Source organism: Gallinula chloropus, assembly GCF_964237585.1.
Source record: "Gallinula chloropus genome assembly, chromosome: 3".
Taxonomy (NCBI): domain Eukaryota; kingdom Metazoa; phylum Chordata; class Aves; order Gruiformes; family Rallidae; genus Gallinula; species Gallinula chloropus.
The window spans coordinates 66,790,685-67,077,702 of NC_140087.1; the positions used below are offsets into that span (position 1 = coordinate 66,790,685).

Sequence of the window (287,018 nt, forward strand, 5' to 3'; positions counted from 1 at the left end):
CTGAGCAGGGCAGCGGGTAAGGCCTGTGCCTCGCACCCACTGATGTGCCCGCTGCATGTGCCATCAACCTATTGTGTCTGTGCAGGACCATCCGTGTGCATTTGACTGGGAAGTTCCCGGTAGCAGTGCAGTGCCACCGACCAAGGGTGTCCCAGAGGAAAATCCAGTTCCCTCCCAGTAGTGTTTGTCCTGGTTGTTCAGTGAAAATAATGAGCTAATAGCAGAGGGTGGGAAACAGGATTTGGGTTTTGTGGCTAGGCTGGGTTACGTGGCTTTCTTAAAACACATTTACTGGTTGAGGTTTGACGCTGCACAGGTTGTCAGTGTCAAAGCACTGCTAGATAAACCTGTTGGGAAAATACCTGCGCCTTTGCAAGAGGGAGAGGAGGGTGTCAGCTGTAGTTCACTTCTCTGCTTTATGGGTTTTGAATAAACAGCCCATCTGGCAGCTTCTTATAAAGAAAATCTTGTCTTTATTATTATAGCTTACTAACCCCTTTCCAGGAAGTCCCTATTAGTGTCAAAAGATTCCAGGACTTTACTAAATGTGCTGTTTCATATTCCTAGAAAAAAACTTTTCTCTGTGCCAGACCCAACAAACAGTTGTATATGTGATGACTGACTGTTGACATCAGTAGGTGTATGTGCTTTGAAAGGTCACACTGTCTATCAGCCTGATCAGCTGATGCAAAGCATGTAGCCAACCTGTTTGTTTCATTCCGGTAAACTGGTATTGACGAACCATGAAGGAAGCAGGGGATCCTGAAGTGGTGACAGACTGCTCCTAGGCTCTGTCCAAGGAGTCTACTTCTGCATCAGTGATGTTCACAGGTCTGGCACAAAGGTATGTTTCTTACATGTTCCTGAAGATCCAGGACCACTCTGAGTTCTTGCAAGCCCTGACAAGTTTCTCCATAGGTTTTGGGAGTAGAACTACTGTAGGCTTTACTTACACTGCCTTACATGGTCAAATGGAGCTCTGAAATTGTAGAGGGAGCTGATCCAAGGGAAAACTTTTTAGGTTTTGTTTTTTTTTTTCTAAGAGGTGATTTGTTTTATCTGAACCTGATCATCCAATGATGGCTGCACATGTTTTTAGCTCTGTCATGGTAATATGAGGAAGGAGGTCAGGGAGGCAGCTGACAAAGGTGGCCAGGGTCACAGCAACCCATATCAATGACAGCCTTAAGCTGCTGTTATTGAGCTAAACCACAAAAGCAGCTCCTCCTGCTATATCTCCTACTTGCACTTAGAGGGATAGGATTGCTTGAGCTTTTGGTGTGGTTTTCTTTTTTTTCCAGACCAAGGACTGAAATAGGGAGCTTTGTCCTCTAAAATATTAGTCTATTTAAGAAGTAGCACAAATCATAAAAATAGTATTTTCTCCTTATAAGTATCTCCTTATGCACAGATCATCTGTGTTTTGGGACATGAAGAGCAATGGAGGAGAAGCTTCCTTCTGATGTGACTGTTGGGGGGCAGAGAGTTGTCCACTTTGCTTTGCTTTTAATCTTCCACTCTGTTTTCCCTGATAACTTTATACGAATGCACTGACCTTGCTTGTCCCTCCATGGCAAGGCAGCTGGTCTCCTCCAGTATTGCAGCCAACACCTCCGCTCTGTTCATTAGCAAGTTACTCAGCATTCTGCAAAGGTCAGAGGTGCATCATACTAGACTCAACACCTAAGGAATGTTGTTATTTTTTAAAGAAATCTGTATGGGGGTAGGGTATTCACTTAATTTTTCAGTACTAATTCCTTATAGACATTTCTGTGGCCCCTGTGGCTGTGATATTCCTCACTGACAACACTCCTGAGGTGAGAATGTGTTGCATTCTTCATTTTACAGAGGAGGAACTAAATGTGAGCCTGCAGGGTCCCAAAGCTGTTGACTGACCACTGGAGCTGGTTCCTCTGTCCTATCAGTCTTCTACCAAAATAGCAGAAGGATACAGCCAGGTGGAGAGGCAGTGCAGAGAGCCACAATCTGCTTGCTTTTTTTTTTTTTTTAATTCACAAAACATGTGAATGAAAGAAACTTGCACAAAGTCTTCTGGAGTCTCTGTGAGAGCTGGGAATTAAATTCACATTTCACAAGAAACATTCTTCTCACCAGGTCTTTTCCATGAAAAGCATCATCTGTTACTTGAAGGGAAAATCACTATGTCTACTCACCTTTACCCTGTAGCAATGCATTTTGAGAGGAGTGGGTTTTGTGGCCCACAGATTTATTCCTGACCCCCATATAATCAGGTCTGGGGAAGGCAGCAGAGATATGTTGGTATGCAGTAGCAGGAGGGCAGATTTCTGTGAGAACACAACCTTGCAAGAAAATCCATGAGATAACAAACTGCAAGAATGTTAACAACTGCCTTAAAAAGGAACAATGTGACTGTGTAGCTGTAACCAATCATTAGCAATAGTGAGACGCATGTGAGGCAGGTGAATGGAGCATCTAACCAATAGCCATGTGATGCAACTCATGTACTGCTATGGAAACCTGTATGAGCTGTGTGTGTGTGTTTCAGTAAACGAGCTCAGCTTTGATCACACTGGTCTGAGTGGAGTCCGCAAAACTTCGGCTCCGGCATTACCCCACTCAGTCTTGTCATCAGCGCTCGGTAGGTGTTTAACTGAAAGTCCTGCCTGAAGGTCCTTCTGGCATAAAGCCTTGCAGTAAGGACTGGGTCAATTCCTCCTCCACTTGGTGTTGCTAGAGGTGTGAGCTGGAGTATGACAGTGCTCTGCTCTGAACTTTACTGTAGGTGGAGAGTCTCAGCTGCCCCACAAAGGGTTGTGCAGAGTGTCCCAAGGCTAGTGACTTAGGTATTATGTGGAAACTGAGGGTGTTCGGGGCTCTTCTGCATCTTTCCTTGCAAGTATCTTCCCTTGAGGTATAAAGAGGGCCCCTCTTGCTGTGTCAGTGGTAACCATGCTTCAGCCAAGGATTCCTACTTGCTCCTCTCTGTTATTCTGCAAGCTCCTGCCCCACCAGATTTTTGCATTTCACTCCTCTCCTGCTTCAAATGCTTGTGTGTGTGTGCTTGGAGCTGCTGGAGTGGTATGTTTGAGTTTGATCCTCTCAAAAAGAATTGCCTGTCCACTGTGGCCCGTCATGTGAAGCTGGATGGCATCTGCTCTGCCCTGCTGTCCATCTGTTGGTGTGTTCCCACCCTCTGTGGTGATGAACTGGTTCAGGGAGCTCAAGAGAAGTAAGTTGGGATGTGGTGATGCTTCAACCACAGTTTTCCAAAGTGGCGTGCACAGCGTATACAGCACAACTGCCCTCCCCTAGGGAATCCTTGCTGTCACTGTGGGATTGATGTTCCAAGTTTTAAGATGTTCTTTCCTTCTACTAGTGAGTGTGGTGAATTCAGTGAACAGAGTCTGGAAGGATGGGTTTAACTTTTGACATCTAGAAGCATCAGTGCTAAAGGGCAGGGACTCTGAAGAACAAGTTTCCCTTTATATTGCACATGTAATCACTTCAACACCTTGAAGTGATTATATTCCATAGCTTTCCAGAGTTGAGTCCTGAAGCTGTACCTCAGGGAAGCCTCTAGAAAAGCCAATTTTGTTGTGGACTCCTAGTTATCCTGCTGAGGGCTGTCGTCCGTGGGTTTTGCTGTTCTTCATTTGCATCATTAAATTTGCTCTTATTTTCTTAAATACCAGTATGCCAGAACAGCTGCTCTGAGCAGTGTAAAAATGTCAGATTGTATTAACCTCTGCTTGGATCTTTATGCTTTAAAACTCCATTTGTCACATTTGTATCTCTGCAGTGGGACCATGGAAAGAAAAGAGACATCACCAAGTCATGACTTGGAGGAGAGCAGCACATGGGACCTACCTTCTGTTTGTGACCTAGCAGAGCGCTTTCTGCCTTCACACAGCTCTGAAACCAGCGAGGAGCTCTTTCCTTCTGTGGATACTTTTCCCTCTCCACCTACAGGTAAGACCTGCCTCCTCATGTGCCCTTTCTTCAGGCAATGCGTTAACTATTTAGGCAGCGTGTCATTTGAGTGGCAGCAGTCTGCTAGAGGTGCATCTGCCTTGTCTTGAAACATGGTTTACCAGAACTACAGTCTGTTCCAGCTTTACAGATACAGTGTGAGCTGTGGGTTCATGTCATGAAACACAGGAGAGGAGTTCAGGGATCCTATCAGCTGATAATGTTTTGACAATGCTGTTTCTTCGGAGACCTTAGTTTGTTCTCAGAGAAAGTAAGTTACTTGAACTAACCCACAGAGCAGTCCTTCAGGCAGCAGTGGGAAATACTGTCTCAAGTTCCCATAGTCAGTAAGAAACATTTTTAAACTTTTCCTCCTGTTCTTTATGTGCTCACCGTGTATCTTCCATTCATGAGCTCAGGATGTGGCCTCTATAGCCCTTTACTTTGAAAGTGTTATGAGGAAAGTGTGATGAGGACTGCTTCAGTTCAGCTCTTGGAAGACAGCAGTTTCCTTGCTTGACGGAGGACTGATGCCTGCAGAAGTAACATTTTATGCCAGCTGCTACGCCAGATTCTCAGGAGTAATGGTGTATCTGGGACAATCAAGGGCTGGCTGGCACATTCTCGGCCTGGTCAGTGTGAATACATGGCAAGAAGTATGAAACTGAAATGCACCGGCCCAGTGATACTTCTTGCCATGTTTTTGTACTGGCCGGGCTGGAAGTTGTAATAATTATATTTAATATTTGGGAGGGAAATAAAATCTGATCAGCAAATAATGTGTGGAGGTGGTTTGCCATTTCACCTGAGCAGGTGAAATGTCACTGATGACATTTCTGCTTGCTTTGGAGTCTTAAGTAGTGTAAACATAGAGTTTGGCTCCTCTTCTTCTGACACTGTGTAGTTTACTTTGGCCCAGTTCGAAGAAGTTGCCTTGGAATTAGACATGTGAGGTTTTTAATTCCATTATTTTGCATGCTAAACAGGTAAGCAGCGGGATCTACCAAACTAAGCTAGCTCTGTTGATGTTGACTTCTTGCCTGCAGAGTTGTCTTCCTCTAATTGTGGGACACCCAGAACCGTAATGAAATCTGCAAAGAGTAGATACCAATCCTTGCTTTGTTTTTCCTGTGCAGACCAGGAAGTCACATGTCTTATGTTAGTAATGATGCAGATCTTCTACTGTAAACTCTGCTTCAAACTATGGTCCATATTAAATTACATGTTCCACATTGCATTAGAGGAATGGTGTATCTGGTTTGCAGTTTTGCTTTATTTTTGATGCATAAGTGGTGACTACCACTAGGAGAAATGCCCTGAGCAAGCTTTTCCCATTTTTTGTGGGAGAGGAGGATACAGAAGTTTCTCTGACAGTAATAAAAGCTGGGAGGCACTTGTCTACTCAGATTTCACAAACCGGGTGTTGCAGGCATGGAGAAATTCGGGGAGCTGTGAGGCAGTTCCTGCAACGTGTGTAGGGTGGATTAGTTGCACAAACACCATTTGGTGTGGCTCAGGGCAACTGGACTTGACAGCTCCAGTGAATGGGATGTGCAGAACTGCATGCCCATTCAGCAGTCCTAGGACTGGTCTGAGGCATAGCTGCAGTGACGTAGGTGGAAACAAAGACAGGTGGCTCTAAACCCAAATGATAGCTTTGGGCAAGTAGTTTACAGGGCATGTGTGGAATGTGTGGCTAAAGCTCAATACTGAGGTAGGTGGAGAGGCCAGGTCCTGCCTCTTTGCTGTCTCAAACACCTCTTGGTGTCAGTGAGGATTCCATGTGTGCTGAGAAGGGCAAATCAGGCCTGTGAACCCTCTCCATCCATTGCTTGTTTTAGAGATGTCTCACAACTACACCCACTTCGCAATAACTGTGGGATGCACGCTGTAAAGTTATTCTTTACCCTGTGCTGCTGGTAGTGAAATAGCCAAGTGTCCCATTGGACTCAGTTCATGCTTTGAATATCTCAGCTCTTTGCTCCTTACCACACCGTCAAAGCAGTAGACGTACTCAAACTCTTTTCTTGATTGAGGCAACTTCAGCTTTCTAAGCTATTGACTTCAGTCAGTGTGACAGAAGAGGCAGGAGGACAGGTTTGAAAACTGCCTGTGTCAGTTGTTCTTGGACAAACAAGGTCTGACCAATGTATCTTGGGAAAGGAAGCTCCTCTGCTTGTTTGTTTCCTCATGAGACATTGTAAACTGCTGCTGTGACACAAGATAAATTAGGAGAGCAGGGGTGGCTATAGCTTGCACCCCAAGGTATGACCAGAAGATTGTGGCCTGGGGCTTGGCAGGATGCATGATGAGTCTTGTCATCAATCTTGAAAGATTTTTATTAGGGGTGAGGATCTTCCTTAGTGATTCAAAAGCATTTCCATGTCTCTGGTAATGTGACAGCTTCCTTAGGAAAGAAGCACACGGACAGGACAGGACAGGACATCTGTCATGTGAACTGGATGAGATTGACTAAAATATCATGTCATCCTAGCCCCAGGAATCAGAAATGGGTATGGAAGTATTCCTAGTGCCTGAGTCACTTGTAATAGGTCTTGCTAGTCTAGAAAGGCTCCATCACTTCTAATGGCAGAAAATACCTATTAGCCATGAAAACAGTGTGTGAAAGCAGACATCCATAGGCAAGAAAACAGTAGTCCTGTGGGAATACTGCTAAAGGCCTAAGTTATGTATAAATGAGTGGGGTTTATGGTTTGTGCCGGACCAGGGGTTCTGCTCTTCCACAAACATACATGCTTTTAGCTTATTGTCGTAGACAGTTCAAGTGTTTAAGCAGTGACTGAGGAGGTTAAATTGGATCAGTGAACTTTTCAATATGCTTCCTTTGGTTTAATTATCCCATACTGAAAAAGAATAATATAAAAATGTAAATGGTTTTAGTGTTCCTAACCTGTATCACTTGATAATATGATGCTGCATCAGTACAGTACTACTTCCTTTGGATTAAGAAAAGTTGCCTGCAAAAGTTCCTACTTGGCAGTGGTCAGGGGTGTGTGCAGGAAAGCCGTAATTAGTATTTGAAAGACAGCTAATAATGGTTGTCTACAATGAAATAAGTCACTGGCAGTGTTCTTTTTTCTTGTATGGCAGTGAACCAGAGCATACCAGGGACAATGGAAACACAGTGGAAAAATAGCAGCCTAAAAAAAGGTTACAGAATAGACTACAGATGTGGTGCAGGCTCTGCCCATGCTGCAGAGCTGGGTTTGCAGCATTTGGGAGTTGAGCCATAACACCATGCTTGGGAGACTGCCTGTCTGAAGCATGGGCAGAGAGAGTTGTGCCCCATCTGCCTGTGGTGCTGTTTCCTTGTTTGTCCTGTAGCTTCTTCTTTAATCACTTTTTCTTTGTAATGAAAAGTAGTAAAAAGCCGAGTCCTTAGCAGAATGGATAGGTAGACAGGGTCATCCAGTGGACAGGCAAAGTATATGGAAAATGTAGCGTTACAGGAACAGAGAGAACAGTCATAGGATGACAGTGGGAGAAGAAGGATGTTGCTGGAGAGGTGGGATGGTGAAGGAAGACAGAGTTCACTGTGTGATTGTAGAGGCTTGTATGTATCTCAAAGCTGGCTGGATTTTTAGAAAAACAAACAATAAAAGCTAGTTTGGGAGGACAGAGGTGTTGAACCTTTAGTTGCCTCGCCGGAAGTATTACTTCTGCTCCTGCAGTTTGGTTCAGGTTTGAGCCCAGGCTTACCTTGGGGTATTTTCTGTGGACTTCTCTAATGCAGTGAGAGTCCCAGGCTACCCTTGTCTGTGTTTCTTAGTCTGGTTCCATCCTTAGAGCTGCTACCCGGGTGGCCACGTGAGGTGTCAGCTCAGGGCACTGACCCAGCTTGCTGGGCTGCCACGTGAATGTCTGTGTGGAGGAGATGGGGACAGCTGCTCTTGCTGGCAGCAGCACATGTATATGCCAGGATACAGCAGTCTGCAACGTGTCATGTCTTTCATATAGGGCTACAGTCTTTCCATAACAGTGGCTTCTGGAAAGAATAATGTTAGAATATTAATCACTTTTCCGATGTGGGCATCTAGGCTATAGGTTCTTTTTCATAGACTGTGGGTTTTGTAGGCTTCCTTCAAAAATAGTCCTTTTGGAAGAAGTCATGAGAGCTTGGGAGAAATGGAGCAGAACCATTTCACTGGATAGTCACTGGCTTCAGGCAAATTGGTCAGTGTGGGCCACAAATCAAGATGACACCTGATAACAAGATTATCCCAGTTTAAAAATAAGTAATTTTTTTTCACTGTTCCAGTTGCTTTCTGTGTTTTCAATCAACCAAGTCTGTGTGTTAAACAAGTCAGAGATATCCAGCATGTTAACAGAGTGTTCAGTTCCATAGGCAATTGCAATTTCTTTGGAAAAAAAAAAAAAAAAGCTACACGTATGCAGTGAATCAACGTGCTTAGTTTTGCATTGGGTTATGTCTTTTATTAGCAGCTGAGGAGTCACACTGATGTTGGTGCATGTGTTCTGACTTGTCCCTAAATGCTCTCTCCTATTTACTGTGTCTACTTGCCTGTTGCTTAATCTCATTTGCAGAAGTGAGTTGTGTTTATTGATGAAACCTGGCATGGTTTGTGTTTTTTCTATGAGGGAATTGTGCACAAGTGCTGACGTAGAAGCTGAAAATGAAAGGAGCAGGCTGTACTTGTCATGTCAGCAGCAACCTTTCAGGGATGGCACCTGATGGGTGCTTGGAGATTCTATGCAGCCTAGAATTCCGTGAATTCCTTCATTACTTAGTACAGAGACTGTAACTCAGCCAAGAAGCTGAGCTACTACCAGAAGTTGCAGAATTTCCAAAATGTGCTTTTCTCTGGCCATGCCAGAGACAACCTAAAAGCCTTTATGGGTAATCTCATTTATCAGGTCTCTGTAACTTTGTAAATCCAAAACATATATTATATTTTAAATCACTTTGAGGCAAAGCTAAGCTAAGGAGGACTTCTCCTTGTGCTTCTGGCTGCCATGGTTAGGTACAGAAACTTCTCTTTACCAAAAAGACATATTGCCCTAAGAATATTTTTACTTTTTGGCTTGATGTGGGGTGAAGGAGAGAGTACTGTACAAAGGTGCTTTGAGCTGTTACAAAGCCTCCTTCGACTGCAGGAGGTTAACTCACTCTCCCACTTGCAAACCCACTTTATTTTGAACTGTCATCCCAAACACCATCTGAATTAATTGGATTTTAAGGCAGGTGACCTGTGCATAACTGCCTTGGCCTTGATGAAGATCATTGCCCCCGGTTCGGGAATTTTTGGATTTTATTTGGTTTATTAGTTTCCTGCTGCCCTCTAGTGAGCAATGTTACACGTTTCTGATGCCACCAGCCTTGCATGCTTGGGACTTGGAGCACCGCTAATTTTTTAGGTTTTCAGCAGGTGGTGGGAGCGTATGTCACTGTACCAGCTCAGACCTGTGGCAGTTTGCTGCTGTTAAGAAATTATGCTAAACGCTCCCCAAGACTGAGGTAGGAATACTTCTCAGGAACGTTGACTGCTCTTTGTTTACTGGGTGGATCCTGTAATAAGGTGGCTAACGTAACCTGTTGGTGAAGAATCTGTTTTTGTCTGGGAATAGCCTTCCACTTCTGTCTGTGAAGGTTGCAGTGGTGCTGTTTTTGCTATGGAAATTAAGAGTCTTTCAAGCTTGGTTATATTATGTTTCTTTGGGTGTGACTGTCTTTTTTTTTTTTTGGCCTTTCAAAAAGTTCTTATTTTAGCAACTTTCTTTTTTATACCTGATACTGGTATAAAAATCCAGTTATTTGTCAAGGTGGGTCATTTGCTTAGCTTATCAAAAGCAAAGAAGCACTTATTTTCAAGTGAATGTATTTTTTATTGATAAATTTTAACAAAGTTCACTGTTGTCATGGTTTCACCCGGCTGAGGGCCAAGATCCACGCAGCTGCCTGCTCCTTAAAGGAAAAGAGCAGGTTAAAGGGAAGGGGGGGGGGGGGGGTGAGAAGTAAGGGAAGGGAAAAAGGAAGAGGAAGGGGCAAATAACCCCAAAACCAGGAAATTAAGAGGCCCGTGGGTTGGGATAAGGATAGTTTACTAAGATAACAGAAAGATACAATGTAACAGTACTAACAGGACTTCAAAGCAAGAATATATGAAGCTGTTGATACACAATGCAGTTTCTCACCAAACCACACAACTCAGGCCGTGCCAACCAGAGCCGTCCCAGAACCCGACCGTCCCCCAAGCACCGCGCGTCCCGGAGCCGCCCCAGGCCTTCCTCCCGTCAGCCCCCGATATCCTGGGCAGGACGTAACTGGCGTGGAATACTCTCTTTGGTCAGTTGGGCCACCTGTCCTGGCTTCGCCCCTCCTTTCTCATGAAGAGCTGAGAAAGTCCTTGACTGTCTGACAGCAACTAGAAACATCAGGGTGTTATCAGCACTACTCCCATTTTACTCTCAAACACAGCATCCATCTGCTGTTACAAATAACTCCATCCTGACCAAAACCAGGACAACTGTCAAATCAGATCAAATTACTAGGTTTTTTTTCTTAATACTCTAGTCTTCTCAAGAAGAAAGAAAAGGTGAAATGTTTCAAATCCTAATAATTTTGTTAATCTTTAGGTTATTTTGCATTTTAAATGTAAAGTTGGTATGTTGTGAAGGTGATGCAGAGTTGCTCTGGTTCACTATGTGATCTAAAGCCTGGATACTGAGTGGTGAAATGTGCTTATACATAACAAGGCTTAATGACTGAATGTGTGCTGCTGCATCCAGTACACTGCTGAAAGATTTGTAGTCAGGATTTTGGTTTCCTGTGTGCAAAACTACGTCACATTCTTTTTTACAGACAACATTCACTTTATAAAGGTTTCTCTTAAATGCTTCAGACTCCTCATTTGCAGATACTGAGCCACCTTGCCAGGAGACATGAGGTGTCAGAGTCTGATTGATGTGTCCGCCCACAAATAAACTTTAGATTTAAATGGTTTTGTGAGTTCCAATTGAGGCACAATGTAACAGGAGACATCTCAAAAGAAGAAAACACAGGACAGGGTAGTATGAGAATGCCTGAAGTGGGTCAGAGAGAAGATCACTGGAATGGTAAATCATCTTCAGCAGCAGGTAACAGTGATATTTAAAGAGCATTATAAATAGAAGTGATCCCATCCCTGCAAGACTTCTGGTTTAGGAGACACAGATGCTGTCACTAGCTCCTGATGAATGATCCTTCTAGGAATTTCTCTAACTGCTTTTGGACCTCTCTGTCTCTCTCAGTGTGGGAGTGGGACTGTGGGAAAACCCTGGCTTTGTTTTGCTTCCTTTCATCTCCTGAATCTCCTCAGTTTCTGCAGGCTAATGAACAGTGTGTGATTACTGCTGCTTCCTTCTCTGAGTCATTTGTGATCTTGCAGACATCTTCACAGAATCACAAGGTTGGAAAAGACCTTTAAGATCATCAAGTCCAACTGTTCCCATCCTAAGCTACACTACATCCCAAAGTACCTCATCTACCCTTTTTTTAAACACATCCAGGGAAGGTGACTCAACCCCCTCTCTGGGTAGCCTGTCCCAGGCCCTGACAACTCTTTCAGTGAAAATTTTTTTCCTAACATCTAATCTGAACCTGCCCTGGTGCAGCTTCGTGCCATTTCCCCTTGTCGTATCTCCTGTCACCTGGCTGAAGAGACCATTGCCCACGTCTCTACAATCTCCCTTTATGTAGTTGTAGGTGGTGATAAGGTCTCCCCTCAGCCTTCTCTTCTCCAGGCTAAACAACCCCAGCTCCCTCAGCCACTCCTCATAGGATTTGCCCTCCAGCACTTTCACCAGCCTGGTTGCCCTTCTCTGCACTCGCTTGAGGACCTCAAGGTCCTTCTTAACAGTGAGGAGCCCAGAACTGGACACAGTACTCAAGGTGCAGCCTCAGCAATGCCGAGTACAGGGGCACAATCACCTCCCCAGCCAGACCTACTGGCCACACTGTTTTTGATACAAGCCAAGATGCCATTGGCTTGCCTGGCTGCCTGGGCACACTGCTGGCTCATATTCAGTGTGCAGTCAACCAACACCCCCAGGTCCTTCTCTGCCTGACAGCTCTCCAGCCAGTCTCCCCCACTCCTGTAGCTCTGCATGGGGTTGTTATGTCCCATGTGCAGCACTCTACACTTGGCCATGTTAAACTTCATCCCGTTGGTCTCAGCCCATCAGTCCAGTCTGTTCAGATCCCTCTGAAGAGACTCCCTGCTCTCAGGCAGATCAACACTTCCTCCTAGTTTAGTGTCATCTGCAAACTTACTGAGGGAGGATTCAATCCCTTCATGGAGGTCATTGATAAAGACGTTGAACAAAACTGGACCCAGGACTGAGCCCTGGGGGATGCCACTCTTGACTGGCCTCCAGCTGGATTTTGTTTCATTTACCACAACCCTTTGGCCTGGCCATCCAGCCATGTTTTAACCCAGCTGAGGGTCCATCTCTCCAGGCCAGTGGCAGCCAGTTTCTCAGTCAGAATGCTGTGAGAAACGGCATCAAAGGCTTTCCTGAAGTCCAGGTATATCACATCCACAGCCTTCCCCTTGTCCATTAAGTGGGTCACCTTGTCATAGAAGGTGATCAGGTTAGTTTGACAGGATCTACCTTTTGTAAACCCATGTTGACTAGGCCTGATCCCCTGGCCATCATGCATGTGCTGCATGGTAGCTCCCAAGATGACCCTCTCCATGATCTTCCCCGGGACTGAGGTCAGACTGACAGGCCTGTAGTTCCCCAGATCCTCTTTCCAGCCCTTCTTGTATATGGGTGTCACATCTGCCAGCCTCCAGTTGAGTGGAACTTCCCCAGTTTGCCAGGATTGCTGGTAGATCATGGAAAGGGATTTAGCAAGCACATCTGCCAGCTCTCTCAGTACACTTGGGTGGATCCCATCAGGCCCCATTGACTTGTAGGTGTCTAATTGGCCAAGCAGGTTGCTAATCATTTCCACCTGAACCATGGGAGCTTTGTTATTCTTCCTTTTCCCTATCAGCCCGATCCTGAGGATGAGTGCTCGGGAAATATCCATCTTTACTATTAAAGACTGAGGTAAAGTAGGAATTAAGTACCTCAGCCTTGTCCTCATCCCTTGTCACTAATGTTCCCCCTGCATCCAATAAGGGCTGGAGATTCTCCTTGCCCCTCCTTTTATTGTTAATATACCTATAGAAAGACTTTTAATTATCTTTACAGAACTGTCCAGTCTGAGTTCCAGTTCAATTTAAGCCCTTCTGACTTTCTCCCTACGTGATCTCACTACATTCCTATAGTCATTCCAAGACACCTGCCCCATGTTCCAAAGCTCATATTTTTCCTTCTTTATCCTAATTTCTTCCCAGATCTCTCTACTCAGCCAAGCTGGCTTCCTTCCTTGACGACTCCTCCTCTGACAGACTGGGACAGCCTGTTCTTGTGCCTCCAAAATTTCATTCTTAAGGAACAACCAAACCTCTTGGGCTCCTTTGCCTTCAAGGGCTGCCTCCGATGGAATCTTATCAAGCAGCTTTCTGAACAGTCCAAAGTCAGCCGTACGGAAGTCTAAGGTGCTTGTTCTGCTGTCTCCCTTCCTTACTTCTCCCAGTACTAAGAATTCTATCAGCTCATGATTACTATGCCCCAGGCGTCCTCTTCACATCCCTCACTAGGCCTTCTCTGTTTACAAAGAACAAGTCCAGCAGGGCACCTTCCTTTGTTGGTTCACTCACCAGTTGGGTCAGGAAGTTGTCATCCAGAAACTCCAGGAACCTGCTAGACTGCTTCCTCCCTGCTGTGCTGTACCTCCAGGAGACATCTGGTAAGTTGAAGTCCCCAATAAGGACGAGGGCTAGTGATCGTGAGACTTCTCACAGTTGTTTAAAAAACAATTCATCAGCTTCCTCCTCCTGGTCAGGTGGTCTATAGTGGACTCCTATCACTGTATCTCCCTGATTTCATACTCCTCTGATTTTTACCCAGGGACGCTCAACCTTGTCTTCACCATACTCCAGCTCCAGGCTGTCAAAGCACTCTCTGACATACAGGACTACCCCACCTCCTCTCCTACCCAGCCTGTCACGCCTGTATAGTTTATAACCAGCCATAGCAGCACTCCAGTCATGAATTATCCATGTTTCTGTGATGGTAATCGCATCATAGTCACCTTGACTTACAAGGACTTCTAGTTCCTTCTGTTTGTTGCCCATGCTGCGTGCCTTGGTGTAGATGCACTTCAGCTGATCTATTGATCGTTACACGTTCTCTCTGTTGTATTTTTCCACGTCTCCATTGTCTACATGCATTCACCTATCTGCTGTGAAATTTGGGTAATGTGGTCCTTTTCATCCCAAAGACCTTTCAGTTGACGGTCCTTGAAATAGGACAGAAATATTTACTCTGACAGCCCGCAATTAAAGACTACAAGTCCTAAATGCTATCCTCCCACCTTGTGCTGTGGGCTGGGTTTAAAGACTAAACTGATGATCATGATCCCTAAATCAACTGTTGTTGCTGGATATTTATTTCAGGAAACTTCATGGGTTTTATTGGCTTTACTTTAAAAATCCCGTTGGTGCAGTTTCAATCAATGTTTGCTCTGCTTCTGCCTTTGATGTTTGCTGTGCTTGTAGTCCTTGTAGTTTCCAGCGTGGTTTTCCGGTCCTTCTGGTTGTAAGGCTCATGGGTTTGGCTTAGGCTTGAAATGGCAAAACTAAAATGTGAAGACAGTGTTCTAGTGATTTAAAAAGGTCAGACGGGACTATGAGTCAGGTTCAGGAAAACAAATATGATCCTACTTCAGTAGCCAGTGCAGGGATTTACTGAATGTTGAGCAAGGAGGGGAGTCTGCCTACCTGTGTGAAATGTCATGATAGCAAACCGTGATTGGCATTCACTTAAAAAGGAGGCTGTGCAAAAGTTCTTACCTGCTTTCAAGGTGCCGTGTAACAAATGCGTTTGTCGCTTTTCTTAAAGCTCCATCTTCTGGAGATGACTGACTATGAATGCTTTATGCTGACAACAGCAGTCTGGCTGTTAGCTACAGAATATCATGAAACTCTAAAAAGAACACAGATGGCATATATACACAATATGTATCTATTTTAGATCTCATTAGTCTTTTACCGGTTGTCTGGTGTGCGAGAGGACCTGGTTCATTTGTTGGTACTGACAGCCACACTATCAGCGCACATCAGTGCCAGACAGTGGGACTGATAATAGGTACACAGAGCTGTGTCTGCCCACCAGTCTGACTGGGGTCTTTTCTTCTTGCCTTACGCTGTGGTTTAAGAGCCCCTGTGGGCTATTTCTTCCTTATCTTTATCTAAACTGTCATTCCAACCCAGGCTTTTATTTTTGTCATCATAGCTATCAGTGTTTGTCCATTACTGTGACCTAATCTAATTCAGGCTGCAGCAATATCATTATGGCAATTGTTCCTAAGGTGGCCACAAGGCAATTTTGTACATAATTATGCCAATGCTTTTTTAACTTACCAGGCCAGTTAGTGAGTTAGCTGTTTAAGTAAGAATGAATTAAATCCTGTAAATAAATGACAGAGAACAAGACTTTGTTCAATTCTTCATGAGTCATTTTCCATGCTCTTAAGTGCAGATGGACACTCCTTTTAAATGGAAAATTGTAGATTGAAAGCAGAAACCGTTTAAGTATGTATTTTACAGAGGAATTTATAAGCAAGTTTAGACTCTATAAAGCCTATGCCTTTCAGCCATCATTTGTAACCAGCACAGTGCCATTAAATATTATGGGGACAAGGAAGAATTTCTCAGGTAGTATGAGAAGACTGCAAGGATTTTTACTGACCAAGACATGGACTGATGCCAGGTCGATATAGGGGTTGTCTTTGGATAGCCAAATGCTACTGGCTCTGTAAAGCTGCAAAATGGAAGAGCAGACATGCCTGAAAAGCTGATCCTTGTTTTGAATTCCTCCTTAATGGGTGCTTCCCTGGGTGCTTCCCTGATCTGTAAATAGGTTTTTATTGGCAGTCAGCTGATGCTATTGGAAGGAGCAGAGTGTTTACTGAAGTTAATAGTCCCTTGTAAAGCAAGGGTCCTGCTTTCACTACACTGAGCTCTCATCTGAAACAAATTTGTCTATAAATTGTCATTACTTGGGCTCCAGAATCTTCAGAGAAAGGCTGTGTTAACAGGTCTGTACAGCATCTCATATGCGGATAGCCAGCATGGAAGCCATGGCCTAGGATGATATTTCAGCTTGTGACTATCATTCCTTGTTTAGTCCTTCAAGAGTATGACTCCAAAATGCACTGATGTCTGTAATACCGGTTTCATGCAGTAGTATTGGTATTCTTCCATGCTTCTGTGTATGGCTACAAGGGATTTACTGAATGCTCCAGAGCAGTGGGGTCTGGCCTGCCATGACATGAGCCTCTGGCGCGTCACAGGCAATGAGACAGGGGTTAGAGATTCTTATTTTTCTTGTGACAGTTCTTTTAGTGCAAAGGTGTAGTGTAAATTCTTCAAGTCCCATTAGATTTTTATAAAAGAGATAAATGCCTTGTTCTGACTCATTGGCTCCGTCTTGCCCAGGAACTGTTTGTACCACCTGCTTCTCACTCAGGCGCTGGCTTTGAGCAAGCAGCGGGAGCCATTTCCTTCACACGATTAGAATCGAAAGCTCAGGCAGCTCTTGCAGAGAAGCCTCATCTGCTTCACTGCCCAACTCTGTTCCCCTCAGCAATATTGTGCAAGGATGCTGAAGTGCCAGTAGAAAGGATATGGATTGAATGAAAGTGCAGGATTCAGGAAAGGGAAAGAGGAAATTAAAGTGTCTGTGAGGGAGAGGCCAGGAAGCCTGTTTGAAATGGGTTTTGTTGTTTAATCTCCAACTAATAGGTTTTGGTTCATTTTGTCATTATTTCAAAGCTGAGGAGCTCTAGGAACAATCACAGATGTAACTGTGGGGCAGGAAGGGTGTCAGAAGGTGGATGGCAATGGCAGTGATAGAATATTTTATGGGGGGGGGGGAGCTGGGCAGTGTTCCATCTTTACCCATCACTTTGAGTTACTGTTTAAACTGCAGTACATTTCCTCTTTTTCAGACAAGTTATGTTTTTATGTATTAAATTCCTACATAACCATCCATAGCTGTACCTCTTAACATTGAGAAATGACTATTGATTAGTGTGTCATGTTGTTTGGATCCAAAAAGTATTTCACCAAGCAAAGTGTAGAGGGCTGGGAGAATGTCCTCTGCTTTCCTGATGTAGCAGTGAGTTTGGGTGCCACTTGTGTGCAGCAAAAGGACACAATCATCAGGGGTTTTGTGGGGTTTTTTGACTTTTCAGAGTCTGGAGGAGGGCCATACTGCAGGGAGATAGACTTTCCTTCTCTTCTGTGTTGTTTCCCAACGTTGAGAATCTCTCTTCAGAGGCCCGCAGGAGCAGTTTTCGTCAAGTTACCCTTCTTTACAACACCAAAGCTTTGACAAGATACCCCCATGATCTGATATGTGGTGGCTGTGACACCTGAGAGGGGGTCCTGGAGATAAACACTTTCCCTGTCTACTCTTGTGCTGGATCGGGAGCTGTCTCCTCCCCACAACCAACAGCATGTTTGGTTTCCTTCATCTCTTCTTTCTGGTGTGAAATCCAGCAAGTGCTCCCACCACTCTTGCATTTGTTGTGTGCATTAAAAACTGTGTTGTTTTTTGTGCTGACATATCTCCAAACAAGGATAATACAAACCAGATTTCAGTGTATGTTTGAGCATTGAGTGCTTTGGGGTTGAATTAGAAGGCAAAGAAAGAAGTAATTTTTTTCTCTACCACTGTGGAGAAAAAGATTTGATTTCCTTTAAAAAAAACAAAGCCAAAACAAAAAAACCCCAAACTCAGAACCTCTAGGATGTATTTTTAGCTTTAAAATCATGTGAGAAGTTTGCATGGAAAGAGTAACAGACATAAGAGTCACATGAGGGGCGAAGACCACAGAGGAGAATGGGAACACAGAAGTGTGGACTATAGCTCCTGCAGACCCTACTGTAGCATGTACAGGTTAGACCTGCTCCATTTTCCGTTCTGCTTTTAAGGAAGAGAAGCATCTTTGTAGCAAACAATTTCAGTGATACTCCAGTTGGAGAGGAGTAGCAACAAAGTAGTCGTGACTCCTGTAAGCCAGAGTATGCCTTTTATAAGATAGTGGTACAGTATACAGTAATAGCAGCCGTGAAATATGCTGGTGTTCACTTTGGAGTGAAAGAACTGCTGTGCAGCTGAAATATCTCCACAAAATCCTTTATTTTTTCTTTTAAAAAAAAACCCAAAATGCATGTCATGAATCCTTAAGTAATTGAAATAACTGGGGAAAACTGTATAGGTGTGTGACTGTTCCTGTTACATGGACACTTGCTCATGGCACCCTTTCATCAGTGTTAGATTCTTTTGTGTGGTGCTCCCAAGATGTTGGAGCTGCTCTTTTCAGCTTGGCATTATGGTCTTCTGGTAGTGCAGATATTGCAAATATGAACCAGGGCATATAGATCTATGTTTAGCAGATAGCAATTGGCAAAACATGAAATGCCTGTGATAACCTTGTTATGTAAAACCAGCATTACACGTCCCTGCTGTCTGCAGAGGATGCCTTGGTGTCTCAGCTTGTCAGCTGCATCACTTACATGTGGGTGGTAAAGATTGTGAAAATGGCTTAAAATCCCAATTTAAATTGTGAAGGATGTCTGGCTAGGACAGAACAAGGAAAAAGGGAAAATTTGGCTTGCGGTGCCATGCTGAGGTCATGCTGTTTCTTTCATAGAACTGTTTTTTTCATAGCATGACCCTGTGTGGGTCACCCAGGTCTGCGTGCGCATTTGGGGAAGTGGCGTAGCTGCATTGATCTGCAATGCAGCTATACCCAAGGCAGAGAGCCCAGGTGATGATTCTATGGAGCTGCAAGTAAAGCCTGAGCTTCACACATTTAATCAGATGCTCCAAGGCAGGTCACCTCCAGTCCAGTTGTATTTGTAGCTTAGATGGAGAATTGATACTCTGGTGATATAACATGTAAATAAGAAATGTGACTTCTCAAGTCTCTTTAAAAACTCTTCTTTCCTTGTCCAGAGAAGGGCAATGAAGCTGGTGAAGGGTCCGGAGCACAAGTCTGTTGAGGAGCGGCTGAGGGAACTGGGTCTGGAGAAGAGGAGGCTCAGGGGAGACCTTATTGCTCTCTACAAATACCTGAAAGGAGGTTGTGGTGGGTTAGGGGTCAGCCTCTTCTCATAGACAACCAGCGACAGGACAAGAGGGAATGGCTGCAAGTTTCACCAGGGGAGATTCAGGTTAGAAATTAGGAGAAAATTCTTCTCAGAAAGAGTGGTTGGGCATTGGAACAGGTTGCCCAGGGAGGTGGAGTCACTCTCCCTCAGGCTGTTCAAGGAAAGGTTGGATGAGGTACTTGTGGACATGGGTTAGTTAGTAATATACGTAGTAGGGGGATGGTTGGACTAAATGATCTTGGAGGTATTTTCCAACCTTTATGAATCTATGTTTGTTCTCTTACATATGCTTTTTTCCTGTCGGTGGCTTTCCCTTCTACTAGATTTTCAGAGGCATATACACCTGTGGGTGCTTATCTCACCTGCCCTGCACCCAGCCTCACTGCTTGTGTTGGGAAGCTTTGCCTTCTGGTGCAGTCTACAGAAGGACAGTGGTTTGCATCATGCCACATGTAGCATGTTTGTCCATGAGTCTTCCTCCCACTCAGATGGTACTCTTATGTAATTCATCATAGTTACTGCTGAGATAGCAAACAGCCCCCTGGAGTTGCATAAATAAATAATCAGAGAATGTTCTTTTATTACCAGTTAACAGGGATAGCTTATGTAAGCAGCATGTGCCAGAACGCTGCGAGCTGAAATACTGGTATCTCCTGAGTGTGTCTGAATATCACTGAGATAAGGAGTATGAGCCTATATGAACTACCTGCATGGCGTAAGCAGTGAACTTGTACAGTAATGAAGGATATTTCTTCATTACTCTAATAGGAAGGTTTTTACTGTTCCCTACGCCCCCACTTTGTTTTCCTGGTCTGATTCTCAATGTGGGGGGTTTGCCTTATAATTTGTCAGAGTGACCTGTTACATGGGACACCTTGTAGGACCATGAGAGACCTAAATTCTCTGTATGGAGTTCAGATGCTTTTGAGCATCTGTCGTACATGATGATCACTTGATCACTTACATGCAGCCTGACTTGCTCCTTTCCACTGGGAGGCTTTCACTACGCATTTCTCTCTTCCATTCAAACATTTTCTCAGACATACAGCGTGACTATGTGCTAGAAAAATGATCTAGAGTTAGTTTATTGGACCCGAAAGGCTCTGAACTGACAGTTGGCATTGAAGTGCAGCAAGAGAAAACAAATTTGCTCTGATTGTCATGGTCTCCTACTGCTTCTGAATTTATTCCCTGACTTTGAAGCTTCTTTAGGTGCTGCTGTGAATTGGCAACAGAGAAACACATATGAGGGAATCATCTGTGGCTGGTGGGAGAGAGTAGGACAAAACAGGGATGCCAGTACTGTTGAAATAAGAAGCTGTATTCCTTGCTGTGCTCCCAGGACTTTGCTTAGTGTAGAGGCCAGTCTTACTGCTGTCAGAGGATGCAATTTGTTCCTGCCCAATTCTACTACAGCAAATTTGGAGTAAGAGCTGAGCAAGAGGCTGTGGGAAGGGATGCCTTCATTTCCTGTGTGTGAGTAGAGCTTACAGTGGATCCAGTGCCTAGAGCACTGCAGAAGATGCTCTGTAGCCTTGTGATGAGGTAGGATATAGTGCTACTGCCTGTTACTATCTTCTGGCTGGAGGTCCCTGCTTTCAGCAGTAATGTGGCCTGGGTTAATCCCACTCATGATTGCGGGGATTATTGTGGAGTTTTTTCCCAGTTTTCTGTGTAGTTGTTTAGTCCCTGCCTTTGTATTTACATGCTGCCCTGACCATCTCCTTGCTTCTCCTCTGTAACATCTGGCTTGTAGCATACCACATGGATTGGGTCCAGATGAAATATTCTTACAGCCTTCCACCTCAGGCACTTAGCACAAAAGTAAATTACACAAGTGGGGGATATGGCACTGGATTTAAACTAGTTCTCTGCGTGTCTTAATCCAGGCCTCCACTTTTTTGCTTGTTTCTTTATTTTACTTCACTGAGCCAGTTGGTGTGCAGCAGATGAGGCTGCAGCATATAAGCACAAAAAAGTTGACTCATAGCACTTTAGTAACAGACTGAAAGTATAAAATATAGCACACTTTCATCATCCACAATATTTTTTTAAACAAAACAACATAGGCTGGTGATTCAGCATTAGTGTGGGTTATAGTACATTAGGTTTTATCCTGGAGCCCTCTTGTGTCTGATTTCTTCTTTCATTTCATGAGTTTAACAACCTCCCACCCCCCTTCCTTCTTGATATTGTATGCTGTAGATTTTGTAGTAGCTGAGCCCCTTGGCTGGCTACACCTGCACATATATATATTCCTATAAAATCTCCTCTGCAGACAGATGGAAAGCTGTCAGGCTGAGCAAGTGCTTCTGTGTTTACAGCAAGCCTCCGCACTAAGGTTATATGTGGAGGGCAGCAGGCAGCTGGTTATTTATTGCTGTAATAAGCACTGGCAAGCAAATGACAATATTTTGTGTGAGGTGCTGTTTGCTGTTCTTTTCAGCATGTTGAGGGATTTCTAGCCATGCTCAGTTGATGTTCGTTTCCTGGGCAGAGGTTAAAACAATTGGTGGCTTGAGGTTTGCACTTTGATTGTATTCTATAAAGATAGTGCTGCCTGTGTTGTAGAGATGGTGTTATTCCAAAAGTTATTTGGATTTGTCAGGAAAATAAGCCCTTTGCATCCCTACCTTCCATAAATGCCCACAGACTGACTTACACATCTCCAAGTAACAATAAAAGGCATGTTAGTACTAAAGGAGGCCCCAACTTTGTACAGGCTGTGATGCCTACACAGGAAGAATGGATTTTTTTAAATCAAAAAGAACCAAAAAAATAGTAAGCACTGGAAAGCAGGCAGGTGCAATATCTTCTAGATGAATGGGGGCTTTGGTACTTCCATAGTGGTCTGTTTTATATGCATGCTTTTATTTCAGAGAATTAATTCAAAACTTGTGATTTGGGGTTTTTTTAGAGAAAGTTAAATCCAGAAAATAACAGTGAGGAATCTGAATGTTGGCTCTGCATGTATTGGAAGATGAGGAAAAGGAAAGGTAGCAAAATCAAAATCAAGCACTTCTTACAAAGCAGGTAATTAGATTATAAAACTGAGTGCTACAGGAAATTATTAAGGCTGAGGGCTTAGCAGTATTAAGAAAGGGGATTATTCACTGATTTGGATAATAAGAACAAACTAAGTCAATAGTTCTTGCTGGCACAAATGTTGCCGAGGTACTGGATGCACAGGATGGTACATCAAGGCTTGTACTGTCTAATTTCAAGTGTGAGATCACACCTACATATCCTCATTGCCACATTTCCCTATTGCCACCCAGAATAGACCACAAGCGGAGGGGACATACTAGACTAGGTATACTTCTGATCTGATCCTGACTGGTACCTCCTTCCCTTCCTCTTTAGAAAAGGGTAAGAGATATTCCTGTTCTGCAGATAGCAAAGCTGATACCGGTGCTTCAGTGTGTACAACTTTTGCCTTCAATAGTCTGTACCTCTTAAGTACAGTTATTTGAAAATAAATCCATGAATAACCTGACCAAAAGCAGAAGCAGGAGGAGGCTGTTCTAATAGAGAAGTGACAATGCAGGGTTGGAGAAGGGGGCATAATTATTTTTTTTTGTCCACATCTTAGGTTATATTCATGCGTGTAGAAATTTTACAGTGGTATTTTACTCTGTTAATGGACAACCCATGGATAGCATACATAAAAAATAAGGTAACTTGCACAGACCTAAGGAATACGCACCCTCAATATGCTGACCTGGTGTCTAGCCCCAAGTCCTTCTTTACTGTTCATAATACAAATTCCTTCTGAATTGAATGATTTAAGCAGTTATGGTCTATAAAGATTGCAGAGAAATATATCATCTTTACTCCTAGTCATGGTGTGGCACAAGTGGGATCTGTTTCATGGTATCTTGTAATTCAGCAGTGGTTTCTTGAAGGGGTGAACTGTCTGTCAAAGTGCTGAATTGAAGCAGAACATGATTTCCAGGTCTAGGTTAAGTTTTCTCATGATGCAGTTTTAATTAAAATATAATGAAGGCAACAGAAGATGTAAAATAAAATAACTTGAGAAAATGCATTTTGTGGTGCACCAGTATTCTGGGTTGGGTATTTGTTATTGCTGCTGATTATTATTTTATATGAGGCACTTGTCTGATAGCATGTGTGTGTGTGTGTGTGTGTGTGTGTGAATCATCTGCAGAACCTGTGACAGCATTCTAAAAGTGAAGTTAGCTCCAGTGGCTGAGTCGCGGAGTCTGTGCCAGTGGCTTTCGTTTCTGTGTTAGGTTGAATGTGAGGAAATATTAGTGTACTTCAGCCCAACAATCTTGGAATGTAAAGGGAGATAATTTTTCATTGTTAAGAAATCATGTGTTGCTGCTAGCTCTCAACAGTCTGATGATTAATTGCTAATGGAAACATTTATTATTCCTCATAGCTCTGATTTTTTTTTCTCTTGAGAGAAAGAAGAGGAATCATTCTTTTGCAGAGGATGAAAACAAAAATGAGGTTGAAAGTTGGATCTGATGTTCAGAACATAAGCATGGTGCTCTAATTAGTAATTGTGAAAGGGGCACTCACCAGGATGAGTTAAACCACGCGGAGAGAGAGGGCGAACATGCATTATTGCCATATGTGATTCTGCACACAGAAAACAAAATGCTGGTTTTGCCCATGTTCTTGCTGCACATATACACACAACATTCATTCACTTAAATTCTCAATGACTTCCCTTGCATTAACAGGCAATGATGAAGAGTTGGTCATAGAACGAAACTATGTAAAACATAATGGTATCTTTCAGTCAATAATCCACTTTTTAAAAGTGTATGTGGCTGGTTTTAATACATCAGACTAGTAACCTGTTGTGTTACATTCTTAGTTTACCCAAGTGCTGTTTCTAGATACCGATTTCTGGCCTCATTTGTGTGGAAGTGTTGTAGTCTGTGCTTTTTGGAATCTCAACAATGGTTTTCCCCTTGCTGATCTTCCTACTAAGAAGACAGTCTGGCAGGAGTCTCTGCTACCAGTTCACCTTTTCTTAGCTGTGTGCTAAAACCGACATTAATCCAGTAGTTTTATGTTTTTATATAGCACCAGAACTCTAAACATATAATCTCATCCAAGGTGTCCCTGTGGTGGGGGAAGAGAGTCTTGGCCCAACAATTGGTACTCAAAGTCAGCGATGGTGATGATACCTTACTGACTTGTCTGCAATAGTATCATCTGCCCACATCCCTGTGTTCTTAAGCCATTTTTATAAGATTTTGACCTGTCAAGTGGAGCTTAAGTGACCCTAGTCATACATACCTTTGTTAAGATTGGTGTAAATTTTCCTTGTTTCGTGTTTAAAGGTATAGATTAGCAGAAAATCAGAGCACCTACTCAGTGAGTGGTGGTCACCTTGGAGGCAATAGCTTTTGGGATGGAGGTGTGTTTTGGTATTATAATGGTATTATAGCAAGCAAAGTTCACCCTAAAGACATGACTTCAACTGAAAACGAGGAACTGCTGGCTCAGGGTAGCAGCTATGCAGCTTACCGGTTCCACAGTACCATCAAGTTCCTATATTACCACAGAGCCTGGCCGCAGAGCCTTCACTCTGCTCCACCTTCTGTGCAGTTTCTCTTAGAGTTAGCACATCAAGCTCTCCTGATACTGCCAACATCTAAGGTTACCTGGATAACTTCTATGGAATGGATTCTTTGCATATCAGCAGCTCCAGCCTGGAACTTTCTTCCATGCTGTACATTTTGCTAAAGTGTGAATAGAAGTGTAATTTCTAAGTAACCCCCAGCAATTACTCCACAGAAAGGAATGCAGTATTATGGAGCTGTACTGCTGCGAGCGGAGGCAAATTTAGCCTCCTTAGAAACATTACAATCCTATGTGCCTCAAGATCTACTGCTCATCTTGCAGTAGACACTGGTAAGACCAGAGTGATCCCAAAACATCAAATGGGTGGCCAAATTTGAGAGAAGATGGAAAGCTCAGGTTGGTTCAGCAGTCCTAATGAAGGGATTTACTCTGAATCTTCCAAGACTTTGATGCCCTGTCAGGCAATAGCTGGGCCCGCAGACCTCTATAGCTTTTCTCACACAGCAAGTTATTGGCTTGTTGCAGGAATCTAGTTTCATCCAGGAGAATGTAATCTGGCTTCACTGCTGTTTTGGAAGCTGTTACATGTAATAATGTGCCTGGGCTTTTCCTCTTGCAAAACATTGTTTACTCCTAATTTGAAAACAGTTGTCTGCTGCTCTCTGGGGACCCAATGTATTCCTATGGATTTTGCTTCTCTTCTGGACATGCTGATATCTCTAATTGTTCTTGCTTTAGTGACTATTGAATAAGCCACAGAAATGGCCTGTTGCTTGAAACTTAGAGAGTTTGGCTACATATCTGTATGTTCCTGCGCCTTGGCTCCAATATTGATTTTCACTTATGATGAAAGGAGGGAGCAAGCAATGAAGCAGAAGCAGAGCCCATCTTCTTCAGGAGTGAAGGCACCAGGCAAGGACTTGAGCTTTGAGTGAACGCTGCAGGCACCCCAGTATTCTGCTTGGACAGCTTTCTGCTGCATATAGTATCTGCCAGGCTTTCTTTTTCTGTGCATTTCCTGGCTTCACAAAGAGAAGTAATGCTGTCAGAATAAAAACTGGAAATATTAATATATCAACTGTCAGCTCATTGCTCCAGATAGCCACCTAGCTAGAACACTTTTCTTGGAGTCCAGTTGTTGAGGAATAATGCATTTGGAAGACCATATTGATCTTAACTGTGGCAGCTTTCAACAAGTCTTTGATAGTAAGGCCGCAACAAATGGGAAAGGTGATGGTGTGCCAAGTAGCCCCCTTTGGTCTCAGCTTTCTTTTCTCATGGTTGGATTATGAACATGGGTCTGGGTGCTGCTAGGTCTTGCCAGATAGGTTGTTACTGTTACTACATGTTATCACAGAACATAACTTAATAGGCAAGAGCTAAACTACTTATGGAACTTAAACGGTCTCTAGCACTGTGGCTGGTTGGTGGTAACTCACAAAAATGTTAATATCATTCTCTCTGCCTCTTCTTGCTGTAACAAGAAGAAGAAGCTAGTGTTCTCAGATCCGCATCTGTTAGAACATCATCTGTGTGACTGTGTTGATTTAACTCTTGCTTTGTCCTTTTCTATAACACGTTGCCCAAAACCATCCTTGTCTTCACTGTGGGAATATTTACGGGAACATCTCTGGTTTTATGGACGTTCATGAGAATATTCCCTAAAGCTCAGTGTGGTCTTTGAAAAATATCTCTGTCTCAAATGTGCGTTGGTGCACGTTAAGTCCTGCTTGAAGGCAAAAAAACTGAGACAAAAGAGATGCAATACACCATCTGTTGTACCTTAGCTATACCGTGCTACAAAAAGCACTCCTGGGCCTGGATGACATACAGCGTGTGACACCCTGCAGAGCGTGTGTATCCAAAGGAGAGCGTGAAGCGAGTACTGATCGCTTCGTTCTGTACAGTGTCTTGGTCTGCGGATGCCTCCCAAAATCATACTGCTCAGTACCCATTAGATGAGGCTTCACACGGATGGTATAGTGTATGGGAGATGACTGGGTTTCTCAGAAGCAGCCATTAGCTCGTTCGGTGGTCACACACAGCTAATGCTTTTGTTTGTCAAAACTGTGGAAACCTGCCTTGAGTCTTGGATTTTTAAATTAAGTTTGAAAAATACTTCTGGTTTTTATGCAGGTTGATTGACAGCAGCTGTATTGGTAATACTGATAAGCTGTTGCCCTGAGACGGTAGAAAGAGTGAAGCAGGTTTTTTCCATCTACTGATTAAATAGCCCTTTGCCTTAAATTTAGTTGAACTCCTCATGACTGTTTCAAGAATTTGTGTGGATGGTTTTGGCTAACAGTATCTTTGTGATACTGTTCGTGATACTATTAGGCAAAAAATTACCCTGCTTTTCTGGAGACTCCAGTTGTAATTCTTTCCACCAAGGGTTTTTTCTTTATAGTTAACTCTTGTGCTGACAGCAAGCTGACATGTTGGGTTGCAGCTGGCCATTTCAGTTAAATGGCTTGTGTTGTAAGTAATCTGGGGGAGGGAGCTTCAGGCAATGATTTGAAGGCTCAAGTTTGCAGCCCTGTCTGATGACCTAAGCTGTAGCCTTCCTTTATGGCAGCCTCTATGTCTCCCCGTCTCTTTGACAGCCACCTCTTCAGTGTGGTCTGCTTTGCTCTTTACCAGAAGAAGCCCCCCAGCCTATTTCTGCTGCCAAGGTGACCAGCATGGGATCACTGCACAATCTTGTGGCTGCTGGGGAAATACTCAAGACCCAGGTTAAGATGTGCCAGGGTAGCACACCGATCTGGACTTACTGCATGCTGACACTGTACTTTTTTCCTCACCTGCCAGCCTTGAGCATGCTGAAAGTAGGGTATCAGTGCTACAGTCTGTAGCGATCTGAGAAATAGGATTGAGAAAGTTGATATGCAGACACTGATTTCTCTTGCTAAAGGCTTTATCCAGCAAGTCTGCGGATTTAGAGTATAACCAAATATTATTACCAAAATACTCTTCTCTTTGGGTAATATTGCAGAGTGAAACAGCACATTAGCTGTGAGTCAGCATTTTATTAAAATAGGTTTTAGCTTATTTCCAGGCAAAAAACCTTAAAATATTCCCCCTTTCATATGTGCTCAGTGATCTGTTAATCTGTTTTCTGTCAACTTTTTAGTATTTTTTACAAAACTGGGGAGTGGGGGGTTTGGATTTGGTTTGCTTGGGTTCTTTTAAATTGTTTTTAAGGAAATGAAACTCTCTTTTCAGTTAGGGAGCTTTCATTAGACTTGGCCTTGTTAGAAATGCCATTGGTCCTAAGAAAGGACTCTCAGTAGACACGTTAGTGAAGCAGTAATTTATTATACGTTCTTGCAAGAGTGGGTGACCCAACAAAGTAGGCACGCTTTTGGTCAGAGCCTGCAGCCTTTTTATACCATATCCCTGTCATACATCTATACATATTCATCACCTGTCGCGCTTCATATTAAAACGAGTTCCAAGAGGTGATTTCCATAAAGTCCTTCCAACTGTGTCTGCGCATTTGCTCATGGTGGCGGTCGTCGGGGGTCTCAGTGATGAAGGCGTGAAGTCTTCCTCAGGTTGAACTTTTCACCTCCTTCCTCAGGTTGAACTTTTTACCTCCTTCCTGTTTCTTAATGAATTAAGTTTTTTTCCAGAATTTTACAGGCTCAACCAAGGCGCCTTCATGTCTGTCAGGGTCCTGAGTTACCCCTTTTTGTCTGTGCCCCTTTGAAGTTAAATGTGAGTTTGCAGATGCTTGCCTTTACCTTTACTTTCCTGGCAACTGAGTTAGTGGGATATGGGCCTGGAGTTGAAGGAAGTCAAAGCTCAATACAGGTTTCAGTTTGCGCATGTTAATTTTGTAGACTCTGAAAAGGTTTGTTATCTTTACTAATGGGCGATTCCACCCCTGGACAAAATGATTAGATTTCTTAGATGGTATTGAGACCCCACATCATTTTGCCTGTTTGCCTTGATGGGGTAATTTGTGCCCCAATATCAATCAGCATTGTCGAAGCCTGCTTGTTGGGCCTGATTAGGTTCCAACCCATGACCTCAGTCATGATTTAACCCCTTATCTCATTGTCTAGGATCATCTGCATCTTTTAGGAGAGCTATGTATGTATTTGAATTGAACACTTATTTGAGAGAGATTTTGCCATAATTCTTTTAACACAACCAATAGCAAAACTATATTAACAGTATTCCCCCTTATTTTATGTGCTATACTAAATTCCCTACAAAGGATTTCTGATGAGGCAGCCTGAGTCTTCCACTTCCCAAGTCATCATAAAAAAATACGACAACCCATTTCAGTTTGCAAAAGCAACATTTCCCAGCATTTTCCACAGTCTGTAGCATGTCTCTAGTATCAGGACATTGTGAGAGTGGATTGCAATTGAGTTTTGCATTCTGTCTGAGCAGAGTTCATCTCAAAACCTAAAATCTAAGGGAAAAAATAATTTGTGGTCTTAATAAAACAAAGGCAGATTAAATCTGGAACTGTCACAGAATTGCTCTTACATATATATCTGCTGCAAAATAATTACCTCTCTTGAGGCCTGTAAGTTAGTCTTTTGTTTGTGTCTGCAGTGCAAACAATTAAAAGCTCTTCTCTTTTTTTTTTTTAGGTAAACTTCCAGATTCTCTGCTTTTTAAGGGTAATTAGATTTATTTTGATGTGTATCACAGTCCAAAGTGTTCCTGTTGGACAACTAGCTGTCTGTAATATAATTTACCTGTAGCCAGGATGGAATTTCTTTTCAATCACCTTTTTTTCCTTGGGCTGTTTTTTGCTACAGAGTACAAAATCCTTTTGTCTCCTCATATGTAAAATGCATTTTAAAAAGCCTAGGGTTTGGTGGTTGGTTGGGGTTTTTTTGTGCAGGCATAAGAACTGTCATTATTTGCATTTATTTTAGAGGTTCTTTAAATTTGTGTCCTGCGACATGAGGGAAAATTCTTAAAAGGTCATTGAGAAAATAACCACTGCTAATACCTTTGTTATAATCTATGAAAAATCTGTACTGCAAGTCAGACATCTCAAACATGGTGAGGCACTTGTGCAGTGTTAAGTGCATGCAGGTAGAGGGGGGCACACTGATGCAGTGGATGTTAGAGAGCAGATACTGCTGATGGCACCTAATTCCTAGAAGCCCACCTGAAATTCCCAGCAGATTTCCTCTCTGGGCTTTCCAGTAGAGATTTTCATCCGTTTGATGTGCCACGGCCATTAGTATGTCTCAGTGTCATGCAGTGGTTTCTTAGGGGGATAAATCCCACCCATCCATGCTGAAATGGCCTGTGGAGGGGGACTTCCCTCATAGTCCACAGCAGCAGAGCCAGCTTCCTCTCTGGGATCACAGCTGCCAGGGAGGGCATGGTGGTGAACCTATTTTCTGCTCCTAAGGCTTCCATGGAGTCTGAACCAGGCGAGCATCACACCTCATGTGCAGGCATTGTTTTAACCATGGTAATGGTCACCATGCAGTTGACCACCCAGTGTCAATACTGCCACAGAGTGAGGCTTTGAAAGGAGACAGCATGGACTGGTGCCATCATTTTTGCCATGCCTCTCTACAAGGCGACAACATCTTAGGTGTTTTTCTCCTGCTTTGCACAATCCCTGCTTCTCCACAGCAAACCACTCCTTTGCTGTCCTCAGACTGACTCTGTGTTCCTTGGAGTGTCACTGTTTTGTTGATCAGGAGCAGATTTAAACAACTCTTTCTGTGCCTGCTTTTCCTCATGGCTTGGCAGGAAGATGGATGTTTATCCATTGTTGCACTGGATGTTAAAAAAAGAAGAAAAATAACCCAAGATCTTTTAAACTCTATAGCATGTGGCAGTGATGCTGCAGTTGTATTGAAAAAGAAAGGATCACACCCCGTGATTAACCTTGCATGCATTCTTCAGGTGGGCTTCACTGTGTTAGCTCTCTGTGCTCTGCTTGTGCTTATATATTGGCATTAGATCACAAGTGCTGCTGTCACTAAAATGCACCTTTTGTCTCCACCTGCTTGAAGACCTTAATCTCTGAATTCTTTCGAGTCTGCTGCAACAGACTGGCCTGTTACTTTTTTATTAGGAAGAACGAGTGGCAGTTGTGGGGGCGGGGGGCAGTGGTGGTGCACTGAGGGCACAACTGAGCCTCTGTGCAGACAGACCTGTATTTGTTTTATTTTCATTCTCAGTGACCTTTATTTTATCCTGATTCAATTGCTCGCTCAAGGGTTGCAGCCTTTTTGTGCCCTTAATGCATTAAATATTTTTCCAGCTAAAGCAAGTGTCAGATCTATCTTCTGTTGTCTTAAGAGTTGCAATTAACCTTCAGTACTGAATGTGACCAAGAGGAAGTGGAGGAATGTGAAAGTGGAAAGTGGATTTGTTTGTAGAGTGGAGGAAATGAGACTAGCACTGTGATTGTAGAGGTTTAAAAACTTCAGAGCTGAGGATCCCTGAAATGTCAATTTTGTTTTCTGACAGCTGGTCCTTACTTAATTTAATGAGTGGAAAATGCACCTACCTACCTTATTAATAAGTTCATAATATTGATGTCCCAGTCATTCTTGGATGTAAGCATCTTCTGGTATACTCCTATACCTGTAGCTATGCTTCTTTAAGAGACACAGTTGACTGTACTCTGTAGAAGTGTCCTCCCTTATGAGGGTGCTGAGGTGTTGCAAATGACAGAATTACAGAAAAATCAACCTGAAAAAATTAAAGATATGAAGGAAGCAGGTCGTCAAGGTAGTGGAATACAAATTAATTACTTAGGTCTTTGTGTTCCTCATGCTGTCTACACTTGATCTAAAAAAAACCCCTGTTAAGTAACTTTTGAAGATCAATCCCAGACTTGATCTGAAAATGTTCACTGAAGTCTTTGTTTCAGAATTCTCTGCTTTATTTATAAATAAATAAAATTATTTACTGCAATCACAGAATTCAATCTGTTTGCATTATATTTTCTGTAGGCCCTTTAAAACAAGATTCTTAAGTGATCATAAATTTTTGAGATTAAAAAAAATAAAAGAAAATTACTTAAAGGTGTGATTAGCTAAATTATCTAGGCTCCTAAATCCCACCCCACCACCAATCTCAAATATGAAGCGGGAAACTTTAGCTTGTACTCGAAGATGAAATGTGACTCCAAAATAGGTGTGAACTTCCATTGTTCAAACACCTTTTTAGGTTGTGCCAATCCCTCTTTCTTCATCACAGAGAAGTGGTCCATTGTTTCAGGTTGTGCACATAGGTCTGAAAACTTACCTGCTCCCAGACACTCCCCAAATGATTTTGGTGCCTGGATTGATGTGTTTTACCTAGGAATTACTAGCTCTATGGATTAGAAGAGATTTTATTAATTAAACCAGGTTTTCCAGCTTCTGTAACCATCGTGCCCTGTGTTTTAGTGACATTCCACTTTCTCACCTTGTCTAGTTAACTGGGTTAACTAGCACTGATTAAATGCCACCCTGATGGGGTTTGATTTGTATATATCTCTGTCTTCCATTTCAGCCTGAATTCATTCCAAAACACATTTTCTTTTCAGCTTATTTTTTCTCATGGGCCAGCAAGCCTTTCTCAACAGGGTAGAGCAGTATTTGCAAGCACCCTGTCTTTCTCCCTTCTCTTTCAAATATGTATCCAAAAGCAAGGTGCTGAGTTTTCTTCACTGGTTGAGACCAGTGTCAAAAAAGTCATGGTTTTCAGCAAGGCTACAGTGTTGAACTTACTGTTTCTTAAATAATCCCCATCCAAGGATACCTCTAAGCCCATCTCTGATTGGGGATGCAGAAAGCTGGTTGCATTCCCAGAGAGAGCTGGGTTGGGTTTAGTATCTATGATGGTTTTAGGAACATAATTTTCATGTGTTTTAGTCACTGTGCTGCCGCCCCTGGTTGTCTGGACTCAAATCCACTCTCTTTTATCTGTTCATTGCCCATTTGTTCAGCTTCACTCATGTTTATTTTCACGATTTTTATTTCTTGTCTTTTTTTCCCCTCTAATATTGTTTTGGAGAGAGGAGCAGTTGCATGTGGAGACTCAGATGCCCCCCGCCAAAAAAAAGTCAGGAAATTTTGAGGGTCTGATCAATAAGCAGAAAAATCTGAACTTACTGGTGTTTCCCAGTATCTGGGTGTCTGTGTCTATAGGCTTTCTAGTCAGTGTTTATAAAACAAATTCTAAACAAACATAATAATAATTAATCTCATTACTCTCTTGAAAGTCATACAAATGCTGTCACGTCACCTTGAAAAATAGGTGCAAGGGAAATGTTTATTCAGTCTTTTTCTTTGCTATTTGTAAATGGTGCAGATATTTACACATGCAAATATCAGATAGATTATGAAAAACACAGATTACAGCGTTCATAGATCCCTGCAGTAGCAAGCTCTCACTCTCCTATGTTTTTTGGAGGAGTTTTCTCTTTTTCTCTACCATGCTACTTGTGTGATTATTTTTGGATGAAGTGGGTGTTTTCAGTTAGGCAATCTCATGACCTGAGGCCAAGCAAAATGTTTCCTTTATCAAAGGAAAATTTGAATTTTCTTGCTCTGGCTTATTTACTATTTTATTTGCCTTGTTTTGCAGGAATGAATTAACTTTTTGGTCACAGGTATTTCATAAATGTTTTCAAGCAAGATCTTAATATGCCTGCACCCTCTTGTGTGGCTTAAAATGATTTGTATGGTAACATGGTGAAGAAACATCATATAGTTGCAGTGTCTGTCACTAACCACAGCTCGTCACTAGTTGAAGGGGTTACTGAAAAACAGTCCAAGCGAGTGGCTCACACACAGCACCAGGATCTCTCCTGATAAAGTCTTGCAGTCTTTCAGCTGAGCCATCCCACTGCAGAATTGCTGTTGGGCAATACTCAATATAGGATGAGAAACATGGTGGGGATGTGGTGTCTTTTCTATCCTTTTTAAACAGGGTTTGGGCTCTCAGTGACCTTCATAGAGTTGTGTCCGCTATTAATTCAGGTGAATTATTTGGCCTGGGGCAGAAGAGGTTTAAGTGTGCCCAGATCTTCTCATGGCTAAGAAATTTGCTTTAAAAGCAGGGCTAATAGGCCACACAGCCAGCTAAAGGAATGCAAATAAATCCTGACTGACTGAAATGTTTTATTGTTCAGCCTTAGAGGGCAAAGCCAGATTATAGCAGGAAAAAGCCTTTCTCGTGACTGGCTGAGAGGACAAAGTGAGGAGATAGGAATGGAAGCAGCTCTAGCTGCTTACTCGGTGATTTTTCTCCTCCTTAGCTTTTAAAGTAATTTTTTTAAAAAGAACATTCTCCCTTCTCCCTTCTGCTCTGCCCTTCAGGTTTTTTTAGTCCATTTAGAGGCGTACAGAGTCCCACAGCCATGACACTACCTGAGAAAAGTTTGGCAGGTGGGAGCAGCCCATTAAGGCCATTCACTCCCAGTGGAATTCTTGCATGATAACCATTTCTGATTGCAGTTTTCAGGTGCATGATTTATTAGCAACACAGTGATTCCTGCAGAAAGCTGACTGATTAAATGGGAAAACACTTCTGTTCATAACCTCATTTTCTGTCAAGCTGTCTGTGATGGAAAAGATTTTCAGTGATTCCCAAACCAGGACATAGATAATTAAGAAAAAAAACCTTACTGTTCTCAAGCCTCCAGCATTTGTGAATGGTCCATAAATATTGCCTATTGCTCCAGCCTAATAATCTGTCTCCTCATTACTTGATTTCAAGTCAAACCGTAGCAAAACTAGGTAGCTCAAATGTTTATTCAGTGTCCTTATAAAACAGCAAGCCAAAATGCCACAGTCTAGGGGTGAACAAATACTCCAAGTTATTAAACTTGTGTATCTTGCTTGCTTTTCATTGTATTTTGTTGAAATTGCATTTTATATCTCTTAAAAGTTTCCTTGATGACTCTTTGATATATCTGACTCTCTACTTTCTTCAATATGGCAATGTTTCATTTATTAGCCTTTGCAAAGCTGATAGGTGGAGATTGGTATCTTCCTTCCATTCTTGGTTTTGAGCCTTTGCTTTCATTCTTGATCAATATCCGATGCACAAGCTTCCTCTGGCAATGCAGAAATAAACAGCCCCAAGCTGTGTGTTCCCACATTTTACGAGTGGGGCAGAGGAGGGGAGAGATCCACAGGTCTGCTTTATTTGTGCCAAGGCGCTGTGGGCCAGCTATGTCTCTGCACAGCCTGTTCAATGCATGAAGACACATCAGGCCTGTAGGAAGTTTGGTACATTGCCTCACTCTACATTCAAATCTTCACCATAATGCCACTAGATTTCTTTACCTTTGTACCTGCTATTTGCCTGTGTTTTTTAAGATATTTATTTGTAGGTTTTGTTTGTTTTTTTCTTTTCTACTCTTGCTTCTAATAGAAGTGCAAACTTTTCTGTGCTTGTCTGACATGCAGCATATTTTCAGGAGCATGACACAGACAAGAAGTACAGTTTTAAAATGATCTTATTGCAAGTAAATTCAGGAGACCACGTCTGCAAGTGTTCCTCTGTTCTTAGTGAAAGATCAATCCTGATTGGAAGAGCTTTGATCTGAAGAGGGACAGACTGCACAAGTTCAGTTCTTTGTATCACACGTAGAGAGAATCAGTCCATCTGCAAACATTTCTTGTAGTACTCTCACACATAGAATCATAGAATTGTCTTGGTTGGAAGGGACCTTTTAGATCATCAGGTCTAACCATGACCCTAACCTGCCATTCACTCCTAAACCGTGTCCCTCAGGACCACATCTGACTATCTTTTAAATACCTCCAGGGATGGGAACTCCACCGCTCCCCTGGGCAGCCCATTCCAGTGCCTAACAGCCCTCTCTGGGAGGAAGTTTTGCCTAATATCCTCTTGTCCAAGACTTGTGGCCTTAGACAAAAATCAGGACCTTCAAATCTGAGAACCAAAACGTAGCTTTCTTATTTCTTTGTTGTACAGTGTGTGGTGATCTGCTGCTAAAGAACTGGTATACTAAAGCTTAGATGGCCTCGTCTTCAAAAGAGCTAAAATCTCTCTGGCTTCTTTGAAATTTGGTGAGAGCATCTGTGTGTTCAGCACTTCTGAAAATCAATCCACTGATTTGTATCTGAACCTGAATAATAAGTTGGTAGAAAGTTGAACAAATTCACACAGATGCATTTCACTAAAAGGCAAGGTAAAGAATTGGAAGGAAGTTATATTTAGGTCAGCCTTCATCTGCCTTGTTTGACTCAGTTTTCAACCTCCACAGCAGCTGTTGTACAGTAGATGCCCTGTGGTACCCAGGCAGCAATTCCACATCAGGATTCAGGCCTCCAAGTGCAGGACTTTCCATGGAGATGGCTAATGTTAGTATTAAAAGTCATAACTCTCACTCTCAAAATTATTTACAAGTAGTATAATTTTTACCTACAATCCAAGAAGGATGTTTTGAAAATATCTTGCTTTCTGATATTTTCTTGGTCTAGAAACTGCCTTTCTGCTTATGATTCTCACGTCACTTGTGTCCACAGCTGTGCATAGCTGGTTGGAAGCAGAGTGGAAATGCATGTGAATCTCTGCAATGTATACTGTATGTATGTTTGTAGGTGCTAACTTTGTAATGAATTAGACTTTCAAGGGCTGTAATGGCAAGGGAAGGCAGTGTACACTGAATAATCCCCTTCCTGTGCCTCTCCTTTTCCAAATTCACACACTCTGTAAATAACGCAAATAGTTTGCTAAATTTTATATATTTTTTTTGTCTTCTAGTCTGTTCTTTTCACTGAAGAAACACTGTCATGACAGGCTCTCCCTTTTATATTTCAGCTGTGTGAATAGCGTAATTTTTTTTTTCCAGGCATTGTCACTATGCAAGGAGATGCCAAAGGTAGAATTTCTGTAAAGTGATGTTGAAGCTTGAGCTATCGATCTCCAGTGAGAGCTGCCTGCCTGCTCTTCTAGCCAAAGGCATCAGCTGAGGGTGGTTGGCCCTCCTGAGGACTGAAAATGTGTGAGACTGAATGATGAAAGACTAAGTATTTAATATATCAGGAACGGATATTGCTTTGGGTTTTGTTGTCTTTTTAATACTTGCAAATACAGTGATAATTGTTTTACTCGGATTACTTGTAGTCTACAGTTGCTTCCTGTCTTTGCCAATGGACATTACTGAATATTTTAGAATAGGAGGCAGTTTCCCTCTCTTTATTTCATCCCCATCCTCCAAAATGGGTGTCTGCAGCGTATGATGTGCTGCCTGTTGGGCCCCATTCTTGTCTGTAGCAGAGGGTTTGTTAAAGCCCCAAGGAATGAGATTTAATAACTCTTCCAGATTTTTTGTTTTTTTAAGAATTGTCTATGATCACTAATTGTCATCCAGATAGATGTTCAAGTCTGCTTTTCATTTCAGTTCACAGCTTTATCAGTTCTGCATGGCATCTGCAGAATGTCTAAAAGTACAGCATCTTTTGTGTGTCTTACCAGAAACAAGGATTTTTTCCCTGCTCCTCTTTTACCTCAAAACTATGAAAAATGTTGTCTTTCAACAGCTATGTCCCTGTGAGAGGTCTCCTTGGATAACTCAGGTTCCCAAGGGACTTTCTCAGCTCTTAGCTGAAGAAGTGGGCATAACAAATACTTTTCCAAATTCTGGAGCTAGTAACCAAACCGGGGGAGGAGGGGTGGGTGCTGGGGGGAGGTGTGTGTGAATAAAAATTCCTTCTCTGTCAATTAATTAGGTTCTTTGGGAAAATCTTATGTCAGAAAGCTAACAGTTCATAAAGACCTGACTCTATAGACTCAGCTGGGAAAAAAGGGAATAGACAAGTTTTAGGCAGGAAAAAAAAATTAAGGGAAACAACTACAATTTCACTTTAGCTGTACAGTGTGAATAAAGCAAGGAAGCTTTAAAACACAAATGCCAGTTTTCCTTCATTAAATTCTTTGCAAATCTTAAGCAGTGCAAATGAGGCAGGCAGAATTCTCGCTGGTTTTAATCACCAGACTTTTGCTTTTATTCTGAAATAGGTTGAGCTTAAAGATGATGTGGGGCTAAATTAGAGCCTTTCATGTATAAAACAGCAATGCTGCAAGTTACTGATTGAAAGAAGGAAAAATCAATCTTTTCAATAAAAGGCTTCTGCCTGCTTATGGGAGGGAAGGGTCAAACTTGACTCAGAGGGTGTGAATTCTCCCCGTGGGCAGAGTGACGTTGTGGTCCTGGTGAGTAAGGGATGTGACATGAGAGGATGATTCTTACTTTCACCTACAGAGAAGGCAGAGGCTTGACTTGGTAATGCTCATGTCGGATCTGCACTGTCAAAGACTGAGAGCTTATTGGGATGTTCTGCTGGCTATCCTTATCATTGGGATAAGGAGAGGCTGGTCCAGCACAGCACTGCTGCAACTGTGCATATGGACACGCGTGCTGCTATTCTTGCAGTTGCTTCCCCACATTTTCTTAATGCCTAATTGCAAGATGAGCAATTAGCTTAAGAAGCCTTGTCAGAGTTTCATCTTGGAAATTGGTGTCTTTAGTGTTTCATAGAGAAGGTGAGTCTGGCTGTCAGTTCCCAAAGATTGTGTGTGTAATAAAAAAGCATCAGATAGATAATAAAGCCCCTTGATGCCCCCATATGCTGGATAACTTTATTTGACAGTTGATGTTTTCAGCTACATAAACAGGTTTTTATTATTTATGTTCCAGAGAAAGTTTACTCTTGATAGTAGAATCTTTAACCTTTAATCTTAAGAAGCTTTTTTAAAATCCCAATTTGAATCAAATAGGATGCTGGGGAGGGATGACGGGACTGGCTACGGAGTCATGCAAATTAATCCGCTTTGAATACAGCTATTCAAAGAGTTCTTAACTTTGCTATTTCTGTTCTTAGAATGATGATGAGCTCCAAGGCAGGAACTTGCCTTGTAAAAATAAAATCTCAGGCACCCAGATTATGTTGCTGCCCATGTCTTCAGAAATATCCACAGTGTTTGCAATGAAAGATGTTCCTGTATGCTGTTGCAACAGCTGTTAATGGACAGTTACATCCCATTGCTCTGGAGCCTGGCTGAGGATATATTGTCTGCAGGCTTGTGGGGCACAGCCATAAGCAGTGGTATATATGATGCTGCCTCTGCGTCTGCCCATACCTATTGCCCTGGACCATGGGGCCTGGTTGCTTAGGAACAGGTTAGTGAGATGACAGGGAGGCCTATCTCACGGCTTTCAGCAAATGAGCAGCATGAGCTTGTAGGAGTTCATATTGCATCTGATGTGCTCTGTGGTTTATTAAACCCAGCATTTTTAACGAGCACGTTCTCTGAAAGATTTCATTTAGCTGAGTTTTCCAGCTGTCTTAAAAACACGGCACAGCAGGCATCAGCTGAGAGCTCTCGGAGCAGGGCAGAGCTTAATACCAAGTGTGACGTTTGGAAGAGTGTCTGGGGGGATGCACTATGCCTACTTATTGAATTTCTGAAGCACTTTACCATTTACCAGGCTTTTTATTTTTCTTGAATTTCAAATTCCTAAGGGAGTTACACAGAAAGGGAGAGGTTTATGCTTCCCCAGAATAACTGCTTACGTCTTATCCCACACAGGTTAAGGCTGCCCCCCCCCCCCCCCCCCCAACTTTTCACACCATAAATGTGCAGCAGGTAGAAGAAAAAAGCAGGGAGCCTGACTGGACTATACGCAGTACTATCCCTCCATCACTGCCTCCCTTTTCTATTCCAACCCCCACATTCCTCCAGCCTCTTCCTTCCCTTCTTGCTGCCTTTTGCCTACCCTCCCACGCTTACCCCCTCCAGGTCTCCTGACAGAGCTGCCAGCATTTGCACAGCTACCAGCCAGTTCCTCAACAGTCAGACACAGTGACATGTGCCTCACTCGTGGGCTGGTGGATGAAGAATATAGCTGGTTATGCCATGGTAAAGCAGAGTCTCACAGATACTGCCTTGTGAGATATAGCCCGCTGCCTATTATGACAGGAGAAAGCTGGTCATCAGGGAGACAGCATAGTAGCAAGGTTTATTATACTCTTATTTTCACCTTCAGGTCACAGTTTAAATACCCACAGGGAACAAATATTCTCTGCTTACAACAATCTTTTTGAATGATAATATAATTGAAAATTCCATTTTGCCTTTGCTTTAAATGCTGGAAGATTTCTCAAACAGTGATGCAAGAAGAAAACAGCTCTTTTCCTGTAAATCCTACCCCAACTCTTCAATACTTTATAAGAAAGGCTTTAGGATCTGTCATTTGGTCAAAGCGATAGGTACTTGTACAGCACCTGGCAGAAGGGTACTTAGTTTTTTGATACTTGTTTTTTGGTGCTATTCAAATTTAAATGTTAGTAATGAAACTCATGCAATGCAAATCTATTCCAGTGCATGTAACTCCTGCTCAATTCTCCCTACATTTCTTCTTTCTTCCCAGAGCAGAGTGGAATTGCATTACCATGACGATACATGCATTCCCACTGGAAATAAAGTTGTTTTTCTGTGCACTGGCTGTCTCAAGTGCTCGGCACATGTAACTGTAAGGTGCATGGGTGTGTAGGGAGTTCTGCTGTGACATGGGACCTGTTCTTGCCAGCTCTGCAGATGGACGCATCACATGGTTTGGGGGATACTTGCTGTCAGCTCAAGCCCATGGACATATGGACAAGTCTGAGAGGCAAGAAGGGATTTTCTAGGAGTGGTGAGAAGGCTATAGCAATCCTCAGGGATGGCATGCGTGCTCACTTGGCTTCTCACTTAATAGTAACCACAAAATTAGGGACCCTTTATTACTTAGGTGTGATTGCTTTCACCCCAGGTACATTCTGGCAGATGTATGGCAAAAGAAAGTAGTACAACCTGTAAGAATTTCTGAATGGTGCTTTTTTAACAAGTACTATCAATTAAAAAAACTGGTGACTTTTGTCCTTTGGATGTTGAGAATGCCATGACTTTGACTGTAACAAGTCACAGTGGGGAGAAGACTTGTGGGTAGAAAGAGCACACTGAGGTGCAGGTGGCAATTGGGGTGTCCAGAACAAGAAGGGGCTGATTTTGTGACCAACAGAGCAGTGTCTTCTGTCTTCCTCCCAGGAAAAGTTTGGGAGCACCAATTAACTCTCACCTGCCAAGAGGCAGGTTCTGTGGTCACTTGCAGATCTTGAACTTGGTATAAAATCATGGTGGTGCCTCAAGGTATCCTAAGCTCTGACGGGAATCTGTAGCTGGAGTTTTCCTGGCTTGAGCATGTAACCTCTTCTGTTGTTCAGCTACTCTGGAAAAAAAAAAAAAAAAAAAAGGAAAAAAAAGTAATAAAAGCTGTATTTAGTTATGCTCAGTCTCATCTGCTCCCGGGGAGAGTAGGTAAAGTATTGATTATTTTTGGGGTAGTCTCACCCAAGGAAGAAGTTTCTCTCTCCCCTAGCCTTCTCTTTCTGTTGCTTTTCCTACCCAGTGTTGTGTTGCTCGGTTCTCTGGTAATCTTTGTTCAGACAAGTTGATCCTAATGTCCTCTTTGCAGCTGGCAGGATGCTGTAGCAGGAAGCAGACACGTCTTTTTCCAGCACCCATCTCAGAGTTCAGTACCTAAATAATGTCTGTTGCTCTGAGATACTCTGGATAACAGTCCTGTCATTGAATTAACAACACAGGGATGTGCTCTAGTATCGTCTAACCAACATCTGGTTGAACTTCAGTCACTGTTGTGAATGTAATAACAGTTTGTATGTCTCCAGATTAATTTAGTTCTCTTATGAAAAAAAAAAAAAGCTTTTCTCAGCCCCATAGTTTTCTTGGTCCTTGTTTATGGTGGCACAGTAGAGGCAACCAGATAAATTCAGCCCTTGCTCCAAGTTATCCACAGTATGTGATCAACCAGATGGCTGAAAAGGGTCCAGGGCTCAAACCATCTAGAGACATGCCTTGCTGAATGTGGCTGCTCCAGTAGTGTCTAACACCCAAGAGCACCAGAGCAGTTCCGGGGTGGGTATGGGATTGGCATTCGCTTTGGTGGGCTCAGACTTGAGCTCCATCTGTGCCAGGTATGAGTCATTCTTAAGCCCTAGGGCAAATGATGCGTGCCCTAAAGCAAGTGATGTCATTGCTCTTTTCACACTTTTCACAGTACTGTTGATGACAAACACGGTGGTTTAGCTCTCCCATATTTGGATCTAAAGTATAAGTCTTCCATACCCTGATAATAGGATGGGTCTTTGTGGACCCAGGGTCCATGGAATGCAGTCAACTGTGTGGAAGAGGACAGGAAGCTTGGACAAATCCAACCACAAATGTTATAACTAGAGAATTACCAGCAGTTGGCATCCAGCTAAGCCCCTGCAAGGGACAGACAGACAGATTGAAGCAACACCAGCTCTAATGAAGCACCAGCACCTACAGAAATCTCTGCCCACCTGAACTGAGGGGAAATTTTCCCCATCCAGCCAGCAGTGCCAGAGCTCTTGGGGTCTTATTTTACACCCTGTCTCTGTGTGCTTGAACACATTTATGAGGACATTCAAGCTGGTACGTGAGCTGCTTTTTTATAAGCACAAAAAATAATACCACAGAGTTGTTGTATTGCTGAAAGTGGCCCAAGTCCAAAGCAGGATTTGGTTGTGTGCTTCAGGCAGTAGGGTTGTGTGCTTGTACCAGATGGAGACTTTAAATTTTCATCAGTGGGTTTATAAACAAAGAATATCCTTTTATCAGCCACCGGGTCTTTTGCTAATAGGCTGCAAATGCTGAACTTCAATTAACATGGAGTGGAGGCGCAGATGAAATAATATACGTTCTTACTGATGATTATCCATCATGTGAGAATGAAATCAAGACATGAGTAATGACCTGTTTCAGTTTTGGGGGATTTTTAGTCTAGTTGGGGTGGGTTTTTTTGTTGTTGGGTGGGGTTTTTTTCTCCTTTAACACATGCTTGGTAGTATAAATGAGCTAATCAAATTGCTGAAAGTAATTTTGGCCAGATTCTTTGGTGATGAAACTCCATTACAGGTGAACGGAGTGCGAGGTTTCACTTACTCATCTTGTATTGACTTCCGTAGGTGTTAGATCAAACCAACACAAGGGGGTGTGACCGCTGTGTTGTTAAGTTTGCCATGGAAGGATAGAGTTTACAAAACTGCATTTTTCCTGCTGCTGAGAGCTGGCCATAGAGATCTGAGCTTTGAAGCAACACTGCTGTGTGCTGTCAGTGAATCCCAGCTTTCATGAGGGGCATGGGTACATGAAGAGGGAAATGGATTGATTAATGGTGCCTTTGCCTTTAGCAGCACGTTTGCTAGCCTACGTGGTGTGCTTGTGTGGCTGTACCTGCATCCCAGCTGAGAACCTCTCTCTGGACGCTGCAGGCATCCAGCTTCTGGGCTTGTGCCCGCTGGTTTATAAATCATTCAGGATATTGGTGCGTTACAACAGCAGTATCAGCTCTTTAGAGGAAGGACCTCTACCTCGACTGGTATCTTTTAGAGAGGGAAAGAGTTGAGCATATTTGTAGAGATCAGTCTTGGTATCTGGTTTGAGGTGGTGTGAAATGTTCAGGAAAGCTGAGGAATGGTGCAACATTGTGCACCATTGGTTCTGGGAACTCCGCATCTAACTTTTCATGTCTTGCCTTAAGAAGGCTTTGCTGGAAACTTAATCCACTAAGAGGGTTGGGCCTACTGTTGAAAAGTAAGAGATACATAAGTTTGAATCAGTAACTGAAAAAAACCTGTTAACTCAGTAATATAATTGAGTGCTTTCTGACTAATGAAACCCCAGAATGCACCCTGAAATACTTCCTTGTCACTTCTTTGGTGGATTGTGCTTCAACAGAGGTCATACCGGCCTGGAATGGAATAGAATCATTTAAATTGGAAAAGACCTTTAAGATCATCAGGTCCAACCAGAAGCCTAATACTTCCAAGTCCACCACTAAACTATGTTTCCATGTGCCAAATTTGCACATCTTTTAAATTTCACCAGGGATGGTGACCCAACCACTTCCTTGGGCAGCCTGTTCCAATGCTTGATTATCCTTTCAGTGAAGAAATTTTCCTAAGATCCAATTTAAGATTGCGGGATAAAGGCAGAACAGCATGACAAAGGTCTCCCCTGACAGCATGAAACCAACAGAGTTTCTCTCTTCCTGGATTAAGTGGGACTGAGATTTCTAGCTGGAGGCAGCTGCTGCTCTTTTACAAAGCGTGGCTGTGAGCTGTGTGTGAGAAGCAGCAAGGTGACAGCACGATGTGGGGGGCTGCGATTGCGCCTGGGCGCAAGTGCCGCTTGATTGGATTACCAGAGAGACACATGAGGCTTCAGTTCTGACTTCACATAGGCACCAAGGCCGAGAGATTACCAAGGCAAAATGGACCTGTTCTCTTTGATTAGCTCTGATTTGCTACTCTGAGGGCATATATCGATGTTAAAAGAAGGCCACTGAGCTTTTCTTTGTACTGCATTGGAAATGACACATTGCAAAAGGAGGGAAAGTTCTATTTAGAACTGCAGAATCTGAGATGAAGTGAAATTAAAAAGAAAGATCAAAGATAGAAAGTAGGGGAAGGAAGAAAGAGGCAATGTGCAGTATGGCTGCAAAGACATCTTAATTTCATTTTAATGAATCTCCGACCACTCAGAAAGGGGAAGATAGCTCTTTGTGTACTGGGAGAAAAGGCATAGCCTTCTGCTGCTGCCCTGAGATTTCCTTTGAACATAGTCTTATCAAAATGAAGGACTGCACTCTGCTTTGTATTTCACAGAATTAGAAAAGACCAAGCTATTTTCTGATTCCCTGCATCCTGCTTATGTAACTTGCAGATGACGGCTGCGCAACCTCTGGCTGAGCCCTGGAAAATTTTCTTGTTGGTGACTCAGGTGCTTGGCAAACAGGCTGGCACAGCAGGCTTGGAGATGAGATTGCAGTTAGAAGCACTCCCTGGGTACCAGGGCCCAATTCAAGGTCCCTTTATGGAGGCTTTTCATAGTAGAAGCTGTGGGAGGGTTACTGATTGTCCTGGTCACGTCATTGGCAGAAGTCCCCATGATGATGCTGTGTTAATTACGTGCAAGTAGAAAGCATCCCCCTTGGTTGCACTGGAGCAGAAGAAAACCTGTTACCCAGAGATGTGGGTCAGCAAGGAAGGGGGAGAAGTGCTAGTCAAGAGTGAGTTCTCAGCCTTTACAGATTCCAGCAGGATATGGGGAGAGCATTGAGTGCAGATGTGCTGCAAAAATGGGACTTCATGTAGAAGCACAAGGTCCCCTTTTGCAGGCCCCATTCCCAAACTATGCTGTCACCATAACAGTGTTGGTTTGCAGGCATTAGATGCAGCTGAAAGCTGGAGGACTGGACTGCATGTTGTGCTAGAGGAGTAAAATTGAGAACTATGAAAAGAGAAAGACTAGATCCAGGGCCGAAGGGAGAAAACTGCAAGAGACAGAACTGCTTCAGCTGCAAACTAGACTTCCCTGTGGGTCAGCTCTCATCTCAAGCATTGGCAGACACCTATTGCCATCTCTTTAGAAGTATGACTGAGAGGAGCCAAGAGGTCTGTTCCAGGCTCAGTCACCAAGGATGATCGAGGCTGGAACAATGGTGAGATCCCTAAATACAGCCCATCTCACATGAATCTATGCAATAAGCCCCTCTAGCAATCCAGCCAAGTTTAAAGCAGCACTTAACTCACTCCTGCACAGAGTCTGTTTGCTAGAGCTTGGCGTGGGAGGGTGGGGGGAAGATTTTGCCACAGGAACCACCTGGTAAATAATGAATTTCATTATCTTCTTCTTGCAGGAGAGAGCAACCTGTGCTCTGCAGTTCCTGCGAGCTTTTCTGCTGGAGGCTCTGAGAAAGCAAGTGTGAGATGTTATCCAAACGCAGGCCTGTGTGAGCCCACTGAACCTAACGATGCTGCGCTGTCCTGGATGTATGAACATGAGGGCTTAGAAGATACCAGCATCAGGAAATCTCTTGATGGCTTCTACAAAACGTATTGCAAACAACAGACAGACAGAATGGATCCCACCTACAAGGCTGCATCACAGTGTCTGTCACGGAAGATCTCAGAGCTAGCAAATAGGGATGGAAAAAAATACACATTGCGTTGCCTGCAGATGGCTCAGGTGGTCTTAAACAGAGATGGGTGCAAGATCTTTCCAAACCACCCCACTACTCCTTGTTTTTCAAAGCCACCTGAAGGAGAAGTCATGTTGGAAGACAGAAAGAGAACACCCGGACTCTCAGATGACATCCTGCAATTCCTCTTGAAAGAAACATATACCCCTGACATGTCATATGAGAAGTGAGCACAACACTGGTTTATTTCTGTCATTGGAGCTTTGCTTTCACTCTAAAAGAGGTGACTTTCTAGGAAAGACACTGTCCCTCTTAGCACCACCATGTATTCCATGGAGGGATTCATCTGGAGCAGACCTTGCCACCTTGGCCTCTATGGGGTAGCACTGCATAAGGAGCATAGTCCCCGTGTGGTCCCAATGTAACTGCTTGGGATGTGTTGACTAATCTGAGTGGGTGATGGGCAATACTGTGTTTGTTGCTGGGACATCAAGCATGATGGTTTGTATGCATCAGGCTTTTAAACTGACCTATATCCCTACCCCCGCTGAAGGGTGGTCCAGCCCAAGTTCAGTCTGTGTAGGCACGGATGTCCAAGAGCTGTTGACTATAATTGTTTGAACTCATTTGGCATGCTGCACCCCAGACCAGGGGAGGGAATGTAAGGTTTTGTTCTGTACCTGACCGATGCTGTAACACTTATGCCTCCACAGGGATGCTTGAAAGCTGCATGTGTTTACCTACAGACATATGATCCCACGGATCATGACTGCAATGTGGGTGAGCTTTTTACCAGAAACAGCATGTGCATGAGGCAGAAAAATACAGCTTCTGAGCAGGTTGGGGTTTTTTTACAGAAGGGATAAAAAAGAAAGAAAAGCGTTAGCGCCTTAGTGATTTTTCTAACACTTCAAATGCACCAGCTGAGCAAACTGGGGATTTTTTTCCTATCTATATGAGCTGTTTTAAGAGCAACCTGAAATAGATTTGTGAGTAAGGGCTCTGCAGAGGTGTCCATAGAGAAGCTGCAGGGTTGGTGCCAGCTGCTCTGGTAGCTGCCTGCTGTAAGATGGAGAGTATCTAAGAAAAGCAGAACTCAGCATCTCTGCATGTCCAAGATGGGGTTGCTTTGTTGATTGTGTAGGGCCAGTGGGTTTTCTCCAGCTCTCCCCACCTATTAGCTCCTGCTGATTGCTGCTGCTGTGGGGTCTGATCCCAGAGCTTTCACGGAGAGGAAGTCAATGCTTACCACTTGAGTACGGTCTATTATCTTTGTTAGCACTGCACAAGACCTTGTGATTGCTTTCCTGGTGTGTTGATGTATGGAGGAGAATGTTCTGTGAGATGTTTGCACCATGGAACTAGTTGCTCCCCAGTAGAGATCATCTGGCATTGCATTACAGCAAAGGGTTGCTGCCTCTATCAAGCTCTGCTGCTGTTTATACCAGAACTTCCTTGCTCTGGTTTTAGTAAACAATATCACCACTGGCTGCAGTGAGAACTGGCTCAGTGCACTCACTGGTTGCTCACCTGAGTTGTGGTGACTGTCCCTTGCCCTGTGACATTAAGAGGTGACCTAAAAGGACTAATTCCCAGCAGTTGGTTTTGGTCGCTGCCACCCGGGGAATCAAAAGTGCTCTGGGTCTGATGCATTGATATGAAGTTGGTGGCTATAATTCTCCTTTGCTTTGTCCTTGTGGAAGCTGGCAGTAACTCCCAAGGAAAACAGATAAGGGGTGCAATATTGGACTCCCACTGTTGAAGCTTTGGCGGGAAGGGGGCTGCTGTCACACAGGGCTGCAGTTCAGGCCCCTCTGCTCAGCATGTGGAAGCGTGTTGAAGTGGACACCCAGGAGCAGGTAGAGTTTCCTATCCCTCTCTAGACAGGTTTGTCAGCCATAAATCTATGCTCTACTGTCTGCAATCATAAATGTTCTGTTCTTGAATGACGTATCAGGCTCTAAGAGAGACACCTGGGTTGGAGAAGATAGTTATGTGATAGTCCTTACCAGGGTTGCCAGGCCCACTGCTTTGATGTCATTTTTGCTTTGTTTCACAGCTTGCTCAGAGAGCTTGTAAGTCAAAGAAACCTTCTGGAAAATTTCTGAATTTTATCTCCAAACTTTTATTATTAGATTTTCATTAAAATTTAGAATGAAACTAATTTGTTCTATAGCAGATTTTCATATTTTAGGTACTTACAGAAGCAGAGCAGTGCTTAACTGGATAAATTTGGTCCCAAAGTCCCATTGATTTTTAATGATACGGAAAGAAGCTAAATGTTTAGAGGAGCCTGTCAGTCTTTCCAGAAACCTAACATTGTTAGGAACCAAAACATGACAGAATTTAGAATACCTGATGATTCTTACTGTGAAATGAACAGCTCCATTTCTGGAGAAACACTTAATTTGTAAGGAGTTTCACAGGGATTTTATAGTTCAATCACTTTATTAAGTTAATACTGCAGCACAGAGAATAACACTCATCACTCCTTTTCTCACTCACTGCTAATTAATTTTTTTACAAACCTGTGCTGGAACCTGCTATATTTATTTTCAAGTCTTCTGAAAGTCAAACTGTCTGCATTACTCATTTCCTTGATAAACATCTCTCCTTGATTTCTTCAAGACACAGGGAGATGAATACATCCCTCCCCTTTGCCAGGTGCTCCAAGCAAGGCTCACCAATTGCTTGGAACAGCCTGTACTTGAAAGCAGCACAGTCCTATTTGGCGTTTTATGATGCTGCATAGAAGGAATTGTAATAATGAATGTTACCTCTGGTAAGCAAAAGCACAGGGGCCTAACTTAGGTCTGTTTGGATTCCTTAAGCTGATTGGCAGTTACAACTAAGTTGTGTTGCTTTGAATTAAGTTGGATTTCCTTCCTCCTGTTTTTGAGAACTTTGCTCAGCTTAAGAGAAGGGAATCTGCCTGTGTTCTGGATCCACTAAACTGCTCTTTCACAGACTACTTCACCCCCTTCTTGTGTTCAGAAAGGTGAAGAGTCTTGAAGTGGCTTTTAAGGAGCAATCAGCTTAAAATGTGTAGGGCTGCCAGGATTCTCTGTCAAACTAGCCCTCGGCATTGCAGAGCAGGACAGCTGCCTAACAACCCCAACATACCTCCCACCACTGCACACTCAACCACGGATGCCTTGTTTTCTGCTACCGGTTGTAGAGGCACAAACTTGGCCAGAGCTGCTGCCCCCACAAATAAATGTCTGGTCAGTGATGGGAGAAAGAACAGACCTCAGGAAGAGGAAAGGAGGAATTTGTCGGTGGGCAAACTGCCCCAGGAGCACACGTGGATGATGAGTAGGTTCTTCAGGTTGAGCTTTTGGGCAGTGGCTTTCCTGGATGTTGTCTGCCTCCCTGCCCCCAGCCCCTGCCAGGTTAAATGCAGCCTGACAGTGCTTCTGTCCTGTTTCCCTCCCCATCATCACCCCTCCACCAACGTCCAGTTTCTTTCTGTGTTTCATTACAACACTAATGAGATCCCTGGCAGAGTTTTATCTTTAAAATGACACAGATATCTTTGAGCCCAAAGAGTCCAATGTCAGACAGCAGCAGAGCAATGAACCCACACAAGAGCACTTAAGGTCTCTCTCTTGGAGACCTCCTATTTCCTGGCTCAGTGGCTTCTTTGCTGCTTTACTCCCTCTGCCAGGAAGATACCAGTCTTTGTGAATGTTTTCCATCCACTGGCTTGACCCTGAAGCGGTAGTTTGCTGCAGTGATGTTGCTCATTGAATGGGGAAGCCATTCATTCTCCAGTGTGGACGTGTTCAAGGAAGCATGGAGAGCAAGATGGAGGGATGTACAGAAGGTACATATGGGAGAAGAAAAAAGAGGAAAGGATGGTTGGGATCTCAAAGATAAACATCAGCGTTCCTGGCTGGTTACTTCAGTACAGTCACATCGCTTGCAGCACATTTAGCATTTGATCTTCAGCACTTCAGTTTGGATAGAGCTCTTACTGTCAGCCCGGTTGCTGAGACCTCTCATCTGTTACCTTTCCTCACTGGCCAGATCTCAGCACGAGTGTGTGTGTGTTTCTAGCAGGTCAGATTCCATGCTGCAGTTTCACGTGGGGCTGCTATTCCTGCCTTACTGTGCCCGGCAGATGGGCACAGCTGCTGTGTTCCACGGGTGTTTCCAGCAGAGGTAATGGAAATTTGCCTGCTGGCATTAACCAGAGCAGGAAGAGGCCCTATTGGCCCAGCTGGCTGCAAATTATGGCCAAGGTCTGTGGGGTTTGGTGCAATCTCTTTTTCCAAATAGATTTATACTGGGACTGTCTGGGTTTAGGTTGCCATCCTTGAGTCGTCATGAAACCAAAACCTCTGCATTCTTGCTGGCTCTACTTGATGTGTTCCTTGTTCACTTTTATGGCAGGGGTGTTGTATGCGTGCTGGAGGGGACAGGCCCTCAGCTCCTCCCCCAGCTACTCAAGTTAAGGGTGCTAGGGTAACAAAGGAGTTTAGATGAGGATCCAGTATAATTTCTACAGTAGTAAAATAAACCTACAGGTGCTGGTCTGTCAGAATCCAAAGCATCCTGCGAGCGAAAATTAAGAAGGTTAATACCAACTGCTTCAGCAATAGATACAGCTGGAAAAAACAAACATGCTCTTGAGTGCTTGTCAACAACTACAGTACCAGTACAAGCCCCAGCCCGCTTTGCTTCACCACCACAGGTCTGTCATGGCTACAGGGGCACTAATACTGATCGATGCAGGGACCTTGCTGAGGATGTACAGGGAGGAAGGAAGGTTTTCACTGTGAATCGGATGTTGTCACTTCTAACTTTTTGGCAGCATTAATGATGTTAGAAGTTTTGCACAGCAACTTATATTTAACTGCCATTTTAAGGGAAATGACCTCCCAGGAGAGAGCTGGCTGAGTCAGAGGACTGCATTGGAATCCTTTCAGTTGCTTAATTGAGTTTGGTTAATGAGTTGGTCTATGCTTTGGGCTAACTCTAAAACCACCTGCTCTCCTATTCAGCTATTAAAAAACAAAGAAAAAGAAAGAAAAAAAGGAAAGAAAGGAGAAAAAGTCCACACTTCCACAAAGAAAGCTCAGAGCAAAATATGAAGTTCCTGTCCTTTATGAGACTCCTACTGCTACTGATGTTTGAGAGATACCTGCTGGGTTTTGATGGAAGAGAGAAGAACTCCTAAGTCACTGTGGTCTGACTCTAGATCAGTCTCAAAGCCAGATGTGGCCTTTCCTCACTCATGAAAAATGTGAGGTATCTGCCTGCAGCTCCTCTTTGTGGCTGTGAGGAGAAAGGGTGCACTCAGAGTGGAAAAAAAAATAAAGAGTTCCTGTCTTTTTATTTGCTTTTTGAAAGGGGCATAAAACATTCCAGGTAATAGCTGTTCATTCGTTACTAAGGGTTTTAAATGATGGCAGAATGAGGCACTCCTAATCTGGAAGATCTGTCTCCATGCAGGAGGTTTATCTGGGGTTCAGCTGTGGGGCATTCATGCCCCCTTCTCTACACAGAGGGGGCCAGAGGGGAGGGGAAGCACCTCCAGAGAGATTATGCTTCTCCTTCAGCACCTCCAGGTTCTTGAGGCTGCATAGCCACTGCCTCTAACATCAAAGCGTATTAGAAATTTCTGATGCAGCAAGAAGAGTGGTAAGAGAACTCATTACTCCCCAGCCCTTTAGGAAATGAGATGCAATTAATGACAAAATTGAGAATAGGTGGCTGCTGAAAGAGCATGAAGATAGATACCTGCAGAGGAGGACATGAAACTGTGCATTTTAAAGAGCAATGTGGGCAGACCAGACTGGATGCAGCTGAAATACTGGGATTATGACTCACATTTACAAATCTTGGCTGGCATCTTGAGGAGGACGTGGTAAGCTCTGTGCTATTGAACCATGCAGTCTTGAAAGGTTTGTGCCTCCCATGGTCAGGAGTGCCTGCAGTTCTGCATGCTGCTCACTTCCAGGTACAATACTCACCTCATGCCAATAAACCTATCAAAAATAGATGTGTGTCTTGCACTGAGACAGAAGGAAGGGAGAAGACAGAGCCCCTCGGAATAAACACCTCTGGAGCAGGTGATAAATTTGACACAGATGTTGCCTAGAGAAGAGGTTAGAGTTATTTTCTTAACTGTGTTTGGTTTCTTTGGAAACCCATGCTGTTAGTCCAAAGGCCCAATGCTTTTGAAGTAACCTAACTCCCCACCTGCCCCATCCCTACATGTAGAAAAGGATCAACACTCCATGTCTGTCCCAGTGTTCATGTCCCACCTTTGCTGCCATGTTCCCCAGTTTACGCTAACTGGATATCTGTTACCATGGAAAATACCTGCCTTCTCCTTTCATGGTGATTTCCCTGAAATTTAAGTATTTCAAGAATTTTAAGTCCTGGTGCCTTTGAGGTGTTTTTCTGGAGTTGGGTTTTTTTGGTTGTGTTTCTTTTTCCTCCCATGAGTGGAAGAAGACACAGAAGCACACTCAGAGGTCTATTAGTTTTGATCTGACTCTGCTTAGCTGCCCTCAGAAGGATGGAAATAGTGGCCTGGAAGTATGGCTTTCTGTGAATGGATAGATGATGACTCCTTCCAGGTAAAGAAGCGGGTTTCTTTCTGGATGTTTATGTACCAAGAGTAGTATGTAGCCCTCATGGAAATATCCTGTGTTCTGAACATTTCTCGCCAGCCTATGAAATAACCTCTGAGAAATTCTGTTCCCTTTTGAGGTGGTGAAGTGCCTGCCTCTTTGCATTTGACTTAGTTTTTATGCTTCCATGGTTTTAGCACTTGGCAAAGTGCAAATCATTGTGTTATCAGAGGCCCTTTGCTTCTCTCTGCTTTGTTTCCTTCTGTGATACACCCGATTTTAATTTTTTTTCCTCCATGGCATTATTTAAGGTAGGAAATAACCTGTTTCCCTGGAGGCATGGAACCAGGCAATGCTTTGTACCAGCACTGTGAGCTCAGGAGACAGATGGGCTGCTATGGTTCGGCTTTCAAAAGGAGACTTACCAGTAATGACAGGACATTTAGTCACTGGGAAAAAAAAATGCAGTTGAATTTATAGTCTCCTTGAAACTCTACTGTCGATTGTTGCCCGTGCTGTGTACACACTCTGGCTTGCAGGTGGCACTTCAGTGCAGTCGGAAACACCCCCCTGAGTTGTTGTTTTCCCCTTCCTCTAGGCCAGGTGTGAGTTGCTGCCCAGTGGTGCGGGCTGCGTGATGCCAGGGCAGAGCTGCCCCGCAGCGAGATCCCAGGTGCTCTTGGCACCTTCCTGCTCTCTGCTTGCTGCCCACTTCAGGAGCAGTAGGAGGAAATTTTCCCAACTTTCCCTGATTCGTGCTGCCGTGGCTCTGGCGGTTTGCACAGAAGGGAGAGCAGGGACTCTTGATTCCTCTTGTGAAGGTGCAAGCCACATTTGTTTCTTCCCATGTTTCAATGACCCTTCCTGAAGCAGCAAAGGTGTCCCCTTCTGCAGCCTGTGCTCCCTTCTAGCCCTCTGTGTCCCAACATGAGCCCCTACAGCTTTGTGCCCTGTGCCATCCCAGGGCTTGAGTTGCCCACAAGCCCACTGACACCTCTGCTCATCTCCTTGTATGCTCTGGTAGTATGTGGAAGCTGCTTTTGCAAAGGCATTTGGTGCCTTCCCCTGCAGAAGAAATCCAAGGATTTTTTCCCCCATCAAGAAAACGTTCCTGCTCACAGCAGAGGAGCAGTGCTCCAAGCTGAGTTAGGACAACCCCTAAAACCCTTAACACCCTTCAGGCTTGTGTGTATGCAAGATCCCACAGGATCTTCAAGTGAAATGTGTGAGCTAAAGATGGGGACTAACAACAGCCCCAGCAGATATAAGAAGCAAGGACAAAATTGAGTTTGTCATTGCCAAGTAGGATGGACACGGAACATGGCAAGGACTTGACAGTCAGTGCCCAAGGGATTTCCCTGCTGCGCAGCCCACATCCAAACCCCACACGAGGTCCTGGGGAGTGCACTTTGCCTGGGTATTTACCAGCGGAGCTGGACCAGCATCCCTCAGTGTCTCAGAGGGTGTCTCCCCAGCCACTCGGATTGCCTTGGGGTTCGCCTTCAGAGTAAGTCTGGCAGCTAGCAAGCACCACCTCTCTCTTCCCAGAATGAACTTCTTATAAATGCCTGTTCCAAACTATTTTGTCATCCTTGACGAATCCTCCTGCTATGAAGTCATTCCCCCCTTTCCTCGGCTCAGAGCTCCTCCAGGATGTTTGGTATTGATGGCTTCACTGATGCTTTCTCTGACAGAATTTTGTTTTCCCTCCCACGCAGCTGCTAGTGGGAGGCACTGGTTCATGCCAACAACCTGCCTGATCCTGGAGCTGAAAGGCAGCCAGGGAGAGAGCTGAGGTCCAGCAGCAGGCAGGTGTAGGAACAGATCAGTGAGGGTCAGTGAAGTAGCTCCCAGCCTGTGAATGGAGCCAGGACCTTTTACCCCAGCGGAGGATCTTTCCCAAGGAGTTTTACATGTTTTGGTATGTGTCGGTATATTGGGACCTGTGGTTGCTAAAATTGGTGTGCAACAGGCAGTACACATCCTATATAAATGTGTCTATTTCATTACTGAGCGTAGGTGATTTTGTGTGGTGCATTTGTTTTCCCATAACACAAAAGTTCATTTTAAAAATACCCTGTTCTGTAGGCTTTCCCTAATGACTCTTTTTCCCCACACATCTATTAGCCAACAAAATATGCCATCATTTCTTCCTTAAAAGTAAAAACTGGCATCTAGCACGCAGAGCTATGAAAGATGTGATTAAGACAGTAGCTGGAGCTAACCAAAGCCAGGAAGCTTATGGCTGAAAGGTTAAACCTTTCTTCAAATTGCCTTTGTAATGGCCTATTTATTTGCAGGTGCTGTGAATTAAGGGGGAAAGTTTTGTAATGAAAGAACATCTGGCATGGAAAATCTCACCTCATTTCAAGCTGAACAAAGTTTCACACACGCTAGAAGGTAGGTTCTAATGGGAAATGTCAGGCGACCTCAGGGCAAATAACACTATCCAGGGTTGTCTCTAATGACATCCAGCATTTCTGGGTAAGATGCAGTACATGGGACAGGTATTCTGCTAAATGGGTGCAAAAATCAGCACCTCCCACCAGGGAAACAGCATCATTCTGTGATTAAAGATACTGAGGTGGGAATAGGGAAGATCAGGGCTATGCCCTGTAACATGTTTTCAGTGTGACCTTCCCAAATGGCTTTGTTCTAAGTTCCCAGCAGCTTTTTCTGGGTAGCTGAGAGCTTTGAAGAAGGAGTGAGATTTACACCCACTTTGCCTAAACAGCAATTCCCCTAAAAGGGCTGCATTTAGAGGTTGGAATAATAGTTTCATGTCTGAGATCCAGGCTCCCTTGTTAAAGAAGCAATTCAGGGTGAGCTATGTGAGTCTGGTGTGTTTTCATGTCCTTGTGCCTTCATGCCCCCTAGGTCTGGGGGTCCCTGAGGGACCACCACTGCTCTGGACATGGACTTGGGGCCAAGAGAGCCAGGACACAGCCAAAGGCAGCTGTAGGATAACTTTCTACATGTTCCTAAAGCAGTTCTTTCCTTCATGGGATCGCTGGATCTATAGAGGGATTGACAGGAGTAGGACTCGATGATCCTTATGGGTTCCTTCCAACTCAGGATATTCTATGATTTTATGATTCCTTGTTTTGTATTTTGGGATGTCTTTTTTTGTGATGCGAGTTCTCCCCTTGATAAGGAAAGGTTGGTCTTATTTTTGAGATGTGTTGATGCTGGAAGCAGAAAGACATGGCCACAAGGTGAGTGGAGCGATGAGAAACGTGTGTGTAAGTAAGTCCTTCATCTGGGTTTTTGTCTGGTGTTCAGGAATGAACTTTCTGCACATGAGATGAGGAAACACAGACTGTGGCTAAAGGCTGTTTTGAAAGCTGGGAGAGACCTTCCAGAGGCTGCAGTGGATCAGGCTCAAAATGCAGTGGTACGCTAGACAAGGGTCACACTGATTTCTGAGCCCATTCCTCTTGTTCCCAGTACCATGGGGTGCCTCTGTGGCAGTAGTGCTTGGTGAAAGGAGATGCCATTAGCGTGCAGCCTGTCACGAAGAGAAAGAAATTAAGCAGATTAAATGCAGATGCTTCTTACTCAGTATTTGAGTGCAGCAGGCAACCTTGACAGCCCCTCATCCCAGGTTGTCCTCGGTATATATAGGGGGACAGTCACCTATATACACTTCATGGCCAGTGCTTGGTGCTCCTAACCTTGAAGAGAAGTGTTCTCTTAGCTCTGTTCCAATTGTAAGCTTGCCACACTTGACCCATCTGAGCAGAAATATTCCCTCTGAGGTGGCCACCTGCCATAGCTCTGCATAGTGGAGAAGGCATGCAGGAGCTGTCTCTTCCCAACGCCAGGGCATGACACTTTGTAGGCTCAGTACATCTCACAAGAGTAGGCGGCGAACCCACCCACTACAGCTTGCTTGTCCCCACAACCAGGGTAGCAAAGCCTTCTTCAGGGTCACTTTTTCTGCTTTCCCTGCTTGTATCGCCTCTTCCCCTCACCCAGGGTTACAACTGGATGCTGGGCCTTTCATCATGGCTTGCACCAGAACGTGTATTTTTATTTAAAATCCTTTTTGCTCAGCCTTTCAAATGTCACATGGAGTAACTGGACTGAGTCACACCCAAGGACCTCCTGTCTGAGCGTGGGTGATACCAGCTATCAGTAGAAAAGCTGAGAAAGCCCTGGGACTTTGCTTAAGGCTGAGATAAGAGGGCAAGCCCCAGGGAGCAGGCATGCCCCACGTGTGCTTTTTCAAGAGACAGGCCTGAGGACAAGGTGGTGCACCATCAGCAGTGCTAAGGAACTGTGAGAGTTGGCACCACCTCCTTCCTATGGGAGCCTGGTTCCCAGCTGGTAAAGGCCACCTTTGCAAGGTCTAGTGGGACGCAGTGGCAGGTTCCCACCTACGTACCCCTGTTTAAGAGGTCACAGCTCTTGGCATCTGCTGGTTTCTGCCTTGCCAGGACATTTCATCTTGAAAGAGCTTTTTTTCCTGTGTTCTCTGGCAGGATGTGTGCTGGTTCTACATCCCTGGCAGTGGCCCTGCAGCATATTGTGAGGGTTCTTGGCTGGAAAGCTGCAGAGGCAGATGTGCATGATACAGTTTTGAATGTCAGCAAAGATGCCCCTTGCTCTCTGCCTGGTCTTGCCCACAGGCTGCCAGGTGCCAGGTGCAGTGAACCTCCTCTGCCTGCAGAAAGTGCTGCGCCTTGAAAAATGGTGCTTCTCCTGGGAGCACAACGGGAACCAAATATCCACTCTCTGGCAGCTACAAAGTTATAAAGCTCTCATCAAGACCAGCTGGGTGGATGGGATATCAAGCAAATCCCAGGCAGTGTGGAGGTGTCTGCCAGGCCATGCTCTTCTCCCTGACTCAGGAGAGATCTTTGGGGAAGGGATAGGGTGGTGGCCCTGGGATCCCCATGCAGCATCCACACTTGCAGTCATGGTATGTCAGTGCTGCCCAGCTTGTTTGTACAGGTGGCACAGCCAGGTTTGTGACCATCCATGTTTGAAGAGAAGGACCTTAACTAATATTACTGGCAGATAGAGCCAAATTAATTTCTCCCTGAGGGAAAGACAATTAAGCCAGCTCCTGTCCATCCTGCCGGTCAGTCACTCAGCACTTGTCCTGTCAGTTGCTCCAGACTGCACCATGCCCAACCAGAACTTCTGGGACAAGAGAAAGGGAGGTGGAAACAGGGCACTGGAGCAGGTAGGTTCCACGCCAGGCTGGGATGCAGGAACAAATTGGGATTCGTGGGCAGAAAGGGGAGACATTCAAAATCATTAAACTGACATGTCATTAATTCTGCCTCTTGCAGTTCTATTCTGAAAAGTTTTGAGTTATCCTTGGGAGGGTGGTTTTCTTGGTCATTGCAGGTTTGGAGGGAGGGTTTAGGTTGCGCGTGAAACCCTTCACTTTTGGGGAGCCAAAGTCTGGGCACTCCTCCTTCAAGGAGAAGCAGTTCCTGCAGCTTGGCATTTGGAGCCTCCTATCTGCTGGGATTTCCCCCACTGAGTAGTCTCATTCCCAGCTGCTCATTCCTACTGACTTTATGTATTATGGTGACTGCTATTCCAGAGGCTGGGGAAATTGCTCTCCTGGCTGTCATGCTTCTGTGGGGCAGAGAGGGTGTTTTGCAGAATGTCACACAATGTGGTTCCTCTGCTTCCTCTGCTGTCACAGTGACTTATCTGAGGTCCCTGGAATTGTAATGAGGGAGATGAGACTGGAGAAAGCCCAGGAGCAGAAGGATGGTGGTGGCTAGTGAACAGGAGGGTTCTGAGAGGAATTAAAATAATTTGAGTCTGGAAAATTGTTCCTGCATCACAAATACAGGTAGTTGTTGTGTAGTTATTGTCTTACCCAGGAGGGAATGCCTGAAGACTTGTGTATCTACAGCAAAAGCTATGACAGGACAAGGATGTGCTCTCTGGTCCTGGCTGTCAGCTGGCATCATTTGAATCTGGTCTCAGAAGTCAGCAGAACTAGAAAAATTTACACTGACAGAGTATCTGCCAGGTATTTTCCGTTCCCAAAGCTGCCTTTAAACTTAAGCCTCTTAAACCTCTTTTATAAGCACATGGCATTTCACACAGTCTAAAAGACTTAAAATCAGGGTGTGCAAAAGGAAAAAGGGTTTTTCTAGTGGGAAGAGATCTTAGTGAAAACTCCTCTTGCCTTTTGTAGGTTTTGCTCTTCCAAAGGGCCTTTTGCAGCTGGGCTAGTGATTTTAGTGTAGTGGTGATTGAGAGTGGCTTTAGCAGTTCCTTTTGCTGTGTGAGTACCAGTGTCATGAAGTGGATCTCTCAGTGCTGCGTTTTCAGTCTGGAATTACATGCAAGGGCATAATGGGATGTTTAATTTTTTTTTCCAGGATATAGGTTGTTCAGTTCAGCAATTAAAAATTTCCTTGGAAATTGTTATGGTCTGTTACATCTATATATTTTTATCTTACAAAGTTGAAATTTGCCTCTGAAATTTCCATGACACAATCATCCACAGAACAATATTGTTCTTACCAAACAAAACCCCTGCTGAGAGTCAAAGTGCTATAAATATTTAAAGAAATTGATTACTAAGTAAGCCAGACTAGAGCTCCAGTCTGTAAATACTAAACGGGACATACACAGTTGACAAAATGCAGGCACAAACACTACATGGGGCTGTTCCATTGCCTGAATTAAATTATCTGCAGTGCAAAGACAACTGTAACAGTCATTTTTGCTTAATGACCAGCAGCACTCAAAATACAAGGGCTGAAGTCAGTATTTTGCTTGCTGAAAGAAATTTCTGTCCTCCTTTACAGTTGACTTCACAAGCCCCAAACCTTTTCAGCAGCGAGGTGACCAGGGCGGTTAGGTGCATACTTGGAAAATAAAAAATTGGGGACATTGAGCAGGGATTATTTTGTGATACTGTCTAGCTGTGCACCTGCTATGTGCCCAAGCTAGAGGGTGAGGTGCCCCAGAGCTCTCAGGTTCCTCTTTGGGCATCAGCTCCCTGGGAGCTCCTGTCCTGCAGCAGTGCCAAGCATCTGAAAGCTGGGCTGGGGGAGACACGCTGGTGGCTTTCAGGGGTGCTGTTGCCCGTTTTCCAGAATTAAATGTCTAGTAAGGAGGGTGTTGGGGTGCTGTTACCTTCCACCGTGCAGACCAGGAGGTGTCTGGGGCTGTGGAGGTTGCTCCTGTTGGCAGTTTCACTACAGCTGGGGCTAGGAGAGCGTTTAGTCATAGCCAAGTTCATAAAGCCACGAGTAATCATGCTAGGGCTTTTGGAGCTCCCATGGATCCAAAGCTGCATTTTTAGCCTGGTGATCAGTTCATCTGGAGTGGCAGGTTTTGACTGGGACTCCAGCACATCGTTGTCTGACAGCAAATCATGAGTTTATACCAAGGTGACAAGTGGCAGCATGGATAATACAGAGAGACTTGTGACTAAAAATCCCAGTGGTGCAACAGTATCAGGCAAATTCCTGCTCTCTCTTGTAGGAGGGCAGGAAACATGCATGTTGCTTCACATCAATGTCGTCTTTCCCATGGATGCTATACCATCATTTACTGCCTGGAGCAAGCAGGTTGGCAAGTTGCTGTCAGGGAAGGACCTGGGAAGTGGCACTGCTTTTTAGTGGTGATCATGCTGATGGTGCAGTATGGAAAAATTGTCCTCTGTGCTGTAGGTCCCAAAGTCTGCTTTTTGTTTATGTATTTAATTTTGTATTGCCACATAATTGATTTTTTTCCAACTGAGCTGACAAACACTGAGGGAGGAGTGACTGGGGGGAGGATGGGAGGTGTATGTGTGTGCGAGTGGTGGATGTGAAGAAAAAGGTCCAAAAAATATTTCAGTGGAGGCAAAAAGCATGCATTTTAGGTTTAAATTGAAAGCTGGTCATTATGAAAATACAGAATTAGGCAGGTTTATATCTCTGCATTCAGGTGATTTGCATCTCCCGGACTCAGTTCTGCTGTGAGGATGCATCTTTTATCACTACTGAGTTTCAGGTGACAGAGAGGCTGAACTGAAGTGTGCAGACTGACCACATTACAATAACAGACTGCATCAGCCCAATCTACCCAAGCACAGGCTGCTGCAGGGCATGCTTAGAAGTGTTTTGCCTTATATAATAGCAGTTATCATTTCATCTCCCATGGATTCAGCTTAAGCAGACACTGTTCTGATACCTCTGTCCCTGTCATTTGTCAGATCCTTCTGTAGCTTGACAAGAAAGCTCCATTCATCAGCATCACTGCTGATGCCCGATACAGGATAGTCTTTGCTCGATAGGAAGGGGAGGAGGTCTGAGGGTGGTCCTGGCTGCCACCTTCACAGAGGCTTTGGCTGGAGGTGTGTGAAGATTTTTCTGGGGTGTACACAGGCATGTGCATCCCTGAAGGCTGACCCTTCTGTTTTGCCAGGCCCCCTGTCTGGATGCATTGCAGGTGAGATCCAGCTGACTGCTGGCCTCTTCCCTCTCTAGGGGATGCGTCTGGTGGATTTTTAACTCCCCTGAAGTCTATTTCCATACAAGCAGGGAGATGAGCTGGGCACCTGATCCTGCCTCACTGTAGAACTACTAAGGTGATAACTGTATTCCTGGGCCACGGTTCAACTACACGTTGCACCAGCTCTAAGCTGCCATAACAGTTGGTTTTAGTGAGCTGTGGGTGATGATATACATGGTAATGTATGATGGCAGCAAAGCCTGAGCATCTGTTGTGTTGCAACTGGCATTGCCTATGTGCAGACCTCTGAAAGGATTTTTGCTGCCGTAAGTGAAACTAGATAGATGATGTCCCTTGAGGTTCTGGCTTCTCAGATTTGATTGGTGTTTTTCTCCAGATTCATCCTCTTAACACCTTCTGAATGAGATGAGTTTGTTCGTGAAATGGGCTGCAGGATTTTCATTCCATGAAAATTAATTGGCATCCAAGAATGAAGATAATCCTACTAGCACATCTAATTAGAGGAGAGGAATCTTCATATTCCCTGAGCAGTTTCTTCTCAATTTAGGAGCTCAGACACAGAAACTTGCTTATCATCCTTTGAAGTTTTAGCTTCGAGGATGAGCCAAACACATTGTTGGAGTTTTTTTAAAAGGCATTTGTCTTTGAGAGAATCAAGCAGGATAAATGCCACTTATTCATAGATTGTCACAACATTGGAAGGTGTGTATATCACTGCAATCAAAGTTCTGACACATCTGAGAAAGGAGGTTGGGGATGTGTCTCTCAAAACCAATTGAGTGAAATATGCCACTGCTTGTTGTAATCCTGATTTAATGCAGCCACATCACTTTCCTAACCTGAAGGGAAGGTCATGCCAGATGATGCCTGGCTGTAAAAGTCCATGTGAAGTGACGTTGTTTTGAAAATACAAGGTGCTTAGGTTCTTTTTGGTGGGTTTTCCAGCACTGGCAGAAAAAACTATAGGATCATGTTTTGGAGCTCTAGTGTTGGGTGCTGGAGATGGAATTAGATATGTCAGTCCTTGCTTCTGTCATAGACCTCCTGCAGACCTTGAAATCTTTGTAACCTCGATTCAGATTGAATCTGAAGTCTCTAACAAGTGTTCCCATGTAGGCCCCGTGTAACTGATGGCAAAACATGCCCTGGCAGCGCTCTAACAGCAAGTATCAGGATATTGCTGTTTATCAACAGCAAATGCAGGACTTTTGATTCTTTGGGACCAGCCCACACAATGCCAGGGTGAGGGAGTGCTTCAGAGAAATCCTGAGTCACATATAAATAAACCAAATGGCACAGAGCAAGCAGCCACGAAGCCCCAGTCATTACTGCTGCGCTGCAAAGGATGGGTTAGGGGTGCAGGTCTGCTTAATCTCAGCTGTCTGCTCTGCAGCAAGAAGGCTTCTGTAGTGGCAGTGGTACCGACTATCAACAGCACTTGGTGTGATACAGGTATTTAGTACAAATACCTCATAGATCCTAACATAGCTGGCTGTTTTTATTCAGCAACTTTGTGTCACTTGCCCCTTTTGACTGTCATGTCCAAGAACACCATAGCCAAGCAAATGCTGGAGTAGAGCAGTTGCACAGGAATAACCAGAGGGTGGTATTTATATGCCCTGGGGAAGCAGAAAATGTTTACATGGAAAACATTTTGGCAAACATTTCACCTAAAATTCTTTCTTGTGAACAGCTGAAGAAGTTTGAGGCCAGGCTGAATCCTCACACAGCCCAGGGAGGCCTGGGGGGCCTTGGAGCCACTGAAATTCTTCATGATCTTTTGAGTCAGGCTCTCGACTCCCCCCAGTCAAGGCTGGCGATTTCCAAAGAAGGATCTGCCTGTGGAGATGGGGCTTGTATAGGCATTAAGGGAACGTCATGCAAAAGGGTAGGTTGAGGAAGCAGAGAAGATGTTGCAGTGTTGATTTGGTTTTTATGATGGCCAAATAACTGGGTTCTGTTATTTTGCAGAAACTGTCATCAGAACACAAGGTAATAGAGGTATCTGGCCTTGCTGCCTGGAGTTAAAGGCTGTCTTCTGAAACAAGATTCAAACAGAGCTGAAGTTCTTGGTCTCCTTAATGCACAGATGAAGCTGTATGTGAGTTTTAATGGTGTGCTGTGTTCTTGTGTCCTGTTTTATATGTTTAAAGGCTATGTGGTTATAGCAGCCTGGCATTGTTGATTCACAATAGTAATACTACACAGAATGATAATAGAGATAACTGTCATTTTGATGTATAGATCCGTTGTTCTCCATGAACACTGGGAATTAGAGAGCCACCTGCTTAGCACTGAATTCAAACAGAAAAGAACAACTGAAAAATGCACATAATTTGGACCCTCCTCTGAGAGTTAATGAAAGGAAAAGCAAAGCAAGTCCTAGTCTTACAATGCCATGCGTAGCTCTGAAGGGAATTGGGGGTGGGTGGGTGGGGAGCATTCTGACTTGCTCAGTGTAGAGCTCATCATGGCTTGTCATTTCTGCTCTCCCATCTATCAAAATCATGTAAAACTTGATTTCTGTAGCTTTGCTCTGGGTCCCCAGAGCATCATCATAAGAGGTTTGCCTGTGGAGGCAGGTGCTGAGAGCAGTGATTTCACCAGTAAAACTCTTGAGAAACAGCATGTGTCATTCCCTCACCGGATGATAAGGGGAATTGCTTTCCAGTGGTTCCCTGGTTCTGGGTTTGCCGTGTGCAGGGGAGGGCACTGATCTGAGTGGAAGGGACAGAAACCGTCCATTAAGAAAAGGCTGCTGCAGCACCTGAAAAGACTCGGACAGGAACTGGATGTGGCAGCGCAGCAGTGACTTCTCCTGAAAGTTGCTCCAGAGCGATGGATTCTCTCCGTAGGTAGAGAATCCGCACCTTCTCTCCGTGGGTAGAGGCTCAGCATCCTCTGACGTGGGAAAGACCTAAGGATGGTAGCGCATCCTCCGAGCTGGAGATTTTCCCCGTCTCCGCGGGATGGCAGGGCGCGGTGTAACGCGGCTTCAGGCATATCGGGCGGGGGACAGGGGGAAGCAGCGTGCTAGTTGCCAAGGAAGGGGAAAAAACGAGCTCGGCTTTCCCAGCCGGGGAGAGACTTCCACCCGCTGCCCAGCCGCGGTGGCCGGGATGGAGGGGAGCGGACGGGCCGCGCCGGGATGGGGAGGGGGAGGCAAGCGGGGGCGGGACGAGGCGGGAGGGTCTCGCTGCTGCGGGCGGCGCCGCCGTGGGGAGAGAGAGGACAAGGGGGGGGGGGGGGGCGATGGCGGCGGCTCGGAGTGACGCAGGCTCCCGGCGGGGTCTCCCGCCCCTCTCCTCCGCCCCCGCTCCCCCCTTTAAATAGCGGCGAGCCGCCGAGCCGAGGCAAACGGAGCGGAGCATGGGGCTGCTGGCGCTGCTCGGCCTCCTGGGCGCCGCTGCCGCCCTGGCAGGTGAGCGGGACCGAGGGCGTGCCCCCCCAAACCCCCCCCCCCCCTCAGCGGCGGGTCCGGCGGAACCCGCCCTCGCCGCGAGGGAGAGGCGAGTGAAAAGCCCCGCCGGGCGGGAGGGGGTTTTTGGGGAGGGGGTGGTGTGGGTTTGTGTGCCCGAAGAGCGGTGGAGCGCCCCCCCCTTGCCAGAGGGATGACGTCACCGGCGGGTGTATGACGTCACGCCAGAGCCGCCCTGCGTCACCCCGGGGTCGCCCCTCCGAGCGGCACGGTGCGAGGGAGGGTGCGCTAGAGCCGGGGCGCGAGGAGAGCGGCAGCGGCGGAGCAGGGGTCCCGCCGGGCTGTCCGCAGCCGCCGGCCGGCTTGCGCTCCGCCCCGGGCCGGGGCTGCTCGGCGACCGGGAGCTGGTCGTGCCCCAGCGCGGCTGCTTCCCGCGGCGTCCCGCTGTGGTGTCCAGGCGGTGCGGCTGGGTGTGCCAGGTAGCCCTTCCTACGCTGGGAGGTGGCTGTGAAGTGGCAGCTTTGCGGCTTCGGTTAACAGGAGTCTTTCTAATTTGCTTTTTGTACGTGGCATTAAATATTAAAACCAAACTGCGAGGCGAAGGTGGGACGCACCAGGATGAGGTGATCGCTCAGCTCTGTAGCTTGTTACGGATGCTGCATCATTTCTTGAAAGAATTGGTGTCATTCTGGGTAAAGCAGTTCAGCTTTTGGTGTGTTAGAGGTATTCATAGAAACGCTTCTGGGACTTGCACAGAAACACCGTGATGAAGTCAACTACCTTCAAGTGCCTTTATTGTAATCAAAGGGGAAGGTAGAAGAAGGGGTAGAGACCCCAAGCCAGAGAAGCTCACCAGACTTGTTCCACAGACCCCGTGGGGATATCTTGCCAAATATTTTATCCCATTTATACCATCTAAAGGGTCAGGTACCCCTTTACGCCAGTGAACCTAAGGAGTTTGTTTGGGGCAGGGTATCGGTGAAACAGTAAGTTCAAGAACTTTCTAGTGCTCCTTCCGTAAATCCATACTCCAGAGTTTACGTGATCTTTCCTAGGAAAGGTTTTTGCTGACATTCTGTCGAGCGATGGCACTGCACTGAGTCATTGGCATTAATGAAACAAAGCCACGTGGGGATTTCATCAGGGACCTACCAAAAGATACACTGCGGTCTTGGAGATGAAAGCAAAAGTTGCACGAATTTGCCGTGCATTTGTCTTCCTTTTTTGTGATCTGCTTCAGCTCTTGGCACTTTGCAAATCAAATAGTGGTCATAACTGGGCAGATTTGGCCCAGGAGAGGGAAGCAGAACCTGGGTTTGACTTTCTTTGCGGGTCTGTGGTCTGGTTCCCTGCATGGGCAGGGAAAGGATTTTCATCTCTGTGTGTTTCTGCTGTGAAACCCTGTGGTCATGCTGTCTGCTGTGTCCCCACAAGCCTGGTGGGTGGGTGCCCTGCCACCTGGCGCTGATGGCAGTGCCAGGGTGGTGGCTTCACCTCTCCTGAGCACATGTGGAGAGGAAGGCAGAGGTGTTGGCCAGCCATCTCTAGCTGGCAGATGGCCCTGGGGGAGCTCTTGCCAGCTGGCACTGGCTAGCACTACCAGCACCAGTGCAAAGTGGGGCATGCTGGCTCCCCACGGGCTTCTGATCTCAGCTCTGGCAGAACAGCTGCCTCAATGTGTTATTTCAGGCTCTGAGATGGATTGGATACTTGTTTTGTTCTGCTGGGCAGGTTCATATGACACGTCCACCACCATTTGATTCTTCATGTATTGTTATGATAGCCTAATGCTTCCTCTTTGCATGTGTATGTCAGCTTTCATCATTAATGAGCACTTGCTTAATGGTCATGATATCTACCTATAAATCTCCTTGGAGAGATAGGAGCTTTGAAATGACAGGGCAAGGGCAGTGAGTACAGCCTGACTTTGTATTCCTGCACCACTGATGCAGTGCTTGAGAGGCAGCCTGAAGTTGGCACCTCTCATAGCAGATGTTTAGAAGTTTGTTCTGTGCTTTATCACACCAACTGGGTGTAACTCATAGATGTGCTGTGGCAGCATCACTAAAAGGACAAAATCAGATGTTTGCCCTTGTGTGTGACACTTCTTATGGGCTGGAGGACCAGAGGAGCCTCGTCAGGAAGAGGTAATGAAGCGAGTCATCCCCTCTGTGTAAGTGGTGTCTGAGCAGCTTGGACCATAAGAGCGGCATCTCCAGCCCCTGTGGGATTGGGAGAATGTCCTTGTACTGGATAATGCATTTTTTCAGTAGAAGGGACTCTGCTGCCAGTCTGCTGCCCCTGCATGTAGATAAAACAGACCTTCATCCTCTGTGTTCTGATGGAGGATGCAGGCAGGTTAGACTGCAGTGGCGTCAGCACTGTGCACTGTGGTAGTTATTTGCATACTAGGTTAGTAAATAAAGCAGCCTAAAGCCTGGCTCAGTCAGCACTGAACACAAAAGATGGGGGAGAGCATTGGCTCTGTATAGCACCATCTTCCCCCGTGCACCACCTGGTGTTCTGGGCCAGCGATGGGGTAGGAATGTAGTGCTATTTTAGGGGAATCCCTTCTGTGCTATCCTTGTGTGGGTTTCCTTCTCCAATGACAGTTGTATACGCAGAGAGGAGACGGGGGCTAGAGAAGCACATTTCTACGTACGTGCTTGGGGGAACAAAAATAGAGGACAGTAGAAATACCAAGAGAGTTATTACTGTGTTTATTAATTACACACAGAGTCAGTGCACAAGGGGATGTCTCCTTCCTCTGCAGGCGCAGGAAAGAAGAAGGGGTTTGCTGCTTGCAATGGCACAAGGCTACACGTTCCCATCTGCTTTGTAGGAAACTTCCCCAGGGCAGCGCTAGTTTTCCCAATGCTGTAAGGGTAAACTGACCCACCTCTTCTCCTTAATCTGCTTTGTCTTCATCTGTTACAGAAGATCTCTCACCTCTGGCTGTCCCAACCAGGCAGTATTTCAGAGAGGGTGATCTTTGTCTTTAAGACAATCCTGACTTGTGTAAGAACTTCAGAACTGCACCCTGCACTGTGATTACACACCGTGCACTCGCCTGCGGAGCCGTGCTTCCACACACTTGTGAGCAGCTGGCAGACCGTCACTTCTGCAAATCTTAAGGTGGATGAGAATTGACAGGGTTTATTAATAATGCACAGCAGCCAAGCTTGTTAGGTAGCTGGACACATGTCGCAGCAGTGATGGCAAAATGAAGCAGCATGGAGGTTTCATTTGCAACAGCTTCTTTCCAAAAGCAAATACCTTGGACCAAGTACAGTAGAACTGGTGCAATGAGATGTTAATTACTCTGTGTGTCCTCAGGACAGAAAGAGAGAGATGGGTTGTGCCTCTTCCTTCTGGAGTAGTGTTTTTCACTGGGATTTGGGGTTTTTTGTTCATTTCTTGGGGTGATAATTGACCACTTGGTGAATGGAATTTTTCCTGTCTGTTCTGGCTCTGTCCTCCTCTCCAGGAGATCACTCCTATCCAACTGAGACAGGACTTCTTCAGTAGGATAGAGACAGTAGTTACTTTAAAGCTCAGAAGAATGGTATTCTACTGGGGCGGTGGTTGTGGGGCGTCCAGAGTCCCTTGCAGAACTCAAAAGGTTCTTTGGGTGCAAACAAGCCTTGCTTGTTTCCTCCTTTGGACCACCAAAGAGGTACAACTAAATGAAGACCTGAATTGCAGTAAGGTCTCCAGTCTTGGAATTTGTGTTGTTTTCTTCCATTTTTTCATATATTTTCTTTCTGTGCTACAAACGTCAACATGCCTCTCCTCTCATGCTCGGCTGTAACTTTACATTGCTTTTCCATCCTGAATAAGAAAAGGTGTCATGCAAAATGCGTCAGGTTTATTGACCTGTTAATGCAAAACTCGAGCCATCTCACCAGACAGTTTGACTGAGGACTCCTCTCACTGATGCTTGTTGCTATGATTAATGAGTCTGTAATAATTTGTTTTTCTTCTAGGTGTCAGCACGGTTCCAGTGGAAAAAGACCATATTGAGGAAACGGTGAGTAGCTGTATGTCTAAGCAGATTTCACAACGTATCAGTCACATACCCTCCATGTCTTGTCTTTAAATCTCAGGGTAAGGCTTTTATTTCTTTCCCTGAGGGTAAACTCTTAAGAGATTATTGGTCAGGTGGAATTTGGAGTCCCTTGAGCTGTCAGAAGATACCTGTGTGCATGTTGGAGCATTTGATGAAAGCAAAAGCTGGCTGTCAGTGTGGTACTTCTGAGACCTTATGGTTCACAGCTGTCCAAAAAATACTATTTGATAGTACATGTTATTGGAGTGTAAAGAAGGAAAAAAAGAGGTGGCAGATTTGAAGAAAGATGATGAAATATCTGCAGTTACTAACTCTGTAATGGACTTTCTAACGCAGTCCTCACATCTCCTGCCTTGGAAAGAGGTTCTTAACCTGTTTGATTAAATAGATGCCATTAGCTGCTCTTGGCACCCATAATCTGATGTCAGACCCTCTCCACCGGTCATTAGTGTGATCAGTTAGATTAGTAAACACCTGGTAATAACTAAAACCAGTTAAAAGACAAACAGCCTTATAAAGGTTTTATTGTATCCTCCCATCCAGCCACCTAGACTGTCAGCCTGAGGCTCCTGTGCTTGCCTACAACCAGCACCTTGAACATTCGAGAAGCGTTTTGGGTGAATTTGTACAGAGGAGCTACTTTGGGCATTGGGGTTAGAGAGGGTCAGGCCACTTTCCTACATCCATCAATTCCCTGTGCTTCTGGCAGACTATCCACTTGACTGAGTGTTAGAAGAGACAGGGCTTACAGCACACCCACGTGAAAATATGGGGACCATGTCACTTACAGAGGCTATAAAGGCATTGTTGGGTTATTGGCAATCCAAGCAACACTTCTGCGAATGCCTTTGCAGCCTCCTTATTTGTGCAGGTCCTAAAGGATGGCCTTTATCTGCTGAACGTGTTCTTTCTCTGTAGGGTGTTGTTACCACATGTTGTTTGACTCCTTTGTACTGAACAGAGTATTTAATAATTTAAAATGTGCAAAAGGAGCCTGTTGCCTGTGCAAACAAAAGGGGAGATAAAAAGAGCTAATGGCTGTTCTCTTCTCACTGGGGTGGGAGCGAGGAGCAAAGCACTTGTCCAAATGCACAGGAAGTTATGGTAGAGCTGGGGATTACTCACAGCTCATAAATATTAGTCAGAACTCTAATCCTAAGCTGGCTTTCTTCTCTGACTGGGTCAGAAGTAGATTTTCTTTTTTACCGTGAGAATTTTTTCTTGTTTTGCTGCTTCTAGGTAACACGGTGCATTGTGGAAGTTCTGTCCAATGCTCTGTCTAAGCCAAATGCACCGGCGATTAATCCTGAATGCAAAGAAATCCTGAAGAAGAGTAAGTACAGTGTTACCTGAACTTGTGAAAGGGATTTTGTAGATGGACTCTTTCTGATGTGGGAGCTAGTGAACTGGTATTTCAGCCCATGTGAACCTCCAACTTCGTGTCAAAACTCCAATTCTGTTTAGTCTGTCTTGCTCGAAGAGCAAACAGCCTAACCTGGCAGCTGTCAGGACTTCTTGGCTAACACGTGAGGCTCTCTACTTAAGCCACCTGGAGAGTCTGGGAGAACATACACAGGCTCTTCAGGTGGCCTGAGAGGTCAACAAATGTGACCAGTTGGCTTGGACCACATTCTGAATGCACCCCAGGGGTAGGAACTGGCGCCAGGTAAGCACTGCTTAAATCAACAAGCCTCCTGTGTCTGATGGCAACTGAGTACACTCCCACCTCAGGAGAGGGGAATCTTTGGCTCAGCCCAGAAACGATTGAGGCTGTGGTACTGATCCCAGAGGTCTGGAGATGTGTGCTGAAAGCTCCCTGGGGGAGCGCTCGTTTCAGATGCGCTCATTCCTGCAGCATGGTGCTGAGCTGCCTTGATGTAGAGGTATAAGCCTGTTTGCATGCTGGATTCCTGTATGTAGCGAAGGGTGGTTAAGTTTGACACTGTGCCAGACTGCAGAATGCACATCTTTCCTGCCCAGTTCTATTTATTTGATTACAGAACAATGAAAAGGCTCTTGAACTTCCTGTCAGCAAGAATGAAGCCCATCTGTCTCCGGCTCGTTTATAGACTGTGTGGCCCTAATACAGTCCTCAGAAGAGGGTGGATTTGGGGTTTTGGGAATACATGTACTTCTGTATAACTCAGCCCCAGATTTCTAGGACAAGCTGAATGCCACCAGGCATCAAGCTTTGTTCATGGCAGGAAAAAAACCCTCTATATTTGCGATGTTTCTGCAAGTTAAAACCTACTTACTGGAAAGAGCAGGGTACAGACTATTCTTTTCACCATTAGATGGATCTCCTCCAAGAATATCAGATAAGGAGAAGCTTTCCAGAAATACTGAGCTATTTTTGAATCTGTGCAGCTATTGTCTGAAAACTTTTAGGATTTTTCGATCTATTTGTGATTATTCAGACACAAAAGAGCAGCAATACCTTCACAGAATTAGACTGTTACCCTAATGGTTACAGTCAGTTTTCCATTTAGCAGTTTGGAAATAGTGGAAGGAGCACAGTTTGATTAAACCTAACTACTGCAAAGTAACAGATTTATTCATTTTTTCCTTTTTTTTCTTCCCTCCCCCCCCTTTCAGTCACTTTTAAGATTTGCTAAAAGCACCAGATATTTTTTGAGAAGCTTGAAATAAATAGTTGTCCTTTTTGTGAATGAGCATAAGTGATGGATAAGGCCTGACATTCACAGAACTGAACACAGCTCCGGATCTCATTGATTTTTAATGGGAATGAGAGTTAATTTAATTCAGTGTTAAAAATGCAATCACCAAGGGGAAAAAAAAAACAGAGGAAAAATTGTTCTATAGATTTCTTTAAAAATACCCAATTAAAAAAAATAGTTAATGCTTTTCCAGAGAGACATGCACAAAATGACAAATTTTAAAAGCAGGATTTGAAAATGAATTCTGTGCAAAACTTCTTGCTACGTTGGTAAGCCAGTCATCGATTTAAACTGAAATAAAACTTCAGTGGAGAGATTCATTACACTGCTTTTGTTATTGTAGGTGGTAGAAAAGACAGAGAGAGAGCTGAAAACAAAGAGCTTGAAGTGAGGCATTTGGAAGACCCAGCAGAGATTGAAGAACATCATACTGGGAACATGGAGAAAGAACAAAGTCAAGCAGAAGAGGAATCTAAAAAGTATGTGAAAGGAAGCGATGAGGAGAAGCTTGCTCATGAGGAAGGTAAAAGCAGGGAAGAGGAGGATGGACACCACACGCCTGTGCAAGAAGAGAGACTTCATACAGAGGAAAAGAAACAGTATGAGGGAATCAGACGAGAGGAGGAGAAGAGCTACCGCAGTGAAGAAGAAAGCAAAGAGAGTGAGCGTGGTGGCGAAGAGGGAGAGCGTGCTCCTCTCAACAGGAAGTCCTCCTCTGGAGGCACCAGCACAGAGCGCTTCCCGGATGGGGGCAGCCAGCGCCCCATGGGCCACTGGCATTCGGAGGAGGGAGAGCAGAGACCTTACCAAAGAATTCATGAGGGTGAAGAGGGAAAGGCAGAGGAAGAAAGAAGTGAAAAATACCACCATGAGTCTAAGGAACGTGATTTCTCCCATCAGCAAGAGCATGAAGAATCTGATGAGAGTGAGGAAACGGAGGATGAAAAGCAACCCTACAAACCCAAACACTATCATGGGAAGCACAGAACAGGTGGCTTCTCTGAAGAGAAGTGGGGCCATGATAGCAAGAAAGAGGAGCTAGCTGAGGAATCAAACACAGAGGGGGCCCATCTCTGGGATAAAAGGGACCACCATCAGAAACATCGTGAAGAGTCTGAGCAGTGGCATGAGGAGAAGAGTGGTTACCATGGGAGGCATGGGTCTGCACAGGTGGAAGAGAAGAGGCATGCAGACCAGGGAAGTGAGGAATACAGGGAACGGTGGCAGCAGAGTGAAGAGAGCAGCGAAGAAGAAAACAAGAGGCATCATCACAGTGAAGAAACTAATGAGAAATGGCATGAGGAAAGGAAGCACCATGATGGGTCACGTGAGGCAGAGAGACACCATTCTGAGGGAAGGACGTACCGCAGAGATGGAAGTGAGGAAGAGCTGGACAGGTATCTCAGTGGTGGCAGCAAGGAGAAGCAGCATCATGCTGGAGGGAGATACCGCTTGTGGGACAATGGAGAGGAAGGGTCAGAGAGAGCATACGCTCAAGAGCACAAAGGACAGGCCAGAAGACACTACAGCACTGAGGACAATGTAGAGCAGCAGCACTACCCTGCCAACAGTGAAGAGGAGGAGGAGGAAGTAGAAAAGAAGCATCACAGCAGTGACCAGGTGGAAAATGAGGAGGAGAATATGAAGGAGGGGAGATACGCAGAGTACAGAAGCCGTCTCCCTGCAGAGAATGAGAAGAGAACCACAGCATCCTATAGCCCTTTCTACCCACTGCTGCGGTGGAAAAGCCAGCACTTTGAGAAGAAGGACAGTGCAGGAGAGCAGCTTCTGGAGACCAAAGAGGAAGGCAGGCCCACCCTGAGAGAGAAGAGTCTTTTCCCTGAATATAATGACTATGATTGGTGGGAGAAAAAACAGATCCTCAGTGCTCTGAACCATGGACGCACCGAAAAGAGGAATCTTGGCAAGATGAACAGATATGACATGAAAAGACAATACAAGATGGATCAACTCACACCACTCCTGAATTACAGGAAGAAATCAGCTGAATTCCCAGAGTTGTATGATTCTGGAGAAGAAACAAAAAATCTTCACTTAGTTAGGAATGACAGAGGAAGTTTGAGCCAGCGGCCTCTGACAGAAGAGGAGGTACGTGTCCCAGTGTTTCTCTGAAAAACTAGGGAAGGCTGACTTTACGTGCACATTTCTAAGTCCATTACCAAGGCAGCTTGTAAACTGTTGTGTGAAAAAACATGAACAAGATTAAGTCATATTGAGAGCCAGATCTTCAGTGTTTTAAAAATGGGCTTACTTTGAAAGAATTTGGTGTAACTACCCCAGGGCACAGTTTGTAAAGTGAAGGCAGTGTGTGTCCTCATTAGTTTCTATCTGCTGCAAGATGGGAAGCGGGGAGATTCTTCTCCTTCTTTGGGCCCTACCTCTCCCACTAGGGTCTTACAAATAAAGATGCCTGTTGCAGCAAGAGCAGAGAAGTGATTAGCAAGCACCACTTGTTCTGTTGGACTGTTTAACATGTACAGCTGAAGAGTAGGGCATTTAGAGTGAAAATCACTGACTTCCTGTCTGTAATTGTGGAGCAGAACCTGACCTGTGCTTGTAAGCATGATTCCCACATGTAGTTCCCGTATACATGGACCTTTTTAGTGTTACACCTCCTGTTCTGCTTTGGTGTCCAGGAAGACTGAGGCTAGATGCTTCTCATGTATGTCGCTGGCTGAGAGCAGTGGAGTCTTAGTATGAATTTATGAAGTTTAATGGAGTTAGCAAGTCGTAATAACAGGCTGCATAAATCTTTTCCCCATAGCATTGGTAACGTGGAGATGTTCCCCTTGTTGCACACTGTGCTTACTGCATGACATATGCCTGAACCACTGTGATCAGAAGGTTACAGCTTCCTGAGGGACTTCACCTGGGCAGAAGTGGCTGCATGCTGCTGGGGACCACGGCTGTGAAATAGCAGGAGGTCACTGCTAGGCAATGGTTCTTTAAAGCTGAAAAGACTGAGCTGTAATTAGGGCCAGCTCTCAGGATAACTATTTTGATAGTTTCCCAGCCCCAATTCTCGGAAAAGCAGGAAATTGCCCAAATCTTGCTCATACCCCAGGGACTGCCTCAAACAGTCTTTCCCTGTCATTCTTATGGAACAAAACATGTGCGAATGCTCCTTGATGTGCAAAATGCCCTTTATGTTTTCACAGGAAAAAGAACTGGAAAACCTGGCTGCTATGGACTTGGAGCTGCAGAAAATAGCTGAGAAGTTTAACGACAAAAGGAGAGGCTGAAGATTACCTGCTTTGGCGTTTCAAAGCTAGGTGTAGCTGTACCCAAAATACCTGCATTTCGTGGTAAATTCACTGCCACTGAATTGTTGTTTGCCCTGAACCCAAGAAATACTGTTTGGTGTCCACTATAGCGTAGTGATTTATACAGCTGGAAATGTCTTCAGTGTGCTGGTATGCTATTGAGGTCTGAATAGCATGGGGTTTACTATTACGACCTTTCACGCAAGGCAGATATTTTTAATATGCTTGTGAAAATAATTGTGGTAGTGTTCTTCAGAAACATACTTGTCTGAGTTTGAAATAATAAAAACCATTGATCTGGGACCATGTTTCTCCTCGTTCATTTGGCTGATCGGGTTATGTCACAGTAAGCTGTGTTGGATGGACAGGTCACCTGCAAAATGTTTGCTCACCAACTGATTCATTTATTTTTTAACATTAGAAGGAGCCTGTCTATCTGTGCCTTTCATTTGCCAGTCAGCAAGAGCACAAGAGGTAAGTAGGAGTGTGACTCATTTGCACATTGTCAGACATGTCTTGTTAGTTATTTTTGGAAATGAGTCACTAAAGGGGCAAAGAGGTTACACCACCAAGTGGGTGCTTGTTAATTTGGAAAGCACGGGGTGCTTCAGAATCGACAGATGCAGTGGATTGGATTTGCCCCTCGTTCAGTCTAAGAGGTCCTGTTAAACTGATCCCCTGCTGAATGCACTTTGCTAACGTTTCCTCTCTGCTCCGCGCAGAGGGTTGTGGTGAGAAGTGCTACAGAAGTGGTGGCTGAAGCGGGAGTTTCTCAGCAGCCAACGAGCTGGGGGGGCCGGATGGGCTCTGTGTAACAGACTGTATGGTATGTTATGGCAAAGGAGTGGTGTGTAGAAGGAGCTATCTGGTAATGACTTGACAAAGCAGTAAAAGAAACAATTCCCCTCATTAGTTTCAATTACTCCAAATGTCTGGGGTTCAGTGTAGTTTCCTCGCCCAGATGTGGCTTTTACAGGCTTTACGCTGTGACAGTGTTTTCAGTTGCCTGTGTAACACCACAGAGAGGAGAGAGGTGCTGTGCAAAGAATCCAGCTGGGGCACCTTAGCAGTAAATGTGCAGGATCTGTCTAATCCACCTGCTCATTAAAATGCAGACATAATCTCCAGTTAATGGTAAGGCAGGGTGAAGTGAAAGTACTCAGTGGGACACTGCCACTCTGTGTGAGTGTGTCTGTGCCTTGGGGTTTTAGCAGCACCACTCAGAACATCTCATCTCGTTTGGTTAAGGTATATGAAGATCGAATCCAGGCTCAAAGAAGGTGACAGAATTTTGACTTGAGTAGGACCATGGTTTCACCAGACTCTTAGAGCAGCAGTCAGGAAAGTGCCCCCACTGCAGAAATACTTTGCCATCATCTTCCAATCCTGAGACTCTCCCTATTAGAACTTCCAGTACCGTTCAGCACGTATTGAAGCACGGGACCTTTCCCCCCAGCTGGTGTGAGAGAAAGTGCATCTGTGAGTACATAAATACCCAGAAGCAAACAGCTTCAGTTGTAGCACAGAAAACTTCCTAAAGGGTGTAACTTCAGCAATCATTTAACTTTTTTCCCCAAAAGCTTAGCTTATGCAAAGAGACATTCACGTATCAGCAATATTTTTCTAAAAAACATGTCTCTTGAAAGACTTTAAACCCAAATATCATTCAGTGGCTCCCAGGAGCTTTGTGACAGCCCTTTTATCTGTCATCTTCCTCAGTCCTGCGTGTGTTGTTTTGTGGGGCCGAGTAGCTGTTTTGGCTGTTCCTGCCTGTTCTGGTTTTATCTACACATTTCCATTGCCTGTGCAGGTGTATTTTTGGATGGGTAACACCAGACCTTTTTTAAACAACCAATGCAATTTCTGTTAATTTGCATCATTTAAAGGCAAACTGCCAGCTTTGGGCAATGACGCGGTGCAGTACCACTCATAGCAAGCACAGGGGTTTGAGATGTGCGACCTCCTTTTCCAGGAAATGGAATGAAGCAGAAAGGTTGGGTTTGGCTTCAGAGTAAGTGTTTCCTGGCTTCTGGCTCACACTCCCTGGCTAAGGGGAAATGTGTAGCTTCAGCAAATACAGGTGACCTTCTATGGTGGAGTGACAGCATCGGTAGGTAACGGGAAGGCAACCGATGTCATCTACCTGGACTTGAGCAAGGCCTTTGACACAGTCCCCCACCACATCCTTCTCTCTAAATTGGAGACATGTGGATTTGATGGGTGGACCATCCAGTGGATAAGAAACTGGTTGACAGAACGTAGACAAAGGGTGGTGGTCAATGGGTCTATGTCCAGGTGGAGACCAGTGACACGCAGCGTTCCCCAGGGGTCTGTCTTGGGACCGGTGCTCTTTAACATCTTTATCAATGACATTGATGATGGAATTGAGTGCACCCTCAGCAAGTTTGCAGATGACACCAAGCTGAGTGGTGTGGTTGACACAGCAGAAGGAAAGGAAGCCATCCAGAGGGATCTTGACAGGCTGGAAAGGTGGGCCTGGGTGAACCTAATGAGGTTCAACACTGCAAAGTGTAAGGTCTTGCACTTGGGCCGGAAGAATCCCAGACATAGATACAGACTGGGAGAAGAGCTCCTTGAGAGTAGCCCTGCTGAGAAGGACCTGGGTGTCATGGTAGATGAGAAACTTAACATGAGCCAGCAGTATGCTCTTGCAGCTCAGAAGGCCAATGGTATCTTGGGCTCCATCAGAAGAGGGATGGCCAGCAGGGACAGGGAGGTGATTGTCCCTCTCTACTCTGCCCTCGTGAAACCCCAATCTGGAGTCCTGTGTCCAGAGCTGAGACACCCAATACAAGAAAGATGTAGAACTGTTGGAGAGGGTTCAGAGGAGCTACAAAGATAGAGCACCTCCCCTACGAAGAGAGGCTGGGGGAGCTGGGCTTGTTTAGCCTGAAGAAGAGAAGGCTGCAGGGGGACCTCATTGCAGCTTTCCAATACCTGCAGGGAGCTTATAAACAAACAGCTCTGTCACAAAGCTCTTGGGAGCCACTGAATGATATTTGGGTTTAAAGTCTTTCAAGAGACATGTTTTTTTGAAAAATATTGCTGATACATGAATGTCTCTTTGCATAAGCTAAGCTTTTTGGGGAAAAAAGTTAAATGATTGCTGAAGTTACATCTTTTAAAAGGGTAGATAATGGCAGGACAATGGGGAATGGATTAAAACTAAAGGAAGGACGGTTTAGGCTAGATATTAGGGGGAAGTTTTTTACAGAGAGAGTGGTGAGGTGCTGGAACAGGCTGCCTAGAGAGGTGGTGGATGCCCCATCCTTGGAGGTGTTCAAGGCCAGGTAGGATGGGGCCCTGGGCAACCTTGTGTAGATTCAGGCCTGGAGGTTGGTGGCCCTGCCTGTGACAGGGGGGTTGGAACTCTGTGAGCCTTGGGGTCCCTTCCAACCCATGCCATTCTATGACTCTATGATTCTATGATTAGCAATTTGCATGGTGAAAGCGGTTGGGTAAAACCAGGTACCACGACACTTTAAGCGCAGTGATGCCTTTACTGAGCCAGGCCCTGACCCTGCCAAACGCTGCGATGTATTATGGAACCGGGAGCTTGAGCATTTCATTTGTCTGCTGAGATCGGATGCAGCCAACTGCTGGAGGAAGTTCATCCAAGGTGGGAATGACCACTTGCACTGTAGCATCCTGTGCCGTTCCAGGGACAGCCCTTCGTGCAGCAGAGAGCCTGCGCACTGGAGGACAGGGATGCCACCCAGAGGGACCTTGAGAGATGGGCCCATATGAACCATGTGAAGGTCACTGAGGCCAAGTGCAAGGTCCTGCAGGTGGGCTGGCACAATCCTAGGAACTATAGGGTGGGAGGGACATGGATTTGGAACAGCCCTGAGGAGAAGGACTTGGAGGTGTTGGTGAAGGACAATCTCAGCATGAGCCAGCAATGCACACTTGTAGCCCAGAAAGCCAACTGTGTCCTGGGCTGCATCAAAAGCAGTGTGACCAGCAGGTTAAGGGAGGAGATTCTACCCCTCTACTCTGGTGAGACCCCACCTGCAGTACCGTGTCCAGCTCTGGAGTCCCCAGCACAAGAATAACAGGGACCCACTGCAGTGAGTACCGAGGAGAGCTGTGAATGTGATGATCACAGAGGGCTGGAGCCGTGAATACAGGCTGAGAGAGTTTGGCTTGTTCAGCTTGGAAAAGAGGAGGCTCCAGGGAGACCTTGCTGTAGCCTTCCAGTACCCGAAGGGTCCTACAGGAAAGCTGGAGAGGGACTCTTTGTCAGGGAGCGCAGTGACAAGACAAGGAGTGATGGCTTTAAACAAAAACGGGGGAGGTTTAGCGTAGCTATTAGGAAGAAATTCTTCCCTGTGAGGCTGGTGAAGCCCTGGCACAGGCTGCATAGAGAAGCTGTGGCTGCCCCCTCCCTGGCAGTGTTCAAGGCCAGGCTGGATGGGGCTTTGGGCAATCTGGGCTGGTGGAAGACATCCCTGCCCATGGTAGGGGGGTTGGGACTGGATGCGCTTTGAAGCCCCTTGCAACCCCTGGTTTAATATCCACAACCTTTCCTTATTCCTTATTACATCACCAGCCAAAATTAAATGATACAATTTGGTTTATACCTCTGGAGATAGAAGTCTTTGGACACTGAGGCTCTACTGATTATGAGGTTGCTGAGCTATGCTTTGTGGAGACTAAACACAGGTATGCAAACATGGTTGGCCTTTTCCTTAGCCACCCTTGTGTCTTCTCTCTTGAGAGGCTTTTCACTACATCAGCTGTTCTCAGCTTCGGTTACTATGTTACAGGACACACGCTCTTCTCATTGTTACATAGAACAATGTAACATCCCCCTAGAGTGCCTGACGTTTCAACAGTACTTGTGGCATTCCAGTCCTTAGTTTCATTTATGTGTTTCCATTAATCACAATAGGACAGTGCAGTGTACCCTTCCACTGTTATGTATAGAATATGTTCCATCAACTTGAAATATCAGTAACTTTCAATAATTTACATAAATGATTTCTTGGTTTCTTATTGTATTTCACTGTTACAAGTGTTACAGCACATCTTAAAATCAGGGGACAGGTTTCAGTGCTGAGATCGTGTTAGGGTTGATCTTGGAGAAACGAAGCTGCTTCAGCTGTGGTCTGAAGCCATCTTTCAGGTGTTACAATATTGTTTATTTCCTAAAACTGATTTCATTATAAACATCAGATTTTTTCCTTAGGTTATTACTTTTAGTACATTTTGTATGGTAAGAAACAGGATTTAAGGTAAAGGTTTAGCCCCAGCCAGCAGCTGAGCACCACAAAGCCGCTTGCTTGCTTTGTCCCCCTGGAGAGAGAGGGAAAAGGAAAGAGGAAAAAAAGATGCAAGCAAACCCCGTGGGCTGGGATGAGGAGTTTGCTGGGACAGCGAAGGGAGGGAAAAGTAACAGCAGGACTTACAGAACACGCACCACTGGTGATCCAGAGAGCAGTTACTCACCAACCTGCACAACTCTGAGCCATAATGAAGCCAGACTGTGCCCAGCATGTCCTGGAGCTGTGTGCTCCTCCCCTACCAGGCCCCTGTACACTGAGCATGACATACATGGTATGGAATATCCCTTCAGCAGCTTGGGTCAGCTGTCCTGGCTGCGTCCCCTACCAGCTTCCTGGGTGCCCCGACCTTCTCATTTGCAGGGTGGCATGAAAAGCTGAGAAGTCCTTGACCACTTGGCAACAACTAAAACAGTGTCATTCCCATCCTAAACCCCAGCTGCCAGGAAGGAATTTAACTCTATCCATGCAGATCCCAGGACAAAAATGTGTTGGTTGCTTAACCTGCCTTCCAACATACATCTTCATAGCCTTGTGCTGTTCTAAATGACACACAAGGGAAGTGGCAGAGGTACCTCTGCCTGCTTTGCAGGTGAGAAAACTCAGGCAAAAGGTAATTGTTTCAGGATCGATTTCCTGCCTTACACTGATTTAATAATGTTGTTGCCTGTCCCTAACTGCCAGGCTGCTATCCACACCTTCCTTCTAGGTTGTGTCAATTTCATCATGTAGGGGGTGTTGGCCACTTTGAAAGGCCTAGCTTTCCTTCAGTGAGCATGTGCCATTGTAAAGCAAAGCATCTTATCCTCCCTTGCCTGTTTCTCCACTAATGCTTGAAAAATGTTGAGAAATCCAGAGGTTTAAAAGACCTTAGTGAAAGGTCTTTTAAGTACCCGTGCCAGTTTTATTCCCTACGTGTGATTTGCCACAGTTACACTGTACAAAAAGGTGAAGGGGAAAAGCCCATTTTTCAGATCCACATGGTTGGTGGCTTGCAGAGGAGATGGTGGAACTGCAGTCCCTCCACTTCTGGGTTTTTCACACAAGTAAGAAAAGCTTGTTATGAAAACAGAAAACCCCCAAAAGATGGAAGTTTACAAAAAACAGAACAAAGGTAGACAAAGACCTGAAGATAAACTGCACCTGTTCAGCTAAAAGAAATCTTTACCTGCTCCTTTACACAAAGTATCACAGAATCACTAGGTTGGAAAAGACCTTTAAGATCATCAAGTCCAACCGTTCCTGAGCATCACCCTGTATGTGCACTGTAGCCATATCCCTGAGCACCTAATCTACCCACCTTTTAAATACATCCAGGGTTGGTGGCTCAACTGCCTCCCTAGGCACCTGTTTTGCTTTGTTTTGACCTAACTGTGTCCTACAAGAGCGTTCCTCCTGTTAACATGCAGGATGTTACAGCTTTCTGAAGTCCCACTGCCTGATCCCAAAGCTCCACATTTCCACAGACAAGTAAGTTCACGAACGGAAGCCAAGTCCTGCTGGCTCTTGGAACCCCCACCACACAGGCCCAAAGCTCCCCCAGGGCGTTCAGTGGGATGCCGCCAGCAAGGGTATTCTCCTCCTGAAGCCTCTGCTAGAGCTTCTTATTTCCAAAATGAGGGAGAAGTAAGAAAAAGGAAAGAAATCTCATTAGGAAAAACAGCCTGCAGTTTAATTGAAGTGGTAAATGCAAAGTTAAAAAAAAAATAATAAAAAACCTACACGTCATGAAAGGTAAAACAGCAGAATATATATATACACATATAGAGGTTTCCAAAATAGTTGTATCTTAAAGTAAAAACATATAACTCTCAGGAAAATCACAGGCAGTACCAATAGAGACATCCTGCTTAAATATTTGGTATTTTCAGTCATGAACATGCACTTTCTCTTCCGTACTTACGTCAGGAAAAGACAGGGTCATGCCGGAAAGTTCTGGTATCAGTATTCTCTTTTGACTGTTCCTTTGGAAAGAAAAGTATCTGATATTTGCTGTTCGTGCTGCTCCCTTACGTTACTGAACACAGCCTGGTTCGGTGCTCGAGGAGGGAGCAGATCCCTACACAGAATCTTTTGCCTGCTGCTGCTCTGGGAAAATGGGAAGCCAAGTTCAATGCATTGATTTGGATTTAATCCCTTAGAAACCTTTAGGCACCAAACAAACAGAACACCTCCATTGCTGATGCTCTATCATCTCTTGATCGTCTTTCTGAAGTTCACTGTGTGTTTCAGTGTTCTTCTCATTCCAATCATGGAAACTGGTAAAGAGCAAGAAGATCTTCCCTACCACAGAGTTCTGCTGCTTTTTGCTGACCAGTGTATAACAGGCACAATCTTCGTGCTGTCCAGAGCACAGAAAGTCCACTTGTTATTTTCACTAACAGTAAGACTCCTGAGATCTAAAAATCAAATCGATTCTTCAAGTGTTAACAATTAAGGTCTTGAACTTTGCATCTTTTAGATGATGGCTCTTCCATCTTCAGTGCTTCTGAATGCCCGGAATCAGATTTGCCCTTATCCCAGACAACAGTTATTCCAGACAGAAGGTACCCTCCACCTCCGCTCATTGTCAGTTTGGGATGGCTTCGATCTGGTAAGACCTTTAAAAAAACAAGCACAAACCAAAGGAAAAGACAAGTAACCACTCACCCTGTATGTGCATGTCACACTGTGTAACTTAAGCTCAGGGCTGGAAGAGGCCATTTTTTTCCCCCAGCCACAACACACAGCCAATACAAACCTGTAAGTATGTGCATACTGGAAACCAGTTACAGAAACAGGTAAGAATACAGGCTGCTGCCTTACCGATGACTTCATCAGGGCATTTCCAGCAAAACTATAAAGCCAAGCTTTGGGATACATGAAAGTCTTAACACATTCAGGACTGGTGTACTTTGCAAGAAACCACAGCTGACCTAACAAATGCATTAGGTAATACAGTTCTGGCACTGTAATCATTACACAGCTGCCCTTAAGGTGAGGCATACCCACCCACCATCGCTTTCAGTGACATGATACCCTTCTGTAAATGCTTTCTCTTCACTTACGCTTCCTTCTTGCTGCGACTGCCCCACAGGGCTACGCTGATCTACTTGTGCCCAGGAGACAGTGTAGCATCATTCCTAACTGCACCTGGACACAGTAACCCCTGCCAGGCCCAACTCCTGTCCACACTTTCATCTGCGAGTCTGTAACTGTTCCCAAGTTGGTTGCCTGATCAATAGTCAGTAACCATGGCCGCCCCTGAATTAAGTCAACCCCTAACTAACAATTCCTTATGGACTCCAGAAACCTGTAGGCAAGGAAAAGGTCAGTAAAATCCAAGAACTGGTGAGCTGCTTAAAAATCAGACGCATCTAGTTCCTTCCAGGCAACAGGGCACCCCGCACCTGCACACAAAGTTACTCCAAGTGACATTCTGCACCATAGACTTCTCTCCTTTCCACCATTCAGTTCCCAGACCAGAAACTTCTTGTTACTTCAGTTTCAGGAAACATGCTGTCTGAAAACATTGGTTCTCTAAGTTGCCACCATTCTTAACATTACTCTCTTCTTTTGTTTCTCCAGCTAGCAAACCAACTGGGAACTATTAAACACTTGTAATATTTTGCTGTCTCCCTTGCATGACATTAGGTTGTCCCTCAGTTTAGGCCAGCTGCTAAAGTGGCACAGCTCTTAAATCTGTGTGCTACACAAAAATGACAGCAAATGTTTAAATGAAATGCTTTGGAAGAAGATAAAAGTATTTGTGTTTGAAATTGTTGCAAGGAAGGTCAAACAAATGCTTGAGCTTATAAGCAGTTTCTGTCAGCCCCAAACCCACATGTTTTCAGAGCACTTGGCTCCCTGGTATTGCACAGTTCTGCCAGCCCCTTAGTGCAGGCCTTACCTGGAAGTTTCGTAGCCAAGTTTCAGACAGCTTTAGGTTAATAACACCACCTCTTTCCCTCAGCTTTGTGTAACATTCCAATAGTGGCTTAAAAAAAACACAAAGAACAAGTTATACAGCAGACTAGTCCAACACTGGAACTGTAACAGCTACAGTAACAAATTTGATTTACCTCTTTATACTGGCAGTAGACAACAAAAGGCCTGGAAGGAGCAACAAATTCCAGTAAAGAAAGTAATAAAGAAGTGGGATGAAACTTGCTGGCTACAATTAAGCTGCAAAAGAAATTTTACCCAAGTTAGTTTTTCTGCTTCCAAATCCCACTCACCAAGTGACATTCAGTAGACAACAAAAAGGCAGTAGACAACAAAAGGCCTGGAAGGAGCAACAAATTCCAGTAAAGAAAGTAATAAAGAAGTGGGATGAAACTTGCTGGCTACAATTAAGCTGCAAAAGAAATTTTACCCAAGTTAGTTTTTCTGCTTCCAAATCCCACTCACCAAGTGACATTCCTCCTACTTAGCGCAGCAATCAATTATAGCTTGAACGCTGCTAATCAGCGTCATTCTGTGTCTCTAACTGCTCCCCCAATAGAAAAACAAATCACAGTTTCCTACTAGTGTAATTAATAGGATAAACCACTCATTCCCTGAAGTGCCGTACGTTAAACGCATCGCAGAACTGCTAATTTCAGCTGCGCTGGGCTGCGTGGGAGTTCTTACAACTGAGGGATCTGCCTGCCACTTGCTCTACCCTAAGACCACTGTCCAAATATGATGTAAGGTCTGTGACTGTGAATTGTTCCCTAGAATGTAACTAAAGTTGTGGGTAATCTTCGTTAACTACAATTTTATATTAAAAAGTTATTGTAGAGAGAAAACAAACCCCTACCAGGCATGAATAAAAACCTTTTAAAAAGAAATGATGTCCTTGGCAACTTAAAGGCTTCTTATTTTATTCTTCATCCTCATTTTAATATCACATTATAACTCATACTTACAGATGCTTAAGATTCTCCACAGGTATCTAGAGTTTTTATATTAAAAAAAAAAATAAAATCACTGCTAAACTATACTGCAAGAAATGGTTAAGATTTAATGAGTTAATAAATGGTGGTTGGGCAGGAAGAACAGGCTGATTAAGTGACTTCTCTAGTACACATCGACTGCATGAAGAGACCCCTGTTTGTTCTCCAGGGGAATGTACAACGCTGGAGATACCATCAAACTTACCTACCGAAATTATGTTCCACTTTCTAAACATAATGGAGATAAAGAGAGACAATTCTTCTACAGCTGTTTCCATGCTGACTTTCTGCTGGCCACAGCCTTGCTGGCCTAGATTTAGCCCCAGTTCCAAAGTTCAAAAAATTCTGGCTCAGTAATTAAGCAAGTGAAGGAACCATAAAGAAAAGACTCCAGACTGTGCCTCAGAGGGCTCGGAGTGCCACCCCGGTGCTGCCGGGAGCTCCGCCAAGCAACAGGAAGGTAAGTGAGAGGTGAAAGAGGCTGTGACAAGTCAGATTCTGTGCTCTCATATGGCAGCACATACTGTGTCAGCAGGCAGCCTGGCCAGTCCCAAAATTAACACAATGGGTGAGAGGGGCGGAGGAGGGCAGGGAAGGGTAGACAGAGGGGGGTGGTATAATTGTGAGCACATGGAGTGCTGTTGACTATTAGAGAAGGAATTAGTTTATCTTAAAGTAGTCTTCTTTAGAAGAACCCAGATTCTTCATGGATGTCTTCCTTTATCCTCCTCAAAGACCTATGATGAACTTCACCTCTCATAAATGGAACAGAACAAAGAGGTCTAGGAGGAGGACTGGTTTACTACATAACAGCACAGAAGACATAAATGTTACTAAAATTGTATCTTCTACATTAAGTAGTAAATGTAAATTTCAGGACTTCATGTGGTAATCCTCCTGAAGCTGATGCCCATCTTGATGTAATGGGCATCCTTTGTCCCAATCTTCCTTCACACCGATGTTCAGCAGCTTTTCTCTATCCTTTCCCCATTTCTCTTGCAACACAAACCTAACCCCTACCTTCCCTGCCTGCTCCTCCTCACGTGCCAAGTCGAGTTCAAAGCATTTAATTCCGTGCCAGCTTTTCCTGGCTCAGCCAGCACATGTACCCCACGGTTCCTGAGCTAAACACAGGATGAGCTATAAAAGGCAGATGGCTGCAGAAAGGTGATTCTGACTGATCCATCTGGGACCCTGCCTTCAGGCAACCATCAACAGCTCCCAAACAAGAGATAACTACCAAAAAGGCTTCCTGGAACAAAATCCAAATCCAAACAGACTACTGTACACTACAGGGAGAATCGAGTGAAATCAGATACTCTTTTTCACAGTGCCAGACCATGCACAGACATTAGTTATCATGATAGGTGCAAGAAGCAGCAGTGAGGACCAAAACACTACCACTGTTTAGGCAGCTTAATGGTCACCCACAGGCGTAACGCGTGGCACCGCTGCTGCCAGACAGATGCAAGGTTCCTTTTACAAACCTCCTTTACCATTTTACTGCTTCAGTGAACAAGGAATGATGTGTCTCTGCCTCCCCCCACAAAAGGCTAACTCCATAACTTCAACGTTTTAGATGGGATATTCATGTTCTAGTATAAGTGTGAGTTAAAGCATTTAATCTTAAAAATTATACACAAGCATTTCTACAGAACCAGTAAACGTGTATTAAATTCTGTATAAGCAGAATGGCTCCATCCCCAGTGAGCCGATACTCACAGGGGGAAAAAACAAATATGAATGTTGTTAAATCAACTAAACTAATGTCACTTGTAACTCGGGTCACTTCAGTATTTCCTAAAAACATCACATAAAAGCCACCAAACACTCTTATGCTGTTGCAGGGCTGAATTCCTCAGAACATGTTTATCTCATTTGTTTTAAACTTCTGATATTAAATCTTCATGTTCAATTGTTCCTCGGGAACAATCGATCCTGGCTGAAGCAGGTAAAATGAAGTTAGATGTTTTTTCCTGTTTTCTAAAAGCAAACCAGCCAACCAACGCCAAACCAATAAACTTAAGTCCAATTTAATAAACTTTAAGCCTCAGGTTCTACTTCCCCAATTGGAATCCTGTGATTTTTTATTGGCAGCCAGTTTGTATTAAATTCTACCTGGATTTTGTTTCTCTTTGGATAGATTTTTTTTTTTAATGTTTACTCATAACTAGTCAGGAAAATGACTTTTAGATATGAGATTTCAAACTATTTCAATAACAGAAAAAAAGTCCCAACCAGGTAAGAACCAACCGAGACTCCAGGCACACCTGCTCGCTTGGAAATGCTAAAGAAAAAAATTAGGATGTGTTTGAAACACAGCTTTTACTTGTTCCAAAGGAAATAATTTTCTGTAGCTGTGCTTTCAAACAGAAGATCTTTCTGACTACAGAAAGAAAAACTCACCCATCAGCATTCTTCTCTTGCAACAACGCAGCAGTTTCTATTAGCTTCTTCCTTCTCTCCCTTTGCTTTCTTTGCTTTTCTCGAACCTTCGAACAAAAACCCCCAACAAACAAACAGTTTGCGCTGTAACTGGCAACGACACACTGGAGCAATATGGCATGGACTCAAGTTTCATTTTCATAGAATCACAGATTCAGAGAATGGTTTCCATTGGAAAAGACCTTCAAAATCATCAAATCCAACCATCTATCCAGCCCTACTAGGTCCACACTAGACCACGTCACCAAGTACATGACCTCCAGGGATGGTGATTCAACCACCTCCCTGTGCAGCCTGTTCTAGTATCTAACAACCCTTTCAGGAAATAAATTCTTCCTAATGTCCAACCTAAACCTCCCCTGATGCAACTTCAGACCATTTCCCCTTGTCCTGTCACTAGATACCAGGGAGAAGAGGCTGACCCCCAACCCACAAGAACAACCTTTCACGTAGTTGTAGAGAGTGATGTCGTCTCCTCTTAGTCTCCTTTCCTCCAGGCTAAGCAATCCCAGCTCCCTCAGCCGCTCCTCATAACACTTGTCTTCTATACCCTTCACCAGCTTTGTAGCCCTTCTCTGGACAGGCTCAAGTGTCTTAACGTCCCTCTTGTAGTGAGGGGCCCAAAACTGAACACAGGAGGAAGGCTACAAAGATGATTAAGGGCCTGGAGCATCTCCTGTATGAGGAAAGGCTGAAGGATCTGGGACTGCTCAGCCTTGAGAAAAGAAGACTAAGGGGGGATCTTATTAATGTTTATAAATAAATCTTAAGCATGGGATGCAGAGGGAAGTGTCCAGCCCCTTTTCAGTGGTCTGTGGAGACAGGACAAGGGGCAATGGCTGCAAGTTGGAGCACAGGAAGTTCTGCACCAACACGTGGAAGAACTTTTTCACAGTGAGGGTGACAGAGCCCTGGGACAGGATGCCCAGGGAGGTGGTGGAGTCTCCTTCTCTGGAGATATTCAAGACCCATCTGGACGCCTATCTGTGCAATATGAGCTAGGGAGCTGCTTTGGCAGGGACACGATGATCTCTCGAGGTCCCTTCCAACCCCTACGATTCTATGATTCCATGATGCGGCCTCACCAGCACTGAGTACAGGGGAAGGATCACTTCCCTGCTCTTGCTGACCACACTGCTCCTGATACAAGCCATTGTATCAGGATGCCACTGGCCTTCTTGGCCACCCGGGCACACTGCTGGCTCATGTTCAGCTGGCTGTTGATCAACGCCCCACCCTTTGATGGCTTAATGTAAGACAAAAGACAACTTTCAAAGTTCTAGCTTAACACTTGAATAAGCTGTGCTTCATGTTGGATTTTATGTACCCAGCTGTTGTAAAACTTGAATAGATATAATATATATTCTTACGTTTTCTTTGTTTTCTTTTTCTCTGCTCTCTTTAAATTCTGCATCTTCTGCATTGATGTCCATTGTTTCCTGCTCTTCTATTTGGTTGATCTCCATAGCTGCTTCAGTAGTGGATTCCTCCTCTGCTTCCTGCAGGGACATCTGCTTCTCATCAGTCAATCCATTGCTTTCTTCTTCCACTAGCACGTTATCTTCAGGCTCTGAAGGCAGAGTCTCAGTGGAGAATGTCCCAGAGAGAAGACTGTCCACTTTGCTGAGAGGAAATTCATGAAGATTATCGAAAAAAAGCTTTGGAAATCCAAAGCAACTGGTAGCAGCTCTAACGGGTCCCCCTCCCGGGTACATCTGAATAATGGATCCATACCCTAGGAGAGCAAAAGAATTGAAACTACATTGGACAGCCAGGATTTCCTAAATTGCTTACATTTTCTAAATTTTTAAAATGCTTAAATGAAGCATTCATTTAAGAGCAGGTAAGAGCAAGCTCTTAATCTAACCTTCCCCACAAGTAACATTTTCTTGAAGTGTGGCTCAGGGTAGAAAAATGTGTTATTGGAAAGAGATCAGTCACTGCGGTTTGAAAGGGCGAGGGAACTCAAAGGTGACACTTGTAGCCAACTTGCATTCAGGGTAGGCACAGAACACAGAAGCAGTGACAGATCATTAGAAAGGCTAATTTAACTAAGAATTAAGACAAAAATTTTACAGTGTTTGTTATTTAAGACTATGACAAAAAATAAAAGGTAATTTAAACAACATTAACAGGCAAAGAATTTCTTCAACATCCAGACTGCCCCTCCAAACAAGATGTCAGATGTGCAAACATACTTCTTCCAGGGTTACAGTGAAGTTCCATCTTATTTCATTTACTTCAGAAAGTATCCCTATGGCCAAAAGCTACTGAAACAAAACCAATCTATGTTAGAACTGCCTCTGTGTTTTGCAGCCAACAGACAGCGCATGACCGCACAACATCATGTCACACTTCCTACCTTTCCAGGATTATGGAATATAATTGTCACCTTTCTGTACTGCCTTTGAGTGACTTACAAAGAACCTAAGTCACTGAGCTTGAGAAATGAAAACCAAGTCAAACTTCTGCCAGTACACACTCAAGAAAATGTCCTATGTTACTTTTCAAATGCACATTTTGCTGATTGTAAATCTCTGACACAATAAAGATGAATAACAACATTTTCAGTGCTGTCACTATTCTCCAACATAAATACAAGTACCTCTGACCAATGGAGGCAGTGAAAGTAGATTTTAAATACTGAGGAAGCATTTTGAAGTACCACCTTTTCAAAGCATTGCGGAGACATGTATTTCTGAAGTTTCAAAAGTTGAGCCCCAACAGCCTTACTTACCTCCCATTCGTTCCATCACTGCACCCAGCACGAGGCCAGCACATGTCTCCATTACAATCATCTTGTTGCCAGCACGGATGTTTCCTAAAGTCAGCATCTGAGCTAGGGTGTCGTATCGCAAATGGCTAGAGGAGAGAGGGGTTTAAGAAATACCTAATTAGTTTTCTTAGAATAACACAACGTCTTAGCTCGGGAACCTGTCAAAACAAGTTGGATTACAGGCAGATTTTCAGGAATGGCATCAGTGGCCTTCAGAGTCACCCCACAACTTCTTTGTAATAAAGCAATGGAACCAGAGCCAACAAGAAAATTCGGGTTACAAAAAAGTATAGCAAAAATAGGACACGAAGAAGGGTGCGCATAATAAAGTGCGGTGCCAGTCAGACCAAATATTCTTTAATTTTGTCACTGTTCTGTTGGTCTCTACCATTTTGGTTTTGTAAAGACCAAATAGTATCTCAACATATTTCCTACCCCAGTAATGAATCCTTAGCGATTTTCATCTGTTTTGCAGTAGTGCAAACTGCTTGCAATTCAGGATCAAAACCCAATGCTACTGACAGCACTGTCAAGACTCAGTGATACCTGAGGAAATTACAACTCATCTTCACAGATAAATAAAGCTAAGGGAAGAAGGAAACAGGTTTCACTTGCATAGGTAATTAGCAAGATGGAGGTGGTAAAAGCTGACACTGCATGCAAAAGAGTTTTCCTCTTTGCTGCAACAGGACACTTACTCATTCTCTATATCACATAGTTTTTAATTAATTTACAAGCTTCCTATTAAGAGGTAAAAAAGAAGAAATGTGATGAATACTCTGGTATAACATGGTGTGTTGAAAAATACTAAAATATCTTTCTGTTACAATTTGAAAAAAAAAACCAAAGTGAAAACTTACTTAATTTTTCCAGGTTCCCTTGCATAATACATCGTTGAAAGAATGCGAGTGGATGGTTTCACAATTGTAATAACTGCTTCATATCTGTATGAAACACATGGTGATGGTCTTACTTTAAGCTCAACAAATTAGAGTGCTAAGTATTTTCCAGATTTTAATATTCACTTACTTTTTCTTCTTCTTCTTTATGTACTTATCTTGAGCAAATTCTGTTTTGTCTCGGAATGTTGTACTGTTCTCTATTAACTGCTGAACTATTTCCTTGGAAAAGACAATATATTTTTATTACAGGTAGTATTTATTTCTCATTCATTTCATATGTGGCATTTTTTTAAACTACCACTGAAAAGACTTTTTTCCAGCAGAGGCACGTATCCCATTAACTTCTACTGATATTAACAGCAAAGTAACTTTCTATTCATCAACACAAAAAGCGAGGCACTACCCTGACTACGTGCAGGAATTAAATCATTTACTTCTAAGTGCACTTCATCTAAATAATACTGGGGAAAATGACAAAACTGGAAACCGGGTATTTTGTGGGGGAGGAAGCTGGTAGGAGCCAAAAGTAACTCCTAAGAGAGGGCAGGCTCACACGGCCAGAAATGAAGAAAAAGTAGGATTGCTCCTTCCAGCATCAGCAAGTTGTTACTTTGGCCCTTCCTTCAAAGGTGAAGGAGACTACCCTGCTCTAAACGATTGGCTATTTTTAATTTCAGTTTGTTAGAATGAGGCAGAGAGATATTTATTAGTATTTGTTATGGAACAGCTGACATACACTGTCAAACATTCCCCATAGTATTTGGATTGCATGACAGCAAATGAAGTCCTGTGTGAAGCTATGGTGCAAAAATATTTCACAAAACCATAACAAATTTGACCTGATGTCATATGCAATATTTGTTTTAATCCAATTCCCTCTTTGGATCTCTTGGCTGACTTTAGCATGTCTATCACTGAAGGCATCTTTTTTTTTTTCCATTTTCTGCTAGTTTTTCCCTTATACTCTGGCTATTTATCAGACATATCCCTTCCCCCACTTAGTTTCTTCTGCTTCCAAACTGTGCTAGACTCCTCTACCAGCTCCTTGCAAGGAGCTGTTTCCTATAATACTCTGACTTCATCCTTCTCCAGCTCCCAGGTTTTCCCAGCATCCCAGGTTTTATTTCACAGTCTCCCCCCTTTGCCAATCCAGCTCTTCCTCCATATACTATCAGGTTCCAGCTGGGGAGATCATTAAGATCTCCAACATAAAAAAGCTTTTCTTGCTCAGGGTTTGTCTCCATGCCTGTTATACAGGAACAAATGCTGCAGAGTGCTATTTTGGCTGTTTGAGTTGGTAGTCTAACTGCTAAAACTGCAAGTTTCTCAAATATGTAGGAAGAGCACTAGTGTAACTTGGTCTCAGAGGAGTTTGGGGAGGAGGGTGGTGAGGAATGACAGAAGGAGCACTTTCAATGCAGATGCTGCATCTCCCATTGCACTTTAAGAACCTGCTCCAAAATATAGCCACCAATACTTTTCACTTGCAATTGCTACTTTTCAAGCCATTATTTATGAAGGTCAATTAAAAATGTATCATTAACAGTGTGAAACAGCACATCTTTCCTTTCTAATTTTTTTTTGTTTGTCTCTGGAAAAGAGTTAAATGCAGTGTTTAGGTTGTTTTGTTGTGGTTTTTGTTCCAGTAAACTCTACAGCAAGGAAACCAGGGAATATTTCTCTAGGTTAAGCAAAAGCCAAAGGGAAGATGCAACTATGCAATGCCCTGGAAATCTATGCCACTCCATGTCTTCATCCCAACACCTATCCCTCAGCACCTGGGAAGGATGTGGGAAGTGATGGGAAAAAAATCAAACCCTGTTAACACCAAGGTTGCTTTATTTCAAAGAACAAGCACCTCTAAACTGAGCCTGTGTCACAAGGACACGTCATTCACAAACACGAGTTCAAATTTTGCCAGACACTTGTGGAAGAACAGTATCTACTACTGCTAATGCCACATAGTCCAAAGGAAGTATGCAGTTACCAAAGCAGCACACTTTAATAACAGCAGAGTAGATGTGTTGGCACAGGCATGCTGAGGATGCAGAGAAAAGCCAGAGTGATTTGCCACAGGCAATACGAATGAATAGAAATCGGCAAAGCTATGGGAGCGATTAGTACACTCTTCTCTGAGTGTACACCACCAGCAGCACAACCATGGAAACAGAAGGAATAGTATTCCAAATCCCTCGGATCCATCCACCATTTAGCAGGCAAAAGCAGAACATTTGCTCCAAAGAGCTGCTGCAAACAGCAAGATGCAAAGAGGAGATGAACTTCATATAAGCATGAGCCATTTTTTATTTTTATTAGAAAGGGTAAACAGAGATGAGAGAATTTTGACAGGTAACGTGCAGAACAGAAGTGGGTGCAATGGTTTGCTAATGTTTAAGATGGCCTACTTAAGTGTAGGGGGAAGAAGGGAGTTGGAGGGGCTCACACTGGGTAGTGTAATAATCGTAGAGAATTTTCTGGATTCTCATATATGTGATTTGCAGAGGTGAGAGGTGGAATGTTGCAGTTTTGTGAGGCTGTGCTGTTCAAACTTTTTTTGTAAGCAGCAGTTACGGGTTTTCTGCCAGCCTAAACTATAAACAACGAGCAATTCAAGGCCAAAGTCGCGGCCCAAGAGACAGTCACAGCGCCTCTGAGAATCACATATAGGAGAAAACAGCCCGGAAGCAGCTGCATTTTGCCACCGGAGAAGATGTAACGAGCTGTGCAGACACCAAGTCTGGAGAAGGGCGGGGGAGGAGGCGGCCCAGGTGCCGGAGAGAAAGATGCCCCTGCAGCCCATGGAGAAACCCATGGAAAAGGCCGAGACCCCACCTGCAGCCCATGGAGGGGCTCCACGCTCCATGGAACAGGTGGAGACATAGAGAAGACACGGTGACCCTACATTGGAACAAGGCCCTGCCAGCACTCACAGCCATGAGGAGAAACAGACACAAAGAGATGAGAGAGAAATATTTGCATTGGAACAGGTTTGCTGGGGGGAGGCTTGGAATCCTGTGGAGGACTGGGACTGAGAGACACTGTGATAAAGAGATAAAGCCCTGTGGGAAAGGATTCAAGTTGGAGAATTTTGTGGAGGACTATCTCCTGTGGGTGAGACCCCACGGTGCAGCATGGGGAGGCTGTGGAATGAATGCCTTCCCCCCTGGCCGAGAAGGAAACCAACTTGCAAGGGACTGACCGAAGCCCCCATCTCCCAGTCCCTGCCCCCCTGTGCTGCGATTGGGGGGGAAGAAGGGAGTGAAATCATGACTAGAGTGAAGTCTGCTAAGAAGGGCAGTGGGAGGTTAGAGGTGTTTTAAGATCTGGAAAAGGAAAACAGCTCATGACGAAGTAACCGAGAACCCCATTTTCCCAGTCCCTGCCCCCCTGTACTGCGAGCAGGGGGAGGAAGGGAGCAAGATCATGGCTAAAGGGAAGTCTGCTTAGAATGGAGGGGTGGTGGGAAGGTGCTACCAAGAACCCCATTTTCCCCAGCCCCTGCCCCCCCCGTGCCATAGCGGGAGGGAAGAAGGGAGCAAAATCCTGACTAATGTCTGCTAAGAAGGGAGTGGTGGGGGGAAAGTGTTTTAAGATCTGGTCACACTCCCAACTCCAGTTTTTTCACTGTTCTTCGTAGTGTAGTGTAATAAATTAGGTAGTTTCTCTCTTCTTCACTTTGTTTTGAGTCTGTTTTGCCCATGTCATTGCTGACAGGATGATCTCTCCCTGTCCTTATTTTGTCTCCTGAGCCTCTTAATATATATTTTCTCCCCTATGCAACTAAGAAGGGGAGTAATAGACTTTGGTGGGCATCTGGCCTCCAGCCAGGGCTAAACCACCACACAACCTTAAACAAAGTTTTCTCTGAAAACAACCTCTGCATTTTTGTAAAAACAGGTATTTAGGAAAAAACATGATTTGGGCAGAGCAACAAAGAAAAAGCACTGAAGTCTATACACAGACAATAGCCTATTTCATCAATTAAAATATAACCATCAAAGTAGCAGACACCAAATCCTTATCCTTACCTGTCCTTTAATACCCTTGTCCTTCAAAGCCTTTATGTCATCATGAGTCAGTTTTTGAGACTTTCCATCGTCAACTATGTTACGATTATCTGTACCAGCTTCTTTTGTTTCTAAAGGAAAAGGATACAGATTTGTAAAAATGTAGCTGTGACAATCTTTAAGTGGAGAGAAACACATGACTTTAGTTTCACAGAAAGCAGACCTTTTAGGATTAAACCCACATGCTTCAGGGCCTTGCAAAGTAGTGCCTGAGCAATCAATGAAATGTATTATGTTAAATACACCTTAATATACATATTTACCTAAACTAAGGTTCAAATTTTCTGCCATATGAAAAAGCTTACTTGTTACAGGACTAGTGAAACAGCAGATCAAGACACAACGATGCACTTTTATGACAGAAAATATAAGTAACATTAACCAATGATTAATAGAAAGCCTTTGTGTCTTCTTTGGTTATTATCAAAGAAACAAATTAATTTGAACTCAGTTTTCCAATCACTCATCCTCTGTAATACCTGTGGCAGTCTCTTCCACCTCTTGCTTTGGCTGGAGGTTTCCACCACTGGTTACTTCAAATGTAGTTCCATAAGTATGCCCGATGGCGTTATCCAAATAGAACCACTGCTTCTCAAAAATAATTTTTCTGAAATAATAAAAAAGTGGACGATATTAAAAGGAGTATTTTTAGTATATCTAAAAACCCACAACAGTTGAAAGCAAATTATGGTCTCATATATGCCATTCTGTATATGCTATTTTTATCTACAGCCCTGAAGAAAACCAGGACAAGCCTAAAAAGTGAAATGCTAACATCTATAAAGTACAAAACCACATTAAACTGAAACTGGTTAGGGAAGAACAGAAAACTTACATCGAACATACAGTAAGAAATTGGCGGGCTTTTTTCAGTTCAGAAGAATTTTGAAGTGGCAGATAAACCAAGTTGAATTAGCACCACTTTTGACAGAAAAACTCAGAACAAGGCAAGGAATGAAAATCAAGTATAGGCCAGGCTGGATGGGACTTCGGGCCACCTGGTCTAGTGGAGGATGTCACTGCACATGGCAGGGCGTTGGGACTAGATGGGCCTTAAGGTCCCTTCCAACCCAAACCAGCCTGTGGTTCTGTATTAAATCTTGGCTGGATCACACTGATTAGCACAGAAAGATGAGCATGGAACTGTATTCTGCAGAGCTCCTTGGAAATAAAATTTGCCAAAAGACTATGAAGAAAACAGACATCAGAGTGTGTTACATAAGCCCCAAAATAAATAATAATAATAATAATAATAATAATAATAATAATAATAATAATAATAATAATAATAATAATAATAATAATAATAATTTTAAAAATCCCTTTCATTTTTATTGTTCTAAGGGAGGTTTACATTTTTTCCTCTTCACAGAAAAAAAGCCTTCTTCATACCCTCAAAGCCTTTAACTTTCAGGCTGACCTACAAAGGTTTCCTTGCTGACGAGAGAAATGCTGATCTTGTCAAATGAAACAGGTACCAGTGTACGTACCACACTCACATTTGAATCAAAACTTACCAACATGAGCTCTTATGCTGTCTATACCCATAGCTAGTTCTGAAGTTAAGTAAAAACATTATTTCCAGCTTTCTACACGCACACATTTTACATATACTATTTGTATCCCCAAATATAATCTAGAATTTCAATAAAGGATTAGAATAAAGTTTTCTCAGAGACATTACCAACCCCTCTTAATAAAGAGCTCACGAAATTATACTTGCTCGCGTCACATGATCTCGTAGTGCCCTTACCCTCCTCAGGTTATAGAAAAGGAAAAATTAATGCTAAAGTTCTCTAATTTCCCATGGCAACACTTACTCTTTGACTTTTTTATTCCTACTTTTATGATAGGGGTTTGAAACAAAAACTGAAACAGGACCTAACAAACAGATATGGCAGCTAACAGAGCAACTACCCCAACTTTGGTGACAGATTCTACTGTGAACATTAAGCCTATCAATAACCAGCATTCCCAAACCTCTGGGTCTGAGCTATGCCATTTTTAACCCAGTCTCATTCAAGCGTAGTACCTTTAAATACCCATCCTACTCAATCGGATGGCTGGCCATATTACCCAGCACTGACTTCTACACATTGGTCTATAAAACTGTCCTGCTGCAAAGGGAAGAGCCCAGGCTGTGTGCACTGATTACAGTATTTCCTGCTGGGATGCAGGCGCTTCTTGCTATGCCAGTTAGCCTAGGAAAAAAAAACAGCATCCTCTCCAAAACAGTAACTGTCCGGAACTGACTGCTAGCATCTTCCTACAGCCTTAACATCGGCATCAGCTACTGAACCTAACTCCTATTACCAACAAGGCAATTCCTCACAGAAATGACAAGCCACAGCAAGGTAACTATGGCGAATACATGCTTCTCAGGCTGCTGCACCTATTCAATCGGCAGCAGCTTGATGGTGACAACACGAAACCACGTTAACTCTCTTCCAAATTCTTGCACGAAATCCGAGAACCAGGCAGAACGGCGAATTATTCTTTTTTTTGTCATAGGAGCTGAGGCAACATTAAAAACTGCCGCGTGCCTGTCACGTCAGCCTAACGAGGCCGCGATTTCTGACCGGCCAGGCAGGAAAGCTGCGGGTCACAGGCACCCCGCTCCCCGCCCGTCCGGCGCGGCGACCACTGGAGTCGCCTCACGGGAGGAGAGGGGTGGGGGGCGGGGTGCCAACCTCTGCTGAGGGGCAGGTGACAGGCAGGATCGAACTCCGCGGGTCGGACGCTCACCTCCGCCGCAGCACGGGTACAGCTTTGAAGACATCGTCCCGCTTCAGGACGGCGCAGTCCCCCTCACAAATGCGCGAGCCCGACCACCCCACACCCTCCATTGCCCCCAGCCGCTTGTGCTCCCCTCCGCCAGCCAGGTGCCTACCGCGCAGGCGCAGCTAGCCCTCCTCCCAATGGCGGGACCGGCGACGGAGACGCAGCGCCTGCGCGCTGGCGCACGGCAGGCAGAAGCGGAGGGCGAGTGGGCGGAGCGAGGCCCCTCGGAAGAGAAAGCGCAGGCCAATGGCGGGCGGCGCCTCCTGCTCCATGGCGACGCCGCGCGCTCAGCTGCAGAACCGGAAGTACGGGGTTGGCGCCAAAATAGAATGTTGGGGGGAGAGGACGCTCAGGCGGCCTGGGAGACGAGCGGCTCCGCTTGCTGAGGGAGGCTGGTGCCGTTGTGTTGTTCCCTCACCTCTGGGGTTGCGTGGTGGGCGGCCCATTGACGGGGCTCTTTGCCTCCCTGGGCACTGTGGCAGGGAGAGGCAGGCTGGGTCTTCAGCGACACCTGGGGATTTATCCCAGGGTCTTTGCTCCCGGCCCTGTAGGCGGGTAGCCCCGATTTAAATTCGGTGTTGCCCGGTAAGGCACCTGCCTCTAGCTCTCTAAGCTGGCGCCTGCGGAGCGAGATGAACAGGGACCCCAGAGGCAGAGGATGCGCTCGGGGAAGGGGCTTTCAGGCATGGCGAGGCGGCTGGCGAGGAGGATGGCGAGGCCGAGGACAGAAGGGAGATGTGAAGAGAGCGCCTGGGCCTGGTGAGTTACCTCCTGCACGTCTTCCTGTTTTCTGAAGCCGTGATGTTTTATCCCTGAGGTAATTATAGCTATTTGCCTCCTGGTGGTCAAAGGAATCACCGCGAATAAAACTTGAAAAGTGTTAGTACCCGCATGGGTGTAGTCCCGGGTTTAATTTCATTTATTTATTTATTTATTTATTTTTAGCAAGATCTCAGCTAGTTCAAACAACGTTGGACCAGTTTATTCCCTATAAGGGCTGGAAACTTTATTTCTCTGAAGGTAACTTCCAACTAAATTTATAAGTAGTGGTTTAAACCATTTTTCTTTAGAGCCTGTTCTAAGTAAAGGGGAGAAGCTAAACAGAAAGCAACTGAAATTAATATTTGTTATATAAAAATGTGTGCACAGTAGCGATTTTGGTCTTGCAGCATACTCTAATCTCTACAGGGTCCAAATCTTGGAAAAGAATCTTGAGGCCTCATTCTTAAGCCTGTTTAATTAGCCAAATAAAACTTGAAGTCTAGCAAAGCCTGCAGTATACACATATCAGCTGTACTTTTCTTGATCCTATGTGCTTGTCCTATGGAGTCAAACACAGTGTTCTGGTTTATAACAGGTCTTGTAATGGCACACTACTGTCATACTGTAGAGAGTATAATTTTCTTCACTTTTGGAATGCTGAAAAACTTTGGAAATTGTCAGCTTATGTTATTTTGTGAAATGCAATTAACTGTTTATGTCAATTACTAATGCAATATGTTTCTAATTAGCTTATGTTGACAAATCTCCTTTTGTCGTGAAGACACAGGCCTTTGAAAAGTTCTTCATGCAACGCATTGAACTTTATGATAAGGTAAAAGCAAACCAAAACCCCTCTGTCCCCCAACAGCAACCTATTGTTGATACAATAGCATTACAAATTTTCTGTGTTGCCTCCTTCAAAAATAATTTCTGTTACAGATATGACAGGTTAATGATGTAATTTAGATGTGTTTATAATTTGAAGTGTATTTTGTAATCTGAAATATTTCATAGGATGAAATAGAAAGAAAAGGAAGTATTCTTGTGGATTATAAAGAACTAATACAAGACAGAGAACTGACTAAATCCATACCAAATTTATCTACTGAACTAAGGGATATGCCTCAGAAAATACTGCACTGTATGGGTCTGGCGATTCATCAGGTAAACATGATGTTTTAATATGTAGAAGCATAGTCCTCACAACAAAAAAGAATCAGTGGGATTTAGGTGCAATAGTGTTGTAAACACTGAATCTCTGGCTTATAGAAAACTACTGTTCATTAAACTCTTCCCTTTCTTCACACATTCTGTATGGCTTACAAGTTAAAGCTTTGGAAATGCTTTGATCTCGGTGCATTTTGCTTATTCATAGTCAAAGCAGTTGACTGTGTGTAATTCTAAAACTTAGTTTACCCTCTATTGGGAATTCTAATTCCTGGTTGTGTTGTTTTTTGTTGTGGGGTGTTTTTTTGGCTGTTGGGTTTTTTTCGGATATGCTGTGTTTTACCTGTGCTGTGTGTACTGCCTCTTGCAACAGAACCATGTCTGGTGGGTCAGTGGTGAGCTGAGTCAAGAATTCCTGACTCTGTTCAATGTCTCAAAGTAACGTTTTGTAGCTTGTTGACAGGCAAGTTCTCAGATGTTTGTGCTTTAATGAAACAAAATTCCCTGCATTAAAGTCTGTATTCTCTTCATTACTTTTTTCAATTAAAGAAACAAACACAACTGTCCTGCGTTCAGCAGGGATAGAGTTAATTTTCTTTCTGGCAGCTGGGGTAGCTCTGTGTTTGGGAGTTAGGATGGGACCAATGTGGATAACTCACTGATGTTTTAGTTGCTGCTGAGCACTCAAGGATTTCTCAGCTTTTCATGCTGCTCTGCTAACAGGGGGGCATCCAGGAAGCTGGGAGAGGATGCATCCAGGACAGATGACTTAAAAGGTCAATGACCTCATGCTCAGCATAAAGAGGGCAGGTGGGCAAGGGGCACATGGCTCCAGGATAGTCCAGCTTTATGACGGGTCTGAGTTGTGCAGGTTGGTGAGAAACTGCATTGGGTATCATCAGTTGTGTGTGTTTTGCATTGAAGTCCTGTTGTTGGCATTTCTCCCTTCCCTGTCCCAGTAAACTCTTTATCTCAACCCATGAGGCTTGACTGATTCTGCCCTTTTTTATTTTTTATTTTGATTCCCCCCTCCCCGCTGCAGGGGAGAACAAGCACATGGCCCATGATTCTCTGCTGCTGGCTGGGGCTAAAACCATGAGAGCAACAAATATGTTGATTTTTAAATTCTACTTGAAATGAAGCTTAGAACTGTTTAGAAGCAGAAACCTGCTGTTTAGTGAGGGACAGCAGGGAGCTCTTTAGATGTCAGTAGGGCGATCTGATTATAAAGGGTAGTAATACAACTTAATGGCCAACTGAATCTATGTGCATGGCATGATGCATTTGTGCCTCTGTTCTGTCTAGGTGCTAACAAAGGACCTCGAAAGGCATGCTGCAGAGCTGCAGGTGGAGGAAGGATTGCCACTTGATGGAGAACCTATAATAAATGTGCCTCTCATTCATGCCAGGTAATGGATGTTGAGTATTTGGGTTATTTTCCAGGAAGATCTTTGTTTCTTGTCTAATGTTGGTCAGTGTCCATGCATGGTGCTGAAGGCTTACATATTTATTTTATCGAGAGACTTGACTTTCTGAACAGTCTACATTTTGCTTTTTTTCTTCACCATGACAAAGGCTAAACTGTCATTGGGAAAAGTTTAAATGAAATCTGCTTGTAAGATGAACACAACAGTTTGTAACTAGAAAAGCTTATAAGTAGCTATGTAATGTATAAGTAGAACAAATATTATGTGAAATATGTATTGTTTAAACTTCTGATATTTGCTGAGGAGGCTAGGAAGTGATTATGATCTAGCTTTTTATTGGCAAAAGGCTTATTTGGAGGGTGTGGATGTCAACTACGGCTTGTAATGCTTATTTCTGTGTATGGATATTTTGACAGTGGTGTATGAGGATGTGTTATTTCATATTAGCTTAAATCTATCAAATTATTACTGGTAGACAGTCTAAAGAATATTAATTTCAAATTAAAATTTGATTAATTAGAATTAAGAACATGAGGTTACGCAGGTTTTTAAGTATTGACTTACAGGAATCATAATTACTGTTATAACTTTTAAAATGCGATTTTCTTTGAATGTCTAATAAAGAAAGGGGGGGGGGGAAGTGCTAAGGACTTATCAGAAGTAACAGTGTCTCAGACTTCAGGAGTCTGGGGGGGCCTGGGGGCATAAGTCTTATTTGAGTTAGTTTGGGCTTTTTTCTTTTATTCTATTCCCTGCTGGTCTGGCTTGGAAGGGTGGAGAAGCATGTTTTGGTGTGGCAGGTGGATTGAGTCTAGGGGTTTGTCTCATTGTGACAGATTTTAAAGTTTTGGCTTGTTATAAAACTGCAGCTGGTTAACTACACAGTTGAAATGTTTAGGAAAAACCTGTGACCAAAGAGGTATTACCCAGTGGGTACAAATTAAAGCACATAAAACCCCATGGGAACATAAGAAAATGTTCTTTTACTTTGAGGATGGTCAAACACTGGCACAGGTTGCTCAGAGACTGTGGAATCTCCATCCTTGTAGATACTCAAAAGCCAGCTGGGCAACCTGTTCTTCTAGGTGGGTCTGCTTGAGCAGGGGAGTGATGCTAGACAATCTCATAATGTCTGTCCTAACGTACAAAGTGCTGTTTGAAGTTTGCTACTCTGAGTGATTTGGCTGGGTATTTTTTGTTGTCCTTAAAAAGGGACAATGCATTCTACCTGACTACATGTTTTTATGTCCTTAAAACATGAAAATCCACCCTTTCTTTTGTGCCACAGGTATAATAAATCTTTGATTCTTTTGTTTGGCAAATCCAAGTTCTGGTCCAAAATAACTCAGAGAAGGCTGCAGATGACTATGAAGTAACTTCTGTTGTATCTTGCCCCTATTGTTTGCAGGATGGGAGGTGTCACTATATAAACAATCTATATAGCCATTGAGGTATATACACTTAAGGAATGACAAATGTGAGGCTGCTTTCTAGACCAGGATTAAAGACTATGCCATAAGTCCACAGGCAAATTATGTCTAATCATTGCTCTGTTAATAATTGGTGTGTGAACATATCTTCCTGTTGTTGGGTGTGGGTTTTTTATTGTTTCTTTGGCTTTGGGTGGTTGGTTTTTTCTTCTGCATTACAATAAGCTTTCAAAATGCTAATCCTTAACTTTTGTGTAGGTTGTACAACTATGATCCATTAACTCAGCTGAAAAATGTTCGGGCCAACTGCTATGGGAAATACGTTGCCTTGCGTGGCACTGTTGTGCGCGTCAGCAACATTAAGCCGCTGTGCACTAAGCTAGCTTTTGTGTGTGGCACCTGTGGAGATGTTCAAGGTGTTCTTCTACCTGATGGAAAGTATACTCTTCCAACTAAGGTAAATTAAAAGCATTTAACTTCACACTTCTCCCCTGTCTGTAGTGACCTGTGAAAAAGCAACATCTCTGGTATTTAACCTAACTTTAAATGAAAGGCTTTTTTTTTCTTTTCAACAACTGACATTAGGGAGGAAAATTAAGTTTAGCATGCAATACTGTGTAACCTTGTACCTGGAAAAAAATTGTATCCCTCTGAAACAAAGGTAGTATATAGACACTCCCTCTAGTCTGTCTTGGGTTCTGTAAAAGCCTCTTCCACGTGGCTGTGGTGACTTTCTTTGGTTAGACTTGGGGGAGGCTGTGGCTTTTGTGTAGAGCTTTGTTTTCATTTCACTGCATTTTATCTGCATATCAAAAAGCTGAGACATGGGACAGTGCCCAGTGATTCTATGTTACCTGATTTGCTCAAGTGAAAAAATGATCTCTGAAACATCTGCGAGTAATTAAAAAAAAAAACCCAAACCCACAACATTTCACCAAAGGGCTTGTACAAATTGGCTGAATGTGCTCTAACAACTGAGTCAGGGCTCAGGTGTTTGTGCTTAATAGGTCTTTGTTAATTTTGCATGGGCTAATTTGTAGCCCTAATTTTACCAGCTTTTTTCCCCTGCAATAGGTGTTAATGAATCACATTGCTTTGCTTTTTTTTTTAATAAGGCAATTTCAAATTATTATTTAAAAGAAAAAAAATGTTGTGAATGAATTAGTTACTGTTGTTCCAGTGCCTTGTTCCTGAGTGCCGGGGTCGGTCCTTCACAGCTGACAGAAGCTCCCCTTTAACCACTACAGTGGACTGGCAGTCTGTTAAGTAAGCATTCCTTCAATAAATAATCAAAACGTGGCAGGATGGCCTGTTCTATATTGCACTGTGTAATTGTAATAATCTTATTCTTTTGTGGTAAGCACTCTTCAAAACAACTACAAAGCAGTTATTTCATCATTAGCAGAAGGAAATAGTGCTATACCTGCATATTCAGCTGCTTTCTATATCTAACCAGCAGGCAGGTATGCTAAAAATCTGACACCTTTGCTGTGGGGGAACAAGTGACTGTTTCTTAACAGCGTAAGAAGGTGGAGAGTGGATCTGTGTTTCATTGCTTCCATCCTACTAGGCACTATCAGCACTATGACCATCCTATTATTGCCCCATAGTGTGTACATTCAGGAGAGTTTGGTGTGTTGTTCCTTGTCTTATCTGTCAGCTTACTGTAGTAAAGGCATCAGCTTGGGAAAAAACAGGACTCTCCGTACTTTTCCCCACTTTTACATGGCATGTTAACATAGAGAATCTGAATGTATTGAAAAATCTTATTGTGCCAGATGACACTTAGATAGGTTTTTCTTTATTAACATTCTGTAATAAGTACTTTTAAAGTTATTTTTTAAATACTGCTGACATTCTTGTCAGCAGCTCTAGAGGGTGCTGTTTATCACAGCTTCTTAAGGGAAGCCTAACAGCTTCCAGGAAAGCTCAGAAATAAGTGAAGAGCTGACACCAGAACCTTTCAAGTAACTTGTTTGTTGCTAGACTTCTACAACTACACAAAAAGTGAGTTACTGTTCTTGTTCTGGTCTGAGGAATTTCTTGGGCTTTGCTATGGTTAAAATGCCAATTAAGCATTCTTCAGGGCTGTAATGTCTGACCTTAATTTTTGTATACATACGCTGTAATTATTTGCACATGAACATGCTCATCGGTGCCAGAAGATCTGCACCTTGAGAGTGATTATTTCTGGAGTTCACGCTTAATGTTCTTCTGGTATTATACATGATGATACCACTATATTTAAGTCAGAACCAAAGTCTTTCTCCAAATTCAGTGCTACTGTTTCTAGTGTTTGCCAGTGCACTTCTGCGGCCTCCCTTCTCAGTTTGGGAAGGATTGTTGGAAGCACATGGCTGCAGATCTTGTATGCCATAACTGAATTGGAAGTGTTATGCATGGAGTGTGTGCTTCCCTCCTGTTTTTGCAGGGTGCAGGAGCTCATGTCGGATGATCAGCGAGAAGCAGGCCGAATCCCTCGCACAATTGAATGTGAACTGGTTCAAGATCTTGTGGACAGCTGTGTACCAGGAGATATAGTCACAATTACAGGGATAGTAAAGGTGTCGAGCACTGAGGAAGGTAAAATATACCATCCAAAACCAACTTTTTCCTACAGTGGGGATTTTTCTAGCTATTACACAAGGAGAATAGCCATGCCACTTAATTTGGGCTCTCAAAGTTATAAATGCATTAAGTGCATATTTTTTCTAAAGCTCCAGAAGTTTTATGACAAAGAGTTATTTTTAAAAAGGCAGAAGCAGAGCTGCCTAAGAGAAGCATAGTCTCTAATGTCCACTGATAGAGACCAGTGCTTCAGGTTCAGGACCATTGTCTTGGATTATTCTACCTCTAAATAATGAGTGGAAATATTTTATGTTGAACTTCTGTATGACTAGAACATAAAATTTAAAATTCCTGGAAAACTTAATTTATTTGGGGGGAAACTCTTTCTATATGCATATACCCTTCTAATCCTGCAACATCACAGAATTACAAGGTTGGAGAAGACCTTTAAGATCATCAAGTCCAACTGTTCCTGTCCTATGCTAAACCATATCCCAAAGTACCTCATCTACCCTGTTTTAAACACATCCAGGGAAGGTGATTCAACCCCCTCTCTGGGCAGCCTGTCTCAGGCCCTGACAACTCTTTCAGTAAAAAAAATTTTTCCTAACATCTAATCTGAACCTGCCCTGGTGCAGCTTTGTGCCATTTCCCCTTGTCCTATCTCCTGTCACCTGGCTGAAGAGACCATCGCCCACCTCTCTACAACCTACAACAATGTAGTTGTAGGCTGTGATAAGGTCTCTCCTCAGCCTCCTCTTCTCCAGGCTAAACAGCCCCAGCTCCCTCACCTGCTCCTCATATGATTTTCCCTCCAGCACTTTCACCATCCTGCTTGCCCTTCTCTGCACTTGCTCAAGGACCTTCATGTCCTCCTTAACAGTGAGGAGCCCAGAACTGGACCCAGCACTCGAGGTGCAGCCTCAGCAATGCTGAGTACAGGGGCACAATCACCTCCCCAGCCAGACCTACTGGCCACACTGTTTTTGATACAAGTCAAGATGCCATTGGCTTGCCTGGCTGCCTGGGCACACTGCTGGCTCATATTCAGTGTGCAGTCAACCAACACCCCCAGGTCCTTCTCTTCCTGACAGCTCTCCAGCCAGTCTCCCCCACGCCTGTAGTTCTGCGTGGGGTTATGTCCCATGTGCAGCACTCTACACTTGGCATTGTTAAACCTCAAATATTTTGTGTACCTAAATGGGTGGAACTTAAAGAATAAATATAACTAGAAACTTACTCTGCATCAATTTTTGAAAATGCAGACATGCAGTTACTTAAATATGAACATTTTGCACATGGCTGTAGTTAGTATTTCTGAACATCAGTACTTACTGATAGAAAAAGTATTCCTTTGCCCTTTCTCCGTATTTGTAACAGGAACATCTAAAAATAAGAATGACAAGTGTATGTTCTTGTTATACATCGAGGCAAATTCTGTCAGCAACAGTAAAGGACAAAAACCAACTAATTTTGATGATGAGACTTTTCAAAGACCATTCATGGAGTTTTCACTTAAAGACCTCTATGCTGTTCAAGAAATTCAAGCTGAGAAAAATCTGTTCAGGCTCATTGTGAAGTAAGTTGCATCAGACTTGGACAAGGACTGGGATTAGACTTCTGAATCACTGTGACCACCTTCAGACAAATGTGACAGCTAATCTTAAAGCTAGGAAATGTTTAAGGCTTGTGCAATAGATGCAATGGAGATTTATCAAATTTTACTGGGCAAGGGGCTTGGGAGGAAGGGAATTATTGCAGTGGGGATGTTAGGACTTTGAGTGGACTTAAGGATATGGGGAAACTAAGAGTTTTATGTCAACCCTGAGACAGAAAGCTATGGGTCAAAAAAAACCCCCCAAAACCCACAATTAATTTTGCTCCTCACTAAGCAAGTTCAACTCTGAACTACTGTTTTTTGCTTTCTGCTCTGCTTTTCTACAGAGGAGGGGAGAGGTGTAAAAACTGAGCAGAGTGTGTGAAAGACCCTCAGCTCAGACCAAGAAGTACTCTTCTAGCTGGGACACCCTTCAGGCCCTTCCAGTGGAGTCAAACCCCCCAGAACTAACTTCCTGTCACCCTCCTTTTAAAGGCTCACTGAGATGAGAACGGGTGCAGAAACCACTGAGAAACTGGTGCTCCTTGGCATTTGTGTGAACTCAGATGAAAGGCTTTTCTCAGGCATATCTGGTTATTTGCAAATTTCGAGAGATGCAATGCTGCTAATTTCAACTGGTGTTGTTGGAAATTCAGCAACAGCTAACCAAAAGTGTTACCTGTTTATAGAGGTACTCTGTGACAAGAGAGATGGAGTGAGTGGCTATTTAGTAATAATACAAGGTTTATATTCCCCTTGCCTTACGGTGTTGTTTGTTTTACAGCTCTCTTTGTCCTGCAATCTATGGCCATGAGGTAGGTAATTTAACAACTTCAGATTGAAATGTTTATGCCACAGTACACTTCTAAAGGACTTAAAAAGCTTCTCTGGGGTGGGGGGGAGTAGCAGAGAGAGTCAGGTGACCCTGACTCTCAGTTGCTTTTAGTGACAAGGAGATGACAGCTTTACACCCTTGAGCTTAGCCATCCTGAGGGTTATCACAGTCAGTTCTAGGGAGCTGTTGATATCAGTCACTGTGATCAAATACTGCTTTTGGTATGTCCCACTACAGATCGTAAAGGCAGGTTTGGCCCTGGCGTTATTTGGAGGATGCCAGAAGTTTGTAGATGACAAGAATAGAATCCCGGTGAGAGGAGATCCACATGTTCTGGTCGTTGGAGATCCTGGATTAGGGAAAAGTCAAATGTTGCAAGTATGGGTTGATTTCTTTCTGTTGTCTGATTTTTATTTTCCTTGTTATCATGATGACTTAGTCATGGGAGGAGGATAGCTGCACTAAGACCAAAGGGAAAAAGGGTTGCTCGAGTCTGGCTGGAGCTATCTTTTCCTGTAGAATGCCTCAAATATAGGATAATATGTGAAGGGGTCCAGCTGCCCTCCCCTTCCAGGCAGTCTTGCGGAACAGATCAGACCTGTTTAATGCATTGGTCAAGACCAGGGTCTATCAAGTGTAGGCTTGCTGTCTGGCCCTTACAGGTTTTTTCACTGAGCCCTTTCCCCAGTGAGGAGTTTAACTCCTTCCTGTCTTCATTTAGCTGATCTGTTGTCAAGTACACATGCTCTTGGAGTTAAATTAACTTTGGATGCCATGTCACTCAGCTTCTGTGGGGCTTTCTCCTGTTCTGTTGCTATTTCTGTGTTGCTAACACAAGTTTTGACTTTTTGGGAAAGGGACCTGCTGCTGTGTTCAAATTTTAATCTTGGTGGACATTGTCACATGACTGTGACAAAAATCAGTAATTATAACTTTTTCATCTTAAACAGAATGTTTTTAAAGTTCCATGTCTTTTCCCATGGTCACTGTGCAGTGAAAGAGAGATCAGAGGTCACCTAGACCTGCAGCATTGCAAACCTCACTTAAAAACCGACCCTTTTTAATGTGGACATGTTATGACTTGCAATAACTTAACCAAAATGATGGATTTGTATGCAAGCATCCTGGTAAACAAATCTGTAAATTATTTTGACATAGAATGGAGACTCTCTATCTTATAGTAGATGATCTGTTTTTTCATATTGTTACTACATAACAGACTGCCATTCAAGAAAACTAGTAATCTGTTTCTCAGCCCTGGGACAAGGCTCCTCTCAGTCATCACTGTCACAGGGCAAAAAAAAAAACCCAAGGAAAGAACAAAAGCTGGATAGGAGCCAGTTTTGTTGTGGGTTTTTTTAATTTTGTTTTTATTTATTCAATATTCAGTGCCTGTCACATTTACTCAGCATAAAATGTTTTGGGTGCTACCTTCTAAATAAAACATGTACTCTGTAGATATTTACTGGGAATATTAAATTCTAACTATATTCTAGGCAAATTTAACTGCAACATGGCTGTGTTAAAGCTTACCATGCTTTGGTTTTTTAGTTCATATTTCAAACTGTAGGCTCAACTGCTCATGCTTTTCCTGAAGCAGCTTGTGTTGGGCACTAGGACGAGATGTTAGTCTAAACAGACCATGGGGTCTGAAGATACAGATGTTATATATCTGCAATTCCATGGTGGATGGCATGTCCCCAACTATTCTGACATACTTTGAAATGTAAATGCTGTGTCCGAAGTCCTAGTAGTTATAACACAGTAGATGTGGCTGTGCTGCAAGTATTGTGACCAATGTTACTCCTACTATTTGGCAGAAGTATGTGTCTCCAGGGTTGCAAGGGCTTAAAACCTTTCTTAACATGGCTCAACACGTTAAGTAGAAAGAAACAAATTTGGCTTTCCTTTTAATTGTTTCTCTAGAATAAGGCATGTGAAAGTTTCCACCTTGGGGAGGGGAAAAAGTGATGTGTTTCTCTTCTAGGCGGTGTGTAATGTTGCTCCTCGTGGTGTGTATGTTTGTGGTAATACTTCCACCAGCTCTGGTTTGACTGTTACACTGTCTAGAGATGGTGCTTCTGGAGATTTTGCCTTGGAAGCTGGTGCTTTGGTGCTTGGAGATCAAGGTAATACCTGTAATGCTACAGGTTTTGTACTAACAAACGTAGGGGGTGGGGTGCTACAGAGTGTAAGGTTAACTGCAGAGCTTGCAGAATTGAGGGCTAAAAACAAATTTTACAAATGATACTGACTTTCCATGTCTTGAAGTTCTTGGTTTCTCCAGTGACCTTTTTGGAGGTGATTCCAGCTTTCCTACATCATAAGATACGTAGAAAACCAGAGTTCTGCAGTTCACATACCAACTTCACTCAATGAGTTAAAGATGTTTTTTCCTTTTTGAGAAATCTTGTCTTAATAGCAGCTCCTGGATTATTACTGGCTTTGGAAAGTGGCTAGCTTATGAGATTTGTTGTCTACTTTTTTAAAGCTTGTTTTGTCATTTTAATGTGCAATAAGACACTACTGTGAGCAAGCCCAACATTGTAATGGTTCATCTGCAATGGCACGAAGCTAAACCAAATGTTGCTGAAATGGAGACTTGGTCCAGTGTCTCCTTCAGTCCTCAAGACATTGGGTTGGACTTGTGATGGATTGTAAAATAGTCTGTCAGTCTGTGATCAGCAGTGGATCATACATATACTTGTTCATCAGTTAATGTTTTCTAGTAAGTCTTTCTTTTGGGTTAATTGTTTCCAGGTATCTGTGGAATAGATGAATTTGATAAGATGGGAAACCAGCATCAGGCTTTGCTAGAAGCCATGGAACAGCAAAGTATCAGCCTTGCCAAGGCTGGCATTGTTTGCAGTTTACCAGCTCGGACGTCCATCATTGCTGCAGCCAACCCAGTTGGAGGACATTATAACAAAGCCAAAACAGTGTCTGAGAACTTAAAGTAAGCACCTCCATGAAACGCTGCTTATAGTGTATGCTGGGTGTAGATGTTTCCAGCAGCCTTGTAGCTTGTATATAATTGCTTTTTAGTTTCCTGGAGCATGAACGCAAAGTTCTGAATTAATGGAACGTGAATTTTTAAGTGTCTTTTAAGTGGAGCAGAGCTGCTGTAGTTTTTCCATATCTGACACCTGTGTTTCCTTGTTTTCACTCTAGAATGGGGAGCGCTTTACTGTCAAGATTTGATCTAGTCTTCATTTTGCTGGACACCCCAAATGAGGACCATGATCACTTGCTGTCCGAGCATGTGATGGCAATCCGAGCTGGAAAGCAGGCAGGGTGCAGCAGTGCTGTGGTGGCTCGTACCAACACACAGGACCGCTCTGTTCTCGAAGTTGTTTCAGATCGACCGCTGCTTGAAAGACTAAAGGTAGGACTTGTCCTGTGACTGTTGCTGCGCCCCTTCCTGTGGTGTTCCTTGCACTGGTACTTAGCAATCTGGATGTCCTTGGTTGACCACCCCCTTCTCATAATCATTGGCTCTGAGTTAGAGATGAAGCAGTTAAGGCTCCAGCCACCAGCTGGTACCGGTTGTCAGTTGTAGCTACTGTTACCCACTCTGCTGGAGCTGCTAAGGGTGTGTCTCAAACTTCCTTTATCTCCACACAGAAAAGAATTTATTAGGAGAGCTGGGGTTTCTTTTTTCAGTTGCGGTAATGGGAAGATACTTTGCATGAGATGCTCTAAGGCAAATTTGCTGTGTTAGATTTCTGTAGAGAGCTACAGAACTAGACTGGATGTAACAGTTTCGTATGACATAATTTGCTGTAAGTATTGAATCTGAATAAAAATGTGTGTAAACAAATCCTTGGGCACCTGCAACTCATGGCAGCTCTTTGTAATTGGGTTAGATCTTACCAGGAGAAAACTTCGATGCCATTCCCCATCAACTGTTGAGGAAGTATGTTGGATATGCTCGGCAGTACGTCCACCCAAGCTTATCTCCAGAAGCTGCTGAGGTCCTCCAGGTGTTCTATCTGGAGCTCCGGAAACAGAACCAAGGAGTAGACAGCACACCAATCACAACAAGGCAACTAGAGTCACTGATTCGACTTACAGAGGTAAGTGCAAGTTGTAATACTTAAGGGATTGAAAGCAAAGAGATTATTCCTTTACTACTACTGATATCCTACAATTTTGACAGCTTATTCACTGCTATGCTTTTTGTTGTGAGTTTTAAAAAAAGTGAGTCTGTAAGAGACTTAGACATGCTTAAGAACTACTGATGCTTAAAGCTTCTTATGAAGTGAAGCACCCCGGAGGGGGTGGAAAGAGAATTTCACATTGTCCCAAAAGGCAATTAAGGAATAAGTATGTGCAGGCAGAGACAAGCTGCTGCCTGTCTCAACCTTAAACTGGTTTCACTTTGCCCTTACACCATTTGTGATCCGCTGCTTCCCAAGAATACACTGTTAAACTCCACACTGCAGCCTAGAAATGACAGTGTGCAGGAGATGACTTTGAAACATTATCAAAACAATAGAGGAATTTTTCCTCTAAATCCCATAGGCTCAGGTTCCATCTCTGTTCTTGAAATTTATGCTTCTTGTAGAGCAATTGTAGCCTTTTTTCACAGATGCAATATATCTTAAATACCCTTTGGGGGTGTGTTTTTGTGTGTGTTCTTGTTTTTAAGGCACGATCAAGGCTGGAGTTAAGGGAGAAATCTACAAAGGAGGATGCTGAGGATGTAATAGAAATAATGAAATATAGGTAATACACACTGCTTCTAAAATAAACAAAGCATTATGATGCTATTCATTCCAAGACACCCCCCCTTTTTTTTTACTGCAGATACACAAACACAGTGAAGAAATTACTCTATTGAATTTAGGCCTGTGATACCAGTATAGATTTGTTACTGCTGCTTTTAAAAGTGGCAACAGTGCTAAGTTGAATACGATCACTTAGCTGCTATGATGATACAACACACAGGTCTGAACATCAGTGCACAGTAACTGAGACATGAGGCACTGCCAAGGGTGTTTCTGTTCTGTGGTTGCTCTCTGTTGTGGCTGAACAGGCTCAAAAGTGACTCGGGCAGATGCTTGGTCTAAGATGCCTAGATACCAACGTTCTTACTTGGGAATGATTTCCTATGTGTCTTCTGAGAACTTAGTTTCTTAAGTGGTTATGCTTCAGTAAGAAAATTAATGTATTCTTGCCTCTACCTTCTGTTGATATTTTATAATATATTTTTTTAGCATGCTGGGAACCTACTCGGATGAGTTTGGAAAGCTGGACTTTGAACGTTCGCAGCATGGGTCTGGGATGAGCAATCGCTCACAAGCAAAACGGTTTGTTTCTGCCCTTAGTGGTATCGCAGAGAGAACTTTCAACAATCTGTTTGACTTGCAGCAGCTTAAACAGATTGCTAAGGAGCTACAAATACGAGTAAGTTTGGAAATCCAGTATTTCTTCAGCAACAAACTGCATAACCAATTGAAGTTATTGTAAAATAGAAAGTGGAAAAGGCACATCTGTTGTGCCCCTGCAATCTGCAGAAATAAGCGGTGCTTGCTGCTTTTAGGCTGATCACTCTTCCTGAGTTGCCTTTGTTTGTCAGCTTAACTAATAGTACCAGTTGTCTGGCAGTAATGACTCCCTGTGCTAGTAAGGGTTGATTTGCTTCTGAAGCTGCTCCTTAACAAGATTCTGCTTTGTTCTCTACTTCCTCTGACTCCCCAGGCCACACCCCTTTTTTTTTTTAATTCCCAAATTTAGCCTCTTGCAGTGTATGTGTTCTATTTCAGCAGAGCAGCAAGGCTTCTGCTTGGCCTTCTCTTGCCCAAATATGCCCTCTGGGTTTTCACCCCTGCTCCAGGCATCCCAACATTATAACTTCAGGAACATCCTGTAGAATAGATGGCCACAGATGTGTTTTAGCCTGTAATTGATTTGTGTTTGCTATTCATGGGGGACTTGAGCCAAACAAAGATACTGTAAGCTACTGTTTCTTGCTTCATGGGCAAAAGCTTTAAATGCCGATTTAAAACTTAAAACTGGATTTCAGTGTAGTGAGTGGAAAGTAGCAATAAGGAATTTCTCTTTATGGAACTTACTATGGGCAATAAAGCTGTTCTCTTACCCGGTTAACCTACTTTAGCCTGCTGGTTAACCTACTATACAAGATGCCTTCAGTTTCCAAACTTGTTCAGATGTTGGCTGTACGTAAGGCTGTATTTGGTGTTGTATCCTGTGTGACAGAGCATGTTACTGCCAGCTGTCTTCTCAGTGACCATTGATTCATGAAAATTCAATGGATTCATTCAGCTAGTTCAACTAATTCTTATTTTCCAATGTTACATATATGTTTTTGCCTGTCCTAAATGTATAACAAATATCTGGAAATCAGTGAGACTTGTAGAAATTACTTTTTTTTGGTGCTTCAGAACTTAGATGTATGTTACTTTGTATATTTAATTTGTACCATAACATAAGTAAAGCACAAAAGGCTGCAACTGTGTTCTCCTAGTAGACCAGCCATTTGCTATGGAAACTAATCTGTTCTTAGCTCACTATTTCAGAGTTCTTCCACAGAATATTTATAGAATCATAGAATTGTCTTGGTTGGAAGGGACCTTTCAGATTATCAAGTCCATCCATTGCCCAAACCACCACCAAACAGTGTCCCTCAGCACGGCGTCTACCCACATCCTACCTCTAGGAACAGAGACTCCACTGCTTCCCTGGGCAGCCCATTCCAGTGCCTAACAGCCCTCTCTGGGAAGAGGAGGGTTGATTTACATCAGATAACATGTCATTCTTCTGATTTGATATTTACTTTTTGTCACTTTTCCCAGGTATCTGACTTTGAAAGCTTTATTGGATCCCTAAATGATCAGGGTTACCTTTTGAAAAAAGGTTCACGACTCTATCAGCTTCAGACTATGTGAGAAGAACCACTGATAAAACTTCCTTGAGACCTGATTGTTGGATCTGCAGCAACATTGCATGCTGAACTGCAGCCTGACACAGTGGGTGATGGCAGCACTGGCACTGTTGCTTACTGACCTATGAGATTCCCCTTCAGCAGCTCCTGGTGGCAACAGGCTTGCATGAAGGTGCTGTAGGACACACGGACATGTGGTATGGCTGCTTTGGCTCATCCTACAGCTGTGCTAGCCCAAGTGAGGCTGTGTGAGACAAGCATGTACCTCATCATCCTTGAGGAGTGGAAAGGGTGTGTTGTAGTATCACAGTGCAATAAGAGATTCTACTTCAGAACCCAGTGGTGTTGTACCCACAAGCTTAAAGCAGGAATCTTTCCTGAGAAGATGATGGGAGTTGTGTTTTTAGCACTTTGCCTCATTCGAGGAATTTCAAGTATAGAAGTGTTTCCAAAAACCTAGGAACCTTCATGTTGAGACAATACAGCTTTGTAGCTGTTAAGAAGTGATACCTTGAGTTCCCTGCTTTGTACCTGTGTATTTATTGGTCTGTGTGGCTGAGATTTTATTTGAAATGCAAGTCTGATTTAAGAAAAATATCCTCATTATGCTATTTAATTTGTAAAACAGGAGTTGGATTTTATTTGTCTGTTATTAAACTTGATACACAAGAGGTCTGCGATCTGGTGAAGAGTTACTGGGGCTGATCAATGCTGCTGTGAGTGGTAATGGACACTGTGTTCTGTGTTTCTGTACCTCTGTCCCTGCCCCAGAAGGTGTTCTCCGTAGTGCTAAAGTACTGAGTAATTCCTGGCTTTTATGAAACCAGACTTGTGGTCTGGCTCAAGAATGGGGTGTGTGAGAACCCTGAGAGGCCAGAACTCTGAGAATTAATGCTGGCTTTTAGTGTTACGGAAAGGGTGTAGGAGCAAGCCTGAAGCAAAGAAATGATCACAGCTGGTAAAATAACCTCTTTCTCCTGGAGCTAAAGTCAAGGGCGGTGACAGGGCACAGAGTACCAAGAGCCCCCTCTGGCCTTCTGGGCCACCTCCTGGGCTGAGGCACGCCTTCGCTTTCCTTAGCTCGGGCGTGCTGAACGTGCCTGGCCGTGAGGAGGAGCGGGGTGCCACCACCGTCCGCGCCTGGGGCCGCCTGGCAAGCGGTGGGGGAGCGGGCTCCCCTGGCCGCTCCTCAGCGCTGCCATTCGGCCTGCCAGCGAGCCGCCGCGCCCGTCTGCCGTAAAGCGCGCGGTCGCCGGGGAGGGGGCTGCCGTAAACGGCCGCAAAAAAGTCGCGCGTTCCTCCCCCCTCGCCGCACACGCACGGCCCGCGGCTCGTACCCTGTCCCGAAGCCCCCGCCAGTCTGCCGGGGTGGCGGATGGCGCAGGCGGCGGGCGGCCGCTCGCTCCCGCGGGCAGAGCCACAGCGCGCATAAGGGTTCACGGGCAGGCGTTACCCTGCACCATGCTGCCCGCCGCTTGGCTGAGCAGGGGTTTCTGGGGGCTCCTCCGTGGTGCGGGGCGGAGGCGGCCGAGCGGCGGCGCCAGGCCTCTAGCCAGCCGGCCCGGAGCGGCCGAGGCGGCGGAGGGGCGCGGCGGGGGGGCGGGCGTTGGCCGCCATGGCAACGTCGGTGTCTTCTGCCTGGCGGCGGGCGCGGGGGCTCTGGTGGGGCCGCGCGCCGCGCCCGCCTTGCGGCAGCACCACCAGCGGCTGCTGCGCGAGCACCGGCACCTGCTGCGCGCGCCCGCTGCCGCCTGGCGCCTCCTCAGCGGCGGCGCTGCGCCCCCGGAGCCCCCCCGGGAGGGACGTGTGGCGGGGCGCTACGCCGAGCTGGTACGTAACCGGGGGGGGGGGGGGGGGGGAGCGGGGCGGCGGAGCTGCGGGGAGCGCCCCTCCGCTGCCCTCCCGCTGCGGGGCGGGGGTTGCCCGAGGGGGCGGGGCGCTTTGCGGCCCGTGGCGCGGGGAGCTGCGGTGGTGCTCGGCGCGCTGGAAGCGGGTGTCCCGCCCCGGCTTCGAGCTAAGCGAGGGCTTCTCGGGATCTGCCCCTGGCGGCGCGCTTGCCTCCCGGGGGCGGGGGTAATGATGCGGCCAAGCGGCGGGCAGCTCCCCAGGACTCGGGCGGCTTCCCGGCTGCTTCGGCTCGATGGCTTCGGTGAGGTGCCGCGCGGGCCGGCCTTCCCTGGCCTGAAGGCTTTTCCTTGCTTTTCAGTACGAAAACCCTTGGACGATCCCAAACGTGCTGTCGATGGCGAGAATGGGTTTGGCGCCCGTCTTAGGCTACCTGATCGTTGAAGAAAATTTCAGTGTTGCACTAGGTGTCTTTGTTTTGGCGGGCGTGACGGATTTGGTATGTTGGCGTGGGGGTGGGGAGTACCTCTGGGGTACCCTGGTCCCGTTTGGCGGGCGCTGAAACACTCCGGCGCGGAATGGAAACGAATAAACAGATCAGCTTTAATATTCGTTGTTTTCTAGAAATGGTATTTGCATCCCTTGTGGCACTGTGAAGGGAGCTGGCACACAGCTCACGGGGAAACTTAAGTGCTGGCGGAGCAAAAGGATACCCTGACCAGCCCCAGGTGGGCATTGTCCAGTCAGTGCTCGTGCAGTTGTCCCTTACTGTACACAGCTGTACCAGCTGCGCCCAGCGTGACAGTTGTGTGGGGTTTAGATCAGCAGTTACCTTGGTTTTTTTCCTTCTTCATTTATTTGCTTACTTATTTTTAATAACAATGAGAATTTAGTGTCTTCAGAGGCTTCCAAAATCTGGAATGCAACATGAGGGGGAAAAAAAAAAGCATGATACAAATATCACCCAACAAGTATCGTACTTCATCTTAGCTAAACTAGCTGTATTATGTGATGTCATTCATTAAGTATCTCTGTAACAGCAGTGCATGGATAAGCTATTTTTATTCCTAGTTTTCTAACAAAGAAACATTGAACTTTGTGTTTCCTAGTTGGATGGATTTATTGCACGAAACTGGGCTAATCAGAAATCAGCTTTGGGAAGTGCTCTTGATCCTCTGGCTGATAAAATTCTCATCAGTGTGCTCTATGTCAGCCTAACTTGTGCAAACCTTATCCCAGGTGAGAAAAATGACATTACTTGCATGTGCTGTATATAAGGTAAAGAAGGTGGTGTTATGTATAGTGACATTTATTGCATGTCTGGAAGGAAAACTGCCTATAGCTTGAAACTCTTGCTTTGTCAGTCGCTGTTGGTGCCTATTAAATTCTTAAACAAACAACACTACCCCACCACAACAGACTTGAAAAACTAAAACCACTACTGCTGGTTTCAAATGCATTCTCTTTAAAGCAGTAGGAGTTAGCAGTAAAATGTTTTCTCATAGACTGGATTGTTTCCAGCTTTAGAGGAAACTCTTTCAGAAGTCATCTTAAAATCTTCAGTTGCGTATTCATTTTTTTTTTCCCAGAAGTCGTGAGTGGTGATTCCTTCTTGCTTCATATTTTGTGCTCGTCTGATTTTGCTTTGGTTTTAATCGTGGACGTGATTTTTCACTAGATCCTGTTGGCTTGGTTTTTCAGTTTCACTTACTTCCATGATTATTCTGAGGGATGTAGCGCTCATTGCTGCTGTTTTTTATGTGCGATACAAAACTCTTTCTCCACCGGTAAGTGTCTAGTGTAATTGTATGAACATGTAATTGTTTTATTTTGATTAAATCTTCTGTGTCTTTACAAGTATGAAAAAAATTAGTAAGCCTTTAGCAAAGTTGTAACCAAGAGATTTTCATCTTGAAACTTGATGGTTGCTCAGAACTTGGGTGGGTAGGCTAAGATGTAAGACTGTGCTTGTTCTTTTGCCATATAGATTTGTAAGCAGAGCAGTATTTCATAAAACAAGTTTCATAAAGATCTCAGAGCTACTGATATTTTTCCCCTGTATATGGTGTGCACTAAATCACATGAGAACAGTACCAGTATAATTCTTTAGTGCTACAATTAATTTTCGTTTGTATCATGCAGGGATATATCAAGTTAAATATGCAAGAATTGCCTTTTTTTCTTTTTTCTCTCCCCAACAGAGAACACTCAGTAGGTATTTTAACCCCTGTTATGCTACTGCCCAATTAAAACCAACATTCATTAGCAAGGTAAGAGTAGTAACTCATTACAGAAGATAACTCCTTGGTGCTTGGGGTGGTGTGTAGCTTGGCAAGAGGCGGGTATTTACTACTATTGCTGGGGGCAGTTTCAAAATTGTACCAACTAATTTGGAGGCAACATGAACTCTGAGAGCTTTTCAACCCTTGTGTCAGCACAGGGCAGCTTCTATTGTACCAGATGCTTCTGTCTAAGAAGTTTCTCGATAAATTTTCTGTATGTAGACTAATAATTAAGCCAGTAATGAGAGAGTGTATTGGTGTTCCTTGCATAGTATGTGTCTTCATTTTGCTCATATTTCCTGTTTTGCTTTCCTCAGATGAATACAGCGGTTCAGCTAATTTTGGTGGCAGCTTCTTTAGCAGCTCCTGTTTTCAATTATGTGGACAGTATATATCTGCAGACATTATGGTAACGTCCCTCTTTTTTTTCTTTTCCCCTGATAATTGAACATACTGCTAAAGGAACTGTAATTGCAATTAATCTTATTGCATGGAACTAAAAACCTGTGCCCAAACAATGCAGTAGATCCACATGGATAAATTTTCGCATGTTTCTTCTTAACTGAGGCAGGAGCTAGATATTTATTGGTACCTAATTTACCATACAAACAAACAGTAGTGAAAGTGAGCTAGTTAAGATCCAGGAATAAGAGCGATGAAACAGAATAGTTTCTTCAGAACAGATGTGGTACACACAGGCAAAGATAAATGCAGTAATAGAAAAGAAGGGAGTGGGAAGAAAGGGCGTATGCATTCTTTATTAGTTCGTGCTCTTGTGTCCTTGAAAAAGCAACTTTGATATCAATGAAATAGGCAGGAAGCATTTTCTCACTTTAGCTTTATAATGTACCTTGCTGTCTTGAAATCTAGGTTTCTGAAGCCTCTTTGAAAAACACCCGAAGAAGTCCAGTGATTCTCCTAGATTACAGGAAGGAAGGGGAGGGATGGAGTGAAAACAAGCATGCAGGAGCATACCTCCTTAAATAGAGGCTCTTCTATTCACTCTGTTACTGGGGATCTGCACTGAATCTGATTTGTAGCTGTCAGCAGGTGTAACAAGTGCAGTTACTTCTCCTGAGCAGTTTGGTGAGAGTTCAGATGAAAGAGGCTGAAAGCTGAGAGCAGAATTACTTAGTAATTTCAAGTACTGGAAAATCCAGTGTTACTTGTCTTTTAGAGGCAAAACCACCCCCAAACACAAACCCCAATGCTTTTAAAGAACTAGGAACCTTAGTTTTGATAGCAAATGTGGAGTTTTTTAATCATGTTGGAAAGTCTGTGAGAGATGTGTACTCTGCTACTTGTGTGGGACTCTGTGAGAGTTTCCATGTTGTGAATAGCTGAGAAATGCTGGGTATAACTTTCAAAAATGATGGGGATGACCCTGGCAGTGTGTCCAGGGAGAGCAGCCCTGATGGAGGGGCAGGACTGTAGCGGTGGCTCATGGCTGAATGGTGTCAGCCTTCAGTGCAGAAGAGCACTGCCAGTTTACAAACATAACATGGTTCTTGCCAAGCACCTGGGAAGGGAACAAACAAGGCTGGAGCTGAAACCTGTGCTTTAGCTTTGGAACTTGGTAAGTTGAAATCTTGAACGATGTGAATGCTTTCATACTGCCGAGGGGTAGTTTCTCATGTCAGTCAGTTCACAAGCTGGTAAACATTATGTAGGGTACAAATACTGAAGCATGGGGTCATTTGTCTTCCTGTCTCTCAAACAAGTGCTAATACGGTAAAAATTTGGCCTGGTGGGCAATTATACCAAAGCATGCTATGTAATGCTGGAGGGCAGTTCCTTTCTTAAATCATAGTACAGAATTTCAGCATCTAAACTCCATGTCTGTAGGAAACGTGTAGTGAAAAATAGGAAAGACAGTTAAAAACTGCTCTTTTTATTCCCGTACTTGGACTCCAATGACTGACAGGAGCTTGTTTCCCTAAAGGTGCATCACAGCTTTGACGACGGTAACATCTGCGTACAGCTACTACCACTATGGCCGAAAAACAGTTCAGGTGATAAATAACAAATGAACTATTCCTGAAAGGGCTGGGTCTTGGCATCCTGGTGTGCTGTGCTGCCAAAGATGGTTGTAATGCAGCTGACTTGAGTTTTGGATCAAGAAGTCTTTCGTTTTGGATCAAGAAGTCTTTCTTTTTTTTTTTTTTTTCCCCTTTTTTTTTTCTTCTTCTTAAACTATGGCATCATAATGAAGTGAATTTGGACATGTGCTGTGTATATACAAAGAGAGACTTTTCAATGTATTTTTAATTTGTTTAAAAATGAGGTTGTTTACAAAAACAAATAAATAATATTCTTAAAGAATATAGGTTACTAGTTGCTGCCATGTGAATCCTGAATAATTTTTATACTGGTTTTGAAGTTAAAATACGCACTTTTCATCAGCTTTTTTTGCCAGCTTCATGCCAGGCACTGAAGTAGACTGAGATCTTGGAGAAGAAGGCAATTCTAAGAACAAATTGTACCTCAACCTAAGTCAGTAAACCAGCATTGCTCATTAGGACTTAGTGACGTACATCAGCTTGGAGCAGAAGTAATCATGGCATAGAGGAACACCATCTTAAGAAATTTCAACCAGAGTGATAGAAATTTTACTTCATAATTCTGTGGTGGTACAGACAAGCCATGAAGAGTTATTACCTTGCTCCCTTTTCTTTCTAAATATGAGCACTGGTGAACTATACTCATCAGAGTGTTAAGTCTCTGAAGGGTCAACTGTGAAGAGCCTGTACCCACACGGAGTTAACGCTTCTCATACCACATATTTGTTCCTAGCGATGGATAGAAACTATCTCCTAGGTCTCCAGGTTCCTGAAAGCTTGTAAAGATGCTGTTTAATCTACATACTCTTGGAGAATAAAGGACATCAAGTATTGCCCAAATGAATGGAGAAAGGGAAGAAACAGTATGTACTATTATTTCTTCTGTACCTCAAGCTTCAAGAGTTGTGTGCTGCAAGCCCCCTCGGGCAAGGGCAACTGGAACATGTTCTCTACCTGTTCTCTGCTTATACAAAGACCCAGAATAGAGCACTAGGCAGAACAGAGCACATTGATCACAAGCTTATGCTTTATATTTTCAAGCAGTGTGATATTTACTGTATGTCATTAAAAAAAAAAGACCACAACAATGAAGGGCTTAAATAATTGGAATTGGGTGGTGGGTGGTAGGTGGTACGACTGTATTAATAGCAGAAGAAAATTTGCTGTAGACATCTCTTGGGAGCAGTCTCTTTTGTAACTACGAATGCTTGTATATAGGAAACATTTTAATATTTTTATATCTAAACTTGTATAGAATGGTGCATAGAGAAAACACTTGATTTTTATTAGTACCTTAACTGTCCCCACGTTTTGTGGTCTACCCTGTGTCTTACAGCAGGGGCTGAGAGAGCAAAGCCTGGTGAATTTCCCTTTAAGGCTCGAGTATTTAGTAAAACGGAGTATTTTTCTGGGTTTTGGTTTGGATTTTCTCCTTTTTATGAAGAAACCATTTAGAAAGCAGAAATTTATTATGCCCAGACAGGTCATTCCCATTCTCTTCTGGTTAATGGTATTAGCTTTGAGGGGGTTCCTGTGAGTTTAGGGTCTTTTGTTTGCTTGCTTTTTTCAGTCACAGATCCCTTTGATGCATTGCATGAGAGGCGTGGGGGAGGAAAGACTGCTGGTCAGTGAGGGTTCTGTGTTGGTGTGAGCATGGGTGCGCTGGTACCTGGGGTGATGATCCTTGTACAATCGTGTGGCACACACATGAATGTTTGTGTTCAATAAAATTCGTCTGGGTGGGTAAGGCCACTGCTTTTTACACTTACATGTTCAGGACTAAGTACTGTGTTCAGATTTGGGCCCCTCACTGTAAGAAAGACATCGAGGCCCTGGAGCGTGTCCAGAGAAGGGCAGCCAGGCTGGTGAAGGGGCTGGAGAGCAAACTTTACAAGGAGCAGCTGAGGGAACTGGGGTTGTTCAACCTGGAGAAGAGGATGCTGAGGGGAGACCTTATCACTGCCTACAACTACCTGAAAGGAGGTTGTAGAGAGGTGGGGGTTGGTCTCTTCCCCCACGTGATAGGACAAGGGGGAATGGCCTCAAGCTGCGCCAGGGCAGGTTCAGATTCAGTTCTTCCCGAAAGGGTTATCAGGCACTGGCACAGGCTGCCCAGGGAGGGGGTTGCATCACCGACCCTGGGTGTATTTAAAAGAGGGACAGATGAGGTACTCGGGGATACGGGTTAGTAGAGGACGGGTACGGTTGGACTCGATGATCTGACAGGTCTTTTCCAACCTAGTGGTTCTGTGAAGAGCATGGTGCATCTCACCCGCGGAACAAAGCTCAGTGCACGCGTGGGCCCCCGTCCGGGCGCAGCGTGTCCCTGCGCGGCTGCCGTACTGCCAACCGTGGGGGGGACGGGCAGGCGGTGGTTCCGCCCTCTTCACCATGGCGGCAGCGGAGCCGCCGCACGCCGAGAGCTGCCAGCCTTTGAGCGCGCTGCTCGGAGGCATCGCTCAGGCCGCCTACTACGGCAACGCGGACATCACGGAGGAGCTGCTGCGCGGGCAGCTCTACCCTGAGGCGGCGCCGGAGGAGTTCCGCGCCCTGCGCGCCAAGATGGGCGGCCTCCTGCAGGTACCGCCTGGGGCGTGGGGAAGGGGCGCGGGGTGCCCGCCCTCAGGCGTAAAGCCTCGGGATGGCTCTCGCTGCCTCCGGGTGTGCTGCCTGTATCGTGTCGCCCCTACCCTGTTCCCTTCCCTCCGCGAAAGTTGGGGGCTGCTGTGGGGGGGATGCTGCAGGGCACGAAGCTGGGCGCCCTGAGCGCGGGGATGAGCTGTACCGGGCTGCTCCGGGACTGGGCGGGCGCCGGGACCAGGCCCCGAGCGCAGCCCCTAGCACAGCCCGCCAGGACGTCGGTTTCACCCCGCATCCCGCGGTTAAACGCGACTTGGGGCAGAGCCGAGGCCCGGGCGAGGTCGGGCTCCTCACGCTTCTCGGGAGTGGGAGCCCGGACGGCCAGTGCGGCGTGACGGGCGAAAGCCGGGTCTGGGGCTGCGAAGTCCCGCTACTGGAGAGCTCTCTGAGAAGGACTGCGGCTCAGAAGAGGTGTTTCTTACAAGGTAACTCTTTAGGGAGAAGCATCACCAGTTATGAAGTAAGCTGTCTTAAGAAGAAAAAGGTATTTTTCTCTGGAGTGGGTTTATTTTTTGCTCTCTACAGAGAGAGCTAAGAACCCAGTTGTTTTGAGCAGCATTGGGGATGGGGGGCACCCCCAGGTGCAAAATGCTGGGTAGACTGCTACCACCTGGTGACTGCATCCACAGTCCTTCGGCAAGGCTTCCAAACTTGGTAGTTTTTTCGTATGTTCACATGAGGGAAAAGCTTAACTGAATGCAGTAGCGTAGTTTTGGCTGGATAATTTTTCATGCCCAGACCCTGGTATTTAGCAGTGAGATTTTTTATGTTGGTTTTTCCTTTCTGAAATGTCCTTTTTTGCATACAGGCAAAGCTGCAGCATGTTTGCTCACTATGCTTTCCCTAATGCTGTGCGTTACTTTTACTGTGTGCTATTTGTATTGCTAAAGGTCATCAATCTCCTCTCCAAAACACCACCTTTTATGTTACTGTCCTCTAAAGAGTCCCTGGGATTACTGTGTTTTAGTCTGAGTGATGGCGGGGGGGGGGGGGGGGGGGGGGGTGGGGCGCGGAAAGGCAGGCATTTTGAAAGGAATTGGCTTTGCTTGGTTCTATTTGTATTCTTATTTGTGAGAAGGATGAAAGTGAGAGTGTATGTTCTCTTATAAAGAAAAATTTCTGTGAAATGTCCTTTTCTCCCCCCCCCTCCCTGCCCCTGTATTGGGGAGTTAGTAAATTACTGCAAACATGCATCTTAGCCCAGCAGATGAATGGTTAACTGCTGCTTTAAATGATCAAATCATTAAACTCAGTGTCACTGGATTCAGTAGGAAACAAAGCTTAGTCTTTCAGAATTACGCTGTCCCTGTACCCGTGCAGCAACCGCCCTCTGTAAGGACCTGCACTTGCGAAATGTACGGCTTCAGTTTGGTAGTGCTTTGGTACTTCTCCATGCCTGAAGGCAACCTGCTTGGTGGGCAGATCTGCCCCCTGTTCTGTGAGATGCAATATGCCAGTCGGGATCTTGTTGCCCAAATGAGGAGGAGTCTATTGCCCCTTTCACCCCATCTACTGCCACTTTGTACTTGACAGTTACAGTACTTCCTGGACGGCTCTTTGAGCTAGCAGTTTTCTTACTGAGTAGCTCAAAGGGAAGAAGAAAGAGAATTGCTGTGAAGTTTCTGAGTTTTAAATCATCTTGTGACAAAGATCTGATGAGCATCAGTGGTGACTAAAGGAGACAGTTTGGCACTACGTAGCCATGAGTGCAGGGGGGCGAGAAGTGCTCTTTTCTCAGCAGCCAGCTGTTTTGACTGGCCTGCTGAAGTAAACGGACATCACTGGCTGTTGATGTAGTGGGCAAGTGGAGTGTGCTAGAACTGGACACACCGCCTCTTCTCTGCTCCGTCCCATGCTGTGACGGGGACCTGTGTTACCAGAGTGCAGGTATTAAAGCCTGGTGAGGGTCAGTGGCTGAGTCTGTGGCTAAAAGTCAAGATGTTTTGACTTGTGCCTGACAGTATTGCTGGGGAAGCGAGACGGCTGCCTGCCCTGACTGTATTTCAACATACTGCTTTAGATTCCTGCTTCATTCTTGAGTTGCTTTTCAGTTTTATTTTTAAAATAAGTTTCCTCTCTAAATCTTATCATGGTACCAATTCTTTTCTGACAGTAATTTTTCAGACCAAATGATATTTTTTTTTCTCACCTGTTTTTCTTAGTTCTCTTTTTTTGAGGTGCCTTCTGACTTGGCCCTGAAAGATGTGGCAGATAACACAAGTAGCATTTTTCTAGTTATTTCAATACAGTACTGCAGTATAGTAACTTTAGATAAATTTTAGCTTCCTATCAGTACTCTCCAAACCCTATATAGGCTTTGTTTTTCTGTTTGCAGAAGCAGGTAGCTTTCTAGCTGTCACTGAATTTTGATAGCTGCTCAGCCAATGTGGTGTGTTTGAGGCCACAAGAAGAGACAGCGCTGCATCTGAAGGAAACTGATGGAGAAACTTAGGTGGGCAAATTTGATGAGGATGCTGAATCTCACTTTCTGCCCTTATGAAGGGTTCATATGATACCCTGAAAAGCCTGGAATGGAAGCTGAATCATAAAGATTGTTTTTTGCAGGACTTCAGAGATTCTGGTTATGCTTTTCTTTCTTTCCCTCTCATAGTCAGCTTTTAACTATAGTACTATTGAGATGTCATGTTCTGGACTTAATTCCTGCCCCAAAAAGCAGAGATGGTTAAAATTGTTCAATATTTCTGTGTTGTTCTACAGATAGGCATACAGCTTAGGAGGATGGCAGGATCTTGGGGAGAGGGTATCCTGTTCCCCACGTGCTGCTTTAAGAACAAGAACTGGTAACAGCTGTGGCCTTGAGGTCACACTTTCCAATGTACATTAGCATCTCGCTGCTACCAGATGTGTGTCATGGTATTCGTGGCCACCACTGTTCTCGTCTCCCCATGGATGAAATTCCTAGGAAATAATCAAAGCTTATACAGCTCAGCACACATTGAAGTTGGTGTTTTTAGCTAAGCAGTACACAAGCTTCTTTGTACAGACACAACTCCCATGTCAAGTGTGCATGAATTTTGGGGCGCTTATTTCTAGCGGTTGACTTGAAGGTGACCTGAGTCCTGTGGATGCTTTCAGTATCTCTGTTCTAGAGCAATCCTAACAAACACCTTGGCTTTCTGGTCATTTTGAGGGCCCGCTCTCTTTCGCACCTCCCAGTGGGCTAGGAGGGCAGGAGGGACAGCAGCACTGGAAGGAAGGTTGTTATTAAAATTGTACTTTGGAATTTAGGGAGGCTTAAACTTACTTTCCCTCCACCTACCACCCAGTGGAAAAAATCCATTGCCTTAGCTATTATTTGTGATATCTCCTTTTCAGTTCCCATAGCCAGCCTACGAATTTCTGCCTCTTGCCTCAACCAACTGGTCTAAAGCCACCACACAGAGCTATGGCATGAGCTTTTTTGTTTGACTGATGTGGCAGGGAAAGGGTGAGGGGAAAGTTGTCTTGGTTCTACCAGATGCTTAGCTAAATCGTTCAGCAGCTGGGAACAGCAAAACACTTGTGCTTGTACTTCAGTGTTGCCTGGGATGCTGTTAGTGTCTTTGTGAATTTAAATGTGGGAGGGGGGTTGTTTTATTGTGTTTGATGATAGCAAGAAAATTCAAAAGTGTTCCTCTGCTTATAGCATCTTACTCTTTGGACACAGCTTGGGTGCAGGTGTCTTCCCCAGAACCTTGTGGTGGGTTGAGGCCCAGACACGCCCTAAAGCTGCTCTGTCACTCCCTTCCTCAGCTGGACAGGGGAGAGAAGATACAACAAGAAGCTTAGGAGTTGAGTTAAGGGCAGGGAGAGATCATTCCACAATTAACATCATAGGTATAACAGATTCAAGATGGAATAAAATGCACCTAATTTATTACTTAATGAAAACAGAGTAGGGTAGTGAGAAATTAAACCAAATTTTAAAACACCTCACCTCTCCCCACCCCTCCCTTCTTTCTGGGATCAACTTAATTCCTGATTTCTCTCCCTCCTTGGCCCCACAGGCAGCACAGGGGGAGACAGGGAACAGGAATTCATCACAAGTTGTCTCTGTTGTTCCTTCCTTGTCAGGGGGAGAACTCCTCATGCTCTTCCGCTGCTCCATCGTGGGGTCCTACCCAGAGGAGACAGCTCTCCATGAACTGCTCCAACATGAGTTCTTCCTACAGGGCTTCAGCTCTTCAGAAACTGCCCCAATATGGTTTCCATGGGTGCAGACTTTCAGGCCCAGACTGCTCCAGCCTGGTCCCCCATGTGGTCACAAGTCCTGCCAGCAAACCTGCTCCCGTGTGGGCTCCTCTCTCCATGGGCTGCAGGTCCTGCCACTGGGTCACAACATCCTTCATGTGTCTCCAGCTGCTCCACCACGGACCTCCATGGGCCACAGGCGGACAACTTGCTCTGCCATGGTCTTCTCCATGGGCTGCCAGAGAATGTCTGCTCTGGTGCCTGGAGCACCTCCTCCCCCTCCTTCTTTACTGACCTTGATGTCTGCAAAGTTTCTTACATCTTCTCACTCCTCTCTCTGGAGGCAAAAAGTGGCTGCTCTGTCAGACTTGGGGAAAGCTTCTAGCAGCTCCTTGTAGAAGCCACCCATGCAGCCCCAGCCCTCCCCCCCATCTCCAAAACCTTGCCATGCAAACTCACAACACACCTGAAGAACCAAGCTTCACTTGGAGATAAGTGTTGTCCTTTCTTTGCCACTTGTCCTGTGAATTTCTGAGCAGATTTATTACAGTCTTGATCTTTAATTCATTATGAAAAAGGTTAACAGCAACCTTTGTGCTATCTTTTTGTTGTTTTATTTTTTTCCTTCCTCTTCTGGGTGGTGGAGGAAGGGTATCAGACACCAGAATGCAGCAGCAGGTCACAGTACTTGTTTATTCAGCTGCTTCCATTGTGTGTGGTGATGTGCAGCATCTGAAGTTCAGAAGACTTCTCTGTCTTCAGGTAACTTTTCTGCCTCTGTGGATGATAATTGCACCAAATCTTCAGGAGGTGGCTGTACCACTAGTTTTAAAATACTTCATTTAGAAGCCCAGGTTCTTTTGTTTGGTCGGTGTGGATAAGCTTAGGTGGCTTGTACTGCCTTCTGCTGACTTTATAGGAAGTGTTAGCACCTAGGTTGGATGAGTTGAACTCATCCTCATTCCTGTCTCTTGAGGATTTTTTTTTTAATGCCATCCATATTATCGATGGTTAGGAGTGGAGAGAGATTAATTGCTCTTGTGACTCAATTGTTGTAGTGCTTCATGTCTTCTATGTAGGACCGTCTGTCACTTGTGTGTGTTAGAGCCAAGTATAGATAAGTTGAAGGACGTTATTGTACCCTCCTGTGTTGTACCTGTACATTAGGAAGCACTACTTCTCTGAAAGGGTAGTCAGGCACAGGAATGCACTGCCCAGGGAGGTGGTGGAGTCACCAACCCTGGGGGTGTTCAAGGAAAGATTGGATGTTGTATTGAGGGACATGGTTTAGTGGGAGCTAGTAGTAATAGGTGAATGGTTGGACTGGATGATCTTTTAGGTCTTTTCCAACCTTGATAATCATGTGATTCTGTGATTCTGTGCAAAGCGTAGCACCTGTGGCAAGCGTGGAGCTGAATAAGAGCTACAAAGCTTTATCATATTTACTGCAGTAGTAAATGTTTCCCTGGTTTCTGTATAGAGTAGTCCTGGTTTTGGTGTTTATTGAGGATGTCCTTATGATCTACCTCTTACAGCTGTTTCCTTTCCTGCCCATGGATCCCCTGAACGTGGTTGAGTCATCTAACCTAAAATGCCAGATTTATTTTGTTAAGAAGTCATGTTGCTTTATTTCGTTTATATTTCTTTAAAATCTCCTTTCTTTTATTGTGTGGAATACCCTTGAAGGTAGAACAAAGCTGTAGGAAGGCTGGCCCTAGAGTACTGTACCCGTTCAGTGTTCTTTTGTCAATTATTTTTTACCCTCTGCCTTCATGCTTTCCAGTCTTCCCACCCATAAAGCTGCAAAACATCAAGATTTACTTTTGCAAATTCTCACCCCCAACTTTTTTTTAATTGTTTTGGTTTTGAGGACTTCATCTTGATTAAAACACTAATTTTGTCTCCTTACATAAGTTTAATTTACTGTGTTAATTCCACTGGTCATAAAAAGTTACTTTACATCCAGAGTACTTCCACTGTTTCCCTTTTGGTGGCAGTAGGTTATTGGGTTTATTAAATGGGATCCTTTGCAGCAGTGTTAGAGCATGCTGGTTCCCCTTTCTGCTGCAGAACAAACTGTACCTTGGCTAAATGACAACAAAAACTTAAGCATGAGCAGTCTAAATATTTTATTACATTTGATTTATAAGTATTTATTTTCACAAATACTGAGAGTTTCACCATCTGTAATAAATCTACTGCAGTGTTATTGATAAAATATTAATCAGAACCTACGTCAGTAATATGTGAGGACCAAGAGCTTGATATCCAACATCTAAGAACCACCCAGGCTCTATGTAGATGCTTTATAACATTCACTAGCCCTCTCCCATCAATTATTTTCGTTAAAAATCATGTTGATATTTGCACCAGATTTTCTACTGTCTGTCACATTTCATTTTCCTGCCATTCAGCCAGGAGGCTGGTGTTTCTGTTGTTACTTGTCTCTGCGGCGTATGTGCATCCCATCTTGAACCTATTTCTGTATTGTGAAATGCCATCTATTTCTAGTGATTACTGTTCTCCATGCTTTCAGAGAAAGTCTGTTGAATGAGGAATGTCTCTGGATCAAAATCTGATCTAAAGGGAGGAAAACTCAGTGCCACTACTGGATAAAACTGATTGGTGTGTAAAATGCTCCAGAGGAGCATCAGCAAACCATGGGTGCTGTATTGTGTGCTGTCCCCAAAAACTGTCACTCTTCCTCTAGGGACTGCAGTCTGTTCCCCATGAACTTACTGCTGTTACCTAGAGAGGAGGTCCCAAAGTACTACTGACCCTGCTTGAGGTGGAAGAGACTACTGTAGCCAAAGGGTGGTGGTCAATGGGTCTGTGTCCAGGTGGAGGCTGGTGACAAGCGGGGTCTCCCAGGGGTCTGTCTTGGGACTGGTGCTCTTTAACATCTTCATCAATGACATTGATGATGGAATTGAGTGCACCCTCAGCAAGTTTACGGATGACACCAAGCTGAGTGGTGTGGCTGACACAGCAGAAGGAAAGGAAGCCATCCAGAGGGATCCTGACAGGCTGGAAAGATGGGCCTGGGGGAACCTAATGAGGTTCAACACTGCCAAGTGTAAGGTGTTGCACTTGGGCCGGAAGAATCCCAGACACAGATACAGACTGGGAGAAGAGCTTCTTGAGAGTAGCCCTGCTGAGAAGGACTTGGGGATTCTGGTGGATGAGAAACTTAACATGAGCCAGCAGTGTGCTCTTGCAGCTCAGAAGGCCAATGGTATCCTGGGCTCCATCGGAAGAGGGGTGGCCAGCAGGGACAGGGAGGTGACTGTCCCTCTCTACTCTGCCCTCGTGAGGCCCCAGTCTGGAGTCCTGTGTCCACAGCTGGGGCCCCCAATACAAGAAAGATGTAGAACTGTTGGAGAGGGTTCAGAGGAGCCACAAAGATGATGAGAGGGCTGGAGCACCTCCCCTACGAAGAGAGGCAGAGGGAGCTGGGCTTGTTCAGCCTGGAGAAGAGAAGGCTGCAGGGGGACCTCATTGCAGCCTTCCAGTACCTGAAAGGAGCTTATAAGCAGGAGGGGGTTCAACTTTTTAAAAGGATAGACAATGGCAGGACAAGAGGGAATGGATTAAAACTATAGGAAGGAAGGTTTAGATTATATACTAGGGGGAAGTTTTTTACAGAAAAAGTGATGAGGTGCTGGAACAGGCTGCCCAGAGTAGTAGTGGATGCCCCGTCCCTGGAAGTGTTCAAGGCCAGGTTGGATGGGGCCCTGGGCAACCTTGTATAGTTCCAGGCCTGAGGTTGGTGTCTCTGCCTGTGGCAGGGGGGTTGGAGCTCTGTGGTCCTTGGGGTCCCTTCCAACCCATGCCATTCTATGATTCGTAGAAGGTGCCGGCCCTTAGGCGAGAAGTCACAGAATCACAGAATCATAGGGGTTGGAAGGGAACTCCAGAGATCATTGGGTTCAACCCCCCTGCCAAGTCAGAGCAGAAAAAGTTGTGGAAGATTTCTGCTGACAGCTACTGGTGGGAATGAAATTATTTCTTGCATTTTCTAATTTTTCTAACAAGGGAAGAGAGTTATCAATCTTCCCTCTCCTCAGATTCCTCCAGTGCACGGGCTGAGTCAGCAGCTCAAGCTTCTGCAAGGTTGAGAGACAGTACAGCCCAAGTCCAAAGATGGAGATGAAATAGTTTTTCAGAAGAGTTAATAGGAGAGACTATTTGCTTTCTGCCAGCTAGAATTGCAATTGTGTGCCTGCATTATCTAACTAAAAGGATAACTCTGTAAGAAATCTCATTCTTCTCAATTCAGGTCAAAGAAAAGTTACTTGTAGAGCGATATCAACAAGTACCGTGTCCATGCAAGGTGCCTCCTACCAAAATGTGTGTCCTGCATTGTGTTCTACCCTTGGCTCCAGCAAATGACTTTGCTTGTGAGCAATTGTGTGCATTATTGCACTAGGCAGAAATATACTAACAATAACTTTGCACAGAATGTGAGGGAGGATGGTGTGTCTACAGTGTTATAACTGGACATTCATGAGAAAATTATCATCTCATTTGATGTTTGCTTGGAACACCTAAATAACAATCCTACTCCTTTTTCCCTTGCTTTTTTTGGGGGTTTTGTTCTTTGTAAATTTAGAAAGAAAACCCCAGCACTGTCATATAGTTCGCTAGTTGGGACACAGCTGGATTGCCACCTCTACTTGTCCGGTGTTTCAGCGTACGTTCTCTCAGTCTGTAAGCCTGCAGTTCCTGCTGCTTTGAATTTTTTACCCTGTTTCAGCATTGGCTTAGGGGAGGATAGAAGACTAAAGTAGCATCTGCTGTATTATGGTGATGAATATGTTTGTGGGCACTGCCCCAAAGTATTCTTATTAGTGCTCCCAGTATGAGTTGTTGTTTTAGATTCTGGGGGGCAGGGCTGTGGGGTCAGTTTAGATAGGGGCTGGCGCAGCCGGTACTTGTAGAAATAACATAAAGCACAGGGGGAAGGTTCTTCAGAGGAGTAAATTGGAGAGGGAGGTTGGCTGAAGGATGTTACATGGTTGAGGAATGTAGGCAGGAGTTGAAAGATCAGTGCTTTGCTGCTGAGAAGAATTTATTGCTTGTTTGCATGTTGTAGTTTTGTGTGGCTGGGTTCTGGCGGAGAAGGGGGGCTGTGTGGGTGGCTTCTGCAAGAAGCTCTCTGCAGGCCTCAGAGTAAACACCAGCCAACTCAAGGCCGGAGTCATTGCTGACTGAGGCCAAGCCCATCAGCTTGGTCACAACGCCTCTGGGAATCATATTTAGGAGAGAAAAACCCACAAGCAGCTATATTATGCCACCAGAGAAAGGAATGAGAATATGCAAGAAACTGTGCAGACACCAAGGACAGGGAGGGCTGGGGAGGAGGCACCCCAGATGCCAGAGAGAAAGATGCCCCTGCAGCCCATGGAGAAACCCATGGTGGAGCGGGTGTCCCCCCCACAGCCCATGGAAAAGGCCGAGACCCCACCTGCAGCCTGTGGAGAGGCCCCACACTGGAGCAGGTGGAGACAAACAGCAGATGCTATGACCTGCATTGGAGCAAGCCCCTGCCAGCTCTTGCAGCCTGTGGAGAGAGAGACAGATATGAGAGAGGGAGAGATCCATGCCAAAGCAGGTTTGTTGGGGGGGTGCTTGTGACCCCATGGAGTACCAGGCTGGAGCAGTCTGTGCCTGAGAGACTGAGAGACATTCTGTGGTTTAGGACTGCCTGCCATAGCAGTGACCCACGCTGGGGCAGCTGGTGAAGAGCTGAAGCCCCATGGGAAAGGACTCAGTGCTGGAAGAAATGCCTCCTTCCTCCCCCTTCCCCGCTAGGAAGTCATGAAGAACTGACCAAAACCCCCATTCCCTGCACCACGATGGGAGGGGAAGAAGAGAGCGAGATTATGACTAAAGTGGAGTCTGCTAAGAAGGGAGGGGTGGGGGAAGGTGCTTTAAGATCTGGTTGCCCTTCTCATTATCTGACTCTGGTGTCACTGTGTGTGCAGGGTAGCATAATAAATTAGAGTTTTCTTTCCTTTATTCTGTGTTCAGTCTGTTTTGCCCATGACACCAATTGCAGACTGATCTCTCCCTGTCTTTATCTCAAATCCTAAGCCTCTCAATATATATTTTCTCCTGTCCAGCTGAAGAGGGGAGTGATAGACCAACTTTGGTGGGCATCTGGCCTCCTGCCAGGGCCAAATGGCCACAACGTGTCATCTGCAAAGAACAACATACCTGCATTATTCTGGATTTTTTTAAAAATACTTATTCTTTTGTAATTTCTACAGTTGCAAAACTCGGTGTTTGTGTTAAGTCAAAGCCTTTTGTGTTTGCAATACAGTTTTCATTGCTATTTTAATTATTGAAGTTTAGAAGGCAGTTTTTTTGCGGGTTGCTGTGGGGTGTGGACATGATGGTGTCCTGCACTGTGGGCAGATCCGTGTCAATTCGGCTGTCATTTAAACAACAGGGTGTAAGCAAGGATTCCCATCCACACCCCTGTGTTACAAATCTCCTGCTCCTGAGTGAGTATGAGCACAGCACCTGAAGCCAGGCAGAAGCAGGAGAGCTCCCTCTATTACAGCGTAGTTCAATTCACAGGCGGTATTTTCTATATGGCAAGCATGAGGCAGAGGTGAGAGGTCATTGTCTAATGAGGCCAATCCAAGATTTAATTTGAGATTGTAAAATGCCAATGTGCTGTAACTTTGCCACTTCAAGGAAAATGGCTTACCTCATGTTTAGTGGTTTGCTCTATCTTCTGTGTCATTACTTTTTTCATGTTCTTATCTACGAAAAGCGGTAAATTAAAAGAAGTCAACCTTGCGTCATTGATGCATAATAGGTTTGGTAAGCGCTATTGCACAGACAAGGAGCAAGTCAGTCTCTCTTTTTACTCAATTACAGCACTGTTTACGTTTCTGCAATTACAGAGCTAGTTGCTTTGTCCCAGTTGCTGAGGTGGGGGCTGCCCTACCTGTTATGTCTGGAGCAGACGGGTCAGTACCAGCTCTTCATGTTTGTAATGACTCTGCATTATATCTTAGTTTTAAAAGGCTCTAGTGAAAAATGTGCTAATTGTCTGTTAATGGACTTCCAGAACTGAGTACTGCTGGGAAAGCTGGATTCCTTCGCGGTTGTGATGTGATTATGTCTTGTTGGTTGCCCTTTTCCCATCCAAGTGTGTGGTTCAACTTGTTGCATTTGTAGGACTTCTGCCAGTAGCATTTCCATCCTTAGTAACACTAGGAGTTTTGGATGTGCTCTTTATCTCTAAAAAATAAAAATAACCCCCAAACCAAAACCACACAGGTATGATTAGCATAAATCACTTGTATATGTGCGTGTGATTAGCCTATGTTGTGTGTATGTATGCATGCATGGAAAGGCAAGTGTTGCTGATTATGCTGAAATTCATTAGTTCAATCTGATCCCTGCAGTGTTTCTCTTGACCTTAACAAGAGTATCCTCTGGTTGAAGACTCTGGAGTCAGATCTTGCCTTTGAAGTTCATTACTACAAATTAAATGCTTCTACTGTACTTAATTAGTATTCATCAAGTGCATACTGTATAGAGTGTATTTGAAAAGGGGAAAAAGAGTCCCTTAGGCTTCACATGTAGTTTCATGCCTTTTATTTCAGTACTACTAATGCTCCATTCCCTGTTCCCCAAAGGGTGGGGGAAATGCAGCAGGCAGCAGTGAAATTCCTTAGGTACCATCATCAGCACGAGATTTTTCTGGACTTGTGTGAGTTGTCTTTCCTCTTTGATTGCAGCCTTTTTTTAATGTGATACATAAAGAAGGACTAAAGAGAGAGGCAGTATACTGAAAAGGCATTCTTTAGTATATGATGCTTTTAAAATTGTATGTTACAACTGGTGTGAAGGGAGATCAGTGCTTGCTTGCTCTGGGAGAGTACTGTTGTGGGAGATGGAGTAAACATTCTGATTCTAAAATTCCTTGTCACAGGTGAGGCTGCCAAACAGCTGAACAGGTAATAGACTTCTTTTTTCAAATATGCTTTTTTTTTTTCATTGCAAGCAGAGATTAATGTTGTTAGGGCAAGAGACTAACTGATGGATCTTTTACACTGGGGTGAGCACTGGCTCCTCAGCTAACGTGTACATCCTCATTTTACAGAAAGTTCAGAGCAAGGAAAGAAACAGAAAGATCTGTTAATGCTCTGAATAACCAACACCTAATCAAAGATGCAGACACAGGGCATTCACAGGAGCCACTGAAGTTCACAGCTGGTGTATGAAAAGGAAATTTGGATAACACTTACAAATCAATGCTTTTACAAGCTGAGCACCTTCCGTTGCAGTAATGCTTAGCAGCTACAGTCTCAGTATGACATACAGTTGTTTTTCTGCTGTACTGGTTTGTAGCAACTGAATGCAGTATATTCAACTACTTGGTTTGTTGTTTTGTTGTTCGGTTTGGTTTTTTTTTTTTTTTGTTTGTTTGTTTTTTTTAAAGCTTGCAATACCAAAAACTTACACTGGTGAAAATGGTGTCTGGGTAGAATTACTCCATTTTGTGGCTTGTACTGTCTAGATTTTTCCAGTCTGGTGACTTAAGTATGATGGAGCCTTGAACTCTTCAACATGTTCGCACAAAGTTGATTTCTGAAATAATTTAACCCTTCTCAAAATGACCCCTTTAGTAGCACAGAATGCCAGGCGGTACCATTGTTGCATAAAGTCTTTTTTTGCTTTAGTCATTTAGCCCTGTGGGGCAGGAGTTGCAGGTGAGAACCCCTGGCAACTTGAGCTGTAGTGTGGATGGCTGGTCTGGTTCTCTGTGATCATCCGTGAGCAGGAAGAATTGGCTGCAACTTCCTGAGGGGACTCCAAGCCTATCCGTAGATGGCTTTAGATTGGCTTTAGAACAAGGCAAAGTGACTCTTTTAAAGCAGAGCCTAAAATATCCCTTTAAAATTTGTTTATCAATATAAATGCACGCTTTCACACAGTGACTTAAAAAATAAAAATAAGCCAAAACTGATGGGAGCATGGTTGGCCTCCATTGTGAAGGATTAGGAGTTCATTATTGGATAAACCAAACTGTTGTGTTGGTGGGGTTTTTTTTGGGGGGGGTATTTTTGTTATGCATTCTGAACACCTGAAGCTTAAGCACAATAGGGTTTCCATAATTGTGTTCCATTGTACATACTTGTCATGTAACATCAAATCCTGATGCAGCACATGATTTACACGAAGGCTGTTGCTGCTAAAGATTCCCGTTGCCCGTTGCGTAGCCCTGCCCCTGTGCTAGGTAATGCTGATGCAAACAATGTGTGACCGTCAGAAAGGCAGAAGCGTAACTGAAAGATCATTAGTCTGACCAACGGAGGCTGAAGGACTGCTGAAGGCTGCCAGAGTAGGAGGAAACTATGGGAAAGGTTATTCCAACAGAGTGGGTGGGATCATAACCGCTGACCCATAGACCACCCACTCTAATTCCATCACAATTTGAAAGAATGATTGAGCATGTGTGCTGATTTACATAGGAAGCAAGGGATTTCTAGCCAGTCATAGTTACGTAGTAGAAATGTGGATATGTTAATAAGTTTATGACTAACCACTGGTTTGGAGTTTCAGGGTGATGTCACAGGCACCCATATCTGTGCCAAGGTGCTAGAATATACCTTTGCTCTGTGTTTATTGGCATGTTGTACACCAGGTGAACAAACCCCCAGTTGTGGGACAACAGTCATACACTTAATAGTCATAAACTTAATAGTACAAATCGTACAGGAGAACCAAATCATCCTATACTTTATAATTTGTCCTAATGCCCATATTTGTATGTATGTGTTCCGGTGCTCAAGAGAGAGGTTATAGAGGGTACGTACCATGAGGCACCTGCACAACCACAGAGAGGATGTGATGAAGTGGAGTGGGAAAGCCTATCTCAACCTTACGGGTATGTGTACCTGAGTTGTAAGGTAAAACAGTCACACAAAGGGATTCTTCCAGGAAAAATGCTGCTCCAGTTTCCAGTCCCCCAGATTGACTGGAAGGCCTACTTGTACGACTCTGTTGAAGGATCCTCTAAGTCCTTTTTGCAAGAAGAGACAAGCAAATATGATGAGCAGGATTAGAGAAGTCCTGCCTCCAGCGGAGAGGGACAAGTGGGTTTATGGGACTGTGTTGATCTGATAGTCTGGCATGTCAGATCTACAATAGTATAAGGTTTGAGTGGACACTGGTGCATGGTGTACCCTAATGCCATTGAGCCTTGAAGGGGTAGAAGCCATCTGTATTTCTGGAGTGACAGGGGGATCCTAACAGTTGACTCTACTGGGGGCTGAGGTGAGCCTAGCTGGGAATGACTCACCCCATTGTGACTGGCCCAGAGGCTCCATGCATCCTTGGCACAGACAACCTCTGGAAGAGGGTATTTCATGGACCCCAAAGGGTACTGATGGGCTTTTGGTATAGCTGCCTCGGAGATGGGAGAAACTGAACAGTTGTCCACTTTGCCTGGTCTCTTGGAGGGTCTTTCTGTTGTGGGTTGCTGAGGATCAAAGAACAACAGGTGCCAGTCGCTACCACAGCAGTGCACTGGCAGCAATACCGCGCTAACCAAGACTTCCTGATTCCCATGTGGAAGCCAATTCATCAACTGGAGAGTTGGGGAGTGATCAGCAGAACCTGTTCACCCTTTAAATGTCCCATGTGGCTGGTGTGAAAGTCCAGTGGAGAGTGGAGGTTGACAGCAGACTCATGGCCTGAATGAAGTCATCAGCAATGACTGCTGCTCTGCTGGACCTGCTGGAACTTCAGTATGAAATGGAGTCAGAGTCACCCAAGTGGTACACCACAGTTGATATTACTAGTGCATTTTTCTCAGTCCCGTTGGTGACAGAGTGCTTTCCCTTGGAGAGGTGTCCAGTACACCTTGAATGGACTGCCCTGGGGTGGAAACACAGTCGTCGTCCCCATTTGCCATGGACTGATCCAGACTGTAGTGCAAAAGGGTAAAGCCTCAGAGCACCTACATTGTATTGAGGACATCATCATATGGGACAGCACAACAGCAGAAGTTTCTGAGAAAAGGAAGAAAATATTCCAAATTCTTCTGGAGGTTTATTTGGCCATAAACCAAAGGAAGGTCAAGGGACCTGCACAGGAGGTTCAGATTTTTAGGAAGAAAATTGGCCCTTGCAGCAGTCTGGACAGGGCCAGAGGGGAGAATGGCCCTACCTGGAGTCTCTGGTAGAAGGCACCAGGGGAGACTCAAGGTCAACCCCTGGAGTTTTGGAGTCGGGGCTACCCCTGGAGTTTTGGAGTCGGGGCTACAGAGTGTCTGAGTCCCACTACACCTCAGCTGTAAAGGAGATAACTGGCAGCATATGAAGGGGTTTGAACAGCTTCAGAAGTGCTTGGAACTGAAACCCAGCTCCTTCTGGCGCCCCAACTGCTGGTGCTGGGCTGAATGCACAAAGGGAGGGTCCCTTACCCATCATTGTACCACAATGGGAACAACAGTTGGCAGTGCAGAAGGCAAACCCATCTGGGCTGCTCTGTTGGGGCAAGATATTGCTGCCCTGCTAGAGAAACTGGTTTTAAAAGTATATCGTGTAGGTGCCCACATACCGGAGTCGGGCCACTGAGGAACATCCAAACAACCAGTAAGTGGATAAGGCTGCTGGATTGAAGTGGCTCAGGTAGATCTAGACTAGCAATGTAAGGGTGAATTTTTCATAGCTTGATGAGTCCATGACACTTCAAGCCAAGTGGTTAAAGCCTCCGTGTTATTGAGTACGGTGAAGTATAAATATGGCAATGCCTGGCAGATAGATTACATCAGACTCCCATGAACCCTCCCAAGGCAAGCAGTATGAGCTTACAATGTTGGAAGCAACCACCGGATGGTCGGAAGCATATCCTGTGTCCCATGCCACTGCCCAGAACTCTATGCTGGGACTTGAAAAGCAAGTCCTATGGTGACGTGGCGCTCCAGAAAGAATTGAGTCAGAGGATGAGTACTCATTTCTGGTACAATGTCATTGACACCTGGGCCAGAGAACACGGCATTGAGTGGGTGTACCGCATGCCTGATCATGTAGCAGCCTCTGGGAAAATGGAATGATTCAGTGTGCTACTAAAGACAGTGAGAGCAGTGGGTGGTGGGACCTTCAAATGTTTGGATGCACATTTAGCAAAGGCCACTTGGTTAGCTAGCTCTAGGGGAGTACTGCATACTGTAGGAGGACATAGTTCCCATTGTGCATATGAAGAGTATGTTGGGGTTATCCCTGCTTTAGGCAAAGGCAGGCCCATCTGTGCACCAGTACCTGAGTGCACTTGATGGATGAAGGGAAAGAATGGGAAGTCCAATGTGTACCCCAGTGGGATCTGATTTTGTGTGAGAATGGCCAGTAAATTAAATCATGTGATGTTAATTGCCAAATGACATACAAGGATAGGTTATCAGTGCTACATTTGCTATATGTTGTATCAATGGTATTACAGTAAGAATCACCCAAATTAATGAATGGTCTGATGATGGAACTACAACTGGCCTCAGCAACCAGCACCCAATGACTTCCTCAAAATCAACACCTTCAGCCCGCAGACTGCAAGCATAGACAATGCCAAATACACCAGTCGTGAGCTCTGGATCTAGCGTGGAACAGTCCAATAGCACACATCACCACTTCTGCCCTGAGAGACTGTTATGACTGAGGGAGCCCTAAGTGGCAGACTGAATAAACTCAACAGACATTTAGAGGGATGGCATATAGATGAAGGGAATGATATCTCTGTGTATAGAGCCAAGACAACTTTCCCCTCGCCCTTTCCCTGCTGCATCGGTCAAACAAAAGATCTCATGCCATAGCTCTGCATGGTGTCTTTAGACCAGTTGGTTGATGAAGGAGGCTGGTTGTTTTGTAGGCTGGCTGTGAGAACTGAAAAGGAGGTATCACAAATAATAGATAGGGTAATGGATTTTTCCACTGGGTAGGTGGAGGGAAAGGAAAAATCACAGTAGCGTTTCGCTTATAAAGATGATGGTGGCTTTGGGAATATGTTTGGTTTTACCCCTCTAATTCTTTAGTATCTTTTGTATTTACTTCATAACAATGCTGTTTATTTATGATTCCATGTAAGTAAAAAGAGATTGTAACAGAATCTCACTAAATGAAGCCATAAAATGTGCTGTGCTAAGCAAATGTGAATTAACAGCCAACGTGCCCAGTTTCTAGACTTAAAATAAGTGTTTTTTATAATTGTTTAAAAAAATATTACTTGATTTTGCATATGCTGATTTATTTCTGAAAGCATGTTTTTCATACCTCTCCCCTAACAATACGAAGCAGCAACACAAATACAGTTGGAGTAAAATTCTGTGATTTTTTCCAAGTAAGGTTAAATTGGTTTTTTGATCTCTGACAGAAGATACCTTACTCAACTTGGTGGGTAGTTTTTTCTTTCTCTTCTTCACAGTCTCTACAAAGCATGATGCAAGGATTACAAAACATGTGATGATACACACGCATTGAAGTAGTATCTATGCAAAAGGCAAGCAAGCAACAGACATTTTTGCGCCTGGTCTGACATTTACACATGGCTTTGTGTCTCCAGACTATTGCATCAGCTGTGCCGTGCTGTTCTTTTATACTTTCTGCTATTTCTGGTTCAAGTGTAGCTTATATTCTGTTCTAACGAGCTGTATGTATGAGCACCCTTTATTTTTTTACATGGTCAAATATAGTACAAATATTTTATAAATTTGACTTAGTCGTGCTTTCTTTTGCATTTTTTGTGAAACTAATTTTTAACTTTCTGAAGTGAATATAACCTGTTATTCCCTCTTTCTGCAGAAGAAATGGCACATTTGGGCACTGTGCTCTTATTTTAGTAGATGGTTACATATAAATATGGTGCTCACGTGTGTTTATAAGATGCATATGCACCCATGCAGATATAAGAGATGTCAGAAACAAGTGCCCTTCCAATGCCATTCAGTGACATAATTTTTAAACATTGCCTTGGATGAAGATGATAAGCTGTGGTTCTGCACCAGGTTGGGGTCTTGCAGTGGGCCCTATAGTTTGCTTTTCAGCATTACACGTGAGATGCATGGGTTGCCTAAGCTGTTCTTCGCTGATGAGCGCTCAAGAGGCTAGATGTTGTTGTGCTGCTTCAGACCTCCTGAGACCTCTAAGATGATCTTCTCCCAAGGACTCTAAGGAGCTGCTGATGCAACTTTGCAGAAGGACTCTTCCCCCAGCAGTTACTAGATGTGTCTCTTTGTACGTGATGAGTACCTCTGTGTGTGCCTCTATTTTCCATCCATTGTACGAAGCCTCCTGCAAAAGAGAGGGATCCAGCTCTTGCTTGTTGTGAACCAGGTTAGAAGAGCGTCAGTTGCTCCTTGCTTGGCAGGGAGAGTGCGTTTGTTAACAGGGTTTGGTTTATGACACGTCAGTAAGTCGACAACAAATCTTGTCATGAAACGAAAGCACTAGAGAAACTTTCCAGTTCACATGGACAAACGGTAGGGAGTATGGTGAGCACAAGTATCCGCCCTTTTTACCAAAAGCCAAAGAAACACCATGGGAAAAATGAATTCTTTTTCATGGCATGGGCTGCGCTGTCTTGGAGCGTTTGAGTGATGAAGTTTTTAGCTGTCTGGGCCTGTGATGATGAAAACCCAGGTTTTCGGTGGAGCTGTGTGTGTCTGCAAGCTCTGCAAACCACAGTCGTGCACCTGCAGCTCTCGAGGGCAGTGCACGTTGTCTGTGGAGGCATGGGGGTCTGCAGTTGTTCCTACAAGCTTGCTGTAAAATCTGATTACTTGGCCAGCTCTGCTAAGTGTCTTGGTCAGGAGCCTAACCTGATAGAAACAGAGAACCCAATGGAGTCATTAAAGTAGTTATTAATATTTAATCCGATTCCGTTGGACAATACTTTCAGATTGATACTTTGTTCCATTAAGTCTTTATAGCCTTTTTTCCCACCCTCTTTGCCCCAAAATAACCCATTTATTAGATTTAGTTCTAAGAGCACTTTTGATACAGAAAAAGGTACTTAAATCTTTATGGGAAAACAAGGGATGTTTTCTTCCAAGCTCCCTGTTTTGTGATTTGCTCCTGACCCAGTGTTGTTTTCCAGCACCAGTGGGAAAGCAGGGAACTTCACAGGGCAGTTGTGATTCTTACGGTGAAGAGCTCTCCTCATAATGGCTTAGCCTTTAACAACCACCATGGCTGCTACTGGTTTGGGAAATGTGTTTTATGTTTCACCATGCTGACAGGAGGGAACCTGCCGGCTGGTATCCTGAGACTGGAAGCTTACCTCTTGCCTGTCAAACCTGTCAACGTGTAACAGGAGTTGTCAAAATAGGTGATGAATGACCAGATGATAAAGCACTCTTGCTTGCTTCCCTTGAAACTGTGTAGTCTGTGAACTTGTCTCCTTGTCTTGCTGATCTCTTTGCTGCTGTGAAATGTGTCTGGAGGGTTATAGGCTAAGGTAGTGATGCTCTGCAGTGTGAGCCTGGTTCAGGAGTGTGGGAACCCTTCTCCTTCCAGGTAGGAAAATGTAACTCTAGCTGTTGCCCAGGATAGTACAGATAATATACAGTAGTGTGGTGAAAGGAAGGGAAGCAGAGCCTGGAGTCAGAACTTGGCTTCAAATCAGAGTATGTGGCAAGATGTCATACAGTTGAGGGCTGTATTTCATGTTGTTCACTGCTGGAGCCTCTGTGCTTTGTGATAAAGGAAGCTGATGTCCAAATGTAAACTGGGGGGGGGGGGGGGAGAGAAATTAGCTGAGCTAATAGTTAAATTTTCAGAGTCAAACAGTTAAGATACAATGACTAAAAATGCAAATCAATTCATGATGCTAATTTAATTTTCTGTGCTTGATTCATAATAAAGTAAATTTGCATTTTGCCTGATTTCACTGACAGGATTGCTGCCTGCAAAGAGCTACGGGAAGCTCTGGTAACCTCTGCACCATTGTTGTACACTGGGCAAGGCTACAACTTCTTTTTTTCAATGTGCCTTCAAAAAATGAGCTGTTTCAACTTCTATTTTTAACTCTCCTAAGTGCAATGAGATTAAACATGCGGCAGTAGTCTGCAGTAGCAAGTAGTTTTCCCAGAATGGTTGTAGAAACCTGGAAAACACAGTTCTCATTTATTTTATTGTGAGAGATCAGAGGAGCAGAGAAAACGCCAGCCACATGGTCTCTTAAGGGAATAACAGGTCACATCACCAATTCAGGGACTATCCCTGTGTTTTTCTCTCTCTCGCTCTCCCTCTCTCCCCCCACTCCTAATAGTCCCACCTTTGGGTTTTTTAAATTATTTTTCTTTTTCATCGACCATCTGGTATTTATTGTGCCCTATCTGGATTTCTCTCTGGTTTTTATTTTTATTTTCCTCTCCATCTTTAGCAATACTGCATTAAATGGTTTCCATCTGTCACCAGTTCCTGTTGCTGACTCCAGTGCATTCAGTTGGACTGAAGAAGAAACTTTTAGCCTGAACAACATAACCTGTGAAGACTTAGATGGTCTTTAAACAAGCAGCTTGCTTCTACTGAAGCGCAATTCAGGGAGCACACGTGCATGCATATTCATTTTGAAAAAGGTTGAACCTGTCAAACTTGTCTGTAACAGGGCTGTGTGTTTAAAAACTACTGGAAATACGACATTTCTTTGCCTCCACCCCAAGTAAAACACTCTCTGAACCATAGCGAAGAATTTGTCTCAGGAGTTTTCTCAAAGCTATCAGAGAAAACTGGTAGCAAGCCTTGGATTTTTTCCCTGTAATTCAGTTGAGTACAGGCCAGGATAGACAATTTATATTTTTAATTTTAACATATTTTTTAAACCTCCTGTTGGACTCTTTCAGTTGCAAGAGTATCTGCTATTAATAGAATGTTTCCTTGGTTTTTTGGTTCCCTGTTTTATGTCCCTGTAGCCAAACCCAATGCCCATCTGTGTCTTCTGAGAGGCGCCTTTTTTTTTTCTTGTACATATCTTCCTCTTTCTATTTTAAATAAACTAGTTTGGAAACTAGTATTCAGGAATGGGGTGGTGCTGCTTCTTTATATTTATTCCTTAAAATCCAGGCTTTTACTATCTGTTCATAATCTGAGTATGCAGGCAGGCAACATTTGGAGACCGAGCTATGACTAACTTTACTAGTGGGTGGGCTTGTTCTGGGTTTGATATTTATTTGTTATTCTTCTGTAAGTGGTATCAAGCCTAGACAGAGTCTTTAAGTAGCTCCAGAGAGAGTAATCCAAATGATTCTCAGTTTTCTTTCATCTAAAGATGTTTCTTAGGATGGTGCTGGGATGAGGAAGCCCCTTGTTTGAGCAGGAAGTACCATCTGACCATGGGAGTGAGGTTCAGGTTGCCGCTTGTCTGAGGGCTGCCTATTTTGACCAACCTTTCAACCCTTTTTGTCATCAAATGAGTCTTAATACCACAGAAAAATGACACCACCTGCAAATAAATTTAGGAACTGGGAATTTAGGGAATTATGCATTCATATGTGGTAACTTCTAGTGGACACGCTGACTAACGGTAGAGACAGACTGGAGAAAAAATGTGGTGGGCCCTTTGGATGCTTTCTAAAACTAATGCTGAGATTCTTTTGCATTCAGTTGTAACTTAAGGCAAAAATAACCATAGTTCAACTTTATGTTCAAATGAAAAAGTAAGTTTAGCAGAGAATGTTGGGTTTGGTGATAACTTGTATGCAACAAAAAGGAAAAAAAGATTGGGGTTTGGGGGTTTCTGCTTGGTAGAACCTGGGAAACGTTGGGGGAGAAAATGGAGGAGTCAGTCAAGAAGTGTGGAAGCAACCCACTGCAAAGAGTGCACATCTTCCTTGTGCACGTTTGGCAAGTCTGGGTGGAATCAAGCTTAATAAGATTGGAAATGCAGGAAGGATGTAATTTTGCCTAAAACTCATCATGCACACAGCGATTTTCCATCTGTGTTAGCAGTTAAGTAATTCTCTTCTTTTTTTTTGCTGCTGTGTGTTGTGAGTTCTCCTGTCCAAGAAGAAAGTTTGATGAAAACCAGAAAAACTCAAAAATGAATGTCCATTGACCTGGTTAGTGTCTCCTCAACAATGAATCAAAAGATTGAACTAAGAAACAGGTGTTGCAGAAGACCTGCTACACACTAGAAAAAAAACCCAAAAAACAACCTACAGGTTTTAAATAACAGACAAGCTGTTATCCTCTTAATGATTCACACGGTTCTTCTCTGTGAGCAAACAGTTTCATTTCACGTTTGGATGTGTATTACAGCTCAGTAAGAAGCAAACTAAAATAATATTGGGAAGTGGTATGGAGCTTGAATAACATAAATTTATGTGATTGCCCATGAATTAGGTGAAGACTGAAGGATTAGTTAATTTTTTTCTACTTTGATGTAGAAATACAAAATGTATTGTTAAGGTCACTTGTGATTTCTGGCTTAGAAATTTGCAGGGGGCATAGAAGCCTTTAGCTTTGGGGCTTTTTCTGAAAGATGGATCACCATTTTCAAGTGCAGACAAGCAGGCTGTTGCATCTAATTTTATCTTAATTCCCATTCTCAGGAGAGCTCTTGGACTTTAATAAACAGTGTTTGTGAGGCACAACCTTCCAACTAGTTGAAAACCTCCGCTTTCTCCAGAAACGTGGGAAAGTCTACTGGACTAATATCCAGGGAACATCTATGGGAACAGCTGATCTATTACAGGACTGGCTATCTCAGCAGCCCTTGGGAGAGAGTCTGGTTAGTACATGCTTATGATGAAGACCCAGAAACCACAGGGTTGCAGAGATGTTCTCAAATTCCTCCTGTCTAAAGCTACTATTTGCAAAAGAACATGCTGAGCTAACTTTGGCAAATAGCTTAGTGTCACTGGCACCTGCGTGTCTCATCATGCTAAACGATGATGAGAACCACTTCTGTGCCTCCCCTGCTCTCCCAGGGTTGCCTTTCTTTATAGATAAGGAGGAAGAAGCTACATGCAGCAGACACCCCTTATTTACTCCAAACCCAGTAAAGTTTTTTTTTCTAAGGATGGTAAATGGAAGAAATGCATAGTATCCTGACATTAACAGGAATGGCTTTGTGTGATCCAAGCTCCCTTGGCACATTCCTGCTGTCTGTGGCTGGTCCCTTCTCTCCACACATGTGCTCCAGGGGGCGAGAAATGGTTTTTAAGGTTGTCTTTCTTTCATGTGAATTTCCAGGGCTGTCATACAAGAATAGCCTCTCATCCCCGCCTGCTGAAAACCTGAAGAGGAGAGTTCATTAGTCCAGTGTACGGCACTGAATTATTTGTTAATCTGAGCTTGTGATTTCTTTGTGCTTCAAGCTGGCAGCAGCCTGCAATTTTGAGGGTCAGCTGGAGAAAATGCCTACACACGCTGGCATGGCCAGCTCTTGGAGCTCTTCCATAATGGCTGACAAGTAACCTTTTATTTCTGGAAATGAAGTGTGTTCTTTTTTTCCCAGTAGGTTTTACTGATTGTTGTTTCTCACTAGTACTGCGTGCTTGTCAGGCTTTATTTCTCAGAAGAGATAATGAGTTTAAGTCTGTTTTCCTGTTCTGTGTACCAAGGCACATGTTTAATGGATCTAATTAAGCCAATACAAAACTCTCCAGATTATCAAATACTGTTCTATTAAGGAAATAGTATTTGGAGTCATATTTTAATTGGCTGAATTATATTTGAAGATACAGTGGGTATGTGGTGAAGGTGAAGGAAGAGTCAGTATGGCCAAAACTGTTTCTTGTTGTTTACAAGCACCTGTCCAGCCTCTGGTAAGAAAGGTGTAGCCAGGTGCTGAAGGTGAAATTTGTGTGGTTGTAGAATGATGTGCTGTCCATAAGCTGTGCTTCTTGGGGGCAGGGACAAGACATGACAAAGATTTAACAAAGTGAAAAAGATTTAGCAAATCTCAGAATACATAATGTGAGGGAACTTGCCATATCTAATGGTGTTCTCTTACAGACTTTAGTGATGCAAACAGGCTTTTTTTCACTTAGTCACTTAAGTGAATAGTCATAGTAATGTAAATAAAATTACTCAGCGACATAGAGCAGCTGTGATTTTGTACACTCTTAGAAAACTTCTGTTAGTTGAAGATCTTTGTGTTGAAATGCTAAACAATTTGTGATTACCAGTAGAAACTGGAATTAGGTCCTATATAACTTATTTTCTCATATCATACTTTTGATGCAGCACTTGTTGACAAGCTGTAGAACTGCACAGAGACAGGACAGGCTGTAAATAAAAAGGGGGCTGTGATAATACATTGCTCCAGTGTGGTTATGGATGACTGTGGAAGAGGTGAGATGGGAAACCACTAAGGCAGGATTTCCATTTGCACGCCCTTGGCTTAGAATGTAAAGTCTATATAATATAATGATGTGTGCCACTGGTGGTACAGTGACTCAAGTTACTGCAGTAGATCCTGCTCTTTTCAGGTCTGCCTGGACTAAGTAATTGGCAATAATGAGATGTATCCCTCTTGGACCAATGCTGACAGTGATTCAGTTGTAATTGCTGATGGATAAAATAGGTTTCAGCACCTTAAAGTACTGAGAAGTTTCTGGTAATGATGCTAAAATATGCATGTATTATTCCAGCAGTGAAACTATCTTCTTCACTGCTGCGGGAGCTGGACAGTGGCTGGTCATTGTCCTGGTGGAGATAAATGCTCATCCGAAGCTCCCAGGATTTAAAAGCGTGAGAAGACCATCTGCAAGCAGATACATTTTATCTGTGTAGCTGTAAGTACAGAAGGTCCATTCATGTTTTAACTTTAATTCTTAGAAATATCAATAAGGTGCATTCACTGTAACTTGATATGCTATGCAATAAATGAACATTGTTAGGATTTGTTTGCAATGCTGTACAGAATATGACTAGAAATACATTTTTTTACCAAGGTAAATTAAAACATTTCCTTAAGTTTAAAAAAAACTCCAAAATTTGACTGTGGTCATTTATATGAGCAACAGAGTAGAACAAGTTGCATGTTTCTGCAATTACAGAGACAGATCAGCAAAAGATCTTAATTGTCCTCTCATTCTTTGTAACTGACACGGTTTTCCTGACCATAACAAAATGTTTCCAAGTTAAGATGAAAATGATATTGAAATGAGCTGCTGTTCTTCTGTGACTTAAAACCCCATCTAACTCTGGTGGGTTTTGTTGAGGAATTTCAAAGAAAATGTGTCTTCATTAATATCTTCATGCAGCCGTACTGAGGTATAACTCATCGATTGCTTGTACCTGCTTCTAATTGATTTTTTTTGAATGATTCAAAAAGGGCATTCGTATGTAGTACCCCTGTTTCCAAGCTGAATGGTGGACTATATTGGTGTATTATTTAAAGCATGTGTTAGTATTCCACCAAAATACAGTATGCTTATCATAGAACCACAGAAAGGTCTGGTTTGGAAGGGACCCCAAGAATCACAGATTTCCAACCCCCCTGCCACAGGCAGGGCCACCAACCTTCAGGCCTGGATCTACACAAGGTTGCCCATTAATACAGGGTTTTCTTCCTCTGTTTTACGTGAAACTGTATCAGAGTGTTTGTTGTACGTGAACATACAAAGGTTTTAAAAGAGCCTTGCACTGGATCTTAACTAGTTGTCAGTTTGTGGATGATCTTTGCCTGACAGGCGAGTTTACCTGTCCTGTATAAGCCCTAGTAATGCTGTTTTGTCTTCCTTATGCTTAAAACTGCAAGCATGATCATAAGTTCCTCTTTCAGATTCACTTCAAAGTCAGATTTATATCATGTGTCAACACAGTAAGGACCTTGGGTGCGTGTTTTTATCAACTTAGCAAAGCACAGCCAGGAATCTTGCTGCATCTTGCAGAAAGAGTTGTGAAGGGTGTGAGTTTAAAAGAAACCCCCAAGAATTACAAATGCCAAATATTTGAAGGTCATAAAACCCAAGCTGAGAAAAGAGTTATGTGGCTGTTTGAGCCAGTGAATCTGCATTAGGTTCACGTTTAATGCAGGCTAGATGTTTCTCCATGACACCTTTCCTTCATGCAGTGCAGAGGATGCAGTCCATGTTCCAGGTTCCTGCACAGAGATAAAACAGAAGGCAATTTTCTGCACAGCTGAACTGAGAAGAAAGTCTGCATCTCAAATTGATCTGGGTCTTGATAGGGCTTATGTAAGGTGGTGGGGTCTGGAGTTGCTTTTTCACCTCTCTTCCTCCCCACCTTCACAGAAACCAACACAAAAGGTCTATGTAACTGTTACACACGACATGCGAACAAATCCCCACGCAGATGTAGTGATATGAAAAATATTAAACAGAAGATGTTTCATACCGCTGTTTGTGTAAGATATGGATGTGGGAAATGAATGAGGTCTAAATTGAGTGGACTGGCTCACAGAGTACACAGGGCGAGCCAAGGGTGCTCTGTCTGCTGTGTTCAACCATGGTCTCCACCAGGCAGAGAGCTCCCCCCTACAAATCTGGTGCAACCCGGTTGGAGGGTCTACCTAGGGATGCTGCAGTTCAGGTCTCTGGCTGTAGGGAATGCCTTAGTCTGCTGCTGCCAGGGAAAAGAGGCAAACACCTCACCTGTGTTAGGTGTGAGCAGGCGGACGATCTGCTTTGCTTGGTAGCTGAACTAAAAGAAGAGCTCGAAAGACTGAGAGCTATCAGGGAATGTGAGCGAGAGATTGACTGGTGGAGTAGCTCCCTGGCGTCCCAGAGGGAAGAGTGCCAGGAAGACACCTCGCAACTGAAGACGATCCCCCTGCCTCTTCCTAGTCAGGTAAATGGGAGTGACCCGAACCCTGAGGAGGGCTGGAAGACAGTCCCGTCTCGCTGAAGCAGGCACTCCCCCCGCCTACCTACCCCACTCCCCCAGGTTTCCCTAAGCAACAGGTTTGGTGCCCTGGAAGTTGAGGAGGAGGTATGTGAGGGGATGAATGCAGCCCCTCTGCCTCAGAGGAAGCGGAAGCCTAGGGTGAGGCGATTGTCTGCACACCTTGAGACTGCCTCTGTTAAGCAAGAGAGAAGGGTAGTTGTGGTAGGGGATTCCCTCCTCAGGGGGACGGAGGACCCCATATGTAGACCCTACATGCAGGGAGGTGTGCTGCCTCCCTGGAGCCCGGGTCAGAGACATTACCAGAAGGTTCCCAGGGCTGGTAAGATCCTCTGACTACTATCCATTATTGATAGTTGAAGTAGGTAGGGATGCAATCACATAGTGTAGCCTGCAATATATCAAAAGGGAATTCCGGGACCTAGGGCACTTTGTTGAGGGGGTGGAGCCCAAATAATATTTTTGTCTATCCCTACTTGTGGGAGGAGGGGTTCAGAGCAGGTCAGGAGAACCCATGAGTTGAACATGTGGCTGAAAGCTGGTGCTGGCATAGGAACTTTGGGGTTTTTGACCAAGGGATGGTGTACTCTGCCTCTGGCATGATTACTGCTGATGGGGCTCACCTGTCCCAAAGAGGAAAGCGGATCCTTGCCCAGAAGATGGCAGGACTCATTGATGGGGCTTTAAACTAGTGAGGAAGGCAAAAGGGGATATCACAAAGGCTGCTGGGGTCAGGCAAGTGCTTTGGGAGTCACAACGTGAGCTGATGGTGGAAGAAGGTAAATGCCAACAGCACAGTGATGGACTTGGGGATGTTGTTCCACGTGATAGTAGGAAAAATTCTGTGGATTGCCCTGAGGACTCCTCAGCGGAGCCACCATGAGCCAACGCTGTGCCCTAGTGGATAAGAGGGCCAGTGGGATCCTGGGGTGCATCAGGAGGAGTGTGGCCAGCAGGTCTAAGGAGGTGATCCTCCCCCTCTACTCTGCCCTGGTCAGGCCCCACCTGGAGTATTGTGTCCAGTTCTGGGCTCCTTGGTATAAAAAGGACAGGGATCTCCTGGAGAGAGTCCAGAGAAGGGCTACGAAGATGATTAAGGACCTGGAACATCTCCCCTATGAGCAAAGGCTGAGTGAGCTGGAACTGTTCAGTCTAGAGAAGAGAAGACTAAGGGGGGACCTAATTAATGATTGTAAATTTCTTAGGCATGGGATGCAGAGGGAATTGGCCACCCCCTTTTCAGTGGTCTGTGGAGACAGGACAAGGGGCAATGGCTGCAAGTTGGAGCACAGGAAGTTCCGCACCAACATGCGGAAGAACTTTTTCACAGTGAGGGTGACAGAGCCCTGGGACAGGCTGCCCAGGGAGGTGGTGGAGTCTCCTTCTGTGGAGATACTCAAGACTCATCTGGACACCTATCTGAGTGATATGAGCTAGGGAGCTGCTTTGGCAGGGGGGTTGGACCCGATGATCTCTCGAGGTCCCTTCCAACCCTTTCGATTCTATGATTCTAAATAGCGCTTTTTTTTTTAAATTGCAAAGTGCTTTTTTCCCTGCTTCTAGCATAAATAGATATTACAGGTTAATTACATCATAAGTTAAATATATTCATGATAAAAACAAACAATATATACAGGTATTGTGAATGCCTTATAGAAAAGACCAGAGTGATGTACTAAGCGTCTCAGATTTTATAATAAATTGGCAGATGCTCCAATTAAGCTGGAACCTGATGCTGCTGAGCGGTGACTTCTGATGTGGATCGCCATTTCTTTCTCAGTCTTGTAACAGATGGCAGCTAATCCATTGCAAGAGCGAGGGAAGGCAGCATGTCCCTCTTAAAAACAAAGCAAAATGAAAACCCACAACCAACAAAACAACTATGAAAGCTTCAGGAGAAGTATCTTATAGGGTGGGTGTTAAAAGGCAGTGTAGCTGTCATAGGTCACACCTTGTTGGGTGTTTTTTATGGGGATTTGTTTCTGGTTTGCTTTTCTCTTGACGAGACACAGGTTAAGGAAGATATGGCGATATACCTGCTGAGGGTTGAGCATGTCGTAGTGTTGCCTTCACTCCCTTCAAAGCAGCAAACCTGCTTGTGTTCTCTGTCTCTTGTGTGAGGTGTGTTTGGTTTGGGCTAATTCTTGTGGTGTTTGTCTGTTTTCTGGTGTTGTGTATCTGATGGTTTATTTCAGGTTGCTCCCAGTGTGACTAAGATTGTGTACTTCAACATCTGCCTGGTCTAGGGGAAGGTGGCAAAGCCTGCCAGTAGCCCTCATCTGGTTGAGGCAGCAGGTCTTGTATCCTCAGCAAGCTGACGGAGTGCAAACTCATGGGTTTTTAGATAAGTGATACCCAGTTCTGCAGACAAGCAGTGTGAAGCACACAGTGTGCATCCAGCCAAGAGCCACACAGTGTCACCCCCTTGGCTAACGAGAGCAGGATCGTTATTTCCTTGAGCATATGGAGTAGAGCAGTAGGAATGCCATGCCAAGGGCAGTCAAATCGAGACAAATCCCAAGGGTTTTAGCATCATCTGCACTTGACCTGGCTGTGCTTTGTATCAGCACATGCTTGGAGGCAGCGTGTTCATTTAGGATCCATTTTGGATGAGAATGAAGATGTCGTGAGGAAACCTAGCCACAGTTTCCTCTCCACCTTCTATCCTCTCCTCCATATTTAGCAACTGTTGTCAGTTAAGCAATGCAAACTTGTGGCGCTGGGATTTGGAAAAATAGGTGGAAAAACTCTATCGCATAGATGGATAGATCGATAGAGAGATAGATTGATAGATAGATCGAGAGAGAGAGAGAGAGAGAGAGAGATGATATATAATAGATATCCACCTATTAAAAAAAGTGTTTGGGAAGAATCATTGCTGCTGCTGCGCAGGGAAGAGGAATAAATGATCCCTTACAGCCCCTTGCAAAGCAGTGGACATCAGTCCACTGATGCTTCAGAAGAAGCTGCAGTTGCATTTTGAAGGATTCCTTCCCAAATACAGACTCCACCTGGGAAGACTCCTGCTCTTGCTGCTGCCACTGGCATACCACTGTGGCTGGCTAGTGCTGCAGACCCTGCTTTACTGGTGCAGCATTTGCCAGTTTTGCTTCCTCATCTGCGGTATGGAGGTGGCAGATGAGCTGTGGATGTTGCAATGAGCTGGGGTTCCTTCTCACAAGTTTCAGCCTTGGCTGAAGGCATGCCATGCTGGCCCCAGCTTTTCTGGTGAACAGACCATCAGAATAGCAGTATCATGCCAGACCCCTGCTCCAGGGTTCCAAGCAGTGACCAGCTGGGTTTTCCTAGGGCATAGTGGGAGAAAAGACCTGGCAGGCAGTGAGAAGCCTCCTTGTTATCCTGTACTAGTACTGCATTCCCAAAGGCTCTCCTGGTTTCCTCTGTCACACTGTTAGCAGTCCATTACCCTCCAGCTCTCTGGGGAGAGGAATCTGGGATAAGTGGTAGGCACTTGCAAATTGAGTTTTAATGAAAGTTGTCAGGTTATTTCCATAACCCATCTTTGTTTTCACTGTCCCTTTACAGTCCAGTGTTTGTAAGACCCTGGAGATGCAGACTTTCAGTAGGCTGTTAAAGAGTAGCTTTAAGCAAGTTTTTTTCCCTTTTGCTCCTCTTGTTTTCCCTGCAGTCAATTGCTTCAGCAGACATGGATTTGAACCAACTGGAGGCTTTTCTCACTGCCCAAACGAAAAAACAAGGTGGCATCACATCAGATCAAGCTGCAGTCCTTGCGAAGTTTTGGAAGAACCACCGAGCCAAGATCCACGAGAGCCTGATCAGTCAGAGCCGCTGGGATAACGGCTTGAGAAACATGAACTGGCGAGTGGATCTGAAGTCGCAGTCACGACACGTCGATCAGATAAACACTCCTGTTGCAATAGTCGAAATGGAACTGGGAAGAAACGGGCAGGTAAGCTTTCTTTTGGAAAACAGATGAGCCTTGTATAGCAATAAAGGCATGCTGTCTTTAGCTTTTTCCTAGCCTTAAAAAAAGCGGAGTTTTTGGTGCAGGATCTTGAGATTCTAAATAATTATATTCCATTAATACTAAATGGAAAAAGTCCTTAAAAGTTACAGTGAGCACATTTGAATAAGCACATTAGTAAGCAAATGGGTAAATACCCATATTCATTTAAAAAAAGCCCTTAACTGAGAACCACTGGTATATTTCATAAGGGAATTAGTGTCTCTTGTTTGGAAGTTGTTTTTTCCCTGGTAATGGATTATTGTGGTCATGTCAGTTGGCAAGTACATTTATATTTCTTTCATAGAATCACAGAATGGTTTGGGTTAGAAGGGATGCCAAAATGCATCTAGTTCCAACCCTCTGCCATGGGCAGGGACACCCTCCACCAGCCCAGGTTGCCCAAAGCCCCATCCAACCTGGCCTTGAACACTGCCAGGGAGGGGGCAGCCACAGCTTCTCTGGACAGCCTGTGCCAGGGCCTCACTCCCCTTGATAGTAAGTATTTTCTTCCTAATGTCTAATTTAAATGCAACCTTTTTTAGTGTAATCTCATTACCCCCTGTCCCATCATTACACTCCCTGATAAACAGGCCCTCTCCAACTTTCCACTCCTTGTTGACTTCTCTATCACTTGGCGATGGAAGATATCATGGATGCACTGCAGGAGCTTTCCAGATTGCTTATGCCCTGCCATGTTGTCCCTCCAACAGATATCAGGGTGACTGAAGCCCCCCATGAGGACCAGCATTTGTGAACATGTAGCTACTCCTATCTGTCTATAGAAGCCCTCATCCACTGAGTCTCCCTGGTCAGGAGGCCGTTAGCAGACCCTCACTATGGTGTCTTCTGTCTCTGCGCTCCTTTTAATCCTGACCCATATTCACTCTTGGTTGGCCCCTCATCTAATCCCAGAGGGAGCTGCATGCACTCCAGCTGGTCACTGACAATAGAGGGTGACATCCCCTCCTTGTCTCCCCTGCCTGCCTGTCTTCCTTAATTCCCAACACATTGCTGTGATGGCCCTTCCCCTTATAGCTCTGTCAATGAGCTCCGCCAGCTCCTGGGCAAAGTCTATTTTTTCCCCTCTGAATTCATCAAACCTGGTGCTGTACAGGCCATTCCACTCTCAAAAAAGCCAAAATTGTCGTGGTGACACCAGCCACAGAGCCAAGTGTTAATGGATGGTGTCCATCTGATCCTCCCAACATTGCTGCCCACAACTGGAAGGAGGAAGGAAAAAATAACCCCCATGCAGCAAGAGAAAGGGGATGTGAATACACATTTCTGAGGCACTGTAACTTTTCTTACAGAATAGCCCAGCAACAAGACCATGACGAATTATTTGAGCAATGCAGCTTCCTATTTCAAATGTACCAAAGGGAGTGGTTGTGTGAAAGTGGTTTTTAAATTTCCATCGGGCAGAACTTTTGTCTCCTTTGCTGAGGGCAGCACAGTAGTGAGCTGTCAGCAAGTCTGACACCCAGAGCGAGGAAGGGTATTAGGCAGGCTGGTACTTAGAGAAGTAATCACGGAGTAATTAGAATTTTCAGCACTTGAGTCAAAATTGGCTTTTTTTTTTTTTTTGTAAGGACCTGCGGTTTCACATAATTTTTAGCTTTGGATTAAATAAATTTTCTGGCGCAAAGCTTTTGGCTAAGGCAGTCTGCAGCATGTGATACACTGAGGTACAGGAGCGGGGAGAACCCCAGGACTGAAACTGCAGCCAAGTGGGTTGCCAGAACAGTTCATCCAGCTGTCAGCATCTTCCCTCAAGTGTTTGGGGACCTCCTGGAAAGAGGGACCTCCTGGAAAGGTGGTTGCAGTGACTTGACTGTTGGAGGTTGAGTGAGTTCTTGTACACTGCATCCAGCCCGCAAACTTAGAACCATCATGTTTTATAGCCTTTATCTATAGCTTTTATTTTTACTTTGTTGTTAGCACATCTATATCTGTCTGAAGTATCAGGTTTTGTAGCACATCAAATACACGTACGCTGGTACCTTTCAGAAACTTAACAGAGAGAACATCTTTTGTGAAAGGTTGTCAGTCATAGATGTGATTGCAGAAGAAAGTGGGCTGATGATTCAGGAGTAAATTATTCAGAACAGACTTATTTTCATTTGGACATTTGATAACAGGGGAGTGTACAAATGCATTGATGTGTAATGAATTGACATTAATATTTCAGAGGCTTCAACAGAAGCAAAGAAACACTAGGTAGAAAATGTACCTTTCCAGAATTTAAAGTCGCTCTGGTTCTTCTTGGTGTCTCTGGACTGGATTTAGATCTCTGCCCGCAGAAAGTCAGGCAGTTTGGTGGGGTTTGTCTGCTCCTTCTGCTTCAGTAAGGGACCTCGCTTTCTGTCTGCCATCACTGAACATTAATCGGTGCATTCTTTCATGATGGAAAGATTGTATGTGTAAGACCTAATATGGGTAGAAATGGGGAACTTGAAGTGTCTGATTTGTAAATGTCAGTAGACTGAGTTTCATGAATTAGGTCAAATTTCATTAATGCGTTCTGATGGAAGAGGCATGTTTTTGGGGTTGAGAATTGCATGCGTTGATTCTTGCTGTCCTTGGTATTACTGAAAATAGGAGGAAATGAATTCTTTCCTCTAGGTGCTCTTAAAAACACTTCTAATGAGAAGCATTGAGAAATACTGGTGCTCCAAGCTTTGGGAAGTTCGGTTCAGGATCTGTGGCTTGCAGTTTGACCTCTTGTTCTTCAGTAAAGATTTTACAGCTACATTTACAGTTTCATTTATGCTGGTGATACAGTCTTTGTACATCCTGGTGAAAGGCAGATGAACGTGCTAGCCATCAAGTACTCTGCTTTGAAAGCCCTTTTTCTTTAACAATATGACTAAAAATAAAATCCTAAAGCAGTTGCACTTTAGCCTGCATTTGCCTTCATCTGTTCATGATATGCAGTGCTCATCGCTGCCGGTCCGTTCTTTCCTTTTGAACAGCCTACCTTTTCTTTTGCACAATGATTTTATCCTCCTGTATCTCTGTACCTTGCTGGTTTTCTCTTAAAACGTCTGTAGCTCCCTGCCCCCTTCTTTACATCCTTTTTAATCTTGTTCTCCCTCTCTGAGCATCACTGTAAAGCTCTTTTGGCATGAAATTTCAACCGGACGCAAATCTGCCGGGAGGGACAGCGGAGTGGGCTTGGAGAGGTGCCCTTCTCCTGCCCTTCCTGCCCTGCTGCAGCAGTGCTGCTCCATATGGTGAACGGTCACTGCTACGCAATGTGAGGTTACCTGCAGATTTCAGTCACGGATTTCTATCTGACCTTGTTGCTGATAGAAAATAAATGCATTGGGTTTTGCACTGCAGCTTGGTGTCAAGACGTGTTTAAACTTGTTTTGTGGACTTTGTCACATTATTTTCCCTATGAGATATGCCTTTCCTTACGGGTGGTATTCTTCCCCCTAATATTCTCAGCTGATTTGCCAGTAAGTTTTATTTTCCTGCAGCATTACATATGTTGCAGTTTAATATCCGAGACTGATCAAATGTTGTGGATTAGCCTGAGTATTTGCTCTTGGCTTTTATGCTTGAACTTACTTACAGAGTGAGTATTTTCACATGCATTTCTTTTCAGTGTTTAAGATACCAGTAATCCATGTAATAGCATTTTTATTGAAGTTTTGTGGGATGTTAAGCATGTTTTATGAGCAAAGAATATTTTCTACCATAATTTAACATGAAGTCTGGGATTCCACTGCAGGATTCCCATAAAGACCTGAGGAAATCGCATCAGGATTATGGATTAGTGGATTTTCTCACAAAGTATTGTATGTGTCTTCTCTAAAATGTCTTCCCATCAGAGGTATCCTAAAACTTAGTGGTATATGGTAGTGGTATGTGTGTGTGTATATATATATATATATGTCACTCTCTCTTACCCCAGTATACAATAGATAGTTCTATATAGCAAATGATGAAGCCACAGCATATGTTACCAAATTTGGATCATTCTTCTCAGTTTAAGAGCAGCCTCTTATTCCATGCAATTTTTCTGAAGCCTGAAACCATCAGGGATGTTTATCTACATATAAACCAAAATTTTTCCTTTAAAAAAACAGACAGGCCTTCATAACAGACTCTTGATAAATTGACAGTCTATTAGACAGCTAGTGCCAACTGTATTTTGATCGTTACTTTAAACAATCACCAGGGAGATAAATACTTTCTGGTGAAAGGAATTACTAGATGAAATGACCCTTTGCCACTGCAAGAGCTGAAGTGATACTGAAAAAGTAAAATGGTCATCTCAGGATTCACCTAGGGTATATCACATATGCTCTCTGCGAATGGATGTAGAAAATAATAATAATTGAGAAGAGGAAGAAATTCATAATGAACATAGACAATTGTCAAGTGTTGCGCATGGGAGGTAGAATGCTATCGGGATTCAAAATTTTCATCAACTTCCAGTTTTTGTGACTATGAAGATTTTAGTTCTTTCAGTGTTTGGGGAAAAAGTGAAGTAGGTCTTGAAGTAAATTTGGGGAGATCAGAATTGTTTCTGACATGATAAGTTTGTATATTCTACACAAATTCAGGTTGAAACCTGTATCAGCTGTGCTGTAAACAAATTACAAGCTTAATTCACACACGTTGACAGATACTAAAATGGAACATGCTTTCACAGTGTAATAAAACATCTTATGATTTAGCTGTTATAAATCTCATTACTTTGCTAGAATTACAAACTGAATGCCACAGGGGATCTGTTGGTGTTTTGCACGTTTTTGTAAGCATGGGTCTCTTGCTTTCCCTAGGCTGTGGTTATCTCCAGCAAGAGCTTTCACAGCTGAAGAAAGGTCAGATCGAGAAAATGCCACGGGTAAACTCATGCTGTAGGGAGGAAGGATTACAGCTACGCTTGCTTTTGCCTCTGCGTGACCCCAGGTCAGCCTGCTTCAGAGCTATCACTGATAATAACTTCAGATAATGGACTTCCAGTCTTTTTTATGTAGGATGTATTCTGAAAAGACAGACTACCTTTGGGAAGATATTGATAGTGGCAACGAGATGCTTAGGGAGATGAAGAGCAATTCTGGGTACCTGAACCAAAATAAGGGCAGCCTGGCCTGTGGAGGGGAAGGAAAGCAACCACCAAACTGTTTTTCCTTTCCAGCCTTAATCCGTTTTAATCTTTGTAGTTATTAACATTATCGGAAATACTGTTCTGGGCAAAAATGGGAAAGCACGGGCATTTAGAAGCCAAATTGATCAGGTTAACCAGAGTGGCCTTAATACTTCTACGTGATTAAAAAAATATAAAACCCAGTATGGGTTTTATATTGTGGCCAAGCTGAATGTAATCACTTGAGCTTTTGTTCACCTTGGAAATTTATGAGCTGGAGGGAACAGTTACATAAGGCAGTACAGTGCAAAAGCAAATAAAAACCAGGGAGGGCAACGGGTCACTCAGCACAGAGAAAACTGGAACACAGTTGACTGACTTAATTCAGTTATTTCCTTAATCCTCTGCATGGCATACTCCCCAGTCCTTTGCTTTGACAGTTCAATTTTTGTCACTTTGTCCTGGAAGCAAAGTGAAACTTGGAGAACAAGAAAAGAACTGTGTTACTTGTGGCCATTGAGATTTCTAAGTGTAAATATGCTACAGAGATAAGAGCATTAAATTGAGATAATAGTTAAATAACTGTCTGACTTGAATTGCCACTTCTCCGCCATATATATTTGACTATTTTTAGATGTGTACCTCATCTGTTCATCCTATATGAAGCAAGGATATTCTACAGCTAGTGGTGCTAACAGGCTTCAGGACCTTAAAGGGACCTTAAAGAGCATCTAGTTCCATTCCCCCTGCCATGGGCTGTGACACCCTTACTAGACCAGACTACTCAAGACCCCATCCAACCTGGCCTTGAACACCTCCAGGGAGGGTGCATCCACCACCTGCTTGGGCAGGCTGTTTCAGTGCCTCACCTTCACCCGTAGTGAAGAATTTCTTCCGAATATCCAATGGAAATCTACTCCTTTCCTATTTCAAACCATTCCCCCTCGTCCTATCACATGCCCTTCTAAAACGTCCTTCCACGGCTTTCTTGTAGCCCCATTCAGGTACTGGTAGGCCACTGTAAGATCTCCCTGGAGCCTTCTCTTCTCCATGCTGAACAAGCCCAACTCTCTCAGCCTGTCTTCATAGGAGAAGTGCTCCAGCCCTCTAATCACTTTTGTGGCCCTCCTCTGGACCCATTCCAACAGTTCCATGCCCTTCTTAGGCTGGGGACTCCAGAACTGGGCACAGTACACATGCATGCATGTGTGCTAATTCCTCATCAACTGTTTTTACTCTGGAAGTAGTTAAATAGAGAAATTTAAGTGAGACGTAAATATTTTTGATTGTAGCTGAGCAAAGAGTATTATGTGGAGAATTCTGGATTAGTTGAAGGTGAGCTGGGTGAGGATAGATGTTATCATAACGATGCATCAGCCTAAATTCAGGTTCACTCCCAGACCCTTGAAATTTTTTGCCTGCTTAGAAAAAGTACTGAGGTTGTGGACATTATGACAGGGAACTTGCCATCTGTTATGCATCTCGCATGACCAACAACTAATTTGTGATCTAGCATCAGTCTGGCATTCTCATGCAGCAATGAAACGCCATGTAGCTGTGATGAAACACCTTCCAGAGCTGTCTCCTGCACCCTTGGGATGCAGTTTGTGATAAGGCTGAGACTTGGGCACCCAGGTTATCTCCAGCAAATGCATTTCATCACTCAGTTACACCTTTTTCTGGAGTCAGCACTACGCATTTAGGAGTGAGTCAGAAGGGTCTGATCTTCTTGTCCTCGTGCCCCTACTGAAAGCATTTCTATAACTTTGCAACCTTCTTAGCTAATCCTGCAGGGCAGGAGCAGGTTACCCTGAGAGTTTGCGGAGTTGCATGCTTTGAGATCTTCAGGAAACAAGCAGGATAAAATCACTGTGGTCAGTCAGTGTCTTCCCATAACAGGCCTGAGCATTAAGCCTGCAGGCTTTCAGGTGAAAGGGATGGTTTCATGCTCCTTGTTTAATCCATCTGCTGTATGCACTTCAGAACCGAGCCTCACGTGGAAGATGGAGCTGAGAACCTGTTTCTTTTGCTTTTTGTGCTTTAGTACAGTCTGAATACGGGAACTTCTGCATCAGGAAATCGGGAGTTCAGTTTCAGCAAGAGAAGAGCAGTTCTTTGGGAAGTGTGACACTGAATGTTGTGCTTAAGAGGCAGGAAAAAAGCTGACTGTGTTTAAAGATAACACCTTGCAGAGGCTGGATGCAATGATGGCTGATGAGCTTCCACACCTCTGCAGCTCTGGCTGTTTTCTAAGAAGAAAGTTCCTGTGTTGCTAATGAGCTTAGAGAATGGTTTCTTGTGCTTCCTCATCATTTTGCATTAAATGGGTGATTCAAAGACCCTAAATTGCATAACCTCCCCATCACCACAGGAATGGCTTGGTTTGAGGCGGGTTGGCAGAGCAGTTTCAGCGTGAGGCTTGCACTACTGCCATTGTGTAAATAATCACAGACAAGTCCACTGTCCATGCAGTCCCTCCCCACCATGGAGCTGGAGCTGTATAGAGATCAATTGTGAATATGCAGATTAAAGCATTACATTTGCACAAGCACATTATGTACAGACTGGTGCCATTTGGCTGCGCGACCCTGCTCTTAAATGAGCCTCATCAGAGTTTCTGCCTTCTGCAGAGCATGCTGTCTGGCCTGGGTCACTGCCGGAGGGTGGAGGAGCAGCTCTGCATTTCCCACGTCTTCTAACCTCACTGCAGCAAAGCCAGGCTTTAATTGAGGCAAAATGTAGCTTAAGGTTTGGAGAGGTGGAGATTTAATGTATGAAGGAAAGGTCTTTGCAGATTTTACTTAAGGTGAGGTAAAACTGGAACGGAAAAGGTAGATCAAATAATGCCACTGTTTTTCATTGTACTTGTACGAAGCCTGGAGCAGGAGGCAGAGGGGACCGTGCTTGACCAATGTGATCAGTTCTTGGCTTATTAAAAAGCAGCTTTGCAGTGTTTGCACATTAGGTCTGTTGGCTGCTCTGCTGCCAACTGCTGAAGACCCAAAGAAAGCATTCGCTGGTGTGAGGCCTCCTAGGTGTAAATATATAGGAGTTAATGATTTCTTCTGATACTGCCCACCTTTTATTAAACCAGCAGCATGTGGTTTGGCTGTGAAAGCCAATGCATTCTGTTTTATGAAATAATTTATCTCAGGATAAATCCCAGAATAAATATATTTTATGAAATATATTTACCCCAGGAGGCCTTCAAGGAAAAGAAAACGTGGTTGAAGGACCAAAAACTGTAATCTCCATTAATATCTTTTCAACAAAAGTGAAGAGTTTTGCTTGGTTCTCATGAAAATGTTTTTCAAAAGCGGAATTTCTTTCCTGTAAAGTCAAATCGAAACAACTAACCTCTCTGCATCTTTGCTCTGGTGTTGCTGGCCATCTTCAGAGGACTTTGGATGTGAACAGTAGCAGGTAATTTGTTCTTAGAAAACTAAGGGGGGGGGGGGGGAAGCAGTTGCTATGAACATAAGTGCCCACTGCATTGGCTGACAAAGCATCTTGTTTTTACAGGCCCAGCCTAGCCAAGTACATTTAAAATTGTTGTTTTGCCAGTTGGCCAGGCTTCCCACTCTTGACAGTGTGCCACGTTGCCACTGAAGAGCGCTTTGGAGATCCTTCCAGGTTTTTCATGGTCTCTCTTGAGATCCCTGAATATTAGTGTTCAGGGGTGTGATTAAGAACAGGTTTTTCATAGAAGAAATCACAGAACATTAGGAGTTGGAAGGGACCTCAAAAGATCATCTAGTCCAGCCCCCCCTGCCAGGGCAGGATCACCTAGATTAGGTCACCCAGGAACACATCCAGGTGGGCTTTGAATGTGTCCAGAGAAGGAGACTCCACAACCTCTCTTGGCAGCCTGTCCCAGTGCTCCAAAACCCTCACAGTTTTCCTTATATTCACATGGAACCTCCTATGCTGCAGCTTGAACCTGTTGCCCCTTGTCCTATCATTGGACATCACTGAGAAGAGCCTGGCTCCATCCTCCTGACACTCACCCTTTACATATTTATAAGAATTAATAAGGTCACCCCTCAGTCTTCTCCAAGCTAAAGAGGCACAGCTCCCTCAGCCTTTCATCATAAGGAAGGTGTTCCACTCCCTTAATCATCTTGGTGGCCCTGTGCTGGACTCTTTCAAGGAGTTCTATGTCCTTCTTGAACTGAGGGGCCCAGAACCGGACACAATATTCCAGGTGTGGTCTTGCCATTTCTTACTTTAATTAGGAAGAGCTGCTGCAGGAGAATGTATCAGAAGATAAAGAATTGGAAAGCTGGCATGGAATTGTGGAGAAATGCTTCTAACTTACACTCTTTGTTGCTCATTCATTTAAGTTCTTTTTAGTCTGACTTTATATATGATAGTTTTATATATATACACAGACAGAGTCTTCGTAAAACCCGGACTCCAGCTTTGGCTGTGCAAGACTTGATCCAACAAAAAACCCCACACAGTCCACAGTAGCAAAGCAAAAGTCCCTGCAAACTGTAGCATGAAACGTGCTGTTTCTCTGCATGTCTTGGGTTTTTTGAGGGAAGAGCAAACCTGTGTCATTTCTTTTGAGCAGCTGGTATGGTATCTGCCGGCAGCTTTGTTTTTTCACCTTTCTTCACAAATTGAATTCCCACGTGGTGAGAGGTTCTATTAGTAAGTTAGGCAGCAGAAGGCATGGGCAACAGGAGAATGCAATTCATAAGCAGTTCTCCGTAAAACCGTTCTATCGAGGAGATCTTTCTCTTCTAACTTCTAGCAAGCTGTTGCTTTCCATCCTTCTAGGGCTTCTACTCATCTGTCTCACTCTAGTGAAAAATGGAAAAAACATAAACATCCCTCTTTTTTCCTTCCTTTTCCTCTTATCGTTCCCTTTACAAAAATGTCTAACAGAGGGGTTTCACTGGTAGCTGCTGGAATTTGTTGATGTACAAACCTGGCCTTGGCAGTTGGTAACTGAGTGTTAATGCTTTGGCATTAACGAGTTCCCTGTACAGAAATGTAGTTAATCAACATGTGAAATGTTTGGAATACTAGCACTGTGTCTCTGTAAAAGCAAACTCTCATTCCTGCTGCAGATGTTGTATCTGCTATCAGTTTATGCTACTAGCAGTGCTCACTAGGGACTTGTAGATGCCAGCAAGAAAAAGAATCTGGGAGATATTCAGGCCCCTTCCTAAGGGAGTAAGTTAAGACTCTCTTTGCAGATATCAACTTCCACATTCTATATGTCAGGTTTTCAGCAGGTGGGTGGTGGGAGTTTGCACTAAAGAAGCTCAACCATTTCATCTACAACTACCTGATAGGAGGTTGTGGAGCAGTGGGGGCTGACCTTTTCTCCCCAGTGACAGGTGATAGGACAAGAAGAAATGGCATCAAGTTATAGCAGAGGAGGTTTAGATTGGATATTAGGAAAAACTTCACAGAGAGGGTTGTTAGGCATTAGAATGGGCTGCCCAGGGAGGTGGTGCAGTCTCCATCCCTCATGGTATTTAAAAGCAGTTGGATGTGGTGCTGAGGGACATGGGTCACTGGTAGTATATAGCAGGTTACGGTGACAGTTGGACTTGATGATCGAAAGGGTCCCTTCCAACCAAGACAATGCTATGATTCTGTGATCTGCATTTACAGGTTTGCTTACCTCCCTATTACATGGATTTCTCTTACGGGTGCACCTTAGTACATTGGCCTTTGCTTTCTCATGTTAAAAACATAGTCCAAACAGAAGGCAGTAAATAGAACTACCATGAGGGAATCACATATTTGGGTTACAGGTCTTTTCCTTGCAGTGATGTGGACTTACCTTTGCTGCCTGCTCTCATCATTGCACTACCCTGGTAGTTACTCATTTACAGAGTTGAAAGTCAAAACTGTCTGAGTGAGTCCAATTTTTTTTTTTTTGTGGTCAACACCACCCCACCCTCATTTTTTTCCCAAATTATTTTCAATCTGGATCAATTTGTTGAAGGGACAAGGTCAGGACAAAATTGAGCAAAAGGAATGGAGAACTTTGACATACCCTTTTAAGTGCAGATATTCAAAGGATGACCTGTTTTCAGTCCTAGCTGGTGGTCTCTGAACGTGAGAAAAAAAGCGGCTTTCCATGAGCACTAAGGATAACCTTTCCAAAGTGTTGGTGTTTCCTCAAAGAATGGAGGAGGAATAGAAAATGAGACACACGGCTGTTGGATGAGTTTGGGATTGCAGACCTAATATGGAAAAGTGTAGAAAAGGTATCTGATTTGGAAATGATCTAAAATGGTATCTGGAGGTGGGAACCTGCTAAGATTGTAAGAACAGAAGAATCTTCCTATTAGCAAGCTAGCAGCGTTAGTATTCTTTGTTTTTAGAAAACTCCTCAGCTACGCATTTATAACAGTCATTAAGGAGAAACATGATTGAAATACTTGTCTTATTACTTGTCCAATTATTTTCTCCAGTGTTAAGTGGGAAATGTGGCAAGCTGAAGCACTGAGGTGGCTGAGTTGCCTGGAGTGATGTTAGAAGTCTGGGAACAGGGAGGAGTAGAGCTGAACATCAAGTGAGTCTTGACTTAGTCACAGCTTTAACAAACTGGTTTGTTGGCATTGTTTGTCATTCAGTTGTTACGAGAAGTTGACTGCAGACAACAATTTAATCATTAAAAGAGCTTTCCCTGCTTCCTTGCATGCCTCTATTTTTTTTTTAGGTTTTTTTTTGCTTGTTTTAAAAATAACTTACTGAGGTGGTGTGTGGAAGCATCAGCTTCCCCTTCTTTCTCTGAAAGAATATAGCTGGGAGAAGATCTCTAGAAATTTGGTTAAGACCTGTTGTTATCCTCATTGTCCTGTTTTCTTACTGCTTTAAAAGTTGAGGAAATAACTACCTGGAACATAATTCCAAGAGCAAGTCCTCTTCATTTAGAAAGAGTTTCTCATTTTAGCTTATAAAAGATACAGACCAACCCTTTGATTAAGGAACTTCCACAAGCTGTCATTTTGCCCAGACCCTGGCACAAGGATTTTTTTTTTGTGTCTTCCTTTAAAATTTTCAGTTGCAAAACTCCATAGAGATAATCAGACATGCAAATCTTATATTTATTTTTAGTTTGACTCACTGATGTATATTCATTAATATGTTAATAAGACAAGGAAAGTGTAATTTAAATTGCATCTAATTAATGTGGTTAATAAAGGCTTGAAATATAGTCCCACTTTTAAAAGCAACCATACAAATGATGCTACTTCTTTGGGATCGTTTTTCCTCAGAAGTCATGAGGAAAGTGTAAAGCCTCTTGGTTTACAGTGACAAAATTGAGTTTGTAGTGGTTTTTACTCTGACCCTGCACATCCTAAGCACCTCTGTGGTGAATGTTAGTTTCTCTCATATGCATTGTCACACTCCTAATGGTTAAATGGCAATAGATCATACCAGTGGAGACCTAGTGAAGGTTATGGCATTGTAATTTGAGTTCTCAAACTATGTTAGGTAGAAATAGATGGGCAGAGACAAGATGTTCCCTTTTGTTCAGATATAGCTAAGCTCCACCAATGCAAATCAGAGATATGCTTGCCCTATATTTAGTTTGCAGTGGCCTAACCAAATGAGATACTAGCAAATTACTGCTGGAATTAGAATAAATTCTCCAACGGTTTCTGAACCTTGGTTGAACATGCAAAGCTGCTGTAATACCTATTTCTTTAAATCTGAAGTGATATTTCAGCGCTTACAGGCAATACACTTTCAAGTCAATTGATTCCATTTCTGTTGAATCACTTCCAAAAGCAGAGCTGTGCTTTAAGAACTATTAAAAAATCATTCTATTTAACCTGTAAATATGCCACAGGACGTGCGAAAATGAGTTTGATAATGGCTTTTTTATTTTATTTCATTTTTAAGATTTCAGTCTGGAAGGCAGCATCTTAAAAGAATTCGGCATTGAGGAGAGCCTCCAGCATATCCAGTTACATGGGCCCAACTTACTTGGTCTGAAGTAATGAGGCATGACAGATCATGAGTGCAGTGCATCATGTTCAGTACCAATAGCCTCTTTCAGAAAATTACATTTCTGCTCCAAGCAGTCATTTTGAGTTATCTGCAGCTAATTTTAAACTGCATGCTTTTATGGAAATGGAGTGCTTGCATTTCCCAGTAAATATCACCATGATGCTCAGAGATGACTATAAAGTGCAACTGTCTGGGAAAAAGCTCGAGTCTGATCAAACTTAATTAGTCTGGAACCTATTCCTGCCTACAGATATCTTGATTATACAACGAGAACAAACACTACACTTGACAGAATTGGCTTTTGTGATACCTACTGCTGTGAGGATGTGAAAAAGAGCTGTTGATTCACATGCTCTCTCAAGCTGAAGGTGCAGGCACTGGCAACCATATCTTCCTGTATTATTTCACTTCTTCCTGACCCTTTCCACTAGAAAAGATGCAAACTGAATCCAGTCAATTCCTCTGTGCAGTAAAATGCCCTATTTCTTGTAGCTATTACTGTCCTGTGGTGTTTAGGTCACCATTGTTGGAGCTTAAGCAATGAGCCATGTCTGCGTCCAGCCTTGCTGAGGAGCTGTTTGAGGGAGTGGTAAATCTGGTTCCATTGGACCACTCCCTCAAAGCATCTGTTCCACCAACTCCGAAAAGAAAAGAGGTGTTACTAGCTCAGCTCTAGGGCTGAGCTGAGCTAGTAACAGTGGATAGAGGTATTGGAGGACGGTGGATGAAATACAAGTATGGGGAGGCCTGGCAGATTGATTACATCACCCTCCCACGAACCCGCCATGGCAAACGTTACGTGCTTACGATGGTGAAGGCAACCACCGGCTGGCTAGAAACACATACCCCATGCCACTGCCCGGAATACAATCCTGGGCCTGGAAAGGCAAGTCCTATAGTGACATGGCACCCCAGAAAGAATCGAGTCAGACAACAGGACTCATTTCTGAAACACTCTCATAGACACCTGGGCCAAAGAGCATGGCATTGAGTGGGTGTACCACATTCCTTATCATGCACCAGCCTCTGGGAAAATTGAGCAATATAATGGGCTCTTAGAGACTACCCTGAAAGCGATGGGTGGTGGGACATTCAAACATTGGGATACACATTTAGCCAAAGCCACGTGGATAGTTAACTCTAGTGAGATAGATCCCACCCTTTGTCTGAACCACATAGTGGTTTAACAATGGCTTTAACCAGTCTTCCGAGATGAACTGATGGATAAAGCTTTGTTGCTTACTGCAGCTCAGGGCAGGTAAGGCAAACTGTCTCAGCTTTTTGTTTTCTAGGAAGCAAAAACAGAAGAGGAAGGCAGCTCCTCCACTGAGACCAGGGGAAGAGCAGTTGAGTGAATGTCATTAAACTCAGTCAGCCAAAGGATTGTGGGCAGCTGGGTGACTAAGACCAGCACTTGTATTAAACTGAAACTCTCAGGGTAAAATGAATGCAAGACATAAATGAAAGTATAAAAAACCCCTCTTTAAATGTATGTTACTTTTATAAAGTCATACTAAACAAGCGTTAAGTTTGCAGAGCAGAAGTACTTACAGGTTTAAACATGCCTTATCCAGTGCATGACAGTTGTGCTGATAAGCAGCGGTCCAAGAGCGTTGAAATGCCATCATGCTCTGGGTATGATGTGTGACCAAGCCACTTTGGGTCATAACACTTTCCTTTGCAGACAGAGTCAAGCTGAGTGGATGCTAGGGCTGATTAAACAGCAGAAAGACAATAACCCTGCCTGAGGGCAAGGATTTGAAAGACAGTGGACAAATGGATCAATTTCAAGGACCTGAAGCTTTTCTCTTGGAGGGAAACAAAAAAAGAGAAGCTTGTTTTTCCAGGCACAGAGCTTGGAGATCAAAAATACTCGCTCAGCTCTGCAGGAGACCATTCCCCAGAGCTGCTGGAGGAGAGCTTAGCTCAGGGACCTGTGGAGTTGGACGGTGCTGTTACATCCCAGTGGCCACGGGGCTGTCTGTGGGAGCTTGGCATGTTATGATCCTCATGCAGAAGCTACCTGGTAGGAAAACTACATTTAGCAAATCCTTGTATTTTATTCTAAACCATTGGCTTTTGCAGTACTTTGTTTCAGAGATCTTTGGACCTTGCTTTTCTCAGCCATTTGCTTTTTTGGAAGATGATTTTTGCAGGGGATTGTCAGAGGTGTGATGCTGTGCTCTAAGCCTGCAACACAAACCTTGTTCCTTTTGCCCCATCTTGCATGTTCCTCATAATGCCCCATTTGCATGACAACATGCAGAGTTCTTCCATGAGCTCTCCTGGTTTCCAGGAGAGATTTCGACTTGGGAGAGCAGGCAGGGTGCTGGACCAGAGGGCTGAGTATTGCAAGCACTTTTGCATGCAGATGGGGTGTGAGAAAACCAGTGTCAGCCAGGGACTTGCACATGATGCCTTGCTGTGCTCTGGGTCAGCCTGGCTTGTGATCTCTGATCTTAAGTAGTCACAGCAGTGTCCAACAACCCTCCCTCCCCTTGGAGGACAGGGTTTTCTCCTGCAGGCAGAGACTTGTCACCAGGGCTCTCCTTTTGCCATCCCACTTGGCACCATTCCTTGCTTGAGCGCAGCTCCTCTGCACCCTCCTTTCTTTTATGCCCTTTGCTTGGCTTTGGGTCTGTGTTTGGTTTCTCTCCCACACGTTCTCCATTCCATTCACAGCCCAGAGTAATAAGGGGCTTGTTGAAAGGGTGCTGCTAAGTAGTTTGTTGTCTTTATTCATTCTTTTTTGTGTTTAACATTTGTTTTCAGTGTGTGTTGAATATGAAATTATTCATATCTTTGTTGTTTATTTTAATAGTATTTATCGTTTTGGAGGCTGCTATGCAAACCATCTTCCTGCCATAATAATCCCATAAATGGTTACAATCAGTTACGATGGTATTATAATTCCCATTTCAAGGATACAGTCTGAGGGCAGAGAACCCAAACACAAGGATTTCTACTAACTTTGGTGCCCATCTTGAAAACCCTCAACCCAAGGCTCAGAGTGCTGAGCTTTGGTGATACAGACAAGGCTACATCATCATAAATACACATTTCTCATTGCGAACCCTTGACTGTGACTGACATCAGTCCTGCAAACCAGGCTTTGGATGCCTCAGACTGTGCCTGCAGCAAACAGGGAATGCAGTGAGTGACCACCTGGAAAAACACTGTTGGCATGTCTTGCTTTGTTGGCTTTCCTGTACAGACACAGCCTGGTTCTCTGGCGTATCGTGCAGCTGCTTTAACCGTATGTCGTGGTTTTACCCCGGCTGAGAGCTGAGATCCACGCAGCTGCCTGCTCTTCAAAGGAAGAGAGGAGGGGGAAAAGTGGGGGTGTTGGGGGAGAGTGTGAAGGGAAGGGAAAAGGAAGGGGCAAATAACAACCCCAAAACCAAGAAACCAAAAGCCCATGGGTTGGGATAAAGATAGTTTACTAAAATAGCAGAAAGATGCAATATAACAATGCTAACAGGACTTTAGAGCAAAAAATATATGAAGCTGTTGATACACAATGCAGTTTCTCACCGAACCCACAACTCAGGCCGTGCCACCCAGAGCCGTCCCGGAACCCGACCGTCCCCCAAAAAACCGTGAGTCCGGGAGCCACCCCTGCTCCTCCTCCCAGCAGCCCCCCTTTATACTGAGCATGGCGTAATTGGCATGGAATACGATCTTTGGCCAGTTTGGGTCACCTGTCCTGGCTTCATCCCCTCCTTTCTCATTAATAGGGAAATATGAAGAACTGAGAAAGTCCTTGACTGTCTGACTCAACTGAAAACATCAGGGTGTTATCAGCACTGCTTTCATTTTAACTCTCAAACACAGCATTTCATCCACTGCTACAAAAGAAGTTAACTCCATTCTGACTGAAACCAGGACACCGTAAGATCCTTATTTCTCTTCCTGCAGTTGCCCATCTACTTCACTCCTCATCTTCCACCTTGTGCAATGCGAGCGAGTGAGCCTAGGCAGCCCACAGACAGCAGCCTGCTTCACTACGCAGCCCTTGTGCATTGCCAGGGCACTGCCAGTGACAGAGTTCAGCTGGAAAATAGAGTGTGTTGGATCTTGTCATGGCAGCCTGCATTATAGCACATATGCAGAGGAGCAGGGGGTTATTTAAGGTTGCCTGGCAACTGAAATTCTGACATTTTGCAGTATTTTGATACAATTTGTGTTGTGATGCTCATGTTATTTAATATAGTTTTTAAGAATGGGGCTGGAAAGAGTTTTTAAAGATTATGCATGTAGAGGATCCTGGCTCGGACCTCCTGTATGCACACAAGAACATTTACCTGTGGGTAAATAAGTTTCCTTAACAGCTGCCTGCAAATAAAGGCAGAACAGTCCTGATATTCATAAGCCACTGCAGAAAATATTGGTGGGATTCTTCCAGCCAGAGAATGCCTGAGGTGGTGGTATATTGGAGCAGAATATTGATACCTCCAGATCCAAAATCTGGGAAATGGCTTTTAGTCCTCCTCTCTTTTTTTTCCCCCCTAATGTTAGAACCCAAGTCAAATGCTGCCTTTTAGCTAAAGAATTTTCCCCAGAGACTTGTGTTCTCAGTGTATGTACCGTCCTACCTCATCCTTTCCTTAACACCGTCCTTCTTCCAAATTTGAAAGTGCAAAGCGGTAATGCTTTCTACCTCATGAAATGTAATCATATGACTGTGCTGTAAGCACTCTAGTTAATACAGTGATTCTCAGGCTTAACTAAGGGAGTAAGCAGTCAAGCAGAAAAATCTAATTTCTACTGGTATAGTAGGAAAAATGTAATGCATCCATGCTTCTGGAAACTAGAGCCTGCCCAGCTGTGAATGAAGTACGCCCTGGGCAGGTGCTGTGCTTTCTTCTTGGGAAAGGTGAGTATTTTGCAAGACTGGAAAGCTAGACTGGAAACACATTACAGGACAGTTAGCACTAGTGTTTGTCTGAGGAAGTGTCTGTCATCTTTGACACAGGAGAAAGGTCATTTTGTTTGAAAAGGGAGGCTGTTCGGTGTGTGGCAGGCCAACGTGAAGGATGTGCTATTCAGATACTCGCGACATTATTCTAAATGATAAGATGTTGCTTGTAGATTGCCTGGGTATCAGTTATGGGTTTGCTGGTAGAGTTGGGACTTACTTCCAGGTTTAGCTGCTAAATAAGGAGCTGCTTGAGAAGGGTCAGTTGGGAGGGAGCATGTAGTAGAGTTGCCTTGTGAGAGTCCATGAGAGAATCCTGGAGAAGGCTCAGACTGCAGCCTATCCCGAGATGCAGGTCACCTCTTGACAGTGGCAGTATGCCCCTCCATGTGTTTTAGTCTGTCTATGTGTCCCTTGCCTTTCCCTGCCGGTTCTGCTTTCGTTTCTTCTGCTTCTTCTCTTTTACCTCCTGCCTTGCATCCCCAGGGTGCTGCTCTGACTCTTTCGTCCCTATTTTCACCTCCCCGGGCTTCCTCCTTATGCTCAAACTTGGTTCTTTCATTTTGTTTCAGCAGAACAGATGCTCTCCCAGGGGAAGTTCCAGGTTTGCAAGGTGCCTCCACTTGCTGTCTCTCTCTGTTACTGTACTGAGACCAGTGCAGTGTTACGAAAAATGTGTTTCTGTCTTTCTCTCGCAAAGTTTATTTTTCTAGGAAGCTGTGAATAGATTACCTCATGTTCTTGGGCTGGTTGTGGTTTATGTTTGGGGTTTTTTTCAAAGCAGCATGTGAAATCTTCTCTTAAAACTGTGCATGAAACCTCCTGTGTGTAATTCTTCTGTGGATTAGGTTAACTGCAATATCAAAGTAGAGCTTCAAAACCAAGGATGGAGCATACAGGAGTTACTTGGTGCCTGCATGTTCTAATGTATTCTAAATAAGGAGCTTTATGTGGTAAGTTTATGTAGCTGAGATTTATAATTTTGTTCGTGATGATGATGATTATATTGAGAATCAGCTTTGCTAGTTGAGATACACATGAACACAATCCAGGCTTATTACCCTGGAGACTTGATTAGCAATAGTGCTGGGATTGGGCAGAGAGCAGCTTAAAGTATACTTGCATTTTTAGCAGGCTGTATTTGCCATGAAGGTACGGAAACAGCTCTTGCTTAAAGGTGTACGTCAGACTGTGCAAATGATGCTGCATGCTAATGTGATGTGCTCTAGGGCTCAGGGTTGAATGTTCTTTCTGATGGCTATTTTCCCCTTTGGACTAGTGGATCATGTGCCAATCTCTGCTTCAAACAGGGTGCCATCAAGGTCTTTAACAGATTTACCGAGAGGATCAATTGTGCATGTGTTGGATGAAGTCTTCGGATGTTGCATTAAATACCAACTAATGAAAGGACCATCATATCTTCCCTATCTCCCCCCTTCCTTCATTTGTCATCTGTAGCCCGCACAAAGTCTTCTTTAGACCTTTAGAGTTGGACTTACTTGAAAATAAATTCTGAGAACTGAAGGTCAACATACATGGACAAACGGGCCTATTTACTTAGAGAAGACTGGCTCTGTATGTTGCATACAGAAATAGATTTTTTCAATTTTTTTCCCTTCCTTTTCCTTTCCCTAGTGGTAAACATACTTCACACTACAAGCATTGTTAACACATCCTGTTGACACTCAGTGTTTTTGACAGAGGCAGGGGTTGGGTCACCAGAGTGGATGGAACATGACTTTTTGTGCTGGAAGCAAACAACCTTCAAATCTCTTAGACTTGACATTATGAAGATGCATTTTGTGTATAGTCTCTTTTCTGTACAAAAACGTCTTTATCTCTCAGGCTGGGGTTTCAACCTTAGACTTGGCTGGTACTAATGAGAGACAGACCAGGTGGAAAGTACTGAGTCAGTTGTCTGTGGCCTCTTTGAATCAAAGTGCTTTATCTTTACAATCCGTACTGCTGGATAAGCAGGAAGACTTTTTCAGGTGCTTCCAGAGTATTTTGAGGTATTAAAGTGATAGTTGTAAGAACCTGAGTGGAAAAAGTACATCTTGTAATTACAGGTGTGCTCACAGATTTGTAGGGGTTGGAAGGGTCCTCTGGAGATTATCTAGTTGTATTACCAGTGGACTTACCTCCATGCACAGGAAGGGCTGTGCAGATAGGAGATTTGCGTGCTCGCAGGCAGAAGTCGTCATGCTTTACAAAGCTAATGGCATATCTCCATGCCCCTGATAAATTCTGAGTATATTTTGTTTCATATGCAGTCTTCTATTTGCATAAACATCTGGCCATAGCAGGCCATTCTGGCCTTTCCTGCTTTTCACTTTGTCTCCTGTTCCTTCTTACCTCTGAAATTTTCACTCTGATGAAATTTTCACTTTGAGAAACATGTAACTCAACCCCTCACAAACATACATGTCTCTGTGAAGTTTCATCTTTTTTGGAAGCTTGTGTTCAAACTCACAAGGCTATACCCCTGTCAACTTACTGTACATATGTGTGCCAGAGAGCAAAGTATCAATTACGGACGGTGAGGGAAGTTTCCAGGGTGGAGGAAACCTGGAGATAACCAAGGAGCATCTCTTCTGAGGTTCCTGCAAGGCCAGAAAACTTGGTATTTCAATGGAAATCCATTCTTTACTAAAAATAAATGCAGAGGTCAGCATTACTCATCTTAGTACTAGTGCTACTATCTATGTTCCCCTTGATTTATTTTTTATTTCTATCATATCAGAAATGTCAGACTTGAGTAATAATTCTTCTGTATCCCAGCACAGGACTGGGATACAGACGGTTGTTTCCATGTTAGGAATGGAGATGGGGGGAATGCAGCACTTATCGTTTGCTAGTTCATTATCAAAACTACTGTTTGCATTGTTTGCCATAGCAGCTCTTCCCTGTGCACAGCTCTTTGTTTGTTTCCCTCCTCACAGGAGCACAGAGTAACAAATTCTTTGCTTCTCTGCAGATGTGGTAGACCCACGCGTTAGTCTCGAGTGTCATGCTTACAAACCATGAGTTCCATTCCTGACTTTACAGAGATGCTATTGTGTTCCTTATTTTTGTATCTTCAAAGATTTTACTTCTCTGGCATTTGATTTCTAATAATTCCTAGATGAAGGGAATGTTTTGAGGGGAGGGAGTACACAACTGTTTTTACAGTACCAAATTGTATATTAGTGTAATCTGCATCTTCCTGGAGTTGTTTCATGCCCAGGGACTCTGAACACAGTCATCATCACTAGATTTTCTGAGTATAAAAGATATAACTATCTTGCCTCCCCCCCAGCCCACAAGTAGCAAGGTTTCTTCTCTTGCAGTCAGTTATACCAAAAATATCTTTTCTTTGTACACTTGCCTCTCATTTCTTTATCCACCCAGGAAAATCAGAATCTAAAAGGGAGCCTTGGAGTTTGTCTCATTTGAAACACTTCCAGATCTCTGGCTTGCTGTCACTGTCACTGCGCCAGCGTTGCAGTCAGGTACCATGGTGATCTTAAACACTGCCACACTGCCTGCATGTGTTTGTCAAATCATTTTTAAAGGGCTTTTTTTATTTCTTTGATTCCAAGATGATTGAACAACAGGTATATCTAATTCCCACTGCAATGCCAATGCTGTTTACTTTAGAAGAAGCTAATTTTTAATGATTTACTTAGTGCATATCAGCGTGTAATTACCTTGTGCTGCTTCAGCTGCAGGAGAACAGCTTCTGCAAATGGGAATCTGCCTGTGTAAAAGTGCTGCTCACTGAAATACAAATGGATCCCTATTTCTAGGAGTGTATATCCAAAGAGCGCTGCTAAGGAAGTTTTTGCACTTCTACTTTGAAAGTAGAAATACAGAATGATACAATATTGCCCTAACTTCCCTGGCCTTTTATTTTATTCAGGAAGCAATTCATAATGATCTTATTCTGAAACCTGAAACAGAATTTTCTAAAACATGAGAAAATCCAGTGCATACAGACCTCAAGGCCATGGCTGCCAACATGAGAGCAGAACCAGCTCAGAATCGTGTTTAGATATTGTTGGTAGCACCAGGGGTAAAATCTTCCTTCCCTGTGTGGCAAAGCCTCTTGTGAGTTCAGAATCACATTGGAGTTACAGGTACAAACAGTATCCTGCTCCTTACAAGGTGGGAGAGTGGTTAGTGCCGTGACTTAGCTAATGTCCTGGAAAAATTTGCCAACAGATTAAGATTGAAGTTATCCATCATGCTTAAGTAGGTCTAAGAAAGAGAGGGTTTAGTCCCCTCTCTCTTTCTCCACTTTGTTCCTCTCCCAGAAAGCAATTCACTAGGTTGATTTTTGGCCAGGTTAGTGGACAGAATTGGCTTGCAGAAGACTCCAGTCTTTGCCAGCGACAGCACAGCGGCATCAGCTGCTAATATGTGGACTTAAGGGCTGGAAAGGGGGAGGTGGTTTGTATTTCTTAATAAGGGTTTTCTGGAAAAGGGTAGAGGATCTCTGTTTGGCCACTTTGTGTAACTCATGGAGGCTGTGCTAGAAACTTGCTCCAAGTGATGCTGCTTGCAAGCTGGTTGTGATGGTCCTGATTTTGAAGGATTTGTCCTGTCTCTGAAACAACGATGCTGTAACTACTACTTCCTCCTGACCTGAAACATAATTGGTTTTCAACAATAAAACTAAGCTAAGAATTTATTTTGAGGGGCCATTAAGTTTGCTAAAGTAAACCAGTTAATGAGAACATAAATTGCATAAGCATACCATTTTTTACTTTTTTTTTTTTAGTTCCGTGGGTCACATAAGGACCAAGTGGCCAGATGCACTAAAAACCAACTGCCTGTATACCAGGAAGTTGGGGGGGAGGAATAAATCTGAGTGGGATAGCTTTCTCCTGGGAGAACTCTAAGAATATAAACATTGAAACACAGCAAATCTGGTTCTGTTCTATCTAAAGAACTTGTCATGTTGGCTTAACATAGGCTAACTTTCCGTATCTAAAGTAAAAGAGGCCTTTTACTGATTTTAGGGATGGTTATTTGTGTCTAATCACAGGATCTGATACTCAGAATAGTTTATTCCCCCACCCCCCTTCAAAAAGAAAGCCACAGGCTTGTTGCCATGGGCTTAAGGAAGATAATTCTATTGAATTTCACAGAAAGGATTCTGTTTCACTGTGGATTTATGAGGAACTTAGAAGAATGAAGCAAAGTCATGTTAGCAATAATTAGATTTAGAAATTCAGAGAGAGATATATACACATTTAAAAAAAAAAAAAAAAGTCAGCTGCCAGGAATCTGTGGAGCTGACTGAATATAGAAATGTGTGAAAGATACAGTTGACCACCAGCTAAACTGCTTTTCCAACAGAGAAAATCTACTATTTCTTTAGAAATAGGGAAAGTAGATATTTGATCCTGCTGTTTCTCTATCCCTTGCGCATACCAGAGTCGCAGCTTTGCAGGCTTTTCCCAAGGCTGATGGCATGTGTTAGACACTTCCCATGGGAAAAAGACCCCATAGAGTCTGGCCCCTCATGTTGGTGGGTTTTTTTGAAGTTGCAGGGTGCTGAATGCAACTTGAAGAACAGATCATTTCAAAATTATAACAATGAGATAGATGTTGAGTTCTGAGTGGAAAAGCTTCCCATAAAATGATTTGAAAGTAGAAAAGGGGAGATTTAGGTTGGATAATTGGGAAAAAAATTCTTCAGTATGAGGGTGGTGGGTCACTGGAACAGGTTGGCCTGAGAGGCAGTGGAGGTCCCATCCCTGGAGATATTCAAGGTCAGGCTTGATGGGGCTCTGAGTGACCTGGTCTAGTGAAGATGTCCCTGCTTGCTGCAGGGGCGTTGGACTAGATGGCCTCTAAAGGTCCCTTCCAACCTAACACATTCTCTGATTCTATGACATTCTGTGAAAGGAGTATTTAAATGCTGGTGCAACCCTGGTGAGTCATTCCTCCTGAGGAACTCTGCCAGAGCATGCAACACCTACCTGGGGTCAGGCGTCCTGGGGAAAAGCTGTGGCATTATTTTGTTCGTTCACCAAAAAGTCCATCTCCAAGGCTGTCCTTGGCTTTTGTAAAGGAGTACAGAAAGAGAGAAGAGGCCCCTTGTGATGAGTTATGGGTCTGTTTTACTAACAGCTCATGTTTCACTGAGGATGTAACTGAAATCTGGCAGGATCAGTTGCTCAAAGAGATGTTGTTACAGCACTAATTCCGAAAATATTGCAGAGGTTTATTTACTTTAGCACGGACTTTAAGTTTTCTGTATGATGCTGGTCTTCCCTGGTGTAGCCTTGTTACACTGGGTTCCTGTTTTCCTGCTACCTGAGGGCTTGGGAAAGAGCCTGAAAATGGAAATTATAGTGAAATTATTGGAGTTGCTTGGGTTTTAGTTTGCTCCCCCTGCCATCAGAGGCTGAAGGAGAGGATTTGTTTTCAAAGTACAGTGCCAGAACATCAGTGAAGTTTCTGATAGATGCTGTTCTCCTGAGACATAGGAGTGTTTCATTCTCCAACTTGGCTGGACCCGCAGCAGTCTTCATCTGCAAGTAATGTGGAGTTTTTTTGCCGTATCATAGATACAGATACACTTACAGACCTGACCCACAGTGCCAGGGTACCTTGAAAAAGATCTTTTTCTAGGGGGATACAATATGAACATCATCTGATGGACTGTCTGAAAACAGTAAGAAAACCAACAACTAAACAGCTGGGGAGATTCAGTCCCTACCTCATCTTTGGCAAGGAAAATTGGTTCTGAACTGTGCATGTGGAGCCTCATCTCTGTAGGTTCCTTGTGTAGACAGTGGATGGGGAGACTTCTCAAGGGAGTTACACGAGGTTGATTCAGAGGGCAAATTTAGCCTGACAGAAGAGTATGTTATGCACTGTAGCTACCTGGACCTGATGTGAATAATCCTCAGTGTGGTTTACTGAGCAGATATTTGTAAAAGACTGTTGCTGTTCGGCATGTCAAAAAACCATCTTCCAAGTTCAAATGATGCTGTAAAGAGAAGTTTCCTTGTGATACCCGTGTGTGTGTTTGCTCTCCGTCTGCCCTCAGTGAAGATGACTGTTTATCATCTTTTCCTGTCCTACCCCTGCTTGATTTTGTCTCCCTCCAAAATCACCTCCATTCGTGCTTTGAGTGGCAGCATTTTCCCCACATCTTTTTTGGTAGGTTGTGCTATTCAGTCTTTTTGTGGCTGATGTTAAGAAGGGGGTCAAAAAGAAGGGTGTGCTACGAAAGGAATTTTTAGGGAGGTATTTCTCTGTCTCTTATTTTCTCAGTGACGTTGTAATAGCTGTTCCTGTAACATCATCATTAAATACAAGCTAAGAGTTTACTGATTGTTACTCACTGCTGCTGGAGGGCTGTCCTGTTTCATCCTGTTTGAAGAGGTATGGCTTTATCTTTTACACTTTGACTTCTCAAGAAGTTCTTAAAACAAGATGGAAATTCAAGATGAGTGCAATTTTGTGAGAATGGTTATGACAGATAACCATATCATATACAGAATCTGTAATTGAAGTAATGGAAAATACCTTTCTGTTTAGTTAAAAAAAAGGAACGGGCTGAAGAAATTCATGCTCTAAATGAAACAAAATCTTCATGCACAAATTGATCAGCTGGCACCAACAGAAATATTTCTGTATTACTCCAAGTAGTTTTCTGAACTTGCAACAAAAGATTTGAACGCTTCTGCAGGAATAGCTGAACCTCTTGAACCCTGTTTTCGCCTCCATTTCTTTTGCTTGAGATTTTTCTGCCTCTACCGATCTTTAGCAAATATATCTTTATATCTTAAATTACACAGAATCACAGAACATTAGGAGTTGGAAGGGATCTCAAAAGATCATCTAGTCCAACCCCCCTGCCAGGGCAGGATCACCTAGATTAGGTCACACGGGAATACATCCAAGAGGGGTTTTGAATGTGTCCAGAGGAGACTCCACAACCTCTCCGGGCAGCCTGTCCCAGTGCTCCATAACCCTCACAGTGAAAAGTACCTCCTTATATTCACATGGAATTTCCTGTGCTCCAGCTTGCACTGGTTGCCCCTAAAGGGACCTAGCTCCTCCAAGCTAAAGAGGCCTAGCTCCCTCAGCCTTTCCTCATAAGGAAGGTGTTCCAGTCCCTTAGTCATCTTGGTGGCACTGTGCTGGACTCTTTCAAGGAGTTCTGTGTCCTTTTTGAACATAGAACTTTTCTGGGCCCCCTTTTCTGGGCCCAGAACCAGACATAATACTCCAGATGTGGTCTCACCAGAGCAGAGTAGAGGCTCATGGTCACCCTGGTGTCCACCAGGACACCCAGGACCCTCTCACCTATGCTGCTCTCGGAACAAGCCAGTCTCCAACCTATACTGGTACCTGGGGTTGTTCTTCCCCAAAAGCAAGAATACAGACTAATTTAAATTTAATCTTGTATCAGTGTTTTCACTGTGAATATCAGACATAGTGTGGAAGATTTACCATGGAGTTAAAAAAATGACTGAAACTTTATTTTAAAATTGTGGGAAACTGTGGTACATCACATTGCTCACCACATGGTGTTTAGACCTGGAGGAACTTAATTTGTCAGCATGTCTGTGAAGACAGAATTAAACCCATTTTGCTTTTACTATTTTGTTGAAAGATGTCATTGTATCCTGAAAATCAACCGTTTTATTCAACTTTCAAACATTCTCTACAGTGGTAAAATTAATGCCTTCCTGTCTGAGTAGGAAGTGGCCAGTGATATCTGTGGAGTTTTCCCATTGGGAATGCCTGTGTCTTAAACTTCCAGCTTGGCTTAGTCTGGTTTGCCTGTTTCATCCCATGCACTCCTTGAGTAAGGGAATTTCACACAGAGAGCAACCCTGCTGATGCTCAGGATTCAGAAACCTCCATTAAAAAAAAAAGTACAAGCAAATGCATCGGTCAAAAAGAGAAATTTTAGTCATGGTTTTATTGGCAGTTGGTTTGCTATTATCACTTTAGGGAAATATATTTTGTATTAACAGTAAACCAGACAAAAAATGTTGTGTACTGTTGCTTCTTAGGAGATTTGTACACGCAAAATAAATATCTCTGAAATTACATACCAGCTAATTCACTGCTGATGGAAAACCTCTTGCTGTGTCTCATTGTGTGGCTTTCAGTGGAAGAAGCTGTCTAGACAAATCTTGTAGTTAGTGCAGATAGCATCACCTCAAAGACTTATTCCTCACATTGCAGCGGTATCAACTGCGGTGGAAAGATTGCTGCCACATGATTGCGCTGAATAGGAACCTGCAAGGCGTTTCTGACTGCCAAGCTCTCGGTTTCTCTTTCTTTGAGGTTTAGGAGCAGCAGCAACCAAGGGCCACTTCAGGAAGGGCTTAATGAGTAGGGCAGGCTTGTATATAAAGTGCAGCACTCCGTGATTTAGGGTTTCAGCCTGCGAATAAGCCTTTTTCGCCCCCACTTGCACTGCCACAGCTTTGCCGTTCAGCGCACTTCCCAGGAGAAGCCATACTCCTGAATGTAACGTTGCCTTCCAAAACCTCCATGGGTCTGTGTTGTCATACTCTGCGGGTATTCATGTGGCCCATAAGAACCCGGGAGAAGGTGCTGAAGCGATGGCTGGTAGCTGAATGGCACAGCCCCAAAGCGATGAGCAAAGCGCTTGGCTTCAGGACAGGGAGGGCTGCAGTTCCCAGTTTTAAAAGCTTCGCATTTGTTTCTCTTCTTCCTGGCATGTGGAAAGCTTTGCTCTTTTGTAGCGTTTCTGGAGAAGGACTGAAGCGTAAGGTTAAATTCTTTCAGGATAACTTCATTGTATCTGAACTGGGGGGAAAAAAAAAGTCTTTTATGCTTATCTCTAAAGTGCATTTTAAATGAAAATTAAAGAGAAACAATAAACAATGAAGGAGACGGAGCTATTTCTGTCATTTGATATTCTGCCTTCGGTCACATACGCACATAGCGTTTGTGCTTGCATAAGGTTAGGTTAATGCCCGGCATAAAACATCTTTATAAATGAATTCTGCAAAGAGATTAATATTTTTTTTTTGCAGAGGTGTGTAATGGTGTCAACCCGTGCCCCAAGCCCATGAGGAAGATGAGCCCTTTTTTCCTAGCGTCGTGGTGTCGCGTTGGCTTGCTCGGTGTGTGGTGAAAGAGGAGTAGCAGGGGAGAGCATCTCACAAAAAAGGACTGGAACAGCCTCCCCTTTATTTGCAGTATTTAAATTTAGTACCTTTTGGCTTTGCTACATGAAAAGCATGGGCCTGATGGCTAAACCTTAGCTTGCCTTACAGAGACCTGAATAAATAAAGCATTTGACTTGCTCACCAGGGAAGGATCCAGGTCTTCTGCGGTTTTCTTGGCATCGAGTTGCAGTCCTTATTGTAGCGCTTGGTTATAAAGTCACATCTCCCAAGAAAGACGTGTTTGTCTGGTAGAGTGCAGAAGGCCAAACCCTTGTGAACAATACGGTCTGGCCGGCTGGGCAGCAGTTCCAGACACTTGGTTTTCAACACTTTGCATGACCGGACTGTGAGGGTATTTGATGCAGCCGTTTCCAGCCACTTCCTGCCAACTTAACTATCAAGTTGCTGATGCCTCTTACAGTTTACAAATGAGTTGTTGAAAAAAGTTTTTTGGGGCAGGATATGTTTTCCTGGGGAGTGGGTTTGTTTTTTTAAGGTGTTTTCCACCAGACTGTTGTAGCAGAGCTTTGTGCAGGTGTCGGTAGCCACCCTGTGGCATCTCCATGTCAGGTTGCCATGTGGTTCCTCAACCATGCTATATTTAGATCGCCCAAAAAACTTCAGGGACATTTTGTGACAGGAAACTCTGCTCAGAGCATGTACTAGCCCAGCCCTTCATCCTGGTGTCAGGGCCCTGGTCACATTCCCAGCTTCCACCACTGAGGGAAGAAGGCTCATATCTCCTGCTGTTCAGATAAACATAATTAATTTGGACTTTGTTATTTTGGAAAACACACACTGATTGTGTAGTGAGGCTTTTATTGGCAATTATGTTTGCTTTTTCCACCATGAAGTTACACACCAACAGTCCTTTGATTTAAAGAGACAACTTTATTGGGGACATACAGCGTGTTGCCATCTTCTGAAGTTACTTTAGACTAATCTCATAGCAGATCTTGCCTCTTTATTTAGAAAATGTCTTTAACAAGACTGCAACCTGTGCTGTTTTGTGATGCCTTTTTCTCCTCGTCTGCTGGACTTAAGTCTCCTGAACTTGTGCTGCTGGTCCACAACATTGAAAGATTCTTATGTTGTGCATCTTAAAGCTGTGTTTCCATCAGTTTCCAGGCGGATTGTTGTTTTACGAACAACAGAAAAGCTGAGGTGAGCTACACTTTCTCATCCCATACCCATTTTTGTGCATGTGTGATATATTGGAAAGTTTCCATCACTGATAGGAAGTTTGTGGCATTTATTTTCTCCAACACTGGCTGTATTGGACAAGGACCATTCCGTTTCAGACCAGTGGTTTCGAGCAGCAGCATCAGTATTGCTGAGAAGACACGAGATGTCCATCACCCATCCCTAAGGAGATAAGATTAATTTTCTGATTTCATCTGTGGTTCTAGGTTGTCTTTTAATACAGCTGGGGACCCTTAAGTCATATCTTAAAATATATTTTTTGTTTCTGGTGGCTGGCTTGCTTGCCGCAGTCCTGAATGGATGATAATCAAACTCTCTGCTTTCTGCCTTGTGTTACATGGTTTAATAATAACCTGTTGGTCAGCTGGGCTTCATTTTTATTTACTCTCAGTGAAGACTTTGAGAAGAGAATTAATCTGGTCTCTTCTTGAAGGAGTGAAAAATGTTCAGGATTGAAGTCAAGGTGCTGAATCTCTTGCTGTGGACTTGCTTCATTGCCTACTACAGCACATGTGTGGAACATGCACATGTTGCTTGTTGCATGGCTTCTCGTGAGCTCAGGAGGTTGTAACACACTAATGAAGTCTAAGCATGTAGATAATACTTTATTAGAGTGTATTAATGGATGCGTTTGTGAGCAGAGCAGTTGTGGCTAAATGGTTGGGGTCCAGCAAAAGCTGAGCTGGATCAAATCCTCAGCCTCGTAAAAACAAAATTCTAGCTCTAGACATTTACAAATCTGGTTTTTATTATTTCTAGATGAAAGCACCTATTTCTAAGAATTCTCTTTGTTAGTTTAGTGATAAATCTTACAACATGCAAAAATATTTAATGATGACTTATTCAGGAAATTTAAGAGTTAATTGCAAATTTAGAAAAATATTCTGATATTTTGTGCTTATTAATAAGCTTTGCTGAAAAAATACTTGTTATCCCTCCAAATGATACTTAATTCTTAAAATTGGTTTTGAGTAACCTCTGTCTTTAAGGAGGGAGAAACTGATGGTGTTCCCTATTTATCTAGCTGTCTTCCCACTACTCCTGTGAGTATTTAATCCATACGCAAATAACCACTTATGCTCCATTTTGCATTGTTTTAATTAAATTCATCTTCTCCCTCTGTAATTCTCTACCTTCAGATGTTGGTCATTCTGCTGGTTTTCAGGGTCTTCCTGGAGAAGGTTGATGACTTGTCCCTCACTTGTGGAGATAAGTTAGGAATACTGTTGCAAATGCCTATTAAGATGGAACCTTAAGAATTTGCTGTTAATAATTTATATTTTTGATGATGTACTAGGCAGAAATGGATTGCTAAACATGAAGCATGCATGTATTTCAAAGCAAGAAATATGCATAGTATGAAAATTACCAGCAAGTAGCTTCACAAGGGTGCACACCAAGTTTTAATAAGAGTTGTTCTTTAAGGAATGCTACATAAAAAGATTTTTTTTTTCTCATTAGTGCATCAGCCAGTATATAAGCAGTAGCATTTGGGCCAAATAAGCAGGTCAGGGAATGTAGAGGTCAAGTTTTGTCAACAAATCTGATATTTTAAAATAGTGCAGCAGGTCAGTGTAGTAGACTGGTCATCTGCAAGTTTGGGTTGATTTCTAGGATTTGGAGCAGGGAATATCTGGTTTTGGTGACACGCTGAAGACTGACAGTGAACAAAGGTTTCTGTGAATTCTTTGGCCTTTGGGTTTTATGAGCAGTAAATAGCCTGGTAGCAGAAGAGAGAATTTTTGAAACATGGAACTTGGAGTGAACATTTAACACCACTTGGGAGAAAAGCAGATTGTTCAAGTTTGGATGTTTTAATGAAGAGCCTCGTTGAAAGCCACAGTCTTGTGTTCATTCTGTATTTTTCACTGTTTCTTAAAATACTTTCAATTTTGGATTTAGGCTAGAGATGCTCAATGACAAGCTTCAGAGGGGAATAATATTTGTAGTCTTGTGCTTTCAGGAAAGTGTTGACAACCAATAATCCAGGACTGGGAATTGGGGTTGAACTTGTGGAATTGTTGACTCTGTTTTACGTGACTCTTTCAGATACTCAAATTGCTAATTAACCATTTTCTGGCTTTCATTTCTGACAACCTATAGCTCAGGCTGCTGCACTCCTCTGAGCTGGAAGTCTGGAGCCTGTAGGCTTGGTAGTTTTGAGGAAGATAAAACTGCTATTTTTGTTTCTGATTCCTTTGGCAGGCATAACATTCAGAGGATAAGAAGAGAACGATGCTTATTAAACTAGATAATTAGTTTTGGTCAAAACTCTCTTAAGGGCAAGCTATTTTTAGAGCTTTATCTCCGGCATGAGTTAACTGAGGTGTTTTGAAGCTCACTCCAGCAGAAGCAGGAATTGTTTTACCAGCAAATGTGAGCAGCTTTCTTTTGTAACTTGAAATCTGTATTTGCTTACTCTGTGTCGGTGTTTTTGTGGATCACAGTTGTGAGAAGATCCAGGAAGCAGATAGCCAAGAAGATGCTAAAACAAGTGCACTCAGGGAAAAAACCTGAAAGGGCTTTGGAAATGTATTGTGCCTTTTTTTACATTGACTGCCCAGAATAACTTCACTTTTCATGTTACAGAATATTGATTGTTTTCCATAATTTGCTAATGATACAACAGCTCATCTGTGCTTAGCAGCATGAATGAATAAACCCAAGCCAGAAGCAACATCAGCCTCAATTAAACATAATAAACCTTTCATTAGCGGATTCCATAGTCCTCCATTTCCTAAATTTTTTAGAACAATCATCTTGACAGGCATCAATAAGCAGAGTTATAAGGAAGAAATGCTGAAGGTTTCTGCTGATGCTAAGCTAATTTCTTACATGCAGAAGGACATACTGCTTGGCTGCAATCAGGAGGGACCCAAGCCAGTAGGTTGAAGCTCAGGTGCTCCCATCAGATGAAGTGAGGGGCTTCTCTTTTCTCTCTTGCCATGCACTTCTCAACCCATTCACTGGGATTCTCACATAGTATTTCATGAGTGAGTTTACTACCAGCCTCTTGAATGTTAGCACATCAGGTGCTATATTGATTAGGATATCGAATGCCTTGCTCTGTCAATCTTTTTAACCCATTAGATTTCCCAAGATGTGCAAGTCACTGTTTTGTCCAAGAAAAATTGTCCTGACAGGTACTTCAGGGCTTAAGAAAATGAAGCTTTTGTAGCTTAAAAAAGTAATTGTTCCTGGTGAAACCTTCAGTGAGAGTAAAGTACGTCAGAGCAAGGCACTTTCACCTTGGCACCGGGCATTATGGCGGCTTACTGAGGAAGCTGGTGGAAGTCATTGCTAGGCAACTCTCCATCATCTTTGGTAGGTCATGGGAAACAGGGAAGATGCCTGAGGACAGTAGGAAAGCAAATGTCACTCCAGTCTTCAAAAAAGACAAGGAGGACCTGGATAACTACAGACTGGACAGCCTCAACTCCATCCCTGGAAAGGTGATGGAACAACTTCTCCTCGGTGATGTCTCTAGGCCTATCAAGGATAAGAGAGTTGTTAGGAGCAGTCAACATGGTTTCACCAAGGGGAAGTCATGTTTGACCTATTTGATAGCCTTTTATGAGGTCATAACCAGGTGGATAGATGATGGTAGGGCAGCAGATGTGGTTTATCTTTATTTCAGTAAAGCGTTTGACACCATGTCCCACAGTATCCTTGCAGCTAAACTGAGGAAGAGTGGTCTGGATGATAAGGTAGTTAAGTGGATTGTTAACTGGTTGAAGGAAAGAAGTCAGAGTTTTGGTCAGTGGGACAGAGGAGGCCTGAGTCTAGTGGAGTCCCTCAGGGGTTGGAATTGAGACCAGTACTATGCAATATATTCATTGATGACCTGGATGAGGGAATAGAGTGCATAGTCAGCAAGTTTACTGATGACACAAAACTGGGAGGGGTGGCTGACACACCAGAGAGTTGTGCTGCCATTCAGCAAGACTTGGACAGGCTGGAGAGCTGGGTGAGGAGAAATTTAATGAGATTTAACAAGAAGGCCAGTGGCATCCTGGGGTGTATTAGGAGGGGTGTGGTTAATAGGTCAAGAGGTCCTTCTCCCCCTCTATTCTGCCCTGATGAGACCACACCTGGAATATTGTGTCTGGTTCTGGGCCCCTCAGTTCAAAATGGACATAGAACTCCTTGAAAGAGTCCAGCACAGGGCCACCAAGATGATTAAGGGAGTGGAACACCTTCCTTATGAGGACAGGCTGAGGGACCTGGGTCTCTTTAGCTTGGAGAGGAGACTGAGGGGTGACCTCATGAATGTTTAGAAATATGTAAAGGACAAGAGTCAGGAGGATGGAGTCAGGCTCTTTTCAGTGATGACCAGCGATAGGACAAGGGACAGTGGGTGCAAGCTGGAGCACAGTAAGTTCCATGTGAATATAAGGAGAAACTTTTTCACTGTGAGGGTGACGGAGCACTGGGACAGGCTGCCCAGAGAGGTTGTGGGGTCTCCTTCTCTGGAGATATTCAAATCCTGCCTGGATGTGTTCCTGTGTGATTTAGTCTAGGTGATCCTGCTCTGGCAGGGCGGTTGGACTAGATGATCTTTCGAGGTCCCCTCCAACTCCCACCATTCTGTGATTCTGTGAGAATATTCAAGCCTCAAATGAATCAGGATTGCCAGATGTAATAGCAGAAGTTTGTAGTTTTAGGATTGGATTGTATTTTGGATTTGCATTTTAATGGACATGGAAAAACCACTGAGACCTCTGATTTTAAAAGCATGCCCTGTGAAAAACGTGAGAATCCCTTTGCCAGGCCTGATGCTTTCTTCACAAGTACTTGACTGATGCTCCCATGCACCCATAGGTAGCACTTTAAAACAAAAAAAAGTGAACAAAAAGAAAGGTGGAAAGACTTAAAATTCCTTCAGGCTCTTGGAGGCTCCTGGTCTGGAGCTGCAGGCAGGAACCCATCCCGTTGTTTGTTTCTCCTGGTCTCCCTCCAGGGAGCTTCAAAGAGCTTCAAAAGCCACTTGCTTTTTCCTTTATTTGGATAGGAGAAGGGATGGGAAGTTTTTCTGCCAAGACTTCCTTTTCTAAGGAATGCAGTTTGTCATCCACAGATTTGAGGATCTGAAAGACTCCTTGGCTGAAGTCTTGGGTCTTTCACATCCCTTCTTTCCCTGAGATTTAAGATGCAAAACCTATCTTGCAGCTCTGAAAATTCATCTAAGCTTGATTTTGGCTGTTAGCTGCCACTACCAGCTGGCATTGAGCCCTTGCTAAACCATGACTTAAAAACAAGTCCAGCTGTTGTCACCCGACAAAGGCAATTGATTTGTGAGGTTCTTCCCTTCTTAATCTTTTTTTTTTTTCTGATGGAAATCGATCTGGATTTATAGGTGCTGTCATTAATGGATGGTAAATACATTTAAAGTTCATACAAAGCTTCACTCTGAAGGATAAAAAGCAAGTGTTATAGAAACATTTATGCAAACTTTAATTCATCACCAATATAAACATTCTTACTTGTAGCAAGCATCAGCTCAGCAGCTCATCTCAAAACATTTTCAGGTTCTTTTTCTTACAAAGAGGCTAGACATATTGATGAAGATGAAATCCACGCACAGTCCGTTTTCCTGTAAAACCTATGCAACAGGTTCTCAGTCTTATACAAGAGTGGTGTCCTCACACCAAATGCGTTACAGCTCTGTATAATATGAGTCTGATGCTATTTCTCTGTAGTTTTTAAAGCAGAGCTGGATAATCCATGAGGAAAATAGTAAGGGCATTAGAGATTAAATGGAAGACTAACAACTCTGGATAGATTACTGAATTTCTGGGTTTGAAACTCTGAAGGGAGTCAGTCAGTCAGTCAGTCAGTGGCTCGCCCTGTGAACTGGCATCTCTGTCTTGAATAACCATAACAGCTCAGGTTAGAGTAAAAGCTTTGCGCCAGTTCCCTTGCTGTGGTGGGATTCACATTATCGAGTTGGGGTTGTTCACTTTCTTGTGCAGTCTGTAAAGACAGTGCAGAATACAAAGTTTGGGTAACAAACCTGGTCCTTGATTAGACAGTACAGTATGGGTGTATCTTAAATGTCTCTTCTGCGAGCAGAGTGCTTGGTAGGGGCCTCCCCGCCTGCGCTTTCCCCAGGCGCTCACGGCTCGCGGCAGGGCAGTTTCAAGAACTTGCCAGGTTAAGCAGGCGGAAACTTCTGAGAAGCAGCTGAGGAAGTTCTCCAGCAGAGCAATTCAGTGCTGCTGCTATTATGCCGTGGAAGGTGGCACCTTCCTGGTAGCCCTTTCTTCAGAAAAGGCCATCAGGAAGGAGCTCCCCCCTCTCCCCAGCCAGGAATGGTGTTTTATCACACGAGGAGCAAAACTTCTGCAAGATACGATCATGCTTCCGGCTTCTTCTGATGCATGCCATTCAATAACAAATACCCAAGCACGTTAACAGACCTTCGTAATCTTGCTAAGGTATTTGAAGATTATTTCTGAGATAAGAAAACCTTGTTTAAAGGATGCTTCAAATTTTGCTTTTCAATCCAAAGTTACATTGTGCTTCACAGTAATAAAGTCTCAGATGGCTCGTTCAGATGTCCTGTCACACATCTGCTTGTCTGCTAAAAGAAAGAAAGAAGAATTTAAAAAAAAAAGATAATTTTGATTTCTTCAGCTGTAAGCCTTTCATGTGCATCAGGCCGTTACATCTGCAGCGCCTGACGTTAGTGATGTTAAAGGTGCAGTAACAGTTTTGCAGGGGCTTCCTTCTCTCCCAGAGAGAAACATTTTTGTATTTACTTCAAAAAATGTACTGCCTGGTTATGTCACCTGTGGAAACATCAAGTGAAAGGCAGCAAACACACCTGAAAAAAAATTATTGTTTCTTCTGCGGGCCAGTGTGGTAAGTCGGAAAATTGCTGTGGTGGAGTTTCGTACTTGCTGGCAAATTGCGTTCTCCCGGACATGAAACTGTGCCACCCTTCATTTACTGTGAGCTGCTACACTTAGTAGCTCTAAGCATGGACTGGTTCTCTATCCTTTGACCTTCAGGCTTTTTCTCCCTAACAGCCATTTTACTACTAATGTTTTCTTTTTGCTACAACTGTTCCTTCTCCCCTCTTCATGCAAAAGCACGTTAATCATTAACATTAATACCTGTGGCTGAAAAAGTGCCTTTTCATAGCTGCTTTTAGCTGAGGTATAAATATTAACCAGCAGATTCATCAGTAGCTGTAGGACCGCTTTTCAAATACTGCTGTGGTTAAATGTCCTGGTTTTGGACTTGAGAGGTCCTAGCCTACCATTATGTGCTTGGAGGTGCTCAATCCATGGATAACGGACCAAAAAGATGAACTGCAGTATTATGGATGGAAATGATGTGATCTTGAAGCTAATGCAGCACACGCAGCTGGTATTAACCCCCTTTTCTTTTAATATTGTCTCGGGATGGTGCCTGTGACATGGGATCATCTTTTTTGAGTTGTGGTCCCCAAAATATTTTGCTGGAGGTACTGGGCCCTTTGGAAGCATCAAACGCGCGTGGCCCCAAAGCAGAACTATGACCTTAGCTTTCTTGGTTAACTCTCCCTCATCTCTTGAAAGCAGTCCAAGGATTTCAGGATAAACCCCAGTGCATTAGGCATGCTGAAAACACGAAAGTTACCAAGCTGCTTGTGGAAAGCAACAAAGGAAAATTAAGAGGAAGAAACAACTACTTCTTTTTTTCTTTTTTCTTTTTAATAATAAATGCTGTACTTCTACATTGCTTCTTCCTTTCTGTTCTCTTTGCTGTGATCACATAGTCATCCTGGCAGGAGTAAACATTGTGTTGCAATTTGCAAGTGAATATGCCTTAAGCATATTCCAGAGGCAATCACAAGGAAAGGGTATTGTAATCAAAGCGGCGGTCATCTCTGTTTCTGCAGAGATGGAAAGATGAGATGTGAATCAGAAAAGCTAAAATAGAGAAGCTTATCATACCGATAACATAAGATAGAGACCAGAGAGGGTATTCCACCACTGTGAAAAAGAAGATGCATTAGATTTAGTGTTAATCCTCAGCCAGCTGCTTACTTACACTGTCATTTATGGGGCATTCTGTACTGCATACCAAAGTGTGATGCTTAAGACAGCAGAAAGAAGAGAAAATGGCTCTTCTCAGGACTCCTTATACATTTATAATGTTTCTGTATTTTTAACCTTGGCATTAGAGCTGTTGCTCACTGCTAGGAAATGTTGAAAGGGACATTTCAGACATGAATTGAATGTAACACATTAAAATGATTTATCGTGGGGGGACTGATGCCATTTTTTCTGAAGAAGGGATATGAAACTTGGCTTTGAGGTTTTGTCTTTTCCACTTGAAAACTGTTTCCTGCTGTCAGCAGTGTCCTGAAATGCCTGCTCTGACTCCAAGAGAGACGAGCCTGTGTGAGGTGTGAGTAGGTGGACGATCTGCTTTGCTTGGTAGCTGAACTAAAAGAAGAGCTGGAAAGACTGAGAGCTATCAGGGAATGCCAGCGAGAGATTGACTGGTGGAGTAGCTCCCTGGCGTCCCAGAGGGAAGAGTGCCAGGAAGACACCTCGCAACTGAAGACGATCCCCCTGCCTCTTCCTAGTCAGGTAAATGGGAGTGACCCAAACCTTGAGGAGGGCTGGAAGACAGTCCCGTCTCGCTGAAGGAGGCACTCCCCCCGCCTACCTACCCCACTCCCCCAGGTTTCTCTAAGCAACAGGTTTGGGGCCCTGGTAATTGAGGAGGAGGTATGTGAGGAGATGAATGGAGCCCCTCTGCCTCAGAGGAAGCGGAAGCCTAGGGTGAGGCGATTGTCTGCACGCCTTGAGACTGCCTCTGTTAAGCAAGAGAGAAGGGTAGTTGTGGTAGGGGATTCCCTCCTCAGGGGGACAGAGGACCCCATATGTAGACCAGACCCTACACGCAGGGAGGTGTGCATCCATGTGTGCTTAGGGAGCTGGTGGAACTGATTGCGGAGCCGCTCTCTATCATCTTCAACAGGTCTTGGAGAACAGGAGAAGTGTCTGAGGACTGGAGGATAGGCAGTGTCACTCCAGGGCAAGAAGGAGGATCCTAGCAACTACAGGCCAGTCAGCTTCACCTCTGTCCCTGGAAAGGTGATGGAACAGCTTGTTCTGGATGCCATCTCCAAGCAATTGGAAGAGAAGAAGGTCATGAGGAGTAGTCAGCATGGATTCAGCAAGGGGAGATCGTGCTCGACCAATCACCTAGCCTTTTATGATCTCATCACCAGCTGGGTGGATGGAGGGAGAGCAGTGGATGTCATCTACCTTGACTTCAGCAAGGCTTTTGATACTGTCTCCCATGACATCCTGATAGCAAAGCTGAGAGAGTATGGGATAGATGAGTGGACAGTGAGATGGGTTGAGAACTGGCTATCGGACCGGGCTCAGAGGGTCATGATCAGTGGAGCAGAATCTGACTGGAGGCCTGTGACAAGTGGTGTCCCCCAGGGCTCGGTGTTGCGTCCAGTCCTGTTTAATATCTTCATTGACGACCCTGATGAGGGAATAGCATCGACCCTCAGCAAGTATGCTGATGATACAAAGCTGGGAGGAGTGGCTGACACACAGGAACACTGCGCTGCCATCCAGCGAGACCTGGACAGGCTGGAGAGCTGGGCAGGGAGAAACCGAATGAAGTTCAACAAAAGCAAGAGTAAGGTCTTGCACCTGGGGAGGAATAACCGCTTGTATCAGTACAGGCTGGGGGATGACCTGCTGGAGAAGAGCTCTGTGGAGAAGGACCGGGGGGTCCTGGTTGATGACAGGTTGGCCATGAGCCAGCAGTGTGCCCTGGTGGCTGAGAGAGCCAATGGGATCCTGGGGTGCATCAGGAGGAGTGTGGCCAGCAGGTCAAAGGAGGTGATCCTCCCCCTCCACTCTGCCCTGATCAGGCCCCACCTGGAGTATTGTGTCCAGTTCTGGGCCCTCTGGTCTAAAAAAGACGGGGATCTCCTTGAGAGAGTCCAGAGAAGGGCTACAAAGATGATTAAGGGCCTGGAGCACCTCCCCTATGAGGAAAGGCTGAGGGAGCTGGGACTGTTCAGTGTATAGAAGAGAAGGCTAAGGGGGGACCTAATTAATGTTTGTAAATATCTTAAGCATGGGATGCAGGGGGAATTGGCCAGCCCCTTTTCAGTGGTCTGTGGAGACAGGACAAGGGGCAATGGCTGCAAGTTGGAGCACAGGAAGTTCCGCACCAACATCCAGAAGAACTTTTTCACAGTGAGGGTGACAGAGCCCTGGGACAGGCTGCCCGGGGAGGTGGTGGAGTCTCCTTCTCTGGAGATATTCAAGACCCGTCTGGATGCCGACATGTCCAATATGAGCTAGGGAGCTGCTTTGGCAGGGGGGTTGGACCCGATGATCTCTCGAGGTCCCTTCCAACCCCTACGATTCTGTGATTCTGTGATTCTGTGAGCCGTGTCAGAGAGACTCTGACAAGAGGGAAAAGGAGATCACAGAATAAGCACAGGAAGTTGCAGATTGAAAAGTATCTTTAGAGAAAAGTATCCTCTTCTCCATAGTCAAGATTCTTCAATTCACCTTTGGGACATAAACTGCTTTTTTGTTTCTTTCCAGTAAATCCAGATCGAGATGAGCAACAGGGCTGGTTGCTTCCCTTGGTTTGAAGCTGTCAGCTGATGGCACAGACATGTGCCTGCAGTGAGATCTCAGTGTGGCAGCATGTCTCTCGGGTCAGCGAGGGCACACAGAGCGATGATGTAACCGAAACTCCAAACATATGGAGGGTTTGGGGTTGTTTTTTTCCTAAAAACCCAACAAAACAACACGGTTTTGTCTTTTGTAACTGAAAACTGAGAGGGCAGTGATTAGAGCTCTTACCTAAGACAAAAAATTAGTAAAGCTGCTTTTCTGGCCATTTTATCTAATAGCAGTAAATCTCATCGAGCAGAGTGCATCTGTCCTTATGGATGTGGCTATTTTGAGACTAAAGAACTTCAGATGGTGCTACCAGTACTGTAGATCTACGTACCAGGGTCTTTTTGCTCCTGCAGTAGTTATATTTTAGTGGATGAATCTGTAGATATTCGAACATCAAATGCTGGCTCCTCATTATAGTCAGATAAATGAGTTATAGCTGGGGAAGTGTATGGCTATTCATTTTTTAATGAAAAGAAGTTACTTCAGTTCTGTTTCTGGTAATTTGCTATCTTCTAAATGTCTTGAAAAAGTCTAATCCCAGATTTAAATGCTATGGGCTGCTTTATCTGAATTTATTGCTTTGGTTTTCCAGTATAAATACTCCTCTCAGGCTATTATTTTTAGATACTTATGACTCTCGTTTAAAAATAAAACATATGTAGCTTGGACTTTAACACAGCTGGGTCAGTAAATAAGAATAATTTTCCAGTGTTTCCATCCGTCCATCCTCCCCATCCAGAGCCCCTGAAGGGGAATCTGTATTTTTATTGACCCATACTCATGACACTGTTTCTAGTTATTATACCCATTACAAAGGGGTGAGAGGATGGTTCAGATGGCCTTTATTGTCTTCATTGTGTTCATGAATGATTCAAAGAACGGTATCCAGTTCCTGGAAGCTCTAGGGCTTCATTTTTAATTTTGACTAATTGTTTTCTTGAAATAAGGAGCAGTGATAACTTCAGAAAGCAGTGTCTTCTGGCACCCTGATCATTAATGACTCACCATATCTTTAGTAACAGTTGTAGAGTATGCTTCATCACAATTTTAAAAAGCCCTCATCATTTTACTCACAAAGGGTTTATAACGTATGGTAAGAGTAAGTGGAGATGTCGTAGTTGCTTACTGTTTCTTATTCATGGCCATTTTGTGAAACAGAATCCGAGGCAACCAAAACGTAGCAAGAAAAAGGGAGTTGCATTGGAGAAAATAGATGGAAAATATTCTCTGGAGTGTTCTTTTTTAACATGGCCCTTGACAAAGTCATGGGCAGTGACTCTCCTGACTCCTCCTTAACTTCGCTATAGTGATGCAGTGCAAGTACTGCTCCGTGTTTTTGAGGCTCACCAGCAGTTGAAGCACTAAAAAGAGTCCCCTCTTCAGAAAGTTTTTTACTCTCTTGGTGATTTCATTGCACATGTTCTTCAAGAGCAGCACTGATGGACAGTGGATTTAGGAAAGCATGTTATCCACCCAGGGCTGGCAGAGGTTTCCAGCAAAGGAAATCACTCATCACTTCTCTCAAGCACTGAGCAGGCAGGTCTGTTCTCATCCCAACTTGTTTTTTCCCCTCAAAGAAAAGGCCAGTAGCTCTCTGAGCTTCCACTGGATCCGTAAAGTTGCTGCTCAAGTTTGACCGTTGAGTCAGATGAGATAATGCACGCACACCAGATGAGATAATATACTTTCTATATATCAAGACAGCCAGGTGTCTTACCTATCTTCAAAGAGAACCATTCAACAGTTTGACCATCCTTTCTTCTCTCCATCATTTGCAATGTGCTGTGAGATCACATTGAGAAGAGCAGTGTGATAAGATAAAAAAGAAGCAGCTAAGACTGATGTTGTCTGTAAGCATTTTGTTGTTTAAAATTCAGCAGTGTCCTGAAATCTGTACCAACCCCTTTACAACAGCATGGGATTCAACAACACACAAGAAGTTTCTTCTGGAAAGCATCTCTGGGATGTTATTTGGTGGGATTGTGTGGTTCTGTTTTTAACAGCACACCAAAGATGTGTTTGATTCCTTTGTGTGACTGACTGGCTTTGTTGAAAGCTGTAGTGGAAGTTACTCTTTTCTTGTTACTGTTTTGGTGCAGGGGATGGCACTCTGCTCCCACAACAACCACAAAAAAACCCAAACAAAAACCTCTTGCTGCCACCACATTGGTTTGAAGTGAGAAGCTGAGGTCTGTAATCACAAGATAAGGCATTTTATCAGCATTTAATTACAACCCTTTGTTAAATGGATACATACAGAAGTAGCACAAACCCAGTAAGTGGTGATGCTGAGAACTTGTTTATTGGAGGATTAATCAGAGGAGGCCAAAAATGCTATCTTCACTCCTCATTTATTTTAGGAGCTCAGAATAGCACAAACACCTTTTCCACAACCCAGGCTGATATTTTAGAAAACATCACTGTAATAAAATTTTCTTTATGTGTCTACAACTCGTTTCCAAAACTGTTAATTGGGCTTGTGGGGAGAAAGACTGATCCACATGTACAGCTGCTTCCCAGCATACTTTATCTCAGGATAATTCGTTTATCCAAGGAAATTAAGGCACATTTTACAACATCCAGTGGTACGTTGCCAAGCCTACAGTAGCGCAGAATAGATGCAGTAAGCCCAGCGTGCCACCCTCTCTATGCTTCTTAGAACTCCTTCGCTATTTATCAAACTCGGTGTTCAATTTATGAGAAGATGTAGGCTTCCTGAAGATGAAGCACCACTCTTGGCTTTGCACCAAGCACAATGCAGGCGAGCTTATGCCGGCGTTCACCGCACGGCCCTGCCAGCGCGCCTTCAGCGCCGCCGGTGCGTCGTCCGGCGCTCCTCCTGCCAGCCGTTTGGCAGGCCCTGAGAAATTAATCGCTAAGGCTTTGTGGTACATACCAACAACAGCTAACGTGAGTTGAACCCAGCTTTGCTAATTAATATAGCCAGAATTAATTATTTATTTTTTAAAACCCAAAATGCCCAGAGGGGAGGTGGAATGGTTCCTCAGAGCAGGAGTCGTTTGCGCTTTCTGAAGCTCTCTGAGCCCTGTGTGTGCTGTGAAGGCTTGCAAGGGAAGAGGAGCCAGGGGTGCAAGTGTTGGATGGTCAGAGAAATGTCCTGTTTGACATTCAGCAGCAGTTCAGGTAAAAGCAAGCTTAAAGAATGGGAGGAAATAAACCTGCACATTTAATTACTTACTGCTGCTGCAAAATCTGTGCTAACTCTCGTCTCCTAACCTTGAAGGGAGATATAATAGATGTAGAAAGATACAACAGGCATAGAAAGATGTAACAGGCATTGTCAGAGTGAGGAGAGATGTGAAAGTCCTGTGGGCAGGGATTCTCATTGCCAGGTTTTCCTTTATAGGCAGGCCCCTTTTTGCCCTGCTAGCCCCTGAAGTAGTCCAAATATTTCCATACAACCTCCTGTGCCTCTCAGCCCATTGGCAGGGCAGCAAGCAAGGGAATTGGAAAGCAGAATATTTAAATCTGAAACAAGTATTTTTATTACTGTGGTGTACAGTTAGTCTTGGCTTTGTTAGTATCTTTTGGTCAAGAGTGCAACAGCTGACAGTACGAACCCCTAGGCCTGCAAGGGCTAAAAAGGTGTAAGCTTTGGTATTTGAAAGGAGAAGCAGCACATGCATTTGAAAGGGACAGGCCCACCAACAAATTTTATTATGCTGCCACTTCAGGACAGCTGCCAAAAGCCAGGCAACAGCGTTTGGTGTTGCACGTCCTCCTGTGCCCTGCTGCCTTAAGGGAGGGATGGCTTTGAGTTTCATAATGCTGCTTTCCATCTCCCTGCCTTAAATCGCTACAGAATTGGTTCTTCTTCCATTCAAGAGCTGCAGTAAGAAGACTGCAGGTAGTGGCACTGCACCCCCATGGCCGTGATGTGCCACGCCAGCATGAGGTCCAAGAGGCAAGGTCCTCGGTGCTTAGACCGGTCTCCTGGAAGGACACATTTAGTCTGATCTCAGGAAAGGGGAGGAGGTGAAACACGTCCTGTTTCTCACAGTCCTAAAGCAAGAGCGATGATCTTACATCTGTCAAGGGGAACCGGTCACACATCTTAGGTTTTGTTGATGCAGGAGGACAGGGCTGCGGCATTATGTAATTACCTCCAGTGAGAAATAAGTCTGTTCTGCTAAATGCTGATGTGCAAGCTGTGGATGCAGACCAAAAAGAGAAAGGTTGCTGTTGTGGACAGGAAAAAAAGAGACAGACTTCTGTGCTTCAAAGACAGAAAGACAAAGGAGCTGCTTCCTCCATTTTCCTCTGGAGAAGTGGTTAAGTCCTTTTATATTTCATCGCCCTCTCCTCCCCTTGTTCACAGAGAGAAAACGAAAGAAATAACCAGTAGGATATCTGATGTGGAGGAGCTGCAGCCTTTCTTTGTGCAGAGGTGTCTCTCATTCTCACAGGCTTATTTTCATATTTGGCTTTCATACGCCAGGCAGAACACTTATTAATTGTTAAATGACTGCTCTGCAATTCTGTTATGGAAATCATTTCTACTTCGGTATCACTTGCCCTTGAATTGAGAATGAGAGGTCAGCCAAAATAAGATAACTTTTCTTTGAATCTTTCATCTTTCTAAAAAAAGATATGGTTCAACACAACGCCTGTCAAGAAGACTATGAAGTGCCACTGACAGTCTTCATGGCAAGACTGGGTTTGGGATCGTGTTGGGAATGGGCATCCTGATCTGTCCTCATTAGAGTTTTAAGAGGATGGATCCAGGTACGGTGCTCTGGCTGTAATGCAGAGCTCATTTTCTATTGCCTGTATTCATTTCTAGGGGGAATTTTGACATTGCAGCTCAAATAAAACAAACTTGTAATATTAGCTGAGGCAGAGAGCTGTGTGGGCAGAGCCTACGCCCCCTTGACTTCAGTGGGATTCTACACAGGCGTTAAGTGTCCTCCCACGCTAATCCCTTTGCAGGATTTCACCTACGGCTTCAGCTTTCACTGTGAGCCTTTGCTTTTCCTTTTACACAAGGAAAGAGGCTGGGAAGAAAAAAAGAAAAAGAGATGAGATACATATCGTGCAGCAAGGACATATGCAGTGATTTAAAAAAAGGCAATGAAAAATGCAAATCTGTACCTTGGCCACGTTTTTCATCAGAGAGCTGTATGCCTCCAGCATCTCCCTGCCTGCATGTACTGCAGATATTTTAGTGTGTTCAAGCCAAAGGTCACTGAAGTCAGCGCAGAGATTCCCACTATCTTTAGTGAGCTTTGCACCACACTCGGCAAGGGCTGCTGTTCTGCTGATAAATCCGAGCATGATGCCCATCCCGAGGCTTTGGAACAGCAAGAGCTGCCGCGTTGGAGGGGCTGTAAAATAGGCTGGCCCTCTTTTCTATGAGAAGCTTTCTCACAGCAAATGGAAAGACAGCAGTTTGCATTCTAAAAGAAGGGAGTAAAAAAAATAAAAGAAAAGAAACATCCCCCACCCCAATTTGGCTTTTTTCCCCTTGTAAGTTCATACATTTGAATTGCTAAGAAGAAACAAGTGTAGATATTTCGGTCCTGCAGAGAATATGTGTTTGCAGTGGCAATGTAACTCAGAGTAGTCCCTTTCATCCCCATAACTTCTATTTTTCAGATCATCAGAAAGGGTGTAGTTATATGCCCTAAAACCAGAAGAAAAGCCTGTTTGGCCTGACCACTTTGTCCTGTTACATATTTCAAAAAGGACAGCTCAGCCGAACGCACGCTGATCTGCAGGCGTATTCCTCAAGCCTTTGGTACAGTGATTTCGTATTTGTAGATGATCCCATCCACCCAAATGAGATCTAACTTTTTACTCGCCCTGTTGAGGCATATTCCTGTGTAATTTGGGAATTTTGTGGCACACCAATGTGTCAGGGACAGGGGGGTTAATGTTTTTGTAACAAGATGGGGATGCTGCTGCTGGTGCGTGTGCCTGGGGGGATCTGTTTTGCTAGGCTTTGAGCTCTTCCCCCCTCTAGGTGATAAAATACCGTGGAGTAAGCGGATGCCTGCCATCGCTGTGATGCTATAAACACAGCTGGGATGGATGTGCATAAACAGATGCCCTTGAAAAATTACTTTATAAACAATTCCATTTCGTGGGCACAAATGTATTTGCTGGAGCTGGGTCCTGCTGATCTGAGAGCTTAGGTGCAAGAATATCGTGACTTTTGAATACGGGACTTTCTGGGGGCATTGTTTCTCACTGTTCAGAGACACAGATCAGCAGAGAATTTGCATGGCCTTTACTCACCGTTTGCAAAATTTGCGGCAACGAAAATAAACTCTGGCTCAAACTCTGTTGAAGAGTTTCAGCAACGAGCCCTGTACTCCCCTTGCTCATCTGCTCTTCTGTTTCAGACAATCCAGGTGCCTTTCTTTCAAAAGGCTGATTCAGAGTCATTTTAATCTTTGGTCTCTTCATTGACTAAACCTGGTATGGTCTTTGCTGAAGAGAGATGGGCACCAAGAAGCCCAGATCTCCTAGCCACTGCCAGGGACAGGAGCCAGTGGTGCCTGCTGCCGTGGAGAATCAGGCCACCCGACCTGTCTTAGGGTTTTATGTTAATCTGTTACTTTTAGGCAGGACATTGATGGGTAGTTGACTCCTTTATGTAGCAGATAAACCAAAACATTAAAAAGCTGCGAGGGAGCAAAAGAGATCTGTTTGGGGGCTGCTAACCAGGTTACTAAGCCTGCAAGCCGATAGTGCTCTCAGGCAAAACATGTCAGGATCCCAAGTCACGCAGCCTCCTAAAGGTCAGGTATTCTCTGCTTGGGTTTTGACTGGCTTCTTTGGCTGAGAGATTATTTTTGAATGCAGATTGCTTAAACTGTGTGTGTGTAGTTGTCAGACAAATAATTCTTAACTCCACAGCTCATTTCTCTTTTCCTGCCACCAAGTATTGCAGTAACTGAAATGTGGTTGACTCTGATTTGGTTAAATTAACAGTTAGGTTAAAAGCACAAAGAGTTGCTTTTTTCTGTTTGTTTGTTTGTTTGTTTGGGGTTTTTTCCATTTAATTAAGGGTTAACTAAATGCACAGTCTGTAATCTCCAGTCTTGGTGATACCCTGTGAAAAAAACATGCCCCATTGGCTGGGAAGATTTGATGTTATAATACAGTACTTTATGATACATGTAAGAAGACAGTAAATAATATCACCAAATAGTTTAATCTTGATTCAGAAAAGTTGTTTTATGATAATGAATGATGCTTGATTTTTTTTTTTTTTTTTTGTGGTGCTGAATGACTCAGGCACTAGATACTAGTTTAAAATGTAATGAATATGAATTAATGATCTCACCAGAGAAGTTGAATTTAGGGTAAAACAGAAGGTCCTTCCAGTAATGGTGCTCTTTTTCTTAGACTAATTTCATACTGCAATTAAGTGCTGAAAACCAGAGGCTAACTCAGGTATTTGGAGGTGAAGCAAGCACAGAGAAAGCTGCAGACTGGTATTTCAGCACTGTGAGCAGGTTTAAAAAGCTCAGCCAAACAAAGTGTGGTGCAAGAAAACAAGTACAGCTGTCAAACAAGATAGAAATAGAAAAATGCAGATCAGCACAGGAAGGCAACAGTCACAAGTGAGGAAGGACATTTACCCTTTAAAGTCCCTTGCAGGGACTTTTGGAGGGAAGTACATCACCTTGCAGCGGTTCCTCTGAGAGCATCTTTGTTAGTTGAGAGCTGATGCAGCAGACGGAGCTCGAATAACTGATGATGGAACTTTCTCATAGCTGGTACCCTTGTGAGCACCAGCAGTTGGAAGGAGTACCAGCTGTGAGGGGAGCTGAGATGAGCTGGCTGGATAAAAAGGTGATTGAGAAGTAAGGTGAGAATCTGTTACCCTGCCAGAAACACAGCGTATTTTAAATACTTGTGTTGAATCAGATCTCACAATGATACAAAGGTAGTTTAATTTTATTTTTAAACACTGTCTTTATATGCTTCTCTGTACAGTTTTGTGAAACTTTTTCCTTTAAAACCTCTCAAGCCCTGCTAGATATCCGTAGGCATGCACTAGGGTATTCACATAAATACAAATGTTAAGCATAATATTTCAACGTCTGTTTCCCTGACATTGCATCCTATGACAGACACTGGAATTGCATAGCATCCCCAGAAGCTTTCTTCTAAAGGGGGTGAAACTAAAGGTGAAATTTTAAATCTAATTTACACTTTTAGTGTGACCAGGGAATAGCGATTATGTTTGTCACAGAATTCACATGGTCCCATATAAAGTTTTTATGTGCCATGTCCCAAATGAGGGTCAGACCAGTGATGACAGATGTATGGGGGTAGGTTCAGACTAGATATAATGAAAATTTTTTTTATGATGAGGGTGGTGAAACTCTGGAGGAGGTCCCCCAAAGAGACTGCAGATGTCCCATTCCTGGAAACATTCAAGGTCAGGCTGGACAGGGCTCTGAGTAACCTGATCTAGTTGAAGATGTCTCTGCTCATTGGAGCGGGGTGTGGGGTGGACGTGGACTGGACTAGATAATCTTTAAAGGTCCCTTTCATTCCAAACCATTCTCTGATTTCCAAAAGTTGAGCACAAGCCCCTAAACAAATTCTCCCTTAATAAGCCTTGACCTGGAAATGTCCCAGCTCTCAAGGCCTGTATTGTCTCTTTCCCCTTCTTGTAACGAGAAACAGTCGTGCCCATGGGACAAGGGAACAGCAGGGCTTTCTCCCTAATCTGCACACAAAGGGATAGAAGTCTCTGCAGCCCGTCTCCACAGAGGTCTGTTAAGCTTGCCTAATAGAAACAAAGTTTGTGCTAGAAAGCGAATGCATTTCTTAGTTGGCAAGTGAACACTCTGCTTGTTTACACCTTCTTTGGGCTCCAGACCCAACCAGAGTTGCGTACCAGCATCACCAAGAAAGTGTCAGCAGACCAAGGAGCTGAAGGGATTTACCTTGCGTGCCATTACACCTGTTTACTTCAAGTTGGTCAAGCAGCAGGAGAAAATGCCCCTATTAAAGAATAAACATGCCACAGTTGTTACTTCAGGGTTTGAAAGAAGTCTCAAGCTGAGCTATGCTTCCAGAGGTGCTGGAATTCAACTGAAAACAATGTTGTGATGTGCTTTCTGTGTCACAGTAGTGTCTGTGGGGGCAGAGGGAGGTTGGGGGAGGTTATTTTTCATTAAGCTTTAAAAATCAGTTTAGATACAGAGATGTCTGCGTTTTCATTTCTGCACCAGGAATTAGATTGTAACACTTTTTGTTCTCTTGCCACAAGTCCATTCCCACATACATTCTCTTCAGCAAGGGAGAGCTATAAAGGGTTTTCCATTTTGTTAACTTCCCGGTACAGCCAATGACTGTGGCAGAGTTGGAAGAGGCTTTTATGGGTTAACTTGAGTCTCAACTACTTGAAGATGTTGTAAAAGGGTGTTGGAGGAATGACGTAAGCAAGCTTAGCCACTGGCATCAAGCAGATAAGCCCACATAAAAAGTTACAGGTACAGACTTGCAAAAAGCCATTGGTAAATGGAAATGAAATTTCCATTTTGTCAGCATAACTGGGTCTTTTCTTCTGAATGACGTTGCCACCAGCAGAACCGTGGCTTTCCTGACCTCTCCTTTCTGGCCACAGCAAGTTGCCATTCAGGGCATTTCAATGTGTTTTGCCCCTCCTAGGAAAGACTTTCACGTGTTTTCTCCAGAACAGTTGAGGGTTTGGGCTAATCGACATCGGTAACAAAGGAGCAGTGTCCTAGCAGCATCTGGAACACAGCAGTTACGACTTGACACTCTTTCAGTATTGAAAAGAAATAGGAGATCCCTAATCACTGAACACAGGGTAATTACTTGTGTTGGACATCCACCCTTTGTTCATTGTCAGACTCTGTATTTGCACAGTGGGTGGAGTATTTTAAATGGAAGCATGGAGAAGTAACCCTTGTAACAGAGTCTGTGTAGGGGGAGCACCCAGGGCAGCATGGAGCTCTCTGGGTGGAGATGGATGCGTAAGGTTACAACAGCTCAGAAGAAGGAAATGCCTACATACCAAAGTGATTCAAAATAAAAATGAATCAAAAGGACGGGAAGTTGAAAGGCTTAAAGGAACCAGGACAGGTTAACACAGAGTCATAGAATAGACCTCCATACCTCCAGGGATGGTGACTTCACCACCTCCCTGGGCAGCCCGTTGCAATGCCTGACAACCCTTTCAGTAAAGAAATTCTTCTTGATACCTAACCTAAATCTGCCCTGGTGCAATTTTAAGCCACTTCCTCTCATCCTATCGCTTGTTACCTGATATCTATAAGAACTGCAGTGTATACTTCCTTCTAAATAGTTATACTGATTAAAATATTGTTTGGTTGTTGGGGTTTTTTCTATCCTGTAACAATTTCTGAAAGGAAACCCGTACTTCTGAGAGACACAAAGAACAGCAGGCTAAAGCGTGTGCGTCTCTGCATCCATCCCCATCCTTCATGTGAGGTATAAAATACTGGATGGAATATTTTCAGTAGATAAAAGCAATGCTATTACATTTGCCGTGCAGTATCGGAGACCTAGTCTTATGCTTCTGGAATTATTCTAGTTTTTATAATCCTTTATCTCTTTAATCTGTGATATTCCAGGCTTGATGTTACATTAAAAGTATTAAAAAATCTGCAAGCAGGTTACCTGGGTTTTTTTTGGTTTTTTTTTTTTTTTTTATCTGGGGAGGTAATAATCACTTGCTTAAGAGATTCTTGATTCGTGCAATAACAAAATAATGGAGATGAATTAGAAGGCGCTTTCAGATACAAATATTTGTGCTTTATTTTATATAGTATCACCAAAATGAATTGCACTTCACCTTAGAGTTTTTGAAGGCCGTGGTTATAGGTTTGTTGCAAAAATAGCTCTGAATTGACGTAAAAATAATGAATTCAGTATTATCAGAAATGCAGTCATATGAAATCAATGGATTGCCATCAACTCCAGTTTTTCTGGAATCATCTAGACTTTGCTGTCATTAACTTATGCCCCAGTGTATCTTGCAGAATATTAATGAATCTAAAAATAACTTGTGAAGTTTGCGGCGGGATCACAATTGATGCAGTATGATAGGAGATTCAATGCAGCATCTCCTGCATTCATCGCCCTTCATTGGTTCGTGGCAGCCCTGGTTATTTTTCTTCTTTGCCATTTATCAGGTGTTCCTAACTGGAGAATCTCAGCAGCAAAAATAAATCGCTCTCATAAACATCTGGCACAATGTATTTCCGCTGACCATGAATCACCCAGTTGAATGCAGCATTACCCTGATTCTTGAAGAAGAAAAAATAAGCTCAAATCCAATATTTTTCTTCTTTTTTGGGGGTCATCTTTTCCTGGTTTTGAGAACATTGTCATGGTAACTAATGCACTGTCTTTTCTTGTGACGGGGTTTTTTAGCATGAATTGTGCAGGTCATTTCTGCCTCCCTCTCCCTCAGTCCTGCTGGGAATGGCATGAGCAACTACTCTTTGGAGAAGCAATCCTGGAGGACTAAGAGGATCTGTGGTGGGGCAGGGTGGCTTCCACCTTGATGGTCTATGAGCAGAGCAAGTGTGGTTTGGTTTGTATTTTGAGGTGTGGCAGAACAAAACCCAATACCTCTTAACCAGGCAGCCAGGAGTGGTGCTGGGGTAGGTCACGTTTGAGTTGTGTGCACTAGGCATCAAGGAGAGGTTTGGGAGCCAGTAATAGCAGTAATAATGCCGAGGTGAGTTTATTCAGGGTTTGTTTATCAGTGTTCGTTTATTTTCTGAGACTGTACAGGGCAGTAGCAAATTCCCACAGTCATAAGGGTACTCTATGATGAAGGGAGACCTATGAGCTTTGGTGGCATCATTGCAAATATGACTGTTTGATGTGCCTTTTTCCAAGGAAAACATGTCCTTGCACCATTTTAAAAAGTGTCTTATTCCCAGTTTGAGTTTCAGGTTAAGTTGGGATTTTTTTTTTTTAATTTATTTTATGAGGATGAGGGAGAGTGTTTGAAATTTTTCTCTCCTTTTTTTTAATTCAGATTTGCATTTCCTTATCACACAAGCCTCTAAGCAGGTCCAGCTAAACCTTGAAGGTAATATCTTAGTGTTTTCATCTTGTGTTAGAGAAACAACTCTAACGTGGCACCCTGGAGCCGGAGCGCTCTGCAGCAGCAGCCTTGGAGCCAGCTCCACTCCCCCTGCTCCCAGCAGCGCTGGCGTACTGAGGAATGACCCAAGCCACCTGGCACTTTATATCTATCGACGTGTAAAAACTAGCTGAGTGCCCCTGATGGAGCACTGCCTAAAAAAAAAGGTCTGAAGGACTTTGACTGGTCTGTATTTGTTTTAACTCACAGAGTTAAGGTGCCGTTGTTACGCTGGGTCTGCACCACCCTTCTGCCAGTTCTCTAGGTTTTCTCACTGGCAATTTCTTGTCAACAACAGTGACCATCTTTTAGTGATTAAGAAGTTAAAGAAAGGGGTAAGCGAGAACACGTGGCTCTTGGTTGTGAGAACTGGAAGCTGGACAGGCACAGGCAAAACCTGCACTGCTGCTGAGCAGGCAATGAGGAAGGTAAAGCCTGAGGAGCATCTGTACCTCCCTGGCAGGGGAGTAAGGTACAGAATGGGAGCTGATAAGGTAGTTGATGGTTATTGATTTTCCTATTCAAATACTATTATACTTGTGACTTGGGATACTACTTCCAGGGTAGTCCCTGTGGTTGTTTTATTAAAGAAAAAAACATTTCAATGGAATCTGCGAATTTGGAAGAAGTGGGAGAGCTGACGTTCAGTGAAACCAGAAGATTTTTTTTGGTAATCCTAACTGATGCTGCTGAAGGAGGTTGTATCTCAGCCTGCACCTAAGTTTCCTTTTACTCCGGATAAGCAGTCTCTGAACACTCATTTGCAAAAATTAAAAATTAAAAAATAAATATTAAAAATAAATATTAAAAATATTAAAAAATCTATATGCTATAGATTTGCTCCTAAATCAATATTTTGTCTTCTCTGTTTAATTGATGCTTTAAAAACAAAGTGGCAGAAGTAGCCTTCTGCTTGTGGGTGCGGCCGGAGAGGATGAGTGTGCTGTGAATTCCCATGCGCGTACACCTGTCGCGCTTGTTCCCGCGTGATGCAGACCGGCCGCAAGCTCAGGCTTGCGTGACGCCGCGGCGGCCAGCTCCTTGTGTCGCACCATGCCGAGCTGCATTCTCTGGGATTGTTTTATTTACCCCCTACCGGCTTGCTTGTGTGCAACCTAATTTGCCCACGTGATGAACTGTAAGATTCATCTGGAGTTAATACATCGCTGATTTAACCCTAACCCTGCTGCTGTGACGCAAACAGAGCCCCTGGATTCTCTCGTGTGCTTAGAATAACAGTCAAAAGTGCTTTTAGATAATTTTTTTACACACATCATTCCATTTAGATGAAAATGGCTGGTTGGTCTGTGTGGCTTTATACATCCCTGTGTTTCTTCTGAATGTAAGACATAAATTTATTCCATAAAGTTTGGTACTTTTTCCTGCTGCAGAGAATAAGACTGTCTCAACAGGGTGCCCAGCACCCAATTCTGCAGCAGCACGGTGCCCACAGCTGGATGTTCTTGCTGGGAAGTCAGCAGTGTCCACGGAGCAGCAGTGAAACCCCATGTGGGGCCACCTTATCTCTTCCCAGGCTCTTGCTGAGCCACCACACATCTTACCACAGATCCGCGTGGGCTGCTTGCAACACGTGAGCCAGACGCAGATGACTCCTGGTCCACCACTTCTTCTGCAGAAGAGGGGATCAGGGCAACTGATTGGGTGGACAACTCTATGTGGTTGTCTCCCAGCGTATCACAGTAGAATAAGGTATTGTTTTGGACGTATTCCCTGCTGGCTTTACTATCCAAGCTAAGGTAAGATGCTGCAAGGTTTGGCACTCATGTTTGTTTGCCAGCAGTGCACTTAATTACTTAGGTAATGTGTACGTGGGGCTTTTCCTGGGTAACAGGGGAGGTAGGAGATCTGCTTGGCTGCAGCGTATTCAGTACTCTGGTAGGAAAAGTGTCAGGGAACAGTAAAAAAATTATTTATTGCTTAGTTGTGAGGAACTCAAAACTTGTTAAAAAGCAGTAATTTTTTTTTCTCTAGGAAATGTTGTTAGAAATTTGATTCACCCTTTTATGTGTCTAAGAAGTGAAGAAAAAAGTTTCATTTTTATTTTAATCTCTTATCACTGAATGGTTCAGCTTCCACCAAAAAAAAAGGGGGGGAGGGAGGATACTTCTGAACTCTGCTACTTCTGTCAATAAGGTTTACTGAAATTCTGGCTTCCACAATTTTTTAATTAAGAAAAACCCCTTTGTTGGTAAAGCACATTGCTGACTACAGTATCAAAACCAGTTAATAAGGATAATGAAGTTTCCATTCTAGCAAGCAAATGCATAAATGCCCTCTCCAAAACCACTTAGTGTCTTTGTTGACCAAAACAATTTGGAATGCTGGAAATTAACATGAGTTCATAATCACAGTGAAAGGTACCAAGATGTTTGAAGGCAAGTTGAGTTTCTGGTGACATTACAGATTTGAGTTTAACTCCATGCAAGGGGCAGCTAAATCCTTAAACCATCCTAATGTAAGGCAAAACCTAAGCCAGGAGAAGAAAATCTCTTCCAGAGCAATCAAATCACATTGAATCTCAGCCTCTGCAAAGCAAATGACTGTGTTGCCTGTACCTAAGACCCAAGAAACCGTAATACTCCCACTGTTGCAGGAAGCAGCTGCCCAAGTACAGAAGGGTCTGTCTGTCTGTCAGCACGCAGGCATCAGAAGCTGGTGCTTTTTTACTATCTAAAGAGTTTGCTTATCTGGTAGTTTATCCTAAAGGGTGTCCCCAGTGAAGGGTAGGAGAGAAGACTGGATAATTCCTTTGCAGAGAACCATTAATGCTCTTAGGAGCACTGGGTCAGGTTGAGAAGGCTATTATGTGTGGGACTGGTGCGTTGGCTGGTGGTTGCCCATCATGGGGGAGGTTTCTTCTTCACCCCTGGGCACTCAGCACAAGCTCCATGTGTCCCAGTTTTTGCCTCTTTGCATTTCTACTTCCACATGATCTGAAGTAGTTCCCCTCTGCAGGCCCCTCTTGGTAGTGCCACTGGTAGGGCCTGGTGGCCCCTGAGACATCAAGTCAAGTACTCGTGGGCTTGTTCCCATGGGGGGCAGGCTCCACACTTGCTCCAGGCGTGTCTGAAATCCTCGGAGGGGAGGATGGGCACAAGGCCTATATTCTCTTTGTGTAGGGTTTTAGAATGTAGTGGCTTTTTATATGAAATATCTAACCAGACAAACCTGACATTTCTCCCTCACAGTTCCTTGAACACGTAGAGCGCTCCCTATGCAATCGGGGAGTTGGCTCCCTTTCCCTTTGCACTTGACACCTCTGCCATGCTCTCCTGGTCACCAGCCAGCTCTCTGCTTGACAGTACTTCTCTGATTTAATGGAATAAAGTCTCTAGTCCTCTGAACCCCTCTGGCTTGGGGATTCCGAAGGCTGTCGTCAACACCTTGGAGTCTTTTCTCAGTTGCTGAGCACCTTTTGTTTCTTACCCTTTGGCAGGGGCTTCTCCTTGCCTTTCAGAGCCTTTCCTGAGGTGTTTCCACCTGGGTGGGCAAATACTTATATGCAGCAACCTTCACTGTCCTTGGGCCAGTGAGCATGAGGCAGGACACTCCACTGATTGCAACCGTACACGCATCTCCCTTGCAACCACTGTTTGCTGAATTCCTCACTTCTGCACTGGGAGATGCCCCAAGCCACCACCCCAGCCCATGGGACCAGCCTTGGTAAGACAGTTTGGGAACCAAAGCAGATTTACTGTACACACCTTAAATTGCGGTCCTGGCAGTGACCAAGTTCCCTGAATGCAGAATATTTTAGGAAGTCTCCGAATCAAGTGGAAATGAATGTGAATAAAATGATGCAGTAATTCAGAGGGGTTTATTTTTGTTTTTTCAGGATAGTGGCTAGAACCTAAGAATACTGGATGTATCAGAGTTGCTGGGAACTATTTCAAGTAGCTGGTCAATCTGATGCAATAGAGAACAGTTGTGAAGTATTTTTTTAACTTTTGAATGTGTGAAGATTGCTTTTCTAAAAATACATGGGTTGTAAGTCTAGTTACTGAGATACAGAAAGCCGTGGTTCTCTTAATCTCTCATATAAATATTTTTGCATCTCTCTTTTGTTCCTGAAAAAGAAAAAGAACCTAGAAGACCTAATTCATGTTTGGGTGGAGTTTCTTGGATGTTTGTTTTGTAGCTCCTTTTTATAGCTCAGTCTCAGGAGGGAAATGGGAGGAGGGGAAAGCATGTGGGGAGAAAACCAACAGTGCCTCAGGACATGGACATCCATTTCCACACCTTTCTGAAAGCGTCAGGCTTGGCTTTCCCTCCTGAGGGTGGGAAACATGGATGCTTGTTGCCATTTCCATCACACACCTGTGTTCTCTGACCCCCCTGCTTATGTGCATACATGTGCCTCTTTCTAAAGATTGCATCCGTGTCCATGAAGGGCTCAGCTGAAGTCCAGGTTTTTGTCTAGCAGGCAAGCGTGCCATACTTCATGGCTTCAAGGCATTGCTACTTATGCTTCAGGTATGAAACATGCATCACAGCAGGTCCCTGTGCGGTGAAGGTGTTCTTGGTGCCATCACTGCATGTTTGGTGGCTTAGGGTAAGGGAGTGTCTGGTAGCCTGCTGATGTTTGTTAGCTTCTGGGTTTGTTTTTAATGAACAAGCTGTTCCATTTTGGGTTTCCTTAACTAGAAGGGATCCAAGAGGGCTGAAAGTTTCTATAACAATAGGAAGTATCAAAAGGGATGCCTAGTTTCTTGCCAAGAAGGAGATGAGATACCAAATTTGTCCTGCTCATGGAGGACACCTTAGGGGAAAAGTGGGGAGTTTTAAATTTCCTAGCTCCAGCTTCCTTTTTCTTCCCCTTTTCTCCTTCTTTGGAACTTTTGGGGGAGACATAAACTAACAACTCATTAAATAAAACTAAACCCGATTCTGAGCAACCTGATTTACATCCCCCTCAGTCATGTTTTAAGTTGGTCCACGTGAGACTGTTATAACTACTTAGATACCCTCCAATCCACATGGGAATGTTTTAGCTGCTTTCCAGATAAAAGTATGCTTTATGAGTACACTTACGCTTGTATAAAGTGGTATGAAGAGACTTTCTGTTATCCAAGAGTGTCCTTTTGCTCAATTTACATTCCTTTTAACTGACAAAACCTGAAGAGGATATTAAAAAACCCACCAACATTCTTATGCCTTCTGCAGCTTTTAAAAGCCTGGCAGAGAGAAGCCTGTCGACAGGTTCATGTGACTTGAGCTGTGCAGCTAAGGCTGGAAAGCCTGAGGTGTAAAACAGAAGTTTGGCTTTGGAGTTTGTCCTATCGAGGACTATGACCCGGGGTTACATAGCACAGTGGGGCCACTCATGCCCTCAAAAGTCAAGATAGAAAATAGCTGGTTGCCATGGCTCATCTGTTGAGGAAAGAGAGGTCAGGTTAGAGAGAGAAGAACTGATTTCAGACATCGTCTGTGAAGCAAGACTTAATTTTACAGATACTGGGATTGGTTTAGGCTTGCTTCAGAAAACCTCAGAGGTCAACTTGATTTGAGATTTGACTTTTCCAGTGCTTCCTAATCAAGAAATGTATAAAGTTATTTCAGGGTTTGTCCAGGCTTTCTTACGCAGTCTCCTGCAAAAAACATCTTCTTCAAGCAGATTAGACCAGGATTTGTTCAGGTGCACTCCTAACCAGACAGGAAACTCCAAGGAAGCCTATTGCTAATTGTCATATTCCTCACCAAACAGTTTCTTTCTGTGCAGTGACCAGCTGTAACTACACTTTTCTCTAATTGCAGTTCACAGAAAGATTTTATATAAAGTATTTTCCATAAGACATTGTCAAGGACAAGAAAAATGGTGTGAGAAAGCCCTCACTTCTGTGTTGAAGACTTCCTATCTGTGTTGCTATTGATCTCGAGTGTTTTGTGAAATTTTGGAATGTACTAAATATTACAGAGGTGAGTGACTAATTTCAAAAAAGCCCAACCACGCAACCCATAGTAATGGCTTCCAGTGGGATGCTGTTTACAGGCATGATGGCTTGCTCAGGCAAAGCCCTTTCCTTCTAGCCATGTGTATATTCTTCCTGGTATATATTTGGTTACATGACGTTTACCCATAGAATCATAGAATGGTTAAGGCTGGAAGGGACCTTAAAGAGCCTCAAGTTCCAACCCCCCGCCCCCACTATGGGCAGGGATACTCACTAGACCAGGTTGCTCAAGGCCCTGTCCAACCTGGCCTCGAACACCTCCAGCGAGAGGGCAGACACCACTTCCCTGAGCAACATGTGCCAGGGCCTCACCATCCTCACAGTGAAGAAGTTTTTCCTAATATCCAATCTAAACCCAACCCCTTCCAATTTAAAGCCATTCCCCCTCGTCCTATCACATGCTCTTCTAAAAAGTCCCTCCACGGCTTTCTTGTAGGCCTGTTCAGGTACTGGAAGGCCTCTATTAGATCTCCCTGGAGCTTTCTGTTCTCTAGGCTGAACAAGCCCAACTCTCTCAGCCTCTCTTCATAGGAGAAGTGCTCCAGCCCTCTAATCACCTTCATGGCCCTCCTCTGGGACCGTTCCAACAGTTCCATGCCTTTCTTACGTTGGGTGCTCCAGAACTGGGCACAGTCTTACTGGGGGCTCCAGGTGGGATCTCAGGAGAGTGGAACAGAGGGGGAGAATCACCATCACATCAAGCAGCAAAGTTTTCCTTAATTCTGTGGCACCTTTTCTGATCAGAAGGACCCACATACTAAATACATAGCTTGATCTCTGCACCTTGGTCCATTGGGTGATTTGGTCATTAGCAGATAAGGTCATAAACATTTCACAAAGACCAACTCATCAGCCCCTGAGTACAAGCATTAGGGGAGAGACAGTGACATTGGAAGTCAAAAAAATGTTTGAAGTCCATGCTGCTTTCGTTGTATGAGGTCTTTTCTTAGAAAATGTGAAGTTTAAGCTTTAAGTCACCACTTTGATTTCTACCTTGAACTATGATAGTTCCCTCTGTGACTGATGTCAGGGAAGAAGCCTTGGCACAATTTTTTCATGCTCAGCTTCCAGACCACTGACTTCTAGTACCTAATTTCTTTCGCTTAAATATTCTTTTGTCAGTACCTTTTGTGATGATTGCACACAAACTGATCCCCTTGCTGTTTCTGTCAATGTTTTGGTTTGCATCTCACTTGCTGGATTGGCTCCTACAAAAAAATGAAATAATCCACGAATCCTTGGGAGAGTGAGAGTAGGTAAAACTATTCCTGATACCTGGAGGAAAACACTTTTGACAGTCCAGAGATGTGGTTATTAAAAGTCAATGGCTTTAATTTGACAGATTATTTTACCCTTGTGTATGAGCTATTACTTCCATAAATGTAAAGGATGAAGTTGTGGTGTTTTGGGTAGTATGGAAAGAAACGTATTTTGAAATGATAGAAATTTTAGTCTGGTAGGAAACAGATGAGACCTCCCGCTTTTATAAGCACCCCAGGGACTGTGTTATATATAGAAATTCAGTGGATATACAGTGATTCCAACAACTAAAACTACCCAATTCTTCATAATGAAACCTCCCTCCATCCTGACTGCACTTTAATTTTCAAACATTTTCCATTTGTGTCTCTATCACCAATGGTGCTTCACCTGGGACAACCTTTAGCCCACAGTCCCACTCCTTGCACTCTCACAGAATCACAGAACCACAAGGTTGGAAAAGACCTTTGAAGATCATCAAGTCCAACCATTCCTATCCTAAGCTAAACCATATCCTTAAGTACCTCATCTACCCATCTTTTAAACACATCCAGGGATGGTGACTCAACCCCCTCCCTGGGCAGCCTGTCCCAGGCCCCGACAACTCTTTCAGTGAAGAATTTTTTCCTAACATCTAATCTGAACCTGCCCTGGCACAGCTTTGTGCCATTTCCCCTTGTCCTGTCTCCTGTCCCCTGGCTGAAGAGACCATTGCCCACCACTCTACAACCTCCCTTTAGGTAGTTGTAGGTGGTGATAAGGTCTCCCCTCAGCCTTCTCTTATCCAGGCTAAACAACCCCAGCTCCCTCAGCCACTCCTCATACAATTTTCCCTCCAGCCTCTTCCCCAGCCTGGTTGCCCTTCTCTGGACTAGCTTGAGGACCTCGATGTCCTTCTTACAGCGAGGAGCTCAGAACTGGACACGGTACTCAAGGTGTGGCCTCACCAGTGCCGAGTGCAGGGGCAGATACATACACAGTAAGGGATCAATGCTTTGGGTTGGAAGGGACCTCAGAGATCATCTAGTTCCAACCCCCCTGCCATGGGCAGGGATAACTACAATAGCCCAGGTTGCCCAAAGCAACCTGGCCTTGAACACTGCCAGGGATGGGGCTTCCACAACCTTTTACTCTGCACCAATACCCATGTGTAAGAGTCTGTACAACTCTCCTGAATTTCCAAACTGGAATGTCCCGTACAAGACTGTGATTTGGATTCATGTTTTCCCAAATTTATAAACTGTTTTTTGTATGTGACGAGCTTTGTGCTGCAACTCCAACCACTTCACAGTTCACAGTGTCTCCCATGACAGCTTTGGGGATCACCAGATCAGAAAGAAACGTGGAAGTCTCAGATATAATTAATTCTCTGCAAGTTTTGCAAAAGTCAGTGGCTGAGGAGAGACCCAGCTGATGTCTATGGTGAAAGGAAAAGTGGGCAGAGCTCAGCCTTCCTGTGTTCTCTTCAACAGTAGCTTGCTGACCTCATGGCTTGTACTGCTCATGCTCAATAGGTGTGTACCCTACTGACCTTATTTAAGTGGTACCAGAAAAAAAAAGGACCCAAATCATCAGGAAACTAGAACTCACTGTCCTGCCTCCACTGTGTGCCTGAAAACCCATTATCTTTCACAACTATTATTCTTGCTTTTTTGTTTTGTAGGAACCGGAGTTTCTCTGTCTGGAGTTTGATGAGGCCAAGGTGAGCCAGATGCTGAAGAAACTCTCGGAAATAGAAGAGAGCATGACTTCCTTGACTCAGACCACTTAACCAAGTAAAGAGATGTGCAACTCAGAACACAAATAACCCTTGGTACTTTTCCATAATTCCTGTTTCTGCACATAAAATGGTCACTAAATGGTCGTTAAATCCCAGTTACACCTGCACAGTTCTTTCACAGCAAGTTTGGGCTAAGCCACACCGTGAAGCTGTCGTGGTTCAGCCCCAGCCGCAGCTGAGCATGGCGGCTGCTCGCTCCTTCCCTCCCCCCCGCAGCGGGACAGGGAGGATAATGGGCAGCTGCAGGCAGACCTCATGGGATGGGATAAGGGGTTTACTGGGGCAGCAAAGGGAGGGAGGAATAACAACAACAGGACCTGGAATACACACAACTGGTGATAGACAGTGCAGTTACTCACCGACCTGCATAACTCAGACTGTACAGCTCAGAGCCATCATAAAGCCTGACCATCCCTGAGCTGCACATCCTGGAGACATGCTCCCCTCCTCCACCCATCCCCTTTATGCTGAGTATGACATAATTGCTATGGAATAGCACTTTGGCCAGTTTAGGTCACCCTCCTGGCTGTGTCCCCTCCCCGCTCCCTGGGCAGGGCGGCATGAGAAGCCGAGAAGTCCTTGAGTGCTCCCCAACAGCTAAAACACCAGCATGTTACCATCACTGCTCTCCTGATTCCCAAAAACAGCGCTGCACCAGCTGCTGGGAAGAAAATTAACTCTCTCCCTGCTGAACCCAGGACAGAAGATTTCTTCAAGCCCTCTTCCAGGCCTGTTCCCTGAGGTAACATTAGCCTTGTTCATGTAAAGGTTTGCACAATTGAGTGTAGCTTTTCTCTTTTTCCCTCAATCATTTTTTGAGTCTTCCAGGTACTGTAAATACCAGACTATATGAACAGGAAAGGTAAATTGGCCGTGTGCAGCAGGGGAGAAAGCAGAAGGGGAGTGGGGCAGGCTCCTGTTTATCCTTTCAACCCACGGGCTATGTAGGACAAATCTAGTCATGTGAACTCTGCCTGCTTAGATCTTAAAGCCCAGGAGAGTAGATGAAGTGCAACGAGCTCAGAAAGCAGAGACACAAGCATACATTGCTTTAATGGTGAGTCTCTGTGCTGCCAAGGATTAAATAAACAGTTCCCAAGGGTGTGAGGTGACCAACCTTGCTGGCCCATGGAGTCACAACCTTCCGCACACTGCAGGCAGCCAGGGGACAATCACAGGAGCATCTTTTGGTCAGTGGAAGGTGAGACTGGTTTCTCACATGTAGCAGCCATCCTGCATGTACTGAGCATGCTTCCCAGCAACCTGCGGGCATGCCTTCAAAGGCACTTCTGATCTGCTTCCCTGAAGACCATCCACCCTCATCAGCCTTCTGGCTCTTGACATCTAGTGGTGCAGCGCTGGCACCAAGCTGCACAGCGTGTTTGAGAGGACTGTGCTTTGTCAGGGCACGGTTAACTTGGCTGCTCTTAGTCTTGTTTGTCGTGATGTTTGTCTTGACCTCAAAAAAGTCCCAGATTAAACCCAGGGTTTCTAGTGTGTGCGTGTTCAGCTTGGAATTCGGATAAAATGAAAACCTGGCAGGTTAAAGCCCTGTTGATAAAATAGCTGTGTGAAGAAAGCTGCCAGGGCAGATAAGGTATGTACTGAACACCATGACTGAACTGCTGTGGCTCTTGGCCATGTGGCATGGGCACCCACATCTCTGCCACAATACCAGCCTGCAGAGCAACCGCTGCCCTTCCAGCTAAAGAAGACCAAGCAGACATGCTTTCCATTTCAGATACTTCCATTCAGGAGTGCAACCTTGTTGGCCTTGTCGCAGCAGGATGTTTAACCACACCAGCTTATCAGTGCAGGAGGACATGGAGGGGTTGTTCCGAGCAAGCTAATGGTTGTACAGAGCATGACGGTCCCTCCCTGAAAACTGCCTACCAGTCCATCAAATGGTGATGCACCAGTGGGAAATGACACAGGATGACCCATTTGCTTTATTATGTGATGGAAGGATGTGCAAACACTTTTGGTTGGAGGCTACATCGATTCTTTTCATTTTAATTTAGCTTCATAAGCGGCCTCCTCCTGAGCTAAAATTATATTGAGGGCTTGTACCAAGATAGATAGACAACATAAAATGTTCTTCCGCCGTAACTGAAGTACTCCTCATTGCTTTTGCTTGTGAATTTATTGCTTGTGGAGTTGCCAGATTGTACTTGGAAGCAAACTCTTCCCTCAGAGCAAGGGAAGGGCACCTTTTCCCATCTGCCTGGTCAGAAGGGAAAGCATCACTCAAGCCAACTTGTATCACTGCATCAGGAATTAACATTTCCTTTCCTGCACCTATCCCACTGCCACTTCATCTCCCACAGCCACCTGGTTCTGCTCTCCATCTCATGAAGGGATTGCACAGCCCACAGCTCCTCACTTTCCCCATCTGCCTCCAGCACAGGCCTCCAAGTAGAACTGGACCATGACCACCAGCTGATCCTGACGCCCAGGGTAACCAGCTGCCGGCACGGGTGTGAAATGCTGAGTGGTTGCTGGGCTTTCCACTTACTCTCCCATCAAAGTTGATTAAAAGGTTTCTCTGTGTTACAGCATCTCTAAAAACAAAAATACAAATCGAGGTCAGGGAAGGCTCATGATCTGAAGTAACTTGCGCTGTGTCAGAGATACTCATTGTTTTATTTTAACATGGTCAGAGGATAGGAAAATGTGCTATAAATGGAAATTAAAGAGAAACAAACTGGGAACAGATGTCAGGAAGTATTATTTCATGCAAAGAATAATAAATATGTGAAACGGCTAACCAGGAAAGGAGGCCGAGGCAAAAAATATCACGGTCATTTAAGAAACAATTGGATACTTTCCTAGAAGAGATGAGAAGTTAAAAAGGGGCATATTTTAATGGGTGGCCACTTCTCTCTCTTCCTAATCGTCCCTCCTCTGAATATCTAATGATGCTGATTTTCTTCTTGGTGAATGTTGGTAAATTGCTATGGGAAACTGGAAAACAAAGCTGTGTGCTTGGAGGACCATGCTCTGCCCAGCCCTTGGTACGGGCACAGGAGTGTCACTGAGCAGCAAAATCATTTCTGCTTCATGAGGTTTGATGCAGGGAACGAAAGAGGCTGCTGTACTTCCCAGACTGCTGCAATGCCCAGCTGCTACTGGGGCACAGAGAACAGATCGTGCCCCTTGAGCAGGACCATGCCTCCCTACTGGGATGGTTTATGCATGTACCCATCAGTCTGTCCCTCACCACAGAGGCTTCAACCTATTGGCCACTCGTGGCCAAACCTAATGGAGAAGAGGCCCCTGATGCTGCTCTTCTTTGCTTCCTTGAGTAAAGGACACGAGCATCCGTGGCTTTTCATTGGGATTCATGGCTGTTGCTAGCTATTGATGGTCCCAGTAAATCTCCCTGTGGTATTGGCAAATGGAAGCTGCTGCTTACATGCTTCAGGAGAGATTTTAAAATCCTTTCCCAGAGCCAAGATGTAAATCAGACTCGGCTCGAACGCGTTGGCCAGGCGACTCCCACTGTGGCTCATGCCACATGTGGGTGCTGGCCTCCTGCGTGGGTCTGGCCAAGCAGACACCCCAGCACAGCCCTGTGGGCCATTGGGGCCTCATCCTGATTTGGAGGCCACTGCCTCCTACCATGACAGCAGGTCCTGTGCCTGCATGCTGAGCCACATCAGCAGTGTGACACCAGGTCCAACAAATCCTTCTGTTCCTCCTTTCCTCAGGAGAGCAGCCACAAGGCAGCGTGCCCTGAGCTGCCGGTTGAGCATGACGGGCAGTTTGTACATTTACTGCAGGGACGTGAGCAGCAGGAGGAAGGGCTGAAGGAGGAGTCCAGCATGAGTCCCACCTGGAAGGGACTGTTGTGTGCTGCTGGACTGGGGCAGGCTGGGTTTCCACCAAATCTCAGATATTGCAACCCACATCGTGCTGGTGGAGGCAGGGCAGGAAGGGGCGAAGTAGATGCTGCTCAGGCAGGAGATGGTGCCCAGCACCATGAGCACCTCTGGTCCCACTTTTGCTGGCACTTTCCCAGGTGACAAGTCACCAAAGCTGTGGCAGACTAGCCTTGCAGTGAGCAAAGGGTGCTGCTGCAGCTCTGGCACCGTGTGCACGACATTGCTGGCTGTGCCATGCCAGATACGCATCCCATCCCAAGCTCTACCGCTTCTTCCCAGACTTGTAAGCAGCAGCCACGTGTTGTGGCAACCTTCAGCTGGTTCCTCCTCAGAGGTCACCTTTTGCACCACTCAGATGTCCGCCAATTTATTCATGCAATTGTTTCTTGTTTTCTGGGAATTCCTCCAAGTTGCCACTCGTTTATGATCTGGTGCTCCCTAAAATATCTGCAAGTGCTGTCGCCTTCAATCACACGTTATGTGGTTGGCAAGCCCTGCGTTCACTCTCTGCTTGGCAAGAAGATTCCTCTTAGTGCAATTTTCTTTTTTCTTAGTCCATGTGTTCCCAGAACTGCTGAATTTTCAGAGTATTTTGCTAGGCGTATCTGTATTTGAAAAAAACCCACCAAAATTTAAGCACATCGTGTTTTTCCAAATCCAAGCCAAGCAAGTGCTGTATTTCATAAAGCTTTGGGCCATGGGAAGGAGATGCAGATGCATGCTTATTTTATATTGCCATTGTTTTACTTTCCCCTTCCTCAAGTTGCTTACTTTAACTTTATTTTACTTTTTTTTTCTTCTCTTTCTTGCACATCCTTTATACAAATGTAATGTCAGGATTTACATTTCATCACACATTTTTTGGGTAAACCGGTTGGTATTTTGAGAGATTCTCTTCTCTGTATGCCAGTTCTTTTGCTATCTGTCAATGAAATAAATCATTCACTGCCTTTCTGAGGAGATTTCCTGATTTTGATATTTACCGACCATTCGGAGATGGCCAAGTCTCTGCGGAGTTTTACCTGATGACTCACGCCTGACCCACGTTGCTCACGGAAACGTTTCCTTCTCCTTCTGGGGAATTTCAACAGTTTATTCATTTATTCCAAATATTTATGGGGAGCTGCTCAGTCGGCACTGGGGACAGAGAGAGCCTTTCTAAGAAAGCGGGCACTGTATGGCAACAGCCGGGCGTGGGGAGCGCAGTGGTTGTTCGCAGCAGCTGCTGACGACTTTATAATGCCTTATGTTTCACGTGGCTTGTGACAGGCAACAGAGATGATGACTCCTCACCTTGGAGCCAGGCCTGTTAAAATTTGCCTCTTAAATTATTCCCAAATCCCAGGGAAGTGGAGCTCGGGTGTTGTCTGATCCAACAACCCAGAACTTCCCTCCTGGGCCTCCCGTCACTGTGTCAGGAGGTAAAGGTGATGGTGCAGGGAGACAGACAGCCATCACCATCAGAGATGTTTTTGCCCATAAAGATCATCCTGGTTTAGCCAAGCCTTCCCAAAGCTGCAGATAAGTGTCCCCTCTCCTCAAAAGGGACCCACATACACCAACAAAAATGCCTCTTCCTAGCAGTGTGAGTCCCATTGGTGATCCCCGGGGGCCACCAGTCCCCAGAGGACATGCTGTGTCACCGCCCATGACACATGGGTGGTGAGGGAGATACAGCTACAACCTCCCCTGGTGCAAATCCACCTCTGAACCGCCACTCGGGTAGGATTATTTTGGGATATGATCTGAGCTGCTTGTCCCAGCACAAAATCCATGGGTATTCCTCCCAAACCTAACAGGGTTAACTGTCCGCAGGCTGAAGTCTCCAAATGCCTTGCCCCTGCTCCTCCTTTTTGTGGCAGCAAGGCAGGTCTTGAAATTCCAGAAATTGTGGGAAAACGGGTTTGAAAGCATGTTGGAGTGAGGGGGGCAGGGAAGCTGGGGATGGAGAGTCCACCTGGGGCATTTGGTCCCGGGTGCTGTTTGCAGGTGGCCCTTAGCATTATGGAAGCAAGCGGGACCCAATGGGAGGTTCCTGAAATGCAGTGCTGCCAGAGGACATGGGCCAGTGGGGAGGTATGGAGTATTTCTCTGAAGATGTTTCCTTGTTTCTTGCCTCCCCTGAGCACAGGTGACCTGGAGCTTGTGTTTTAATTCACTTAGCAGCCAGTCACGCTGAAACTCCGGCTCTCAGCCATTAGTTTTAGTAATGAGGTGGTACTGGAGAATACATAAATCCAAGTAATTGAATAAATGGCATTTTTGGATGCCAGCAAGCATCTCAAACCTTTGAGGAGTCACATTTTACAGGGGGGAGGGAGGGGAGTGGGGAAACAGCAATCGCAGCAGAAAACCCAAAGCCCTGATAGTGCTTCTGAGCAGAGCCTGGGGGGAAACATTCATCACTTGGGTTTGATGATATGTAATTTCTCTGTCGTATTTCCTGAGCTTTTTGGCCAGTTGGCAGCCCTGGCTGAATACAGTATTACTGGGAAATTACACGATATAGTGCATTTTAGTAATAAGTAGCACTCCTCCTGCCTTGCAAATCAAACCATGTGGAGCATTAGTCTTCACAGCATCTCTGTTCTTGGCAGCAAAAGAAGAAAATAAGCAAAGCCATGTCAGGACGAAATGGCAAGCTCAAGCACATAGAGGTGTTGGTTTGATCCCATCCACTCTCAAGTGGCTCAGGGCTCTGCCTATGCTCCCAAAAAGCAGCTGCCTCACGACCCTCTGCAAAGTTGCTGGTGACTTGGTGAGCCCTGGCCTGCTCCAGGCATCTCCTTAAAATAAATTTCCTATTGGAGAATCTGCAGAACCTGCTACTGCAAATCTGCATTTTTCTATGGCTGAGGAATGCCATGTGTAAAGCTAATCCCCTGCTTCAAGATCCTCCGGGCAATGGCACACAGAACCAGAAGGTTTAAAAAATGCCACCAAGCAGCAGCAGCCGGGAACCATACCTTTCAAGCAGTCCTTAGGCACATCAGAAGTAAAGCAAGCAAAGCAACTGGAATTTATAAACTTACATAATTAATTTTTCTTCGCAGGGAGAACAAACATCCCCATGTTCCAGTCCTCTCAGGGCCTTTGACAGTCGGTCTCCTTTCTATAAATAACGTTATGTAAGCTTATACATTTCAATTAGTGCTTGTTCTAGTCTCTCACAGCCCAAGGATGTTTTTACTCCAGTTTATTATTTAGGCTGTGGATAGATCATTTTTCCTTGGTGCATCTATAATGTGATTTAAATTAAGATGCTTGCAAGCAGCGTAATAGTAATGAAACATTCTCTGGAAAACATTGGCACATCACCAGTGAGAATGAAAGAGAGACAGAGCTTTACATCACAGCGTCCAACAAAATGCCTGCACTCTCCTCTGCAGGGCAGGGGCAGGGTATCTCTGTGCGAGGACAGAGCCTGTGAAGGGAGAGTGCTCGTACCTGGGCTGTCCCATGGGGCCACTGGCAACACGGTGTCATGGCCACAGATTTTTCTTCTTTCCCGAGCAGGAACATCTCCAAGTCATCCTACAGCTCTGTAACAACATGCTGCAATCAGAGCTGGCAGAAATGCTTAACCCCAACGGCTTAATCCCCAGCCATTGCAAATTAGTACAGCTCCATTTACTTCGGAGGACTGTTTACACAGAGGAGGTTAAAGAGGCACAGGATCAAGCACAAAACCTGCAGAAGTTTCATAGGTGGGACAGTGGTTTACTAATTTGCAGTGCTAGATCTCATCTGTACTGCGTGCTGGTTTCTGAAAGTTTGTTTATTTATGGTGAACACATCCATGTCAGAGGGATTTCTCCATCCGTTGCTCCAGCATGAAGAAAACCCTTCATTTATTCCGATTATGTTGCTGGTCTCAGTCCTTAATGCAGGAGGTATCTGCCCTCCAGGTCATTTTTCAGTAGATAGGAGTCTGGATATTACAATTAGATATGTGGATTATTTAATTACTCTTTGCCCTGGTTTTTATTTCCGAAGTTTATCTGCAGGTCCTACAATAACAAGATAAAAGCTTTTTGATCTCCTTTAATAATATTGTAAACTTGATATATGGGGGACCACATCCTGCACTCCCAAGTGGTGCTGCTGGCCTCAGCTCATTGCAATAGGGGCCCAGTGGTCATGGGTATGTGTAACTGAGCAATGCAGCACGGAAAATGGCCTGTGGCCTCAGAGGTGGCTTTTTATGAGCATAAATACATGTAAAAAGGTTACAGGGAATCCACAGGGCCTGGGGGGAATCAGATGAGCCCTGAGCACCTGCTAGAAGCCATCCATCAGCAGCCAGCTGGTGTGGGGCTGGGAGTGAGACCCCTGTGAGCTCTGAGAGCTGGGTGCCTGCACCCAGGGGCCAGCACAGAGGATGTGGGGAGCAATGGGGCTGAAACCAGCATTGGTACCTGCTGTCCTGCCACAGTCCCCAGAGAGGTGGCACAAAAATGAGGATGCCCTGCATCTCCCTCTGCATGGGTCCTGTCAAGTAGCCTCAGAGCAAGCTTCCAAACAGCCCAGCCACCCTAGGAGCCAGCCTATGCTGACCCTCTGAGACAGAGCCACTCTCCCTACCCTTGTTTTGGAGACCCTTCTGCTCACATCACACACTCGGAGGAGCACTTGTCGAGGAGAACCAGCCCCAAGCCCCAGGGACAAAGCACTCACTGTGCCCCTGCTGCCGGTCTGCAACCCCGTGGGCTCAGGAGGATTTTGCTTCAGTGGTGGCTGCAAGTGCTTTGCCAAACTGTCCAGAGGGTCTTGGAAAACCTCCCACGCACGGCATTGGGTTGGTTTTCTTTGCCACCCAGAAACAGACAGCTTGGATGTCAGCACCTTTCCAGATACAGGACTGGTTTTACTTGGAGTCTCCTTACCCAAGGCGGCACTGCAAGAGTCTGAGGGCAATCACACAGCAGAGCCTCATCCAGGAGATGCCTGAAATCAAGATAGTTAAAAAAAAATCTATGTTCCATGTGAGGGCTGGCAGTTTTCCCACAGCCGGGGTTTTGCTGGTGCTTGAAACTGCATCTACCACAAAAATAAAAGCAAAATGGAAGCAGTTCAACTGAAGTGGGTCTGGTACATTTTTTTCTAAGTGTAAACAGCGTTCTCACCTTTGAAGACACTGGGCTGCAGCCTCTGCTGCGAGACAGTTTTCAGTTTTGCAGCTCTTCAGGTCTTGGTGCAAAACTCTACGGGATGCCTCTGAACAGAGGTAAGGAGTTGTGTACAGGGCTCATGTTTCCAGGACATAGATATTTTTGTACATAGTGGGTGTTTTTTTATTGCCTGCAAAATAATTAGTGTCCGGTTTCTGCTGATAGAAAAGTTGAATTTCAAGTGGATTCTTCTCCACCGTCTTGGCTGTACTTCTGTCTGTAAGGAAAAGAAGCCTCTCTGGGAGGAAAAACCTGTTAGTTACTGCAGCCTTTGTCTTAAAAAAAAGGCAGGTATGTCCTTCTAGAGCAGGGAAACACTTATTTTAATCCAAGCAGCTCAAGGAGTAATTATTCTAGGCGAATGTGAATCAATACGAGGACAATGCAGTTCTGCCCGCAGCGTGTAAATGACAGCACACAACGTAGCAGGGGCAAGTTTCTTTATGTCATTGCTTTCCTGCCCCATTTTGCCTGCAAGAGTATGCTGCAGCCCTCGAGGAAAAATAAAAAGTGGTGCTCTGGGGATCATGGTTGGATGTGCTAATACCTTTGACCTGAGTGGTTGTGTCAAAGCTGAACATACCACTCGCATCTCCTCTGCTTCACCAAGGCACAAAAGCAAAGGGGAACAAACCATCTCTAGCTGTTGCTCTTGCTGTGTTCGTTTACCTGTGTCAGTGTGTTGGGGCAGGGGGAGAATGACTGTGAGGAGACCACTGAAGTGTTGCGTTCGCTTCCCCAGCAAACCTACACTGGGAGAGGCTCTTTGCTTGGCTGAGTTCCAGGCACAGGCGTTGGGGTGGAAAAAGGTGGGTTCATTCCTGGGGGAACTGAGATGCTCCAGCTCCAACTGCATGTTGTCTTTGTGGTTTTAGATTTTTTCTTATCTCCAGCATTTGAGAAGCAGAGCTGCTGCTGATGTGCTTGCATGCCTCAGGAGCAATGTTTAGGCTCCTGTTATTATTTAAATTTTAACCTCTTATCTTGTGTTCTTATCCTCCTTGGTCAAGGAAGCACACTCAGGTTAGTCCCATGCTTTCCAGGTGTTCTCTAGCTGCACCACTCTGTCCACAAAAATCAGATAGACCTGTGTCCGGGATAAGCTTTGGCCCATCACAGAAAATTAATTCTAGCTGCACTGGCCTCACAGGAGCATCTGACCTAGGGGAATTAGGTGAGTATTTACAAGAGAGAGGCTGGGAAGCATTTCAGTACATGTGTGCCTGCAGCCAGCAGCATTTTTGGCCCAGGTGGTAGGTGCATGTTTTGGAGCAGAGGCTGTGGTGCTAAGAGATGTCATTGATATTACAGGATGCAGTGTGACAGACCTGAGCCAAGCATTTCCATAGCATAAATGACTACCAGGCAGGTTGGACGTATAGGTGCTCCCTACAGGAAGGGCCTGGTCAGGGTTTCTGATGAGACGGGTGCTGGTCCCTCACGGCAAGTGGATGCAGTGTTCACAAGGGTGGCTGCAAGTAGGTACTTGGGAATCACAGAATCACAAGGTTAGAAAAGACCTGTGAGATCACTGAGTCCGAGCTTACCCATCCTCTACTAAACCATACCCCTGGGCACCTCATCCACCCGTCTTTTAAATACGTCTAGGGTCAGCGATTCAACCACCTCTCTGGGCAGCCTGTGCCAGTGCCTGATAGCCCTCTCAGTGAAGAACTTTTTCCAATCCCAAGCAACACACAGGGAAAATCCTGTGTCTGCTGCTTTCCGGTAGCTGGGGGTTGAGTCTGGGAGATGTGACGGGCTGGGCCTGGGAGAGCAGGTCACAGTCCCCAAGGGTGAGTGCCTCTCTGCAAGCTGGCTGCATCCGACTTTTCTCTCTTTTGCTTTGCTGCCGTGAAACAGGAAGAGCAGGATAACCTGGCTCTGGTTCCTACTTCTTTGCTCCTGGTAATGTACCAGTTACTAATTAACAGGCAAATGCAAGAGAAAAGGCGAATGTAGAAAGCTTTTTTCCATAGCTGCAAATGCGGTGGCCCCCAAATCAGATTTTATTCCAGTGAACTCCTTTGCTATGACAGCCCAATAAAATAAAAACAATTTTGAACTTGATAAAAAAAGAGAGTTGAATTCTGTTAAAAGACTGTCTTTTCTGGCCATTGTGTAGATCATGTTACCTATTCAAAATCTCAGGCAACAAGAATTCATGTCTCCAAGTGACAAGGCACCAGTGCCCTGAATGCACAACTCCCCTGTAACCAGTCCCCAAGGGAGGTTTGATGTGCTACAACTCACCAGCAAGGGCTGAGCACTGAATCTCATCATTTGCATCATGATGCTCAGTAAGAGGGTATTTTTGAATATGTAGGCAAAGTAGTTACTCCAAATTCAGACCACCTTAAAGTGCATGGTGCCACTGACAACAGTTGCCTTCAGGAGTATTTGCTGTCTTTCTCAGGAGGAAAATAAAATAATAATAATAAAAAAACCAGCAACAATTTACTACTGTGACCCTAACAAAGCTCAGCTTTACAGACCTGAAAGATGAAAATCCTGCTTCCTTTCTAGGCAAGCAAACTGCAGAACAATTTCAACATAAAATTTCTTGGGCCTTCCTTAGTTTCACCCAAGCACACCCAGCCATCCAGGAGAGGTTGTGCATCTCTCTTTAGATGTGGTCCCTCATGTCCAGCTTCATGCTACCATCCACACAGGAGGTGGCCCAGGGACCATATGCCCTGACGGTCACACTGTCAGGTATAACTGGTGTCTACTCCATCATCAGTGCTTTAAAAAGTGTATTTTTATAAGGCTACTCATTAATCTGGTACCCCGCTACCGGCCTCAACAGCTGGGTACAAAATCCTCTTTCCCATCAAGCCCTGACAAAGCAACGTCAACAACAAGAGTGAAAGCCTGGGAACAGCATGTCTGGATGCTCTTAGGAACCGGTTCCTGTTAATTAATGTATCAGGTTGTATCAGGTCATGACACAGGATGGAGGGACATCAGGTGGATTCATGTCCTCGCTTGCCAGTATTATCCCCTCACATTTTAGTGGCTGGAAGCAACAGGGACTGTGGAAAATGCAGAAAGAGATATAAATAAAATAAAATGCTTATAAATCTGAGAGTGACCGAGATGCTTCTAAACAGGATCAGATGCTGGTGTAGGATTAGCATGACACTAGACCAGCCAGCGCAGTCAGAGAGGGATGTAGAAAAGAGGCTGATGTAAAAAGAGGGCTGTCATCAGCGCAGGCTTCCCCGCTACCTCACTTGGCAAAGGAGTTGGTTAGCTTGCGTTAGCCAAACTGTTCACCTCGTCTCCTTGTTGCAGTTTTGTGAGGCTGTGCTTCTGAGACGGTTTTTGTAAGCAGCAGTTAGAGTTTTCTGCCAGCCTAACTATAAACAATGAGCAATTCAAGGCCAAAGTCACGGCCCAAGAGATAGTCACAGCACCTCTGAGAATCACATGTAGGAGAAAACAGCCCAGAAGCAGCTGCATTTTGCCACCGGAGAATGGAGTGAGAAGATGTAACGAGCTGTGCAGACACCAAGGGCGGGAAAGGGCAGGGGAGGAGGCGGCCCAGGTGCTGGAGAGAAAGATGCCCCTGCAGCCCATGGAGAAACCCATGGAAAAGGCCAAGACCCCACCTGCAGCCCGTGGAGGGGCTCCACGCTGAATGGAGCAGGTGGAGACATAGAGAAGATGCTGTGTCCCTATGTTGGGATAAGCCCCTGTCAGCACTTGCAGCCACGAGGAGAATCAGACACACAGAGATCACAGAATCACAGAATCATAGGGATTGGAAGGGACCTCGAGAGATCATCAGGTCCAACCTCCCTGCCAAAGCAGCTCCCTAGCTCATATTGCACAGATAGGCGTCCAGACGGGTCTGGAGTATCTCCAGAGAAGGAGACTCCACCACCTCCCTGGGCAGCCTGTCCCAGGGCTCTGTCACCCTCACTGTGAAAAAGTTCTTCCGCGTGTTGGTGTGGAACTTCCTGTGCTCCAACTTGCAGCCATTGCCCCTTGTCCTGTCTCCACAGACCACTGAAAAGGGGCAGGCCATTTCCCTCTGCATCCCATACTTAAGATATTTATAAACATTAATAAGGTCCCCCCTTAGTCTTCTTTTCTCAAGGCTGAACAGATGAGCGAGAGAGAGTTTTCTGTCAGAGTCAGAACAGGTTTGCTGGGGAAGGCTTATAACCCCGTGGAGGACTGGGACTGAGAGACATTGTGATAAAGATATAAAGCCCTGTGAGAAAGGACTCACGTTGGAGAAATTCATAGAGGACTGTTTGCCGTGGGTGGGACCCCACGGTGCAGCAAGGGGAGGGTGTGGAATGAATGCCCCCCCAGGCCGAGAAGGAAACCGACTTGCAACGGACTGACCCAAGCCCCCATCTCCCAGTCCCTGCCCCCCTGTACTGCGATCGAGGGGAAGAAGGGAGTGAAATCATGACTAGAGTGAAGTCTGCTAAGAAGGGAGGTGGGGGGGAGGTTAGAGGTGTTTTAAGATCTGGAAAAGGAAAACAGCTCATGAAGAAGTAACCTAGAACCTCATTTTCCCAGTCCCTGCCCTCCTGTGCTGCGAGCAGGGGGAAGAAGAGAGCAAGATCATGGCTAAAGGGAAGTCTGCACAGAATGGAGGGGTGGGGGGAAGGTGCTACCGAGAACCTCATTTTCCCAGTCCCTGTCCCCCCCTGTACTGTGAGCGGGGGGGGGGGGGGGGGAGGAGAAGGGAGCAAAATCCTGACTAATGTCTGCTAAGAAGGGAGTGGTGGGGGGAAAGTGTTTTAAGATCTGGTTGCATTTGTTTTAAGATCTGGTCATGCTTCCAACTCTGGTTTTCACTGTTCTTTGTAGTGTAGTGTAATAAATTCAGTAGTTTTCTTTCCTTCACTCTGTGTTGAGTCTGTTTTGCCCATGTCATTCGATGACAGGATGATCTCTCCCTGTCCTTATTTTGACTCCTGAGCCTCTTAATATATATTTTCTCCCCTGTCCAACTAAGAAGGGGAGTAATAGACTGACTTTGGTGGGCGTCTGGCCTCCAGCCAGGGCTAAACCACCACACTCCTAAACCCCATTGGGGACATGGATGTATGGGGAGGTGTCCTGGCCCCAGCAAGAGCGCAGAGGGCAGGAGGCTGGTTTGAAGCCTGCAAGGAGGATGTCATGGCGAGATGGGGGGGAGAGTTGCTTTGTGGGATTGCTTTGTGCTAATGAGACTTTATTAAACCTGACGACTGACAGAGGAGATTTGGGTTTAGAGCTGGAGCAGTATTCATGCTGTTGTAGCAAGCTGTGGCGCACTGAAGCCCTGCAGCCCCTGCCCCAACGGCACTACGCTTTTACTGGGACCTGGTAATTGGCAGCATCAGGTAAGAAACCTCCTCGTGTTTAACGCTTTGCTCAGCAAGATGCAGAGATTCAGGGAATGTCAGGCTGCCTGCACTCAGGGAGACAGGGCTGGAAAGTGAAGTTTTGCCTTACCCCTTTCTGTGGGGGGCTTTTAGGGTATATAGCACAATGGAGGCATTGCAGTTCGGCAACAGTTTGAAAATAAGCTGTGCTCACCAGCGATACCAGTTTTGGGTATTTTCCCCCCTTTCAGCTAATTTTTGAGGCTTGGCTGTGAATTGGATCAGGGAGTATATTTGGATTAAAACGCCTTCCTCCTTCCCCCTACAAGGTTTCACAACACAGCCCCGTGACCAGTTGTGTCAATGTGATTACAGAGGAGCAGACAGAGACATGGGCGTGGGACTGGGAGGAGGGAAACGTCTTTCTTTCACCATTGTCCAAACTTTTAAACTTCAATGTGCTTTTCCAGGCTCCTTAGCACCCAGTGTTACGTGACATACTCTTCTAGCTGATTTTTTTTCCTTCCCCCCCCCTTTTTTTTAATTTGATCTCAAAACTTGCTGTTATGAAATCTCCCATGCAGTGGAGCCAAGTTCCTGGCTGCCAGACGCTTAATTTTCCTTTTGAGCCTTGCGTTACTTAATGGACAAAGATGCTCGCCGATTTAGGGTAATTCCTCCCTTTGCTGTAATCACTCTGCTTTGATGAAAAGGGCAGCTTTACTCAAACGTGAAGCACGCATAGGAATATTTGAAGGGGAATGAAATATGCAATGTGCCTCCCAATGCATCGTGGACGGGAACGTTCCTTCCAGACTCCTGAATGAGATTTTGGAGCAGGTCCAGGAGACTCACTGCAGGTTTTCTATGAGCCTCCGATATTTAATGACACAGAGTATGGAGAGCTCAGTACGTGCAGGGGATACTCATGCTGTTTACCAAACCAGTTGTGCTTATGGCTGTGCACGTCAGCTACTCAGTCTCAGTGAAAATGAGTGCTGTAAAATGGAAGTGCATAAACACGTATCTTTGTGGGTCATGGGGATATGCTTACCTCTGCCTTTGCAGTGAAAACAGTTTTTAAATGCTTGCACCAGGTGACATTGAGGTGATTGCTTTGGTTGGGCCTCTCCTTATATTGGACTGAGAATGCAGGTGCTAAAAATAGAAACAAATGAGATGTGATCATTTTCTTCCTGTATAGGACAAAAAGCTGTGAGGTTCGCAGTCCACGGGAACTGTAAATCTGTCTGCTGGTTGCTATTGATCTGTCGGCAAGGAGACCGAAGGCTGTGCTCCTTGCTGTAACAGCACACATTTTCAGTTGTATTTCAGTAAGCATCCCCAGTCTCCGAGATTTCTCTACTTTGTTTTAATAGGGATGTTTGGTCAGGATTTGTAGTCTCATCAACTTAGCAAGTAAGAAAACAACAACAACAACAACAACAAAAAAGAGGATTAGTAAGGAGTGAGTCATGCATGATTAGTATCAGCTCTGAAGGGCAAATTTCCAAAAGCTGAAACTCTCACACACTGATTTACTACGGGAAGCACCGACCACAGCCTGAACTAGTCTTTTTCTTCTCCCCCCCGCCCGGACTCAGTTACAAAAGCTTTGCAGACCACTATATAAAACCGAGACAGATGCAATTACCTTGCTTAAAAAGGAGAAAAGTGGTTTGGGGTTTTTTCTGTTGGGGGGGCAGGTGTTTTGGTGGGGTTTTTTTTGAAGTGATGCAGAACTGCATTTTTCAGCATGGCTGGGGGTTTTCCTCTGTTGCTTGATGCCACGTGGAAAAAACCCCAAAAGCACAAACATTGTCACGAAGATGTTTTGTAGCCCCATCCAGCAGCCCCGGCGGCTGCAGAGCCTCCAGTCTGCAAAATATGTGAAAACACAAAACATGGAAAACATGGTTTTATCACTGCGGGAGGGAGGGAATGAAGCCCCACCTCACGTTGTCTGGCCCATTCCTCTTTTCAGGGGTGTTTCATCTCAGGAAAGGGGGGGGAAGATGTCAAGGGAGAACATGGTGGGCAGGCCGCCGGGCTGCGGACAGGCTGCAGGGCTGCAGGCAGGTGCCATGACAGGAAGGCCGGGTCGGGGCTCTGGGTAGCCCCGCGGGGCAGGATGGTGAGGCGTGGTGCGTGTGAACCGTGCGCTGGCGGGGATAGCGGTGGGGACGCCGTGCTGTGCTGGGGAAGGGGCCGGAGAGGCGGCGGCGGCAGGCCGTCCTTGCCTCCCCATCTGCTCCTCTCCTCAGAAGCACGACGGCCCAGCACCCCGACGACGCCTGGGGCCAAAGGGGGCGCCAGCGTGCCCCCCACCCCACGTGCCCCGCCCGGCCCCACGCCGCGCCGCGTCGCTCGTCCCGCCAATGCGGGGCTGGGCAGAGGCGGAGGCGGGGCTTCAAGCGGGGGCGCCGGGCTCGGTGCCTCGCCCCCTTCTCCCCGCCTCCCCTCCTTCCAACCCGCCCGCAGCGCGTGGTGTGAGCGCGGCGGCGCCTGGCTGGTAGGCGGCGGGTGGTGCGCGCGCTCGTGCGGGGAGGCGCGCGTGACGAGCGGGAAGGCGAGCGCGCGGCTGTGCCACCGGGCAACAAGTGAGGCGCTTCCCGCTCCCTCCAACGGCCGGGTCGCCTCGGCTCTCCCCCGCCCCGCCTGCCGGAGCCCGGCGCGCTTCGCTTGAGGTTGTTTTTCTCCGCTCCGCATCCCTTCTCTCTCTCCCAGCCCTCCTCGGCCGCCGCGGGCTCGCACCTCCGCCGGGGCGCGGCCGAGCCTGAGAGGAGGCGGCGAGCGCCGTCCCGCGGGGAGGTGGCAGGACGGGACGAGCCCTGCGTTGCCGTCTCGGCGCCGCCCCGGCATCGCCCTCAGGTGCGGAGCCCTCGCTCGCTGCGGGGGCTGGCGGCGGCATGGAGCCCCGCTGACCGCTGGGGCCGCGGTAGGGCGGCAGGCCGGCGCCGCGTGGGGGGAGGGACCCCCGCCGCGTTCAGGCGGCCGGCGGCCGGACAAAAGCATGGTGGATGTGGAGTCGGCGGCAGGAAGAACTCTGGCGGAGACCCGCGGCGGACTGGCAAGGTACCTGCGTGAGGGGGTCTAGGTTGCCGCCCCCGCCAGCGCCGCCTTCTCGGGGCGGCGGGGATCGGCTGAGGAGGGACGGTAAAAAAACATAAAATACGTGTATATGTTTAAAAAACTACGCTTCTTTTTTTCCTCCAGATTTTCTTCCGTAGCCTCTAGCTCGTTTCTGCCCTGACAGCTGCAGGCTGGCGGCGGGGGGCGAGCAGTCGGAGGCGGGTGGGTTGGTCGAGGGGGTTTTTTTGGTTTTTTTTTTTTTTTTTGGCTTTTAATTTTTTAATTTTTTTTTTTTTTTCTTCTCTCCCCCCCGATGGGGGAGGTGACCGGCTTTGGAGAGGGTGGAGTTAGGCTGCGCGGCCGAGCAGTGTACCCTGGCGCACAAGGAGCATCGGCGCCGGCACATGTTGTAGCGAACTCGGTGAGAGGGAGGCGGAGGCGCGGTTTGTTGGCATGGATGAAACTTAGGCCAGCTCAGCCGAGTTAAATGACCGTACGTTCCTCGGCGCTTTTATCCCTTTCTTTTTCTTTTTATTTTTTCTAAACGCGGGGAGGTGAAGTCGACGATGCTAAAACCGTGAGCTTTTTCCAGAGGAAAACCTGAGCCACGGGGTTACTGCAGTGCTGGGTGCTGCTGCAATCCTCTCCTTGGCTGGAGGAGAGAGAGGAAGAGACGGGAGGGCACGGGCACGGTTGCGCCCGTCGGGTTCTTTCCCTGGGGGGGTGGCGGAGCTGGAAGGCTCGCTCAGCTCGTGGGGTCAGCTAATAGGGTCTGATCCAGTAGGTTAATTATTAATATCTGCGCAGCGTTAGGATTTTGCTGTTACGCTTTGGTGCTGAGGTGGTGGCTCTGAAGTATGGACTTAGGTGAACCTTAAAGGGGGAAAAATGCTAATTTTACTAGAGGTGGCCTGGATATGTTTGGTACTTCGCAAGATTATGCTCTTTAGTCCTTTAAAGTTCCTGAGACATTCTGTACCCTGTCAGAAGGGGACTTCAGGTTACTAGCTGAGATTGTGGCCAAACTGCAGCTAACAATTCATTAGTCATTCTGCAAAAATTTATGGTGAAAGTTACTTGGGTAATCCTTTATTCTGACTTCCCAAAATGCTCAGTGCTGTTGGAGTTGATTATTAAACACCAGTGTTCAGTTTTAACTATGTCACTCAGGAGTTTACTTGGTTCAGTCGTGCTTTTTTCCCTTTTTTTTTTTTAATAAAATTATTTTGGATGCAGGAAGTGAGTTTGGGCACAGAACAGTTTAATTGGCTGTGGGAAAGTGCATGCTTAAAATTGCATGCTAAATATATAATCTGAAAGTTCTTGAGGAAGCATGATTATACTGTTCTCCTTTGAGGAAATTTCTGGTTAATTATTCCTCCCCTCTCTTAAAGAGAGACAGCATCAAATTTAGTTCTGCCTTAAAGTTGCTTAGAACGGTTTCGTGGTTCCCGCAGTTCCGCTTTTGCGTCAGACTTTCGTGCTGTCATGGGAGGTCATGTGCGGGTGAGCAAAGCAGATGACACTCCGATGAGTGGGACAGTTGATGTCTTTGTTCAGATGAGGGGCCGAGGAGCTGGCCGCGGCTACCTTGTCGCCTTAGTGACCCAGCCTCATGCCTGTTGAAACCACCGGAAGAGTTGAATCACCTCAAATCGCTACCAAATGCGTGGAGCTTTTCTGATTCCGCAGGTGAATTTCTAATGTGGTTGGTTTGGGGGTTTTCTTATGTTTTTCCCTCAGGGCTGTGAATGTTTTGAATAGACTCTTTAAAAAGCGATGTTGCAGTGGAGATGGAGATGAATTAAAATTCAGAGAATGTCTGTCACTTACTGATAGTATTATATTTGTAAGTAGGAATTGAAATTTTTTGGTCGGATTTTGCTGCTTGCTTTGAACACGCGTGGCTTCCTACCTGAGATGTTGGGACAGCGCTGTGCAGCTGTGAGGAAGCTACAGGCTTTGCATAGAGGGATCAGAAATTAGAATTTGTTTTTAAGTAATGCTGTAATCCGTAAACTGGTTTTGCTTGCGGTTTTGCTTGTTTCTTTTCCTTGTGGGCTATAAATAGAAAAGGAAAATGGAGGAGGACGAGGTACAGCAGCAAGGTAACATTGCTGAAGAGACTTGAAGGTCAAACATTAGATGACTGCTGGTGCTAGCTAGCTGTCCGCTGTCCTGTTTCATAATAGGTGCAGCTCGCTAATGTCCCTTGAGATTGTTTCCACTGAATGCTACGGTGGTCAAATTTTTTTTTTTTTAATTGCCTGTAAGCTCCTCCTGAATTTTTCTTGTAGTACTTCTGGGTAATGGAGATAAGGACATCAGCGTAAAAGTTCCTTAGAAAGGCTTTGATGAAAAATTGGATAAAGTGTTTTTGTATTCCGTCCTACAAATATACGTGATTTTCTGTGTTATTAAGTTACACGGGGGGGCGGGGGGAGTTGGAGCACAGTGCAGGATTGGAGTCCAGATCTTAATTCTCCAAGGAGTTTGATGGGTAGGCATGAAGTCCTTCAGGGGAGCACTCCTCCATGGTGACTTGTCAATGGCAAAAGCCTTAGCAATTGTCATTTTACTGCCACCTGGTGCAGCAGCTAGTGGGACTAGCTCTGATAGTGATTTTTCTTGTTGGCTGTGTTAAACCCCTTGAAGGAAAACAAGTGATGGTTATGATTGTGTTTGAAACATAGGATATAGTCCTATGTCTCCTACCACAGCCAATATTGTCATCATAACAGTCAAGAAATAGGGACAGCTTGTCACAGATAGGTGAACTGACTGAAATCTGAATAGCTGTATTTCTCCAAATTAGCTAAAGGAGAGGAAGAAAATTGAACAGTATCATCCTCAGCCAACTTCTTGAGTAACAACTTCTTTTTCAGCAGATGACTTCATTTTTGACAAATAGACATCAATTTACCTGGTAAAATCTTCACTTCGGACAACTTGTGAAACTTACTAGTTAGTTACATGATGGGCTTTTTCTGTGTGCTGTCAGACTAGGGGATTCTGATGGAAAGTGATTCAGCAGCTCTGTCAGAAATGCATCAAGAGCTGACATTCCAGATATCTGTATTTTACTGAATCTGGTTACATTTCCTGCTGTAAAAATTCCATTAATCTCTTCTTTTTCAGTTGATGCATTTGGACTTTAAATAGTAGAACATGGTAGGTTTCTTTTAGGTTTGTCACACACTTAAGGCAAGAACAGGGCAAAGGGGCGGGGGGAAGCTGTTGGCAAGAGCATACTAATTGTGGCAACAAGGTTTTAATGGTCTGTTTTATTAATTTTGATCAGTGTGCTTTTGTAGAAAGCACAGAATATAGAAAAAAAATGTATTTCGTTAAAATAATGCACCTTTTAATGTGTCTGGTTTTCATGTTAAGAGGCCGTTAGGATCGATCACCTTCCTAAAGCTTGAAAAGGCCTTTGTCCTTTTCATAGGTTGTTGGGGTTTTTTTCTAGTATGTCTTTTTGCTAGTTTTCTGTTACTGTGTGATAGGAGTACATAAGTGATTCTGAAGCAAGTAGGATCAATCTGCTTTTCAAATTTAAACGTTTACAATATTTTTTTCAGGTATACTGTATTTTCATCCCTAATGATGGTTTGTAAAATAACATTTTTAATGAAAATGTTAACAGTTAGTTTAGGAAGAAGGTGCAGTTGTTACGGTTGTGTGTGAGACATCACTGAATTAGTGTTAGATGTTTCTAGTGTGTCCTAGGCTATATTCAGACAAGTGCTTCACGTGGTTTAGAGAAGAATTTGTGCCTGTGAGTGCAGTTAACACAAATTACTAATGTAATCTCTCTGTTACACTATGTTCTGACCTCACAAATATATATTTAGATGTTTCTACCAGTCTGCTACTGCTTCACAGTTTCATTGCACAATCCTTATATGCTTAAAAACCCAACAAAAAAATAACCAAGATCATAGTGATACCATGAAATACAGGCTCTTCCCATCATTCTGCTAGAAAATGAGCTAGTCACTAACTGAGTGTTGGAGAATAAATATTTCAAATCTGTTCAGGCACATTACCACGTCTTACATAGGAAGAACTGATTGGGTACCTTGGGCTTCATCCTGGACTTCTGTGGGTTTTGGGGTTTTTTTTCCACTGATATCATCGGGCCTTTTAGGATTTAAAAGATGAGTAAATAAACCATCCCAAGTCTCTGGATCATGTCAAACACAGTGAAAAGGCTGGTTCATTAAAATGTCTTGTGATGAACTGTGTGAAAGAATGATTGAGTTGATGTCTCATGGGGAGCAATTAGCATTTAAATGTGGAAAAGAATCCTAGTGTATAATGGGTGTGGTGCTGGGATTTTTTCAAGGGGGAATTGCTGAAACAATTTCATCAGCAGTTGGTTAAGAAAGCCTTGCTTGAGAGAAATACAATAGTAAGAGTTGAAAAGCATTTATATTGGAACGGCTTTTGTTCATCATTGTAAATAACTTTTGACATTTAGCAGCTGCTTCGTCTTAAGCTCACAGAAGAGTTACTCTGAGAGTGGATTGGCTCAGTCGCTCAATTTGCGAGTCAGCTCTAAATCAAATGTGCAAAAATTCTTTGAGTGTTTTTTTTTTGTAGATGACTAATTTTATTCTTTTTTCTATAAAAGATTAATTCTCAGAGGGTTATGGACCACCCGAAGATACGTGTATTTGCATTAAACTTACAGTAGCAGTGTGATCTTTACAGCTGATGTGTTGCGCCAAGGTGTGTGCACATCTGTGTGATGCTCGGCTTCCTGCCCTACAGATGTCTGCCATACATAGTTTCCTGCTGATAATGGCCTTCCGTGTAGGCTGGTGCAGCTTTGAGGTGTAGCAGCTACAGCAGTGTTCCTGGCTGCACCCCCGAGCCTGTTGTACTGGTGTAGCTGTTTGTGCAGCTGTGTTTTGAACTGAAGGAAGCAAGGGGGTTGACAAATAACCTTTCTGCTTGCTTGTCTTTTGGGGTTACGCATAATGTAATACAGCAGGCTATGCAAATACAGGATTTCATGGACTGGGAAAGGGCTGGAGTTTCTAATTCAGTTTAGGGAGTGACATGCCTGAATGTCAAATTGCACCCTGAATTTAGGGCTTTTTTTAGGTTATCAGGCGCAATGGTGTTTTTTTAAACTGATGTTTGAATGCTTGGTGGAAGTCTTGGGGATGGAAAATCTTAACACAAACTTGTTGGTTTGCTTTTGAATAAAAACAATTAAAAGACATGCAATATAGCTTAGAATTGATTACTCAAACCACTCTCAGAGGTAGTGGATACTTTGCATTGGTGTGCAGATAACAGGTACAGAATAAGTTCCTGCTTGGATTTAGAAGTCTCTAATTGGGGTAGGTGCTTATCTGCCATTCAGAGAAATGGGAGTTTCAAAATCCACTTGGTACTTTATATGTATCTTTAGCTGCCTAAAACTGCTGGAGAAACTTGTTCCCTTTTTCTGAAACTTGGTAGGCTGGAGGGAAATCTGTATCTTGAATTTTACAAGTTCGTAGGAGGAAAATGAACTCCCTACTTAAAACCCTGTTGTTTTTTTCAACTTTAAATGAATTCTTCAGAAAGATGAAAACCTTTATTTCCTGATACTTAGTAATTATACTTGAAACCAAAACCAAAGGCAAAAATGCTTTAAATGTATTTGCATTTTTAAAATGTAGGGTTTACATTCTTAAACATTTATTTATTTAACTACTGTAAATTTAGAGCCAGATCCTGGAATTCTGATGTGAATATTCATATCATGAATCTAGTTTGAATTGACATTTGATTGACTAACCATGTAGCACTTGCAGGCAAACGTGACTTGAGATGGCTGGAAAGGTTATTGCCCTAGCTGTGTGTCCCGTCCCCCAGCCAGTGGCTGCAAAGGCAGTATCTCCTGGCAGTCAGATCAAAAACCAGTGTCTGCTTACTTTTAACCCAAAAGGATAATGTCATTGGGGCAGTAACCTCGTCAGAAATACCAAGTGTCCTTATTTAGGAAACATGGTTTTCAGCAGTGGGGCTTCTGTCTGACAGTTTAATGTGGGCAGGAAGACAAAGCAAGAGTAAAATCTTGATCACGCGAAGTACTGTGCTTTGAGGATGGTTTAGTTAGTTGACTAAGCAGCGAATACTCTCTATGTGGGCATAACAGTGGTTGGAATATCGTTAAGGCAGTTGTAATTACTGTTTTTTAAGATAAAGCTGGAAGAGATGCCAGGATGAGATGAATTATTCGTTGAAATTATGATTATCTGTATCTTGACTAGGTTTATTAAATCACCTTTTTATTTCAAATGCAACATAGAAGTAAGAAATGAGACGGTGCTTCCCCAGCAGGCTTTCTCCTTGAATGTCCAGTGCAATCCTAAATGATGCTTTCAACATGTTACCCATTCTTCATTCTTTATTACCAGAACTAGCATCTATCCACGTGCTGAATGTCTGTGAGGAAGGCAGTTCATTATCCACTTCCTAAACCTTCTGGTAGTTACGCCAGCAGACCACACTAGGAGTAGCAGAAATGGGTTGATCATGCTAGTTCAATAGCTAACCCCCCTGACTTGATTTCAAAAAGTGTTAGAGTAATTCAGACCCCGGGCTGTGCCTTGTTATGGTTGAGGTTGCTAGCTGCTTCTGCTTGCCCTGCCTGTGTGACCTCTATGAGGTCACGGAACCATGGAGTTGTAGGGGTTGTTGGGGACCTCTGTGGATGAAGGTGTCAGCGGCAGTGTGGTGGCGCCTGAAAGCTTAAGCTGATTGGAAGTGGGATCTGCGGTGTTCTTGCCTTTTTGAGTCTTCCCTCTTCTCCATTGTGACTGATGTTTGTGCAGCACACAGCAGCAAGCGTGGCGTGAGCCAGCTGAAAACTGATTGCTGCCTTGTTGCTTGGTTCTTTATCATCCTCTCTGAAGCTCCCTGAATCGACCACAGTTGAATCTGTGCAAAGGTGAGATGGGGCTGGTCAATTTATAGATGGAGTAAAGTACAGGAATGTGTCAGTCATGACTAAAACTATTTTAAACTGCCACGGAGCTGTACTGTCTGACTTGTAATCGATGTGATGAATGACAGTTAATTTTCTTCTAAGAAATATGTCTCTGCTTCTACTCAGTTAAACCTCTTTTCTTGATTCTTTGTAATTTACTGTTCAAGCTGAAGCTTTCTCAAAGGTACATAAAAACTGAACTTTGTAAATCAGAGGCTGGCAGCTCTGGGTCATTCCTAACAAATTGCACAATGTCATAATTCTAAAGCTGAGCTGACCTTAAGAGAACACGTGATTGATTTTTTTTTTTTTTTTTTTTAATTCTGTATTGGGAAAAACAGGTCCCATGCACTACCAAAGGCCTTCAAATACTGAGGTATTAAACCTTTATTATTGTTTTGTGTAGCAAGTTGAGATCTTGCCTTTGGCTGTGAGTATGAAGTCTCAATTACTTTAAAAAAAAAAACCCGAACAACTAAAACCCAAACCAACACCCAGACCCTTTTTACTCTTAAAGAAACCAAACTTCTTTTTATCGCAAGTTCCTTTGCACGTGCAGTTAGGAACACCTCCATAGGAGTTCAGTGTGGCTGCAGAAATGCCAGCACAGAGTGGTCATAGTGTAATGTGCTAATTTATCCGGATGCTGGCATGTTGTAAACCTGTGGAACTCTTGCTTTTTTTTTATCCCTGTAGAAAATCATGACCAAAGTCAAGTAGTTTATACCACCAGAAACATTAGAATGTACATTACACATGGTATTTAGAGTTTACAGAAAATTTACCTTTGTGACCTCTCTTGAATATGCCTTGATATTCTATAGGAACACTTGAAACATTTTAAAAATTAACTGAACATTCTTTCATTCTATCCAAGGATTTAATTTTACAGGTAAAAAAATTAGGCCTAAATTGCACTGAATTCAATAGGTACACAATATTTTTGTATTTTCTTAATAATTAAATGGAGACAATTTGTGAAAGACACCTATAATAAAACATAAACAGGGTTGGGATGATTCGAGTGATTGACTGGTAGCCGACTTTCCAATTAAAAATTGATGGGGGGGGGGGAAATTCCAGGTTAAAAAAAAAAGCAGTCACTCCAGGTAAAGGTTTTGTTTATCAGTTTTATTCAGGGTTGGAAGTGCTCAGTTTAAAAGGTTGAGAAATAGGTTTTTTCACTGTAGCTTTTCCTCAGATGATGGCCAAAGTTCATGTTCTTGAAAACAGTTTGTGGGCCTCATTTTGATGATTCAAAGGGCCTTATGAGTACCACATTACAAAATTTTAAAGTTTTTTTGAGTTAATTACATTTTAATAGTTCCTTAGATCAGCTTGTCTTAAGTATATTAGCCACTGCAGGGGAAAAAAAGTTTCTGTAGGGTACTGGATTAAATGCCACATGGACCAAGATGTTTTCTGTGTGGGGAAGTTTCAACGTCCCCACTTCATGTGTTTCTTTTCTTTAACACCATTTCAGTTAGAAATTAGGGGTTTTTTCACCCATCTGAGTGCAGATGTTTGTTTACTCAGCATATTTTTAGAAGCTGGTTTTAAACTCTTACTCCTGTGACTGCCAGTGTGACGTGCCAGATGATTTGGGAATGAACGATAGAGTTATTTCCTGAAGTCTGTAGGTAGATCTAGTATTGCTGCTGCTGCAGAAGGTTTTGTTCTAATTGGGGGAGGATGTGTAGGGACAATGTAGAACTCTCTGAAAGCTGAGACGCGTTATATCATAGCAAGTACAAGAGTATTATTTGAAAACCCTTCTATAGGAATGAAACCCTTCTACAAATGGGCTGTCAGAAAAGGAGGGACAGTGAAGAGCTTTGTCACTATGCCTGGGGTTACTCAAATGATTGAGGTTTGGAGATAGTCTTCTTTGATGTAAGAGGTTTCAATCCTTGTGTATTAGTTTCAGACTTGAAGAGATGGTGTTGAGTATATCCTGTAAGATAGAACAGTGGTTTAGCTGACAAGGGTGGAAGTTTAGTATGGTAGCAGCTGTAAAGCTACTTTGTGAAGCAACTGAGTGCAGGGATGAGGTGGAGTGGAAAAGAGTGAGTAAGGAGGAAACAGTATCTTTTATGGCAAAGGGCGAATTGAACAGATGGCCACAAAAATGCTTGTTTCATTGAAGACTGGCAACTGTTTAAAAATCCTCTTTGACACTGGCAATTTGAGATTGATTTTAATGTTTCTGAGGATTTTACTATTTGTTTTCATCAGTCTGTCTGTTGAAGAGACGGGCAGAATCCATCCGGGGAAAAGAGTTAGAGCGTGGATAAAATAAGCAAAGTAACTTTTAAAGTGTAGTACACACGTGATTAAATAAAGCATGATTCTGTGTAGCATATGCTTTTTTTTCTCTGAAATTGTAGGGAGTGGTCTGGAAGTAACAGGGTTAGTTTAATGTTAGGAACATTGCAGCTTCAGGTCCAAGTAACCTTACCAGAAAGATAATTGTTCATTAGTGATAATTTTAATGGTAAAACTTGTGGGTGCTGGATACTGAATTGAGTATATCCAAATCCATGTGTGTCACAACAATGACTTTTCTGATAAATTAAGTTACAAAGCCCTCTGCATGATCCAACTGCCATGTCATGTTTTGGATATCTAGTTTTGCATGTGGATGTTTTAATAAGAAACCTTTCTAAGCTAATGGGAGTATGTGTGTGGGAAAGGATTCTTTCTCAGTTTTTGTAGTTCTCCTTATGGTTGATGAGTCTCAGTATACTATCTGTCTTGTGCCTTACACCCAGCCCCATTGATATATAACTTCAAAAACATCTCCACGAATTCTAATAGTTCTCCTTTTGTGTAGTAATAGAAAAGTCATTATAAGCTCTCACTGTGTGAAAAGTCAAGAAAGTAATCATCAGTGGCATTCATAAAAGCTGAAAATGAGGGATTGGACAAAATGAGATTAGGTTCAGTAACAGCAATGAGACATGGTTCAGAGGGAGCATTACTGGAGAAATGCCTCACTGTACTGCTGTCTTTTTTGGCGGTGCTGGGGCATGGAGGGAAGGGGGGAGAGGGGTTGAGGGTGTCTTAGTGTGGTATTTGAGCAAGATGTGCAAATGTGCTGAAGATAACAAGTGGGAAATAATGTGAAGTTAGATTGGCTTTTATTAAGACTATTTATAGGTCTTTATGTCTGAGGCTGTATTCTAGAAAAATGCAAGCCTTGCTGTGTACTTGGCTCTTGAAATTCACTGTCCAAGTTGTAATGGTGTCTTTGGTATCAAAATCCTGGAAAAGTAGAATTTATCCCAAAACTAAATGATATGCTGAAGGATGGCTAAATCCAGGTGTAACTAATTTTAAAATAATGTGTTTTCTTTCCTCCAACTGGAACATTGTTTAAGGCTGGCTGTGGTGTAGGAAGAACCCAGAAAACACTCTGACTCTTGCTCAGTACTAACCACTGGGACATGCTTCTGCAGAAGCAGGATACTGTTATCCGTTGAATATTTGCCAGTTCTTAAGATGTTCTTAATTACTGTTTTGTAGAAGTGCATTGTATCTTTGTTGCCTCAGAAGTTTACCTGATTGTATACAGTTAGAAAAATAGACTGAGAGTTGTTTTAAGTTGGAAGCAGCACAGCCTTTTTGTAACAGCCTGTGGCTCTTAACATCTTTACATTCCAAAACTATGTTGTTGCTTAATCCAGAAATCTCTTTTGACTCACTGAACAGAACTGAGGTATTAGGAGAACGGATGCATCTTGCAGGAGAAGGACTGCATATGGCTTGTGATATGTCTAATAATTTTAAAAATTGTCATTGGAACCATAGTATCACTACTGCAAGTGCTGCCAGAATTGTTCTGCATGTACAATGGCTATAAGGGATATCAGGCTTCAAAATGAAGTTACATGGTGAGGTCCAAGTCTACTGTAGCTCCAGTTAACAGCTAGTCTCTGCAAAAAGAGAAAGGTGGTAGCAGGTGTTAGGTACCTGAACTGCAGCTCTGTTTTGCCAAAGTCCTGCATCAGTAGAGTGGCAGGTGTAATACCTGCAGGTATAAGGGTTATCTTTTCATAGCTCCAGTGAGTAAACGGACTTTTAATGCTTGGGTTTGGCAATCAAATAATCTAGACAGGTTACTCAGCCCACTTAGAAAATACAGCATAACTCCTGTCTTCAGTAGAAGGTACAAATATTTGCAGTTAAAGGTCATGGCTTCTGTCAGACTTGCAGGTGGAGAAACTAGATGTTTTACCTTGTGTCTGCATGATTGTTCAAAGACTGGCATTGTAGGAGTGTTTGCACCAGGATCTAAGTATGATGATGTCATTCCTCTGATGCTATATAGTGTTTTGTTAGAGAGGGGTTATGAATCCAGAACCAAGACTCAGTTCCTGGTGTGCCAGTGTCATCCTTGATGAAGAGGGGGAGAGATCTCTCTGCTGTATGCTTTCACTGTAGCTGCTGTGATGCTTATCTGGTGTGCATCTGCAGTCATTGTTAGTTTTCTGCTGGGTTAGTGATGTGAACTGATTTATGGAGGGGTCTGGCAGATCACCAGAGCCAGTGTGAGGGAAGAGATTGAGCTCGAGTTCTTGGGAATCAGAAAGTCTCCATCAAAAGGAGGGGTTAGGCACTCAGATCAGTCCAGCTGCTTATGGATCCACAGACTGGAGCCACTGCAAGAAGCGAGGGTTGGGGCAGGTAGTTTGGTTAAACATACTGTTTTTCTTTAATTCTGGGATTGTGTGAGTGTGCCTAACTTTGGTTTGGTGCCTTCAAGTACAGATTTGCTACTATGGCTGCCTCTGCCGTGGAGTGGTGCAGGAGTGCTTGCGTGGGTATATGCAGTGTGGGAAGGAACGCCACCTGAGGTAGTCTGCATCCTGTTACCTGGTCTGCCTTTCCCTGGGGAATTGCTGATGGGTCAGTGTTCTGAGCTGTTCTAAGGGAGTTCTGCTTTGGGTGGTTTACTTAGCTGCGAATCTCTGTGATATGCTGTTGTTTAGACTGCTCATTGGTTGTCACAGCTTACTCTTACTCTGATGGAGGTTTTTCATGTTGAGATTTGATGTTACTAAGTACCATTCATAAGTAAAAGCGTAAAGGAAGAATGTTTTAATAGCAAAGGACTGGTCTTGGAGTGAAGAAATTGATGTTTGATACATGTAGAAATGCCTTTTAAACTTACCTTTAAATGGAACTGTAGCCTTGAAAAATGACTCTTGGCTTACCTGGCTTTTGCTCCCTGAAATCTTCTTTGTTTATCAAATAGGACTACTGTTTCCTTCATGATGCTGGAAGGGCTGTGTGGGTATGTTGTGGGTACGGCTGTGCTGTGCAGTGGAATGCAGCCTGTGTTATTGTGCTACATCATGCTGTGCTACACTGCCGTTTGAATGCAGCTAACGCCCGTGCACTGCTGAGGGTTGTGCTGTGTGGACCTGCTTGCTGACCTGGAACTGTTGTAAGGATCCTTGCCTGAGTAGTGTTGCATTGCATTGTCCCTGGCAGCAGTGTTAATAAAATTTACCCCTTCTATTTGAAAGGGAAACAATGGAGCCCTACTGCTATAAAAAGTAATGTATTTTTATGTGTTAAGTTCTAGTCGCCAGCAATCTATCTTACTTGCATAATTTATTGTGGACTTTAGTACTTAAGAGATGATTTTTATGTCAGTATCCTATCACAGGAAGTAACAGTTGCTTTCCCTCTTGTAGCTTCTTTCTGAAGGCTTGTTCTTCAGTTTCATGCTCTAGGTATACTCTTAGTGCATTGCAAGGGGGAGCTTGGGGTGGATGTTAACTTCTGCAGACACTGAATCTGTAGAGTGCTGCAGAAGCAGCTTCAATATACAACACTTGGGTTTTGTAGTAAGAAGCTCAACTGGTTAGGAACTTCAACATCAATTACCATCAACTAATATGATCAATTTTTGGTGTACGAATATGGTTTTCTGATGCTCAGGTTGCTAAATAGAAACCTGGAATGAAAGAAAGTTCTACTCGTTTAGAAAAGTGGCATTTGTGAAGTCTTACGATATCTCAGTTAATGTGTAAGCAAACAGTTAATCCTCTGGTATTTCGAACACTGTTTTTTCTTGAATATAAGCAGAATGAAGTAAGTTAGATACAAAATTGTTCTGACTTTCCAGGAAAGAGTTTTTAGTTACTTCATGGAAAAAATTGACTATTCTGGTTTGCCCCTTGCTTTCACACTTACCGATGCCCTCCCTTGTTTTGAGGGTATATCCAAAAGAGCACCTGCCTGGTATACCTTGGAAGGTTTTTACCATCTACACTGACATCTCCAACTCCAAATATTGTTTAGCTTAAAAACTGTGGGAAAGAAAAACTACTCCATGGTTCAGGGCAATGTCCAGCATCTGCCAAAATCTGCATGTTGAAGCAAATATGTGAGTGTTTAGAATTCCTGTTTGGATTGATTTATATGGGGCTGCACTTAGTGAGTGCAAATCTAGGTGTGTATGTTTTGACATCTTCTTGTCTCTATGCTAGAGAGGACTGCTTTTCTGAACTTGTAAATATACTTTGAGGTTTTTATCTGCTTCTTGCTAACATCTGCTTCTTGCTAACATCTGCCTCTTGCCTTTTTGCCTCCTGCAGCTAAACCTCTGTAGAGGTTTACATTTGGTTTTGTGGCTAGCAATGTCATTGTAGCATCAGGGTTTTTTTAAAAAAAGTTCAAACTGTCATCATGTCTTTCACTTACTGATTTTATGAAATCATTACAGAAAATAAAGTGCTCCAACAGGGCTAGTCGTATCCTGCAGAAGAATTCTTAACCCATGTATCGCATATGCCCTTCATGTAATCCTTGTCTTTCGACAAGGGGGCATCTTGACTCCTGTTTGTGTAAATTCTTGCCGCCAGAAAAGGGTCTCTTGTACAATTAATTCCTGGAACTAGATGGAGTGTGAATATTTGGTATTCAAGAAGCGTTTGGACAATGCTCTTGGTTATATGGTTGTAACTACTAGGTTTCCCTGTGTGGAATTGTACTGAATTATCCTCATGGTTCCATTCCAGCTCAGAAGAGTGATTCTATTTCTCATTTAATACCAGAAGTCTTCTTGAGGAAGTTAACTCTGTCCTGGCCAGAACCAGGATGCCTCTGAACAGCTTCTTTACAGCCTTTTGGAATCCATTCACTCTTGAGATAAAGTGTAAAATAAGACTGTTTAAAAACAACCTTTGAGCAGTTTCTTACCATTTAGCATTAATGCTTGTTGGATTTAAAACTTTTTGGGTGTTAGGAATCCTTCTTGTAGCTCATGGTTGCTTCATAATACCTTTTTTCTTCTGTTGTTATTGGTTATGTTTTATTGACTGCTGTCTAGCCCCATGGTGAAGCTGGTTTTCTTCACAGGTTCTGCTGGCTTGCCTTCTCCATCCATCTCTTGATCCCAGAGCTGCTTTTGTAGCTTCATAAATCTGCTTTCTATCAATACCTTAGTTTTGAACTGCAGTAAATTGTAAGAGTAGAGTGGAGCTGAAGAGGGCAACTTCTCTGCTATTTCTGCAGACTCAGTCTTTCCACATTACTGTATCTGAACAGAACCGTGGTTTATCCAGTGTGGTTAATGTTAAACTTTTTTCTTCTAGTCACATGGATGTTTTCTAGAGACTTTGAACAAATGGACTTTATATATGCAGTAGTGTTGATCCATAGCTGCACAGCTGGAAGTTGCATGAGCAGAAATGTTATTGCTTGTACAAGCCTTAACTGATTGCTGAAATGGCTGTCATATCACTGTAGCTGAGAAGCTGAAAACCGGCATGGAAAAACTGAGTCACATCACCTTTGGGTGTAGGTAACTCTTTGCCTTACCCACTGAAGTTGCAATAAATTTCTGCAAGATTTTCTGTTCTTGAGGTTCTGTGTGCTGTGATTTGTTTGATTTTTTTTTTGTATGTAGTGTTTACTCTTGTACTCAAATTCTACTAGCTGGCCTTGTGTTCTACCCTTTTGGCTTTTTTCACACAAAGCATGAGAGATTTTTCAAATGAGTATTGCTTTGTACTGCTCGTCTCAGTTCTTCCACACAACTCATCTAAAAATGCATCCAATCTAAATATAAATCAGATCTTAGCAATCAGAGGCAGATGAGGTTTTATATAATATTAATGCTGATAGAAGAAGCTATTACTGGAATAGGAAAAAGTTTGAGTCACATCACTAAGCTGTGTAGTAGGAGATGGGTGCTGTCCTGTGCTCTACAATGCTGCTTGTGCTTTTGCTTAAATAATATTTACTTAAATTATAAAATAAAGCAACCACAAAACAAACCCCCTAGAACCCCAACTAGCAACCTTCCAAATGCAACATTCCACCACCTTTCCCCCTACCATTATGATGAGGATTGTAACATTATGTTCTGTGGTAAATTCAGTTCACTTAATGTGAAGCTGCCAAATTGGCATCCTTTTTATTAATTCATGTCTTCAGGTGTAATGATCAAAGCTAATAACCTATTACTTGCCAATTTGAGGATTCTATTGCAATTTATAGAAATAGCCTTTATGAAGTCTGATGGTTTTCTGTTTACTTTTAATTCAGGAACCTCGATCTGGTGCTGTGAATAAGTTTTTAATAAAACTTGTCTTTAGTTTAGAAAAAGAACACCTTCTTAACAAACCAGGTTTTATCTGTTTTTCTCTTGGTGGCCCTCAGTGTTGTTTTGATATTCTTAAGGAGTTAATACAAGGAGAAAGAAAATTATACTGGAAGTGTTTTACATGTGGGACTGATAGCATTTACTGTGCCCTTTTTGATAGAACTGCTGTCATCTTGCGAGACTTTTCTGATTAAAAGTTCTACCAAGTCTTACCAGTAAATGGAGACTTTTCTGCGTAGGATCCCTGTCTCATTTGCTGCAGCGGATCGCAAGGCTGCAAGTGAAAAAACAGGGAGATAAAGGAAGATCTTGTAGTTACAGAATTTGAATGCTTACCTGAAAGACTTAAGTGATTTGAAGGGTTTTGTTAAGTGGTTGAAATAAAATATTCATAAATGGTGTCTTACTGTGTTCAGAACAGTCTCGGGTCAGGCCTCCAGATGATTTACAGAGGTGTTGAATACTCATAGCTTAGTAGCTGGGGACTGTGGGCAGATAAGCTGTGTAGAGCTACGTAGCCTGAAACATTAGGCTCCGGCTGAGCTCTTGACAGTCCTGTGTTTGTTAGCTGTTCCTAGGGGAGATCTTCCCACCGTTGTCTCAGGAGTCCTGGGTTTGTAGATAATAAAAATACCCCATCATTTGTTGTTCTAGTGAGAAGTGCTACAGAGGACAGGGTTGTTAAGCACTGAGCTGCGTGGGATAGTGCAAAACATGGGGACAGCTGCTTTTCTAGTATTGTTGTGTGTACTGAAAGGGAAGTGGAGGAAAAATAGTATATGAAGATCTGTTTTTAGTGGAAGCTGCTGTGGCAGTTAGGGGGAAGATATTCTTCGAACTCTGTGGCTAGGCAGTACTTTCTAACAGTTCAGCTGTTTAACTTTAAATAATGGAGGTGGCCACAAGTAGGTTTCTTGTCTTTGAGGTATAGAAGAAAGATCCTTTAAAATTAGAACAGCATACTTCATAGCGGGCTGAGAACGGGACATTAAAGTAGATCTGGCCTGAGGTATGAAAAAATAAATATGCAGATGGTACATGAGGTCAAAAGAAGGAAGAATAGGGATTTTTCTCTTGAGTAGTCTGTTCTAGGAGTGGCTTTTTATTTAAACCTGAAGGAGGGGAGGATGATATTTAGATGTCACGAGAATCCAGAGGTCAAATGAAGTTACTGATTATTTACCTGTTGCTTTCTTACTAAATTTTTTGTTTAACTTTGAGGAGTGGAAGAATGTAAGACTGGTCAAGCCAGAAGAGACCATGGGTCAGTCTACATCAGGTGTCTGGTGATGGCTGATAATAAAATGAAGAGAGCAAGTACAAAGTGTACTTCTCAAGTGGGCCTTCCTGGTGTTGCTCTGTGACTTCAGGACCTCTGAGGCAGTGTTTACAGCTGGGCTTTTAACAGTGTTTATGAGTCTTCTATTTCATTAGTTTTTTCTGGTCTTAAAGTAATTATGTATGCTGCTGGAAAATGAAAGTGCCTTTGACAATAAGTTCTGTATCTGACTTAAAGTGTAGTCTTATGAACTTTCTTAATCTGAATTATTTTCTAGTCAGGCTTCCCAATTTAGAATGGCTTGTTACATTTTGTGTACCTTGTGCTTTGATACCCCCACTGGACTAGTAAACAGTTTGATAAGTGTTACTTTAGAGAGAACAAAATGTTTTCATGTTGCTCCTTGTACTATGCACCTTTCATTCTCTTGGCCGTGGAGGAAGGAGGGGGAGAGTGATCCATTTTCTCTCCCAGTGAAAACTGGAGATGGGTCATAAATTAACCTTTGCCAGAACAGAGGGGTACACTTACTATTCCTGATCTGATAGGGGAAACCTCTTCAGCTTCTTTTTCCTTCCTATGTATAATTACTGTCACTTTCTGCTGTGATATATTTCCTCTTCTAGTTGAAGGGGGGTAAAAAATTATCAAAATTCATGTTCTCCTCTGTCTGCAGGGATACCAGCAATGCAGCTGGCCAGTTCTGTCAGCCTCTCTTCCAAGAAACAGCCAAGTGAAATGAATTGTATGCTTTAAAATTCAGCTCTGCCTGTTATGTAGTTGGAAGGTATAAGAGTGCAAGTATAGAAGCTTGAAACTTAATTTAAAACTAAGTGACCTTATTATATGGTAATTTATTCTATACCCTTAAACTCACCTTACTAGGAGGAGAAATTTTCTCTGCCTGCCTTTGCCAAGCTGACAGCTGATGCTAATTGTTACACAGCCAAGTGTTTCAAGAAGACTTAAGTGAGGAGCAAAAACTGCTGGCTAACTTAGGCTCACTGTGAAAAGCTATGTAAAGTTCCTGAGTAGCAAATGGAAGTTTTAAATTCTTACCAGCTTTTGATTTGCTGATGAAACCCCAAGCCCCTACTAGCTGTAGGTGTGCATGAGTTAGAGGTAGGTTGGTTTTGACTTTCTGTCTTTTGGGTGTAGGCGTTCTCTGGTTTTAGGCTACCAACATGTACATTCTTTGACAGTATTCGGTATTTTTGTGGGATCAAGAACTTAATAGGCAGAAGGCTAAAACTATCTCTTTATTTTCCCTCTTTCCAGGTATGAGAAATGAGTGTTGGACGGAGAAGACTAAAGCTGCTGGGAATTCTGATGATGGTGAACATTTTCATTTACGTGATTGTGGAAGTATCAAAAAGTGGTAGCCAGGAGAAGAATGCAAAAGGTCGTGTTATTATACCACACAGCAAATTCTGGAGAAAATACACTCCTCACAAAGCTTACTGGAACAAACAACAACAGAAGCTTGACCTGCTGTACAACCCTATTCTGACCTTGCTTTCCAATATGACTGTGGAAGAGAACTTGGTTTCTAACTCAAGTGTTCTCAGTTCCTGTGACCCTGACCCCTGGGTAGCCTCAGAGGTTAGTGACTTCGCAAACTTGCCGGACAGATTCAAAGACTTTCTGCTTTATTTGAGATGTAGAAATTATTCGTTGTTAATGGATCAGCCAAACAAATGCAAGCATAAACCTTTCCTGCTGCTGGCTATTAAGTCACTTACACCCCATTTTGATAGAAGGCAAGCAATTAGGGAATCCTGGGGCAAGGAAATAAAATCGGGGGATGTGACAGTCAAAAGGGTCTTCCTGCTTGGCCAGACCCCACCAGAGGATAATTTTCCTGATCTTTCAGACATGATAAAATTTGAGAGTGAAACCCACCAAGACATTCTCCTTTGGAACTACAGAGACACTTTCTTCAACTTAACTCTGAAAGAGGTGCTGTTTCTCAAGTGGGTCAGCAGCAGCTGTGCAGATGTCCAGTTTATTTTTAAGGGTGATGATGATGTTTTTGTGAATACTCATCAGATCCTGGATTACTTGAAGAGCTTATCAAAGGACAAAGCCAAAGACTTATTTATAGGCGATGTGATAAAAGATGCAGGACCTCATAGAGAAAAAAAACTGAAGTACTACATCCCAGAAAGTGTTTATGAAGGTTCGTACCCTCCATATGCAGGAGGCGGTGGGTTTCTGTACTCTGGTGATCTGGCATTAAGACTGAATAATGCATCTGAACAAGTACTCCTTTATCCTATTGATGATGTTTATACTGGAATGTGCCTTCAGAAGCTTGGGCTTGCTCCGGAAAAACACAAAGGCTTCAAAACATTCGATATCGAAGAGAAATACAGAAATAACATATGTTCCTATACAAACTTAATGTTAGTACATAGTAGAAAACCTCAAGAAATGATTAAGATTTGGACACACTTGCAAGATCCACACTTAAATTGTTAAAGTAACGTGCATAAGTGTCTTAAGTCCAAATAACTTTACCGGTTTGAGTCTTTCTTGCTGGACCATTAAAGCTCTGTTTAATAGTTTAATTTTCTGTGGAAACTTTCTCCTGTACTTCTGAAAACGAGAATAATACTAAAATTGGAGGGGATGGTTCGAAGACTTGGTCGTGACTTTTCCACTGTCCTGGTGGTCATTATATTTCAATATTTGTCATCATTTTTAAAAGAGCTTCAAGGACGTAACTGTCAGTGACTGGTTAGCTACATTGGAAACAGGGGTTGCCCACTACAATGCATCTTTCATTAACTGTGATAGTGGAAGATAGTTTTTCCTTGAGTAGTGTTGTATGTGGGTGTGTGCAAACCACTGTAAATTGAAAATTCACAAATTGGAAGAATGTAGTTTAAGCATAAAACACTGTTACAAGACTTTAACTATTGAATTAAACTTACGGTTTTCAGTCTTTTTGCACCCTGGAACAGTATTTCCTCCTTTACTTACAATCTTTTGTGCAAAGTGTGCCTGTGTCTGAAGAATTTATCCTTTTATTAGATGATGCTTGTTTTAACCCCCAAAAAAGTGCATAATACTGTTTGAAACACCCCATAAAAGAACTGACTATATAAGGAAAAGGAAGGACAGGTTTTGTTTGGGGCTAGGCAGTAGGTACAACAATTAGATCTGTCCCTGCCTTGGGCTTACATGAGGTAAAGCTGACTTCTTGCTCATGTTATTTATGTGAAAAGCTACTCTGATCAGTCCTTGTTTGCTGTTTTGGCACTAAATGTGATCAGGTAGCTTGATTTGATGCAAACAACTGAAATTGCACATTGCTTGTAAGAGCATGGTTTGGATCTCCTATGAAGTAGCAAATCTAGACTTCTGCAGATCATAGGAGATTTTTGAAACAAACTTTGAAGTTGCATGATATCTCATTAAAGTTCTCAAAACTGAGATTTTCTTCTGTATTACCACATCTTGCTTATAAGAGTTACTCTAAATAGCGGTTGCTGGTTGCTTCCTTTGTATATGTAGAAGTGCCTGTCTATTTATTGTTCAGATCGAAGACCAAAACATTTTCTTAAATATATTTTGTGAAACATTTTATTTGTATAGTGTTGTCACTCGGATATTTAAATAGAGCATGATATTTTAAATCTGTGAGATGTGTAACGTTAAATAAAGCTAATTGTTATTTTTGAATTTGAAAAATAAAATGTGATTTAAGTATTTTCTTGTAATGGCTCTTTTGAGACGTTACGTTGACTCAGAGCGCTGCACTGTACTGCGTGGCACTCGGTTAAGGACGTGTTTCAGAAGGTCAGAGGCAAAGGGCTGTATTTGGCCACTTTCTCTAGTGCTTATGTAGTAGATGATCAAAAAAACGTCGCAATTGTGCATGGATTTGTTAGGCATTTGTAATAAATGGACAACTCTGGCAAAAGCAAGGGAACATGAAGTGCCCTAGGAAAAGTAGTGTGTGCAGGGGTAATTATCTGTACAATAACACTGCTTGTACAGTTGAAAGGAGTCAAGGAATGGATTGAATGGCTGGCACTTCAGTTCTTGTTTGAAACAACTTGGCAGCTACAACTTCTTTTGCTCTTTCACCTCTTTTCTTGTTCCTTCATTTACCTTAACACATGTTGTTTGGGTTAGTTTTTTGGGGGGGGAGGAGGTCAGTTTGGGAAGCAGTAAGGTCTTCTGGCCTTCCACCTTCCTATTGTGTAGATGTTCACTGTTGCCCCCCAGGATGGATGGATGGGTGGATACATAGATAGATACATTGACTAAAGACAGACTCATGAGGTTTGGTCCTCATGCCTTCTTGTTCCTCCTGAGAAAACACAACTTTCAGAAGGAGCTGCAGGTGTTACTGTATGCATGTTACTTTGTTCTTCCCAACCATGCTAAGCAGGCTGTTTCTTTCTAAATACTAGCAGGGTTTTTTTGTCCAGAGTTTGGGCCATGTGAATGTGATCGGGAATGCAAATAGAGTACAAGTAGAGCTGTGGTGTTGAGACTGTCTTCATGGACCAAAGAGAGGAAAAGGAAAGTATTGTGAGTGAGCAGGGACATTTGGGAGAGAGACAGAGGAGACACCACTGAGCAGTAATCAGTGTGATGAGTTCCAGGTAAGGATCAAGCACAACCAGGAGTGAGTTGCAGAAACAGGACAGGAATATAGCCCACAAATTAAATCCTATGAGTAGGACGGGGTGGAGTCCACATGTGATACTAACCTGTTAGTGAAATGGGTGGGATTGATGGAGTGTCAGCATTAATTGTTTACTTTATACCTTTTCTGTAACCATGAGATTAAAACCAGGCCCCTTATGTAGGGCACAACTGAGAACAAGGAAAAATAGGCTGGTACCTGTCAAGTACAAATGCTGTGAGAAAGCATCTACCTGCCTTCTCAAGTGACTGGAGAAGGGAGAGAGAGGAGAGGAAGACACTAGGTGGGTGGCCCCAGTGAGCTGAATAGGTAGAAGGTCCTGGAGAAGAAATTGGACAGGCTATTCTTGTTTGGGTGTGGAGAAGGACCCATGACTCTGCTGTCTGTCTAGCTCTCCCATCCACTCCCATGGAGAACGAATTGTCCTGTCAGAGAATTGAGAGTGTGTGGAGTGAAGGGTCAGTAAAATAAGGAAATAATAAAAGTAAGAGATAAGGAAAGGGAATGCAGCCAAAAGAGTGCGTGGGAATGGGATTTAGGGACAGTTGGGAATGGAAGATGAAAAGTCTTTAAAAAGAAGATACAACATGAGGTGGTTGTATTTGTGTTTGCTTGTGTTTTGGGGTGGGATGTGTGGTTTTTTGTTGCTAGTTACTGTTTCCTGTATCATTGCTTGAGCACTAGGTAATTTAAATGAAAAGTGAAAGTAATGTAACTGAATATTTTTTAAAAAATAGTTGCTATGAAGTAAATTCGGACTTGATGGAACAATGAGTGAAATTAGTAACTACTGTTACAATAGTTAAATACATGAATGACTATTTTGGAAGGGGTAAAGCGATCTGGGAAATAAGGAACAGAAGATGGAAAATCTGTTTACTTATATTTAAGGGAAAGGAAAGAGTGTGCTAAGCTGAAAGCATGAGGAGATTCAACTGCAATGCGAGTAATGGATTTTGAAAAGTGAAAGGAGGTGTTTTGATGAGAGAGGTGAAGGTGGCTGCAGTCTTTACTTTTCCCTTCCTTCCCCGAATACAGCAGGGAGAACGAAGTGCTGCTGTCGTTCAGCGCTGTTGCGTCAGGGTAAGCCATTAGAATCCATTAGCTTGTTTGTATAAAGGCTCAGGCCTTTGCTTCGAAATCCACTTGGGAGGAAGAAATACAGGCCTTTGGATAAGGAAGGTAAATGAGCTGTAATTAATGCTCAAATGATAATGTTTATTTTCTAGATGATGGAGTCCCATTTTTTCTAAATAAAACTTCTTTTCTGCCAGTCAGTAACTTGGTTTATATGCATTTGGATCCCTTGTCCTCATACCCAGCTCTGTTTTGAGCAAAATGTAGCCCTCAGCAGAACGGATGGTAACAGAGGTTCTGACAAGGCTTTCTGCTTGTCGTTGTTGGAAGCACTGGGAGCTAAAGTTTTGTCTGGAGGACACAAGGAAGACACAGACCAGAATTTAGTAAAGCTCCAGCCTTAGGTATGCAGTTCCATAGGGATCCAGCACGCAGGCGATTCTGAATTTTGGGCTTTGGGATGGGGTAGTGAGCAGTCGAGTTCTCAGCTGGCACTGCTGCTGCGCCGACCTCACTTTTGCAGTAAGCACTCCCTGAAGCCTGGGCTCCTTTCCCTTCACATGCACAAGACTTCCACTGTAGCTGTGTTTACCTGAGGGCACCAATCCAAATGAGTTCATGTCTGAACTCAACTATTTCCTTCTCACATGATAATCGTGGAACCAACTTATGCAGCAGTCCCAGCCCTATTTTGCTTGCTAATTGACCGCTTTTACAGGCACTAAGGCACAGAGGTTGTCTGAAAGGAGGAATGTCAGTCAGTGGGAGCCCAAAATGGAACTCTTCAGATTCTTTTCTGCCTCTTTCTCAAACTTGTCACAGCTGTTGTTGTGTTCCTTGCTGGGTGAAGATAGGAGTGGGAGTGAGGATTTAGTAAAGTGAGTAGAGTTCTGGGAAGCCAAGTCAAGGACAGCAAGAGGCGTGTTAGGCAGAGAGACGTCTGCTTTGGCTTTCCCAAGAAGGTAAGTTGAATAAAGATGGGGCTGTAAAGAGCCAGTCTTGCTCTTAACCTCACTGGAACGCTTTGATGTCTGGTTTTCCTGTCATTCCACATCACATGGCAAGCTGTATGCGGAGAGATTTAAGCAAGTTTTCTGAATGTCAGGGTAATGAAATACTGAGCAGGTCAGTTTTCCTTCGGTTTTCTTGTGCTCGGAGGAGGTATTGGGTTGCTAGTCACAGTTTGTAATATTTGCATTGGCCCAGTCTGCTCAGAGGAGTGTTTGAACAACTGGCTGGACTCTGAGCAGCACCTCTTGGAGTTCAAACACCAGCTTCTCAAGAGGTTTAGTGGGTTTTCATTTGTCCATTCAATTTGTCAATTTTCATTTGCACCGTGTAACATCTGGCTGGGCAAGCTGGGTTGGACCTTGTACATCAGCCTGACAACATCAAAGTGTGGGACAAACCTGTGTGATCTCCAATTTCTTACTATTTGTGTATTACTGCAGGGTTTTTTGGGTTGGGTTTTTTCCCTGTGTTAAATTGCTCTCCAGTCTAAGGACTTCAGGCAGAGTTACGTCCTTGTAACTCATACCCTGCTCTGCTGCAGGGGCACTCGGAGCATGCCTCATCTCTGCTCTCTGAAGAACTGTGGATGGAGCCCTCCAAACTCACCCAATTTAAGTTTATAACCCAAATTTTCCCCTTCAGGTCAGCAGTAGCATGTCTGGTACGTTATGAACACAGAGGCCTGACAAGTGTCGGTCAATTCTGACTGTAGGTGTGTTGAGATGTCATTTTTTGTGGAGGCCCAAAGGGATTTCAGCCCAGGGGGACAAGGAAGAAGCAGTGTTGCAGCAACACCCTATGCAGCATGTGATTTAAACGAAGGCTGTTGCTGCTGAAGATGCCCATTGCGTAGCCCTGCCCCTGTGCTAGTTAATGCTGCTCCAAACAATGTGTGTGACTGTCAGAAAGGCAGAAGCATCACTGACATGTCATTAGTCTGACCTACAGAGCTTGAACGACTGCTGAAGGAGGAAACTAAAGGAAAGGTTATTCCAATGGGGCAGGGGAGATTGCGACCATGGACCCATGGACCACCCACCCTGATTATCTCACTGACTCAGAAGACCAATGAAGCATGTACAATACTCACAGGAGGCAAAGGGGTTTTAGCCGCTCATGATGATAAATAATACAGACATGGCAGAAACATTAATATATTAAGTGTACAAATGACCACCAGTTTGGAGTTCCAGGGTGTTGGCTTGGGACAGGCATCCATATCTGCACCAATGTGCAATAAAATACCTCTGTGTACATTGGCATGCTGCACACTGGGTAAATGAGCCCCTGATTTGGTACAATGGGTTTTGGAAACCCAAATGGGACAATAAGGGGATCTCTGCTTTCGGGATCTATCCTGTTACTGATGCTCATCAAGTTCTGACTCATCCTAGGGCAGGCCCTTCTCCGGAACAGATGGGCATTCCCCTCTCCTGGATTTTGGTTGTCTCAGACTGAATCATCTTGAGATACTTGGGTTTTGTGGCTTCATTTTCAGTGACAGACCCTTGGACTACAGAGGAAGGAGACAGTTTGGGCAGTGTTGCCTGGGAATTCAGCTTAAAAAAAAATAATAAAGTTGACTCTTATCCAAGCCTGATTCAAAATGCTTCAAACATAGGATTAAGCAGGGAGAAACCAGTGCTGAGCTGCAAATGGAGCTCTAAACTTTGTGATTTTCTATTTGATTAGCTTTTCTACTGCTGCTGCCGCCGTTGTCATTTCTTTGAACAAAACTGCTCTGGGCAGATTTGGAGAGAGTTTCTGCAAGGGTTAGAAATAATCCCTCAATATCCACTTTCAGCTTTTAAAGCCAGGAGCTGCAGCTTGGCGTTTGTTGTGGCTGTATTTGTGTATCCTTTTCCCTTCATCCTCCACCCCTCTGGCTAATTTTTGTCCGAATTGTGCGTTTTATTGGTTTTGCCATGTGAGGGTTTTGTACTGTATGCGATCCATTCGTGTTTCCTCGTGTGCCTGAAGCGCCTCATCTGTGCTTTCACCACCACTCCTACAGCTGCTGCTGATGCTCCTCCTGAAAAGTCAAGTTATCTAGTGATGGTTTGAATTTTGTCGTTTTGGGGAGCATCACACATGTCACACTGGGGGACCAGCAAGGATGCACGTGTTGAGTATTTGAAAGCCCCTCTGTAAAATCCATGGCTTCCTTTTAACAAGCCTCTTGCTTGCACGGTAATCCTGAGTTGCAAGTTCAGAGAACACCATCATCCTTCGAGTCACCTCCCTATTTCCTTCTCTGTAGGATCACCCTGTTTCCTAGTGTTTTTGTTGCATTTCTCGCTCCTGGTGTACTGTGAGGGGTTGGATCGCTAGCTGTCATGATACAGCTGGAAAAGGCTGTGGGATTTCTGCTCCACCAAGCATCTGTCAACTCTTTACAGCAGGCAAACCTGAAAGCTCACCTTATGAGGTGAGGCAAGACGTTAAAAACAAAGCAATTCTCCTGTTTTCCTATCCCTTCAATCCTTCTGGCATCTTCTGCTTTAGACATAGCTTTGGCAGCTGCCCAAGAGACCCAAGAGGGAAAATTTCATCATCTTGTTACTCGGTGATCAATTTGCTTATGTGAAAACAAGCATCACAGAGGGCAGTGGGGTTTTTCTGCTTTTCTTTAATCTATCCTACTTAGTTCTGGTACAATCCCAGGTGGTCAGCAAAAATATTAATGATGCACAGATGAAGGTAACGATGAACATTGCCATCAAGAAAGGTTAAAATGCATGCCGTGCTTTGTAACACCTAGAAGTTGGATGAGCCTTGAGAGGTGAGCTGCACAACCTGGCTTTGCTTGTTCAGAGATCTTTGTTGGAGCTGGCTGAGAATTTATCCTTGTTAGTAGAGCTGTAACCCATTCTCTGCATAAATATCACCTGGATTGCTTGAATTTATACTTGAGGAAGAGCTGTATTGGGCCAAGCCAAGGCTAGGTTGGTCCTTCAGGCCTCTGGGAGGAAGCACCAAATGCTGCTGGTAGCACGGGAGAGCCTTTAATCATGATCAGAAGTTGTTTCTAGACCACAGTGGTTAGTGACGAGCAACAAAACTATCTTCCAGGTATTTGTTTAAAAAAAAAAAAAAAAAAAAAAAAACCCAAAACTTCTCTGCATGCTCTGGCAAAGAGCTCTGCAACATAATTGTGTGCTGCACAAATGTTTGGTATCTGGCACTCCAAGAATGAGAAATAATTAGTCAGCTATCTCCTCCCTCCCTCGCTCTTTGGAGTAGATGCAAGTACTGACTTCGTGGATTTAGCCCAAAGGGTAGATTTTTATATCTGTAACTCTCTGGAAGGGACCATCCCTCGCAGGGTGTTGGTGTAAATGTAAGCCTGATGCCCTCCTGATGTTGCTGTAACCAAGTATCATGGGAAAAACGGCAGGTTTTGCACGTAGTCAGTCAGGTATCGGTGTCGTAATGCCGAGGTTATGACGCCGAGCTCACAGAACAGAGCTCTTTTACCCTCTGTGAGTATCCCTTCATGTGGTGCGTCTCAGGTCTCATTCGATGCTGATTATTAAAACCTTTTTAGCTGGAGGCGAAGGAAGATACCTAAGTGTGAGAAAACTGAGTTCCGAGCCGCGGGAAAGCGAGTGCCACAGCCGGGCTGTTACAGAGTTGTCATTGTCTTTGGACCTCTAGTAGCAGCATCTCAAACCTTTTTTCAGAACACTCACACTTGATGTAACTTTGGAACTGATTTCTTACTACTGGATATGCCAAAATGCTGTTTGGGGATGCCAGAATTTGTCACGTTTTCCAGCTCTCTCTGTGTGTTGCCTGGGCTGTACCGCGCTGTGGCTGGCGATGCCCACTAGAAAACCGTCCTTGCTCAAGGTGAAGTGAACTATGTGCCTGCGCCTTGGGAGGAAGAGTTGATGTGGACCCAGCGCAGTAGTTCTTGGGTGAAGCGTGGTCCTTTATCCCACTTTCCAGTGGCTCCGGACGGGAAGGTACATGTGAGGGTCCTCTCACACGTGCTTTTTCCCTACTTTGTGTTTTAGAGCAGGAGAGCACCTAGGCTTCCTGGTACTGCTCTGGGTTGGGTAGTTAAGAGAGTACTACCCTTTCCCCAATGTATTTTTCCTCGTTCTCACGTGGTGCATTTTGGATTTTCCCTGTTTTTACCACGTTGGTTGTACATAGCCAGTGTTTAACACCAGAGAGATGTGAATCATTCATTTGGGGTAATTAATACTGACCTAATTACACACATGAGTTTTTGTACTGAAATTTTTAATGGCACTTAATAATTAGAAGTGTTCTGTATTCCCCACCTCTGTGATTCATCCCTCTGCCTTCCATGCCTCCAAAGAGTAAGGGCACCTGATGACATGAATTCCCTGTTTATTGTCTGCTGGGTAACAGCCCCCGTGCCTCCTGCCTGGAGAAGTGCGGGATGCTGCCACAGCGTAGCCTCGCTGCGGTTGAATTTGCTGATGATGGTACCTCACCTAAACTGGGGGAGGACTGATCTCTGCAGGAGATTGCAGAGATCAGACGGGGACAGCCAGGCTCTCAGACTGCGGCTCTGACCGCGGCTGTCGTGCAGCTTTCTGTTCAGGAAATCCGTATTTGCTGAATGGGAGGTCTGAGAGAAGAGAGAGCATTGTTTACATTCCTGCTTGCATCCATCCCCAAAGTGTCCGTCTAGAGGAGGCTCCTGTGTACAGTGACAGGGTTATCTTTTACCTTCCTACCTGATGAGAGTGTGGGGTTGTGTCCTAAAGCACTGCAGTAAATAGGAGAGCCCCAGTGCCTCTATCAACAAGAGCAAGTGTAGGGTCTTGCATTTAGGAAAGAACAACCCCAGGTACCAGTATAGGTTGGGGACTGGCCTGTTGGAGAGCAGCATAGGTGAGAGGGACCTGGAGGTCCTGGGGGACAGCAGGGTGACCATGAGCCAGCAATGTGCCCTCGTTCTGTGATTGTGTGATCACCTCTCCTGGTTTCACCAGGAGAAGAGGGCAGCATGATTTCAGACCTGCATCATGCCTGTAACAAAGCAGTCGCATGCTGGAAGCAGCAATCCAGCCGGGCAAGAAGAGCTGCACCAAGTCTCACATAGATCAGCTGAAGTGGTGGATAATGGACTTCACCCACTGCACTCTTCTTGTGGGCTGAGGCTTTCTGAAATGACTTCCTGAGGTCCTCTGCGAAGCAGGGCGGGCAAGGAGAGGGCATAAAGAGATGCAGCAGCTCAGTGTGGGACTGTGTGTGTCAGCAGATGGACTGCAGTTTGCTGAGGGGCAGCCAGGGTCGTCAGAGTGGGAAGGATTTCGTGGTCAAGGGCAAGATGAGAACCTTGGATCACTCCCACACCCAGGAAAAAACCTGGTGAGGAACGTGGTGAAAATCCAATGTGCAGAAATATTTGAGTAGTTTTTTTCCTCCCTGGGTCTGTAGCTCTTCCATCATTTCAGGCAAAGCACAGTGGTTTTAAAAAGCACCGTGGACAGCTTATTTCTAGGTACAATACATGTTTACACCTGGCATGTCTCTGAGGGTTAAACAACCACCAGAATGCCCAAGTAGCCGTAGTTCTGTGAGGGCGAGCAGATGAACATGGCACTTTGGGGCTGATGATGGTGTTTCTGTCCCCAGAAGGGAGATCTGTCCAACAAAGGGACCCAAATTGGGCAAAAGACAAATGGGACAACTTGCATTTAGTCGCTCAGAGTAAACAGATGAGTGCTGATTTAACGTGAATTCCTTCTGCCTACTTCTCTTGAAATTCCCCTTGTGATTCTTCCTTTTATTTCTGGTCTGTTCTGAATATCCCAGTGTCTGGAATTCATCTTTTATAATGATACAGACCATGGCATGATGCCAGCTTCTACTCAGGGGAATTTTTGTTCATGTTAAGATTTGAAAATCTTTATAAACACACCCTTGGAGGAGAAGTAGGCTGGTATTTAAGAAATTGGATAAAAAGTTAGAAGAGCTCAGTGCTCTTACTAGCTGCACTGTGTCCTCCTGGGCTGGAGTTTGTGGGGGAAAAAAGGGATAAACCCTGAAACTCAGCTCCAGATGCCTCCACACCGACTCATGGAGCTACTGCCGAGAAAAAGAGCATCTGAGATGTTCTGTATAAATGTATCTTAATAGCTCAGTGAACAGCTTTGTCCCTAACAACTTAGGCTCTCAAGAAAAAATTGAGACATATTTTTGAGAATAGCCAAACACTCTGTAACAGAAACCAGACCTCTGCTATTTGGACCGCCCATCTTGCTCATTGTCTTGAGTCCTAGGCAGGTGGACACAGGGCAGTTTCTTACAGGAACCAAATGATCTTTAATGTATTTGTGCTGAACTGGAGGTAGAGCAGTGGGGAGATGGAACAGCTTGCTCATGAGATGAAGATTTTGAAGGTGTTGGTGATGAGGTCACGGGCAACTCAGGGTTCAGAAGGGCTGGAGGAAACCAAGTCATATGGGAGGTAGACATGCAGGAAGATAGGTGGAAGATGACACAGTGTGGGTAGAAGATAATGTAATCTGATGCTGCTCTGTTGCAGGATCTTGGCTGATGTAGGTGGTGGTGGAAAGTGGTCAAAGACCCTAACACACCAAACATGGTGAGGAAAGCAGTAGAGTACACCTTCATGTCACTCTAAAACCATGCTCTATCTGTATCTTTGTTAGTGCATGTGGTTCAGGTTTATTCATCTAAAAGGGACAGAGGAGATCTGCAAAAGGTGCAGGAGGAAACAAGGATCCACACTGAGCAGCTTTGTTTTTAGGAACGGTTATGTAAGGTACGACTTGCAATTTGGAAAGCAACGACCGAAGAGGGGCATGACAGAGGTCTACATCATGAATGGCCTGGAAAAACAAGCAGCAGGGGTCTTCAAAAGGAGCCAGCCAAAGCCAGAATCACTACAAAAAACGGTGGGCTTTTTACACAGCAGGCAGCACATCTGTGGAGCTCCGTGCCTGAGGACTTTTGGATGTCCAAAATTTACCTGGGCTCAGGCACAAACTGGGCAAGTACTTGAAAAAGGGAGTCTGCTTCAGGAGTGCAGTGTGTGTGTATTGCAGGTGTCACTGAACAGAAGCCTGACTCAGAAGACCTCTGCACTGAAACCAGTTGAAGGCAGATCACCTTGGAGCAAATACCTTAGGTGGCTGTCTTGCCCTTACTCTTCCCTGCTTGTTTGCCTGTGACCGCTGTTGGAGGCAAAGACAGTGGGCCAGGCGGCCCACTACTTGGTGCTGGATCCTGCGTTCACGTCCAGTGGTAGTGTTAGGACCTGGCCCCAAAACCTCTGTTTTCTTCTTGTATGACATTCCTAGCAGTTGCCAGCAGTACAACGTGCAGGAACACCAATGTGGTAATAACTGCACACAGGATAATTACTTTCTGGTTTTCGCAACAAGTCATTCCTACAGGCAGTGCTCGTTTACTGACTCTTTGTTGTCGTCGGTTTGAAGAGACTCTCCAGAAAGACAGTCCTAATGCCCAGGCTTTTGAAGCACGAGCAACTCTGGCTCTGCATACAGCTTGCCAGTTTTTCAAGCAAGAAGCAGTGAGCAGAGAGAGGGGGGAAGTCGGTGTCACTCTGTGGTAGCCATGCTCATTGCTCACGTCTGCTGTTCACAGAATACTTGAGGATTTTTCCTTTGGCTCTTCCTTCCACAGGAGACTGTCCCCTTGGAGACAGGAGCAGGTGCCATTTCTCAACTGCTTCCTCTGGCGGTGAACAGCCATGTGGAACTGTGTAGATGTTTCACCCTGATGCCTGTAGGCATGGGGTGGGACAGGATGGACTTTGCATCACAGACAAGTTTCCACGGGGGAAAGGCCCTGCTTGGTGAGGAAGGTTACTCTGGAATTCGCCATGGCCTTACAATCCAAACCCTGCTGGGGTAAACAGGGCTGAGCCACCAGCTAGAGCTCAGGGAGGCCACCGAGGACCTGGCAAAGAAATGAGCCTGGGAGAGCGAGGGAGGACTGGGAGTGAAGAGGTTAGTGTGATATGAAGTGTATCCCTCTTGCCAGAGGGATTTACAGCATGCCTGGAGGCAGAGGAAGACATTTAAGGCTGTTTGAGGTCACTTGAGGGGTTTTTTTGCAGAGGTGTTCAGGCACAGGCTGTCTTCCTAACCAGTAATGCCCGGACCGAAGGACATTGTGTGTGATGGGATCCAAGTTTGCAGGTCAGTCCCAGCTCGGAAGGGCTGGGGGCATTAGGCATGCTGAGAGGGGGGGTGCTGGGAGGGGGGCAGCAGCAGGCGCTATGAGCTCAAACCCTCCCCAAAGCCAGGGATGTAGGGGCAGAGCAAAGCCTTGGGTGAACTTCAAGGACTATTCATTTGAATAAAGTATTTCACTAAATGGCCGTCCCAAAACCCTCCCCCTCCAGCCAGTGGTGCTGACCAGCAGGATTTGGATTGGAGACTGCCAGTCTTTTATTTATATATATATATACATATAAATTCCTCTCCCCCGATTTTACTCTATTAGGGCAAAACGCTGTGTAAAGAATCCTATTTACAGGCACGAGGCAGCTGTTTTCCATCAGGCTTGTTTGCTGTAAGCCTGGCTATCGACATACTTCTGTCTTAAAGAATGTGGCCGACTCTCCCAGCCCCTCTGCTCCACGGCAAGCATGCTGCTGCCGTGGCGAGGGGGGCAGCGGGTGTCACCTAAAAGGTAAGGGCCCTCCTGTTGGGTCCCAAGGTCAGAAAGGACCCTCTCGCTTTCAAAACTCCTTAGAGAGGAGCCTAGGTACAGCTAGGTCCAGTCTTAGTCCTAGGCTTGGTCAACGTGTTATGTCTGAAGGATTTTTTATATATATATATATAAAACTGCATATCGGGGTCAGTGTTTGCCTGTCAGAGCCCCCAAAGGACTTTTGCTGAGACAGCTGGAACTAATAGCAAGTTTACTGAAGCGACAGGACCAAAAGTTGGTGATTGCCACTTACTGCAATGGCGCTAACACTGGGCCACAAGTGTAATTAACATGCTGTGATTTTTTGGGGGTTGGACCCGATGATCTCTCGAGGTCCCTTCCAACCCCTACAGTTCTGTGATTCATAATAACATGCTAGCACAACGCTACCCTGGGTGTTCCCACCAAAAGGGTCAGATCGCAACTGCTTACCAAGAAGACATCCCTGTCTTGGGTGGAGAAGTCAACACAGCCTGACGAGTTCCTCTTCAGGGTCTTCAATTTCTCCTTTCCCCCCTCACCCTCTCTCCTCATACCCTTTTATACCCCAATCTCAGCTGTTCTCTCCCAGGGGCTTAACATGATGGATGGTGGATGAGAAACTTAACATGAGCCAGCAGTGTGTTCTTGCAGCTCAGAAGGCCAATGGTATCCTGGGCTCCATCAGGAGAAGGAGGCCAGCAGAGGAGAGGTGGCCAGCAGGGACATGGAGGTGATTGTCTCTCTCTACTCGGCCCAATCTGGAGTCCTGTGTCCAGATCTGGGGGCCGCAATACAAGAAAGATGTGGAACTGTTGGAGAGGGTTCAGAGGAGGCCACGAAGATGATTAGAGGGCTGCAGCACCTCCCCTACGAAGAGAGGTTGGGGGAGCTGGGCTTGTTCAGCCTGGAGAAGAGAAGGCTGCAGGGGTACCTCATTGCAGCCTTCCAGTACCTTAAGGGAGCAGAGAAACAGGAGGGGAATCAAGTTTTTAAAAGGGCAGACAATGGCAGGACAAGGGGGAATGGATTAAAGCTGAAGGAGGGAAGGTTTAGATGAGATATTAGGGGGAAGTTTTTTTGCAGAAAGAGTGGTAAGGTGCTGGAACAGGCTGCCCAGAGAGGTGGTGGATGCCCCAACCCTGGAGGTGTTCAAGGCCAGGTTGGATGGGGCCCTGGGCAACCTTGTGTAGACCCAGGCCTGGAAGTTGGTGGCCCTGCCTGTGGCAGGGGGGGTTGGAACTCTGTGATCCTTGGGGTCCCTTACAACCCAGACCATTCTATGTTTCTATGATTTGGGTTGAGAGTTGAGTGCTATAGTCATCCACGTTTAGCATGTACCACTTTTTTGCTCATTAGCATGTTTGGGGGTGTGAACTTTAATGTTAATTTTGCAATTAATGAAGCAAAAGCAGATCTCCATCCACAACATTTGTGTGTAGGATAAGTGGGCACCAGTGTTTTTAACATCTTAGATACAATTCCCACATCATGTGAACTGTTTTCAACCAAACTGGCGTTGGAGACCTTGAAAGCCTTAAAGTTGTATAAGCCCATGCCACCCAGCTGAGCACAGATGCCCCAACCAGGAGGACTTCTCATCAGAGGTGTCTGATACACACTAACAAGTCTCACCCAGGGGAGGTATGGTCCTGCTGTTTTTCCCACAGCAAACAGTTAAAAATACATTTATATCCATTACCGGCTCAACCGAATCCTGCAGAGCGCTGTCTCTCTCACACAAGGTCTCCCAGCAGAGCGTGGATGGCTGATGGAAGCAGCCTCCTCCATGGCAGTGCAGCCCATCACTGCCCCATTGCTTCGGACAGAGACCTAGAGAATTAGGGGGGGGGGGGGAGGTCAAGCTGCTGTTTTACACACACCCTTTCCAAGCATACCTCTTTCTGACTTTTAAAATTTAATTTTAATGTTCAAAGCCATGAAGAGCCGGGCTGTCTGCTTGCTCTAGTTCTTAATTTATTTATTTTTTACTAGCAGTCACCCTGGGTTTTTCCACATGGGATTTTTTTCTTTCTGGCTGGGGAATGGCAGTAGGTGCTGGCAGTTGTTCGGCTAAGGCAAGCTGTTTCTCAGCTGGGTTTTTGCTCCTGAGCTCCTTCACAGGCCAGCTGTCCAGGACACTTTGCTGCCATTTTTAACATCTGGATTTCTTTGAAGTCATTAGCAGAATTAAAAGAGAGTTCAGGCTGAAGGGGTGGTAAACTCCTCCTCAGTAGCTCTTCCAGTCCATTTCTTGAGGACATTGATGTTATAGGCATGGCTATTTGAAGGTCCTGATGGAGGAATTGGATGTGTTTCTGATTTTGTCTCAAAGAATGGATGTTGAGGGTGGTGGCCATTGCCAACGCAGACCCAGTGGTCATCACTGTGAGCCTACACAAAGCACCTGGAATTTGGACTCTTCAGGGTGAGCTTGTGTCTGCTGTGAAATCAGGCAGAGCCAATGGCTTGGTTGAGCACCCTCTGTGCACACAGAATGGGGTTGCTTCTGACCATTACTCCCCAAGGGAATAGCAAAAATACCACCAATTTTTGGCTGAAGCTGGAAGTGTGAGGGCTCATACCTGGGTGGTTTCCAAAGAGATGCTGCTAGACACAATGTTTGGGAGCTGTTTGTTCCTCGTGCAGAGCAGTAAGAAGGAGCCATCTTTTTTTTTATCAGCTTTGCTGCAGGACTCCCTCAGTGGGTCTGTTGCATGGGCATATGGAGCAGCGTTTCCTGCAGCCTTTCAGAGCTGGGCTTTGTCCTCATTTTTATGATTGGTTTGTTGGATTTCCAGTATTTCTCTTTGCTTCTCCTTTGTGTTAAATTCTTCAGCAAGAGCAGGAAGTAGTAGCTCTGTAGCAGGAATAATACCCTTCTCCAGAATCACACTCAGTATAGACACATTAAAGGAAAAAAGCAGTGAACTGTTCTCAATTTGAACTTCTGAAACCACTTCCTGACTGCGTCATCCCCAAAGTGCTGGTTTCTTTGCTAGCACTGTAGGGGCTTTTCAGGCCCCCACAATCCCTGCTGCCTTCCTCTAGCACCTAGTCCTGACTTCACTTACGTGCCCAGCAATGCTGGTGCCAACAGCAGCATGCTGGAAATGCAACCTTTCCCCTGTGTGATGAGTTGCAAGGCACGGCGCTGCCAGACTCCCTAACCACTGACTGTCATGAGGCCAAAGGAGATGGGAAGAAAGGGGACTGACACCCCAGAAAAACATATTTGAATGCATCCAGTGTAGGCAAGTATCATGCATCAGGTTGCTGTGTCTGCCTTCAAAGCCCTTTGGCCTTGCACATCTGTGTGTGGTACAACAAGCATCGCCTGTAGAGCCCACCACCAGCCCTTGGTCACCACCACCAACCCTTGGTCACCGCCACCAGCTTGGTGCGTGCATCTGCTCAAGGTTTCAGCAATGTGTCCTCCGTCCCTACCAATACACCAGAAGCATCAGAAGCAAGCTCATGTGTAACAGACCTTGTGGATATGTTTGGGTTCATATTAACCCAAGAGAGGTGGGAGCTTGCAGACCAGGGCTGTGTGAATCCAGAGCTTCAGGAAAATAACTCCTCTAGGACCTCATCTTCATGGGTGTTTGCTCTGACACCAGGCAGGCTTGCCAGCCCTGTGCATAGCTGCAATGGATGAGTATTTGCCCAGACCAATATGTTGCCCCCACCGTGCTGGCTTGAAGTGGGGTCAACCTGATGCAAAGAGCCCCCATGCTTGACTGCATTGAGGTCAGGACGGGGACTCATGAGGCTCCTTGCCACCTCATTCCTCCCAAGAGGGAATAAATCACATCAATTTGGCCACAGCATTAATGATCTCCATATTTGTCTTTTCTTTTTCTTTTTTTTCAGGTGTTCCAGCTTTCTTTTATCGTTTTTCCCCTTCCACGGGGATGTCAGGATGTTTCCCCCTAGTTTTGCAATAAAGAACTGACATGGGGAGGCCTGGCAAAGGCTCATGGCTGCCACACCCCCCGCATGCAGCTGCCAGAAAGCAGTGTGGGGAGAAATGTGGCCACCAAAAATATGGTGTTACTCAGTGGTGTTACTCAGTTCTCATGCTGTTCCTCAGAACAGGCATCCGAAAGTTTCTAGTGGGAGCTGGTACATCAGTGCCACACTCTTATCACCCTGTCACACCATGGTGAGCCCAGGGCAAACTGGTTTGGCAGAGAAGGGAGAAGTAGAGTGTGGGGGTTTTGGGGTTTTGTTTTTGCTTTGGGTTGGGATTTTTGTGGGGGTTTTGGAAAGTTTCTTTCCTTTATTTTTCTTTTTCTCTTCCCTCCCCCCTGCTTTTCCTTCCTTTTTTTCTTTTCCTTTGTTTTCTGTTGTCCCTCTTGCCCTTTTCCTTTTCTTTCCAGGCCAAGGCACCCCAAAGGGCACTGGGGTTTTCCCAGGTCTCCAGTGCAAAGGCAGAGACGTGAGGCTGTGCATTCCCCTCCCCGGCAAAATCCCCGGATGTGGTGGGAGCCAGTGTGGCAGCAAGACGTCTGGGAAATGCTGGGTTTGTTATTTGCTCTCAAAACGTGTTTGCCACACAGGAAACGGGCCCCGGTCTTGCCAGCGTTTCCTCCGGTGCTGTCGCAGCCTCTTGAAGCAAAACAGCCGCCCGCAGACATGACGTGAGGGAGGACGGACCCACCTGAGCAGGGCAGCTCTTTGGGGAGGAGGGATGAGCATTCAGATAGAAATCTCCTTCCAGCACCGTGTCCAACCCAGGAAACCCCCGACAAGTCCCTTCAGGTCCTACAGGAGCTGAAAGCAGCAATTACCAGCAGAACAACAAGCAGTGCGGTCTGTCTGGGCATTACTGCTCCCGGGTGGTTCGATTAGCGCTCGCTTGCAAAAAGCGGGGAGGGGGGTGGTGATGGAGGGTGGGAACACCACTCACCACCCCGCTGCATGCAGCACTTTTTGTGTCTTCCCAGCCGAGCATCCCCACAGGGAGCTGGTCCTGACGACGACCGTGCTGCAGTTCAGAGGTGACTTTCCACTGCAGCTGCTGGGAAACACAGCTCTGCAGGGAAGGGGGGAGGGGGTTGTGCCCAGCCACTGCACGAGTCAGAAAAAAAATATGAGTCATGATCATGCAGCCTGTAAAATTGCTTTGGTCTCCCTGTTTCGGACAGTTGTTATTATTTTTAGCTGTAAAAGGGGGGGAGGGAGGAATGAGCTAGGACATGGCTCCCCGCTGCTATTTCAGGGGATTTGTTAGGTTTGCAGCTGACTGCTGAGAGATTAATAGACAAACCCCAACCACTTCGGTATTGTGTGCTCTTTATTTTTAATATAAATCAGTTTTGCAGTGGTTTGCAGAAGGAAACAAAGCTGCCTGCAGCCTGGGTTTCCTCCCACCAGAATGAACAGCCCAGATGGGTGCATGGGTCAGTGGCCAGGGCATCATCCCCAGTGGGGTTTTGTTCCACATTTCCTTCCTCCTACTGCTTGGGATGTGCGGAAGGTGGGAACTGCTCTGGGAGTGTGATGAGCTTGCCTGTGCCCAGCTGTATGCGAGCTCACCCAGATTCTCCAGAGCTGGTCCTCCTCCCTGGCTTGGGAACCTCCTGGGGTTGAAGGGATGGCCACCAGCCCTCTTGCCCACCAACGTCCCCTGTATCTGGGGCTGAAGGGCAGGAGTCCCTGTCCCTGCAAGAGTGACTTGGGGGGCACAAATCCCACTGGGGAGAGCACAGCGGTGCAAGGAAGAGGTTCTGATCCTGCCAGATGTTGCTTGTGGTGTAGGTCTTGTGCCAGCCTCCTCTCCACCACTGTCAAACAGAAATAAATATATAAATAAAAATACATATAAAGCTTCTATCACCATATGATAAACATTCTTTTGAACCATTCCCACTGTCACTGGGAAGATGCTGAAATTGTCTTTGAGATGCTCTCTTGCAGTGGCAGGAAAGGAAACATCCACAGGGATCCATTGTGAGCTTAGGCTGGGGCTTGGGCTTGGACAAGAAGATTAAAGGACAGTTATACTGTCCCAGATTGTGGGTTGATGTGTTCTGGTGTCTCAAACGCCACAGTGGCTCACAGGGCTGAGAAACACGATGAGTACAGAGAGTAACTGCCCTCCTGCCTTGCAAGAGCATCTATCGTGCTGCAGAGTCTGGACTGTGAGGCGCTCATCTCGAGCATCCGCAGGGCAGTGTAGGTGCTGAGCTGGGGTTGGCCCGATCTGGGAGCACGCTGAGGTGCTGAAGTGCTCTGCATCCTGGCTCTGTGGGCTGTTTGCTCTCCCCCAGCTGTGGAGAAGCCACACAGGCTGCCTCAGGGGTGCTCTCACGGCATCACAGGCTCTTGCATCATTTTCCAGCCAGTGCGCTAGCAATCCCTTCTCACTGGGGACACTTGGCCAAGCAACCCAGCTCAACATCCTCAGACACGTGGAAACAGGGAAAAAGGCTGTTCCAAGCATCTTCCAAACTGAGGAGCACCATCCACATCCTGGCATCTGTCCCCAGACCCTTCCTGGGAAGCCTTCAGCATGCCGGGCTCTCTCATCTACCTCACTGGCTCAGCCTGGCACAGGCATCCCTGCTCTCCCTTCCCACTGCCTGCTCCACCGACACCTGGCTCAACTGCACCTCCTGTTCCCTTGGTGGTTCTCCCCTATTTGTGTTGGTTGGTTTTGGTTGGTTTGGGTTCCTCCTCAGGGGGACAAGCACTGCTGCAGCCCCGTGAGTCATCCACAGCCATAGAGGAGGTCCCATAGCAATTCAGCGATGTGCTTTCTTCCTTCTGGCCCCTTGATATTCACCTTAGTGATTCCCAGCAGGAATGCCATGATTTTTGGGGGGCACCCACCAGGTCAGCAGCTCTGCTGAAAGCCTGAACTGAAACATGGATAGGAATGATGGGCATCACAATTTTAGTTATGAATGTCTTACAATGCCCTTTAAAATGAGTAATGGGAAAGCACCAGCCCAAAAGCACCACACCTTGGTGCTGCTGGCGGAGGAAAAACTCGCAGATGGAGTTGTGTCAGGCTCATAACCGGAATAAGGATCGACCAAAGAGGTGGGGAAGTGGCCTCCTCCTGCCAAGCCTGGGTCAGGGTTCCATTTTCTCCACCTTTTGGAATTCCCCACAGACTCCAATTCCCCACGTGAGCTCACTTATAAACCTGCTTTTCTGACTGAAAACCAGTCCTGGGAGCTGTTAGCAGGGCCATACTTCCTTTGGCTTTTGAAAATAGTTGATCAGAGTAACGATGGACTGACTGAGTGAAAGGAGGCTGAGCGCAGTGAAGAGCTGGCTCGCACATCCGACGGGTGAAACGCTTGATTTTAAAAATATTTCTGCAGGGATTTAGTTCTGTGATGGCTTTTAAAACGTGTTTTGCTACATTTTTCTGGAGCTCATTTGCCATCGTGTTGCCCTGCTTTAAGCTGAGAGAGCTGGAAATCTCTTTGTTGTTGTTCCCATCAGGGCAGAGCCATAGCAGTGCTCGACCTCTGCCAGCAGCCCAAGTGAAACCAGCTTGGACCCAACTTGCTCCCTCAGATGCCAGCTGGGCCGATTACCACCTGAATTCAGCCACAGGCATAGAAATTGTTGACAGGGGAGTGTCCTGGGAAATCCTGCTTCTTCTAATCAGAGGGACAAGGACATTTCCCCAGATCTGCTCCTCTGGGAAAGCCCCAGGATGGGAGGCAACACCAGAAGGGCAAGGCGTGCGTGCGTTCAGTCAGTGGATTTCCAGGGTTACTCCTTCATGGAGTGCAGATACCCTGCCTAGAGAAGGGTGTTTGGTAACTGTGGCACATTTTTCCCTCTGGCACTGTCTCAATTGCTGGGGAGAAAAGCCAGGCACAGGAGATGCCACCTCACATGGTTGTCTACTGTCCCAGGGGGAATTTGCAGCTAGAAATAAAAGGTGTTCTAACAGACACAGACTTAGAAATGTACTGCTTTTTCTTGTTCTCATTGCCTTTGCCTTGTTTTTCTTTTTAGTTTTTCTATTTTCTCTTTCCTTCTTCTTTCCTTCTTTTCCCCTTCTTTCCCCTTTTCCTTCTCTCCTTCTTCTTTCCTCTCTCCTACTTTCCTCCGTCTTTCCTTTCCATCTTCTTTTCTTTTTTCCTCCTTTCTTTCTCTCATTTTCCTTTTTTTGCCTTTCTTCTTTCCTTCCCCTCCCTTTTTTCCTTTTTTCTTCCCTCCCCTTCTTTTTTTCTGGGCATGGGGGAATGTTATATCCTCTGTAGGAAGGTGGTGGCTTGGGACAAGCCCTCCTCATCTCAATGCTCTGATCTCACCTGCTGGGTGGGTCCCCACTAGTCTACAGGTTTTTTTTGAAATCACATTGTTTGCTCATGGGGCATTTCCACCTTCCCAGCCCTTAGCTGGTCACCATGGTCCTTCACAGGATTTTGCTCTTGCCATGGGGTGTGCAGAAGCTGGACCCCCTCCAGCAGGCAAGCTCCTTGTCTGTGGAAAACAGGGCTAGAATATACACTTTGCTAATTAATCCAGGCTAATTAATCAGCTAAAGGAATAGCCAGCATTGATGTAGGAGATTAATTGGTGGGCCTTTAGTTCAACCTTGTGTCTTCATCATAGATTATTGCAACTGGAACCAAGTGGCAATTTTGGTCTGAGGAAACTAACAGCCAAACAAGTTTTGGGGGGAATGTTTGGGAGGCAGCTGTAGCTTGTGTGTCCCCTCTCCACTGCCCTGGCATCAGCCTGACATTGCATCATCTCCCACAAAGGCTGGGTCAGCTAAAAAAGAATTTAAAAGAAATATTTGGAAAATAATAAAAAATTACTTTAAAAAATAATCTTAAAATAATTCTATAGAGCCCTAACTTGTTCTCCAGCCACAGCCTGTAAAAGGCTCCTTGCCTGGGTTTTTTGAGCTGGCAACCATGCTGCTGCTGCAGGCTGTCTGGGGTGATGGGTGCTCTGTCCCTCTTGTCACCAGGTGAACCATATCTAAGGCACCACTAAACCCACCTTGGTGGCTGTTGTGGTTTTACCCCAGCTGAGAGCCAAGATCCATGCAGCTGCCTGCTCTTCAAAGGAAAAGAGCAGGGGAAGGGGGGGGGAGGTGTGTGTGAGGCAAGGGAAGGGAAAAGGAAGGGGCAAATAACAACCCCAAAACCAAGAAACCAGAAGCCTGTGGGTTGGGATAAGGATAGTTTACTAAAATAGCAGAAAGATACAATATAACAATGCTAACAGGACTTTAGAGCAAAAAAGATATGAAGCTGTTGATACACAATGCAGTTTCTCACCGAACCCACAGCTCAGGCCGTGCCACCCAGAGCCATCCCGGAACCCAACCGTCCCCCAAAAACCGCACGTCATGGAGCCACCCGCTTCTCCTCCCATCAGCCCCCCTTTATACTGAGCATGGCATAATTGGCATGGAATACTCTCTTTGGCCAGTTTGGGTCACCTGTCCTGGCTTTGCCCCTCCTTTCTCATGAATAGAGAAATATGAAGAACTGAGAAAGTCCTTGACTGCTTGAGCACAACTAAAACCATCAGGGTGTTATCAGCACTGCTTTCATTTTAACTCTCAAACACAGAATTCCATCCACTGGTACAAAAGAAGTTAACTCCATCCTGACTGAAACCAGGACAGTGGCTTTCATCTTTTTTTGTTGCAAGCAGATCTGTCTGCAGACCTGTCGGGCAGTCACAGTGGCTGCCACAAGCTCTTACACTGAAGTAGCAGGAAAAGTCACCCTGGAGGGAAGAAAAAAGAAAAAAACAGGGATTTTTTTTTTTTTCTTGCCTTGTTAATGAGGTGTCAGGGAGATGCTTGCCCCAGCAGCAGGATGTACCTGATGAACACACACACACACACACCCTCCCTCTACCCCATGGGATAATCACATGGGGAAAAAATAGTGCCAACACCTGAGACTGCCCTCGTTGGCTAAACAAGATGTTGTGACCTGTGTGTTAATTGTGGACTTCTTTGTGATTGTTCTGCTCTTTTATTTGAGCGATACTGTTTTTCAGCACAGCCGCAGCAGGAGATGGTGCTGGTGTTGGTGCAACCAGTTGTGCTTCTCTGGAGAATGGGAGCATCCTTCAGGTAGAGGCAGGAGGTCAGAAGTGGGTCAGGACCAGCAGCTCTTGTTTTGTGGATGCAGTAGTTGGTCTAACCAAGCCTCCCACAGCTCAGCTGTGGGAAAGACAGGGACAATATTTTGGCTTTAAGTAGATAATTACCCTGTGCACCTGCCTGGGATAAACCATACCATAAAACAGTAAGGCAGTGATTGAAGTGCAATAGAGATGAGGTTGCTGAGCAGAGTTTGACCCCAGGGGTGAAGGCATTGCTGCCTCCAAGCAAGGCTTCAGGAATCCTGGGCTAGTCCAGTTATGAGTCAGTGCTGTGCTGGCTGGTGTGGCTGAAGGCACATCTCCCACCACAGAGACCCATCTGCTGGTAAATGGCCACTAGAACTTGCTTTGACAGCGTACAGCATCATTTGTTTCCATCTCAGGAAACAACCAGGAAAAACTCAGAAGCTTGTGGTCTCTCAGTCCAGGATGGGTTTGAGCACACCCCTCTGCTCCAGGTCCTGTCTGCAGGTCAAAGCTGAAACTCTGCTCTGCCAGCGTTCTGTTTGCTTACCAGGTACATGAAGGTAGGGACTGCTCACTTGATGCAATTTGTTGTCATCTTCAGACCTTCTGTATTGTTTTACAGAGAGAAGGCCTTAGCACATCTAGCCTCTACATCTGGACATAGACACATAAACATCTGGCTCTAAGGACTAGGGAGATGAGCTTCATGCAAACATGAAATGCTCTGCAATCAGTTTCAGAAATCTTTAAGACAAGGTCTACATTGCATATGGATTCTATAGCTTTCTCTCAAATAATGGGGTCTGTGGACTCCCTGGTCAGGACAAAGAAGGAATAGATGCCTTGAAGACATCAGAATGACCAGAGAAAAGTCGCCTTAGCCCTCCCATGCTGCACATCTTCCTACAGAAATCTAGCAGATGTGCAATTTATTCCATTAGTCTATAGAAATTCCACCAAACATGAAGTCTAAACTGTATATCGGATATATTAATAGCTTTATGGTTCACCGTCAACATCAGCAAATCAGTCACTGTGATAAACTGGAGGGTGATGGCATTGTTCTTTTGAAACATTCCTGAGGACAGTTTAGAGGATTAGCAGCCAAATCAATGAAAAGAAGCTGGTGATCAAGGAAAGCCAATGCTGTATTTAAGGAAAACATCAGCTCCTGAGAAATCCCCTACCTTTAATTGTATCTAAGAGCATAATTGCATCTTTGGCCCCAACAGACCTAAAATCAATCCTGCTAATGAGTGACACAAAGAAAAGGGAATTAAACTGATGCTTATCTCCAGTAACTAAATACAGGGATCTCGTTCTACATAATGTATACATAAATAATAGAGTAGCCCCAGCAAGCACAGCACTGTCAGCTCATTTGGCAGCACAGAGCCATTAAGATGGGCACCCTGGACACATCCCTCAGTGTTTAGTTAGGCATCTTGCCGAGCTCCAAAGAATGAAAACTTTTGAAATCTGTTTAAAAAAAAGAGCTTATCAGTGACATGGATATCTATCAGAGAACTTAAAAGCTAACCATGGCTTGGTATTACAATGGCGCCGTAATTAAGAGTGATTGTGGATAGTTGCTAGGTGGTTGCTAAGAAAAGGATCAAAGGGAAGTGTTTAAAGGAACACCTGCAAGCTAACAGTCCTGGAACACCAAGAAGATATAAGCAAGTTATCTCCACACACATAGAGCCAGTTTGGCAGTGAAAAACCTACGTCCAGGCGTCCTGAGCTGAACTGGCTTCATTATAGTACTGAAAAACACACCCAGGGGTCAAGACGACCCTTGCCCAGGTGAAGACCCTTCCTCCACGCAGGCGCAGTGCTTGAAGAAGATGACACAGCAATTATTATAACCACACATAAATTACTAGCCAGACATTGTAACTGGGACCGTACCACCTTGGACCATCTGTCTACAAATATCACCAAAGCACCAGCTTCACGTGTGCTTGATTTGTGGAAACTCACTGAGCACATGGGCCTGAGGAAAAGCCGTGTATCTCCCCTGCATGTGGGAACTGGCTTATCACACACCGGGTGAATAATCTGCTTTTTGGACAACAACATTACCATTTTTCCTAGAAATACTCATGACTTTGATACACTGATCCTCAAGCATTGTTTTTGCCGCAGCATTTAGCTGCCATCCACGGTACCCTTTGTTTTGGACGGCGGTTATTTTGTTAGCAAGGTGATGAGCAAATCCTAATTTCTCCCCCCCCTTAGAGCTCATCCCATCCACCTTTGGTGTTTGAGAGAGTTGTGGTTAAGCAACAGAAGAAAAATGGAAGTGTTGAGTTACTTTGATTGTCTAAGGAATAAAATAACACTAACTATTGCTCAGCATGATTTTCCCTCTCTCTTTATGTGGCAATTCACTCACTAGAGGGAGGTAGACAGTAAATTTATCTATCTGACGCTCTCAGCTACTCTGTGTTGCTGTACAGATGACAGCAGAACAGTTTTAAGTACGAGCTCCAAGTCTATAATGCTGCCCAGGGGAGGGAGGAATCTCAAGTACCTTCTGACATCAGCTTGTTTTGGTAACTCTCATTTTGGTGATTCTCCCTTTTATGGTCCTGTCTGCACCAGAGGGTCTCCAAGGCGGCTTTGTTTCCTCCAGCATCTGCAACCAGCCCAAGCAACTCAGCAGTTTTGGAACTGCCCAGCTGCTGAGGGTCATGTTGGGTCTGTTGACTTACCCTGGGAGAGATTCAACCTTGTCCCAAAAAACTGGAGCTGCAGGTGCTCATAGAGAGGACGTGACCTGCAATTTGGGGTTTTTTGGCCCCATGGTGTAGAGTTCATGAAACTCAGCACGGGACCAGTGTGAATGTGCCCACCATCTCTCCTCCAACAAATACTGTCAGGCCAGGCAGCCCCAAAATAAATTAGAAAATGAGCAATCACTGAGCATGAGGATTTAGTCATCAAAGTGGCCAAACATCCTAATGGACAAATTATGATTTTATGGAAATACTCATGATAAAACCAAATAAGTGGCTACCAAACAAATAAATGAAAATATTTCCTACATGTTGAAATTTCTCACTCAAATACTTATATATCAGCAAATTAAAAAAAAAAAAAAACAAAAACTGGCCTTACGATTTATTTCACCATCTCTGGTCTGCCATCTGCTGAGTTAAAATGAAGCAAATGCTCCTGTTCTGCTGGTGAACCAGATGATACCTTAGTGACCTCCTGCAGGGCATCCAGCCAGGTTACTTATTTTCCAAGGTTTACATCCTAGTAGCACAACCCTGTATGATGTTCATAAGGGTAAACTGCATTTACATGGACTTTGCACCACTTAGACACACACAAGTCTATGGGACAGATGGGATCCACCCAAGGGTACTAAAGGAGCTTGTCAGAAGTGCTCACCAAGCTGCTTTTCATCATTTATCAGCAGTCCTGGCTAACTGGGGAGGTTGCAGTTGACTGGAGGTCAGCCAATGTGACACCCACCCAAGAAGGGCCAGGAGAAGGATCGTGGGAACTACAGGGCTGTTGGTCTGACCTCATTCCTAGGGAAGGTTATGGAGCAGATCATCTTGAGTATCATCACGTGGCATGTGCAGGACAACCAGGCCAATAGGCCCAGTTATGAAGATTTATGAAGAGCGGGTCCTGCTTGACTAACCTGATTTCCTTCTATGACAAGGTGACCCGCTTAGTGGATGAGGGTAAAGCTGTTGGTGTTGTTTACCTGAACTTTAGTAAAGCCTCTGACACCATTTCCCACAGCATTTTCCTGGAGAAACTGGCTGCTTGTGGCTTGGATGGGTGTACTCGATGGGTTAAAAACTGGCTGGATGGCCAGGCCTAGAGTTGTGTGAATGGAGTTAAATCCAGCTGGAGGCCGGTCACAAGTTGTGTTCCTCAGGGCTCAGTCCTGGGTCCCGTCCTGTTCAATATCTTTATCAATGACCTGGACAAAAGGATTGAGTGCACCCTCAGTCTGCAGATGACACCAAGTTGGGAGGGAGCGTTGATCTGCTTGAAGCAGTGTGCTTATGTGGCCAAGAAGGCCAGTGGCATCCTGGTTTGTATCAGGAAAAATGTGGCCAGCAGGACCAGGGCAGTGATCATCCCACTGTACCAGGCCCTGGTGAGGCTGCACCTTGAATGCTGTGTCCCAACTGGGAGCTGGGACATAGTCATTCCCAGCAGTGCTGCTGCAAACCCAGGGCAGCTGGGGTTTGATGTGCTGTTTATTTCAACCCAAGCAAAAAATGGGTGTATTTGTCCCTGAACATCCATCAGCCTGCCAAGCTGTGATGACTTAGAAGAAAAAAAAAGAGGGTTTAAAAAAAAAATTACTAAATGATGACTGACATTATAAAAGAATATTGTCAAGTCCACATGTCAAACAGGCTAATTGCTTTATCTTCATGGCCTGTAATGACAAGTTAGACTGTTCCAGGTGAAAGAATTCAAAGCATGTAATAATTTACACACCGTCACCCAGGCTATTTGCTTTCCACACTTCACTAAGTGTCTATGAGGAGAGAAGCAGCTTGTGCTTCAAGGTGGTTTCACCTGTTTCACTCAGGATGGTGCAGCCCAGGGGAAATCACAGCCTTCAGCAGAAGCCTGTTAAAACCTTGCCATAGAAAGGCTCACTTTTACATGGAGGGGGAGGGCTTTCCTTCCCCCTGTGATAACTGAATCCTTTTACAATTTTTTTTAAGAGCACAAGCACCTTGGGCTCTTCTTCTGGGTTGGGCATCAGTTTCATTCCAGTTTATAGGAGTATAAACAGATAACGCTGTCTCACCAAAACACCCAGAAAAGGAATACTAAATGGCAAATTGAAAGAGCAGTTCTATCCCTAATGAGTAATACCTGGCCTCATTTCACTGATTAGCTAATTGCTATCACGGCAGTAGTAGGGTGCTATATGAGTGAGTGGGCTCCTAGCCTGTGCCCTTTGCTACAGGGATGTGTTTTGGAGAGGGGCTGGGAAAGGTGGTGTGTTTGCATTTACTCAGCCTGGGGGATAATTTTAAGAAGGGGAGAGGCTTTTCTTTTCTTTTGGGGTCTCATTTTAATGTTGTGCCTCTGGTAAGCTTCTTCTATGAAGTCCTTGTGCTCCCCAATACTTCTGGCCCTTCTCCTGGTGGCCTGGGCATGGAGACCAGCTGCTGGCAGGCAGGCTCCCAAGGCAATCCTGAAGTCCCGCTGTGATGCTGCTGATGCTGCCCCAGGGGTGAGTGATGGGAAGAGGGGACTGGGTTCCTGCTAGCAAACTCCCTTCCTGGGTGTGGTGTCCTGCCTGCTTATGATTCCTTCTCTCCTTTGCATATCCTCTGTGGCTTAAAGCTCAACTTTGCTTGCTCTGGTTTAGGGTGGGTGCTTTTTAACTGGCTGTGGCCTAATAGCATAAATTAGGCAATGCTTTTGGAGGTAGGGAGGGGTAAATATTTATTACATGTGGAAAAAATGAGATGGCCTAGGGACTTAGTCCAGGCACAAACAAGCCTCCAACTTATCAGGCTGCTGTGGGTTTCATTCCCTGGAGGTGTTCAAGGCCAGCTTGGATGGGGCCTTGAGCAACTGTGATCTCATGCCTGGAGGTTGGTGGCCTGGCCTGTGGCAGAGGGTTGGAACTCTGTGATGCTTGGGGTGCCTTCCAACCCAGATTGTTCTATGGGTCTCAGCCTGGGATCTCTCTGAACAGTGTTACAAGTCAGGGCAGCGGTACTCAAGTAAGGCTCTCTCCTTTGTAGGTGTGTGGGTCCTCCCAGGGATACCCAAAGGTTAAACCAGGTAAGAGTTAATTCTCAGGCCGGCTGGTTTTTGTTTGTTGGTTGGTTGTTGTTCTTTTTTCAGTCTTAATAAATTCTCCCCAGAATTTGCTGAGCATATCCAGCCAGGATACACAACCTGGCCCCAGGATGGTGTGGGGAGGGAAGGGAAAGGGACATGGCTGATACCAAGTCCTGGGCAAGGGGAAAATCAGTTTTAGGGTGGGAGATAATGTGTGTTGCTATCTTACAGCTGGTAGCTCCCTAGTGTGGGAGCAATGCGCTGTAGCAAATCACTGCTGGGCAGCAATTAAAACAAGTCACCAGAATTCAATCCAAACTTTAATCATGCTCCTGTAAGGTAAACCAATTGTTGGCTCATGGCTCTTCTAATTTTGAGATAGCAGCTTTGGAAAATACTGTATTTCTTCCTGCTCGAGGGAAGGTTTGTCCCTCTTTGAGGGCTAAATTAGTGAGATGCTAATGCTGTCATCCTACTGAGGTTCCGAGGAATTCTGGTTTGGCTGAACCCTTTAAAGCAAAGAGATTGAAGTGCCTTTAGGAGAGTGTTACCTTCCAGTTCTGCAGGTGAATAAACAGAAGATGTTCACGTGCTGAAACCAAAAGTAACAGTATGTTTGCTGCTTTTGTAACTTGTCCTGATGTGGCAACTTCCTGAGCCTTTAGCTTTGATCCCTAAATAGTCTGACCCTGCAGCTGGGAATATGCCTCCTCCCTAGGACAAGTGGCACCCACTGTGTGGTGGTGCTGGGACCTCTGTGCTCCTGCATGGCTGTGTTGGGGGTGTGTGAGGAGGGACCTCAAAGCATGAGTGTGCCCTGCTGTGGGGTGGTAGGAGTGGAGTATGGGCTGGCTTTCCACGAGGTGGTGATGGCTGAGGCTTCTCCAGATACCCTCAGTTCTCTGAGTAGTCTGAAGTGGCACATTCTGGTGAGGTGAACACTTAAGGTGGAGGGTGGAAGGTGTAGGTTGCAGGTGTGGGTGGAAACAGTCACTTGGGCTGAAAGGGATGGCAGTTTTATGCTCATCCTGGGTCAATGTGTGGGTGCATGCCTAGGTGGCTACCTCCCCTTGACCCCAGGACCTGACACGGGATTACTTGCATATTTTCCTGCTGATGGATTTGCATGCTATTTAGCTAATAGGAATGGGATGTAGCAAAATGGGGAGAAAAGGGAGCTTGAAAATAATTTCTGGAGGGAGTAGTAACTCTTTCTGGGAATTATATGTGGAAAAATGGAAGTTGTTTCTTCCTGTCTTCCAGAGTCAGATTTTCCTTGGATATCAGCATATGTGCCTATAAGAAGCTGCCACAGAGTCCTGAAGGACAAGTATGGAGAGTTTTCTCCGCCAGTGGACCATGGTGATTCCCCAAAAGACTTTTGGTGCAACTGGACAATCTGGGCAGGTTCCAAACAACATATAATAATTTACATTCAGGGCTTTATCACTACAGAGGATTGCAACAAAAACGAGGACAAAATTCTCTTTGAAGGAGTTTCTTCACTGGTGGAAAACAGTGTGGTGTATGCTTGCTGGAAAAAGGAGATGCAAGTTTTTGCCACCTTTGCTCAGGCTGTCCATGTTGTGTTGCTGAAGAGGTACTTGCCAAAGTGCAGAGACACACAATTTAAAGGGAAGTACTACATCTTCCAAGACCAGAAAGATGAATCTTTCTCCAAAGATGATATTTTTGACACTCCAAAACTACCAAAGCAAGATGGTGTTTTTCAGTCTGGATGGGCTGAAGACCTTAGTGTGCTGGGCTTTGTGACCATGCATAGTACTGTGAACCCTGGCAGGACCATGGTGTTGAGTGGTGGGTTGCTGCAGGAAAGAGGGAGCATGCTGGATGCTACGACTGTGGGAAGTCCTGTTGAGCTTGTCCCATATGAAGGCACAAGGAAACCACTCCTGGAAAGAAAAGCTCCTTGTGTGCTGTTGCCTGAGCAGATAGGAGGGCTGAGACATTGCAAGGAAGCTCAAGGCAGAGGAATACCTGGGGGCATAATCCATGCTGCAGAGCAGGATACCTGGAGAAAGAGTCTCTCTATGAGTGGGGACATCGCTATGGGCTTTGATTATACCCACAGGCTTTCAAGTCTGCTTTTGGAAACTCCTTTGCTTGGTGACTTGCAGGAAATAGAGCCTCTTCTGCAGCCAGAAGATGTAGGTCTGGAAAGCAGGCAGTCTGTCCTTTACCCCACTCTGAGGTCAAAAGATCTGGGAGACCTACAGTTCACTATTAAACCAGCACACACAAGCTACCCAGACTTGGCTGCATGCTCACAGGTGGTGTCCCCTGGCAGAAGAGGCAGAAAAGAGAACACAGGTACCTCCATGTACCACGGGCTCAGCCCAGTCAGCTTAGAAAAGGATGAAAGCCATACGAAGTTGAGTGTCACAGTTGATGACACAATGAGCAGGGATGCTGATGGCCTTGCAAAGGGCCTGATGCCCAGCTTGAGTAGCCCATATGAAGTGGTAAATGGGGATCGCTTACAACTGCTACCTGAGAGAAGCCAAAGATGCCAAAGCAGTTTTGAGGATTTGCCTCTGACTCAACCTGAGTTAGGAACAACTGGCCTCCAACCTACAAAGCTCATAGGTATTTCCTCCCCAGAATGTTTTTGGGGTGGTGTTGAGGAGAAAATAGTGTTGCACCCCACAGCACCATGGGACATCCTCCAACAGCAACCTTGTTTGTATGGCCAGAGCAGTCATGTCCCACACTCAACCCCTATAGATACTGGGAGCCTTCCCCAAAATTCCCAAGCATGTGACTGTCCATCTGTTGAGAAAGCTCGTGCATCTTCCTTGAGTGTCAAAAGCTGCCACTACCAAAGTGACAGAGCTGCTCAGCCAGGGATGGCTCTACCTCCTTTGCCAACAGGTCTGGAGCATGCTTCCACAGCCATGTTCACCCTAGGGACAGAAAAAATCCCTGTGCTGGTGGTCTCCTGCATAGAACCTGTCCCCATGGACTTTGGCTATACTGATTTCAGCCCCAAAACATTTAACACAGAAGTGGGGCCTCCATCCAGCATTATCTTCTCTCCAGCAGCAGCTTTGGATTTGGACCCTGCCTATCTCAGCCAAGGGGCAGATGTCTTCCTGGCCAGCTCAGGAGGACAGGAGATGGTATCCTCTTCCCTACCTCTCTATCCACTTGTAGCCTCTGAGCTGGCCGACGATGAGTCCCATAGATGCCTTGGCATGCAAAAGCTGGAACAAGGGCAGGTGGGTGGCCAGCAAGGAGAAGCCTCAGCCCCCATGCACTTGCCAGCTGGGGGTCTGCCCCCAGCTTCTGTCACAGACCCAAATCCTGGTGTGGTACTTCCTCAGCCTGAGGAGCATGTGAGTAGTGGTACTGGGGTGGTACCCTCTTTCCTGCCTGGCACCTGGGGAGTGAGGAGAGAAAAGCATGTGGTGCCTGTGCAGCATCAGGGCATATCTGCTAGCAACAAGCTGGCCTCAGCCTCCAATCTCAGAGGATTTAAAATGAAGAAAACACCAGAATCTTTGCAAGTGGGTGCAGGAGAGCAGAGAAATGCCTCTTCCACTGCCATTTCTGCACACCCTGCTCCTCCTGTGGCCTGGGGAGGAGAAACAGTGTCAAGAGGCCAAAAGTCTCAGGAGCTCTCAGATGATCCTGTATCCAGAAACACACAGATACCAGGAGGACAGCAACAGAAACATGCCGGTAGGTCTCCCAATACTTCGTATCATTCTGTAAGTCATCTTTAGAAGGCAGAAGTAGTTGCTGGGGGCAAGGATGAGGCTGTATCTATCACCTTCAGTTCCAGCCTGTCAAGCATTAATCCAGCTGTCTGGGGAGGGGAAGGCTTCCAACAAAGTGGTCTCATTGGCCAAATCTCTGTTGGAAGCAAAAGCATCTAATTTAAGCTGCTGGAGGCTGGATGGGATTTGAAGGGCCAGACCCCTGTAGAGCAGCTGTGGCCCAGGCTCAGCTCCGACTGCAGAGCTGAGAAGCAATTCTGGGGGCTGAACCTACAGAAATCTGGCAGCAGGAGAGGGTTTTAAGCAGGGCCTCTTCTGAGGCAGTTTGTGGCATTCTCAGAAACATGATATCCATGTCCTGGTGTGTACAATAACCAGTGACCATGTGTTTCCTTTCCAATGTGCCAGAGCTAGGGTTGCCCTGGGAGATGGAGTACTTCCCTGTTAGGAGCTGCCATGTTGTCCTTCAGGATGAGTCTGGGATGTTTTACCTGCCGCTGCATGCTGACATTAAAGCCAACATCTGGTGCAACTGGACCATCTGGGCAGGCCCCCAGAAGCACATTGTTGTTTATGTCCAGGGGTTTCAGGGAGGTGAAGGCTGTGTCAAGAACCAGGACAAGATCATCTTCCATGGGGTCTCATCAAGTGTGGAAACCAAGGTGGTGTATGCCTGTCATAACCAAGGTACTCTGATTTTTGCTACGCAAGCTACTGCAGTGCATGTATTATTTCTATCAGGAAGTGGCTTCCAAAGCAGTGAATATGGACATTTTAAAGGACGGTATTATGTATTCAGAGACCCTGAAACTGCGGGCTCTTCAAATGATAGCAGAGCTCTTCAAGAACCCGTCCAGGAAGTATCAAAAAAAGAGAGATGGAGGATGGCAGTAACAAAAGGCTTATTGCCCAGGTTGAGAGCCTCTCTGGGCCCATCAGCTGTACCTGCTGGTGGCAGGATCCAGACTGAACTTGTGAGCCCAGATGAAGAAGCTCAACACCCTCAAAGTCTTATGGAAGAAATTCAGTCTGGTGCTAATCTGAGCAAGCAGAGTCAACTGTGGGATGAAACCAAGCTGGAAAGAAACCCTAAGGATAGTGGCACTGAGGGCAAAGAAACCAGAGATGAGTTGGTAGAGCCAGCTACAGCTGGGTATAAAACTGAGCCATCAGCCTTGGAGATAGCAAAAGTCAGTGAGGAACTGGTGCCTGTTCTGGACACTGCAGTCACAAATAACTCTGTGGATATCTCTTTATCAGAGTTGCCCAGAAGTACTGTAGGTGCCCCTGCCAAATCATGTAGCCTGGATCAGACCAGCAACAGCCTGTTAGAAGAAGAGTTTGCTGCTGCACATCACACACAGACACCAGTTCTTGAAGAGCTGCTGCTAAACACAAATACTAAACCTCCTCTCTACACTTTTCCTGGTGTGACTGCAGGAGGTACAGTGTCTTTGGGCAAAAGGAATGAAGAGCTCTTTGGTAAGGTGTTTTTTGGTGTTATTTATGGCTGAACTGTGTAATTATGCAATATCCATTTCCAGTCATGCAGTACACTCAAGTTTTCTTTGTAGACTTGACTGTGACCTTTAGTATCCAAGGAATGTGGTATTTGAGAACACAGGTTTATCTATTGTGACATGAGTGTTATGTTGTAACAGGAGCATGGAATGATGCTCCTCTTAACAGGGAGAGGTTGGTGCCTAGTAAAAGTGCTCTGAATTAGCCATGGAGGAGCGAGCCAGTCTCTCAGCTATGACTGTACCCAAAGCAGACTGAATGCTTTTCTTGGTTTTATACAGCTCTGGCTTGCATTGATTCCCATGGCTGCAGCCTGGAACAGTGCTCCTAGCCATGATAACTGAGCTTGAGCTCCAGAAGTTAGAGGGAGGAGGGGGAAAAGAGGCTTTTGTCTCCTAAGAAAGTTTAGGAGTTGATGATAGATTTCCTTCACAGAAATATTTAGTTGCTGGTACATATTAATTTCTGCCTGAAGGTAGGTGTTTTCAATTGGTCTTTCCTCCTTGCCCCCAAACTGTTCTTGCTGCCTTCACTGTAGGTGTGGGGAAGTGTACTCAGCTATTCCCCAGTTGCTGGCATCTAATACACAAGCTGCTTTAATCCATTGAGGTCCAAGGCAGCTCTGCTGTAGGAGCTCTGGTGGCTCCATGGGTATAACAAGACTTCATCCACTTCTGGAAATGGAAATAAGGTTTCTTGGGGTGGTTTCTTTTGAAGGAGTCCTTCCCAGTGTAGAGAAGCCTTGAAAGTATTTTGAGCTTGATATTTAATTTCAGTCGAAGGACTAGAGGAAGGAGGTTCCATGTGGCACTCTTCTTGTATAGTGGCATGTACCTAATGTCCTGCTCTCCTTCCTCCCCTTATCTCTGTACACCAAGCTTAACTGCCCGATTCTCTCTCTTGCTCTAACAGATTTGCTTTCTGCCCTGGCATCTCAGG

General features: G+C 44.5%; 7 protein-coding genes and 1 long non-coding RNA gene across 8 annotated transcripts; 7 read left to right on the forward strand and 1 right to left on the reverse strand.

Moving 5' to 3' along the window:
- Window positions 1-749: 749 nt before the first annotated feature.
- SHLD1 (shieldin complex subunit 1) lies at window positions 750-46,028 on the forward strand (the record flags this gene model as incomplete). Its single annotated transcript, XM_084261102.1, has 3 exons — window positions 750-844; window positions 3,782-3,951; window positions 45,517-46,028. The coding sequence occupies exons 1-3, from the start codon at window positions 822-824 to the stop codon at window positions 46,026-46,028; spliced, it is 705 nt and encodes a 234-aa protein (XP_084117228.1). The 5' UTR covers window positions 750-821.
- An 8,670-nt stretch (window positions 46,029-54,698) lies between these two features.
- Window positions 54,699-62,883, forward strand: LOC311190310. Its single transcript, XR_014617200.1, has 3 exons — window positions 54,699-54,782; window positions 62,521-62,715; window positions 62,799-62,883. It is a non-coding gene; the product is annotated as an uncharacterized lncRNA (long non-coding RNA).
- Window positions 62,884-64,139: 1,256 nt separating this feature from the next.
- CHGB (chromogranin B) lies at window positions 64,140-74,571 on the forward strand. Its single transcript, XM_084261105.1, has 5 exons — window positions 64,140-64,395; window positions 68,232-68,275; window positions 69,554-69,647; window positions 71,336-73,101; window positions 74,172-74,571. The coding sequence occupies exons 1-5, from the start codon at window positions 64,197-64,199 to the stop codon at window positions 74,253-74,255; spliced, it is 2,187 nt and encodes a 728-aa protein (XP_084117231.1). The 5' UTR covers window positions 64,140-64,196; the 3' UTR covers window positions 74,256-74,571.
- A 6,667-nt stretch (window positions 74,572-81,238) lies between these two features.
- TRMT6 (tRNA methyltransferase 6 non-catalytic subunit) lies at window positions 81,239-97,535 on the reverse strand. The gene is made up of 11 exons (XM_084261919.1): window positions 97,434-97,535; window positions 95,168-95,295; window positions 94,650-94,759; window positions 90,749-90,840; window positions 90,580-90,663; window positions 89,681-89,805; window positions 88,314-88,678; window positions 86,905-86,990; window positions 83,644-83,746; window positions 83,472-83,558; window positions 81,239-82,182 (listed from the first exon to the last, which is right to left on the reverse strand). The coding sequence occupies exons 1-11, from the start codon at window positions 97,532-97,534 to the stop codon at window positions 82,009-82,011; spliced, it is 1,455 nt and encodes a 484-aa protein (XP_084118045.1). The 5' UTR covers window position 97,535; the 3' UTR covers window positions 81,239-82,008.
- A 566-nt stretch (window positions 97,536-98,101) lies between these two features.
- MCM8 (minichromosome maintenance 8 homologous recombination repair factor) lies at window positions 98,102-114,166 on the forward strand (the record flags this gene model as incomplete). The annotated part of the gene is made up of 18 exons (XM_084261895.1): window positions 98,102-98,228; window positions 98,415-98,489; window positions 98,981-99,063; window positions 99,246-99,395; window positions 100,704-100,807; window positions 102,514-102,712; window positions 103,436-103,521; window positions 104,687-104,838; window positions 106,204-106,402; window positions 107,205-107,235; window positions 107,493-107,633; window positions 109,243-109,384; window positions 110,016-110,211; window positions 110,427-110,640; window positions 111,122-111,331; window positions 111,907-111,983; window positions 112,475-112,664; window positions 114,074-114,166. The coding sequence occupies 18 exons, from the start codon at window positions 98,102-98,104 to the stop codon at window positions 114,164-114,166; spliced, it is 2,469 nt and encodes an 822-aa protein (XP_084118021.1).
- Window positions 114,167-115,494: 1,328 nt separating this feature from the next.
- On the forward strand, window positions 115,495-121,955 carry CRLS1 (cardiolipin synthase 1). The gene is made up of 7 exons (XM_084261896.1): window positions 115,495-115,992; window positions 116,369-116,506; window positions 117,117-117,246; window positions 117,709-117,794; window positions 118,209-118,277; window positions 118,607-118,698; window positions 120,232-121,955. The coding sequence occupies exons 1-7, from the start codon at window positions 115,624-115,626 to the stop codon at window positions 120,317-120,319; spliced, it is 972 nt and encodes a 323-aa protein (XP_084118022.1). The 5' UTR covers window positions 115,495-115,623; the 3' UTR covers window positions 120,320-121,955.
- Window positions 121,956-122,740: 785 nt separating this feature from the next.
- On the forward strand, window positions 122,741-215,195 carry COMMD1 (copper metabolism domain containing 1; the record flags this gene model as incomplete). The annotated part of the gene is made up of 3 exons (XM_084262039.1): window positions 122,741-122,929; window positions 153,662-153,943; window positions 215,061-215,195. 3 exons carry the CDS (start codon window positions 122,741-122,743, stop codon window positions 215,166-215,168), a joined length of 579 nt encoding a protein of 192 aa, XP_084118165.1. The 3' UTR covers window positions 215,169-215,195.
- A 35,619-nt stretch (window positions 215,196-250,814) lies between these two features.
- B3GNT2 (UDP-GlcNAc:betaGal beta-1,3-N-acetylglucosaminyltransferase 2) lies at window positions 250,815-252,008 on the forward strand (the record flags this gene model as incomplete). The annotated part of the gene is made up of 1 exon (XM_084261687.1): window positions 250,815-252,008. The coding sequence occupies one exon, from the start codon at window positions 250,815-250,817 to the stop codon at window positions 252,006-252,008; it is 1,194 nt and encodes a 397-aa protein (XP_084117813.1).
- Window positions 252,009-287,018: the final 35,010 nt, after the last annotated feature.

Excerpts from the sequence above, each read along its gene's own strand:
- CRLS1 (XM_084261896.1), top strand. The coding sequence starts at position 115,624 with ATGCTGCCCGCCGCTTGGCTGAGCAGGGGTTTCTGGGGGCTCCTCCGT. Across the intron at positions 115,993-116,368 it reads CGGGGCGCTACGCCGAGCTG|TACGAAAACCCTTGGACGAT; the intron begins GTACGTAACCGG and ends CTTGCTTTTCAG. Across the intron at positions 118,278-118,606 it reads AACCAACATTCATTAGCAAG|ATGAATACAGCGGTTCAGCT; the intron begins GTAAGAGTAGTA and ends TGCTTTCCTCAG.
- CHGB (XM_084261105.1), top strand. The coding sequence starts at position 64,197 with ATGGGGCTGCTGGCGCTGCTCGGCCTCCTGGGCGCCGCTGCCGCCCTG. Across the intron at positions 64,396-68,231 it reads GGAGGGGGTGGTGTGGGTTT|GTGTCAGCACGGTTCCAGTG; the intron begins GTGTGCCCGAAG and ends TTTTTCTTCTAG. Across the intron at positions 69,648-71,335 it reads CAAAGAAATCCTGAAGAAGA|GTGGTAGAAAAGACAGAGAG; the intron begins GTAAGTACAGTG and ends TTGTTATTGTAG.
- TRMT6 (XM_084261919.1), bottom strand. The coding sequence starts at position 97,534 with ATGGAGGGTGTGGGGTGGTCGGGCTCGCGCATTTGTGAGGGGGACTGC. Across the intron at positions 95,296-97,433 it reads GTACCCGTGCTGCGGCGGAG|AAAAATTATTTTTGAGAAGC; the intron begins GTGAGCGTCCGA and ends TTATTATTTCAG. Across the intron at positions 83,559-83,643 it reads TCTACTGCCAGTATAAAGAG|CCACTATTGGAATGTTACAC; the intron begins GTAAATCAAATT and ends GTTTTTTTTAAG.